At 37.3% G+C, this 234,889-nt stretch overlaps 3 protein-coding genes across 3 annotated transcripts; 2 read left to right on the forward strand and 1 right to left on the reverse strand.

Moving 5' to 3' along the window:
• The first annotated feature begins 776 nt into the window (after positions 1–776).
• Positions 777–36,452, forward strand: ZZZ3 (zinc finger ZZ-type containing 3). The gene is made up of 12 exons (XM_009813600.2): positions 777–881; positions 3,294–4,855; positions 19,920–20,058; positions 21,499–21,646; positions 21,729–21,847; positions 22,171–22,242; positions 22,420–22,521; positions 23,861–23,956; positions 28,281–28,433; positions 31,884–32,018; positions 34,649–34,749; positions 35,127–36,452. The coding sequence occupies exons 2-12, from the start codon at positions 3,345–3,347 to the stop codon at positions 35,269–35,271; spliced, it is 2,721 nt and encodes a 906-aa protein (XP_009811902.2). The 5' UTR covers positions 777–881; positions 3,294–3,344; the 3' UTR covers positions 35,272–36,452.
• A 3,157-nt stretch (positions 36,453–39,609) lies between these two features.
• On the reverse strand, positions 39,610–135,899 carry AK5 (adenylate kinase 5). The gene is made up of 14 exons (XM_059821826.1): positions 135,840–135,899; positions 133,782–133,968; positions 132,629–132,796; positions 126,357–126,526; positions 126,123–126,236; positions 113,582–113,773; positions 87,966–88,056; positions 81,283–81,359; positions 65,066–65,108; positions 63,918–63,962; positions 54,203–54,366; positions 53,051–53,167; positions 48,936–49,124; positions 39,610–39,787 (listed from the first exon to the last, which is right to left on the reverse strand). Exons 1-14 carry the CDS (start codon positions 135,897–135,899, stop codon positions 39,677–39,679), a joined length of 1,728 nt encoding a protein of 575 aa, XP_059677809.1. The 3' UTR covers positions 39,610–39,676.
• A 16,813-nt stretch (positions 135,900–152,712) lies between these two features.
• PIGK (phosphatidylinositol glycan anchor biosynthesis class K) lies at positions 152,713–222,905 on the forward strand. The gene is made up of 11 exons (XM_059821859.1): positions 152,713–152,820; positions 154,543–154,596; positions 156,850–156,941; positions 160,547–160,682; positions 161,968–162,079; positions 162,435–162,531; positions 162,871–162,988; positions 163,775–163,885; positions 167,419–167,591; positions 198,996–199,071; positions 221,688–222,905. The coding sequence occupies exons 1-11, from the start codon at positions 152,728–152,730 to the stop codon at positions 221,802–221,804; spliced, it is 1,179 nt and encodes a 392-aa protein (XP_059677842.1). The 5' UTR covers positions 152,713–152,727; the 3' UTR covers positions 221,805–222,905.
• The last annotated feature ends 11,984 nt before the right edge of the window (positions 222,906–234,889 follow it).

Consider the following 234,889-nt stretch of genomic DNA (forward strand, 5'->3'; position numbering starts at 1 on the left):
AAATGCAATTCCTGGTATGTTTTTTTCAAGTAATAGCTGTTCGGCATTGGCACTGATGCCCTAACTCTGGAGACAACTGAAAGCATTGTGTGGCTTTTAGATCCATAGATTTATTTCTGTCTTTCAGTATCAAAATTGTTGCACTTCCACTATAAACAAGGTAGTATACATTGTTTTCCTTAGGTGAAGAATAGATTTAATGTGAACTCTGGAAAGCATTTCAATCCTGTTTTGTAGATGAAGGTTATTCAGGGATTTGGAGCCAATGTAAGTTTTGAGTTCTGCTCAGTTGATTAAAATCAAATAGCAGAAATAATTGTTTTTCACTGTGTATCTAGTTATAAAACATATATGACAATGCATTTCATAATTTATTAGGTGTAGTATTATCTTTCACTACTTGTTTTCTTGTGTCTCTTCAAATATCTTCTGAGGTTTGATCACCCTAACACATGACTGTTGTGAATTCCTTTGCTTGCATATCTTTAGTGTGATACAGTGAATCACTTAAAAATAACCAAGAAAGATACTTCACATTTGAAACCTAAACTAGCATTTCACATTCTTAATTACTTTATAACATGCTGTTCTTTATGTAGGACACTTGTAAATTGATAATTGTTTCTTAAAAAAGCTGTTACTCTTTATGTTTTGGTGCATTCTTCTTAATTTTTAATGAAATAATTTAAATGTTTTATTGATGCCTTTCTCTTTTTCTCAACAGTTTTCAAGATCTTGTTAATGTGATGGCATAAACTAGTAAAAACACATTTGGATTACATCATGGATATCAGCAATGGTGATTGATATTATTTGAGTGGCGCAGTAAGAGTCTGCTGTATGAGATGTCGGAAGTTTTTATTTCGTGTAGTTTTGCAATGGTGAGTTTTTTTACATTTTGTGCTAATTAAATAATAACTTTTTAACTTGTTATGTAAGGTGTATTTCTTTAGAAAGTAACATACCAGCAAATCGGTAAAGACTTCTGTCTTACCTATTATTTCTAATGTCTGTCGAGTTCAGCAGTGATTACTCACCAATGTGTACATTGGAATTTGGTTTAACTTATTTTATTGGTATCCATTTGAAATGTCAGTTACTCATCCTTAATGTGTGCTAGCCTTCATTAGAACAACCTAGGTGAAATGGAGTATCTGAATGACCCGGTTTTTCATGTTTGGGTTCAACCCCAAGTGAGATCACTCTTCAGAACGTGTTGAGCTTGTGTGTAAAAGGGGAGAATATACAGGCAAGTTTACCCATGTGGAAAATACATATAAACGACCGTTACAGACAACACATAGTTACATGGGTTTTTTCCGCTCTTCAACTCAACTACTGATGTTTTGCCCATTTGCTGTTTGTTGTATTATTTATATTTTCTCTTAAGACAGAGTTCATGGGACATCTCACACTTTGTCCTGCATTGTTGCTTTTAAATGGACAGAATGGAAGTTAGTACGATAGCAGTTCTTTACCTGTATCTCCAGGAATGCAAACAGTGTACCTTTCCAGGCATTCATGTAAGGCAGCAGGAATAGCTAACAAGCAGGAGGGTTGTAGCAGCAGAAATACAATGCAGTTTTGAGAACATTTGAAACTTTCACTTTATAATTGTCTTTTCTTCGTTACACAAAGTAATGTGCTGTCTTATACCGTTGTATCTAGAACTTTACCAAGCAATACTTTAGGATACATCACTTTCATTAAGAAATACTACTTGCATTATGAATAGCTAAACAAACAGTATTAATTGTCAAACAGAATTGTATTGCTTAAGAGGTGTACTGGTCTTGTCCCGTTCTCTCTTTTCTGCTCTAGGACCATCTGACACCTAAATAGTAGATTAGTGGAAATTTACGCTCTTTTTTTTTTTTTTTTTCCTTTGTTGAAGATGAAAAACACCTATTGAAACAATTTTCCTCCATTTGTCATTTTCAGACTTTCTAAATAACATGTAAAAACTTTGATTCCAGATTTAAAATTTCAAGTCTTCATATGTTAGTTGAACAGTTTGTATAAGCTGGAATTTGTGTAGATGGAAAAGGGAAGGTATGCCGTTATGTACAAGTGTGAATCTATTAATTATCACGGATATTATGAAAGGTTTGTGGTGATACACAGTTTGACACATAGAATTTTTAAAGATTAAATGAATAGAAGGATTAGACTGAAGTGATTTCTACTAAAAATGTTGAGATTGGGCAAGTTGAGTACTCCTACGTTTCACACTGAAATCTGAAATACGGACACTCTCAAACTGGATGTTTTAAACTTAACTTTGAGTCTGAATTTACTTAAATCCTATGTGGGTGATGAGTCATCTCACCAACTGTATGAAAAGTTTAAAAATGGAGAAGGCTTGGGAAACAGCCTTCTAGTACCTCAGAGGAGATTACTGAAAAGATAGAGCCAGGCTTTTTGTTGATGTAAATTATGCAAAAATAGGGGAGGCCCCACCTGGGTATAAGAAAAAATATTTACACTGTAAGGACAATTAAACACTGGAACAGGTTGCCCAGATAAGTTGTGGAATATCTATACTTGGAGGTTTTCAAGACCCAGCTAGACAACGTCCTGTGTAACTAAATCTGAATTTAGTCTTGATGTTCATTTGAGCAGGAGGTTGGACTAGACTGCCTCCCAAAGTCCTTTCCAACTTGAACGATTTTATGCTTCTGATTCGGGCATTTTGTTTCATTTCATTTTTACTATTAATGACTGTAACTATTTTTTTTACTGGTGTGTTTTATTTATTTTTTTAATCCCCTGTTAAATTAGAAGTGCAATTCTGTTTTGTTATTTATAAGTTATTTGTTTTTGTTTTAAGCAACAAGTGAAAAAGCAAATACGATTTTAATGGTTTCCTTCTTAGTATGTGAAACTATGTAACTGGAAACTGTGGGATATTAAGAATGTGATTTGATACCTCTCATTTGACCAGACAAACTTAAATAATTCCAGTACATTATATCATATGTACGATACATAAAAATAGTATATTTTAGTCATTGGAGCCTAACTGGAATGTTCCAGCCTTACATAAGGCATAAATATGAACAACATTCACACACAAGTACTAAAGCCAGAACGCAAATACAAGGTCAGCTACTTTGTAGCTTAGATGGAAAACTAAAGAAATACCACAGAAAGAAGTGGTATTAATACATTGCATAGGCATATTCAGTTTTACATCAGGTACCTTTGTGATAATATATTCTTCAGATTTGCTATGTCTGTAAGTGTTTTTTAAATATTTTTTTTCTGACTGTTTTGTTTACATTTTTTTGAAGGTTTCCCAATGAGTGGATCATGATGAACATACTTTAGGGACTTGCCATAGTATGGCTGCTTCTCGATCTACTCGTGTTACAAGATCTACAGTGGGTTTAAATGGTTTGGATGAAAACTTTTGTGGTAGAACATTAAGAAACCGTAGTATTGCTCATCCAGAGGAAGTTTCACCCCATCCTCAAATACGATCAAGGTCACCAAAGAAGAGGCCAGAGTCTGTGCAAACTCAGAAGGGAGGTAACGGTGGAAGAACTACTGACTTGAAACAGCAGAGTGCTCGGGATTCATGGGTGAGCCCTAGAAAGAGAGGGCTGTCTACTTCAGAAAAAGATAATGTTGATAAGCAAACTGTGGAAAATTGTGAAAAAAAACAAGCAGAACCTGTTTCACCAGTTTTGAAAAGAATTAAGCGCTGTCTACGTTCAGAGGCACCCAACAGTTCAGAAGACGACTTACCTACTAGAACAGAGAAGGAATCATTGGAGCATAAAAGCTTAGTGTCGGACAATGATGCAGTCTCCACAGGGACTAAGCGAGCTTGTCGATGTCTTATATTGGATGATTGTGACAAAAGGGAAGTTAAAAAGGTGAATCTCTGTGCAGAAGGATTTAATAATTCTGCAGTAGTTGATGACATCGCAGGCTATCAGACTGTCAATGGAGTTGGTGAGAGAGACGCAAATTCTCTTAACTGTGATGACTGTCAGCTTGATGGGAACACTAAGCAAAACAGTGCTGGTTCCTGTATGCCCAAGGACAAAACAGTAGCAGAAAATGGAAACTCATTTACCCATTCTTCGTTGTTGCTTAATAGCAGCAAGGAGGACAGTGTTGTAGACCATTATGTGCCTTGCACAAACTCTCAAGAACAGGTAAAGTTAGAGGACCACAAAATAATAAATGACTGCTTGCCTGAGGAGCATGCTAATCAGGCAGATGAGCCAGCTACAGGGTCCTTTTCTGAAATCCAGTCATCTTTGTTAAGGGATTCGGAGGAGGAGGTAGATGTTGTAGGAGATAGTAGTGCCTCTAAGGAACAGTGTGCTGAAAACACCAATAGCAACACAAATACTCATCATGACAGTGCATCAATCTCAGGTGAACCTGAACCACATTCTTCAGTGCTGGACTGTGTTTCAGCTCAAATGACATCTGTGTCGGAACTTCAAGAACACAGATATACATTGAGAACTTCACCACGAAGGGCTGCCCCTGCCAGAAACAGCCCTACTAAAAATAACTCTCCTTGTAGAGAAAATGGACAGGTTGAGGAAAATAATCTTAGTCCCACTGAAAAGAATGTACCTGTAGGTATTAATAATATCAATGGCTCTCCCAAAAAGTCTGAAGAAGTTAAACAGAACGAAAAAGAGAGAAATTGTAATATGGGAGATCATGGGAGTGATGGACTAAGAAAGCCACTTTCTGAGGCTAGGCTTGTTGCTGGATACGTACCATCTGCCAAAGAGAGTGCCAACATCCGCACTGCAGAGGATGATGAGGAAGAGCCTGATGTATATTACTTTGAATCAGATCATGTGGCATTGAAACACAACAAAGAGTATGTGTAACTATGGTAACCATGAATTCTGCTTTTGTTTCTTACCAAAAATATGAAAATTAATACGTATTTAAAGTACTTTTACAAAAATTTAAGTGCTTTTATAATTTTCATAGTCTTCATTTTTCTTCCTTGTTTCTACCTCAAACTAAATTAAACTATTTAATATGCAGTATGGTACAGCAATGTGGTTTATACATTTCTAGCAGTATGAATTCTGTAGTCAGAATTTTTTTTTGTTTGTTTTTAAAAACACATCTGTTACCTCTTTTCTTTAAAAAACTAGCTGGAAACAAAACCAAAGGGATTATAACCCTTAATTAGAGTTCAGTTATTTATCAGCATATCCAATAGGCACAGCACATACAGCTTATGAAATTATTATTCTGCTGTACATAGAATTTAAGATTAGATACCTATTTTCAGAGTGTCGTGGGAAAGACTTATCATTTATTGTGTTAAGGAAGATAAATGGATCAAATGCAGCAATTTGAGAACTTTCTCCAGAGGAAATTATGTCTACATTGCTGTTCATATTCATTAAATGTAAATATATCCGTGTTCTAATTATTATTAGAATTATCAACTTGTTTTTATATTTATCATCTGAATGTCTGTAAGTAGAACGTGGTAATTGTACATTGGTGGTAACTGTGAAAGAGATTCTTGAAACAAAAGGGCAATTTACTCAGTGAAGAAAGTTTACATGGAGAAAAGTTGTCTTCAGATGGTAGACCGGGCCACAGTTTTTATTGCACAGCCTTTGTAACGCTGTTTTGATTTCTGTGTTTTGCTGTTTAGTAGGCGTTCTACACTTTATTGTGAGTACTGAAAGGCCAAGTGCAGATGATCTTTTTTGCTTCATATGAAGAGTTAAACCACTGCTAGTAGTTTCTGTAAATGATCACAGCACAATTATTACGAATACGGGGCACAAGGCACAGATGATTGTTTAATCCAGCAGAAACTGGACTGGGTTTTTTGGTGTTAGAGTTGCATTATCTTTATAATGAAATTTTGTTCAATACTGGATATGAATAAATTATTTTAATCAGAGAAAATTGTGAATTAGAGCATGGTTCAGACAAACTATGATTTCAAAATAGCGATCAAATATTTGCAGCTTCAGCCATCAGCCGAAAGCGTTCAGATACTTTTCCTGGTAGATAGAGAGAAGATTGCCATTTCCTAAATTATAAATGGGAAAATGGACTGTTGTCTTTGACATTTTTTGGATGTTTTTGTATCTGTATGTAGTTACGTTAGTACAAAGATGCATTAGTAAAGTATCTTTCTTTTAAATTCATTTATTAGGAAAAGAATGATGAAGATATTATGAGTTTTTTAGATGTAGCCTCAATTTTTATTTCTTTCAAATTAAACATGTCCAAAATGCACAGTTTTTAAAAATAAAAATCTGCAATTGAATGTAAAAATAACGGTAATTTTTTCTATTCTTACAATTAAACACAGATCTGAATTGTTCTTGAAACATTTCAGGAACGTGCCCTAGTGTTAGCTTTTGAATATACACAATTGCTCTGAAGATGTGACTAGTTGTTCAGATTGGCAGCCTCTTTGTGACAGCTTGTTGGGGAGCTTTTGAAATTGCACCTACGACTTGGTAGCTTCCTGCTAACTTGCTGCCCGAATGCAGAATTCCAAGAGAAATTGTTGTTAATTTTTATCTTATATTTTACTGATTTTTGGTGGCAAAAAAAGTCAAAGCTAGAATTCTTTTCTAGATCAAGAAAGAATAATTTCTACCTTTCAGAAGGGAAGCATGCTGCTGAAAGTAGTGTTAGCTGGATTTTTTTTTTTCCCTTTTAAAAAATGTTGATATAATTGGAAAATTATGGGCAGTCATTTTTTTGTTGTTGTTGTTTATATTTGCAAGAAAACAAATCTAGTATTCTGGTGGTTCCTCATGGTAATAGGATCCTTCTAAAGAACTTAAGGCTATATTTTGATATTTGAGTGCAGTTGTCCTTTATCCAGAACGTCGTAGTTCAAGAGTTAATCAAATACTGTGCACTACGTCCTTTTTCAAATTTCAGAAATCTCTTAAGTTCATTAGAGGATACTCCTAATTCATGCGTTACAATTCTTGAATAGTGTCTTAATTTTACCCTTGTTTAATGTGATGTGCTTATTTTCTAAAATGTTAAACTAAAAAACAAATGTTTTAGCAGAAATATTTTCCCTGATTAGTCAGTTTCAAAGAATTCCAGGGTTCCCATGCTGTCAGGTAAAGTCTATCTGCTTTGCCTGTGATATTTCTAGCTAAGCTGGTCTTCTGCTTAACAGATCTTCAAATGGTACACAGTTTGTTTTTCTGTCCTTCATCAGTTTGTGATTAAACTTATTTTTATGGATGATTTTTTTCCTCTGGTTTATATTTCTATTCTTTTTTAAAAGCAAATTCAGAGAGAAATGAGCATCTTGGCTAGGTTGAGGAGGCAGATTTCTCCAAGAACGTATTTATTTCATTTTCTGGATGTTCCACAGTTTTCTTTTTACATCACATAGCTTGATAACATACGTGATCATACAGCTGATTTTCACTTTCCAAGAAATTACTTAACATTGATAAAATATGAACATACCAAAACCTTCAACAGCTGTTGACAAGACTTGCTATAAGAAAAACAACTAAATGTGTATTTTTATATGAATTTTGTTGCTTTTTGAATGTTGTCATGTTTAAACAACATTCATATATTAATATTTGTGGGAAAACTGGTTGATATAATAGGAAGAATAAACAGCACAGAAAGCAAATTATGGAATATTATTATTCAGAGGGAAGGCTGAAATGATGGATGTTTTACAACCTCTTTAATAAAATAGATCTCTCCTTCAAAGACAGATCCGAGATAGCTAAACAGAAATTTTATCGCAACATAGACATTCGTGTAGATAATAACAGACTGATCTAGGGGGTTGTATAACTACAAAGTATTGTTAATGTTAATTTTTCTGTTATTGCACACACAATTTGAATTTTTGTGTATTATGATTCCTCTCAAAAATACGGTTTGGTGCATATTTGAGAAATTTGCTTGTGTGTTCTAGCTCAGAAACCATTGCATTTTCTCTTGAGATATTTTCATCAAAACTGAACTTGTTGATTTAAATATTTTTACACTGCTTAATTTTATATGCTGTGCTTAGTGTTTTGCATATGTCTTTCCTCAGGAGTGTCTCATATCTCTTTGCTGTATCCTTTTATAATTTAATTCTTTCTTATAGTGCAGTAGCTTACTTTAATTTTCTATCTTATGCAATATTTTATTCTCGGTACATTTCCCCCTTTGCCCAGTGTTTGATTTAGTGCCCCTTTTTCTTTTTTTCTCCTTCCTCTCTACTTGCTTTCTTTGAAGATTTGCAGTGTTTGGCAGGTATTCGGTTGCATGAGGGAAAATTTTTGGTTAACACTTAGCTCTGAATTCTAGATGAAAATGTAATTGAGGAATTGATTTTTCACATGCATATAATGCATTATGCAGTGCATTTCTAGGATCCTGTAAACTGTGGTTAGATTTATAGGAACCACTTAGGCCTGTAGGTAAGCTCACTGAAATATGAAGAATTACGCATGAGCACTTACCTACAGGCATTCAGTTGCAAGAGTTAGGACCTTGCATTTGTTCAGTAAATAGATATTTTCATATATCTTCTGTTTCATCTATTACTTCATAATATTTAAAATCATAATAGCTGTACTGACATTTAAAGTGAAGACAGATTAAAATGAACTATTTTAATACATCTCTTAAAACCCAGTCTTGTGAGTTCTTACCTACTATGGGTTGTATTGTTGCACAGGCCTTGGAAAGACAGAGGACCATGTAGGATCCTACAGTCAGATTTGATATATAATTGACATTGCATAGTAATACTGTTAATGTGTTTGGATGCATGTGAGAAAGAAACGAAACATCTGTGGCATTTCCTGTGGTACAGGTTTTGTATTTTATTCTGTCATAAATGTTTCTGCCTAATGAATCAGATTAAAACAGTTTTCTATAAAAGTTCATCTTACTGCACTTAACTTGTTCGAGTAGGGTCTGGTGCACCTTGCCATGCCAATTATTTGAGAACTGCCTTAAACAGAATCTTCTTAAAGTGGAATTCTAACGTAATCCTGTAGCAGTCTTTTTCACTAAGCTGAACTTCTAGTTTTAGCTGCACCGTGCTTTTTCATTAACTGGATGACAATTAGTATTAAAACTACTTTTCATTAATATATTTTAAGATAAAATCTCCATGTCTGTTTTCATGTATATTGGGTAAGAATAAAAATATTACAACAGTTTTGTAATTTATCCCCATATATTCAGGTATATGTCTCAGAATTAAGGTCAAATGTATCACACAGTATGGATTTATTTTAATGTACAGATAAGTCAGGTAATCTAACATTCCTTTGTAGTGATGTCATGTAGCTATGAGTAGCGAATACTATAGAATAAATTATCCTCCTGTATTATTTTTAAGGACACCTTGTCTTTGTCTCATTTTCCTGTGAGACATACAGTTTTAGTCTGAGGAGGCTTTAGTTGTTTTATCTTGAGGAATAAAGAGAATTGCTATAAATCAGGTAAATGAAGTTACTTTTTGTGGTAGCAGTTTTAATCCATACTGGGGTCAAGAATGTTACGAGATGGCAGCTATTTTGTAAACATGTAACATCCAGGTACTTTTTATATATATATATATATATCATCAACACAGAAGAATTGATGAAGTACACATTTTTAGTGTTGAAAAATACTAGAAGTTACTAACTTTTAAAAAATGCATATATGTCATATATATTAGATTACAATGTGTTTTAATTCATCCTTTGTTCCACACAAGAGTGGTGTGGCATACAGTGGTATTTTTCTTGAACTACCTATTAGTATAAAATGTAAACATACGGAAAATCGGTACTATTTTCAGAGAGTAGTTTCTGCTGTCTGGTAGATTGTTCTGTGTTCTTAGTAAATAACAAAAAATTAAATCGTCTGTAAGTAAAAAATCTCATTTCATGTAGAACTTTGAGTGCTGCAACTAGTTCATCTGCAAAATAGAAATATAATGGAAATCAATTAGAAACTTCTAATATGAGTTTCTGATCAACTGCAGCTTGATGTTGCAGATAATTGTGTTACTACAACATGTTGTGATAGTGTAACGGGCACACAACCACATTTATTAATGAAGTTCTTGTTATATTTTACACCAGCTTAAAATATTAAGTATTTTGCCAATTTTTTACTGGCAGCATTATTATTTTATCATGTTTTATAAGATAATTTCTATTTATAAATGCTTATCAATGGAAAAGTTATAAGTGACACAAAATCATTGTGGGACTAAAGATTAAGGTGTAGTGAAGAGTATTTTTGTAATCATAGAATCATGTTTTATAATTATATAAACTATTCAATAAACAGTAAATAACAGAGTTCTTAACTTGGAAGAGATAATGCCTTGGGCATGTGCTGCATCTGCTTTTCTCTCTCTAGTAATAGGCTTACTCTAGGAGCCATTAAATGTCAAGTACATTTGTCAGATTCGTTTTTCTTTCTCTGAACATAGTTATTGTGCAGTCTACCACAGCACAATCCTAGTGAACAGCACTATCAAACACAGTGCAATCCTCATTTAGATAATGCATCCTGTGGAAAGCAAAGCTTTATTTCTTTTGGAATTGTGTCTTTTGCTCCTTGAATTCTCTTCTGCCCTGATTTGCCTGATACCTGCTTTTCTTTTTCTGCCTACACTCTCACCTCCAAGAGTCCTCTGTTGCAGCATCCTGTCCTGGAAGAGAGAGCGTGAGCTCTCCAGCACACAGCTGCTTCCCTGCTGGCTGGCTTGGTAGTATGTGTGGATGTGTGTGCTGATGGATTGGCCGGAGAATATGAAGAGTAACAGTTGAATTCTGCTTGCCGTTCTCTTGTGGAGACGGTAGTTCTGGTCTCTCCCCCTTTCCAAACTGTCAGTTTTTAGAGAACATACAGGAACTCAACTTGTCTTTCCAACTTCTTTGATCAACACGGATCAAAAATAATGGGGGAAAAATGCACGAATTAAAAAAAAATAATAAACACAAACTTACTATTTCAATACAGAAGAAGGTAGAAGCTTATTTTCCTGCCTGTTCATTTGGAAATGCTTACCATTTCTAAGGAACCTCATTAGTAAATTCATCTAAACTGGAAAATTAAGTCTTAGTAAATAATAAAAATGGTTTTGAGGTGTAGGAAATATCAGTTAAATATCAAATGCCATAGGAAATTCATGGTCCTGATTTGAAAAAAGAGGGAGAAAACCAAGAAAAGATGGGGTACTAATGTGTTCACCCAGCACAGCTGTGTGGAGAGTAAGACTCTGGCTGTGTTTTTGGCTATGCACACAAAGCAGAAGTGGTAAAGTGTGGTTATACCAATATAAAGTATGTCTGGTGGGGTAAGGGATAAATTATATTACTGTAATTGCCTACTTGGTAGTTATGTACAAGTATTTCACTAAAATATTAGTAAGCCTAATGATGCCACCAAGAAAACAAGAACATAGTGACTAGCATATGCTGTGAGAATGTGGGTATCTTTATTCTTCTGTTTTAACTAACTTAGCTTGAAATAACTCCATTACTAGTCTTAAATATTTGTTCTGGTCTTGCATGAAGTTTTGACAGCATCTCCATCATGAACTACAAAACGTGATTGGCAGTATCTTTTACAAAGGAATTGTACGAGCAGTACGTATTAATGCTTGGTTTAGTTTCAGGAGTAAGTTCTAATGAAGATAGGTGTTTCCGTGGTAATAGAAGGTGCTTTTATGCTCTTTGAGAGGAGGAAAGATCCTACTTTTTGGTTTCCTTTAAATTTTGTTCTTGGTAGGAATAGCCAACGGATTTTTTATTTTTCATTATTGCACATCTTTGTTTTGCATAGGTCAAGGTGAAGATTTGCTGCTGTTCTGTGTAACAACCTTTGAAAGTTTTATGCTTCCTAAGCCAAGGACCAACTGTGTTTGTCCATGGTTTATTATCATAGTACTAATAAAAATATACATTTTGCTAACTTTCTTCCTTATTTCTAACTTCTCTTCCCCTTCTTTAGCCAAAAAAGATTGAGTGAATATTTCTTTGTATTGCTGTTAGAACATTCAGGTTCTCATGATTGCATATCATGTTCTTGTAATCATTCAGATATTACTGTAACGGAATACTTGAAGGAATATGTTAATTTGTTCCTATGGCAATAATATACACCTGAATAATCATGGGGGTTCTACCTTGGGTTTTAGTGAAAACCTACATAAACTAACGTAAAGTGAGTTGCAGGGATTCAGTAATCAGTGTTGTCAACTTTCTCTGATTTTTTTGTTTGTTTGGTTGGTTTTCTTTTTTTTTGTTCAGAGGATTTCTGTACAGTTGGGTCAGTTTCATGGTAACATGGGTTGCTTCTATTTTGTCTCTGGAAGAAAGCCCCTTCTGAATCGTTGCTTTCCCCAACATATTTTTAGAGAATCATATCTAAGTGGAGATACTGGAGGAATCTGTGTAGTATTTTCTCTCAGTAAAGGAGTTGGAACCATTCTCATTACAGATGATGATAAGGGAGGAGAAAGAGTTGAGGATGTGCTGTCAGTCTTCCTTTCTTGTGCCCCTTATGAGGAAAACAATTTTACTGCCATTTCTTCATGTCACTCCAAGCCTTGAAAATAAAGGAATGACAGGGACCTCTATCACCTCTATCTTCTTCCTTACTAAATGTCACTGTCCTGCAGGCAAATACTTCAGAAAGTGCTGGTAAAGAAAGAGCAAAAGGCTATATTAAAATGTGTCAGCTGGGGGAGGACTGATGGATGATGTTTTAACCTTTCATGTTGACAAGACTGAAACAAGTTACATGTTTGCTTAGAGGCACAGAAACTAAAAATTTTGAAAGCTGGCTGGAAATGTGGATATTTGGTAAAGGTGCTCTTGTACAGCTAATAATGAATCCTGAATGTGGTGGACAGCTCTTGACCAGAATGAAGCCTATATAAATATATGAGTGAGCATTCTGTTTCTGGGGCAGAGTTAAGGATTTAAGAAAGAAAGGGACATCACAGGTTCATAACCAACAAAATACTGTTCAGATGCTTGAAATACGAAGTCTGGAGCTGTGGAAGTTAGAAGGAAGGTGAAATTAGGGTGGAAAATGGCTCTTTTGCATCCTGCTAAAAGACTGCAGTAGGGTTTTCTGTTTTGGTTTAGGGTTTGTTGGGTTTTTTAAAATGTACTTTTAAAAAATACGTGCTTTTCGGCTTAGTTGTTTTGTTTTAAATAGGTGTATATTGTAGCCTGGCATTCAGCAATAGCGATTTTTGTTCTGTTACTGGCACAGTAGACTTGGAGAAGCCACTTCAATGTATACTTTAGTTGTTTTATGTATAAAATGGAAATGCAGTTTAATTATTTACTTATCTTGGAAGCCTTTTAAAAGATCTGAATGAATTAATATTAAATATGGCTAGAGAAAGTACAGTAAATTACGGGATGTGTAAAGAGGTTAAGCAAGAGTGGAAAACAATTTCATAATGAATTGCAGAATTGGCTAGATAGATTACCTTGGTCATAGTATCTAAGCATTAGGTAGGTAAAAACCTACCATATGCTGTTTTCTTGAGGCAAAGGTGCTTTTATAAGTCCTGACACGAGTTGATATATGCCCTTATTGATTATGCCCTTAAACTCTTTTCTGTTTCTGAAGGGAGATCAAAGAAGGGCCACTCTTCATCAGTCTCTTTTGCTTCCTCGTTGCTGTCGTGTGTGTTCTACAAGTCTAGCATTAAATCCCAGTATTATTCCCTAGTGCAGTATCAGATTTTTTTAAATCTCAGATGCATATGAGAATAATTTGCAAGAAACTCTACAGTGTCAAAATTACTGTATTGTGACACTGGCAAAGATTTCAGGCCAAGCTTAAAAGCTGGGAGCATTATCTAATATTTCTGAACAGAAACAAAAAAACCCCACCCAAACAAAACAAAACACTCACTTCTTTGAAAGGAGAAGATTGTGTTTGACTTAAATCTTTCTCCAGAAAGCCAATCTCTTACTATACCTACCTTGGATTAACTTGGAAAGTCTAAGTGCAATTAGTGTTTTCCTTTTCCTACAGTAATTTGCAGTCTTATAATATAACATGTTTAATATCCAGTACTTTCTTAGCTTAGCATCTAGTAAGTGATTTTTTTCTGAACTGGTGTTAGTAGACCAAAATCCAGAGTGATAAATGACTTTAAGTATAGGAGAGCAGGCTTTAATCTGTACTTTGCTAGAGTGCCAGTAGATGGCAATAAAACAAAGACTTGCTCAAATCCTCCCGATTACTGAGATTACTGATATGTACTGATTTTGTGTCACAGCTCTTGGAAATACAAAAAAAAAAGTTTGCTTTAAAGTAGATATTTTTTCTACATGTATTTTAGCCATGTTTTGTTGTAAGAAGTGTATACTCCTTCACTTAAAACAAATCCTACCTGCACAAGAAATAATCAGTATTTCTAATACAAAATTTAAATTATGGTACTCTGTATGCTGATTTTATTATATAAATTAGAAATAATTTTTTGCTACAGTTTTCCCTTGTTAGTAAGTGTCACCTTTATCACCTGCTAGCTTTATAAAACTATTTTTTATATTGTCAACTTCTTAAAAAATACTAAATAGAGTTGCATTAGTGATCCAACAATGATAAATATTTAAATAAGGGAAAAAATTGTGATGACAATGCAAGTGTTTTAAATCCATACATGGTTCACGCTAAAAGCCAGTAATAAACATTTAGCTGTGTGTCTGTAAGATTGTCTGAATAGTATGTGAAAATTTGAGGCAGTCAAAGTTGCATGAATTTTGTAAGTAAATGTGAGAATGTTCATTATATCATTACTTCAGAGGTGATTGTGTAAGGTTGAAAAAGGTGAAATAAGGACTAAACTTTGGACTGGCAAGGACCTCCTTCCATTTATTTTCATTGGAGGGGAGAGTAGAAGTAATACTGCTGTTTCCAAGTCTCTAGCTTAAAAGGTGAGAAAATGCATTATAATTATATTGGAATATTAGATAAGCAAAGTCCAATAAATAGTGCACAGTAGTGTCTTGAGATACTTCTTGCTAATTTCAAGTGTGTGTGTAAGTTTACTTTGGATAAAGACACTTAAGATGAAAAGTCTTCTTTTTTGTGGATAAGACCAGTGGCAGAAAACTGTCTCATGTGTTCTTAAATGTTGGAGCATTAAGACTTTGTAGGGGGCTTGTTTTTAGAGGAACCTTAGCATTTTTGTGGTGTTTCTATGTTACCAACAGCCACTTTTATGTCTGCCCCTTACATTGTTCAATAGGACAAAACTGATGCTTCACGTTTATTTACTGCAATTTAACTGAAAAGCTTCACTTATTTATTTTATTCCATCCACTAATTTGAATTGGCTACCTGAAAGTTAAAATCTTCATTTTGGATTATCAGTGTCTCACATCACTCATTCACTTAAGGTTTAAAATACAGTACGTTCTTCTGTTGAAGGGAGAAGAAACCTTCAGAAACCATGGCAGCACTAGCCTCTGACTGAATGACTCCTGCTGTAATACTGAAATAAACTTACTTTAAAATAATGAATGTCGTGGCCTCTTGTACAGGCTAGTGTTAAGTCATTTAGTATAAAAAATAAGAGTAAACTTAAGAAACATGCTATTCTTAAGGCAGATTGACTCCAAATATGTACAGTGCTTTCTAAAGCTTGTTGATAGTTCCTGATGCAAAGAAAATAAAACCTGTGGTGTAACTCTGGGTACTTAGATCTGGAAATGTAAATAATGTTATCACAGGATGGAAAGAATGTGGGGAAAAAAGGCATCTTGAAAGTAGGTCTCAGAAAACTGGATCAAAATGAAAATGGGTCTCATTAAGGTACTAGCTACGCTATTTTCAAGCGTTATCACAGACAAGAGAGGAGGCTGCTGTATCCCTAATCACTATTAGAACAAGGTTCATGGAAATGAATAGTGTAGTAACTAATTGCTTATGGCAGGACTTCCAGAAATATGGCTCTACTATGTCATAATTATTTTATTGAGCAGTCCAAAAGAGTGGAGTAGTTAACCACTGCTGTAGAACAACTGAATCAGCAGGAATCCCTGCTGATCAGTATCAGTCTTTAAGAAGTGGCTTTCCTTTTTTAAATACAGGTTCCTCAAAAACCTGTGTTAATTGAGGTTTTTCAGTATAGAGATACTGAAATTGTTTCTGTACTATGCTGAATTATTCAGGTGTTCATCTGGAAGATTCCTGGCAATTAACATGATTTAAGAAATTCAAAGAGTGTTTCAATACTGGGATTGTGGAAACACGGAATTACATTCTGTAGAATGGAAGTTTTCCCTCAAAGAAAACTGCTTTGAGTTTTGTATGTGCTAACAATTGAGTAATTAGAACTGAGAAAAGTGTAAATTCAGCCAGTGGAGGGGATATGACTGACTGTGAGTTTACTCAAATAATGCATTTTTAGTTGTATGAGTTTGTTTTGTTTTGGCAGAGGATGTGAGATAACTTTCTTTGATAATTCCTCACAGACCTTTCAGAGAAAATTATGTAAGTAGCTGGATAATTTGGAGATGGTTGCTCTTTGATTGCCTCATTGAAGGATGGAGCCAGTTTTGCAGCAGGCTAGTGAGCAAGGTTCCAGTTACTTTCTCTTTACCTTCATTAGGCTTTTTCAGTTTTGGAGAATGTTAGTGCAACTGCAGGAGGTAGTTTGAATCATAATTGTGCTTATTTACGAAGAACCTTGGAAGATGGATAGTAAAATTGATAGCCACTTTTTTCTTTTTTTTTTTTTAAATAGTCTTGGAAATTTTGCACACAGTATCTTTTCCTTAATGCGGCAGAAGTATTGTTACTGTTTGAGACTAAGAAGCCAGAACAGAGACTTTAAGGAAGTGTGCAAAGTGTGCGTTGTTATTTGGCTTACTGCTTTTTCAGAGGAATACTTGGCTTTATTACAGTCATGTAGGGCCAGAGAACTAAAAACCTGTACAAACGTGTGAAAACAGTAGTGGTTCAAAACTTAAAAAAACATATGCAGACATATTGTAATACAGTCGGTTAAAAAGTCATGCTAGAATTTAAAAGGACGTGCAATGGTTTTGAGAGAATGCAGTACTGCAGCAAATCTGAAGTACCTGAATATGGAATATGTAAACTATGTATTTCAGGATTAGTATTTTCAATTTTTTCTTGGCAGTGTAAGACCCCAAAATGCACATTTTCATGCATTTCAATACTTCTGGTATTCACTTGATAAAATTGCACTGTTATTCCTGGGCTTCAGAATATACACATTCATAAGAACTGAATATGGAAGTTAAAGTAAATAGCTCCAAGTTAATACATTTCTTTGCAGAGGTACAGAAAAGTGCCAGGAAATCTTTTTGTCTGAACAGTTTGCTCAAAAATCCTTTTTCCTCTCTTGAATTATTTCATGATAATAGTGCTGTATAGCCACAGATCAACATCACATGACAAGTTTTTGAATGATCCTGATGTTCTTGTAATTATTTTACATATTTCCATGAAGACCAGAGGTACTGCTTCTGAACCATTTTATCTTGAAGTCCATGATTACTTCAGTGAGGTCACATGAATGTTTTAACAAGGGACGTAATTAGAGTTCAATATTCTTGTTTTGTTTGTTATTTGTACCCTAATGTAATTTCTTCTCTTGCCATTCCGACTTAATTATTTAAGGCCACCTCATTAAGATTATTTCTTCCCCCACTTTACACATGTGAATCATCGTTAAATTAGCACTTCATCTAAATTGCCCACATTTGGTTGCTTTTTTCCTTCTGTGTGTGTAAATGTTTTAAATGAAATTATTATTTTCTTTCCATTTCATTGAAAAAGCACTCACTTAAATACAATTTGAATAAATGAGGTAAAATGGCTCAAGAAAAGGAGGGCAGGTGTTTAACATCTTCTTAGATGCAAATTTTTGTGTACGCTGCTGAGCCTCTGTTACTATGACTAGAGTTAATTCCAGAGTCTTGTATAGAAGGTTTGGCACCTACTGATAGAAAAAGGCTTTCTGTTGTCCACTTTAAGTCATCTCCTCAGATACCGTTAAGCTCTTCTGTGTTGTTACAGCTGCATCTACAATCAGACACGTTAGCAACCTGCCTATGTTTCATTTCTCCGGAGCATGCAAGGCAGGCTCCTACATAAGCAGTGCTGTCGGTCCACCCGAGCGTGCTCAGAAGGTGCCCAGCGCAAAGCTAGGCAGTAATCAGATGCTATTTGTAAAAACTAAGTAAAGATCTTAATTCTAGGTATGATGATTCCTGTAAGCCTGTAACAGTCTGAACTGTGGTATTGTCTCAGACCAATTTTGACGTGCCTTCACTGCTTTTGCAAGTTATTTCTGAAGTTCGTTTTTCGCCTGTTCAAGAATAGCCCCATTGTCTTGCTTTATGTGAAGTTATTTTGTTTAGAAGAAACTGGAGCTCTTTTCCAGTAATGAAAATACTTCACTACTATTCAAATATTAATGGCCTATTTAACAAGCATTTTAGGTCTTAGTTGCATATGAACCTGAATATTCATAACAGAATTGTGTCCTACTGTTTTTAAACAAGCTCAGTATTTTAGTTTCAAACTTTAGAACATACGGCTATATTTTATGTTTTCAAATATTACATTTGAGTGTAAAGGAAATTACCCTTTTTCATGGGGAGGCAGCAGTTTAATGTCTAGGTAGAAACTTAAATACTTGATAGTACAAAGCCTGTATTTTGCCTTGAGGCTATTTACTTCCCTCCACTTAAAGCCTTACCTACTTATCAGTGCAGTCAATGGCAAAACCTGCATTAGCTCAGTAACCTCTGGATCTTTTCTGTGATATATGTGGAATTCATCGTGTTAGGTTTGTCTTTGTTCTAGCAATAAGAGAATAGAAAGAAAAGTTACTGAAATAGTGTAGTAGTGAACAGATCTTACCTGATTTTAGTATGTGTTAGGTTGCATTTTGCATTGTACTAAAATACAGTTGTTGTATTAAATGTCAGAAAACATTTTGATGAAAAAAAGTTAAGTTGATACATAGTAATTTGCAAAAACGGGCCATCAGTAACTACATGATTCAGAAACGGAAGTGGACCATAAAGCTAATAACGGAAGTAACCATAAAGCTAATAAAAGGTATTAAGTGTTGTCACCTATTTTTTAAAGGCTGTTACAATATTGTATGATTTCCTGACTCTGAGTTGGCTTTATAGAAAACAGTTTGGGAAGCACACATTATTGGTTACAGTTATGATAGTCAATTCAGTGACTCTCCAATGTATCTGTTAAATAGGAAATCAAATTTGTGTATGTGTCTGGGATGGTGGGTTTGAGGGAAGGCTGACATTTTAATTCAACTTCTGTATTCTTCAGAGGATTATCTTTTGTATGCATTGATTTTGCAAATTAGTTATTCCTCGGTTTATCGTTACATTTCGTAAATGATTCTTGTATTCTACTCGAAGGTGAGGCTTACATGAAATGTTTAGGTACAGTTTCTAAGTCATTCCTGTCCACCCTGTGGGTGGCTGAGCGAAATGTTAAAATTCTGTGTGGAGTCATTTGTACTGGGGTAGAAGGAAGCTGATTTTGAAGTGGAAGAGCAATTAGGTCATTTTGTTTGTGTTTTTTTAACTTTGTAAGCAAAGCTTGTTGGTCATAGCTATTGAGAATATGAATAGCTTGTCCCTGATACCATGTTGTTTTAGCTAGTATAGAATTTACATTTAAAAGAAAACACTGGGAGTTTAAAATATATTTTTAACAGGTTTATATAAATCCATCTACTACTTAAAATAGATTTGATACAATTTTTTATAGAATTCAGTAGAAATGTCAATGAACTGTTTCAGATAATCTATGAAAACTGGTAGATACTAGTAGATAATCATGGCTAGTATTTAGATTGGGGGGAGTCACTTTTAAAGACAAATTTAGTGAGATGTTTTCCTTTGTCTCTGTAGTTATCAGAGACTGTTACAGACAATTGCTGTACTCGAGGCTCAACGTACTCAAGCAGTTCAAGACCTTGAAAGTTTAGGCAGACACCAGAGAGAAGCACTGAAAGATCCTATTGGATTTGTGGAAAGACTCCAGAAGAAGGTATTTCAATGGGCTTTTCTTAAGTCTTTCTTGGATTTTTTTTTTTTTTTTTTTTTTAGTAACTAGTAATTCATTGTCTATCTAAAATTCTCTGATTTCTGTATACTTGTGTAAACATAGTGAGTTTAAAATCCTTTCTCTGCTGAGGAAAAATGGCCCTTTGCTTATTAAATCTGTAAGACGTAGGTCTTCAATGATTTTGTTAGATATGCTTTCTTTCCTTTTTTTTTTGTATGTAGAAATGTAATCTTCAAATTTCTAATTGTAATGTAGGTATTTTAAGACAACCTGAAATCTACAGGTGACTGGAAGTGCTTCATACTAAGGCATCAGATGAAGAATTCATAACTTTTCTCATTAGAGAAATTAAATGTTGTGCTATGAGTGATTTTGGTAGGGTACTTTTTAAAGAGCAGGGAATGTAGTTCATAGCCTAAAACCAAAATGAGCGCTCGAAAACATACCTGAGTTCTAGGTAACATGATAGAATATTGTCTGATGGAGGAGAGTTAATTTTGGTAAGGAAATGTTTTCTTTTCAAGCTTTGAAAAAAACCTGTAGTAACAGGGATACTGAAAAAATGTTTAAAGCTTAAATACTTTCTTCCTGCCATGTCTACCAGTGACAAACATGACCTTCTAATCCGGTAGCAACATGTTGTGTTTCAGTGTAGAATAAAGTAGGTATTTTATGGTGCTCTTTTCCTAGGTTTGTAGAGACCTAGGTTTAAAGAGAGGTCTGATATAAGCCCATTGGTTTCAGTAGTTGTCTTTCCATTAAGTTTTGAGACAAGTTAATAGCATGCATGATGTAATAGTGTTGCATTTGATAAACATTGTATGGGGAAATACTAATTCTAGTTGAAAGTGTCTGGTGTATTTTTGTCTCGAAACCATAGGAATTATACTCTTAAGACTGGCCTTTAAATAAAGTGGTGAGCTTTGCAACAGTTGTGTTCTAGGCAGAAGACAGCAAAATCAGTGTAAAAATACATACTGATTTCTTTGATGGGAGGAGTTTAAGTTTATGAAATGATAAAACTCTGAGTTCTCTGGTTTTCTGTGTTAAGAAAGGTACAGATCCTGGGCAAACAGTATGTTTAAACAAAATAAAAGACAGATAGACAGTAACAGGATATTGAAGTCAGAAACACCTGATCTCATCTGTGACATACACACTTTAGAGCTTTATGCTCAATAAGCCATCATTGACCATGCTGCTGCATATTTTATATGTACTGTTGTGTAGTGTTCTTGAAAGATACCTTCTCCTTAAAAAGACTCTTTGCTGCATGGCACTTCAAAAATTCTGATTTTGAATTCTGCTGTTAGCTAAAAAGCAGTATCAGGTTTTCAGAACTTTTCAGGATTCATAGTTTCTTTGTTTGGATATACAGCCATTGCATTAAATATTGCTTTCACTTCTCACTCTTTTTTTCAGGTCAATATGGGTCTTCCATATCCTCAGAGAGTTGTTCAGCTCCCTGAGATTGCCTGGGACCAATACACCACTAGCCTTGGAAATTTTGAGAGAGAATTCAAAAACCGAAAACGTAACAGTAGGAGAGTGAAGCTGATTTTTGACAAAGGTAAAATGAAAGTGGGCATACATTACAAGAAAGATATAACCAGTGTGGAGGATTAATAATTCCTTTTTCATGTTGCTTACAGTAGGTATACCTGCAAGACCAAAAAGTCCTTTGGATCCCAAGAAGGATGGAGAGTCTATTTCATACTCTGTCTTGCCTTTAAGTGATGGTCCAGAAGGTTCTACAAACAGTCGTCCACAGGTAGTTGTTATAAAAAGAAAGATAAAATTTTACAAAATTTACTTTTGAATTTTTTTCTTTTTCTTTTTTAATATAAATAAGTGTGTAATCTTAACTGTTACTTCAAATGTTAATGTTGGTGGTGACATTTCATTCATGTACTAAAATCAGAGAACTTATTTTTTGTTTAGGCAAATTTTCAATTTTTTCAAATTCTTAAATTTGTTGTGTGTTTTTTTGGTTTGGTTTTGGTTTTACTTAGATAGGAAAAGGGTTAAAATCCAGTTATCCTAACTGTACTTTTCCTAAACACGTATTCCATTTTATATACTGTATTTGAGCAGATGATAAGAGGACGACTTTGTGATGAGACCAAACCTGAAACTTTTAACCAGCTGTGGACTGTAGAGGAACAGGTAATGGGAAACTTCCATTTTGTAGCTGTGGTAACATACATGAGAATAAAAGCAAGTTGTGTAATAATGTTTAAAGCGCTTAGAAGTTCAGAGTCACATGTATGTAGATACTCATCTTTTGACAACTCGTACCTCTACTAGGAAAGATGTGTTTATTTTTTTCCCCTGTTGATTTAGAAAAAACTTGAGCAATTGCTTTTGAAGTATCCACCAGAGGAAGTAGAGTCCCGACGGTGGCAGAAGATAGCTGATGAACTGGGAAATAGAACAGCAAAGCAGGTAACAAGTAAAACACTTGGAGAAGTACTCCCTTCCCTTGACTTTTTTTTTTTTAAAAGCTCTTTAGGAAGCACTGGTAAGTGTTGAAGAGAAACCTGGATATAATCTCTTAAGTCATTTATTCTAATTTGAGGGGTTTTTTCCGTCAAAAAAACCCAATTCATAAACTGAGGAATTAAAAAAGAAAGTTTATTTTTTGTAATGTTCATAATTAAAGCAATAAAACTTATTTTGCTAGGAAAAAGATCTGACTGCTTGGGATTGATTGAGTGCCTGTGCTGTGGTAGTAGTCATTTCAGTCACTGCATCCTAGCAGTTGATATAGATTCACAGAAGATTTATTTGTAGATGTCTGGTTTTTTTTTTAAATGGCGATAAATAAAATCCAGTATCTATTCAGTAATCACTTTTTCTTAAAAATGTGACAGCAGGGCCTGTGCTTCACTAATAACAATGCGACTCTTATTGTCAATCTCAAATACAGAATTTTAGAAGTGCCCCAAAGGCCATGACAAAGCTCCCAGACCTAATTGTTCATTAGATTTTGACACCATGTGTTTAATTCTATATAGCAATTATAGTGACACCGACTGTTCTCGGATTGAGTTACATTGGAGTGCTGAATTTCCTGAACCTCAGTACTGTAGAATGGGCAGACATTATAATACTCGCAGACAGAAGAATTAGTTCTGTACTGGCGCAGAGATCCATGAAAGGACACAGAGGTGGAGATACCGAGTGTTTCTGCATCCAACTTGTTGAGATTTTTCCCATAAATGACATAATTTCTCCATTTTGACCAGAAGTAAAAAATGCTGATGTTCTATGTTCACAGTATTTTAATTTCTTCTATTTCAGTTGTATGCTTTCTGGTAAAAATATGCTTAAGTATTTCAATATGCAAGATTACCTCATCTCTGATCATATCTATACTTACAGGTATATTTGTCCATACCTGGAAAAGTTAAAATACACGCTTACTTATAAATAAAAAGTAGAAGTACTTTATGCTAACTATGCATAATTTGTGTCTCATTGTTAAGAAAGAGTAAGTTGAGGTTCAGCAGGTAACAAACTACTAAAACTCTTTCCTTTTTATCACAATTTTTGCTAAATTTCCTGTGTACTTTTAAACAAGGGTAGGTATTTTTCTCTGAAAGCCTTTGAAGTGTCTGGAAATACTACAGATGCAGCATTGCAGGATAGGTAATGGTTAGAGTAGTTGTCGCAAAGTAGGAAATGGGAATTTCTTGTTCTTGTAGCAATGCTGGCAAAACTTTGAAATGAAGGCCTGTTACATTTCATTTGACATCTAATTGTCTCATGTTGTTTTTTCTAGGTTGCCAGTAGAGTGCAAAAATATTTTATTAAACTGACTAAAGCTGGTATTCCAGTTCCAGGAAGAACTCCAAACTTATATTTATACTCCAAAAAGGTGAGACAATATTACAGCAGAAATTCCATATTTCTATTTGCATTTATGTGCAAATTGAGTCTAAGTCATTAATATTTTCAGTAGATTTAAGTCTTGATTAGTGCATTCTTACTAACTAGTTCCACCTTGCATGTATTTCTTAATAAAGTAATCTTTTTCTTTTGCCATTAGCACTGTAGACTGAGTTCGGTGTTACTCTAGTTTCACAACAACATCTGTTAATTACCTCTCTGTTGGATAATCTCAGGTACATGAAGTGTTGGAAAAGAGAACATAGCAGTCGGATTGCAGGCTGAACTAACAGGGTTGAATGACTGGTCTTGGGGTACTTTTTCCTCATTTGTAAGTTCACTGTAATTGATTTAGAAGAGCGTAATGAGAACGCTGTTGGAAGAGAATAAGGAGCCCTATAATTCGTATTGTACAATCATCTTCTAATTAACAAAACCAAAGAAAATTATGTATAACTGAGCATACTGAACTAGTACAAGCATAGGCTTAAGACTGAAATGTCATGTCTTATTTTGATTTGCAACACAAATGACAATTAAAATAGAGTGGTCATATAAATGACCATTAAAATATGGTGCTTTTCCTCATCTTGGAATGGACGAGAAATTAATATGGTCCTGACAAATCTTCTTAATTTGCAAAAGAAAAGACTGTAGATTTCTGTGCAGACTAGTCATATATTTTGATTTAAATCATGTAGTACTCTCGGGTACTAATGAGGACCCTAGACATTTGAAGAGAGCACTTTAAGGTTTTGTGGAGGTTTTGTTTGTTGTGTGGGTTTGTTTTTTTTTTTTTTGTTACCATTGTGTTTACAAAAGTTCTTTAAAACCTGTTACAATGGCATTTTGTAGAGTAACATTACTTTTTGCATCCGGGTGTCCATGATGTTTTCTGATTAAGAATAGAGTAAGCTTTACACTAATACTGCAAAAAGGCAAATTTGCAGATTTAGCTTCTTGAAAGGTTGGGAACAAAAGTTAACTGCCAGAGGGGCCTGATAGAAAGATTTACCACAGCTCATCTCTAATGATTTAAAATGTTACACACCCCCAGTTGTCTCCTGGTATTCTCTGAAGTTACTGCAAACAATGAGTGCTTGTATCAGAGGCTTTCCAGTTTGCCATCCGTTTGCCATCCATTATGGTAATGCCATTTTCCTTTCGCCAGGATTTTAATCTACTATTCTGTTCTATAAACAGAGGCAGGGAAGGTGCAGGCATGACTGTCTGGCACCTTGTCTATTGGAAAAGTGCTTTCTGTCAGAAGAACCAAAAAAACAGTTGGAAACATTGATACCTTAAATACTGTGGTGAGATTCATCTGTTAGAATTCTAAATTACTTGTACAATTCACCATACCGTGGGGCTAATTTCAAAAGGGGTTGAAAATTTAGTTTTGAAAATCATAATCCTTTGAGTTCTTTATGTCACCTTACCGTTTTAAGTGACCTTGGTCACATGTCTGGTCTTCTTTCCTCTTGGTTTTGTTTGGAAAGACTTATTACAGAATGTCAGCAATGCTGCCAGGCAGCAGATAACTGAATTTGATAAATAGTGGGAATATTTAATGAGTACATGTGTGACATTTTAATCATATTTTTCACTAATTTGAACAGTGATCCATAAAGTTCTTTAACCCCACTGATGCGCATACAAAGAGTATAACAAAGAGTGAGACATATTTTTTGTAAAATTCTTAACGTTCTCATACTAAAATGGTAATGCTACCATGCTACAGATTTTTCTTAAGCTTACATGTAGAACAAATCTAATACTTATGTCTGTTTTCACAGTATGATTCATATCCTTCTTACCAAGTCATAAGAGTAAGGTCATTGTGCCCTGGTTTGTATTAAGATAGCGTCTCCGTTTTATACTTGTATCCCATGTAAGAAATACAGCAAACGAAAAGATCAAACAAATAGCATATGTGGGGGAATTCAGCTCTCAGTCTGCTAATATAGCTGTCTACTTAGAGCACAGATTGACAGCACTGTACCAGGCTGTGCTTATTCCCAAGTCTCCAATGGAGATAACATAATGTGGCAGAAAGGAAGTGCACAGGGTATTGGAAGCCTACCCAGGCTTGTGCTGTGCTCGTCATCTTGATATTGAGTACGCACATACGCTGTAAACTGCGGTATCTGCTTTACTGCCAATAATAGAAGTATGAAAATCGGATGCTGATACTTAAAGCACATATCTATGGGAGAATAAAAAACATAGATACATTTGATATATATATAATTATGTCAAAAGGGATGCTTCACAAGAAGGTCCTTCCATTTGTCCATGGGGATTGCCCAGGATGCTTTTTTAAAATGGTTACTGGGGAGGTGAGAAGCCTATTCAGTTCTTGAACATCTTGTTGAAGTTACTGTGTATATCTCCTCATATGGCATGTGTCTTCTGATAAGTGATATAGGAAATTAAACGGGATGCATCAGTTTATTTTCCTGTATAACCATCATCTGCTACTGGTGAAAATAAAACTGAATCAGAGATTTAGGACTCTAGTATTCAGTTCTTCAATTATGGCTTGTAACTTTCAATTTAATGCTTATATAATATCATTAGTGCACCTGCTTTTAAGCTTAATCCAGAAGATACATTTCCCACAGGAAAAGTGATTTTTTAACTGTCTGCTTTTATGTAGCATTTTAGTTCATTCTTCACCAGAAGTAGAATCATGTTAAGAAGAGAATTGAAATCCTCAGTTAAATTCCTAGGTCATAACTGTATGCATAACAGTGTTACTATTTCAGTGTAGACACAGTTTTCCTTTCTTGATTTCAAGATCTAGTATTGAATGCAGGTCTGTTTTCTGTTAACAGAAAATTTCGATCACTGTGTCAGCTCAAGCTGAAATACCACCTAACCTTATAAATGGAAGTATTTTGGGGGGTTGAAATCTTAAAGGAAACCAAAAAAGCAGCAAAACATAGAAAGTCAGTGATCATAAGGCAGAAGGTGGACAAATTCAACACAATGTATGTAGTACATTGATCTTAGAACAAAATGTTCATTTTTATTCTATCATTGTAGTTCTGCAGATCTGAGGTACCAGCTTCCAGTCATTACTACAGACTTTGTCTCTTCCCTTAAGAGTGAATGAGGGTAGTCTCAATTCCTTGTTATACTTCTGTCTGCATAGCTACATTCCATCTAAGATAATTCGTGTGATCTTTGCCTTTACTTCTTAAACTGCGCACAACTGTTTTGTAACTGATTTAGGAACCTTTGGGATAAAAAGTCTTGGTAAAAAGAGAAAGTATTAACTATTGTAAATATTCCTTATGCTTTACCTGTATGACAGAAGCTAGACACAGTGTGAGACAATCCTCTCTTACGATTATTAAAAAAAAGCACTTTTCATACTTCTGGATTTTGATTCACACTGTTTTCTTAAATTGAGGAATGTAAGATTTGACATTTAAGGTGTCAAAATGCTGGTCTGGAAAGTAGCTAAGTAAAAAGTTGAGTCAGTTTCATTCACCCTAAATTTTTATTTTTTGATATTTAATATTGTTACATGGGGAATAAGTAATAGGGGGTGAGTGCCTTCAAGTAATCTATTTTAAAACTGCCATGTATTCTACACCTTCAGACAGCATTAAAGTTGAAAGGTTTTAGATATACACTAATGGAGTAATTTATCTCGTCTAACATTTTTCAGGTTCCTTTTCCAGTCAGTGGCAATGAAAAAGAACCTTCAGAGAGCAATTCTTTCTAACTCTTAGAAACCTCTTTTATGGTGGAGTGAATTGCCTTTTCTCTCCCTGGACTAGGAAAGAAATCTGAACAATTAGCCTAGACTTAGATTTTCTAAGGCACAAATTAATACAAGAAGTTGATGATAAGTGTTAAGCATGGACTGGTCTCTTGTATCTTGGACCTGTGCAAAAATACTTCTTTGTTTGGTCTTGCACTCACACCATTCATGTCTCCTGGAAGTCTTTTAATATCTTTGCACTTTGGTTCTCAGTCTTCAAAATTGTAACAGCTTTATTTTCTGTTTTTCTATTGTTGTCCATCTCATTTATTTAGATGGTAAAGTTTTTATGGTAAGGGCTCTTTCTTACTGGGTTCTTACCGAAGGAGTGTTGCACTGTTCATCTGATTTCAGTTGTTATGGGGGAGAAAAACTCCAGCTGTATGAGGCTCTGTTAGAGAGGTTTAACTAAAAATAATTGGAAAGATGATAGACTGTTTAGTGCAAAAGTAAACTTCTGCCAAGGTTTTATCGATGAGGATTGCTTAAATAATAACGAAGGAACGTTTTTAAAAATATATCATTTTTTTCACTGTAGTCATCAAGTAGACGGCAGCATCCTTTAAATAAACATCTTTTCAAACCTTCAACTTTCATGACGTCTCATGAACCTCCAGTTTATATGGATGAAGATGATGACAGATCCAGTTTTCACAGCCATATGGATACTGCAGCAGAAGAGGAAGTATCGGTATGTCATTTAAATCAGTCACGGAACATCTTGCTTATTGTCATTTTGACCTTGTTCAATGAGTAATATGAGGATTAAGCATCTTTGCCATAAAATGGCATAGTATCATGAAGTAAGTATTAAATTCTGGTAAGATTAATGAGCCATTTTTAATTATAAACACATCATTAATATATGGCCCCCAGTTGCAGAAAATTTAGACCAAATCAGAAAGGAAGTATGTAAAAGAAGTCATAAACAGTTTTGTCTTGAAACAGCTCTAAAAAGTTCTAGTTGCATATTTTCAAAAAGTGATCTGACATGAGACCAGTTTGAAAATCATATAACCTATATAGTTATGATTCTGATTAAAGATGTGTTGTATTAAAAAAGTTACATAGAACCCTGGTAGAATTTGAATGCTATTGGCATCATTGCTTTTTGTCTTCCTTCACTGGCTGAATTAATTACGGAGTTTTTAAAAGTCTGCTTCAAAGCAGAGCTAACAGACTGAGTCGTCAACCAGCAAATGTATGTCTAGTAGGCATCCTAACCCAATGTGTTACGTAGTGTTCCACTTTCCTAATTTATCACGTGTGATAATACTACAAGAATTTAGACGTATGTCTTTCCCACTTCCATATAGAGGGACCATACCCTACTGCTAAGATGCTGGGCAAGATTCACAGCTGGGGTGAATCACTGTGGCTTTACTGTGCTTAGACTGAAGAACCTGACTTGATAATTTTTTTTTTTTGTGAGCCTAGTGACATCTTTTGCGTAAAAAGCTTGTTGCATAACAGAAGTATTAAGGCCACACAGTATAAGTCCATTCTTTATTGACTTTTTTACATGCACTGCATAATCTTCCTTAAATTATTAAATTTGCTCATCTATTACTCAGTCTTAAATCCCATCTTCACTCATGTTCTGTATTCTCTCTCTGATGGTCTTTTAGTTAATTTAGAGACATTCCTGATAACTTTGCATATTCCAATAAGAACCTTAAAAGAAAAATGCATATTAGAAGAGATGCAGGTTACTATTATTTCTCTCAATGGAACTGTTTTTGAGCAAACATTCTTTCATTCTGTATTGGTTTTAAATACATATTTTCTAGCTGTTCTGAATATTTTCCTAAAACATTTTGGTTTTGCTATGGTGTCCTAACTCTAATAAATATAGGCACCATAAATTAACTGGGATTTATTTTAATTTGGGTAGAAGTTGCTGGTTTACTTTTTTGCAGTGATAATGGTGGACTTGTGCCCTTTTTCTTTTTTTTATTTTTTTTTAAATTTGGCTTAATCTTTTCTTTCTTCACTAGTGCAACATTTCCAGATGGATATATTTCTGGCTTGCAGTAATGTAGAAAGACACAGGTGAGCACAGTTACGAAAAAGATCCCCATTATCAGTGCAAAATAGAAGCAATTTGGCAGAAAAAAGAGATCATGAACTATATTCAAAATGAACATACAGGGTTCTGTTATAATGTTAAAAGTCAGGTCTCTTAGTGACAGTGACTGTCTTGGAGAAAAATACTTTGCATCAGCATGATGAAGAGATTCAGTGTAGCAAGAAAATTATAGGAAAGGTGTTCTTTGAGTTCTTTACAATGGAAGTACCAGGTGCTGTTCCCTTGTAAAGACAAAAGATTTTGCTTGGATATTACCAGTCAGTTTGACTGGCATACCATTCCTGAAAAATTGTTTTAGTATAAATGAGTTATTCCCAAGTGAAGACCCTCTATTCCCAGCAGAGTGAATTTACTTTTCAGTTATGATTACTTTGTGAGTAGTCTAATTATTCTAGAATACAACTACTTACTATTCCAGAATGAAGTGTCCACACAGGGAGCTATTATAGTGTAGTTTATTCAATATACAGTTATTTTGTGTCAGGCAGTTTTTTTCAGGAAAACTTTTGAGATATGCATGGAAGGTGAATCCCTGCTTAATCCCTGCTTTATATTAAGAGAATGTAACTTATCATCACACAATTTAATCCTGTCATTTAACCTTGATTTTTCTGAACATTCGCAGTCTAGTCCTTTATATAGGTTCATAATTACAATTAAATAATTGATAAGGCCTTTAGAAATTTAACACTAAAGAGCATGCCTCTTTCCCTCACTTCCTTTAATAAAGTTACTAAATAATACAGATTCTTTAATCTTCATGGATTCATATAGAGAAATTGAAATTATGTGTGTAGGCTACATTAGAAGAATTTTGATTGCTATCTTGTAGTTATTTTCCATATCTGAATGTTCCTGTAAGTATAGGATCTGAAAACTGCTCTACATCAATAAAGACTTGTCATCTTTGAAAACAGCTGGCATCTACCAAGTCCAGCTGCTACAATTAAATAGCCATCACAAAACGGGCATCTGAATTAGAATTAGAGCTTTTGTCTTCTCATAAGATAGAGGTCCTCAACCTTTGTTGAAGAAAATTGGATGAGAATAAACAGAAATGGTGAGTTTCTTTAAAAAGAGAGAACCATTTGTTATACATCTCTGGCAAAGTTGTATGCAGCAGCCTGTAGGGAGACAAAAATTTTCATAATTTAGGAAAAACAGCAATCTATTTTCTTAAGCTATTAAGAGGCAGCGTGAAGTAAAGGGATGAAAGAGTTGGATAACTCTGAAACTTCTACTGTTCCAGTCATGGAATGATGCTTCTCATCACTTTTTATTCTTACAGGTAAGGGTGAGAAGTTAATACTGTTGACTGTCTTCAAATAAAAAATACATATAATGGAAGCTTGGTACTGTCTTGATTTATGAGTCTTTTAAAAATCTGAGTTTGTGCAAAAATTCTTAAAACTGTAAAAAGTTTTTGGGTGTCCTTTGTTTTTAATATTGTCACAGCTTTGAAAATACTTCAGAACAGTGATTTTAGCTATCCTTACAATAGTATTATTCCACACCATTCCACAGAATAGTAACGATCAATTAACTTGATAAAACTAACCTGAAATTTCAGTTCTCAAGTATAGTATCTGTTGTCACGTATTTAAAATAAACTAGCTTTGTCTTAAACAAAAGCTAAGTCGTCTACTGCAGCTGCCATTTTCCTGACAAGGTATGGAAAAGTGGATTATATGCAAATTGCAGTTAAGCATCTAAGATGAGGAAGAAACCTAGGAATTAAAATTAGACACTGCTCTCTCCTTTATACTACAGCTAAACTCTTCACCAGAAGAAACTTGTTTGTAGGATAATTTTTTTTGTTTTAATGCAATTAATAAAGTATAAATAATACAAAATAAAATATGTTAGCTGTATGCACTGTTTTTTGCTATGTTTTTAAAAATAATTTCCTAGTATGTTTCTTAGTTAGAATGTATTGTCAGCATTTTCTCAAGGGTAATTAATCATACATAGTGATTTATGGAATACATGTCTTACTAGTTCTTATACTGCTGAAGTAAAGAATGTTTCTTATTTATTTTTAACCATGAACAGGATGAAGAGAGTATCCCAATAACATATCGAGAATTACCTGAATACAAAGAACTGTTAGAGTTTAAAAAATTGAAGAAACAGAAACTCCAGCAGATGCATGCAGAAAGTGGATTTGTGCAGCATGTGGGATTCAAGGTGAGTTTAAGAGATGTTCTTTTATTATTCAGTGGATTGTAGAAGTTTTCAAAGATAACATGGTTTGGATTTCCTAAAAAGGCTTTGTTTAATATAGCAAGTTTGGTTCCTTAGTTCTTGTTCACTGTGTCTGCTTTCTCTCATCTTCTTTAATAAAAACAACCCAAGCAATTCACTCTTTCCAGTAGCTCAGGTTTCACTGAATGCTGATATTTTCTGAAACTTAATAAGCATACTGTCTTTTCCTCATTCGTATTATGAAAATACAGCTCTAGAGCCTGGTTAAATCATTACAGAATTCCATTTGACACTACACTTTCTTTTGACAATGATTCATTGATGGTAATTCTCTGACTATGAATTTGGAGTTATTTTGACTCCACCTGAGGCCAAAGAAGGGACAAAGATTTTTAATGAGAACAGTAATAGATTAATAACTTTTTTTTTGTTTGTAGCAACTTTCTAATCCTATCAAGTAATAACTTGCAGAAGTTTGAAGCAAGGACACGAAACAGTAGTTATGTGAAATTAAGAAAATAAACATTAAGTTAAAAAACTAATGTGTTGTCCCAGTATCAACCATTAATAGGTGACATGAAAGAAAGGGCATTATCTAAATTCTATTTTTCTGGTTTGCAATGATTTTCTGTGTAACTGGTTGCTATGTTGGAACAGTTTCTTCACCTTGTTTAGTGTTATGCAGCTAGATTTATTTTCTAATACCCATTTATATAAGAATGCAAAAATTCTCAGTTTAAAGTTCAGTTCAAAATGACTGGAAAATTAGGACAGTCTCATAGTTGACATTGATGGACCACCAAGGCGCTTTTTATTTTTGGTTTGTTGTTTTGGTGTTTTGTTTTGGTTTTTTTTTTAAGTTAGCATGGTATGTTTGGTTTGGGCGTTTTTGTTTTTGTTTTTAAGTTAGCGTTTTCTTCCCCAAAATTCAAAACTTTGGTCAGGCAGACCAGACTTCTATGTAACAAACTAGTTGCTTTTTCTACATAAAAATACTCTAAAAAGTAAATTGGCATTATGCAGTGTCAAGCATTCAAAGTTTGAAAGTTTCTTTGCAATCTGAATTTTATTTTATTATGCATTATAGTAACCTATGAAATTACATTTTTATATACTATTTTCCCTCAGGAGTGCTGCCACGCTCAGTGCACAGGCTGGACAGAGCTCACCTAATAAGCAATCATTCAGAACACTTTTGGTTCTGCATGGCCTTCAGCCTCATTTACTACACATTATTCAAACTCTACTTTGAATATTGAATACCTTGTGGGTTTTTTATGGCTTTCATTGCTATAATATAATAGCACTTTGCAAATACTATGCCTTTCATTTCCTAAGGAAAAAAAAAGTATTATTTCTTTTTCACAGGGGGAAAGAGAGGGAAGCTGGAGCTCAGAAATTAAGGTCAAGGGTTTCCGCTATCTTGGTTCTCAAGTTGAGATAACGGGAACCAACTTTTTTTTTTCTTTTTAGGTATTTAGCATTATACTGAACTTGGTATTTTCTCTGAGTGTGCTTAGTGTCCCTCCTCATTATCAGCCCTCAAACTCTGAAAGGAAGGGATACAGCTGTGACAAATCTGTAAGGTGTTTGTTAACCTGATTGGATTAGTTGTGGCTGGGAACGAGCTGCTCTGTGAGTGGGTTTCACAGATGCTGTGAGAGAACTTCAGGTTCTGAAGGCGGATGAGCTATGGGAGCACAGGCTTGTTCCCCACATTTCTTTTGCCTTTTCAATCCTGTCTCTGCAGCACTCTTCGAAGTTTAGATTCTTGAAAAGTTCTCCTTGCTTTCAAGTCCCATTTTCCAAGTTTCTTCTTTTTATCAAGTACCTGTGCATTTCTGCCCCTCTTCTCTACAATCATGAATTTTTCATCCAGTCTTGATGTTTCATTTGTACTTTGTTTCCTCCTCTTCATGCCACAGTCCTTTTGCACTTAGCTACTGTTGTGTTGTCCCTGATTCTTCTCAGGGGATTAGTTCTTGTCTTCTTGCTCAGCTTCAGTTTTAGACTTCTGTTCCCTTCCCTGAATATGTTGTCCCACTTCCTTCCCAACCACCTGGGTTTTACTTCCAGCCCACCTATAATGTGTTATTGTATTTCCTGAGCTTGAAAGTGCATCCGTCTGACTTGTCGTGTCCTCATCTGCAGCCTCCCAACAGGCTCTACTGGTCTAGTCTCACTGCTTTCTTCTGCTATGGAAAGTGAATCTATACCTCGACATTTCACATGGTTGGACTTAAGCTATAGAAACATCACGTTCATGTATTGTGTTGCAGCAGTTCTTACAGCCATGTGAGGATAAGCAGTGACTGCAGGCAGGACTAGGTCTGCTTTTGTTGAGTAGGAGGATAATGTCAACATAGAGCATTTGGGGAGTGGGAAGAGAAGGGAGAGAAAGATTGATCAGTCCTCAGGGCTCTGGAGGGCCTCTCCTAGAGTGTGAGGACTTCTTTATCCATGAATACATTATGGTCTGTGATGAGAAGAATTCAGCTGTGTGGGCTAGTAATAATCGACCTACATACATGCCTTTCTATATGGTGTATACTGTTACTAACGTAAGTGATTACAGTTGCTGGTTTTTCAGTGCTCTTCCATCTCCTTCACAGTGTGATAACTGCGGAATTGAACCTATCCAGGGTGTTCGGTGGCACTGCCAAGACTGCCCTCAAGAAATGTCCTTGGATTTCTGTGATTCTTGTTCTGACTGGTGAGCAGCATACGCTTCTACTTGTTAACTTGTCACTAGCTTGCATTATCTCTATGTGGCTTAATTGCTGTGTATGTTGGAAATATTTTCTCCAGCATAGGGCACATCTCTTGTGTTGGGTGAAGTGGAAGATAACTTTAGCATATATTTGTGGGAGATATATTTTGTAAGCATGTTCTGGATGTATAATTTTTTTTTCTTCTTAATGCAGTGGACAGATAGGTTAATGGTACTGTTAAATAGTGGGGGAAATTATACTTTATGAATTAATTGTATCAAACTTGGTATGGATCTGTTAGTATGATCACTGTTTCTGAAAGTTGAAGTTAAGGAAAATATTTGTCTTTTAAACTGTTGTCTTTTTCTTTCCCTTGCAGTCTGCATGAAACAGAGATTCATAAAGAAGATCATCAGTTAGAACCTATTTACAGAGCAGAGACATTTTTAGACAGAGACTACTGCATGTCCCAGGGCACCAGTTACAATTATCTTGACCCAAACTACTTTCCAGCAAATAGATGACATGGGAAGCAGATCTACCATCTTGGGCTTACTATCCTCTTTGAAAAATAACAATGGCACCATTGTTAATTCTGTGCACATTTTGGAAAGACTCTGCTTTCCCTGAAATGTCGCTCACAGCATGACAGCTTCCTGGGTGTACTTGTCAAACTACAGCTTTGAGCTGTCATGGTTCTAGATCACTGAACAGCAGCTGAACATTCCTAGTGTGCAGAAGGTTTCACTGGGAGACTTTTCTTTCACCACATTAGTCGTTTTTAGGTGGTGAATTTAAACACAAAAGAAAAACATACAAAAGGGTGAGCCAGAAATGAGAGCACACATTAAAGATAGAGTAAATTCCAAAGGCTTTGAAGAACTTGGTTGTAATGAGATCCAGAGGAGATGAAGTATTTATATAAAAACAGTTTAGTAGCTTGCAGTTTTGTTGTGAAATAGTTTTCAGCACAGTAACTGACTTCTTTAGGCAAGGTTTTAACCAATGACAGTGTTTGCTTCTAGGATGTACTCTAAAAAATACTCACTGTCTCAGTGATGGTTGGTTACGGGCCTTTATTAAATCGGAGCTGCTTAATCACATTGACTTTCAATTTTTTTAATTTTTTTTTTTTTAAACCACGATGAACTCTATTTACCAACAGTGAAGCACTACAGGGGGCAACTGTGGCATTGCTTCCTTAACCAGCTCATGGTGTGTGAATGTTATAAAATTGTCACTCAGATATATTTTTTAAATGTAATGTTATATAAGATGATCATGTGATGTGTACAAAATATGGTGAAAAGTGCCAGTGGTAGTAACTGTGTAAAGTCTCTAATACTCAACATTAACTCCTTTAAAATAAAATACACAGCCTTCTGCCTCTGTATTTGGAGTTGTTAGTGCAACTCATCAAAGAAAACTGCCTAATATAAATCATATATATGGTAATAATTTTTCCTCTTTTGTAGTCTGCACAAGATCCATGAAAGATTGTATTTTTATTACTATTTAAACAGTGATTAAATTTAGCCTGAGCAGTGAGCAAGGGTTCACATGCATTCTTTTATACTGCTGGATTTTGTTGTGCATCATTTAAAACATTTTGTATGTTTCTTCTTATCTGTGTATACAGTATGTTCTTAAATAATGTTCAATTGTCAGGAGAACTGTGAGAAATAAACTATGTGGATACAGTCTGTTTATACATAGAATGCTTGCTGTGACTTCCTTTCTGTGTAGTTCTGACTTTTTAATCAAGATGGAAAACATGAAAAGGACATTTTAGTATGTCATACAAATACTCACTATGCAGACCTGCAAGATGCCCCGTGACTTCCTCTGCTGTTAATTTCAATGGGAACTGATGGTGCTCTGCGCCTACTAAAATATGCTTCGCCTTTTGCAGGATTAGCATTTTCGTTTTCTCATGTCTTACTCACAAACTGTTCTTGTTCAGATTGCAGAAAATTCAGATTTTAGTAGCCTTGGTACACTGTATACCATTGTCTGAGAAGCTTTGTAATTATTGTGACATATTTTAGTTAATATATTTTCTATTGGAATGTATAGCTTGTGATTCAGAAACACTTGATTATTTCATAACTGTAATAGACTTCCAGTTGCTTTGAAACTTGAATACTCAGAGTAATTAGCTGGAAAAGAAACTAATTTGACTTAAAAAGATGGCAATAAGAAGGATAATTGGCTGGCTGCACCTAATAACTTTCATTATAAACTGATCAGTATTAAGTTTTGCAATGAACTTAGGTGTGGTTATTTTTTGCTTCAGAAAAAAATAATTTTAAGCATTTAATCTAGAAGGTAATACAGTACAGTTACTAAAACACTGAGCAAGTATCATATGTTAACATACCTCACGTATCTAGTATACTTAGATAAATTTAATAAACCTTAAAAAAATACGACACAAAAATTCACATGATGTATTTTATTTTTTAATTGGAAAAGATACTGCTCTGAGAGGCTCTCTAATACAATAAAAATGTGCTTTCCACATCATTCATGCTGTTTATAGGAAGCTAGAGTTGGTTAAGGTGTATTATCAGGGAGAGAACCTGTGGTAATCTTTGTTGATATCCTGAAAAAATTACTGGAAGAAAATAACGAAAGTACATTAGTGAAAATATGAGTAAGTGCAAATATTCAGTCATCAATTTAGGATAGCTTGGGAAGAACAAAAAGCCATGGTATAATTTGAATGAGATTGGAAGCAGAAGGAGAATTTCAAGTTTGAAACACCCAAGAAAGAAGTGTCTTGGATAAGTCCTCTTTTTATTGAATATGTATAAATATTTGTATTTCCATATGCATGCATATACAGCTGTTTCTCTTGCATACATCATGAACATAAGCAAATAGATCTCTAATGCACATACACCCAATAAAGCATGGGACTCTTTTTGTTTTGTTCCACAGAAAAGACCAGAGGGAGCAGAAAGAAAAATTAAACTGGAACTGTATGTTAAATAATTCTTGTAATTTGATTTAAAAAAAAAAAAAAAAAAAATCACAGCTGATTGCTGCTTTTGTTCCCATCCTGCACACGTATGATACTCCACACTTTTTAACTTATATTGTAATTAGAAGTAATAAAAAATACTCCAGAAAACCTACCCAGATAAATTTGCAACTTCATGGTAACTCCAGAGTATTTTAACTTTTTTTTTTTTTGGAAAAATGCTACACCAGACAGCTGCTAGTGCTTCAAGGCTCGGTTTAGAAAAAACTGCCTTCTCAAGCTGATGCGTTATGAAAGTCTCTCGCTTAAAGCTGTTGTACTGCAGACGTTACTGGTCACTTAATGGCACTGGTCTGGAGCTGGAGAAGCACTTCCTAGAGCATCAGAGGTAAAATGTAGGCTGTAACAGGACCCAAGAAAGAAGGAACATCCAGGATATGAAGGATAAGAACATATCTAAAACAGTCCCTTAAAAATAAGTGAATTAGCATTTACAGGGCAAATGCCAAGGAAGAAAAAGAAAACAGAAGAATCTGCCCTTAATGGAGAAAGGACATACTCTGTAAGCATGCTGATTTGAGCTATATTTTCAAGTCATGTACTGTGCTTTAAAAAGGATTAAACCCACATATACTGTAACAGAAATCATTACTCCTCATTTTTGTATGTTTTATTTGTATTATGTCTTCATTACAAGAAAGGTAACTTTTAAAAATACAAATCTGCTGCATAAAGTACAACTTTGACAGTAAGAGCAATCATGCAACCCACTTCAACTGTGAATTCATCCAGTAGTTCCAGTAAGAGAATGCAATTACTTTACAGGAATGTCAAACAAGCTTTTATTTAGCTATCAGAATACCAAAGAAACGCCACAGTATTTTGGTTAACCTAATGGAAATACGATATGATTTTTACAGACTTTTTTGCAGATACTACAGGTAAATGGCTTACTAAAGATGCAAGCAATACGAATCAAATAATCCCTGACATTTTCCTTCTTTTTTTCTTTTTTTTTTTTTTCCCCCAAAGTTTTGGCAATGCCAGTACAAGACAACAGATGATGATCTGAACTTTGCATTTGAATTGCTTCTGAAGTATGATTTAAAGACATCTTCATACATTCTGGCTCATAGTCAACTTTACATGTAGACTTTAGTTAATACAGTAAAACTGCTGTTAATATGGGTGATTACTGGATTGCACATTTAACTACAATACAATCATCATTTTCAACTCAGTTCACAAATCTGGGAAGTTGTCATTTATAATATCTTACAATTCCCAGCAGAAGACGAGGCTGTCTCAAAAATGGTGTCTGCTCCATGATAATGGACAGACTTCCCCAATATTCAACTGTATCTTCAATTAATTTTTCTACTTCTTGTTGTAATAGTGTTCTGGGGATGTGTGAAAAGTTTATTTTAACTTCTAGCTTGACTAATTCCAGCTGTCTTACAGCTACATGTACCAGAGAACAGATTTCAGTCATTAAAACCCAAGAACAAGCTAAGTGATACCACAAAAATTAATACTGTTAATTAAAATAATAACCAATGGGAAACTTGTACGCAGTAATCTTAAAGTTAATATGCTTAAATGGTGAATGATGTGGTTGAAGAGCTCACTGCTGGCCAGGCACTGCCTGACTTCCAATCAAATGTATGAGATCATGAAATACAAACCAGAGCTGCTCTTCACCATGCTGCTTTTAACCCACGAAGAGCAAACAACCAATAGAACAACATACAGTTCTTAGTGTAGAGTTAGCACAGAGACCACTTTCTATTGAGTGTATTGTCAGAACAGAGAAAAAAGATTTCATCTAAAATAACATACCACATGCACAAATTCCAGATACCTCTCAAGAAAGCAGTATTGCTTTGAACAGCATTTTAATCATGACTGTCAAGTGTACGTGAGGTGAGGCCGTGTACACACCATTACTGCATTTCTGTTGAAAAAGAAAATGCTGCCTCTTCCTTTTTCAGAAAAGAGTCAATTGTCTTGCACACTTCCAGAAAAACATCCTCCTGTGTTCCTTCTGCATCGACCTGTGAAGCAGGCAAAAAACATTAGTTTTGATTAAGTTACAAAGAATAGCCTCAGAATCTAAACATTGGCACAAAAAACTGGTCCAATATAAAATAAAAGTTGATCTGTTTTGTGTTGTCAGCATGCTAATGTAGAGGAGCAGCTTCCACAAACCAAATTATTCGCTGTGTTTCTACAGATCTATGTGAGAAGATTCTGTCGGCTCCATCGTCTGGAGCAAAGTGCGTTAAGCAAATGAGGGAGCTTAAGCCCTTTCTCCAAAGTACTCATGTTTTAAAGTAAAATTACACCTTTGATATACAGAACAGTTTCCAAAGATTTTTAGAAACTATTTTAACATTTAATACCCTTCAAAAGAAACTGTAATGCTGTGACTGACCTAAAAGCTTTCAAATGACAGTAACTCAGCGAGGATGTGTGTTTCTGTGCATTTGTATTTGCAAGCTTGGTGAATTGGTTATGGTTTTACGACGACCTTTGGGCAACGCATGTTTTACAGTGGCACTGGTTTTGTTGTACAAGAACCCACTTTCATTGAAGAATTTTTTTTCTTTAACACCCCAAAGATTCTCTTTTGGCCAGAGGTTGTCCAGGCTGTCCAAGTTTATTTTTCATGACTGGACTTCAACAAAAACAAAAGCCATTTATTCTCCTATGCTGAGGAAGAGAGAGCTGCATTTTAGCAAAGAGGAGTGATGTTTGTAGCCAGTAGCACTTCTGTGTGTTCCCTAGAAAACATAATGTAGCACTGAGCTTTTCTGAGCGATGAGAGTCATGTCCATCCCATGCAGTGAGTGTCCTGCAGGTCATTACTTGAGGAAGGAGAGCGGTCTTTTGCCTTCACAATAGTGACAGAAGCAGCTTTCATGCTGGCTGTGTACACCACGCAGATTGCATCTGATGATTATTCAGTTCCTCTCAAATGCCTAGTGAGAGCCTTGATTCTCTACTCAAAAGCAAGCTTCCTCTCCACTTCTCCATGCTTAGTCTTTCATGCATGCATGCCATGGAGTTTGCACACACTTAACTCTGCTAAAGCCTGTTTTTCTGAACTATATGTGCTGCATTTTCATCTCCAAGTTGCTGACTAGGGTGCCAGGCAATTGTAATGTTTGAAGGAGACGTTCCTAACCATCATACTTTCTGCCACCTCTTTGTTCTGCAAGAGAACAAAAGGAATTTCTAACTCCAAAAAAAGTATTTTTGAAATAGGCCATGAAATTCTTCTCAGATATGGTGTTGGCTTGCAGCCAGCTCCTGTACAGTCTGACTGCACTCAATGTACACTGAAGTCCCTCAGTGCTAAGTCTTGTGTGGGTGTCAGCAGCTGCTCCTTGCAGAGATCCAGTAAGGGATTGCATTCACGCTCCATAGCTTGGTTTCGCTCTTGGTGGCACCCACAGATGCTGCAAAGTTTGGTCCCTTGTTGCGTCCTGTCAGAAGTACTGGCACACAGCAGTTCCAGCACTGGAAATGACTAGCCTGGCCAACCTCCAAGGAGCCCTGCCTGACTGGGTTCCGTCCCCCTGCACTCACCTCAAGGGTATCTTACAGTCTGAGCTGAACTACCCTCTCCTCTCCTGGCAAGCTTTCAGAAGCACACTTCTCTTGCTTCCCTTCCTCGCTGTCATGCTGGTGTCTGCTGACATTGCTGCTTTATGCAATGCTGAAGTATGCACATGCTGGAATAGTTTGTGAAGTGGCAGGTGGTGCCTTAAGAAAGGTCAGCGCTCAAACAAGGGCTGCATGTCTTTCAGGAGCTTTCTGTGCCACAGAAACAAAAGGTTTAGGAGGGGGTTACTTACTAGTAGCAAAGAGAAAAGCAGAATGGTGAACCATTCTGGACCAAACGCCTACCTTCTCCAGTTAGAACAGAACTAACAACTCCCATCTCAGCTGCTATAAAGCAGCTTGTTTTGTCCGACTCAACTGCCAAGACACCTATTTTGATATGGCTATCCCACAGGGAATATACTTCACACAGGGTGAAGGCCACAGCCATTTCAAAGTTCTCTTGTCTTAATACATATTTTTGTTATCTCTTTACTCCATAAATACATCTGCATTGGATAACCAATCTAACCTCATTGGCACAGCTGATTGCCATTGGCTTTCCAGCGACCTCTTCTAGAGCTGGGACTGATACTCAGGTCTAGGTCTAGGCAGTTGTGATGAAGAATTAGGTTTGTGAGCATGGAAATTGCCACCCTTTATGACTGGCTGGAATGCTGCTTCCTAACAGTTACAGTAAAATATGGATGAGCGTGACTAATGACAGCCCTAGTGCTTCCCATGCTGGCCTCCTAAATAACAAAGGTCCAATTCATAAAACTAACTAAAGTCGTGGCACAAAACTAACTTAATGTGACAATAATTCACAGCTACTACCGCAGTAGTTCAATGACACTCTCTCCAGCTCCAGGAGAGAAAAATGTGTATTTCTCTTTCTCAGATTATAACAAACCTCATAAATTAGGACTGTTTTCAAGGTTATTCAAGGCTACTGTCTTCTCATAAAAGCAAGACCCAGATACAGTTTTCCATAGTGCTTCCAGTTTTTAAATGCCTCCATGGCTTTAGGTAACTTCAAATAAAAAGAAATTTAATGAGCTCATATGAAAAATGACTGGAGTAATCATCTTCATAGTACAATGTTGCTCCTTTTAGCATTATAATCAGCCAATTAAATTTTCTGTCATCATTTGTTGTAGGTTTTGGGATTTAGAACCCTAAACGTATACTGCCACTGAGAAAAACCCAACTGTAGAGAGGATGGCTGACAACCACTGTTTTCAGAAAGAAAGACCAAGACTCTGGAATGAACTCACTAGTTAGAAGCTTCTTATTGAAGGTCAGACAAGTTCAGCTGTGTTGTCACTAACATTTATATCTTTGTCATTAAGACATAGAAAGTCACAAAAAAAATCTCTCTGAGACAGTGCAGTACCTGGTTCTCAGAGCAATAGATCAAGCTGTCTTGAAATCCAGTGGAAACATGCTGCCCCGATACCTATTCGCATTTGGCATGAATTTACCATTGTGTTTTATCCGTAATCCCCTGCTTTTGTTTCTGATGTATCTTTCTAGACTGGTGTCTCATCTAATGGGTCACAAGCCACCAAAGGGGGTGACATAGAAACACTTGTTCCTTTGTTCCCCACCTACTTACCTACTAGGGTTAATGATTCTCTGACAACCTTTCAAAAGACAGAAATAAATTACATACCTGCTATCACTATTACCACTGATTATCCCTTCTCTAACAGGAAAAGTACACATTTGCTCCTCCCCAGAGAAATTTCTAACAGGGGATCAGCATGAAAGGGCTCAGAAGTGGAAGATCATAAGAGGGTGGATGGTCGCTTGTTCTTTTATAATGGTTATGGAAAATGTTGGTGATAAGAATCTAATACTACTTCTTCTTTTAGAAAGAAACAGTAGAACAACACTGTGAGAAAGAAGAAAAAAGAAAAAGAAAAAAAGAGAAGAAAAAGAAAAAAAAAAGAAAAATAATGCATTTTGGTTGAACTTTGCAGGGTAAGCTTCCATAGCATGTGTTCTGAAATAGTGAAGGTTTTTTCACATCATTGAAAATCCTCTGCTCTGGACTGCCTACCTTATTTGTTGTACTCATTCCCCTTTTCCTCAGATGACTTTGAATAGGGAACTTGTATTTAAGACACCTACTAGGTGTCTTTCTTACATTAGTGCTTGACTACCAATGCATTGCTCTTCTCCATTACTTATTACCCTCCTACATACTGTCACTTGAAAAAAGCTTTAAAGGATGAGTCAGATATTAAAAACAATCAGGTTTTTTTTCTCCCTTTGTTCTCAATTGACAGAGGGCCATATATTCAAAGGTATTTACATCTGGCTATGTTAAAACACAAGTAGGTGCCTACTAAATTTTCAGACGCACTTTTCTGTCCAGCAGCCTTGGAAATCACTGAGAAATAAATTTAAAACCAACAGTATCTACCTGCTTACCACAGCTACCATAGTGCATTTTGTTTCATTTCATTCATCTGAAACATCTGATTCCCACAGAATCAGGCAGCTTGCAACTGTTGCTTTTGTGAGTAGTGCTTTCAGTCCTTGCATTTCCAGTATGAGGTCTTTGTTAAAAAGCACCCCCTTGCTGCCCTTAGTGGCAGGTGGGTGTTCTGTAACTGACTATGAAAGAAATTGTGGAATATTAAACTATAGCCCCAAAACACGATTTTTTAAAAATTAATTGGAAAATTTCTAACTTACTCTTACAATCACTTTACCTTCCAGAACACAATTTAGAAAATTAATGCCTTAGCAGAGGACAATGTCATTCTTTGCCCTTCATTCTTTAGTCAGTTTATCTTCCCTTGTAAATACATCCCTGTGAGTTACATCACAGTTCTTCATCTCAGCTGGGTGGCTGGAAGGACCACCATTATTTATTCCTGTCAGGTTCACAGATGTTTCATCTGTATGTTTCATCTGTACCCAAATTCTCCACCCTTTGTGCATGCCTCAAGCTTCCACTGCTGAGCAGCAATCCTGACAGGTAATCTTGGTCAAAGGGAAATTTCAAACAGAGTCCTGATCTTTTGGCAGCTTCATCAGGTCACTGTTCTTGTTCAGAGGTGAGCGAAATTGAAAAATGTTCCATTTCCAAATATGATATTAGTTATTTATGAATGCATCTATGCACAATAACTAGGTTTAGAGAAGGTCATAAAATTCTCATTGATTAAAATGGGAATGCTGTTACAACCATATACCTTTGTGTCTTCTGTGCAAATAAAGCAAAGAGAGAATTCCTAATGACTGCAGTGGTCAGACTTGAGTTTTTCTGTCTCTACTGTGTTTATTAGGCTCCTTCCATCCCTGCCGTAACACCCATTCCAATGCAGAGAATGAGAAAGCTAATTTGACAATGTAGTCTCATGCACACCTTGATATGGCACCACAGATCGGTTCCTCCTCCACTGAGGGCTCATCCAACATCTAATTCCAACACCAGACCTTCTGCAGGCCTTATGCCCAGGACTGAATTTTACATTTGCGTATTTAATCTGCATGTTTCAGGATGGAAAACTTTTAGGCTGGATAGGACAAGTTAAACACATAGCACCGTTGCCATGCACTGTTCCCAATCTGTGGAAAACTTTGCTCAGCCCTACATACGCTTAAAATGGAGAAATCAAATACTACTAGTATGCCAACCCTATTTTCTTGTTAAACAAGACTATTTAACAAGCCTGATTTTCTTTTCTGTGGCAAAGCAGGGACTGGGTGCTACAGTTAAGCCCTACAAGACATGATCGCTTATACAATTAAACACTATTTCACCTACAATTATTAGTGGTGCTTAGTCACACATTGCAGTAAGCTGGCTAGAAAAGGTTAACGCTGAATCTTCATGGCAGTTAGGTGGGATTTAGACTCTAATATTCCTCTTAAAATCTCACCATCCACTCCTCTGAATTCTTAAGAAAGTGCATGGCTGGAATCTCAAGGGACATAAAGCTCACATGGGCCTTCTGCTGAAGAGCTGCTTCTGTTGAAAAAGCAAGGCTGGGCAGGAATAACTTTCCAGAAGAAGACAACTAAAGATTCTTTTAGGTTCTTCTTCTCTTCCTCTCTCAAATAGCTTCCCTTCAGATGCTTTGGCCATCGCTTATCCTGGGATCACAGACTGATCTGGATCTGTAAACAGCACCTTCAGGTAAGACATCACTTCCCTGAAGTTATTGGATTCCACCAGCTCTGCCTGAGAAGAAGAGTGCACAAGCCTCTGGTCTGTATTTACATGAAGGTCCATGGATTATTTTAAAAAATCCATGAATATGGATGAGATAATTTATTTTAAGGGGTCTTCAAATCAACACTTGTAAATTAACTTCGGTGGCTTTGCCTGAAATGGATTAGGAAACATATACACAGTTCTTTCAGTGAGCAGAATTATAGATGCAGCAACATCTCAATGGGAGCATTAACATCTTCAACCAGCGCTGGTCAATGCTGGAGAGTAATAAAACCCACTTAGTAATGAACAGATTCCCAAAGCTGAAAACATGTGGTGTTATAATTAAAATCAGGAAGAAAAATATTAAACATGTTAGACTGCCTCTAGGTAAAGTCTCAGTCTTCTGTGTATGTGTATGATATTACAAATAACAAAAAACAAGGACTATTTTAGTCTAGGCCCCACAAAAAAAAATTGTAGTCAGAAGTATTACTGATAGTTTTTCCGCTTTCCACCTGAATTCCCTTTCTTCATTCAGAGAACATCAGAGTGGCTGCTAATGTCAATGCTTAGCAGTCTGTAAAATATGTTACTATAAATAAGAAACTAACCCGTGTCCTGGGAATTGCAAACTTCCTCTTTACTCTCTGCTTTCTTCAACACATGCAGCCTAAACATACTTACCACTAAAATAGTTTCAAAACTGTAAATCTAAATGCCTCTTCTCTCTCTATTTCCCACATAGCTAACAGTTACACATTTTGCGTTATCTAGTTCTCTTTGTTTCAAACCAGCTGTTGACTAAGTCTTAACTGTTTTCTTCTTTGTCTTTATTCTTCGAATTGTTGAGCCAAATAACGTATAGGTTTGTAAGAAGTGCATTTACAGGATAATAATATGTGGTTGGAAAGAGCCTCAGTGGGTCCAAAGCAGGACTGGGCACTAGAAGGATGCCACTATGCCAGGCACTATGCTTGAGTTGTGTCATTGACCAAGTCAGACTGTATGATTAAACTCTTTGAGTTCACTTATCCAGGAAAATTGCCTAGAAAAAAATTCCTAAACAAGCATTCCTTCCAGAAAAGAAATTACTTTGTTTTGCAGTATTTAGTGTATTTCCAAAACAGAATGGTGTGGGGTTTTTTATTCCAGCACTGTCCACTGCAGAACTGATAGGGAATATTTGGATCAGAATAGCTATTGAAGTCAATTGCCGTGTGCAAAAAAGTGCTCAGACGTACTTTTCCACTTTGACTGTAGGTGCAAAGCACAAGTGTTCAATAACATTTGGTTAAAAAAAAATCCCTTCTCTCACCCATGAACAATAAAACGTTAACATGCTTCTTGTATGAAAACTGTATTTGCTTCTGCTCCTTGCTGTACAGGCACCAGGGCTGCAGGCTTGTACCCGAGGCTGGCTGAGGGTGACAAGGATAGCCTGGAAGGTTTAATTTTAAAAGCCTACCTCTGCTGAATATTTTGGCAGTGTTCTCTAAATGCTGATAAATAACTGAACGTGTACTTGTCTACATCATAAAGGTTGGGGAGGGGGCATCTCCCTACTTTACTTAAATCCATAATGGAATCCCGTCTTCGATAGCAGATGTGTATTATATCTGTTTAGTAAAACGCAGATGAAATAGACATTTCAATACAGAGTACTTGTGTTCAAGAAAAACAGAACATGTTTTTCAACCTTAAAAGGACATTTTACATGATAATGTTTATAAAGCTGATTTTACAGAGCTTTCATACCCAATAGTTCCACCCAGAAGATGGAAGTTAGTTGAACACTTACTTTCATCAGAAGCAAGTACAGACACTGTACAGACATTGCAAGAAAAACAGTGTAAACACTGTTCAAGCAATGCACGAATATTTTATAACACAATGTCAGCTGCCACAAAAACTAATGATAAAAGAGTGCAAAGCATATACCCAGTTTTGACCCATAGACTAGGCAAGTCCCTTAAGGAGGTAATTAGCTGTAAGCTTTCAAGAAAAGACTGCATGTTTTGCCACTGCATAGATTGCATAGGAGATGGAGCAGAAACTTGCAGTAGAAGTATTAAGGAAGGGCAAGGAGAGTCCACATCAAGTGAACTAAGGCAGACCGTGAATGCAAAATCTGTGTGAAAGTATTTAGTGTAGTTTCATTTTCTTCGGGGCTGTCACCTCCCTGATGCTTCAAAAGGGAAAACACTGCAGTAGGCACAGCTCACTGGAATAAGACCTCAGAAATACAGAGAGCTCTGTTTTCCTTTGCATCGCACTGTGTTGGTGCATTGTGTATTGTACTGAATTCTTAATTAGATGCATCCTTGCAATGTCGGCAAGGTCGCTCGTCAAAGAAATTACAAATAAAACCAGATAATCGTTCTTAAGCTTAAAAAGGAAAAGTAATTGGGGATCTTTTTTCTGCCACTCTAGAGTTTGCCTTCTGTGCACTTACTGTGGGGTTAGCAAAGGACATAAATCAGGACTCTCCCTTTGAGTATCATTTTTCTCAGGACTATGCCATTAACTCTGTTCTCAGGTTCAGGATATGGGTGCATAAATTAGCTGCATGTTCCTCTTTTGGGAACTCTGCAGAGGAGAACGGTTTTGGATATATGATTTGCATGTTTGCTACAGCCTCTAGAAAAAAGCTGCCATAATATTTCCAGAAAATATTATTGGATTCTTTCCCTTTTAGGACAAGAAGGATCAGTAGGACTAAATCTTTCTGTAGCTGAACATAAGGGATAGCTTGTCACGACAGAGCAGAGAAATATATAAAAAGAAATGTAAACATCCCACGTAAATGAGTTTACACATGTGCCAGCATATACACCAGTTAATTGCACTGATGGAATTTTTCTTGCTTCTCTGTAAAGTATTGATTAGAGAATAAAAAGAATGCATTGAATACCACATCCTCAGCAGGTGTAAACTGAGGTAATTAATTGAAATTAATATAACTAAGTCATTCATTCCAGCAGAAAGATCTTTCTTGTGTGCAGGTCTGTTTTATTTCAGGATATACACCGTCAGTTTTGTAAATTTAACTAAAGGGCTTTGGATTAACATAATCTTTCATCCTAACTCTGAAAGCCCTTATAGAGAAATAAATCCTAATACTTAAAGAAAAGCTTTCCAGCATTAATGTTTAATAAGAGATTCTATACAGATGAGGTAGTGATTCAGGGTATGTTCTCAGACTCAGGATAAATCTGTGTTTTTATTCTTTCAAATTGTACTGTGGAACTCAGAAGTTTGTAGAAGTTGCAAACAAACCAGGGAAGCGTAAGATGAGAACAAACTGGAAAGAGCAGAAACTAATACAGTTCATAAACTGTGTCATGTCAGTATTTTCTAAATATTGCTCATATAATGCAAGTAAAAAGCAATGATTTATTTCAAAAGGTCAAGCAATTTACCTTGCATAACTGTGTCTTCCTTTCATAGTATGCAATCACAGGTTTTGATGCTTGGTAAAAGCTTTCGATTCCTTCCTTGATGGTTTCAGTGTTATCAGCGTGCTGACTGCTCTGATTTCTCATCAAAAGGCGACTGCTCATGGTTTCTGCAGAGCAGTCCAGGCAGAGCACAAGTCTTGGTTCCCCAATCTAGAGGCAAGGAAAAACAATAACTATTCAAACCACTGGCCTGGTAAAACTGATTTTGTTTGGATAACTTTAAAAAGAAATGCTACCGAAAGAGTCATCAAGGAATTTATTAGCAAATTACCTTCGTATTTGTCTACGCAGAAATTATGCTTATTAACAATCATGTCTTATTGTAGCAGCACTTAGAGATCCCAGTATTCAGGATCAAGGCTGTGCTTGATTGGGCTCTACGCATACAGAGAAAAACAGATGTGATCTGAAAAATTCTGGCTACTTGGACTGAAGATCATCAGTTTGTTCATTATTTGCAATTGTTTGATAAAAGCTTGATGCAAACAGCACTGGACTCATGGCATGCTTGACACAGTTATTTTTTTAGCCTTTGCTTTGTTCAATCTGTGAAGAGTATACTTTCATTCAGGTAATGGTAAACTCTAGCTTAGAATTTCAAGAGGCAGTAGAAGGAAATGTCCAAATTAAAGTGTGCCCACTTGAAACAGAAATAAGTAGCAACAGACAGGCTTAGGGACACCATCAAATGCTTGTTATTGGATGCATTCACAGGAATACACCCTGTGAATTACTTTACATCACACACTATTTTATGTCAATACTTGCAGTGTAACTCTACATCATTACTACCCATGGCATAAAGGAAGGATGTGATGTATTTCTCTGCATTTTCAAATTGGTGAGTAATTTCTGAATTCTATGAAAAGCTCACCACTTAGTCCTTTTTGGCTAGTGCCAAACTAGTCGTAAGGGAGAGTCTGCCCTTTTCTATATACAAAATAAATAGGGCTTTATTTATTTTTATTCCCAGGCCTTGGAAAAGATAGTAAATAATTGCCTCTGTCTACATTTGATAGTAGATATTGCAGTACTTTATGGGTGAAAAAGAACTGGCAAGAAAGAGCAAAATGTTCCTTATAATATTTTAGGAGAGAGCCAAAAGTTCTAAACACAAATCCCCATCGTTCTTTCCCCGAGATGCTGAAAAATACGTGTGTCATTTAGCATAAATCTTGCAATACACTCTGTCATGCAGCCTGCTCAAGCACAGCTCTCTCTGACACAAGGTTTTGTCTGAGCAACAACTGTTGGACTGAATCTAAAGAGATAAACTCCACTCTACCAAGTAAAATAAAGGTGTTACAGGATCAGAGAAAAGTAATGTAATAATTTTTCCATGTAGTTATGTATTAAATCCTTCAGTGATGCTCTCAGGCTTTTTCTCATTCCTTCTCTTTCTAGCAGGGATTTGGAGAACACCTTTTAGGAAAGAGTGAGAAGTCTTGAGAAAAGACAACTGTCCTTCACACTAGTGACCATTAGAAATTCACGCTTTTACCGTGGCTACAGCAAAGGAAGTCTAAATGACTGATATATGGAAATTGTCATTGCTACCTTTGTTGGCAGCCCTTAAAGGAAGAAATATTCTAAAGGTAAAAATTTCACGTTAGGCCTTCCACATATGACTGAGGATGTCTGGATTATGTTGACCTTTCTACTACCTTAAAGACTTTCTAAGAGACAGCTGAAGCCAAGGGATTATGTCGGACAGTTCAATGACAGGCTTTTATCCGTCCATTTTTTCCACGCAGCTCAGAAACATTAATGCTATTAACAGCAGCAGTATTGAGTTTTGGGATTAAAAAAGACAGCAAGGCAGTTTCAACAGTGCAAGAGACTTAGATCGAGAAGTTAAAAAAGATGTGGGCTTAATCAATGATTAAAATAAATGTCATTTTTGAATAATTGGACTAGGATGGTGAGAAGTTATTTTCTCCCAGCTCCACATGAGGAATTCCATGGTCTGTTCTAAATTATAATAGAATAAATGAGGAATGATTCCTTTCATCAGTTATAGTCATATCATTACCTTACAAAGAGGATATGAAGGAGTCTACTGACTGGTAGGATCAGATGATAGTATCTTGTTTGACAGACCAGGTCTGATTTGCTTTTGAAAAATCTATGTGGTTCTCTTAAAAGTTTCAATGTTACTATTCTCTGGAATTCAAAATGTTACGGAAATGTCATTCTCCTGAGTTAAAAATTGCAAAAAGTAAAAGTAATGCCCCTATCAGATATTAAAGCAATTTTTACTAGTTTGTTTTTTTTTTTTTTAATTACTGTTTTCCTGACACAATTTAGCTTACATAATGCATGCTTCCACCTGGTGATGTGGAACTTATAATTTAATACTGTTTTCTACTTCTCACCTAGCAGAAAGACTGAGGAGGGAACAGAAGCATGTGCTTCTCTAGAATTATGGCTAGGCTAAAGTACAATTATATCATAGAAAGGAATTGCACAAAACTGGCTGGAGAATACACTGTTTCTACATAGCTAATTCTATTTAGGGCTATCAAGCTTTTAAGTATAAGCATTATTCCCAAAGTCTTCTAAATAGAACAGCTCTTTGTTAACAATTATAATGCTTTTTACACATCATGTAGATATGTAGCATTATTCATTTGCACTTTGGTGCAATTAATAAATAAAGCCTGATGTCCACCTCCTTTCATTCAATTATAATGTAGGAACAACTTCTCATTGCCCTTTAGAAAGAACTGCAAGAACTGACTCATTTAAAAAAACTTCACAGACTCACTTAGCAGCTTACAGTCAGCCAAGTTCACCCTGTGAAAACTGAAGTGGGTACATGGATACAACAGAGATGACTTAGCACATTCAAAATTATCACTTGGGGTCCTCGTATTTTAATCCACATGTCTAAGGCAGCTCAGGACTACAGGATCTTTTGCTGCTACAGTGTTTATGGGAACTGAAAGGGGCTCAGCTTTTGCACTGGATACATCAAGACTTGTTTGCCTGGCAATGCCTCAGTCCAGGACACTCCAATCTCTAAGTCACTCTTTATAGCATACACCAGTGTTCACAGGACATGACACATATGCCTGCCAGAAAAAGCTGCACTGCTGAAATAGTTCCTCCTTCTACACAAAATGAAAGAAATCTCCAATGCCTTTTTAGTAGTCTGTGGCATTTTACTAAAGGACCTAATAGATCAACATTTCTGTGAATGGCTTCTATAGGAAATCCTATTGCCCATTATTTTGTCCAGCTTCTGATGCCTAAATCTTGCTAGGCTTTTGTGGTAATCAACTAAATAAAGTAGCTAAAGGTTCAGGGAGAAAACAGATGATTCATTAAAGTTTTATTACCTTTCAAACTTGTATAGGACTTTTGTGGAGTGTTATGTGGTAGAATATATACTTAACTATTTCCCCTAGTTCCACTTCTTTTCTCCTAAACCCTGGCAAATTGATTCATAGGGCTTATACAGAGTATTTTCTGCAGACTGAGAAATGTACAGCTGAGACTTCTCAGTAGGTCTTAGCACGTACTGAGGAAATCGATAACGCTCTGAACTGCCACGCAGTCACTTGCAAAACGCTCTTTTTATGGCTATGCCACCTGTTACTCATCACAAAAATTTAATCTGTGTTTTGCTGTTTCAAAGTGGCAGCGAGCTTTAGCAGAGCCAGCTCAATGGTAAGAGATATTAACTGTGAAGATACATGCTTTCATGAACCTACATCAAATAGTGCTTGATGAGATTTTTCATGAGAAGTATAGCAGCCATCCACTAGAATTTGAACACTGATTCTAAACATGGTGCTTTCCACTAAATGTGAATTGTTCCCAGTTTATATTAAATTTGGGTAAAACCAGCCTTTAATTCTCTTGATTATTACAGCGTGTGTGTAGGTGAGGGCAAAAGCTGGAGTTGCTACATTGATGGGGTGCCAAAGTTTCAGTGATCAGCAGCACAACGCTGTTGGATTGGCTCTTTACATGTCCCCATTGCAATCAGCTAAAGATGGGGACCCAAGCAGCATCAGAAGTACAGTTGTATCTTAATAGGAGTTATAACAGCATTATGATTATATGGTCACCTTGCTCTCAAACTCTTCTGCTTCCTTCAGCTCCCGGGGATACCCGTCGATCAGGAATCCTTTTGTGTCCCCTAACTTGGAAACCATGGCTTCCTTCAGTAGCTCTAGGACAATACCCTGCATTGGAAAGAAAGGGATTTACTTGGTTAATTAATAAGAAAGCTTGATACCTTTGTTCGTTACACTGACTTTAGTCCTATGCCCTTGAAAACTGCCTTGTTTTGCTAAAAGCAGGTCCTGTGAATGCAAGTGTTTTTCTTGTCCTGCACATAGCAGGGCACCCTACTTTTTCTTCTCTCAGGACCAGCTATGCTACACAAATCTAGTATTCCAATCCATCTGAGAGCTCCCAAAGTGTCCTCTAGATAGCTGGGAATATTTCATAATTTCAAAATTAATGTTAATACCTCTGAAACTTCGGGGTACTGCTGCAGCATTTTCCAATCTGATTGCATTTTGCTATGTCATTGATATAATGATATTACATGGAAAGTGCTAAGAGACCCATCTGACCAAACACACCAAAGAGCAAAGCAATCAAAATCAAGCCTCAGCACAGCTTTTAGTTTCCCCTGAGCAGCACTTCCCAGTATCTTTCATTAACAAATGCATCCTACGATCTAGCTGCACATGCTGAAGACCCAACAAGAGTTGGGGCTGCAGACCTGCCATGTAAAAGTCAAGTCCAGCTGAGAACAACACACTCTGTCCTCACAGTCTCCATTAAACTGCAGTTCAGCTACTCTGGGATGTCAGCCAGCTCTGCAGGGTACTGCCGCAGGTATTGTAAATTAGAATAGCTGCCAGGAGGACCAGCTCGGAATCTGAAATGTGAAGCTATAAAGTGGACATAAGGTTTCTGTTTCCTGTACTTACTCTTACACTTTGCAATGCGTAGTGCAGCATCTGTCTTACTGTATTTCATGACTAATTTGTTGCCTATGTGAGTCTGAAATGTAAAGAAATACTGGCACAGAAAGGGGAAATAAGTGCCACAGATCTGGCAATGAGGAAACTTCTCCCTCAACTTGCAGATTAATTTTACTTAAATGGGAATCATCAGCTCTAGTCTCTTATTACCACTCTTTCAGGCAATCTACCTACCACTGCCTTTGTTTAACCATTAGGACCCCCCAAAAAAGCATCGCTTACTGCAGGGACAGGTTCACCACATTCCATGATGTCTTTGATCAATTTACTTCTCTCTGACAATGACGATAACTCATTTTGGAGAAGGTCGCCAGTGGACAGGTGAGTAAATCCGTATTGCTTGGCTAACTGTTCGCATTGGCTACCTTTGCCAGACCCAGGGCCACCTTTGTGAGGGAAAAATATCTAGAATTAGAAAAGAATAAATATCTGCCTTTTCTCAAACTATAGCAACCAAGAAAATGGGAGGAAATTGATGAGACTGCCTATTTTGCAATATTTTTTTGCTAAGACACTCTATACAGTAGAAGTCGTCATATACTTCCCTTCTGATACACTATGCTGCTGACTCAAAAACGTCTACCAAAGTTGAAGGAGTCGCAACAGTGTGAAATCTTTCGCAGAAGAGAAACTGCTCCTAAAACACCATTACCATGTAAAGAAAAAACATGAAACAGACAGCCAGCGGGGAAGGGTATTTGACTCAGTATATGTTCAGCTTGATAGCTGCAACACATATTAGCAAACTAATGTTCACTGCATTCTTGCAAGGGAAATATTTTGCCCCCATTTATGGAATGGAAACGTATAGGCAAAGAGGTGGTGAAACCTGCCTCCGTTATGTGGGATGCACGTAGGTGTACAGTAACGAAACCCTTTTGCAGTGTGGTAAATATAAGAGCAAAATTTCACTGTGCTTGCGCCCTTTCCCTTTGAACTGGAAAGCTCTCATGTGCTGCTATGTCTGCCGATAACTGAGAGCCAGGTACTGAAGCTGCTGAACGCTGACAAAGGCTTGGTCGTGCCGCGCTCTGCAGCTGCGGTACTGGCTTGCTCTTCATGCATGCTGCAGGGAAGTGTAAGAGTAAAGTGCTGAGCAATGATGGGCACATGGAGACCTTGTCACCACCCACTCTTCTACATCCACAACTGTACTCAGTCAGGAGCTGGAAAACCGTATCTGAACCAGGCCCAGAGTCAAGCAACCGGAGGGATGAAGGGCAGCCTCAGCCGACAAGGCGCTCAGGTGAAGGTGCTCAAGCGATTTTTCCAGGGGCTGAAGGGAAGGCACCTGCAGCCGGCCCCCCAGCTCGCCACAGCTGCAGGCTAGGGGCTCGCATCTCCCCCGGGCCTGTGGGGAGGCAGAGAGGGCCCGAGGGGAAGGGCAGTGACTCAGGTGAATGCTGCAGGTGTCCTCCTGTCAGAAATGGCACCTGCTTCCTTCAGCAGGAGAGCTGCCACCACCTCAAGAGTCCCAAAACTCTGCCTCTCTTGGCTGCCTCTCTGGCAAGTGCCCTTTTTCTGGGGCTATCTCAGAGGCTCTGGACACCTCCTTGCTCTGCAGGTGCTGGCATTGCCCTGTCCCACCTCCTCAATGGAGGTGGCTGCTTTTCCTTTCTCACCCTGAAGGCTGACCCTCTGAAATGCCAAATGCCTCTTCAGCCACTCGCTGAGCGGCAGCAGCCACCCCAACCCGGCTGGAGAGACGGGCAGTCCACGGAAATTGCTGGAAGCTACTTCTCGGGGATTCCGCTCCTGTGGCTGTGACCTCCAGAGCTGCTGGTGGAGCTGAGGTGAGTACCCCGCGAGGGCTGAACTGTGTGGGGAGGGCGGAGAGGCCATGTTAGTGCTGGGGGGGGTGGAAGCAGATTTCCATTGTGACTGTATCGGGATTTGGGGAGAAATTTCAAGGTGTGTAGCAGCGTTTCTATAATCTTTGATGGATCTGTTCAGAAGATCTACTGCAGTAGGAAGTAATTATAGGATAGGACAAGAGGAAATGGCCGCAAGTTGCGTCGGGGAGGTTTAGATTGGATATTAGGAAAAACTTCTTCACTGAGAGGGTTGTCAGACACTGGAACAGGCTGCCCAGGGAGGTGGTGGAGTCACCGTCCCTGGAGGCATTTAAAAGACTGTGGATGAGGCGCTTGGGGACATGGTTTAGTGGTGGACTTGGCAGGGTTAGGTTCACGGTTGGACTTGATGATCTTGAAGGTCTTTTGCAACCTAAACGATTCTATGATTCTAATTATACCCTTGTAGGGAGGCAGTGCTCAAAAATCAAAAGAAGAGGCAAGGCCAAAATAAAAAAAACCCACAAACCTCTTTGCCATAAAGTTTTTTAAGCATGTGACTTGTGCATTTATCAACTGTTGGGACTTGCAAATATTACTACGCAGCTCTATTATGTGGATCTAAGGTGCTAGAAAATATGTGATTTTCCTTTTTGTTTATATAGGAATAACATGTTCACAATAGAGTGAATTTGGCACCATATCCTCCTGACTTGGACTTCCTTCCAACTTTTGCATTCAATTTAACAAATAATTGCTCCAAGCATCTAATTTTCAGAGAACTTACAGTACTGTAGCTCAGAATAAAAACTGGGTCATAAGGCAGTAGCATCAAAGGAACTGTTTTGCCTACTGTAACCTGGAATCTTTTACTCCAGCTTCACAAAGACAATTATCAGCCCATGGTGTGAGAATCACACTTGTGCTACAATTTTAGCTAGAAAATACCTTTGTCACAGTCTCATTTTCTTTCCGATGTGGGTTGCATGTTGTTTTTCTATTGCTTTAATAAGAAGAAAATTATTCTTCTGTAAAAGCACTGATAGAAAGAAAGCAAGGAATAAATAAGAGTGGCTACAGAGAAATAGATACAGAGAAATTACAGGCAAATTATCTGTAATGAGTCTGTTAAATATTTGTAGTGGCAACTAATTTTATTTCTGGTCAGTTTTGGTTTTTTAGATTAGTAGATCTGTGTGTGCATGTGCTTGTTTACATATTCTTCCTCCTGGCCTTGAATATACTAGCAATACGGTAATTTAATCCTATTTATTTGGTGTATATACACAGTATTAGAGAAAAAAGAAGTTATAAAGATTACTTTATTCTGTTTCTTATAACTGTTTCTCCTCTGAATGTAGAGCTGAAACAGAAATTTCTTAATGTCCCTTTATACACTAAATAAACTAGAACACTTTTTAGAAATAACAATACAAGGACAATTTTTGGCTCTTTAGCTAGCAGGTAAATAACCAGAAAAATTCATGTGTTTCTGTAATACCTTTATCTGTTAGTATTTTAAAAGAGAATGCTGTCAGAATGACCCATTATGCAGGGCATACACCATAATGAGCATTACTGTGCCTCCAAAACTTTAATTAAAATTGACCATGTTTATTTTTTACAGAAGAATTACAACAAAGCTGAGATTAAAATGCTGAGCTCTTTAAAGAGGAAAAGACATAATTAAATAAGTTATGTGCTGAAAATGGTAATTTTTATGGTCACTGCTATTAATTTAGTATCATTTGATGAGTAGCAAAGCATCCTACTGCTTGACAAATATATATGACACATTTTACAAAGTCTTGTGCATTCTTATAAATCAATGAGACCGAAGTTCTTGCTTGGCCTTATCTGAGAAGAGGCTGAATGCCCCCAGGAAATTCAGCATTGAGGGCTGAACACATACTTAGCATTAAGCCAGTATTAATTTACATGTGTAAAGTTCAAATATTACTTAATGTCTTGTCTCCCTCTGAAGGCCAGTACTTAATGTGACTGAAAAAGAGCTATTTAGGTGGGAAAGAATGTGAAAGTGCATTTCCTTACTCATTAGATACTTCCTTCTGGCTCAGGGTATATACTCATAGGACTGCTACAAAGGCAGCTTTAACAGCAAATTAACCCTGCATTCATGGGGCTTATTACAAATTCTGCAGTGCTACAAATTGATATCTCGTTCTTTTTAGAGGGTCTATTTATTAAATCTATGCCTCTTTCTAAAAAAAAAAAAAAGAGAAAAAAATTAATAATGGAAGAAAGTTTATAAGGAACCACAGCTGCACAAAGATATTTTCAGTTAAGAAGCATTCACTGCAACTTGTTATGCTGTTTTTCAAACAGGAAAAACTTGAGACATTAAAAAAGGTAGTGAAATTTTCCCAATGGCCCAGTTGTTAGGAGAAGGAAAATATGTCCCCACTTTTGTTGTGAAGGCATAAGATTCTTTGTGAACACTGTCATTCTTTCTGTATGCTGTCATCTTTTACTCTGCCTTCATATATTTTGGGAAATAAAATTGCGTTCACCAGTGACAGACTGATTCAGGGTATCCTGCTATTCAGATTAATCATGTTTTCCGATTTTCTTATATGACATGAAGATAAAGAGTTAAAGCCTAGAAAATGGTCAGAGGTATTATGAGTATGCTGTGCCCTGTAGGAGGATGTATAAGAACTACCAGCAGTTCTTCAATGTTAGCATGCTTTTGTGTTATGCTAGTATTGCTAAGTGCAGTACATCTTGCTTTAAAGTTCATTCATAAACCTAATAAAAAAATTGCGGATTCAGAAATTAAGCACGTTGCATCAGTGAGATTATTCTTGCAAACTGAATCCTTTTTGTGTCACTTTGTGGTTTCTGATTCAAACAGTAAGCAAGTATCTGGAACCAGGGTACTAGACAGCGTAAAAATTAAATGCAGTTCTGCATACTGTTTTTCTGTAGACGAGGCTGGATTAAAAGGTCTGTGCACTCCCTTAGCACAGTTTTCCCTTCCATGATGTTGATTCAGCTGCCTGTGAAACTGTGTAAGGGGATCTTTCGGTAAATAACTTCCTGGCAGCACTGCTGACTTAGGTGGTCACCTTCTCCATTGAATCACTGAATGCGGAAATGCTTCAAAGAGAGCACTTCAAGGGGAGAAAAAGAGTGGTCTCAGTGGGTAGGGAGAAATGACAATTGCCCAAGCAGCACTTTTGAATGTTTAACTGCAGTCTGCCTTAGATCAGTGAAAGATCTCAGTTTAAGAAATCAACTCTCTTACACCTGCTTTCCCTCAAGCCCCAATCCCCCCCAGACTATGAAAGGCCACAAGCCTAGGCATGGGATTCAAATGTACCAGTCTGGCCTAGAGCACGACATCACAAGCAGAGGAATGATGCTGGAGGGAGCTGGGACTGCTGCTGGGAGTGAGCAGGGACAGGAACAAGCAATGTGAGCAGTTCATGAACCGGCTTTGCTGCCAGAAATATTAATAAAGCAGAAGTGTCATACAGACAGACCGGTATGCCTCTATTTTAAACTTGCCAAATCTTTTATTTGTTTTATTTGAGTTTATTGTATACCAAAATACTATGAACATTTACATAAAAGGCCAGCAGCAGGATTTACAAGAAAGTCCCGCCATTAATTTTAAAATGTTTCGATTTCTAGACCTTATTTTCACAATGTGTATCATCCCTGCATCATGGAAAAGTGCTTGCAGGGGAAACCTACCTGCACGACAGAGCCTCAGAAGTCAGAATTGAAATAAAAATAACCCCAGTCAAGCTGTATTTATATTCAAGCTATGATTTTGGAGGACTTGATCAGTTTGGCAACTCTATCAATACTACTTGGCTTATTTATACAAATAAAAATAAGTCTTAGCTTCATAATATGGTATTTAAAGGTTTCTCAATAGCATCTCATCCATTGTTTACGTATGATTTTAGTCTGAGTGAAACCATATGGGAACAATGCTGTTATTTAAAAACAACAACAAAAATCCCTCAACATTTTTTTTCTGAAAGATTATTTTAATCAAAAAACAACCTGGAGCACATATTGGCAGAGTGATGTGATGTCCTGGGATATCACTGAGTTTTCACCCCTCTTAAAGAAAACGTGGAGTTCATTTCATGGAAAGTCAGAGAAAACAGCTTTCATCAGCTTCTACAGTTAGCGCTTGGACTGATTGGGGTTTTAATTGTCAGCACTGCTCATCCTATGCCTATCTGGTTGTAGAAGGAGCTGTAATACAGCTACTGTAGAATAATTTAGGTTGGAAGGGACCTCATCGGATAAAACCCTCTACTCAAAGCAGGACTAAATTCAGTTAGATCAAGTTGTTCAAGGTCTGACATACATTGGACAAATAAAAAGGTTTGGGTTCTGTGTTTGTTGTTTATTTGGGGGGTTTTTGTATGCACAAGAAGCTAGTGTCTGCAGCTGATAACGTTTTACTTGTAAATGTAGGTGGCGATGGTATCTTCAGTGTGTCAGCTGAAAAGCTGTTCTTATTTACATTGAGCTTAAACCATTATCAGCTTTGGTTCATCAGCAAGAATATGACAAGGATTCTGCAGAGGAAATTGGTTAAGTTGACTATATTTTAAACACTACATTTAAGAGTAAGCAGGGAGTTTGTCTCTGATCCAAAGTGCAGAAAGATTCCTGAAAACTTTCTGCTTCTGTTTCAGCCTCAACCAAAGCCAAATGTTTTATGAAACTCCTATGGAGGATAGGGAAGGATAATGCTCCCACTAACTTTATGTATGACAGTTTTCTGGATGCGATATAGAGTATTGCATTAGTTAAGTATGGTAAAATCATACATTGTTCATTGTGGTTGAGATTTTACTTTTCATGTTGCTCTGATGAAAAAGGTTTTTTATTTTTGGTTTATGTTTTGTTTTTTTTTTTTTTTTTTTAAGTGACTGGCAATAATTATATAAGTTTTGAGTATTAGAGCATCCCCCAAATTTATTTTTGCATCTTTTTAATTTTTTATTTTTCTTTTGAGTTTTACTTTACAGACGAAATTTAACTTGTTTTTTATTACCCTGTTGTTATCTCCCATATTTTTGACTTGCTGATTCTATGTCTCTGCTTTGCTGTCTGGATAAAACATTGACATTGTTGCTTAATTAATCCAAGTTGACTGTTATTCCAATTAATTCCTACATTAGCTCTAATGTAAATCTTTGCTAATTAGATTCTTTTTTTTTTTCTTTCCCTTCTTGGACAATTTTCAAGATAAATTAGTGGGGGAGGGAATTGTCTGCTTTTTTTTCCCCTTTGTCTTATAAAGAGTATGTCAATTTGTCAGCTATGGCAGATGGTGTATTTATTTCAATTAGTTTGTAAACTACTTCAAATGCACATCTTTAGAACTCTAGTTTTAAAACATCTTTATAAGCATCTTATTATTTCCTCATTAATACATCTGTGTAATGAGTAAACATTCCTAATGACACCTGAGACCAAGACAGTTTTTTCCATTCAAGTATCTACAGCAGCATGCTCCAACCCATCTTGTCTGCTTTCTTTCTGGTCAAGGTATCATGGGCTGAACGTTTCTAGTGCTGTCCACTGCAATGGAGTACTTAGCTGCTGAAAATTTGTGGTGCTTTTTATTTTTTCTCCCTCCGCCCCGAACTCCAGCTCTCAACTGACTTGTAAGACAACCTTACTGCCTAGGCAAATGGTATGCATTTGGCTAGCATGTATAATGTTAAACCTGGAGTTCACGTGAGTCAACAAGTGATTCAGGCAGATTTAACTGCTTGAAAAGGCCATAAGTAAAAAAAGCTTGTGGCCATTCCAACCCAGCTCCAGCAAGAAATCTGTCTCTGGGAAATACCATTTACCTTCACTGCCTAGATTGAGTAAAATTAAGTCTTTGAAGCCAAATGAGCAACTGTGAAGAACTCATGTTGGTCACCCAAAAAAAAAAAATCCAGAAAAAATATACCCTCACTCTTCATATCAGACTTCAAGAAGCTTTTTCAGGGGTGGAAGGATAGGGGGTGGGGAAGGGGATATTTTGGGGAAAAGTATAAATCATTCTACACAGTTTGTTGACAAGTAAGCCATGTTTGGACTTAGTCAAACTTTTCATTACAACATTTTCAACAAAGAAAATGTAGACTTTTGATGAAGCAGAATTTTCCTCTGTTCCTAGAAAGCATTTACTAGAAAGTCTGAGATAGATTTAAGAGCAGAAATAAATAGGGAATGGGTGTGTTTTCAGTTTTAAACTGGGAGATGGCTAGTAGATGGCCTATAAAAAAAATTATAAATTAAAAACCACTTTGGAAAAAAAAAGGAGTCCAGAGGTAAATGAAAAATACGCCTTACCATGGACAATTTCAGAGGCAAAATTCCTTGAGCATCTTCACTTTTTTAAAAATCTGTTTGTACAAACCCAAACGTAATTTTCCAATAAGATATGTGAGGCAGAGATAATGAAAATTTGTCACTGTAGCGAACTGCAGGAAAATGTACTTCAGTAAGCATGGAATTACAGTTTGTTTAAAGACTGAAAATTAAGTGTTATGCATCTTTCCTTTAAGAAAAAGTCTCCAATGAACTCTTCAGTAACCTAATTTTACTTTTTCAAACACGTAATATCCACCATAGGTTTGCAATAAATTGAGTCAATTTGTATTTGGTATAAGATAGGGTGAGATAAAAGTACAACACATAAATATGCTATCTTTTCACAAAATCCTTTAAATTGGAAGGAACCTTTTGGGATCATCTAGTCCAACACCGCTGTTACAGCTGGGTCAGCCTAGAGCAGGTTGTTCAGGATTCTACAGTCTCTCTGGGCAACCTGTTCCAGTGTTTGACCACCCTCACAATAAAAGTGTTTTCTTGTGTTCAGATGGAATTTCATGTATTTCAAGTTGTCCCCATTTTCTCTTGTCCTGTCACTGGGCAATACTGAGAAGATTCTGGCTCCCTCATCTTCATTCCCTCCTGTCAGGTATTTACACATATTGATTAGATCCTCTGGAGCCTTCTCTTCTCCAGGCTGAAGAGTGCCGGCTTTCTCAGCCTCTCCTCATATGAAAGATGCTCCTGTCCCTCAAACATCTTTGTGGTCCTGCACTGGGCTCGCTCCAGTAAGTCATTTTCTTTCTTGTACTGGGGAGCCCAGAACTGGAGACGGTATTCCAGATGCAGCCTTGCCAGTGCTGAATAGGGAGGAAGGATCACCTCCCTCAACCTGTTGGTATTACAATGTTTTTTGATGCCTCCTGAATTCTGAATGAAACTTCCATTCATTTGTGACTAATTTCAGAAGTCACTATTTTTTTTCCTTGGAAAAAAGAATGCACAAAGTGACTTGCTTTTATGTAAAATTACCCATGTTTGGGTATCTATCCTTAGGTCCTTGGAAATGTGTTGTTTCTGCTCTGTATTGTAAAGCAGTTCTGAAAAATTCTGCTTGATAGAAAAGCAATTATTCTTTCCAAGTAACTAGTACCAAGCTTTAAGCTGAAACTTGTAAATCTTCTGGTTATAATCTGTTTTAAAAGGCTGCTCAAAGTTTATGCTAATTACATTAGTCACATTTATATAATAATGGGCATTAACGTGGTGCTTTTCCTCTGTGGACTTCCAGAAAGCAAATATAAAGCAAACATTGAACCTGCAAAGCCTAAGTGCATGGTGACTAGCCCATTGACTTCTAAACAGCACGTTGAGCACATGCAGAATTGAAACCTGTATTAGCAAAAGTTGCTTCACAAAAGAAGAGGTGAAGAGACTTTTTTTTTTTCACCTAAACCTTAAAATTCTGAGTTATAAATCCAATCTACTAACATTTCAACTAATGCTGGTGAGGCAGCTTTGCTGTGGGAGATCACACAGCACTACTGTAACTGCACAAGAACTAAGGTCATTTTGAGTATGTTCACACTTAAACATACTTCCTGCTCTGAGCTTTACACAACTGTTGTTAGCATGGTCAGACCCAGGTTAATAACATGATAGTAAATCCTAAATCCCTTTCAAAAGCCTAAAACACCATTGTAGTGTAAGTACTCTTAACGAAACTGTTCTGTTAAACTTCAAAAGAAATCATATAATCAAAACTAAATAACATGGGGATTTTCAAATGTAGCAGTTAAATTAGGAATCCTACTTACCAACTACAAAAATTATGTTTGATTTCCTCAGATCTTCTGAAAAGTCTAAAACAAAAATAAAAATTCTTTAGTTGGCAAGAGCTACTAATTTTAATCTTCTCTACTCTCCACACTGAATTATGTAACACTCATGCAAGGTGATCTGACTTTACTAGATTTACTTTCTGCTATAGTGCTCTGCATTCCAAAAGGAGATATTATCCACAAGCCTATTTATCTCCCAGTTTTGTAGTTCTCACTGCAGATATGGTAAAAATATTTTACCTGAAAATTAGACCTTGCACATACCCATCAGCTCTTTAAAAAAAAGAGAAAAAAAGAGAAGTAGATGCATCTTGATGTAATAATGTGCCTCCCGAGCCATTGCATTTTTCTCTGAATTGTTATTACATTATAATTGCTATAGAAGTTTGTCCACATCCCATTCAGATTTTATTCTCGGTGCACTACATCTGAGCTGTAGTCTTAAATTCCCCTGAGCCTCAAATTCAGCCAAATAATAATCATCTTAAATAAAATCCGGGTATTAATCTCATTTTAGCACCAAAAGTACTGTATGTACTACAGCTTTGCCTTTTATTGAAATTGTATTTTTTAAAAAAGCAGTTCCTTCTAGTCTGAGTCCCAGTCATTGGCCTGATTACACCAGTACCAAAGGCGATCTTGCACCATCTGAGTCTGCTGGAATTTTATTATATCTTGACTTAAGCACTTACAAGACACGTTCATTTACCACATGCAATTTTGGTTTTTATTATGCAGCGTGCACATCTCTTTATTACATAATATCATTAGCCGTAAAAGGTTTTGATTAATCCTTTCACTCCTCTTAGACTCTTAGCAGCTCATACTTTCCAACAAGCTTTTCAATAACTGCCGCTTTCTGAAAACACCTATGAGATCTGACACTGATTAACAGGAATATTTTCTATTAATTTTGGATCCACTGACCTAAAGGGTGTAAAAATGTCTTTTACAAGCTTTCATTTGCATTCAAAGAGAATTCACATAATAAAATCCTTTGAGACATAACTTTCACAATGTAAATAACCTGAATTCACTTTACCTTCGAAGTAAACTATTTAAATACAAGGGGAAATCAAAGGTTTTAAAATTAAATGGCAAATGACACTGAAAAAGAAACTCACCTCCTGTGTTCTCATAACCAGAAAAACTTGACTGATCCTCCTCCTGTTAATTGAGCAATTGACAAATTTAAATGGAAAACCTGCATAGTTTGCATTTCTTCTTATATCTGCTTATATGTATATCTTAATATCTCCTCCATATTCTAATCTCTCAGTTTTATTCTATGTTGAGATGTAGTTAACAATGTCACAGAAATGCTGTTAGTACTGTTTCAGTTGGTAGAACATGAGCATGGAGAACCCAAGACAACTTGAGATGATTAACTGGCCCATATTGTTTTTGTGAGGAACAGCTTTTTCGGTGTCCAACTGCACAGTTCCAGCACGATATATAAGCAACCAGTGTGCGTGCTGAATTGCTTCTGAAGTAAATATGGTATGATAAGCTGTTAGTAGTGGAAAGGCAATATGGGAGTAAATTCTAGAAGCTGGCTACAATACAAAGATTAAATTAGTCTTTGGTCTAAAATAACCTGAATGCGTTTACCTTCAGAATGCAACACAAGCTACAAGTTGTTACAGAGGCTGCTGAACTACTCAGGGGGATTGCACCAGTGAAATGGGGAACTTGGCTTTTTTTTTTTCCTGATACTTGTCCCCTTTAGAATTATTTTGTCACATACTGTATAATACAACCAATGAGGAATTACAAATGCTGGCCAGCAAGAGTGGTAGTTCTTTGCTGTTCTTATAAATCAGAATTATATATGTGCTGGACATAGTCTAGGTTATGTAGTGTCAATATACTCACACCATCGGTGCTCTAATCTAGTTTGTAAAATATCAATAATAGCATTGACAGTAACATGCTTGTATTACATCATCAGTGTGTAACAGCAGCATGAAATACATTATGCTAGTCCTCTCAAAATAGCACAGGGTTATCAAGCTGTAGCTTCTTACAGTTCTGCTTCAGCATGCTGTCAGAAATAGCCACTGTTAGAAATTTGTATAGCTGCATGAACAGATGAAGTGGAACAAACAGCATTGTGGATAGAACGGGTAAACTACTGGCCACTGTCATTTGCAAGGCTCTTGCACTACCCTTGCAGGTTTCTCCCTGTGTTGCCATTGTCACTGAAAGAGAAGTACTCTTCATTAGGCTGAAGTACCATTACATTGGCTACATAAAACATTTTCATTTTTTTGATTCACAGTAATTCTCAGCCTATTACATAGCAGCAGGAGAACTGCCATCTTAAAAAAAAAAAAAAAAAAAATTACAAAAGCAACTGGATCCACTAAGTTTGCAGGAGAGTATTTCAGGGAAAAAAAAAACCAACCATTTCCCAATCTCCTTCCTACAACTCAAGTGACAGTATTAACCTTACATGCTTTTTCTTTGATGTAAGAATACAATAAAGTATTTGACCCTGCAAAGGATATAGTACATATAAAAGGCTTGGGTTTAGATTCAGCTTCTTATCATGCCTTTGAAGGTTTATGGATAGAAATCATTTGAGGCACAAACTCTAAAGTTTCTCTAAAATCACGATCACAGTCGCAAGTTTACGGTCAAATGAAAGAGGCATTACTTCTTTCACGTACTGCTTTGTTCTACCCTACAATTACAGAATGAAACTGCCCCCATAACACCGGTGGGCTGCTCAGAGCAGCAGGTGATAATAAGGGTCAGTTTAAGTCAGGAACAGCTCTAATTTTTTAGAGCTGAAACATGTAAAAACTAGAGACAGAACTGAAGCTAAATAAGCTAGCAGCTGCTTTTATTTGATGAACTATATCTGCTTTAATAGAACAACAGGTTAACTAACCAACAAGCCACGCTCACATAAAGAACAAGTGCTATGAAAAGCCATTAAAGTGAATTCTAATTACAACTCAAAAGCAGGTAAACAGGAAGTGTGACATTGATCAGAACCCAGAACATCAAAATAACGAATTATGTTTATAGCTGTAACTGCTCGCTTTTCAGGTGCAGGAATACTGTTTTCAAAATAATTGCTTTTTTTCTCCACATTTTTTTTTCCAAAGGGCATCTGCTTCATAATTCTGTAAGACAACTCAGCACACAGCTTGATTGCGTGGGACCACCAGCCCTGCTGAACTATCATGACAAAATAAGGTTCCCCATATTTCAGAGAAGTTATTCCATAAAAATGTTTTTCAGACAGAATTGAACAGCATGCAGCTGGGGTGGAAAGAGGTCCTGAAAGCCTGGTCTCTAAGGGAGCTGTAACAAAAGTCAGGAAGCACAAATTAGAACAGTTGGGCTACAGTTAATTTGGTTTTGATGGCAAGGTATTCCTACACAGTTTTCACTATTCTATACTCACACTTGACTTAGAACCATTTCCCTTCACTCCTTTCCTCCTAATACCCTCAAAAGTACAACCAGTTCTGCTGCTGCTCTGGGTGAGGAGCTAGATTTGCTGTTTGGCTTGCAGTCATTTGTAGAGAGTGACAGAGACTGGCATCCTGGTTAATGCCAGTCTCCTCATATTTACATTTACATGTGCAGGACAACCAAGGGATCAGGCCCAGCAGCACGGGTTCATGAAGGGCAGGTCCTGCTTGACCAACCTGATCTCCTTCTATGACCAGGTGACCCGCCTAGTGGGTGAGGGAAAGGCTGTGGATGTTGTCTACCTGGACTTCAGTAAAGCCTTCGACACTGTCTCCCACAGTATTCTCCTGGAGAAGCTGGTGGCTCGTGGCTCAGACAGGTGCACTCTTCGCTGGGTAAAAAACTGGCTGGACGGCCGAGCCCAGAGAGCTGTGGTGAATGGAGTCAAATCCAGTTGGTGACCGGTCACAAGCGGAGTCCCCCAGGGCTCAGTTTTGGGGTCGGTCTTGTTTAATATATTTATTGATGATCTGGATGAGGGGATTGAGTGCACCCTCAGCAAGTTTGCAGACGACACCAAGTTGGGTGGGAGTGTTGATCTGCTCGAGGGTAGGAAGGCTCTGCAGAGGGATCTGGACAGGCTGGATCGATGGGCCCAGGCCAATTGTATGAGGTTCAACAAGGCCAAGTGCCAGTGACACTAGTCCTGTAACATCAGGTCCTGTATTTTGTCCACAACAACCCCATGCAATGCCACAGGCTTGGGGACGAGTGGCTGGAAAGCTGCCCTGCAGAAAAGGACCTGGGGGTGTTGGTCGACAGCCAGCTGAGTATGAGCCAGCAGTGTGCCCAGGTGGCCAAGAAGGCCAACGGCATCCTGGCCTGTATCAGAAATAGTGTGGCCAACCGGAGTGATCGTGCCACAACAGGCCAACAGGGACGTGATCGTGCCCCTGTACTTGGCACTGGTGAGGCTGCACCTCGAATGCTGTGTTCGGTTTTGGGCCTCTCACTCCAAGAAGGACATTGAGGTGCTGGAACGTGTCCAGAGAAGGGCGACGAAGCTGGTGTAAGGTCTGGAGCACAAGTCTTATGAGGAACGGCTGAGGGAACTGGGGTTGTTCAGCCTGGAGAAGAGGAGGCTGAGGGGAGACCTTATCGCTCTCTACAATTACCTGAAAGGAGGTTGCAGAGAGGTGGGTGTTGGTCTCTTCTCCCAAGTGACTAGTGACAGGACAAGAGGAAATGGCCTCAAGTTGTGCCAGGGGAGGTTCAGGCTGGATATTAGGAAAAATTTCTTTACTGAGAGAGTGGTGAAACACTGGAACAGGCTGCCCAGGGAAGTGGTGGAGTCACCCTCACTGGAGGTGTTCAAGGAATGTGTGGATGTGGCATTGTGGGACATGGTTTAATGGGCATGGTGGTGTTAGTTGATGGTTGGACTTGATGATCTTACAGGTCTTTTCCAACGTTAGTGATTCTGTGATTTGACAACACCTTTTTCTGATTGCGTCTTTCTAGTAAGTAGGTCTCTAAACTGTGAATGCCTTAACCGGTATTGGCCTGAAAGCACTGTTCTGCTTGGTTACCAAAGTGCTTTGGAAAATAACTGTTGGACTTAGCAAGTGATCACATGAGTTAAAGTCCCATCAATTACTAGATGGCTAATAGTATTTTACACCACACTGCCATCAGGAATACAGTGATTTAGCAGCAGAACAGTCTCTGTATTCTTGGTATAGCTGTTTCCGCTTAGTTGAAAGCAAGGTGAGGAAGATTATAATCTTACATGTAATGAGCTCTGAAGAAAGGTGCGTAGTCTGTAATTTCAGATGCCTTTAGAGCCAGGTTATATCTACAAATACTATCTGGAAAAATATCAATTAGCGGGGCATAGCTGACCATGTAACTGCTTAAACAATATCAACAGTACATTAAAAGGATTGCTAAATAGAGAAGTTTGCTACCTGTAATAAAGAGTCTCTTATCTGACATTCGCCTTTGGAGTTGGAAAATGCAGGCTTTTGACTGTATTCTGACTTCTTGTCGTTTAGCTCATTATTAGTAAATATCTGACTAGTAGTAGGTACTTCATAGGTTAATGAGTTTAAGTTACTGACTGTAATTGCTAGGTTGTGAAGTAATTGCCATAATAAAAGAAACTGACAGTAAGTCACAGCATATACTAAGGAAATGATAGAGAATTTTCCAGATCTTTGAGTTTTGTGACTAATGAATTAGGAATCTTAAGTCATATCACTTTTTAAAGAAAGTAAGAAAATACTTTTTTTTTTTTTGTCTAATGATGGGACATTTTCTTCATTAGGATTTAACGACAACTGTTAATGTTTGTTACCTGATGAAATGAGAAAGCTTTTCTGTTACCCATTAATAACCTCTGCTCCAGTACTTGGGTTTTTTGTGGAGGTTTTGGTCTTTTTCTTTTTTTTTTTTGTAACATGGAAAAGAAAAGAAGTTCTCTCTTATCATCTTGTTGTTGCTTGAATGCTTCATGAAAATAGTGGTGAAAAGTGCCTGATACATTTTATTCAGGCTTCTAACAGATATAACAAGATAGCCTCCTAGAAATTTACTGAAGAGGATAAATAATCACGGATTAAGAAGAAAAGAGGCAGTAGAGTGAGACTGAATTTAAAATACAGCATGATTGTTGCCTAAAATTATGTTCAGTCTTGAAGACTGAATTTGAGAATGTAAATATTCAAAGGAACATGTCAGGCACAAATTATTTAAACAAATAAAAACTACATGTTTCTCTGCCTAAAAATATTTGCTGAGAATTGAACTTAATGTGTAAGAAAAAAAAAAAGTGGCATAGACAAACATAACTTTAATACAGAATGACATAATGTATATAATGTATACAGTAGAAAGCAGTGCAGGCAAGAATTGACTATGTAGATTTATCAAGGCCATCTCATCAGCATACTTTTGATGGGAATGTAGGTATATAGCCATCAATTTCTCAGCACACTGTAGTTTTATAATTCTCCCTTTGCTGTTGTTAGGCATGCAAAACACTTGTACTGTAGCATTTATTTCTTCAAAGAACACTACAGTTCCATATAAATCTTCTCGGTACTTCCTTTGGGAATAGAGGTAAGGCCATTTTAGCAGAGATATTAGGTGACTTGTCGATGTAAACACAGTTATATATGGAAGCAGAACTAGGGATAGGACTTAGATTTCCACTTTCACCTCTTTAGCCTGTAGTATATTTACTTTGAATTCTTAGTCCTTTTAAAGTAATATGAAATGAAATCTCAGATGTTTCCAGATGATGCTTCTACAGCTGGTACCCTTAAAATCAACTTTAGCTCTCAAGTGAATAAACTATCCCACTGATTAAGAACAGTTTAGGGAATCAGAAAGCAGTATGAGATGTCTGTTGAGCACTGTCTGCATATACAATTTGTCTGCTTCAGCACAGTCCAGTCTGTCACAGTCTGTGTGGTTTTAGAGTTTGACATGTCTTTGCAACTGGATTTAATAGGCATATACCTAATCACAGAGGATGGTCTTTCAGATTAGATGTATGCAGCCTCTAGTTATAAAAACGTAGATATCACTGAGTGGTGTCCTTACATGTATTGCAAAATGTAAAATCCCTGAGCAAGCTTTAGCTATGCAAAGTTAAGCATCAGAAGAAATGGGGGCTAGTCAGAGCTCAGCTGTGGGATTTGCCTTTCGAATTCCTGTTTCCTTCCTGTGAGAGCATATGTTTGGTTTTATGAAATATGCTGGGTTAGCTGCAGGTTTTATGTATGGTCCCTGGGAACAGGTTTTGTGCCATACAGTTGCTTGGCATTAAATTTGATTTATGATTTAAATCACTTTTTGAGGCTGAGCTGCCTTCTGCAAGCTGAGTGTTAAAGTATGCCTCTGGAAAGCAGGGGTGGCTGTGCTCTGACCTCCTCTGGTCCAGAACTAAGGAATATATGTAAATAAGGTAAGAAACAATATGAATACATTCAGACTTCAAGGCTTTTCTTTCCCTGAAAGGCATATCTTGTTACATACTTCATACTGCTCAGCACAGTGGAGTTATTTTTGTCAAAGGGGACTAATAGTAGTTAAGATGAGAGAACAGTGCTAATGTTATTTGAGGTGATTTTTGTTTGTTTGGAGTACATACGACTAGAAAATGCAAAAAAATCAGTGTCTGTAATAGCATCTACAAAATGCTGACAGATTATTAGATCACTATGATTCCCTCTTACTTTTGGGCTTCTAGCAAAGACAAGAATCTCTTTGTCATTATTCTTTTAAAATAAACCTTATCAGTTCTGAAAATAAAACAAATTTACACCTACACAGAGGTAGAGATTGACTCGCTTTTTAAAATTTTAAACCAAGATAGAGTTATCTGGCTTTTAAAGATATGCAAGATTTTTTCAGATTTTTCATTCTTGTTCTTCGATAGCATAAAGAGGAGTACCTATCAGTAGCTTAGAGGGGAAAAATCAAAATCTGTTTGCTATAGTGTGTGGAGGTTGGGTTTTTGCTAACTTCTGTAGGTTTCTTTAATGACAAAAAATACATGTGATCATTAAACATGAAAATGAAAGCAAAATTTATTTAGTTTCAATTTGATTTCCAGACACTAGAAAACTGGAAAAAAATTTGAAGAAATTAACTTTTAAGGGCAAATTTAGCAACCAAGGTATGCAATAAGAACACCCCTCCCTCCAAACACCTCATCTGCTATTTTTATTTTGGGTTTAAAACGCTGAACTAGAGGGGACAGCATTATATCTAACTTGAAGAACTGGGGCTTGATTTTTAAATATTGTTGTGTTTTGAAGACACTTGAGAAACTCAACACCCATATTATCTGTGCATAGTTATTATCTATCACTCATTTTAAAATACTTCTGTCACATACAGTATTCAGTTACTTTTCAGTAGATCTATATTTATAGAAAGTTCCCAGTGCCTAAAAAATTCTCCCCAGGAGTTATCACTATTTTTCCTTTAGCATTTTTCTTTTCTTTAAATAGCCCTTACTCCTTAAATGATTCTTCTCTATGTGGAATATTTATGCTGCTTAGTATAGATTTTCCCAGGGGCTTTTTTGTTACATCAAGCCACTGCAGCAGACAAGTGCAGCAGGGGACCTTCCAGTGCATTTGAACTGCAAACTTGGTGCTGCTTAGCTCCTTTTCTTAGACTACTAATGGCAATGCTATTGAATGGATTCCTCAAATCATACACCATTGGCACTATACACAGAGTCTCTCTGCCCTGAACTGTTACACTGTCTTCTGAGGGCTGGAATTCAGTGGTTTGGGGTTTTTTGGGTTGTTTTTTTTTTTTTAACTTTAGATGAAAAAGGCTTTTCTGCAGGCCAGTCTCAATTAAATTTCCGAAAAGAAAAAGATACAAATGCTTTGATAAGATTCAGTTGTGGTGGAACTCAGTAATTGCTTCTCTTGGAAGAACTGAAAGTTCAAGGTGTTACTTTCCACAGATAACCTACAAAATGTTATGCTTCTGCTTCTATGCATCACGATGGCACCACCCATTTATTTTGTTAACATGGGTGCCATTATTTTATGGAAATCAAACTCAATGACAGGTGCAGTAACCTGTAAGTAGTAATTTGTCATTAATTTTAAAGATTTGTTACAGAAATTCAAACTGTCCTCAGGAATATTAAACAGCAAAGGAGTCAAGGGCAGAGTGTAACTTTCACTTGTAATCTGCATTTTCTAAGGATATTTAATTTTCTTTGATATACGTATTATTTTATTTCATTCTTTAAGATGAAAGTATTTGTCCTCTATTATATATGTCTACAATGGGCAGTATGCTCAAAAATGTCTTTTCTATCACTTGCTCCCCTTCCAAGCTCTTTCTAGCCTGAACCCAGTGTCACACATTGCAGCAATCACCCAAGATTCTGTATAGTCACGTGTTTGATACAAAGCTCTGTTCTCTACCTTACCAGTCATAATTTAGCACTGCCAGTGAAAAAAGAGGAAGAGGTTGTTTAGTTTCAGGATGGCACCACAAAAATGAGTAGATGCCTTTCCCTTGTGCGGCAGATGATCAGGTCTTGAGACAGTGAGTAAGGGCTGCTGGCGTTGCTATGCCCGGATCACAGACGTTTACAAAAAAAGACACATGCACAGATACATAATTCACAGGCACAAAACACACAGAGAGAAAGAGGGAAGAAATGTAGACCTGGGAAATGTAGCTAATGAGAACAGACCTTTTAAAATATGGAAGTAGAGCATTGTCTGAAAGATCTTCCACAGAGAAGGACAAGAATAAATGTTGTAAAAATAAGACCAGCGTGTGGCCTCAGATCCTATGATTTGCTGTTACTAAGATAAAAGTTGACAGCTGTGCTCAAATTTTACATCTCAAAGACCTTCTCTGCTTAACGTTTGACCAAGCATATTCTAGGTTTACTAAAACACCTATTTATGTTTTATTAGGTAGGTCTATAACTTTCAATAAGGAACTTTTACAATATTTATAAAGAATGTCTCTGTTAAGAAGGAATTTAATGATAGGAAGAAACAGTCCACTGATCTGAGATGCACTACTGTGAAGGAATTCTAACACTAGGCCATTTCTCACTTCTTATGACTGGTATTTAAGCCCAAATTGACTAAACTTGACTGCACAATTATGGGATACATAAGGAGTAAAAAGACACCAAATAGGAAACAAATGGCTTCCTGAAAATACATAGAGGATTTTTTTTTTAAAGTGTTTCCAATGTACCCAGAGAAGCCACTCTTCTGCTTCAATACAATACAAATAAGTTATTTAAAGACCAGTTTTGTATCCCATATAGTAAAATAGCATCCTTGCAATCACTGCAGTTTAATATGTAAATGTAAAAATCTATAGTATGTACTTTGACAGTGATTAAGAAATATTAATATGTTGAATAAAAAGCTGTTTCTTCTTCAATGCTTTAAAATATAGGAATTGTTGCTACAAATATTTTTAAGGAAGGGCTTTAGTAGCTGTCTTCAGGGATGCTGGGCTATGTGGACAGAACCCGTCCATAGTCCTGAGTAAGATGTCTAAATCTAAGAGGTGGGGAGGGGGGGATTTGAAATACACCTTAGCATTTCATTATCAGCTTTAGGTGCAATATGAAATGTTCTGATGTGGATCCTATTTGCATCAACTGTGTGGGATGCTTGATATTCCCCAAGAATTATGCAGGTTCTCTGGGCTGTAAAGGTAGACATGTAAACACAGAACACACAAATTTAGCTGTGAAGTTATATTTTGTGCATGAAAGGATAAAGCCTCAGTTTGTCAGTGGAGGGGCAAGCTGGTGTGAGGAAAGGAGGTACAGTATCCTAGTGCTATTGCCTAGAAAAATGAGGGTGAGATACTGTAAATTGTAACGCACTTTTCTACAAGCACCTTCCACAAGCCACAGAGAAGAGCTTCCTGAGTTACTGCAAAAGTATTCAGTGGAGCATAAATGCAGCACATCTTGAAGAATGATGCTGTCACTGTTGTTTTAAATCTCCAGTAACTCACATGAGCTCACCATCCTTGTAACCGAGTCCTCATGTCCTGTACTGCCCACCAGAGCTGCAGGCAGCAACTTTTGGTTCAAAATCAGAGAAGAAATGGGGATGCAAAGACTTCAACTAACCTTGGCAGTTCAGTCCCCTCTAATATATGTATCATCAGAAAGTAAATCCAAATAACATCTGTGAAAGGAGAAGCAAACAACTGTTTCTGGCATTCCAAAGAAAAAAAATGCATATTGAGTCTACAGCAATTTTTCTTGCCCATTTCACCATGGTTTGCACGGGGGGAAATAAAGCAGTAGGCTTTCTTTCACATGCCTTTACTACAGCGTAAAATGGTCATTTTGAAAGAGCAAAATAATTCTTCAAGCTTACAAAATTATATAGAAGCACCAAAATACACTTGGTTTGAGTTTATTAAGGGAGCATTTTGTAACAGGCAAACTGTAGTACTTTGTTTCTAGAACTGATTTTTTCTTAAGCATTTAATAGGACAGTTTCCATGGCAACTTGAACTGAACAGATTGTTCATTGACTTCAGTACATTTCTATTAAACATCGTTTCTCTGTAGTTAGGCCTGCCTCTCCAGCTCTTTCATCTCTTTGGATGCTTATGCATTATCTCTTTTTGCAGATATCCTTAAACTAGATTGGACTCCACCTTTCTGTGCTCTTTAACACAAACAAATGTTGAGGGAACAGAGTTTCACAATCATTATCTGAGTTTCCTAGAGTCCATTTTCTTTTCTATCGCGTACTCCTGTTTTAATCAATTTCCCTGTAGAACCAGAATCTGTAATTCAAATTGATACCACTGCCTATCAGCAAGAGAGAAATGGACACCACAGAAATGTTCAGCATTAAAAGCCCAAATGGCATCTGGATACTCTTGGTCATCTTATTAAGACCTGTAATGATTAATGCTGCATAGCATATATGAATAAAACTGCTGTTATGCCAGAAGTTCCTTATGTTCTCAAGTAAAGAGAAAGCACATGATTAATGTAGTACATTCTAGATCTCACCCCTTAAATAATTTAATCAATGTTTATCTAATTTTGAAATGTAGCCGTAGAAGTTCCAATGAAAATTTCTCCTGCTAAGGGAGATGTGCAGTTTGCTCTTTGTCATGTTGTAATGTCAACCCCTGGAGCACTGTGTCTGAAGGGTTAAATATATTACTTGGATTTAATCTTTGATGTAGAGAAAATGGAGTCAAAACACACTGACAACTGATATGAAACACAGTAAATAGAGGAAAATGGTCTTTGGTTTAATCCACAGAGCTTTAGTTAAATGAGGCTTTCAATTTGCTCTTGCTCATCAGTTTTAGGAATATTTGTGTTCTGCTTCTGCGCTGAAAAGACTTTCAGGGCCTTTTCATTATCTCTCTTGAATATTTAAGTTTCAAGCTATGATAATCATTCAGGCCAGAAGTGTTGTTATAGTCTTGGTAGCAATGGAGTCAGTTTTTCATCAGTTCACTTAAAGCTTTCCTCCTGCTCCCCTAAAGCCTAGATTTGTGTATACTCTGGGTGGGAAATGACAGTGAGCTGTAAGAATTGTCACTTCACAGCAACAACTTTTAATCAAGAGCTTGTTTCCTCTCATTAGAATGAGAGTAAGTCTCTTTGAGGGCTTTTTTCCTCTACCTCATTTTGGTTTTGCTTGTTGCTTTTCAAGTGAGCTGTCACATTTTCTAATTACAAATCATTCTGCCCTTGCAGCAAAGATTGGGTTATGCACTTCTCTTAATTCAATAGATGGCTTGTCACTGCTGAACAGAAAACCTTTTATTATCTTTCAGTCTTTTTTACATCTACTTTTCCTAGGTCTTTGACACACCTCGGGGGGGGGGAAGACAATCTCTCCTTTGCATATGCCATTGCATTTGCCTAATTGTGTAAGTAAATGCAGTCTGACACTGGAAGGACATGGAAATGCCTCAGTTATGAACTGGTAACTTCCTTTGAGGCACAAAAATGTGTTTCCATGTTTTGTAGATGTGAAATATATTCCCCCCCACCCCCCAAATATTAGAAGAGGCTAAGTATATTTTTAAGGTTTTTACTTGACGTTTACCTGATTTTCATGTTTCCCAAACTTTAAAGTTATCAATTCTATAAGCAGTTGTTTAGGAGTGTATTCACTCTACAATCATCTGACTGTATGTTTTAACTTTTTCTCTAATCAGTCTAAATATTCCTCAGACTAGCTAAGGTTGTCTTGAAAGCCTTGTTTTCACAAGAAAATAATTGGATGCTCTTTTCTTCTGGAACTCTTTGATAGGATTCACTGATACCAATTTTTCAATACTCCCTTTTGGCTGGAATGCATTTGAAATAAGCCAAATAGTAGGTTTCTAATTAAAAATCCAATTCTTAAAGATAAAACTTGTCTGATCTCTGGAAACAAGTGGCATTATATCGACAGCCTCTCTGGCAAAGTTGAGAAATTGAATGGCAAGTATAAATGAACACAGAGCACTGAAAACCTGCATCACACTTGAGAGCATTACAGCAGCAAAAGACAATCCTTCTTAAACCAGATGCTAGTCATGACAGCAAGTTCTGTAAATTGAGAATATTCTGTAAAGCACAGGTCTTCCCTCATTAGAAGCTATGCTGTTGCACCCAAAAATGAGTGTCCCAAAACATATTCCTGATGTCTTAATACGGATGAAAATATCTGAAACTTAGCAGTTTACTGTGCTTTTATGTTTTTTAATCAAGTCATGAGTAGTGTAATCATTACTCCAGAAAAGGCTATAGAGATTGCCACCACGTGAAGCTTTGGCTGGTTCTTCCACAAGGCATTCTCAGTGAGAGGTACTGTCTGCTTTTATTTTTATTTTTTGGAAGAATATATTTTGGACAGTCATTCTAAAAACCTAGATTATTCCTTCTGTAATACAGGATCTGACAGCTACAGATCTGAGAAAGAACAGAAAAATAGTTATTAGTGATTTGGAGAAAAAATTAGTTGTTTGGTGTGTTTTTTTTTTTTTTTTAAAAAAAGTGGGCATTTTCCTCCTGCCTTTCAATGCTGTAGGGACTTAGTGATTACAAGTGTTCTAGGTTCTTGAAGCATTCATGAATAGCTGGTAGAAAACAATCAGCTTGCTTTTAATTTAGTTACCTGTATTTAATTGAACGTTCATTTCTAAAATGTACACTACAAAGCTCAAACTTTTTCTGAGTTATTTTTAATTCAGTTTCTCCTGTGTACTCCTCCAGAAAAGCCAGATCTTAGCCTGCATTAGTGTTGCTTTGCACTGTTTCAACAACAGGTACCTAGTGTTTCTTGAAGCAGTTCACTGTATTTTGGAGTACTCCTAGATGAACTGATGACTACATCGATAGTTGGAACCACACCACTCATTCTCCTTGTTCCTGCCTGCCAGTAAGAGAGGTTATTGTGGAAGAAGTAGTGTACATCTGAAGAACTTGGATACTTTTTTGTTGGCTTAGTTTACACTGGAGATTTTCCTCATTCATTCCAAGAATGAGAAAATGCAAAGGTATCTGTGTATGTCCATTTCAGATATGCCAAGTGATACTCATCCCCAGCTGTGGCTTTGTCTTCAGTACATGTTGTACTGCTGTGACACCCAACTCCTCTTGTTCAGTGACTACCAAGATGTTCTGCTGAAATTCAGCCATTTTTAGCAGCTCAGCTGTGTAAGGTTGCTTAGAAACCAGCCTTCTTATCCCCCACATTCTCATGACAGATCTCCTGTGCAGTAACATCACTGCATGACACATTTGTATCCAAACACGCATTCCTTTTCCACTTGAGATTCTCTGCGTAAAGGTTGTTGGTGCTTTGCGCAATTCATAAACAGCATGTGGTAAATCACTGGAGTATTAAATCACTGCCACAGTCAAAATGAGCTCAAGTTTTGAATGCAAGCAGTTCCTCACTCCTGAATTTAGTTACTGATCTTTTCTTCCTGAGAGTAATTTCTAATTTTGTTTTTCAGACTGGGTAGCTAGATGGTATTATGACTTTATGGTAATTTCCACTTCCTTTTTTGCTTTTGTATATAATACTTGCACCATTTCAAGATTTAGGTGATAAGGGCTTTTGGTTGCAATTGCTTTCTCATTTATATTTTCTTTATATTTGTACAAGGCATCTCATATGAACTGGGTATAAAAATATTTATTAGTAATAGAAATATTTATATTTTTTAAAATGTCACTAATAAGTATCAAAGATATCAACTTGCAGTTGAAGAGAGTCATTGTCAGCCACTTCATATATATATATCTCTCTTTGACTGAAGCGTTTTTAGCACTGTTTTTAACCTCATTTCTCCTTCTCTGTTTGGTAACAGTACTGCACTCTTGCCAGAATGGCAATGTGTTGGTCTGGCAAAATATTGAGAAAAGCTAACCACCACATCTGGTAGAAAGAATATTTGCTACTGACAAAGACAATAAGGTCCCATCGTAGTCTTCTTGTTTAGTCTCACATAAGAACCAGATGCAACTTTATTCAAAGCTACAGTCAGTGCTTTTATGAACTGTGCAATGTATCATCAGTGAACATTATAGTTTGAAATTATAAATTAGTATAATTTTCATATATTTCTGTTAATTTTATTTTGTAACTATAAAACTTGTGCTTATTATTTGAACAGCGTTTCAAACATTATGAACCAAGAGTATAATTTCTTTTGTGTTCATAGTCCGCCAAAAGGATGTATTTAGAATGTCATTAAAATGCAAAATTTAACATCAACATAATCCAAACATCATTTAAATATACATTCTGCTTTATAGGGCGTAAAAGCCTAAACCCTGCAATAAAGAAATAATGCAGTCAAGACGAAGACGATGAGAAACTTAACAAAGCGTCCTGCGGTAGAGAATGTTTTAAGAAGGATTTATGAAAGAATGGGATTTAAAATGGGATTTAGAGACAGAGGCGAGCTGTCTGCTTGAAAAAAGCCAAACTGCAATAACTGAGCCAAAAAGAACAGTAAAAGGATCATAAATTAACAGAAATGAATAGGGCTAGAACATATAACATGTTGCAGGTGAGGATCAAGTGTTGCATTGAATACTGTGAAAGAAAAACAATGAATGAATGAATGACACTGAATGAAAATTCAGTTTTGTTGGTCCTGATTTTGTCACTAGCTTTAAAATTTCACAAGAAAAGATATCTTTCACAAATAATGAGGAAAGAGGTGAGAACATTCGCAACTGCATTTAGTTAAATGATAACAGAAACACAAAATAGCATTCTTTGCCAAGGTGTTCACAAATCTAGAGAAGCGTTTGTGGCATTCGTGAAGAAAATGCAAGCAGAGTCGTGCAAAAGTGAAATGCAGAAAGCAAAACATATAAAACCACAAGTGTGGTGGTGTGATAGGCAGATGGCTATTTCAATTGTAAGTCATTCTTTTAATGCTTATTCACAGCACAGTAACAAGAATAATAATGCTTACAATCCACAGGAACCTCCCATGTTTCAGTTCGTGCCCATTGCCTCTTGTCCTGTCACTGGGCACTACTGAAAAGAACCTGGCTCCATCTTCTTTGCATCTTCCCTTCAGATTTCTGTACACATTGATGAGATCGCCCCTGAGCCTTCTCTTTTCCAGGCTGAACACTCCCAGCTCCCTCAGCCTTTCCTCGTAGGAGAGATGGCTCAGTCCCTTAATCATCTATCTTAGTGGCCCTTCGCTGGACTCTTTTAAGTAGCTCTGTATGTTGTACTGGTGAGTCCAGAACTGGACACAATACTCCAGATGTGGCCTTACCAGTGCTGAGGTGAAGATTAGAGGGAAAAGATAGATACAAACTTTTTTTCCCTCTCTAGCCTTCTTTCTTCCTGTGTTCAAGGAAAACACTGTTAAAATTTAGTTTTTAGATGTGGACAGAATGGGATCAGTAGAAAGACTGGTTTCAACACACTGTAAGCATTTGTTGTTGTTTTATTCTTAAAAACACTTTTTCAAGGGGAGAATGTTTGCTTTGGTTTTAGTTACATTTCACACTTTTTGTACTTTCAGGCCTCTCTTTTGAAAAAGGTTTTACTCCCTTTTCTTAAATATACAGTAGACTTACGGTGCATTCCAACAACTCTATTTGCCACGTTTGCCAACATTTTAAAATTTGTGGAGGAAACTCAGCAATGTAGCCTAATAGAAGATACGGGCTCTTAATACCACAATAATATTCACTGTTATGTCATAACCAGAGAGCAACCTCTGTGTATCACAAATTTACTTACATTGCACTTAAAAAGCCCTTTCGCTTAGGTACCCTTAAAGTTCCACCACCTTGTTCAGACAAATTGTATAGCACAGTACGTACATAAACTAGAAAACTGTCTAGAGAGAGAATATATATACATAAAATTACCTGGTCTTCAAAGTCAAATTCCGTATAAAGAGTATCTCCAGAATCCATAATCAGACTGCAATCAAGTTCATTTGGCCCTAAAATAGGAAAGAAAATTGACTTCAGAAATGGATTGGAAATTTTCACTTTGTGATGAAACACTGTAATATTTTCACTTGTCTCTATGTATGCAAAATTTGTGATCCAAGGAACCATTCAGATGTGCTAGAGTACCTGGGTGAATGGTGTTTCATTAACAAAGCCTTAAAGCATTCATAAAAGCTACCGCAAATCTTCATAAGGAATGGTTATACTAAATGGTGAATTGTTTCAGCTAGACTGCAAATTTGTTGGGCAGGGTGTTCTGTGTGCTACAACTTGCAATAGTAAAATTGCCCCAGGGATCTTGGCTCAGGGGAGAATACAAACCAGGTTTAGAAAAGAGAAGGGAAATACTGACTAATTGGTGACTTAGCAGATAAGGATCCTGGAGTGACGTTGATGGGGGACCAAAGCAGTATGCTTCCAGCAGCCACAGTCCCCATTATTCCTATCCTACCCCTTTCCAAGGAGACAGTGTGGCTCTGCCCCTTCTCCCCATCATCTTCCTGTGGCAGGATCAGCAAGTCATGCAGCCTCTTGCACTTGGGATGACAAAATTCAGTTGCTGAGAAGCCTTGACCTGGCTGAGCTTTACAGTTAGCTTCAGCTGAACTGCTGAAGGTGCAGGATAACAGAAATTGGGCTTGGTATTTCAAAAAGTCATGTAGGGGGGTGGTCACTGCTAAACCAGAATGGGAGGTAAACCACCAATCATCTTTCTATATAAACATAGGAAAGGTGTAACATGGACATCATATTCATATTCTGCCATTATCACCCCATTCAGATTATCTCACTCCTGGGCAATGAGAAAGGAAACAGTCTCCTGTGCCCTCCAGATGGTGCAGCCCTAAACCAAATCCTGCATGTATTCAACACACATTAAAATGTCAACAGGCATCTGACTACAGGAGTACTTTTCACAGCATTATTAAAATAACAAAAGTACTGTAATGACACATAGAGATCTAAAAATTGTAACCAGTCAGTAGGCACAGGTGAGTCCAATCACTATCTTCATGTGGGGAGCAACAGGTAAAACCAGGGGAAGTATAAGATGTGCTTTGTTTTGTGCCCTCATGTCCCCAGTCAGACAAGATCACTGACAAGGAAGAGAAAACAACTCCCCCCCCTCCTGGGTTACAGATGTCTCTACCTGGTATGATGTTTCTGCAAGCACTGGCATTGAGGAGACATAGTTTTAAGACTATTGCTGACCTGGAGTTGTTTTCTCACCATTAGAGATGTTTGTATGGGTGGCTCTCTGTAACAAGCACTATCAATAACAGATTTTGCAGTTCAATTTGTGCCAGATGCATTTACATATTATCTGCTTTTGTTTGCTTTTAAAGTTTACATAGTAATAATCTAGGTAGGTGGTGAACTAAACATCACTAAGAGAAAGAACAGAAGGGAGTAACTGGATGTCATGCTGACTAAAACCATAACTGCTTGATAGAGGTGATGATTCCAGGGTGTCTTAATTTGCAATCCATATTACAATTGCTGCCAAATTCATCTTTGATGCAACTCTTTGGACTACGTAAGAGATACCAGGGAAGACCCAGACCTGGGTCTACCATCTGCGGTGTTTTTGTTTTGGTGTCCCCCATGTCCTGTGTGTCATCCTGCACCCCCTACCCCACCCCCCGACTGCTGTAAAAAGAATAGCAGAAAGGGGTTATACTCTTGCTACCATAGAATGTCACATGTATATACGCAGCATGTTCTCTGGCATATACGCTTTACAGTCTTTTGAAAATACCTGTCTATAAAAGATATATGCAACCAAATAGATTTACAACTGTTGACAGAATCTTAATTTTTTGATTTATTTTACACAGCTGACATCTCACTCTTAACATTGTGTCATTGTTGATAATATAATTTAACTAAGCCTCAGTCGTCACCAGCACTGGCCTACCTTGATACATCAATCACTTTTAAAGGCACTTGCGTGCATGTATTTGATTAACTGTCACTTAACTACCAAGAACAGTATATATCCTTAGCTAGAAACGTTAATATGAAATATGGTGCCGCAAACTTAAATGTAAAGGTCAGGCTGAAAATGAATGCTCATGCATAATGTATCTTAAGCGATGAAAGCCATAATGGTTATACAATTTTAATATGGTCAAGCATCTTAAGGCCTTTTTTCTTGAACAAGGACACCAGTTTCCTTGGGGAAGCATAGCTCCTTTCTAGGGTATATTCAAGGAAGGTCAGGAAAATTGAAAATATGTGTGTTTTCTTTCTTTGTTCAATGAAAACTAACAAAACCCATAACCATCTACCACTGAACAGTACACAGACTTCTCTACCCTTCTCAAATTGCCTAAAGACAAACCTACCAGAAATTAATTGAAGCAAATGGCTACTCCCAGGACAAGATAAAGTTATGACGGGACATATAAGAGTATTTGTGATATCCCTGGTGCAGTATGAATGAGTAGTTTCCTCCAGCTCAGTTTGTTGGAGGGAGCATATTTTGCTGTGTTTGGACTAAATCTTGCTAAAAGAGGTCTTCTATGTGAGGACAACAGGCTCACTAACTAATTGCTAGTATGCGTGGCAGCAGAAGCGTTCCAGATAGCCACTTTGCAAGGTACTGGGAGTCAGTAATCCTTCTCAGGCAAAGCTACTGACAAAGCTAAAGCCAAGGAGAGAGTGTTACAAAGAGTGGATAATTCAAAACTCGGCTCAGGTTTTCTAAGCCCAAGTTTCAATCAGCAACATTTTATGTAAACCTGTGTCAGTGTTCAGCTATCAAAGAGAAACACAAAATGTTGGCTTAAGGAAAAGAGGAGGATTGGTTAAAGCATTTGGAAGCAAACATGTCCTGCTGCTTTCAGTGAGGCTGCAGGCTGCACAGCTCGTGCTCTGACAACAAAACAGCTGATCATAAGTAAGTTTCATTGCTGCTTCTGAGTTGCGTTGTTTTTCCTTTGATAAGTTGGTACTCTGAGAACTAGGCTATAAAAAAAATTAATACTTGTTTACCATTAGGAGGAAAGTCTTACAGTCTGAATTGTCCTAATTTCTTTCGAAGGGATGCCCCATTCCACCAGATAATCTCAGCTCTTGATTAACTCAGAGCCTTCATGTGCTTATATGAACCTGTTGCAAATGATCTGAGTAACTCTATCAATTTCTAGAGGGGAAACTCAACAGTTAAAAAAAAATAATTAAGAAAATGCATGAAAGTTCTACTGCCATGGAGAAATAGCTTGCAAGCACCTGATCTGAAAAGGTAAGGGAAACCTGGTCATTTTCATGTGCCCTGTGTTTTCCTTAGGGAAAAAACAGAGAGGATTTTATTAGGTACAGTACTGCACAATTAAAAAAATAAATCAATTGGAAGTTTTTATTAAATCCCTGTTAACTGAATAATCAGCTCTCCAGGGAGGAGTAGGCTGCTGCAAAAATAAATAGCAGATCAGCTAGAATGCATTCCCTTTTTTTGCTGGGCTTTGTATCTTGACACTGAAGGCACCATTCATAAAGATTTGTCTTGCTAGGAACCCAAAAGGATCCAATGACACAGCACTGAGGGATGAGTTGGATTAATGGGTGGCTGCAGTTGTACCCGGGTGTGCTGACAGGAGCTACCCCTGCCAGGTCTGACAGGGAGAATGACTCCCCTGCCCCCGGAGGGGTGAGGGGCAGTGCTCAGTTGCTTCCTTCACCATGAGGCTGTACTTTTAAATTTTATGCTGTATTTTACATATTGTTTGTCGCTTCTAAGCGAAATTGCACAGGATTGATCATGGAAAGCTGAGAGGGTATGGCTGTTACGGGCAGGTGTGTGATTCCTACGACTGAAATGCACCCCAGAACCCAGGGGCATCATGGCCACAAATGTCTCTGGTCCTATAAAACATTTCAGTGTTCTGAGCTTGGGTGTGTGTCACTTTCTCTGAAAGTATGTTCATCCTTAAGTTTTCATGAATGTAAATGTCAAGTATTGCTTTCTCACAGTTCACTAAATTAATTTATACAATGAAACTAAATTGTACTGAGCTGTCTAAATTTATCTGCAGTTGATTAACTTCCCATTACAAGGTAGCTATACCCCATCATGTGAGTTAATTACGTCTGCTCCTTGGACCATTTGTATTTTGGCAAATCAGTTAATTTATTTCCAATCCTTGCTTAAATCCATTACTTAATTCAACTCCTAGTAGCAATTCTATTCAATATGGTTCATTGGCTGAAATATGCCCATACTCGTATTTTAACAACTACAGTATTTGCACTGTTCAACACTGTCATAAAAGTAATCTAAGACTATCCTGTGAAACACGTTGCTTCTCTTAATAGCATGTTTAAGCTCAGTAAAATAAAAATGTGTTTTTATGTTAGGGAACACGCTCTGAAGCACTGTCTAATAACTCAATTAATACATGTTGCATATAAGCACCTGAGCAAGACAAATGCTTAGAAGATAAATTTCAAGTGGGATATAACAGAAATAATTTACTGAAGGACTGATTAGCATTAGAATGATTACATTTTAATTTTGCTCCCAGTAAGACGCTTCTAATACAAATTTTATTGCAACCTTATACTGTTGAGTTGCATGGCAGGTTGTTGCTCTTAGCAACAGTCTTAATATGTTGTAGAAGGCAACAATGAGAACTGTATTTTAATCTATAAAAATATTCAGTTTTTTTCTTTCAGCATATATTATTACACAGTTGATTACAATTGGATTTTACAGGTATAACATATGAATTAGATTGATGTGGAGGCATGAAAATATTAGAAATACTATGTTTACGTTAGCCACCAGGAACCAAAATATATCGCAATATCACTAATAAGATTAAAAAGACAAAAAGTGAGATCAAGGCAAAGCTGGAATTGCGACCTCTGGAAATTAAATATCTGGTCTCATAGGACCTCTAGAAATCCCACTTCAAATCTCCTTACTACCATTGGTTGCTCAGGTTAGGCACCAATTAGATGATTGTGGCAAGGCTTCTGATAAAGCTCATAGCTCTCCAATTATTTTAGTGAGGAATTTATTAAGTAGATCAGACTTTCAAGGAACTGACTGGAACTCATCCAGAACCACAACCCATTTGTGCAAATTGTTTAGCTTTTGTCAATCTGTTTGTCAGAGCTAGCACCTTTATGCCACTTCTTTCCTCTTCTTGCTATTCAGTACTTAGCTCATTTAATTACGGAATCCACAGGTAATTGTCAATACAATGCTATACAGTGGGAATGCCATTTTAAGTTTGGAATCAATCTCTTGCCTCTAGGAATAAGGCTAAGCACAAAAGAGGTAAGCATGCCACTTAATGGAGAAAGCTAGTAGTCTTAACTCGTGTGTGTATCTTATCTCGAAGCTGACCACTAGAAACCTGTTTTTTTAGCTCATGCACTTTTTACCATGCTCAACCTCCCCCCCACCCCCACCCCCCCGCCTTGATAATTCATCTTTATCTCATTTTGAACATTATCAAAAATAGCCTTATGGGTGGGTTTTGTAGGCTAGCTAGCTTGGAAACCCCTTTCAAATCTTCAAAATATGACCTAATCTTTCTGTCTGAAGAATTGCTTTTTGCAAATGTCTTGCTAGTAGAAAAAAGTAATCCCCCCTTTGTCAAAAGAGATAATAGATGTATTGCTGCTACTAGACTTCATTGAAGTTCATCAATTCTTCCTTCCTTGGCAGCCCCAAGATGATTGTTCACGATTACAAACAACTGAAGCTACCCTGTCTGCCAATTTATGGCAGATGAGTTTTCCCTTAAACAGAGGAGAGATCAGATACATTATTTTCTCTACTATACATATCTAATCTGTGTTTTAATAAAGCTACTAAATTTTACAGGAAAATATTTCACCTAGAATTTTCTTTTTCTTTTTGTGTGCTATTCACAAGACATTTATGACCTCATCTACCTACAGGTCCCAACCCTCATGGTCTACTTGGAAAACAGCCAGGGATGCCATCTGTAAAAAGAAAAAGTTGTGAAGTTACCAAGGAACATTTTCCTGTTCCCCTCAAGCAAAATATTTCTGACAGATGTTATGGATTTTCAGTGCTTTGATTTTTAGCTTCAATTCTTTTGCAGTCCTTTGCCCCTCAAAGGCTTTTTCTTTGAAGACATTCAAGCTTCAGTAAGCACAAATAATAAATATATAAATAAATGAAACCCCCAAATGCCTGACTTATATTCACACACAGTTTCAGAATTAGTACCAAATACTGGGGAGGAAGTATGATCGTTAATCTCACAGGACTGGTTTTCTGGTGAACACTGAGGTATCATCTGAAACTGAAACAGATAGCTGACAACTGGAATTGATCAACTTATAAAGTTTTTGTATTAATGATATAGTTGTTTAGTGGACTATCCATAGTACTTTAAGGTGACCTTATAGATAAACAAGATGTTAGATTGGTTGTATGAAGTTTCCAAGTGTAAAGAGATTTTTTTTTTTTTTGCCCTTGGTTGTCAAACGTTTGAGGTCAGTCAAGACTTTGCTACAGTACATACATCCATACTTGAGGAATATGAAAGACATCCCACCAATGTCAAATGCGGTATAAAAAATGTGGCTCTTTAAATCTTACATTAACTCACCTGCTGCAGCCTCTTTGTTTGCAAACAGTTTATTGTCAACTGCCGAGCTTATGTCAGAGAACACTTCTTCTTCATCTCTGTCTGCATCAAACTATTTAAAAAGAAAAAAAAAAAAGAAAAAGAAACAGTTGGCAATCAGACACTGCTAACTACTTGGCTGAACATCAATGTGTAACACGACTTCTCAGCCCAGGTCATCTTGAGAGGAACCTTTCTTTTATTTCTGTGTGCTGTCCATTGCTTTAGGTATGAACCATTTTAATTTTGACTGAAAACTAAATGAATTTTGTAAACCATTTTGCCTATTTTTAATAGCTTGTCAGGAACAGAAGCTACAGTAATATTGACTTGCTCTCAGAGAATGAAGTTTCAAAGCAGAAAGACTAGTAATGTGTGCTACTTCTTCAACCATTGGATGGTTGAAAAAAATGACAGTGTAGAGACCAGAAATGTGATTACTTTATTGTCACTTCTTTTCAGAGATTAACATAATTAACTATTTAATTTGCAAGTAAAAAATTTTCAGCAACTTCTGAATTGTCTGAAACCAACTTTTGTGACATGTATGTGTGTATGATTTCTTCAAGTAGTTGAGCAAAATTCTTGGGAAAAAGTGAAGTATTTTGAAAGTCCCCTATTACACAGAAAAGAAAGCTTTCCTTGCTCTCGCACTAGCAGAAAGTGTATTGGTTCAGTCATAAATTAATAAAATCAGGAAAGCAAAGCTCCTTTAAAACGGCAAATAACTGATTTCTTACCATTTTAAACTTTTTTCATTTATTCTGTCTTTTGCCTGAATTCTGATACTGATTCTCCCAAGTTTTTCCTCAGCTCTGTCTGACAGGTTCTTTTTATGGCCAGGTGACATGCTTGACAGTGGGTTTGTGGTTTTTCTTATCATATTTATCAAGCATCATTCATTTAGATCATCACTTATTGAGGCTTTCTTTGGAAAAAAATTGGACATTTTATTACTGTTGCTCTGGATTTTTTTCTTATTTCTTGAATTGAGGCCAGGTACTGTACTATGGAAAAAGGGAATCCTGTAACCTCAAGTTACAAGAGCAAGCAAATAATGGTCTCATCAGATGGCTGTCATTCAGTGCATGCCTCCCTCTGTAAGATTCACTATTTTCAATCACTCTGTATCTTCAGTGTGATATGTTTCAGGATGCAGAATGAACCCCAGGGCAAAAAGCATTACACTAGAGATCGCAAACTCATGAACTTCAGTGGGGTCTGTCTTCCAAGTCCAAGACTGTTGAGCACCCTTTCAGATGTCTCGCCAATACCTGCCTGTCTCATGGTAAAAACAATAGGCAGGGAAAAGTCTTGGAGAGAGAAGTTCAAACACTACTAGGAACTTTGCTGCAGAAGCTAACATTTATAGAGATGAAGTTGTTTTCCAAATATCTATCATCTCAGAATATAGCATGATACTTAATGAGTTAATTTTAGAAAGATACTGAATTGCTTGTCTAACACCCACCATTGCAAAATCAGTATAAATCTTTTCCTTATGCCTTATGATGACTTATGTATTATCTATATTACTTAAGCTGTTCTGTCCCTGCTAATGAAATTTGCTTTCTTATGGAATTCTCCATCAGCACCTCAAGGTAAACTCAGAGGCAAGTATCAGCCCAAGATTTAGAGTGGCAGGTGTCAGAAATAGTTCAAAAATAGGGAAAGAACATCAAAGAGACAAAGAATGACTCTACAAACTGGGTCTGTGTGAACAAAAGAAAACGGAAGCTTGTGGGAGGCCAGAGCATACTAGAGAGAGGCAACCATTGTAGAAAGTTTGCTGCCAACAAGCTTAACTCTTGACACCTGTCTGAGTGCTCAAATCTTAATTGGTATTCATCCCAGTTTCAATCTTTAAGGTCTTAATGTTTAGCTTTGTGCTTAGCTCAGCCGTAGAGTTCATTTTCATCATAGATGAGCCTACTATAACTATCAATACATGGAGTTTTCTGACTGGTTCTTGAAATGGAGTTTCTGGCTCTGACCCTGAGGACCACTCAGAAGTTCATCCTCTGATGCAGCACAGTTGTCCATCTGTCTGAGCAGACATTTATCTACTTTTGAGAAGTTCTTTTGCTGTTCAGTGTTAATCAAAACTCAAAGCATTGTTTTTTATTTATAAAGCAGAAATTTGTTTATGTTTACCTATTAGAAGGATTGCATCTTAACTTGTGTCAAAACTGAGGCTTGTGGAAGAACAGGTCTTAAATGAAGTGTTGGGCTACTGTTGGGAAATTTATTATCCATGCACAAAGAGCAGCTTTGGAATTTCCTTGTTGATAAGAAAAGAGTATTGATCTCTGTGAATTCTTCTGCACTGGTCTGTCTCTGAGGAAGCGTGGGGATATGCATTTCTTCTGTCGTTTCTCAGCAAAAAATGTATGTGTTTCATTAGATATGCTAGGCAAGACGTATCATATAATATGATGTTTGTGGGTATGTGTACACATAAAACCCAGTAAATTGTAATCAGGTTATGTCTGATCATTACTGTGTAGGTCACACCACACTTGGAGAGATCACAGGTTTGCTTTCTCGTTAGTAGCATTCCTCTGAATAATCCAGTTTACCATGAAAAAACACATGAGCAATCTCAAAATGTTCTGAAGGTTCCAAGAATTTGAAACATCAACTTCCCCCATTCAAAGAACACCAGCTGTGCTTCAGTACTCTGAAAAATCTGGGCTTTGTAATGAAAGCCTATATTGTCACCTAAAGAAAACCAATTATTTGAAGCTTGCACATAAACTCAGTTTTTCCCTCACAAAATGAGGATTCCAGTACCCTGAGCCACAGGAAGGCAAGGTAGCTTTCACAGAGAAAATATTTTCGAAAGAAACTAAGTAACCGTGTGAGTTCTGTACTTCACTGAATTGCTAAACATTTAAAAATTAAATCCTTTGATAATTATTGGATGCTTTACTAAAACATAAAAGGTACTCAAACAACCCTATTCGCAAAGAACAAACAGCAGTAAAACTTGTATTTTTAGCAGAACAGGTCTAAATCAATAGGTTGCTTTCCCTACTGAAAACAAATCCCTACTTGCTTCAAAACAGAGCTCTTTGCAACTAAATTATCTACCGGTATCTTTACAGATGGCTCAGTTTAATTATAGTGAAGCCCTATGTTTTATAGAAATACAGTTTTATTAAACGTGCCACTGAAAGCATTTGCAATACAAAAGACACATGAACTGCATTCTTATCCGAATTGATACAATCTTTATCAGTGATGCAGGAAGAAGCAAAGTATCTCTTCCCTGTGAGGTCAGTGGGGTTTGAGGTCTGAACTCACTCTACAGTGTTTTGCTCAATGAGTCCCTAATGCGGTTTTTGTACTTTGCTATCTCTGCTTTATTGGGGCAGGAAAATATGAGAGAGGACCTCAGAGGACAAGAGAATCACATTTCTTTAAGAAACCAGCCTAAATTTCTGAGCCAAGAAAGGTTTCACAAACCTTTCTGAAGCACATTTCGGGGCTATGCTTGGTAAGAACACGGTAAAGTCCTTCCCCTGCCCAACACATACATGTGGAAGCTGTGGGGCAGCAATCTCCACATCACTTCTATGAGTGGTCCTGCTTCCAAGATTTAGCTCCCTGTGACTAAGGAAAGTACGAGAGACTTTTTCTACCCTCCCTCTCCTCAGTCAGTTCAATAATAGTGTTTCTGTGGGAGGAAGAAGTCATACAGCATCATTTAGGAGGATGTGAATTTACCACACGCACACACTGTAGTTACACCACATGCTGTTCTGCTCCCACCTGGTTTGGGGGATCACATCCCAAGGATTAAAGTAGGAACAGGACAGATCTCTGAAATCTCCAAGGTTTCCTTTTAGCTGACTTTCAGATAGTTTTGCTTTGCTCTGACATCATGATTTAGTACAGAAATGACTAGTAGAAGTCATGTACCTCAGTACATGTTGATTTTTTTTTTTTTAATTTTTTAATTTTTAAAATAAATTATGACTTGCATAATGATGAATTTTCTGGGAAGTTTATCCCAGTTTCACATGAACATTGTTGAATTGGAGGATTTGATGCTGGCACAGTGCTATATACAAAAATGATGGAAAACATTTTCCAGATCTTCTGCGTTCTAAGTAATTGTTCCAAGGAAAGCACATTGTACTTGCTGCTCTCAGAGAGAAAATGATTAGTGTTTCTAAATAAGCACCCAACAAATCTTAGCCAAGAGAAGGAGCTTCACAGAAAAATTGTCCGAGTTGTTGAACATTGCGAATCTCACTGGTCAATGATGATAAATGGAGGTGTGGTAATACCACACAGTTAAAGCAAAAAGTGCACAGCTCTTACCTCACGTCCAGTCCATCAGGGGCAAGCATCAAGGAAACTGCCCCCGATGACACTGCTGGTCTTTGCAGTTGGTTTATCCAAAATGACAGTCCCAAAATAGGGGGAAATCATAATAGCCTTTCAAATTGGAGTACAGGAAAAGTAGAAAGAAACCTGGTTGTAGAAGACTCGGAGGGAATTCTAGTTTATGCACTTTGAAATAAAGTTAGAAATGGAAAAAGCATAAAAAAACCCCACGCAAACAGATGTAGTTAAATAGCGTTTGCAACAGTAGGTGAAAATGTCCTGTATTTTAGAACATGATGGATGTCAATGAAAAGAAAATAAGCCACGTTCAAATTAAAATAACAACATTGGGCTAATTTCTCTGTGGCAGTATTCCCATCCACCTCAATCAAATAGGATTACAGGAATTGGATGATGAATGCTCTCTTTGCAGGCAAAGACTCCAACAATAACTGCAATTCATAGATGTCTGAGTGTTTTCTCAGTCATTGAAACATAATTATGTCACTTGAAGAAATGGCCAGAATACTGTACATTTAAAGTTACAGGTGATCTGATTATCAGACCCACTTGCTGCAAGTGAGATGGTATTTGCATGTGCTCTTTTGATCTCTTGGTCTTGCCTCAGTAGGAAATTATTTGTCGCTGGTCTTCAAAAGCAGGAGTGCGTACAGACTGCTAAGCCTCTGACCATTGCAATTAATGCTGGTCAGGGAAAAAAGCCCAACAGAGTTGCTTTGAGTTGTTCTTTTAAGTCATACCCTCAGGTATGGACATTTCTGTGGTGTTTGACTGATCTTTGGCTGTGGAAAATAGGCCATCAGACCTCCAGTCCTATAAATAAGACAGGGGTTTTTTTTCCTCAGACAAAGCAACTTCTGAAGAGAGATTTATAGTGAACAATTAAGTGAACAGGAGTTGGGTTGTGCTGCTTAGTCAGAGTGTCTAACTGGATGTATGAACAGGAATGCTGAAAGTAAGACAAGTGATAACATAACATCATGGTGATTGGCACAGGGGTGATAGCTCCTGGATGCTCGGTGCAGTGCTAGTATCCACAGCTGATAAACTGGAGGGACTTCCAGATGTGCTATGAGAATGATTATTTGACTACCATGTGTAATAAGGGAAGAATTAGGGCTGAAATCAGAGAAGGCTGAAAAATTAATCTGTTTCCTGTACCTTTTCATGGGTAAGAGAAATATTAGAAGTTGTTGTTATATCCAGCAGACAAAATTGTAAGATGCAAGGATGAAGAGCAAGTGAGACAAATTCAGAATTTAAGCAAGCAGCAAAATTTATTCTGATGCCAGTTTCTTTACTGCTTAATTAATTATAATTGGCAATGGATTTCCCATGATTTGAAAATTTTAAAGATTTTTCCTAAAAAGAAAAATAGTAATACATTGAAATTCAAATAGGAATTAATTCAGGAAAGTCTGCAGTCTAAAAATTGCTCCCCATAGCCATAGCTGTCTCTTCTGGCTTTATAATCCATTAACCAGCTATACGTGGAAGTGAAACACAATCATTGTTTAGGAAGGGGACAAACCATCCATATATTATCACCTGCAATGGAGGAATGATTTATTTTTAAATTAAAAAAGAGGGTAAGCCACAAAAAGGAGAACATGGCTTCTTGTATCACAGTTATCCCATGCTTTTAAAAGAGATACCTAGTTTAGAAGTCAGATTGTACCACTGTCCTTGAAGCGTTGGTATTTTTTGGTTGAAAAGTTGACAGTCCTTTAGCTAATAACATAAAGAGTCATCAAGTTATAATGATTTTGAGGTGGCAGTGGCTACAACTGTGACAAGAAGAACTCACTATTTTTATTCAGACTGGTTTAGGCAGGGGTTTGCTCCTGGAGTGAAAACAAATAAAAACTAGTTTTATTTTACCCTTGGTAATACTAAAAGGTGAAGTGAGACACACACTCAAGTGTATAGGTGCTGCTTTATGATCTTCGGACACCCACACAGAAATCCCTCTATTATTGTTGTTCCACCCCTAGTTTGCTTCTCATAATAATTACAAGCTAATTGATTTGTGCAGTTACTTCTAGAATACTGTGGAAAAAGCAAAAAAGAAAAAAAATCAGCAACATGGGAAAACAGTAAAGAAATATGTGAGGAAAAATATGTAAGGTAGGATAATAACCATTGGGAAGGGAGGACAGCAAAAAGAGTTGAAGCCTTCTATAGGAAAAATAATAAGCAGAGGAACTGAGGAACGAAGCTGGAATGTGCAGACTGGAAGCTCAGGGAACATTTCCTTATTACAAAGTATTTTTAATGATACTCTTAAAAAAACCACAAAAAAATTTCCAAAACACCTCAAATGAGGGGGAGGGGACGTAAGGGAGAGGTATTTCTCTGTAATCTGCTCTCTAGTTCTAATATTTTCTATCTTTTATATCAAATACTCTGAAATCTCAGATTAATTTTTTATACAATATTGTACCACGTACAGAAGAAAAATGACAACTGAAATTACACTAGAGCTCACCAGTGATTTATAAAAAATTATGCAATTAGCAGAGGTCATAAATTGGTGTCAGACAGAAATTTGGAAAAGAAACTGAACTGGGGATTTTATCACCATTATTAAAATCCTAAGGAATACTCTGGGTTATCTAAAATAAACCACTTAACACCTTATTTTTTACCACAGGAGTTCCACAGGGGATTCATAAATCATTGCAGAGTTCCCCAAACTTCTATCATTAGAGTTTCTCAAGTTCCACTTGTCATCCAAGTGTCTACTGCTATGAGTGCTACTTGTAAACAAGCATGAGGGTGAACATTCACCAGCCCCAAGTGGAGCTGACAGTTCTGTAGGGGCTGCTGCTAGCTTTTTTATATTCCAAACTCATGTACTCAAAATAGGTGCAATGTGAAGCCACTAACTACGCAATTTTTGAACACGTTAGGTGCATAGACAGAATCTAGTATGGTAAGAAAAAATTAAAATTAAACCATCAAATTCAAATAGCATCTTCCAGTAAAATTAGTGAGAACTGAAATAACCCTCAAAAAGAGTAAATACACAATTATAATGGAAACTATCAGCTAATTTAACTGCCTTATACCACAAAATGTGAAAATACAAACATGCACACCCATGCACACAGATCAAACTTGCTCTGCTCCTCTAGAAAAAAAGAGATGGACCCTGAATAGATTTAGCGATTTCGTTATAGCTGATATGAAATGTAAAAATTATGTCAGATTCTGGCCCATTCCCACATTAGTACAAAAGAGGATATCTTGGGACACTTACAGTTCGATTGCTAATCATCTCCCTTTTCTACTAATTTGGCAGTGCATAAACAATGCAATTACTACAAAAGAGAGGCTTTGGGGTTTTTTGTTCTTAAAGTGATTTTCTGTTATTTTATGCTAAACTTAAGAACTTAGTGCCATGGTACACAAGCGTGGAGATATTCTGACAGTTTAATTCCCTTCACAGTAAAACTCTGTTAAGCCAGCATCCATACTTGTAATATGTAACTGTATGACACCAAGTAAATGGTATGTCTTATCTGAAGAAACAATTAACAGTAAGCAGAAGTAATAGCCTGTCTTTGCAGGTTTATGCGGAGTAATAGCTTTTGATAGGCAGAAAGAGGGAGAAGTCCTGTCTTTATGCTGTGACCATGTTGAGCAACACCCTGACTTATATCAGTTTTCAGCTGTTAAAAATGAATGCCTTGGGCAATGTGGTGGCGAGAGTTGATGGGAAAGACACTATGCAATTATAGGCCCTTGTAGAGCAGAAAATGGGCAAATTGAAGGAGAGCTAGATTTGATTGGGGGTGAGGGGGGAAATCAATAATTTGGTAGCATGGTAGGTAGAAAATTAAGGAACTGGGGGGAAAGCAATTACTTGTTTGGTAGGGAAGCTGATGGAGGCAGAGAGTGGTGCCACAGAGTGGTTTTGGAACATACATACTTTTCATAACACTAAGATGTAAAGCCTGTCTGTCTGAGCAGATATTTAAGAGCACTGGCTGATTAGGTTTTTTCACCAATAAGGATACTCATCTGGATGGCTGGTGACTGTTATGTGGAAAGCAAATATACTGCTGGTTTATTTCTGAAATAATTTTTGCATCATGTTTTCCATTTCCTCAGAGGTGCTCTGAGCTTCCAATAGGCATTGTCCTCCACTATATTTGTATCTCTAACCTTTTTAGCCGAAGTCAGTTTAACATAGTTAGTAATAAAATTCAAAATGTTTCAGCCATTTCTCTACACTACCATGACCCCTACAATAAATATTCTATTTCTTTCTGAAGTTGTCATCAGGAATCAGAACTGAATTAGGCAGCATGTTCATGTAGTATTTAAGGGACGATTTACGTCTTTGTTCTAGGTTATCTGACTTGTCGACTTCTAGAAGTAACTTTTCAAGCTATAAAAACAGCCAACATCTCCACATATAAACTTTCTATGCATATTCACTTTGCAAATGATTGAAAACTTGCACCATGACATGTATTACATCTGTCCAGCAGCTTTTATAGCAAAGCCAACTATATTAATTATTTTTTAAGATTACTTAAAAACAAAGAGATGCTTTAGCACATGCACATATAGAGACTTCTTCTACCCTGAAAGCACAAACACTTGCTTTTTCTTATTTTAAAAAACATGCATTCCACTGTTGCAGTAATTTTCACTATGCATTTACTTTTTAAAGGAAATTGCCTTTAAAGAGGCAAATGGTATTACAAAGAAACAGAACAGTGGTGTCAAGCATCAAGACAGATCAGTACTGAAGAGCTTGAATAGAAAACTGAATTACAGTCTCTGTTAGGAGATGCTCCATGATTTATTTGTTACTCTGTTCCTGCAGAACGCAGGAAAACATTCAGCCTGAGGGACAGATCACCTTACTCTCACCTCCACTGGGTCTAGAATAAATTGTTTGATTTTTACTTTAATTCACCTAACCCTAAAGGAAGGGGAAAGACATTATTGGTTACAGAGAGTCAGGTATGATTGGATGCTGTCCAAATCCTCATGCAGTTTTAACAGCCCTCTGTGTCTTAGTTCGCAATATCCTTTCTTCGCTCTTACATTACTGGAGTTCACAGTGATGCTGCAAATTATGAAACATTAATGTAAAATTCAGTATTTTGAAACCTAGACAAAGGGCAGAGCAGTACAAACAAGTTGCATGAAGCTCAGTCAAGAACAGCTGTAGTCAGTTTGCCTTATACAGCCCAGTGACATTACAGGAAGATCTAGAATCACCTGAGTGTTCCCCAAATGCCTTTGTTTTTTCATTCCACAGTAATAATGCTTTTCCTCCAGTAGTTTTTCTTCCATCTTTATCTAGGAAGACTTCTGATTGGGCTTGGATGTATCCTCATGCTTCAGAACTTCCTGGGAGCTCACCCTATTTCATATAAACCGAGAGACTCTCTGGGCATAAACCAGTTGAGGACCAGTTGCTACAGTGTAATTCCCCTATTTCCACCAGTACCACGTAAGATGAGTACTGCAATGTTCCCACTCCCAGAGCACCCAGTTCAGTGAAACAGCTCTGATTACTAATATGTTCAAATAAATGCTTTCCTCAATACCTTTAATTTTTAATATTGAGTGCAACAGTATTTCTCAGAGGGAATGAGCCCTAAAGCTACAGGACATTAACCAATGTTTGTGTGTAGAGAGATTTTTCCTGAATGAAGTTTAAAAAAAATGTATGTTTTCCCCTGCCTGTAGTGCTTCTGGAGCTCCCGTGTCACTGTCCCTTTTGTTTAAAACAAAACCAAATAGTTTTCTAGCATCAGCTCCCACAGCACGTACAGATCACAGACAGGCACCCCAAGTAAATATATAGCAATGCTGGTTTCCCAGAAAAGGTCCATACAAGCAACACCTGTAATTCAAATAAGGCAACTAAAACAAATGTTAGAAAAACTCAGAAATAAAAGACATTTCTTCCTATAAATACTGTTTTCTTCCAGGGATAGTTTGTACTTTGCTTCAATGAAAAGAATTGATACTGCTGCCAAATACACCAAATATTTCCAAGATCAATAGCATTTCTCCTGTTGGCTTTTGTGGCAGAGATTCTGAATGAAAAATACTAAAATATTGTAGGCTGGTCTTTCACCATTAGATGATGTCATAACAACTATTACCAAAAATATGATTTTGCCTATGTATCATCACAATTTTCTATGGAAGAATGCTACCAACAGAAAGCTAACAAGAAAAGTCCTGTGTTAATTTCAACTGCAAATTTAACTAGTTAATAAAGCACGAGAACTAATGACTCGGATGCAAGAACAAGCATAGGGTATCCCATAGGCTTAAAGATTAGCTGCTGTAGGGTTTTTATATGCAAAATCTGCATTTAATTCAGGAAATAATTTGACATTTGTAGGTGTCTAAGACCTTAGCAATATAGATAATTTCATCTTCGATAGTTGTAGTTATTCAAAGTGGAATTTCAGACTGTAAGAATGAGAACATTTGAAAATTATTAGCTCTTCTATCTGTCTTGGAAGACAAAAATAAATTTTACTTCCTAGCTAAACAGTTCCTGTGTAATTAAATAAATTCTGAGGCAGGATAAGCAGTGTTTCCAGTGGTGGTCTTGATATTAATAAACTTTGTAAATGGCATTGGAACTCTAGCCCTCCCTTGGTCATCTTGAGCTGAAGAGTGCTAAATTTTGATGAAATAAATTATTTCTCTCTAGAAGCATGACTCATATCATAACTTAGGATAATATTCAGCAAATGTCAGTTTGAGTTTAAGATGGGCTCATAAAACCAATTGCACTGCCTCAGGAAGGACATGAATTTGTTTCCTGCAGCAAGAAGTGAATGCACTGCTATTTTAATTTCTGTACCAGAAAGTTCTGTTCAGCTGCCTAAATTATTGGAGCATGTTGTTTCAGAGCACAAAGGAGACTATTTGATTTATAAAAGAAAGCTGGCAAGCTAAGGAGATACTGACAGAAACTATTGCTTTAGTCATCATGGAATATGACATTCTTGCATCTAGCATGTATTTTTTGGAAACAAATGTAGGACAAAATCCCATGTGATTTATGTAGGCTGAAAGCATTTTTTAAACATCGTAACAAGAAAATGGATGAAGTGGAACTGATTGACATAATTTATTTAACTTTCTAAAAGCTTTTGACAATATTTCTACCCAGAGGCTATTAAATGAAACATAATTTTAGGGAAGCACTAAATAATATAATGGGTTTATTAAAAAAAAAAAACACCATGAGAAATGTCCAAGGAATGTGTTGTCAACAAGTAGTACACAAAATGGCCACTATATTGATGAAGGAAATAGAAAGTACAAATCAGAAAACTAAAGCAGCTCACTTACCCTGACTAGGGAAATGAAGTCTGAGAAGGGATAGGGATATTGTCAAGAAATGCATGTAATGCGACAATAAAGTGTGTTGCAGGAGAAAGATCAAAACAAAGCCTCCACAATCTTTCTTTTAATGTAATTTCATAACTTTACCTTTGGCTGTCCAATACCTGTTGGTTTGAGCTCAGTGAATTACAAAATACCTGAAACTCTAACACTGGAGGTCTAATACTATAGTACTAATGCATTGTTGAGATACCAATAATGTATTGCCAAAGCAGGCCAAACAACCTATATTGAGTATCTATACAACGTTATCTAGAAAAACTCCTAAAATTGACTATTGCTTCAATTTCCGCAGAAAATTTATTATATACTAAAGGAGAAACCACTAGTTTACATTTACTAAACACTAATTATTTTATTAACTGGGGGTTTTCTCTGTATTAAAGTAGCTTCTGGCTAGCATTCTCCATCACTGCAGCTCCTTCACCATTGCTATATTTTTCTGTTGGATGAGACTACACCATGGCGTTTCTCATACTACGGTTGTTTTCAATGTCGTCTTGTGAAACGGCAGACAAATAAATATCTGTGAAGCTTCTACCTTTCTTTTTGCTGCCTAGTGCTAGTATGGGTTTTTTCCTGACTGTTTCAACCCTTGATTATTTTAGCAGAATAACCTCAATCTTACAGCTGTACAGTGATATTAATTTCTACTGGGATTCTGGCAAAACACAGGCAGCAAATTACAAAATTAAGTGTTTTCAAAGTGTCTGCTTTTGTAATATATCAGCTCGAAGTGTACAGAAGGTGTACCTCTTTCTTTCAACCTTCAGCAGTGTTGTAGTACTGATTAAAACTCAAATGGTGACTAGAAATAATAGCTATTTAGAACATTTAACAAATATCCGTTGTTTTTTATTTACCTTAAAATAATGAATGTTTGATTTATGCTTGCCTTTCTTTTATTATTAAAATTTTACTATTGATAAAATTATTATTAAAACCATTCATGTTATCCAGACAGAGTGAATGGCATAGGCTCTGACACACTTATGGATCCTGGAAAACAGGTTTGGTTTGGATTCAGGATAGGCTTTAGGAGAAAACAGTGATTTGATTGTATTCTCTGCTTCTAAACAATTACGACTAAAAATTAATGCATGTTTATGTTAGCAATTGAAAATTACTTCAGTATAAGCTTATGGAAGCACTGTTAAAAGCAACTCAAAGTGTAAATGGGTATTCTTGCATGATTCTAAGACACAATAATAAGAAATGAGATATATGTGATAATTTCTAAAATTATCTATAATTCATATTGGTCAAGGCACTCTGAAAAGTTGCAACGTGAATGGGTATAAGCAATTTAGTCTATTTTTACTATATTCAGTAAATGAAAGAAGTGTTAAGATGCAATTTATAAGGATAGAAAAACTTTATTATTAAGTTTTGTGATGTTTAGTTTCAATTCATTTGATACTAGGCTTAAAGATATCTTTTACTGCATTTTTTTCTGTTTAAGATTCTAATTAAACAAAAGTCATTCAAGAAAATGAAAATTTCTTTACCTTTGCAGTGAAATTCCTTAACATGGAAAAAAAGACAGTGTGAACACATCCCAATATTTTTTGCTTACAAAAGGGATTGGGCGGGATTTTAGGTTCACACTCTCCTTTCACATGGTTTAAGCTGTAGTGAGATAGAAAACAAAGTATTTTAAATATTCCTTTCTCTTTCTATAACTTTTCTGTTTTAATTCTGAAGAAAATGACTTGGATAATCTGACAGTAAAAAACTTTTTAAACAAAAAATAATTTCAGATGATCTTAAGCCTGAACCTGTTACGTTAACTCAGTTTTCTGGCATTCTTTGGCTACCTGTCCCATTTTTAAGTAATACAATATATGGTATTGCACTGTGCAGATAGTCAAATTCAGTTGGTGGGTCTCACCAAGCATATCCTAATTAATAATCATTAATACAATTCAAATTCCCTCCTTTTGCATATCATAAATCTTATTAGATCGTCTAACTCTTATGGAGTATTAGATCAAAAGCAAATTATTTTTTTCATTCTAAGGGACACAGTGCTCTCCAATGGGCATGATAAATGTTAACCTGGAAGTATTAATACTCGGACTCACTCTAAAAGTGGACTTGTGATAATTTATGGAACAAAGACAAGATTTGCAGAGTTTTCAAGACACTTCAGATATGCTAGTTCTTAAAATTAGTTTTCAAAATCTTAAGTTGAAACAATGACTGCATTCCATACAGTCATTGTTGCTAAGGAGGAAAGGAAAATTTCCTTTTGCTTGGACTCTAGTGTTCTAGCTCCCAGAAACTTTTGGAAGTCACTGTTCGAACTTCCAGAGAACTGTAATCTCTTATTTGATTCTATTAGTTTTGAGAGTAGTCTATACTGTAAAAGAAGAAAAATAATTTAGTGGCAGATCCTAATTATTTGTAAAGCTTACTCTGTATTAAAATTATGCCAAGGGAGTAGGGGAACTGACTAAATACAACTACCCCATCAAACAAAAGTTCATGCGGACCAGTCTGCACTGAACAAACTAGATCCCATTTCCATTAAAAGCCCTCCACTGGGTCTTAGGATGTTGACAACTTCCTCCTTCCTCCAGTGTGGAAAGCTAGAGTCTACAGAGAGCCCATTTACATATGCTGGCTCTGCAAGCAATCGACTTTGCACACCAGCTAATTTTTAACTGATTTCCTGATGTGAGCTCAACACGCTCTTACCTCATGTAATGAAGATCCTGGGTACCTGCCTGTGATTTAATTTGCAAAAGGTTTCCTACATACCCTTCCCCCAGAGCTGTACAACTTTTGTAAATACGTAGTCACTGAGGTAGAGAGACTCTCTCTACATACTTATGTCCCATCCTTACTCCAGTGAATAAATCATTGCAAGCTTCTATCCCTGCTTAAGACTTTTTTATTTGTCCTTTTTCATCCTTAAGCCAAATCGTGCACTCGAAAAAGGTTAGATTTAGGTCTTGCTTCATGCCTCCAATGTCAGTCATTTTCTAATATATCTTTTTTCAGGGCTTTTTTTTTTAAAAAAAAAAATCAGCAAAGTTCACCATGCTTGTGCAATTCATGGGGAAAAAAGGAATTTTGCAATTTTGTTTGAACTTTGCTCAATGTAAAAAGAGCGACTGTAAGCTTTAACTTAAAGAATAATTAATATTTACAAGGTATGTTACCAGAATGGGGTTATAACACATTGTTGCACAGCCTTAACAAGAAGCTATCGAATAAATTCTATTGAAAGTTCTCTCTAACATAACTGGTTAAGCTAAGGGTTTTAGTAGAGACACCTTTCCAAGAAACACTGACATGGTTTCTGTTACCAAGTCCTAACATAACCTATGAGAGAATAACCAGATATGTTTAACTTATTCTGTGTTACACTCACACTACTAAATTTAGTGATTTTTCTGAGGAGTGGTCTCCTGGCTGTAGTTCAAGGATACAATGAATAGTTCTTAAAACTAAACTCACTTCAGAATTCACATGGCTCCTGACCCTCTTTCTAAAGTTCAAGAGATATGAGAGAACATGAATTGCATAGATGAAGAAAAGCCTCTGTTCACAGTACTGGAATTGAGCTCATTTGTGTCTTGCACCCCATGAACAGGGTCAGAGATGAAAGCTAAAGTACCCACAAAACCTTTAATGGCCATTACAGCAGACTGAGGCGACATACATAGCCTGAAGGACAGCAGAGATAATGTTCTTGTAAAAGAAACAGAAATGAGCTGCTTTGGGCTTATGTGAATCTATATTACGTAGAATCTATATAGTGAAATTCTTGCAATAAGGTGCAGATACAAAGAGGATTACTGGATATTTTTTTCAGTGTAATAAGGACTGATAGATTTAATAAGCCACTTGACTAAAAACTGTATTGCCCACATTCTAGGTTCCCTTTTAGTAAGGACTCTGCATTTATACAGAAGTCTGTTGTTTTCAGTAGAGCAGACCAAAAAAGCACAGAAGGCAGGACACAGTAGGGAACTAGTGAAAAGTATATTTTTAAATTGCCTAATTGGCATCTTGCAGTGGTAGGAGAGGGAGATGACCTTGGCATTACAAAAACTATATTATTACCAAAACACAATGGATAGTAGAATGCAAGAAAAGACAAGACCTGACATGCTAAACAGAGCAGAGAATTTTGAAGTACTGGTGTTGAAAATGTGAATGTGAAGCTTCAATTTGACATTCTGGTTAAAGATGACAGAACAGGTCCAGAAGATTAACTGCATCAGACTTTCTGCTGACAGTCGGAGCATCTCTTCTCCATTTTGACACTTAAATGGCTTCCATCATTACAATACCTGTGCATTCACAAATGTGAATGAATTTATCTTTACGATGCATTAAAAAATAAGAAAGTTTTTATGTCTCCCCTCTCTTTCATGCAGTACGTCTACAGGAAAGGAGGAACAGGAGCAAATGCTCAAATAATTACAGGATGATACTAGATTGCGTGACTAGAGGCCAGTCCACTCAGTCTCGTTTCATCCATTTGAATCGAAGTTGAGTATGGTTGATATCAGAACAAACATTCAGTTGCCATATGCATAAGGAAATAGAAATATTTAACAATAGGTAATGATACCAACTTAAGATTCAGGAAATAAGGATGTTAAATACTGGAACTGTAGGGCACGAGCCACCAGATGTAGTAACATTTTAATAGGACTGTGAGAGTGAGAGCTGAAAGACCATCCTGATTCTACTGATGTAGGAACTTGCATGAGTTGATATCCAAAATTTTTCCATCAAATGGCAGCAAAATGGTTTTGCCATAAAATCAGGAAGTCACTGACTATAAACTTTTCACAGGGAAGATCCACCAGTGGTAATCAGAGCTGGAAATCACTAATGGAACTTTTGGTAAGAAAGTGGTATTTTAATGTTTACAGCAAAGCATGGCTGAAATGCAGTTTTGGTGGTTCTGCTGGATGTTCACAAAATCAGGTGTGCTTTAGTATAGGGAAGTCTGCTTATGGATGCTAAGTATTCCCGTTTTAATACAAAAGGACTTCCCAGAGATGACATATTTTTTCCAAGCTGGTTTCTTAATACAAGTTTCCTCTAAATAAGAAAAATTAATCTTCTTTAAGCCTCACTTTAACTACAAAAAGGAAATTAGAAGCTAATATTCACCCAAAGGACACAGCTTAATTACCTTAAGATGGACTGTTTAAAATAACTTGAAGAATATGTAAGGCATGTTATTTTAAATATCTCTTACAGCTAATTTCTCTGCATGATAACTTGGCTTAATTACTTATCTCAGCTTTAGCTTCAGATCTGTAAAAAAAAAACTCTGTTAATTTTAAACACGTATCAGCTTTCATAGTGCCAGAAATGGATACATCTGGGATAGTATGGCTGTCAGAAAGAGCATTTCCTCTCCTTTCTGGAGTTCCTAAATCAGCTTGGCCCATGCACTCATCAACGGCTAATTCTATAGCCAGACTTGTCAAAGTTTATTTCTTTTTTCAAAGTCTACTTATTCATTCAAGCTACTGGGGGTACAGAAGACAGAGCAGATTTCAAAAAGCTGGTATTTATTTAAACCATCATGCTTCCAAAGTTAAAAAAGAACATAGTGTTGCACAAATGCTATTCACCTCAGCAAAGAATTTCCACCCTCAAGGTTTCTCTGCATGCTTGCATGTATACACAGATGGCAAGCTTCCAAGCTTGGTCATTCTCTGGCACATGTTAGTATTTCTGATATACTTAACTTGTTGACATAAATCGTATAATCAGAGGCTGAAAATATTTTGAAGCTTGGAAAGTGTATATGGTGCACATGCTTCCACATATGCACGAATTACTCATCTATCTTTCCCATATAAAATGTACATATATTTACAAACAGTTTGTTTAGACACATTTCTACATAAATTTCATTTATGTACCTTCTTTTGTATGTTCTTCAGAATATCTCACAAAGCAGTAACACATAAATAGTGTTGAGACACAGTGTAAAACCTAGCAGTGATGACAGCTTTCTCTAGTTCAGCAGTTCCACAGGAAACAGTTCCAGGTTCTTTCTCATACACCAATTTTTCTGCAAAAGAGCTATCAAACAGAGACCCTTAATTTGCAGTGACAGCTAGCTGACCTGTGTCTGCAGAGATCTGGTTACCTGTTCAGGCTTCAACTTACCTTTCATTACTTTGAATCACCAAAAAGTGAAAAAGTGATAGTAATTATTTCCCATCCCACCTCTCAGTTACCCTTTACAGAAATTTTTTTCATTATTATATAAGCATATACATTCATGGAGCCAGATAAAGATTTAGGAATCACACAGCAAAACAGAGGAAGACTCCTGAATCTCAAAAAAACCCTCTGGTCTCGAGGTTCCCACAAATAGCTGCCTGCATTCCTTGTTTGATTTGAAAAGTTCCTAAAACATTCAAGTTTTGCTCCAGCTGACATTCAAAGCTATCTGGGTTCCTCTTCGCAACCCTACTTGGTCATGCCCAAGAAACCAGGAGTACCCTGAAGAGCCAGTGTAGTAGTCATGTTAAAAGCACATCTAACATGTTCCTACAAGACTGGGCTCATGACTGCTCTATTTTTAAAACAACTGAGAGGCATTTGAAAATATATTGGTGGCATTGGGCCAATTAATGGGAAATCTCAATTCAGTGCCCTCTACAAAGCAAAGCAAGTTCAAACCCACATTTATGACTTGTGGAGAGAAAGACTATGCTCAGATACAGACAAAGCTGGGTTCGAGTGAAACCATTCCTGCCAAGTCTGTATCACTTTGCAGCCAAAAATGCAAGATCCAAGGCATGTAAATGAGATCCTGAGCCTGCAGTGGAGAAGTGAGAGCATGCGGGGGAGGTGGTGGCTAACAGTCTCTATTCCTAGCATTACTTCAGGGAAGGGGGTGTGGGATTCTTTTAACTTTCTTTTTGAGGACTGTTTAATGCAAAACTGCATGGATGAGAGCAAGTATCACCACCATAAAAACAAGAGCAGCTAGTCATTCTGCGTTCTGCCAAACCAGATGCATATTCCTCCACTGAGGAGAAGATTCTTGGAGCTGGATTCTGGTTTGGGGAGGTGCCTGGCAGTGGCTGCCATCAGGACCTGGAAGCAGGGTGGAAGTTCAGATCATGCCTTTGTTTAACAGTTTGCTATCGATAAGATCTGGATTGACCTTTAGAGTTGCTGAAAGGACTGCAAGACCCACATTTGTCCAGGGAGGGGCCCAGAATTAAAAGAGGAATGAGGAATTGGAAGTCCTTTGGAATAAGTATTCACAGCTAAATAAATAAATAAAAAGCCCAAACCACAACCTCAAGTTGGACAGCTATATGATAGCACAGAAACTTTAGAAATAGATTATAACTCACATTTTTGTCAGCATATTGGTAAGTCACAGCCTGTAGCTGAAGTTTATGTCAGTGTGCAATGCTATAGCAAAATCCCTTTTTTAACCAAATGAAGAGAAAAATTTATATAATGCAGTTCCATGGGGAATTTTTCTGTGACAGTTGACAGCCATTAGGCTTGTTTGATGCTAATGAGGGCAGACAGCTATATAAGCTATTTCCCTCACCCACAACTATTTGACTTCTAAATCTGTGCTCAAAATCCATTCCCAGCTTCAGCTGCTCTTTCTGGGTTCTCTTTACTTCTCTTACTAATCTGAATGTCATTTTAATGTTTTGCATAGGCATGGTAAATTCCCTAAAAGGACAAGTGAGACAATGAAGATATTGGTGAAATCAGCATTTTATGCCACAGGATGCTGTCCTGTCTTGGCTGTTTAAATAAGGTCCAGAGCCTTCTTTTAACGTCTAGCATTTTTGTCTTACTGAAGCCAGTATTTTATTTTTTTTTTAAATACACACAGACTTATTAACATAACAAGGTTGACACTGAAGCACTACACTTACATGGAATTATAATAAATAAGGCAGACTGGGCCTAATCCTGTCTCCAGCAAGAGAAACTTCCACTGCTGTGACAATGAGCTCTGTAAATTTTTTTTTCTGTCTAGACCAACGGATATGTTCTACAAAGAACAGATAAGCTTTCTGAGAACAGCTTTAACAACTGTGATTGAAAGATTTTTGTAACCCAATGATCTCCTCTTCAATGACTAATATCTACACCAGATTAGAGTCCAGATAAAGTGGAGATTTAGAGACCCTTTTCAAAATAACTAATAGCTGGGGGATGGGTATCACTGGGGTGGGAATAGCAGAGATTTAAAATTCATCTGAACAAAGCAGAGTAGAGACTTGAAGATTAATTGCCTTTTCCTTTCTGTCAAACTTCTCCTCTGTCCTACGATCTTCCCACCATTAGTTTTGGTTTGATACAAATGACTAGTTTCTGAAATACAGACTGTCTGGAGATACAGATCCTGCATATGATCTTGCCCTCCTCACCTCTGATAATTTTTCCCTCTGATAAAAACATAACAGCAATAACCATAGCATGGTCAAAATTTTTACTTTACTGAAAACGGCTGATTGCTACCAATGGCTTCATTTTATAAAAATAAGTAGCCATAATTTTTTCTTGCATTTTCCTCAGTGAATCAGCAGTAAAAAAAAGAACAACTCTGGTATTTTTCACTGTGTGGGCACCATCTACTATCCTCTGAATCCTCATTCTTTTCTCTCCAGAATATAGCTTGTCCCTATGACTGAGAACAACTTAACCAAGTCAGTTGAGTGGAAAAAAACCCCATTTCTTGTGGGCAAAGAAGCTGCTTTCTGTGGGAGATTTTGTTTATGACTTAGAGTTAGGGACATTATGATACAAGTGCTAGAACGGTTTGTTCATTATGGTCTACCATGCTCTATTGGTGTGTTGTTTAAACTTCCCTGCAGTAGGATGAATTATATCTGATGGGATGTAAATGAAAAAGTTTCCTAGTTAGAATGATTTTGTATGATAGTAATTTATTGAAAGGTCAGTGAATGTGATTTTCTTGAGCTTTACCTGACGGTTATTAAGAGCTGGGTAGTTCTGGGCAGGTCTAATAATGATAAAACATCAATATAATGTCCAGAAGAGAAATGTATTTTGAAATTAACAAAACAATAAAACAGTTTTCAGTTGAATTTTCCAGCTGATTCTTATGGAACTCTTTCAATAGTAATCTTCTTTAACAGTAAGTTCTCACCAGACAACAAAGATGTGCTATACTAGAACTTCAGCTAACACAATCCAGTTTTCTCCTGAAACACAATTTATCTAGTCTGGGGTGCCAGGGGTGAGAGTAGGGAGAAAGATTAACTTTTTGTTATTTGTAACTCACAGCACATTTTTTCAGAGCAAGCTAGCTCTCTCTCAGGTCAGCAACCACATTAAAAGCATTAAAGCACATTAGTTACATAGAGATTAGGGTTTTTTTCTTTCTTTGCCTTACCTTTTCATTATGATCTAATTGAAAAAAAAAAAGACAGAAGCCCTTATAAATCATTATTAGAAATGGAAATGATACCATACTGTATCTCTAGGAGTACTGTAGCCAACATAACAAAGTACCTAACAGTCATTCTCATAGGTGAATGATATGAACTACCTAAGTATTTCTAATTGAACAGCAAGCACTGTCTAGAATTTTGCATACACAGACCCTTTTATTTTTAAGTTCTCTACTCGTGACCACACGTCAATAGTAGCCTTGGTTTATTCGGCATGGCTATGTACACATACCAATTGTCATGTCAGCATCTGAGACCAAATATAATAATCTAGTATTTGCTGTATGGCAGGAAGGATACAGGAGCAGATTAAACTGTGTTCAGAATGGAAGTCCTCTGCTAAACATTAGAGTACTTGCAGATCATCTAGGCATTTACATTTTCTCCTGTTTATAATTTAATCTAGTATCTTCCCTCCCTGGTAATTTGTGGCTTAGTTATTGTGTAGATAAACAATATATAATGTTCTAAGATTTTTAAAAAGTTACTGATACAATAAAAGCCAGCATATGCATCTATTTATATACTCCATGTCCAATATTGTGATATCTAGTTCTATTATCTTGATACATTCTGAAACCAAATTTGATTTAAGTAAAGTCAGGTTTTGATTTGTTAGACCTACTGACAGATTGTTAAAAAGAATTTTAAACATAGACTGTGTGTTCATGAAAATATCAGATATTTACTGATCTTTCTTCATTATAATGAAGTTTACAGATCTGTTCAATTTGAACAATAATCCAAAATTTTGGATATTCCAACTTCATTATTCCGAAGAAGGAGTTTTTCAGAAAGGACAGAGTTATATCTTCCCGTTTCTTAGAAGAACTGTAGTTGGGCCCTCACTTCTTTCCTTGAAAACAGAAACCAGGATCAGACTCTGAGAGCCGGGATACCATGCACAGACTGAAAACATAAGGCGTACAGAGCAGCAAACAAGTATAAGCTATGTACTGTATAAAATTATGAAAGATCAAAGTAAAAAAAAAAAAAGATGAAGGGAAAGAATTACACCTAAACAACCTAACCAGTAAGATCTGCAATGAATAATGTGCTTTTTAATTCTGTTAACCCAAATATGTTAAAACCAGTATGGAATAACTGTGGGAGCAGGAAAATTAATATTCTTTGGGAATTTAGATTTTTATTTTCTTGCTCATACAGTGTCTAATAGTAGACTATAATTATATCAAATGTCTGCTTATTAAATATATTTAGTTAGATTTAAGTTAATTTTTCTTTTCTCTTTTGGTCTGTTTATTGATGAAGAACAACGTATTTAAGTAGATGTTTAAAATTTGAGTTGTGGTTCTAAAATTATAACTCTCCATAAGACAAATGGTTCTGTTTCTTTTCCCTGAGTAGAATCGTGATGCTGCGTAGAAGAAATGTCTGAGATTTAGAGCTTTGAATAGCAGTGACAAGGTGCAGGTAGGGATTTAAGAAAAATGTAAATTTTTTTTTTTTTCATCCTGGTCAACATTGACCTTGCCTCAAGGATTCACTCCTCCAGGAATTAGGCTAGTGTAATTCTATTTTATGCTGTTCTAGTTCTTACACTGCTCTCATCCGCATAATATTTCAATGCCTTCCAGGTTCAACATTATAATCAACAGGATAAATGCAATTTCTTTCTTGCTTCCTCCTTCTGTAGGGAAATAGCATGCACAAGTGCATCAAATGTACATAGAAGTGTTAATATTACTTGTGTATTATACAGATACATACTAGTAAAGGCAAGTTGAAGATACAAGGCTTCCACCAGGAGAAGGTGGTGATGAAGACTGCAATGGTTCTTTGGATCCTATGGCTTTCTAAGAAACCTCTGTCTTTTCCACTGATGGAAGGCTATGAAAAATTATATGATTTGGGGTTTTTTTCAAAACCAAGAGAAAGCTTAAGTTCATCAGTGAAGAAGACAATGGGATCAAAGCCATTTGGAGTAAGAAAACATCTGTTATCTCCATTGATGTTTGCTTAAAGGAATAGGACAGGAAGTTGGCAGAAACATACTTAGATTTCCCATTGGACAAATTAATTTCCAACAAAATGAACATATGAAAAGAAATGACGTTGTCACAAGAATGTCAAAACTCTATAGATAACGCTGATCTACAAATTGAGCACTAAGAAAAAGAACAAATGGTGCCAAAATAACCATTTTTAGAAACACTATTTTAAAATTTACAACTTGCTCTAGCAGTATGTAGTAATACGTAGTTTTCTATGTGGACTTAGCATACATTTCCTCTGTTTCAAGGTCACGTGGTTTTAAAAAAAGCCCTTTTGTAGAAATTTTCAGTTGCTTACTTGCTCTGGAGTATGCATGCTTAATCTCTTTTTGTTACTCCTTTCCCAACTACTCTTTTTTCTCATTTATCCCCCACTAACTTAGTTGCCTTAGGCAACTGCAAAATGTATCTTCCATATGCAATGGAATTCTATGGAAAAGAGGTCTGTCATATATATTCTTTATCGTCTACAGAAAGGGATCCTTTTATCCACTGGCCATGAAATTACTCACATATCTAACTCTCAGGGCTTGGCTTTACTAATGCATCCTGTTTTTGCAACAAGGGAAATGCAACTGCACTGTAGCTGCTTTAATGCAGGTGAACAACAGAGTTTCCCTTCCAAAGTCTAATTCTCTTCACTTCTACACTGATGTAAATCTAGAGTAATTTCTAGATCTCCATGAAATGATATTAACACACTTCGAGTATAGTTAAGGAGTAAATTCAAATCTTACAATTTTTTTTCATATTAAAGACTTTTTTGACATGTTGCCAAGTCAGTATTTTCTGTATATGCTCTTTCCTTGTCCTGTAGTGGACAGTAATATAATGTTCACATGCCATGTTACCATTTCCATACCCATCACAAACATCTGCTTTCTTCAAAAAGAAAAGAGATATCTAAGGTGAACGTTGCAATTTAAATTATCTTTAGAACTCGCAAGAAACAGAGCTAAAAAGTGGATGACAAAACCTCAATAGGAAAAACATCCTCTGTTTTACAGGTCTCATCACAGAAAAGGAATACTATTCAGATTCCCCCCATGCTTTATCTACAATGGTACATTCTCCCTGAAGAGCTAAGTATGCTTTCTATAGGAGGAGCACTTGTAAAGGCTATAGAAATGTCACAAAATACACACTTCCTCAATAATGAAAAACAACTTCCAAGAATTCCAGTCCTCTCAGCCTTCCAGAGTTAATCAAAATCCTCAAACAGAAAAGATACTCTCTGGAGAAAACAATGTAATAATTCCCTGGGATTTTAATTTTGACATTCAGAAAGATGTTGAAGTGCATTATTAAGGCTACCAACATTATTAGATGACTTTGCAATTAAGGATGCTTTGGCCTTTCATGAATCTGACCAGCACATAGAGTTAAGTCATATTTGCCATGAAGAGAACATACCAATGCGAACTACCTAGGTTATTTAGCCAATCAAAAGAAAGAAAACAGGCCATCTGTGCTCTCGTGGTACCATATGCGGTACCAAGTTCTGTGCACTATTACAACCAGACACAGTCCTTAATTTACAACATGAACAATAACTCAACTATTGTCAACTGCTTGTTGAATTCATCATCATTAAGAACTTAAACACTTCAGCAGTACTTGCTAGCCCTACTTCCATAAAGCACTTCTGGTTTTATTTATGAATGCAGCTTTTGGTGTGTTCTGTATTTAGAGATATTTTCTTTTGCCCCAAATATTGCAGAAATCAGTATTCTTACAGATACCCAAGTGGTCTATTTACATTGCAATTTTCTTGTAATCAAAATTTTTATCTGAAATGTTAAAGCTTGTAGGAGACCACATAATAAGGCACATTTAACCCATGATAAGATAATCTAAGGACTTTTTATTTACTGGAGTCAGTCAACAGCCAGATACATTTATTCCTTGAAGAACCTGTATTGATTTAATCCAACTCAAGATATGCTTTCTGTTAGAATGTAATTTTTTTCTGCTTCTCCCCCGCCCAAGACAACCATCCAAAAAGTACACGACTATTTGCAAGGGATGAAACTGCTAGCACTGGAATAGCAACCAGTGTTTCAAAGCAAGCTCTTCTTTTATGCAAATAATTTCTGAGCAAAGGGTTTGCAACTAGTTGGGGAAGCAATTTATGCCTGCAGCAAAGAATTGACATGGTGCTTACCATGTCATCTATGTGCACAAGAATTCTGCTCTGCGTTACTGCATTTTGCAGAAAATACTCTCTCAGCAAACTGAAAGTTTGCTTTCAGTAACCATGGTGTATACCTAAAACATAATTTGACTCATCTAGCCTGTCTTAAAGCAAAAGGTCTAAGAAGCCAAGTATAACCACAACAACAATTAAGTTTTCAGAGGTATATAGTAAAGGACTTACTGTGATGATTAGCCCTTTTTCCTGGAAATATTTAACCAATGGGACGGCATTCTGCTTGAAATTCATAAGTCGTCTTTGAGTGGCTTTCAGGTTATCATCAGGTCTCCCTTGCTGTTCAGCACGCTTCAGTAACCTTTCTTTCAGCCTTTGACTGGAACATGCCAGAAACACCACCAAATCTGGGGTACAGATCTGTGGAAAGAGCAATTGGAGAAGTCTGTGATTAAGTTTACTATCCAGCACTACAGGACTCAGCAATTCCATTATTAGGTGAGGCTCAGATATGCTACATTTGCGTTAAGTTGGAGCTTAATGAAGTCATTCATTTTCTGTTGGTTTTTTTAAGGGAAACTCATCGGCTTAAGGAAGGGCTTGTTTGTCTTACGTGAAGGTTAGTCAATTTGTTTCACCTGAAATGTTAAGGAAAAAGTTTAATGAAAAATTTTTACCTCACCCCAGAAACCTTCTCTAGACTATGTTCAGCATTTGCATTACTAGAAGGTTCCCCTAGCTAAAATTAAAATCTTTTAAAAGAGCAAAATATAAAAGTCTCATATTCTGCAGGAAAATGGTTGTATGGTTTCTACCTAAAAAGCCTTTAAGTAAGGTGGTATTTAAAATCCAGCAGCCACTATGAAGCTAACTGATGCCTAGGACCGGGTGAAAACAAACTTGTTCCAAGACCCACAGTTTCTTATAATACTTTCTCTAAATCTCACCCAAGCTTCAGTGCACTTTTCAAGAGGTTGGGTGTGGCAGCTATAGAGGATTTTAATTTCTCCTATCCTTTTTGGTCTGTGTGGTAAGCACTGTTTTACCTCATACCCATCCCTGCACTAAAATTCAGGAAGGTACAGCCTTACAGCAATGAGAAAAATTTTTTTTTAAAGTTTAGCTCTTTCCCAGTGTTTAATTCAAGTTGCCCGTACAGCTTTCAGTGTTCTTCAAAACTTTTAGTTACTCATGCTATCAAACAGTTAAAGAAGACATACTTCTGGTGCTTGAGGAGGGGGAAGCAATGATAGCCCCACTTTCTTAGGAATGCTACTAAATGCTCACAGGCAATCTTCCGAGGTCACCACTATTTAGTACATGTGGTGGAAAAAACAGAAGTCACTCAGACACCTGAATTCACAGGATTTTAAAAATGGGGCTACAAGTGTGTATTAACCATATTCATAAGATCTGATTTTGTTCTTTCCTCTACCTGGTTGTTACAAAGAAATCCACCTCTCTTTAGAGACTCACCTAAAAATCTTTTTCTCACTAGTGTAGCGTTGCTTTTTAAAATGTATTAGAATTCTCTGTAAGAAGCATTTGAGATAAAAACAAACCCTATGTTACTTGCACGTTTTCATCCTGTTACAGGTTAGAAAGGGTTTATTTGTTCTCACATATAAGCACAAAGTTATTTCTGCTGTCTTTACTTACCTGAACAAAAAAGTTCATACTTTTTTAACTAACATTAGTAAAAAAATTAGCTTACTATTCTAGAAATGACATAATCTAGTTACATTACAAATGATGGTGGATGCTCAAGAATGCTAAATAGACATTTTTCTCATAATGTTCCCTATTTACAGAATAATTTTGTCTTTGTTCAGCTTGATACTATGTAAATTTGATAGTCAAATTTGAGCTATACAAAAGTATCACCAAAACATCTACATGTATTCTAACTACTACTGTGTGAAGAAGGAACTGATTTATATCTTTATGTTCATTATACAGTTGTTATTAATACAATGTTATTGAGGGCAGGAACAAACTAATTATGCTTCTGAATACTCTCTAAATCTAGGTCCCTCTACCCAAGGACGTTAAATTGCCTGAAGACAACCATATACTAGACTGAATAGTCAAGACTTCACAGGTGGACAATCTGGACAATTAATACCCAAGTTTAAATAAAAAATCCCATCTAGCTGGGTTTCTGTCATTTGAGGGAATACAACCTGAAGGACAGTCTGGCCTTTCCTCCTGGCAGTCTGAGCACAAAAAGGTTCTTCTGAAGTCAAAAGAAACAAATACAACTTTTCAAAACTGGGGTGATGGTCATTAGCATTTACAAAGGAGGTCACTGACAGAGTAGGACATGGAGGTGAAGAAGTAGAAAGTGGCTAAAAAGCAGAGCCGTTTTCAAACAATAAAGGACAGTCTGATAAGCAGTACTAGCAAGCAGGATGGTGGCCTCTTTATCATTGCAGAAAATTAAATAGGGTTTTAAAGAAAATAAAATTATTTTTTATGCACATTGTAGATGATTGGAGACATGAGGACACAAACTACAAATCAACCCCCCAAAATACAAATTCTGGTCTTTTTTAATGAGTATCTATTAGATTTTGAAACAATTAACCGTGTAATCTATTTTTTTAAAATAACTGCCAATGGGAGAGAAGCTCTCTCCTACCTTTAACATATGTACCTCAATGTCAACAAAACCAGAGTAACTTTCCCCCCGTTTTCAGACTATTTTAAATACATAATTGGCAGAGTTATTCTGTCCTTTCATGGGATGAATTAATTATGACAGTTAATTTTACTATCACCTAATAGCTTTAAGGCACATAATTATTCATATGAAAGACTATAAAAGTAAGTTTCTGTGTTAGACTACTATGAAATATAGAAGTTATTAAAAGTAGCTCTATTATATTAAGGTTGCTTCATTATAGGAGAAGCATAATGAGGAATCAAGAGTTGGGAATTTAAAGAGCATACAGTAGTAAAGAAATCCAAATTATGACACAGACTCTGAAAAAAATGCTACAGGTTTCAAAGCCTTTTAGATCATGGAACACTATCTCATGAAAGGGAAAGGCTGATGCACATCTCAAGTCCCAGTGTGGATATCCGGCTGATTGGAGCTTCCTAACATATATTACACAGGGATTCAAAAATTATAACTGCAGATCAGGGATGTAGTAAAGTGAAGGACAAAAGGAGTTTATACAAGTGAGTAGTTTCATTTAGTATTTCCATTTCTCTGGATCCTAATAATAGTGAAGAAAGATGGTAAGAAATCTTTAGATGCTCCAAGCTGTAGCTGGCCTTCTCCTCACTTTCAACACTCACTCCCAAACATCTTCAGGACTAGCATCTGCCACCTACTCAGATCTGTGAAGTCATACCAGACCTCCACAAGTGTAGGACCTAAGCTTTTGCATATCACATAACTTCACATATAGCATCAAACCTTACAGAGAGTACTTACAATAAACAGATCTCTCATGAAATTATTAGCCCTAAAGGAGAGAAAGGGAAGGTCTCCTTCTGTTTCACACAAACATGAGAATGCAGCTTTCCAGAGTCAATCTCAGTTCTTTAAAGAAACTGTGGCTGAATAAGTGCAGCCCCACAGCAGGGAAGGATCTGAAAGCCACTGTTACGCCATCAGGTGTGCAGGTTCTCATCTGCTTAGTTCCCACAAACTGCACTGGCTTCAGAGGTCAGTTCCTTTTTAAGAAAATGGGAAAGCATGCCCTGGGCCTAATTTTTTTTTTTCCTAGTTGTAAAATGAGGATAATAACGAGGTACAACACAGTAATTACTGTGGAAAATTAATGAATTAGGTTTTAATTATTTCCTATTGCTTTTTAAAATGGAAAATTCTCTACAGGAGCTGAGTAGTGGTGGTGTTCTTCATTTTTTGACTGGTAACAGCAACAATACAAAAGACAGTATCAGAATCCCAGGAACTAAAACTATTTTTTCTGACACTCTGGCATTTGTAATTTGAAATACATTTCACTCACAGAAACAAAATGTCACTGAAAACAATGGTTTAAAATTATCAGTTCAAGAAGCCTAGTTTCAAATGAAGTATTGTCTAAAAGGTTTTTTGAAGTGGGAAAAAAGTAATTCAAGCATATCTGAGGTAGGAATACAAAGCAGATTCTGATTATGTGATGCCTCCATGAATTCATCTTTCACCTGCAGAATATGCATCTTTATTATCAGAAAGTAGATGAAAACCATTTAATAACACAAGCCTCTGCTTGGTTTTAGATGCACAAAAGGGTAACATCTTTTCTATATGCATAGGTATACAGAACTAATAGCACTTAATATATTTCTTCCACATGCATTTACAACCTTCAGGGTAAACCCTTTAAATGCTACTGTTATTTCACTCCTGTTTTCATGAACCACTCTGCTTCCACTTACCTCAACAGCACCTGCCTGCAAGACATGCTCATAAATACTTTAAGTTGGAATGTAACAGGCTAGTGTGAACATATGGACATCTGGGATTACTTCTCTGGAAACGTACCTAGTTCTCCTACATAAATATGAGTACAAATTGCTTTTTTCTAACAAAGAAAAAGGTTTTTTTAAGACTCATTTGAAAACAAACTGATGTTTTAAACTCAGAACTAACTGTTATTGAGTTTCATGCCTTAGGGAGTAAGTTTTATTCTGAGACTCAGCTTGTAGAAAATGTGTACAGAACCAGCACAGATAGAAGAACTGGATTCCTTCTTGCTGATTTCCCATAACATGCTCATCTTGTGCTGAAGGCAGAGGGTCTTATTCATGTCCAGAAATGCATATGAGGAAGGACTGTGGGGCTAAGGGAAGTGAATTTGACTACTTGCTAACTGGAACTCAGCAGAAGGGAACAAACAGGTTTCTAGTTATTCACAACCTTCTGAATTTTAAATGAGACAAAGAGTGTATGGCATCAACTCAGAATAAAACTGGTAGGTACATCCTCTGATTTTTTAGAATAGTATTTTACTAGCAAGTAAATCCTACTCTCATTGGGTCTGAATCTCCCTCCTAAACTGGAACAAGGAGTAAATCGAGAGTAATTCCATGCAAGTTGGTGATGTTACTGACGTTAAGCAGTATAAGTGGAAAGATGTTCTCTTCTCTCTGGGGATATTTTCTACATCTCCTCTTGTTAGTGAGAGTAGTGTGGTTGTTTGCTAGAAATTAGATTATTACACACTCACTCTTTATTCCTCATTAGGCAAAAGATGAAAATGTTCTGTTTCTTAATTCCTGGTATGTTCTACTAGATACTCCTGAGAAAACTTAACTGACAGCTCATGAACAACTGTCATTAATTTAACAGTGCATTTTATTCTAATTGGTAAAGGTTACTAGCAAGCTAGTTTATGTCCATTGTATGGGTGCTCTCCCTTGTAATTACTGATTTGCTTTTTACAGTTGCATCTCTGCTGGGTTACTAGACTGTTTGCATATGGGGTTTTTTTGTTTTAGAAAAGCAAAATCATGAATCATGTTGTCAAAGAATGAATCCTGCTAACAGAATTTTTTCTGGTAACTGCTTTTGAACCGTATTCACACTGCCCAAGAAATAAGCTTCCAGCAAATCGCCCAGATTACATAATTAGGCCCCCTAGTAATTGATTGAGAGGGTCAGGTGTCTTTAGGAAGAACTGATTCAGATTTTCACCTGTGTAGGGCAGCTAGTCGATAAGAATCCCTAGCTGTACACACTAATGCTAATGCTACAAAGAAAGGTCTAAGCAGGCCTCTGGTTCAGAACTGCGCAGCAGGCACCTCCATCCACTCTGAATTCAGAACATCATGTCCTCTCCTGAGGGCTAAGAACCAGCAATGGGTGAGCTCTCCTTTGGCTAGTTTGTCTAGCAGAGAAGAGCCCTTGCCCAGAAAAAAAAGAGACCTGAGGTCTAGGGTCTCTCATGCAGCAGAAGACTGAACCACTGCTGGCCTTTCACAGTGCTCTAGCTTCCAGGGAAGAAAACAGACAACGATAAGCCCATTCCACAGGCTTCCTGCTCAGGCTTGGCTTTAAGAAAGCAATGTCAAACTCACAGGGCCAAAGCGAACGAATGAGAGGAACCACACCAATGCAGACTGCTGATGTGCTAGCCCTCCCGCTCCTCACGCGGATGACTGGGGACGTATATCCAGTAGGGGACTGTACCTGAGGCTTATCAGCCTGGAACAATAATGTGGAGATTTGGGAGAAGAGAGCTGGAAGTTGAGGAGGCAATGAAATGAAGAAGACACACAGACCATGACACAGAAAAAATAGCTTTACCAGAACAAAAACCTATTGCAAAGAACAGATCCTTTTGCCTTCAGAAGATTCACAGAAAGGGAGTATTCATTTTACTAGTTGTTCTGGAGCCCACACTCTTGGCCAGTGACAGAGCAGGTTTTCTATGAGGAGCTCTTTGCAGAGCATGAGCTTAGCAGTCAGACTGCAATAGGTCAGTTGGCCACAAACACATATGTCCAACTTTGAGGGGACTGCAGGCATCATTTCTGCTTGGAGGTTTAAGTATCAGACTTAGAGGAATATGACTGCTCTCCTTAGCCTGTGAGGCTGTGAGAGGACAAGTCAGTTTTTCCCAGCATCCTATATTGTGCAATCTACATAGTTTGTTCTACTTTAGCACAATTAATTCTTACAATAATTTTCATAAGGAATATAATTGGGAGTTAAGAAGTTAACTTGAAGCACAGCCAAGATGAACTAGGTGTTCTTTGTAGGTGTAGTGCATTTATGAATATTCTAAAGGACATTTTAAACAAAGAATCAGATAAAATTTACTGCCTCTGTTTATTATTTAAATTAAGATTTTACTTCTTCAAATATAGTCTTGTCACCGAGGCCATATAACACAAAAATATTTTAAAGATAATTTCTAAAAAAAAAGTCTTTCTCTTTTGTCAAGGAATTAAATTATATTCATTAATGAATATTCATTAATTCTAATACCTGTTCCACATTTCATTTCACTATTAACAAAACTTACAATTAATATATTTTAAGCAAACTTCATCTGTACTCGCTCTATTGAAACTAACAGGGTTAATGTTGGTGATGGAATTACTGAAATCAGTTATGCATGAATGACTGAAAGTGGGGGAAAAAACCCCAAACCAAAGCAGTAATTGAAATTAACTGGAAAATACTGAAGTGAGAAATTGTTTCTCCTGGGAAGGTTAAAAACTTACTGCCATGGGAGAGATTATACAGAAAGTCAAACTGCAGCTTCTTCTTCACAACTCATTTGAGTTCAATACACCAGTCAGAGGCATTTCATTACAGTGTTACTGGAGAGGAAGACTTTTAGCATGCTTGAGCATGCTGGTACTGTAGGTGACTTGCTGAATTTCAAGCTGACAGGTTAATGGTAAATAAACCATTTTCTCCCTGGCATTTTCGAATGTGTGCTTGGCATCTAAACACCTTTCTACTATTTGCACTCAGTAGAGATCATGGATACCTTAGAAACTTGTGGTTTAGGATAGCTTTATGCCTAGGCTTAAACTGAAAGGCTAAATGAATCAGTATTAAATCTGCGCTACTATGCAGAAGGATTTCAAAATCACCAAAATCCAGAAATTATAATATATTTGAAACAAATATATAAACTGGAAGTTCTATTTGCTTTTAAGACATTAAAATTCATGTTTTCATTTTTTTCTCCACAACCATGAGTGCTTGAAACTTTGTTTTAAAGTGAGAGCTGAGGTTCTCACAGTCACATGACTTCAGCACTTTATTAAAAGTACACCTATCAAAATTGTTGGCAGTATTGACTCCACTTTCTGGAATTAAGAAATGGGAGAGTCAGGGTTTGGCAACAATCCAAGACTTCCAATGAGAGAAGTTATATGTCATGAATTCAGTCTTCAAAGTGAAAAATACAGGCCTTATTTCAACTCAGGTAAGAAGTTCAGAGAAAACTGAGAGAAAGTCAGGGAAAACTGCAGTGCTCATGGCTATGAGTTCTCACAGGCTGCAATGAGTCTGCAGTGAGTAGCTGATTATTAAGAAATGAAGCTGGTGTAAGTAAGGGACCAGAATGGCAGAGTTGCTGCTGGCTGGCAAGCACTGCTGAAAATATCACTGATGCCATCTTAAAGACTTCTTTCTTGCTCAAAATATATGGATGATAGGAACAGTGATATTAACAAATCTCAATAAAAGAGAGGGGAAAAAAGCTTTGATTCAAATGCAAAATTCCTCAGACGGGTAAAGTGCTTTTTAATCCACTTACTCCAGATGGACATTATTGCTTGGAAGCAGTGTTTGTTACTTCTGGTTTCTAGATCTGAGCAGAAAGAGAAATACTGTGAGTGCTGCAAATGATACATTGCTTTATCTTAGGCAGTTTAGTCATTGAGATGCAATGTGTTTTAATACAATTCTGCCTAGCAACATGTTGAGAACTTACTGTCCACATGGGAGTCTGGTAACATAATAAGGAAGAAATCATGTTTTAGCTGTACCTATGTTTGGGAATGTTAGCATATGTTGGTTTGCTTTGACTTGTTTACTAAAAATAACATTTTTTCCCAGAGAAAAGTTCAGCTTCCAGATTAGTCAAAAGGATAAAAATGTGCTAGTAGTACCAAGAGCAATTACAAGCGAAGTTCAACAAGAATTCATTTCATTGTGTATTTCTATACTAGAACATTATGTAGTACAGGTATTGTAACTAGAGTTCAGACATATATGTATGCATTTGATTTTTTCACAAAATGAAGAGATTATGAAACCTCAAATAATATCAAGTATCAGTAACAGCTATGTGAGCCATAAAACTGAAGATACTATTTTAGCATAAATAATTTGTTACATTAAAGATGTTGGCAAACACAGCCCAGTTAGATTTTACATGTGCTTGAAAGAGAAACCAGGCACCTTAGCTGACCTTTTCCTTTTCCTCTACTAATATGGTGAATGATTTCCAATATAAATTAGTTTACCTTTACAATAACTCAGCACAGTTCTTACTGGTAAAAGCCATGTAATAATATATACAAAAAGGTTCAGTAAACAGCGTTCAGGGAACTATAGTGTTAGTGTTTGGGAACAAGTCAGATTTTATGCCCTTTGTGCCTTGCTTTTCAGTTGTTCATCATCTACTGTCCACAACATGCACTAGTGGAGAAAGGGGAGACGATATGGCGCAGACCAAAAACTGTACAGGCTGTCTCCTGGTCCACCCTTCACTGACCACTGTGGCCAGTTCACACCTAGTCCAAGTTTTGACTTCCTGGCCCTTTATGTGACATTGGGTCCAGATACCTTCTTGACCCCACTGCATCATGCCTCACAAAGACGAACAACATATTGGTGACAAAACAATATAGACTTCTTACGATTAATAAAGACCAGACATACTTTCTTGACCTATAATGATGTTAGGTTTTTGTAGCCTGTTTTGTTCATAGACCTCCTATTTTCCTCACATTTGTTCAGTCTCTGTTCCAGCCTTACCTACTCTCCCAATATCTTGTATTACTTATCTCTATTTCCATTCATTTTAATAACTTGTTCTTCACATAATCCTCCCACAATTTATTTTTGGTATTATTACCTATATTCTTGGAGTTTGTTTCTGTCTATGTAAACAAGGGCAAAGGAGAAGGGCTATACAGTGGAAAACGCTACTTTTAAAATGAATGCTTCTTTGTTTATTTCAAGCTTCCATGGGATTATGGATGAATACCCATCCCAACACACTCAAATGACGAAGGATAAATGAACAGTCACCCTTGTCCCTGCTGCTCATTCCTCCCACTGGCATCTACTCTATATCCTGTATGGCTGAAAGAACTGAGAAAGCCAGCATATTCTATTTACCCTTATAAAAACTTACCATCATTGTTTTAATTTACATCATAAATCCCAAAAGTGTTCTAGCTTCTTTATGGCACAAATAATAATGTAACTCCTACTTCATGCATCTTTTGGCAGTTCCCCTAAAGGTAACCTTTAAAATGGCTTGTGTCATACAACCGTTGCTGCTGTTTTCAGGTACATAAGCATGTAATGGTCCTAAAGGGACTGTCTGTAAGAATAAGTATTCACCCATGACAAAATTAATGATAACAGTAAGAATTAGTTCTTACTCAGAACTCTTTATCAACAGACCTCAGTGTTCTACAGGGAATGTCTTTGTAAGAATAAGGCATATGTATTAGAGAATAATGTGATTAGACTATCTGCATTTTGGGTGATTTCACCATTTTCTTCAGAAGAATGTTCCATTGCTTAATAGATCTTCTAATTGTAAAGTGTCTTACTATTTAATCAAAACTTTTTTTGCTGAAATTTCAGCTAAGTGTTTCTCATCTTGTCACTTTTGGCTCATAAGAACAATTCTGTTCTATTCTTCTACACACTGATAGCAAGAAAGCTGTAACATTTCTAAGCTGTGGAAAACACCCGTAGCGTCTTTAATTGCAGACCTACACAAATTATCACAACAGTTAATTACTGAATTCTCCACAACTCAATTGCACATCCCATTGAGGGATCTCCGAGTGCCTCAAAAACGTTAGCACATTTAATGTAAATAACCTGACATGCCATGGATTACTGTCAGCCTCATCCTGTGAAGGAAGATGGATGCCATGTCTGCTGATAGTCTCCTTATCACAAGACCTTCCTACTTATGTGTGTAGCATTATGCTTTACTAAACAGAGAATTTTAAAGACACAACAAGCATATTTAAAATTATCTTAAAGCCAAGATAAAACACTGAACATATCCCACTGGATTAAACACGTACATTGAAATATGTACTTCCTTTGTACATTTATTTCCATGGCCTTAGATATGTTCATATAAGAGGTCAGCTGCAAAGGTGAAAAGGGGGAGCCTAAACAGACCAAATTTTCTTTCCTATGCTCCTATAAAAGCTCTGTGATTCCTTCTTGCCTTTCCCATATTTATTTTAGAACAGGTAGGATTGAAAGGTGGCCCTAAATTAAGTGCTCCAGGATTTTTTCAGAGACTCAGATAGTCATCTATCTTTCAGGCAGAATCAGGCCCTGAGGAGTATGATTTAGCAAATTCCATTAGACTGAAAACAAAGGAACTCTGAGAATATAGTCAGGTCTAAAATGACTAAATCCATCCTCTCTTTTCTCTAAAAAAAAAGAAGAGACCAATCTATAGCATCCTTGAAGCAACAGCTCATACTAAAAAGGAGCCAAAGTGAGGATTTCTATCATCTGTCATTCTATCGGTCTTTTTTCCATGTACTTTTCTATAGTCAACAAGAGCTAACCAGGCTGGCAGAGGGGAATATTTCAAGTTAAATAAGGAAATACTATAAAAGCATATTAGAACGGTGCAAAGGGAGGCTTCAAACATACATGAAAAATAGCGTCCATCTTTCTCCCCTTCTATAGCACAGTATTGCCTGAGCTTTTTTTCTATTACCTCCTGAACTCCACTTCTTAGTGGTATTACTAATGGACCCTGTGATGGGTATTCAAGTGTTGTTTAACTGGTTTTCCTTTCTAGAAGGAGAATCTGACTCTAGGATAACTTGGAGCACTTAATTTAACTCCTGTCAGTTCTTCCAGTTTCACCATCCCCCCATTGTCTCATCAAACACAACATCAGCACAAAATTATAGCACCAAGAAATGCACTTAAAGTCACACTATCGCACAATATACTGGACAAAAAAGTGATACAAGGAAATGACCATTAAGCCTAAATTTCTGCTGTTTCATTTATAAAATAGTCAATCTTCTCTTTTGTTAATTATAAGGAGAAATAGCTGGCAGTCACTGGCTATTTTCTGTAATAACTATTTTGTCTGTTTCCTTTAATTTCCTCAATTCAGTCTTCTAAATTTTGCCCAGAATAATACCTTATAAAAGCACACTAATGAAATGTCTCATTAGCTGCTTTCTTTTGTTACTTCTGTCTTGGCAATGCCACTTAGAATTGAAAGTACAGAAATGGTAGTACACTAGCAATTGTGAAGGACTTTGAAACGCTCTGCGTGAAGGGCGCTCTAAAAATTCAGCACTGAAACTGCAACCTTTACTTGTGACCATAACTCTTATGTTAACAGATCAGACAATGACATAAGCTGTTTGTTTTTCCACTGAATTTAAGTATTTTTAAATTAGTTTAAAATACACACATGAAAACAACATGTGAATAGAACTCGGGAATACAGTTTTAGCTGACTAAACCTCAGAATTGTAGTTTAGAGTAACCAAAATTATCTAAGTTTCTAAAAATAGAGCATCATTTCCGGTTTACAAAAACTTTCAAAACATGGGCACTTTTAACCCTTATTTTATTCCAGTCTTTTCAATGCACTGTAATAAACTTGAGATTAAAAGCGTTGCAAAGATATGCATTGATTTAGGTTATGTTTCTCTTAATGTAGATTAAATTGAACAAATAGATGTGGAAATATGTCTTCCCCCTTCCTAAATCACTAAGATACAAAAAATATTGTTAGATTTGATATTATTTTCTTCTTCATCTTGAGAAGATTTTCATTACTGAGGCAAGAGGCTTGGATTATTGGTTATATTATCACGTTGTCTTTTTACAAAATATTCTGTCTTCAGACAGAACGTAATGTAACATAAACCAAAAGAATAACCTTTTATCAACCTGTAATTATGTACTTGGAAAGATTTAAAGAGCAATGCTCAGTTAGAAATAACATCTAGTCTTTCCTGGAATCTTACTGATGGTTTCAAGAAGCTTAACTACTGTAGAGATATGTAAGTTATTTTAAGAATAAAAATAATCTCTTACTTGGTCCTCAAAGGAGATTGCCTGGGCAACATCTCTGGGAAATCCATCAATCACTATACCCTCTTCATCAGGGATCTGCATTAATCTCTGCTTTATCTCAGTTATAGTTGTTTCCTTTCACAGAGAAAAGAAGTTATTTATTTAATATTGTAAAGGCGGTTTTCTTGATGGTGCACATTAATACAGCATGTACAAATCCTTTGAAAGTAAACATTAACATAGGATACACTGTACCTGAGGGGCCAGTTCTCCAGTAGTAATTATTTTGGCAATTAGACTCCATTTCCTATTGCTGCTTGTGCTGTGGATCTTCTTCCTTAACAATTCACCAACTGATATGTAGTTAAATCCATAACGTTCCGCTATTTTCAAACTCTGTGTTCCTTTACCACTTCCTGGGCCACCTATTGGTAATTATAAGCAAAACATTAAATTAACCTTTTATCTGAAGTACTCAGTCACATGTGAAATCTTTGCTATCGGCACCAATTTTCCAACCATTATTACAGCAAATCTTGCAGTTGCATGACTTGTTACCAGCCATTTAGAAATGGGTCTCATCTACTTGATCATAAAGGTAACAGTTGGTAAAATGAAGTAAAAAAAAAAAAAGAATAAAAGTCTACTTGCAAATTAAAAATAAACATGTTCTTTTAGGCTTGACCTCATTCTAAAGCTGTTCCTGGAAAGGAATCTTTCTTGATTTGTAGTAGGAAGAGACAAATGAACAGGTCCTTTCTTGAACTTTGTGAATCCAAAGATAGTCTGAAGCATATTCATGTCAGAACGAATAATACTTGGTTAAATAAGCCAATGAAATCAATAGACTGGTCATGAAATGGAACTAATAAAGTCTGCTCCTAAATATGCTTGCATGAGTTTGAGGTTTCCTAATTTTAAAATGCAGAAAAATATTAAGTATCACCTAAGCTGTTTCCACAGTGATTTGGTACAAGGACTTTTATTGAACCACGCATGCTTCTGGTATTGATGCTTGAAGCAGCTGATAAAGAAGCAATTTGTTAGGTTCAGCTTGCTGGACAACTTGAAGAATAAAGAGACCCTTCAAGATAGCACAGGAAGAACAGGTATCAAAATCACAGAAAACAGCTACATTACATGGCAGGAATTGCTGAAGTGAAGGTTGGCTGGACAGCAGAAGCAAAAATGCATGTAAAAAAAAATCAGACTATGTCTGAATTAAAAGAACACATTACGATGTGAAGAACAGAGAAACTGGAATCCAATATGTAAAAACAGGGAATTGTTTAGCTAAAAATAAATGTTTATATATAGAAAAGTGTATGTTATTGAACAGCATAACAAAGCAAAACCAAAACAAATGTTTTGATATTAATTCCCAATACTAAGTAGCTATATTTTGCAGAACTGTGTGAGAACATTGAATTTTATTTCAACAGACAAAGAATTAAGATTTATTAAAAATATAATATACGTTTTCTATGAACTTTAAAAAATAGAGCAATGCAATGAAAGTAAATATGAATACAATGAGCTTCTTGTTAGTAATCATATAACTCTTTCTTATATTATCTGTATTATTCCCATAAATAGCTTTTAGGCATTTATATAATTAACACAGATTTGACTGCAGGATAAGCTTTACAGTACTGCTTCATATACCGTTATGACACTGTCTGTGTAACCAGGTTCAAACCTGTGCCCCAATATTACATTTTAGAGAGCTTTCAGTGTCACCAGTAGTCACTAGGAACTCTTCTGTACCCCTGACACTGGGACAGTAACTCTCCACCTGGCCTTGGCAACTCAGGTCGGGACCCATTTGAAGAGAATGCACAGGGAAACTTGTGTATTGTGAAGGTGTTCCTATACCCTGCCCACAGTATAGTTATACCCTTGGGGAAAAAAAAGGCTTTATCATTACCCAATTAGTTTAAATAATGCTTAAATCAAGCCAGGTTAAGATAAATGCAAATATAAGCATTTATCTGTAACATTCAACTAGTCAATACAGCTATAGATGTTCATAAAACACACAAGCAAAGAAATGAAAGAAAAACTGTATCTTATCTCTGTACAGTAGGATTAAAACTGAAAAATATTTTTCCCTCATTCAGTTCACCTGCCGTTTCTCTCCTAAAAAGGCACATGCTTTCTCTCTTCTTTCAGCAGATTTTGTTAGGTTTTACAGCTATTTTTCCATTTCAGTTCTTCTAGGTGATGTAGATGGGCTTCGTTTTTTCAGCTTGAACTCTTTCTTTCATAGACAGTTTAGCTATCCTCTTCGTTACAATAAATGTAGACACGCAAGCATCTGATATACTGGGAATCATCTCCTCCACTAAAGCGGCTACAAAGCCATTCTGCTTCGGCTCTCCCCGCTCCCTTCGATGGCACGCTAAGCCTTCCCCACGACAAATGCATTTCACCAAACCCTACATTGTGTTTCACTCCTGTATCAAAAACGTACCTGATACAAATGTTCAAACAAGATAATTCCATGTAGTTTGCAGTTTATTACAGGCTCTTGGTAATCTGGAATGATAGTAGGTTTGGAGTAACTAATTCTCAGTGTCTTTTTTCTTACATAGATGAAAACAACAGCACAAAGAAGTGCAGCTAATTGTTCAATGATTGCTGCCAGTTTGTATGGAGCAGATTTTGCCAGGTGAATGAGTAGGATTATTACTCCTTACTGGAATGTCTACTCACTCCATGTAAAGGATTTCCACAAGCAACCCTCTCTCTCTATATAAAGCCACATATTGCAATCTAATGAGCATGACATATAAATAACGTATCTTATATATGTGTGCGTTTGTGCATATGTGTAACATTTAATACTATGAATTTATGTGGCTTTATTTACTGGCAATAACCCTAACTACTGGAAGAAAGGGGCGCTAGGTTGTGACTGTGCTTCGGAGCAAAGGGTTTATAAAACATAGTGGAGCCAATGCTATGCTTAATTTCTGCAGATACAAAACTTCCAAGAAAGGAGATTCAGTTTATTTCCGTGGAGACTCAAGACAAATTTGAAACAGACTATGTTGCACCCCAGAAACAATAAAGATACAAAACACATATAGGTAACATGCAGAAAATTCGAAACAGAAAATTTGACAACAAGGAAAATAGTATCCCTATTCCAGCAGAAATACAAAAGATGCCAGAAAAACAGAACTATTATTTGGAAAAACATCAGTCTCTGTAAAACCATAAATAGCTGAATAAAACTTTTTGAAACCAAGTAGACAAACTTTACACTCCTGTTAGGGAGAGCTTTGCTTTGCCATGAAAGAGAAGCAGAAAAAAAAATGTGTAGTTCGGCACTTCTGTTCTTTCAATTTAGATTTGCAAGCAGAAAAAAACTAATAAAGTATTTGCTTTAATGTTCATAAACTTCTCAAACATTTTGTTCTTCTCAATCCAAAAATATCCCTTTATAGCAAGCTGGGATTATCCATTTACAATCTAAGGGGAAACATTCAGGTAATAAAATAAGAGAAAAGTGATAGGACAAAATTACTTCCCACAGCAAATCATTATAACTTATTGAACTATGTAACCATTCCTAACTCTAATAAATCATACTGACAAACTGTTCACAAGAAAGGAAAATCAAATCACTTTTGGTTTTCATTCTTTTCACTTATTCTGAGATTATACATTATTCAAGAAAAGCGTGATTATTTTACATATTTCTTAGAAGATGTCTAGACTAGGGAACATTTGTTGCATCTAAAATTATGTTTGCTAAGTGGTTTCAAGTGAAGATTTGTATGCCCAAAAACTTTTACTAAAGCAGTTGTTTTAATCTAGTTTTGTCAATGAAAGTTCAAAATTTCAATTATGCTTATTTTGTTGTAAATTCAAAATAAATTCATGTAATAATAAGATTTCTGAAATGACTTACAATTCAAAAAATCTAGCTGTGGACTGGATTTAACAAATCAATGGGCCAGCCGACTGCTGACAGCACTATCATTGATCTATCCTTTAAATTTCTATTATAAAAGGAAAACATATTCTTTTAATATTAACCAATATTTTTAATTAAGTGCAGTTTAAAAACATACTGAACTATGGGGCTAATGACACCAGGTAACTAATTTTTTAAGATCTTCGTATTCAGGCCATATCAATAGTAAAAATGTGTTTGTCAAAATATGTTAAGAAGCACATTTTTAAACACAATCTAGTTTCCTATTGTTGTAATGCCTTAGAAACTTAATTTTCCAGTGATTCAGATGTGTGCCATCCTGGCTGGTTCCATCTGACTTTTCTAAAATCCGGTCACATACTCACTTTGCAGCTTTGTAGCTTTACATTTCACCAGAAGACTTTTCTGCAAACACAGAAAAAGAACAAACCCCCCACCTTTATAAGCGAGTTCTCTTTTGCCTTGGAGCTACCTGGTTCATTATAAGGATGATAGATTTCATAAAGCATAGAAGTTGTAAAAACCTTTGTGGAAGCATTAAAAAGATCTTGGGCTAATGCATTATTAAAGAAAAGTTCACCTAATATGCAAAGCAGAAGACAAGTCTTTAACTTCTATTCATTTCAGTCTCCAACTATGAATGGGACCAGTACCATCTGAGTTAGGCAGTATGGTTAGTTATCACTAGTTAGACATAAATAGCTTGCTTAACTGAAGTTTTCGCTGGCATTTTATGCCAACTGAAAAATATGCAACACATTCTTTCTGTACATTGTTTGTCTCTTGAAATTAATAGCACACTTTTTTTTCATTTTCTCTCTTTCATTCAGTATATTAGTTATTCTTTTATTCTTTCCAGTGTGTTTTTAGGTGCTTTCTCAATAGAAAGTTGAATTTGGTAGAAATTTTCTTGATACTGTACAAAATCGGACAATAGCTGGTAAGCTACATATAGCATTGTGTTACTATCAGATCACACTATCACACAGACAGATTCAGAGAAACTCAGTTGGAAAATAAACCTGAAATAGCCTTTGTGGAACGTTTACAATGTTCCCTATAAAAACAGGGGAAAAGAAAAGCTCTGTAAAATCCATGGTCTGTTCGCTAAATGCTGGCGTTCAAGTATTTCACTTCAAACATCCCCGCACTCAGTTCCAGAGGTGAAAGTCAATCTCTCTTTATTTCACCTAGATCAAATCTTCATTCCTCACTCTACTGCAATAGAGCTACATGGATTTCAATGCAGTAAGAGCCTTCTGTGGTCACTGAAAAGGAGCCAGTTTTTCTCCTTTATGAAAAGGAAGGCTAGCTAATTAATTAAGATGAAAGAAAGGCATGTGCTATTTCTCCATCTAATGCAAGCTTTACAGTTCAACGGTGCATGGAGAGATTTGCATGTTGAGATTTGTAATTCGAAACAAAACATTAAGAAAATTCAAATGCCTAAGCAATTCTTTTGGCGTACCACAAATATCTAGAAAAATGCCTGGTTTTCTGTTTTCAATATATTCCAATATCACATTTCCAAGAACTGCTGGACGCAGGGCCCAGAGGACATGCTGTTCTTAGAGATCCTGCTCTGCAATACCGAGAAGACATTTCTATTCTCTTTTACTATACTACATACTATTCTCTGTTATGGAAGCAATATCTCTCTTTAATATGAATAAGGCTTTATAGACTAAAAATGTGATTCTCCATCACCTGGCACCTGTACTGTAACTATTTAAACAGTCCAGAGAATCAGAGAATTAGGCCTGGCGGTAAAATTTCAAAAGACAACTATCCCAGATGACAAGGAAACTAATTCAAAGAACTTAAATTCAGAAACAGAATAAACTGTTGATTTAGACTTAAACTGCAGCTATTTCTTAATAAACAGCATGCTTGTCTGAGGCTGGAAAGTACAAGTTGCTTAGAAAGGACACCAAACACCACACAAGAGAGAACCTGGGGAGAGAGCACAATTAACTAATACTCTCCCTGAAGATGCCACAGGATTCATTTGCCAAATAGATCTAGGGATTAATTTATCAATGCAATGGACAAGTGACCACGTATGCTCACTCCAGCTGGACATACCGATCAGTTCAAGGTTCTAAATATAGAGGACAGCAGTTCCCTATCACCTTTTTTAGCCGGCTTATCCAGTATTTTTAACTATCCTTTTTTGTGAGCAGCTTTGAGTACATCTGCGATAGGTAGATGTACTTCACATGGTGAAGGTGTTTTGAAATGCGTGACTCGGGTTTGTTTTAGATTAAATCAAACTGGCAGATGTGCTCCATAAGCAAACCATGAGCTCTCCAGCTGCTAATGGGCATCCAGCCTACACAAGATGACCACAGGTGCTCACTGTAACCCCTAAAACGCTTACAGTTGTGATGCTATATCCTCAGCACTAACAATTTCACTTACAATTTCACTTTCTGATACACTCCAATTGGGCTGCACCACTTGCTACGGCAGATGGAAAAATTGTACTAAAATACATACAGGCATTCAATGTATTTGCAGTACAAATAAAAAGGCAAAGTAATAAAGATAAAATCTTGTCAAAATGACTCTGCCTTCATACCTATGACAAGGATAATTTTTGGTCGAGGTCTTGCAGGATCAAATACATCATATTCCTCAATTAGCTCAGCAGTTTCAGAGAGGTCGGTGTCACTTTCTATTGAAAACTGTTGGATTGGAGGGAGTCGGTCATATCGTCGGTATGGGAAGTTAGAATTATCAGGCATCACTGTAAAATAGTAAGATAAACTGAGAATTGTGGAAATAGACAGAAAACTCAAAATCTATTGTGTACGCAGATTTAAATAAGTATAATAAATAAACATAAAGTATAAACATCTCCTAATTTTACAAGGTGCTTGCTGCTACTATATTAAATATTCCTTGCCTCTATTTAGCTGATTTATTAAACTGGAATCACTAGGAGTCAGTTTTCTTTGGTGTTTCTTTACAAGCACATCAGCTTTTCTGTGAAAATCTGCCCATAGCACCCAGCGTTCAGCAGTGGTCTCCGAGAAGAAAAGCGTTATATTGTGCAGATAACCTGTACTATTAAGCAGAACCCTTTTGGTGATACATGTACACAGAGACAGAGATAGTATTCTTGCTAATTAGTTTAATGAAATGCTGGATGGCAAGGAAGAATAACTATGGCAACTGAAAGATGAGCTAATTACTCTTCGTTAACATTACAAATAAAATAATTACAGGTATTGGTATGACATTTGCTTAGATTTTATGAGATGCACCTTTTTCTAAGTGTTTATCATTTACGTTGTATTTAGTAAATTAGCATATAGCTCCGATATAAACTAGAAAAACAACCTAGTGTAACTGAAGTTATTATATACGTCATCCATAAGTACTAACTGAAAATATAAACCAAGTGCACTGAGTCAGTTTGGCCCCTATCTTTGCAAATGTTTTAGGTAGGATACGAGAAAACTCTCCATTAATGTGTTAAATGTTTACACAGCAAACATCCATCATTAGGCTGCAAAATGATCACAATTTCCTCTCCTGCATAGGATCCGTTATGGGAGGAGAAAAACAAATGCCAAAATGCAAGGAAACAGAATCCCTGAGTCCTTTGCCTAAGGTAAATCAGAAGGAGGCATGATCTACTATAGAAGTAAGTATAGAATAATTCAGTAGTGGATGTAAAATCACCCATAGCACAAGAAATACAATCATATTTATACTTAACACATTACCATTCCTGAAAAAAGACCTCCTGGATTGTCCTCCATTGAGTGGAGGCAGGGTCTTCTTTTCTGGGCTGAGAAAAGTGTCCCATTTCACTTTTTCTGACCCTCCAAGCTCTTTTACTTTCTGCAAACAGCTTTCCAAATATTCAATTGGGTCATCGGGTTTGTAACACATTAATCCATTCAACAGACTCTGCAACGTAAGATGAGAAATACACACTATGATATATGCCAAGAAAAAACAAGTGCTTTTACTTTGAATTTTACTTTACACAGAGAAACCCCATATTCCTTGTATATTCAGACTCTCCATTTCAAGCCAACGCGTGAGAGTGAGGCCTGCAAAAATTGTATGATTTTGTTTTTCCAGTGTCACACAAATTATTCAGAACAGGAAGCTCGTGGCTATGTCTTCATATTTGTCTGTTTGCACTGTAATAAAAGCTGAAAATAGTAAAAAAGTTCCGTACATGTTTCTTAGAACTACCACTGGCAAATATACACAGAGCAATGCACAAGCTAGATAGCCCCAAAAGTTACATATTCTGTGTAGCCTATTAGACCACTAGAACGTATCTGTTCTTTAAAGACCAGTGCACACACAAGTATCTTATGCATAGTCTTGAGTCAACAGTTACACAACTAATGAAAAAAAGAATTTTTAAAATCATGCGAAATACTCAAATATCATCTTGATCAGTATTGGAAAAAAAAACCCCAAACCCAAAGTTCATAGGTGCTCCCAGATTTAATCGACCAGAAAACCCCTGTCCACAGTATTAATTCTGCACCGATTGTACCATGGGCATTATGGGGAGCGTGAAAGAAGGAATGCCAGGCCCTCCTCTGACGCATGGTAATTGATTTTCCTTGACAAAGTGATACATAAGTCATCATCTCACCTCTCCACAAGACAACTGCATCCAACCCTCTCTTAACAGTAAATGTCTCTCAGGATGATTTCTGTTCCTTTCTGCTTTTCCTAATTCTTGTGCAAATAAACTTGAGAGTCACAGTTGCTATTAGTAATAAACATAAATAGCTCCAATTCAGGATTTGCTCAGTTAATTGTTATCTACAGTTTATACAATAACTGTTATTTACACACATTTGTATTTATAAAATATTATATAATTCATATGCATCTATGCCCTTATTATTCTACTTGACCGATCGCAGCAACTAGCCATGTATTTTTGCAGAAGATATGCACCATTTTTTAAAAATTGCTAGCTCAGGCTTTGAGCCTTTACAGAAAAACGGTTTTGTCTGCATCTCTTGTTAAACCATTTACATTCTAAATGTTCTAGTAAAACATTAGCATGGTCCATGTCCTGTAATTTTCAAATACATATAAAATGTCTAGCTTCAGAACAGACCAGGGAAAATACGTATGTGTCTGTGTGCGTGTGTTTTATACAGATGGCAGGATGTCTGATTCGGAAAAAAAAATACTAATCCACATTGCACAGAGAAGTAATTATCAACCATTAGCAGCAGGTAACTTGTAGGAAGCTGAACAAAACCTCACTGAACAGTTGGGGGGGGTTTCTTCTCCCAGACCGATAAAAACCTGGAGAAAACCTGAAAGATACTCCCCGCCTGAATTCCTCGGGAGAGCGGCCCCGGGGGTCCTTCGCCCTGCGGACACTCAAGTTCGCTCCCTCCCCAGGCGGCTGAAGGAGGGCTGGTGCGGCCGCCCGCAGCGCCGCGGAGGGGCGCGGCCGCCCGGCTGCCTGCGCGCCCGCGGGGGCTGACGGCAGGTGGGCAGCGGGCAGCCGCTCGCCCGGCGGTTCCGCGGCCGGCAGCCCCCACCCCGGCCCGCGGGGCGCTGCCGGGCGGGCCCGGGAGCCGCGGTCGGGCGGCAGCGCCCCGCGGGCCGGGGTGGGGGCCAGCCCTCCGCAGCGCGGCTCCCCGCGCAAGGTACGCGCGCCGCAGCCTCCTCCGGCTGCTCCGCCCTTCCTGCCGCCTTCAGCCCGCTGCCCGCCGCCCGCCGCGGGGTCCCAGCGCGGAGCACCCCCCCGACGGGGCGGAAAACGCTCCCCCCCGCGCCGCCGCGCCTACCTCGAAAAGCTGCGGGATCTCCCTGCGGGCCAGATACTCCTTCGCCTCGCCGGCGCTCATACCGCCAGCCGGGGACGGGGGCGCCCACCCGCGCCCCGCGCACGGCACAGCGCGGCGCGGCGGTGCAATGCGGGAGCCTCGGCAAGGCTTCCGCGGGCGGGCGAGCCGGAGCGGGGGGGAGGAGGGAGGCAGGCTGCCCGCCTCCCCGGCCCCGCTGCACGGAGGGAGCGAGCACGTTTTCCCCCGGCGGGGAAGAAGAGCGTGCGCAGGCTGCCGGGGAAAGTTTCAGGGGGTGCCGGCGGTGAGGCACCCGAGCGCAGGCAGTGAGGGGCTGTGCCTGGCTGTGAGCCGCGGGCAGGGTGCCCCGGGAGAGATGGGACCCCGGCTCCCCGGGAGGCACCGTCTGCTTTTGCCGTCCTCAGGCGCGCCCCGCACGCTGGGAGGGCTGTGGCAGCGAGTGCGGGGCGGGCTGTGCACGGGTGTAGCGCAGAGGTGGTGGAAGCTTCCCGGTATACCGCCGTCTCTGCCCTTGGCATCGTTTTGAAGAGCGAGGCATTTCATACGCCTTGGCCGTGAACTATGATCGCTCATGAGCATCTGTGATCGTCGGGTCACGGGAAGAGACCTGGAGACATCTCTGGTCCAAACTTCTGCTCAGAGGAAGGGCAGCTCTCGAGGTCAGACCAGGTGGCTCAGGGCTTTATCTAGTCTCATCTTGCAAAACCTCCAAGGATGGAGACTGCATAGCCTCTCTGGGCAACCTGTGCTTGGCTGGCCTCATGGTGAAAAAGGGTTTTCTTCTATTTGGTTAGCACCTCCCTTGTCTCAATTTGTCTCTTGTCCACCATTGCACCGTTGTGAAAAGCCTGGCTCCATCTTCACGATAACCTACTCACAAGCATTGGAGAGCTGCTATTATTGTCCCCTCTAAGCCTGTCGCAGGCTGAACAAGCCCAGTTCCCTCAACCTCTCCTCAAAGGCAAGTGCTCTCATTCCCAACCATCTTTGTGGCTGTCCACTCAACTCACTCCTCTCAACACCTCTCTTTTACTGAGGAGTCCAAAACGGGATGCGTTATTCTAGATGTGCTCCGAGTGCTAAGTAGGGGGTAGCTTCTGTGATATTCTGTAGCATACTGGAAATCAGAGTAGATTCTTTCAGTTGCTTAATTGTCCTATATCAAGTCTGATGTTCCAATTAGATTTTAATTTTGTTGATTATCTTTTCTAACACAACATCCATGTAGTTTCACCGATGCACACCCTAACAGAAATAGGTTACATAAGTGCAAGCTTATGAACAACAGTGAGCAACTGCTTTCCATATCTCAGTATTTTTCAAAGATAGGATAGGTCTTCTCGGGATTCTTTTAAGAAGTTTCTCCCCCTTGTGTGTGATTTGTGGGTCAATATCAGTTTGACAAGCTTCTCCCTCTCAGCTGCAGCCACGTTCCTTGTTTTGCTGCCTTTGTGGTTAAACTGCCCTCTTTTTCCTCTGCCCTGCCTCCAGCTTTTTATGTAGACACTTTCCTTTCTCCTGGAGAGGCTTCCAGTCCTTGTTCATTCCCCAAACTGCTAAAGGCTGCCTGAGGGGCAGTCCCATGATCTTCTGACAAACTGGACTGGAAGGTTTTCCAAGTCACCCAGTTACTCCCAGCAGCTTCCACCTGAAGGTCAGCCACTAACGTCCCTTTGCAGCAGTCCACTGATGAATGGCCTATTCTCCACTTCAGCTGAAGGATCTCTGGGAAGAAGTGTAGATTAGACAGCTTAAGATCCTTTCCATCTCCATTTTCTATGAATCCAGTGGTGCCCACTTAGGGAAGCTGCACTAATGTCACTGAATTAGCACTTCTCATATGTTTAAGGAAGACCTTAGTCTTTGCTGGAGAGTTTAATCAGCATTCATCTGCAGTATTTCTCATCCTTCCATGAACTCTGGATGTGGCTTTGACCCTACTTTCTCTTGCTAAGATTTTAAAACATCCAATTGTAAATTCACTGAAAAGCACAGTACCTTAATTTTGATTGAGTAAAAAATAGAGTAGGCTCCAATGTCCTAATCAAAAGATAGGAGATATAATTGCTTTTAAATGAAGCTTGACAAGAGGAAGACTGAATTACATTAAATAGGTATTTTCTTAAAATAAGATCTTTCCCAAGGAGAGCCAATGGAAGATGCCATTCTGTTTAGGAAGACAGAGCTGTGGTTTGGGAATTTTGTGGGTTTGATTTTATTGTTTTTTAGTTTATACAAAAAAATTCAGCTGTATTATCATTGTCTCAGGCAAATTCCATTTATAGGCTTTCAGCATATATATATTTATATATTCAACATTTATGGGTAAATTAGTATCTCATCCAATGTCCTGGATTGATAGAGAAAAATATTTCCTTTGACGTGCTTTCCATGGCATCTTCTGCAGGAATGTGAAAAATTTTTGTGTAAAGTCTTGTCTGAGATGTTTGTTTTTTACTGGAGGCACCCAGGCATTTTGCTCAGTTAGATAATGCTAACAGAAAATAAAAATTCTGACTGTTCTGCCATAAAACTATTATCATTATGCACATCTAAATTATTGTTCAAAAAAAGAGTGATTTCAAGCTAACTGATTTTTGTTGCACAAAATCAAATTCTGTGTTGCAGAAATTGCCACCTCAGAAAAAATATGGCCATTTAGGATGTCTGTCAGACTGAATGTGTGAAATGTATCTGGAAAGGATATTTTTGGATCTAATAATATGGTACCTCCTTCTAGAAGAAGTAATTTGTTATGCGTTTGCCTTTGACAAAATCCCCATAGTGAAACAGGGTCACGGGCAGCCCTTCATGGTACTGTGGTGAGGTTGAAGGATCACTTTGGTTATACTTCTACCACTTCCTACCTCTTCTGGAGGGGAAGAAGCAACAGTAGAAAGAACAAAATTTTGCTATCAAAATGATAACAGTTCTGGAAGTCAATCTTGAAAACTTCTTATGGATCCTATACCATTGGGCTGATTCCATTCTCATTCTCACTGGTTCTTCCAGTAAATAGATGAAGCTGAACTAATATGAAATGAGTATGGGATCAGCTGGAATATGCTGTTCTGGGCCTTCTCTTCTTGGTTAAACCAGTTACCTAACACCCATAGCCTTCAGTCAAAGCTTAAGTAGGTTCTATGTTTTCAAAAATCACTTCAGAATCTCCCTGTATTTTATGAGAGTCTTCTAGTTTTTTGTCTAGTGCCTGTTCAAGCACTAGTGGCTGTCATTTTTCACATAAGCTGCTACTCTGCTAGATGTCTTTATTAAATCAGAACTGATGTCCTTGGATTGATGTGCTTATACAGGCTGGTGCAAGATATGTGGACAGTTTGAATTTGTAGATTCTGTAAGTAAAACAATTATGTGTAGCTTTTTTAACAGAATATGCTGAATTATATGCTCCTGATCCAGAAATAATATGCATTTTAATGTAAATGCAGAACTTATTTACAGCCCCGTATTGTGCCTAGCACGCTGTAAATTAATCCAAGATTGCTAACACAATCTTTTCATTTTAATGAGAAACCTCTTTCTGAACAGTGTTGCTATTTTTTTTTTAAACCTGTTGTTTTCCCTCCCCTTTCTTTTCGACTTTGCTAAACCATTTTTCTTTTCTACTGATATCTAAACAGGTTACTTAAGTGAATTAAATCACTAGTTGAAAGGTAGTGAAAATTCTACTTAGAAAAATCCAATCTCTGGATCTAATTTTCACTGAGTCCCAGAACTGCCATTTTATGTAACTTTTGTGGACACCAAGGTGAATAAAACCTGGGAGGGAAGAAAGAAGGTTGTGCCGCTTAAAAGTTTGAGGATGCATATTTCAATCTTTTGAGAAAAAAAAAAAGCTATGATCAAGTCACTCCTTAACCTTTGTTTTGATAAACTAAATAGCTGTGGCTTTTATTTTCCAATTACACTGTAATCATTCCTCTGACCCTTCCCTGAACTCCTTCCAATTTATCAACAGGCATCCTCAGCGAAGGCACCAAACAGGACACACTGTTCCAGAAATGGTCCCACCAGTGCCAGGTGCTGATGTGATTCAGCCTGATTGTAACATCCTCACAATCCTCATTCTGTTGGTTTCACACTGATGGACTGAATTTGTGCACTGGCCTTGGTGTTGCAATGGGGTTTACTTTTAGCTGGTTATCTAGCAGGCTCCCAGCAGCTCTGCTTTCTACTCTAGTTTCTCACATAGATTCCTCCACTCTAGGATCAACACCTGCTCTTTATTCTTTGACGTGTAACTTCATATATTTGCTTGCAGCCAATTTACCGAGAAATCAGCTTGCTCAGTACCAATGAGCTGTCCCCTTTGTGAGTTATGTGAGTTACCACTTCCCTAGTCTTTGTTATCTGCCAGTGGTGCCAGTGATTTTCTTTTAGTAATCAATAAAACTGTTACACAGCACGTGGCCAAAACACAGTTCCCATGGGACCAAACCAGAAACTCACCTAGTATTTCCCATTTACACTTCACGTTTGAGACCAGTCAACTAGTCATTAAATACATGTGCATTAATTTTGATTCATTCAGGTTTCCTAAACAAAATATCCTGCAGCACTAAATAAATGCCTTCAGATTAGCACTTTTTTCTTCATCAGCCAAAACAAACCTTCCTGAACAAGTATCTGTGGACAGATTTGAAAGGATCTATTTTTCAAAAACTGGCATTGACTAGCATTAATTAAATTCCATATAAACTATATTCCAGTATGTTCTTATCAGTTTTGTATTTTACTAAGTTCCATGTTAGATGGACAGGCCTGTAATTCCCTATGCCACCACCCTTCTAAAGCACTAATATATTCCCAGAATGCAAATATTTCAAGGGTTCTTAGAGGCCCAAAATGTCCTTTCCAGCCATATAACACCCATATAAGTTATCCAAATATGCAGATTTACTTAGTTATTTTTAATGGCTACTATTTATAAAACTTACCTGACTACAATTGTAATGGACAATGTCTCATCATCACCCTATGGTATAATTACATCATCTGATTATTTCTTTATATACAGAATAAAAATATTTAGTGAAGGCTTCCAATTGCTTTTGTTATAACTATGCAAGCATATTCCAATAATCCACTTAGGATCCTTTTCTTTCTTCTATTCAGAAAAACAGCTCTTTTAAATGCTGTTCCACCATTGGGGTTTATGTCATTTTGTTTCCCTTCTAATTTTTTTACAGTTCTTAAATCTCTCTCATATATTTCTTGCAGCTTGTAGTATTTGTTACAGGTGTTATTCTTCTATATCGTTATTTTCAAGCCAAATTGCTTTTTAATCAGTGATGTCTTCTTTTTTTTCAGTCATAGGTTGTTAGTGTTTTGGCTGTTTTGTTAGCATTTCTTAAATAATTCCCAATTATCATGCATATTTTTCTATTTAAGTCCTTATCCTTGATCTGGGTCATAATAATTAGACAGTATGAGGATATTGTACAGGCATTATGTAACTTAATAAATTCAAGATTACCACCTCAGGAAGTCCTTAAGCCTCAGTGAGATGGAAGGCAGGAGATCCTGTAGAGGTTTTTCTTGTTCTTAACTCAGCCCCTAAGACAGCTGGATACTATTGCTGAGAACACAGACTGGGGACTTACACAGACTTTCAGTCTGATTCATTAGAGCTTCTTGATGCTTTTTGCTTTTATTTTATGTCACTTAAACTGAAATCCCCCCCCAATGTTATAGAAATTGCTTTTTGGGAGGATTTTATTTTCGTCAGTTACCATTTTTCAGTAACTGAGGAACAATTTGATACTGAATTTTCAATGACTTAGAAATGCTGTGCTATTTTTCCAATAAAGCCTTAATTTCCTTGCCTTTTTGTCCTCAGGATCCAACCACAGATTTTAAGGTTCCAATCTATGAATTGCCTCCAAATAGATACTGACAATAAAGCAATTTCAGTTCATCTTGTTTACTCTTTATGAACTAAGGAAATTCAGGTAGCTGTAGAAAAAAAAAAACAGAGAGAAACACAGCAATACTCAGTTAATAAAATAGGCTTGAACTGAATAACGACTTGTGGGTGGTGGTGGTGAGAATAGAAAAGAATTCAAGCACAGCTATTAGACCTCATCCTGGGAACACTATGGAGCGTAAGATTGTTAGAAAGTATGAGTCTCTGCTACTTATCATTTGGGTTTTATTTCAGTGGTATAACGAACCAGTGCCTTATGACATTATTTCTATAGCCTGTTATTCAATCATACAGTGAAAATCTTCCCTACTTGAAAATCACCTTGATACAAAGTACAGCTCTTGAAAAGATAAGCCTCTTGATTTTATTTTTTTTACTAGAAAGCTAAATGAATTGAACGTAATACCAAAATCCTGTATGAAGGGCTTAGCAGAGTCATCATCATTTCAGGGATTGCTTACACTGAGAAACCTTCAACATTTTTTGATATGTCTTCATAGTGGCGCAACACATTGTGATGTCAAGTCATAGGGAAAAAGATGCAAGTTAGTTTGATGTATTTTTTTTTTTACCTAGAGTCAAGGATTCCTGACTGAGCATTTTTCAAGTAGGAAAGGGCCCATAGGACATTTACATATACGATTTTTGTTTCACTGTAGTCAAACAAAAGTACTATTAAATTTGGTCAGGTTGTACATGTATGCCAAAGAATAAAATAAAAGTTAAGAAAAAAATCCTCATTTGTGACATGGCAATTTTTTTATAAGTAGGATTCACAATGGAATAACGTTGGCATGTGCTCTTGTTGAGAGTGATCATGGCAGTAACTGTAGTGTTCTGGTAAAAAGTGAAGAGTCGCCTATTTCCATATTCAGTGTGTATTCAGTATTCGCCACAAAGCAGTAGCTGTCAAAATGTCAGTCAGCCACTGGTGTTTGTTGTTTCATTGTTAAAGAACTTAATTTCTTTAGAGCTAAAGCTCTGCTTGTTTTTCATATTTCATAATAAAGTGGGAAATGACTGTCCAAACCCGCTTTTCTAAACCCAGGAAGGCTGAAACTTAGGCAGGTGTTGGCTCACAACTGAGTTCTACTGTAAGGAACAATTTTTTTGTGGGGGGAATTTTAATTTTCATTGAGATAAGTCCCTTTTCAACAACCTAAGGTTCTTGAACTCATCCGTTGAACTTTATGTTCTTGCATTGCAATTAATAGAATACAATATATAGAGGTTAAAATATGCACATTACATAATAATTAGATAAAAATCAGAATATAGAACAAGATAAAGAAATTGGATCTAAGATACAATGAGATGAGTTGAGAGACAACATGAGAGAAATTGGGAAATGTTTTAACCATGGAAATGTTTTAATGTTAATTCGAAATTCATCCTTTCTGCCGACGTACAAGAACATTGCCTGAATTTAGTCACCAACTTCAGTGAATGCTTTCTTGATAGTATAACAAATGAGAATTGGATCAAACACCTGTTTTCAGTAGAAGATGACACCCTGCCAGATGGCTTATTAAGAAAGATAACAGAACAGTTGATGAAACTGTCATATGATGGTTGAACTTGAACTCAGATTCAACAAAGCATGGGTTGAAAACTTTTGGCTAAATGGAAGAAAATAATTTAGTCTGATATTGGGTAGAGCCTCATACCGCGTATTTTTTAACATTTGGATTTACTAATATCATCAGCACTTCTTGAATTACCAAGACTTTTTTTTTTCCTGTCATGCTATGCAATAAAACTAAGTAGTTTTTCAACTGCAGTGCTGAACAGGACCCTTGGCCCTGTCTTACTAATACCTCTTAAGAGATGAAGCAATTGTGTTCTGGAAAGCAAATAGACCCTGCTGTTGGAGTCGTGACAAAAGGCAGGATTCAGAAGAAGCTTGTTAAGGATAGCTGTTTTCAGGAGAACTTCTTGCAAAGTTCTGCTCCTATGTGAACTCATCTCAAGAGACAGGTTACTATAAAATGACATGGCTATACAAGTGACAAACTCTGTGACTGCAGCTTTCATATTTATTCATAAATGTTCAGGGAAAAAAACTAATACTATTTTGACTCTTGTGTATTTGAAAAAGTGATCACTTGCTTCAAATGTTTTTCCTTGTATATTCTGGATCTTAGTGGGTTCATGAAGCAAGCCTTGTCAGTATCTTTTCTTTCCTTTTATTCAGGTTATCTTATAAAACTGGAATCACTAATATGGTCCTTGTCCTCATTTATTAAAAAATTTGGAAGTATGGCTGCCTCAAAGTTTGCAGTCTTAAAAATGTCTTTCACAGCTCTCAGAATACACTGCAACAAAGGGAAACGAAGATGTTATTAACTTTACCATGTGTTTGAATACTTTGTATCTGATAAATCAGAAGTTAATTTATTAGCAATAACACCAAGCAAGTAATTCTTTCTTTTTTTCTGTGGTGGGTATATTCAGTATAACAAATGGATCAGGTTCAGGCATTTTGCTATAGTCTTTATTGTTTTTTTTTGTTGCTGGCTTACAGCTGAGTTGGTACTATTTGGAAAAGATCTGAATATTCAAAGATTTCTTAAATTGCTTCTTTCTCTACATTATACAGCTAAATCACCTCCACATCAGTTTTGGACAGAATTTTTAAAATTACCCTGTAGTATAGCTGACATTTTATTGTTCTATTTAAGTTGATTGACAATTAATGACATTCTACCGCATTTTCCTGGCTTTCTGCTGAAACTTTTTATTCCCTCAGCCTCTGGGCTAGGGAAAAGAGAATCATGACTTGTAGAGGTAGACTGTAGAGCTTTCCTAGCTGACTTCTTTTATGGAAACAGTGTTATGAGCAATTTCGGGGGAAAAAACTGATTTTAACATTCAATATTACTAATACACACACAGACATACTCCCTTTCCAAAACAAATTTTTCATTTATGAACCTATGAAGATCTCCTCTGAGACAGAAAATACGTTTGGTTTCTAGAGTTCTGAGCAGATAAATAGCCTAATGGATGAATTTATTACACAGAAGGATTTGAAAACCAATATGGCAATTCTAGAACATCATAACTAGACATAGAATTACTGAAGGAAATGGAAAAGGTGGTTTATACTGTGCTGGTTCCTAGATGAGGATATAAGTTAGGCAATATATGTTCAGCCTCCTTAATTTTAAGTAATCTTTTAGAAGCTTGTGATAAAAATCCATCCATGGAAGAGAATCTGTATTAAAAATGCTTCTCATAACATGATAATATATAACAACCAAAAAAATTGAAATTGTTTTCCTTATCTTGCAGAAATACGCAGGCAAACAGAATCAGATGAAAGAGCAAAAATGAATGTATAGTAGCAACACCCAAAATTTTTTAATAGGGTTTGAAGTCTTCTGGTTTTAAGATGACATGAAATTAACACTGAATGCTGTGAGATCCTTCAGTAAGAGATGCTGTACAGATGCAAAGCATTTATTATTTTTATATTTAGCAAAGGCAAATGATTATCATCTTTATTCTAAAGCTAAGTAGCAAGTGAAGTTATGTACCCTTGACCTCGTTATCATGATTTTGATGTCATTATTCTGAAAAGAATAATCTTAGTTTCTTCTTTTTAAGGTACTGTTTGTGAAACTTCAATCTTGAATTCTTGCAGTCCACAAATAGAGCATACATTTCCGTACCTGATACATATATATATATATATATTATTTTCTTGAGATATATATTTAATATGAATATGCAGCTAATAGACCTTAGTAAATAACATGCATTTGACATACTTAAACCCTGGATCTTTTATTAAAAGCTTGGGTTGAATGATTTGAGAGTTCCAAAAGGAAATATTTTTTTTCCCATTGATTAACCCATTGTCAGAAGGTCATATCCTCCAGCCCAGAAAGCTAATAATCTGTTAAAATTTAAAAGAGGATGTCACAAATGCAGATGTAAGTCAGCTTTATAATCTCTAGAATCCAAGACAGGCATAGATTCAATTAATCCCTGTTCTGTTTTGACTTAGGTTGTGCTATTTGGGTTTTTGGGTCACTGAGCTGTAGGGAGTCCATTTCAGTGACCCTGAACTTACTTTGGGCTGGGTTAGGGTGGTGAGGCAAAAGCCTGACAAAATTACCACACTGAACGGTCTACAAAATTGGGACACATGGCAGGCTCTGATGCTTTAAAAATTTAATATATACGCATGTAATGGTTATTCTTTAATAAAGTGTTGTTAATAATTTTTTTCCCAAGTGCAGTATTGTTTTTTTCAGCATTTACATAATGTTATAATGAGAGAAATTTTGTTTAAGGAAATCCTTGATAACTATCAGAGAGTTAAAGTGCAGGAAGATGATTTTCGCTTAGATAATACTTTTGCAAATGCATCCATTAAGGCACTGATTAGCTGAAACTGACTGATTGGTGTGTCTTTTCTCCATATAAAAATCAATCACCTTGAATGAACATGTAAATTTGAATGCCTATCTTAAAATGTAAAAGGTCACTAACTGCAGTAAATGTAGCTTTTACATTTTTGTGTAATATATATTTAGCAGCTAAAACAATTAGTTCAGGTCATAGAACAGGACAGATACATAGAAACAACAGGCGCATATTCATGTCTTGATAATTCCTATTATCACTAGGACTTTTTCTTCATGGTCTCTTTCAGTTAGAAAAATCTCATCAAGATACACTCCTTAACACAAAGATAAACACAGGTAAAAAGAAAGTGTTTGGATTTTTGTATTCATGAGAGAGTTGCAGAACAATATAGAAAAACTTTCATAGATTTCATAACTGAATGCATTCTCGTATGGGCAGTTCTCTTCAGTTTGCACAATATCCTGATCAACTTAGGCCACACAAGCTGGCTTTTAAGAAAGCAAGGATTTGCTCATTTAATTTTTTAAGTAAAATTCCACCTGGCACTGAATGCCAGCACCGTAATGGTGAAAAGGCCTTTTACTGACCTTCTGCACAGAAGGGAATTTCAACAAGATTGCATTTTTATAAATCATAGCAAAATCTGGCTCCCATGCATTATGATTTCAATTTATGAAGTAATTCTGGCATTTCTACTTGGAAACAGCTTCCAGTAAATATGCTCAAAGAAATAGGTACTTTTCATTTCAAAGAGCATGGACTTAGAATTTATGGTATGTTGAAGGATACTCCATACTTAATTCAGCATTAGTACTTTCCACCTGATCCGTAGCAGCTTTTACAGTATCCTGCTAAACAAAGCTAAAGAGGGAACCAAATCCTCTGCTTTACACAGTTTGAGGAGTCAGGGAAATTATTAAGGATTGCTGACCCACTGCCACTTTCGTTCACAGCCTAGCAGCTACTCGGAAAAGTACAAGTGAGCTTTTGTCTACACATTTTTTGGGCTGTTTTGATCTACTCTACCCCATAACTCCTGGAAAAACAGAAAGAATCATGAATATTTACATTTTTAAAAATTAAATTATTCCTTCTGTTGAGAATATTTCTTTAAATTTCTTAATGGCCTATTTTTGGATTTATCTTAAATTTTGCTTCTCAAGTGCGATCTTCCACTAATAAGTTCTAATAACATTTCAGTACTAATCACACAGTGATCTACATAACCTTTCCTGGCAATTTACTGGAGTCAGTTTTAGCCTCTGTTCAAATATTTAATGTTAATCAATGTTATTGTTCCTGGTGTATGAGTAACCTTTTTTAAAGTTGACTCAGTGCTCACTGTGTATCTTATTTCTAATACAATTTTCATAATATTAAATCTAATATTTTTTCAGGTAAAGCTGATGTACATTCAGCCTTTAATTTTCAAAACTTTTGTGTTTGTTTTCTCATATAGCAGCTGAGTAGTCCTCAATGGAGTAAAAAAACTTTTGCCTGCAAATGAAGAAAATCACTTGGAAGACAAAGATACATTTAGATTGCAGGCTGTAGAGTAGCCTAAGAATACACACAACAGCTTTAAGTAATGGTTTGGGAGCTAAGATGCGTCCATCAGCAACATGGCCCTTTACTTGAGTTAATTTAACCAGCAGAGCTGAGACCACATCAGCTCATCAATCACTACAGGGAGGATTTTCCTGAGACTTGGTGTGTTTGAGACACATGACAGATTTATCATAGAGATGTCAGAACTAGTAGTGGATTAAAAATGATGACTTCTTAATGATTCTAAGACATGATGTGTTATATTCACTGCTTGAAGAGTAAAACTATGGTTATAAACTTAGCTTTATTTAGGGCAATTTGATTAAGATTCTTATCTTGTTCCTAATTAAGAAGCCCATTAATTTTCTATTCGAGAATGAACCCTCCTGAAATATTTATGGAAAAATACAATGGAGAGGGTAATTTTAAAAAGATAAAGTTTTTTTACTGCTGTATTTTTCACATAGTTTGTTATTTTAGTAAATGTTTTGACAAAAGTTTTCAGCATTGTTTTCTATTGAGAAAAATATTGATGCACTGAGACCAAATGTGATGTGCATTCATATTTCATGACTGCCATGATACCTAAAAAACTATGTAAACAAGCTGCCACTGTTTTTTCATATTTTGTTTTCTCATATTTTACTTATTTTACCAACGGGATAAGTTGTTGGAATGGTTGGTAACCTCATGTCTTCTGAAGATGAAATACTGGATTATTACACAATTCAACATTATGGAAACTCCATGCCTGGTGATATTTGCGTCATTAATGACAGAACAGAACTGATGACAAGATAGATGGTTAATTCATTAAGAACAAATGTCAACTGAATTTCATTGTAGATTACAAGGTTTTTGCCTGTGTTCTATTCTGACCTCAAAAGGCACTGTAAAGAATGATGTCTATAATCTCACTTTGTAAATAACAGTAAAAAATATTGTCTAGTTTGTTTCTGATGCAGAGGTAAGCAGCTTGATGCTATGGATGAACAAAAGTGTAGGTTCTATATGTTTAGCCAGTGTTCAAAAAGAATCTATTGATAAACACAGTTCAGTACAATTGTTTCAGCTCAATAATATTAGAAGCAAGATTTCTTTCAAGTTATTTTCCTTTGGAAGTTCTGTATCTATTACTCTCATCATATTCTTTTTGCATATGTTTTATCAGTATCACTTTGCTATTGTAAATCTTTTCGAAGTAGAAACATTCTGTAGTCAAGCCAATCTTCCACTAACAGAAATGGAAAAAACCCCAAATGAATAAAATCAATCATTAATTTTATTACTGTTGTTTCATTCAGGATCCATATTTGAAGACAGCCATTTTGTCAGCTCAGATACCAAACTGTAGTAGACTTGGTTGGTACAAATATTTTAATCTATTGTATTGACAGTCAAAATGAAGACAGTAATAAATCTGCAATTTTTTTAGTGAGATAATACAGTTGACCTATTATTGATGATTCCTTAAGAATCAGTCTTGTTGACTTACTCCATTGCACAGTTCGTTTTCATTTTTCTTTTGGAAGCATAATAAATACAGCCAAAGATATATCTCTTTATCTTCTACAGTAGAAAATTATCAGTCAGTACATCCAAGTCTGATAAAAACAGGAAAAGAAACACAGAACAAGGATGAAGAGTATAGAAGAAGGAAGAGATACACTATGATACATATAGGTAATATAATCAAGGTTAATACAAACAAAATTAAAGATATTTAATTGGTATTTTTGGCATAGAAAAAAAATGTTTGTGGTCAAAAAGTTTCAGCTAAACTCTAGTAGGCACAAATCCCTGTTTTAGGAGCTTATGGGCTTACACTTGGGATTGCTGCCCCTCCTCAGAGGAAGGCTAGGTTTGTTTGCTTCATGCTGGACAGCAGCAAGCTGGCAGATGGCTCTTACAGGGCAACTTCCAGTGGGTATAGATTAGAGGATTAGGGCCTGAGCAACCTGCTGGAGGAGGAAAGAATCTGAAAGGGCACCCAGATATGCACCAATATGAACACCAGCTGCAGTTACAGCAGCTTTTTAAACAGTTGTTTTAATTACAAATAATTTTGGGATACACATTTAGTGTCCCTTCTAATTACTCAGCATGAGGTACAAGAAACAGTGTGGCAAAGGTCAAGCTAAAGAGACTCAGAGCATGAAAAATACTGTGATTAGCATGAAAAAAAAGCAGAATGAAGAAACAGAAGCAGATAGCATAGAGCTTAATTTCTAGACAAAAAAATCCTGTACAGGCATGGAAGCAAACACCAAGTCTGTATTGAGAGCTGCCTAAGGGAATAAAGATGAAAAAAATGAAGGCAAAGCTTTTGGTACTATCTTACTGAGGAAAAAAAAGTGATACCACCTCCAGGAATAATGCCTGAAGCACTGGCACACTCATGCGTGTCTGATGAATACTAAAGCCCATGAAAGACTGAGACTGAAAAGAAATAAAAGCCAGAAGTAGAAGAAGAAACAGATCCATTACAAAATACATTCAAGCAGGCTAAGGGAATCCCGAAGGCAAACCAGAGACAGATCTAAAAAAGTGAACTATGCACTGTATTACACAGCAAATAAATTAGCGGGAATAAAGGCCATTCTTTTGGAATATTTCAATGAGCTTGTGAAACGGACTTTGCCCTAACTCAGTACTACTGTCTCTGCCCTGGGATGGAAAGGAAGCAATATTACCGGAACACCTGAAATCAAAGAGTAACACCTGCAGTGTGACCGTAGTTGATCCAAACACTGCTCACACGCTGCAGCAGGCAGCATGTGACACAAGACTGATGAGCTATGCTTTTATATCAAAAGCCAGCTAAACCTTCCTGTAGATTGCAGAACCAACTACATATAACCCATGAGAAATAGCAGCAATATTGACTGGACAAGTGTGCTTAAACTATTTTGAATATTGTCAAAACCTAGTATTTTAAATGTTTCATCCCCTACAAATGATCTTTCATGTAAGGATAATTTGCTACAGTTCTTAACTGCTCAGCACAAGTAGCAGATATTTGCTTGTAGAGTCCATAGGTGATAACCTATGTTTACATCATTCCAATGCTACATGACAGAAATTTTGGGGTTTTTTTTCCATTTCCTTTTTTCTTATGTAGTAAATCATACACAGTGATCTGAAAAGAATGTTATTAAAACTACAAAGTCAAGTATTCCAGCGAATGACAAAATTAAGGTCACCCATGACAAAAATCTCAGGAGGTTCGGAAGTTTTTAAGTGAATAGGATGTTTTTAAATTTTATTCACAGAAAAGATGTTCATTACTTCTCACGTCAAGAATGTTTCTTGGTAAGCTGAAGTTACCTTTTGGTAACATTTGACATAACTTTTCATTCGGTATGAACATCAGGACTTACGCCTGGTTCAAACATGCATCATCAGCTGATGACATTATTTCTATGGGAAAAGCTGTTGACCAAAATGCAGGATACGAAAGAATGAATATTTGTAATAACTGCAAAGAGCAAAGAACTAAGCTTAACAGAAAGAAGTTGAGTCAAAGAGTTGAGACCTTCTGTATTTGTCACATGTTATCTGACCAACTCCACGAGGGAGCTGAAAGGTAATGAGGAGCTACCCAAGTCAAAGCGCATGAAATCAACTCACCAGTTTATAAAACTGCCTGAGTTCATGCTCTGAAAGACTGCTGCCTATCCTTTAGAATTACTGACACAACTTGAACACATCTGAGAATGATCAGAGACCTAAGTGTAAGCATTTGAAAGGGCAAAAAAAAAAAGCTTAAGCTTGGTCCTATTCTTAAATTAATTTAGTTTTCTGGAACAAGAAGATAAACAGTGCAGCTTACAAGCAGGCACCAAGGCACACAGACACCGACAGCACTTCTCAGTAGGTTCATAAAAGGCTCACGCAGGAGATGTGTTCAGGCACAACAGACGCTGGTGGCTATAGTCTTCAAAAGGGAGTAAGTTCATTAGCTTTAGGCACAAAAAGAAAAGGTGATCTAATCACAGGTGATTATTTTTATCGAGGAAACCAGTGATGCTTTCAAACAGCAAGCGTGATGTTATTGAAATTCCAACATCAATACATGGAAATGTACTTCCGTCTGAGAAAGTCATTACTGATGACAAGTACACAGAGCAGGAAATAGCTTCCATGGTTCAGGGCCGATTCTGAATCTTCACTAATGGAAGGCATCAGGCAATTGAACAAAGGTGGTGACAGGATGAGTTAGTGGAAATAGAAGAGTCATACCAACTGGTTCAGTAGATTGAAATAAAAATCTGATGATTCATCAGCTCTGAGGGATATATGTGCCAAAGGCATCTTGACAAAAGATCTACTTTCAGATCCCGCCCCCCCCCAAGGTGGTCCCTCTCCCCTTCGCTCTCCAAGGCAGCTGTCCTGCTGCCACCAAGGCCTGAGGCCACCCATGGCCCACAGCTCAGCATGCCCCTCACCCTGCCCTCGTGGTAACCTCAACAAAGCCCCACGGGCTTATTTCTGGTAGAAGGCTGAGAGAAACAGCCGTTGTTACACACCCAGGAGCCTCCCAAGCCAAAGGTGAGATGCGAGGCACAGTGTTTTCTACCACCAGCTGGGCCTGTCCAAGGGATGGACGAGGGCAGGACAGGGCTGCGTTACACCTCAATACAGAGCCGCAACGAACACCTATGCTCTAGGCAATAGTGAGATCTGCTACCATTACGGCCTCAGCTCTGTAAAAATCGCATTTAAAGCAAGCTCTCCAGGGGCTGGCAAGGCCGGGGGAGCTCCGATACGTGACTTAGCGCCTGGCGTGGCTCAGAGCAGCGGCACTATTCCTGCTAAACAGCCTTCCTCCAAGCGCCGGGAGAGAAGGAAAATCAGCTGTGACAGCGGAAAGCAAGCGGGCAACCACCCCCCTCCCCGCTCCCCGCCCCGATGCGGCGGCACAGAGCACGCGCAGAGGCCGCTTCGCCCCTTCCGGCAGTTGCGGCTGCCGGAGCCTTGCGAAGGAGGCGGGGTAAGATGGCGGCGGCGGCGCCCACTGTCGGCTGGGTTCGCGCCGCCACAGCCCTGCTCCTAGGGTGCTGCGGCGCAGCGCTCAACAGCGGCGTCCAGGTACGAAGGCTGATGGGAGCGGCCGGTGGGGAGAGAGGACGGGCGGCGCTCCGCCGCGCCGCAGGCTCTATGCTGCTGGTTCCCATCTCCTCCCCTCCGCATGCACAGCCCGCGCCTGCCGCCCCTCAGCTGCCCGCCCCGCCGCCGCTCTGGGGGCCGCGCCGGTGGAGCTACCCCCGAGCCGCTCGTGGCGCTCTGGGAGGGGTTGTGTTGGCCTCCGTGGGCGCAGTCCCTGAGCGGCGCTGGGAGCGGAGGAGAGGAGCGGGCGCTGCCCTGCGCCGCTGCCTCCCCCGGCCCCGCCGACCCTCCCCCGGCCCCGCCTCGCTCTGCCCTGTGGGCGTAACGCGCGGGGCTGCTGGCGGCTGCCCACCCGGCCTCGGGGGTTTGGTGGTCCGTAAGCTGTAGTGCGGTACGTCCCAGGAAGAACGGGGCTCGTCGGGCATATGTAACTTGTTTAAACAGCTTAAAAGTTGAAAAAAACCCCTGTCTTTTAATACGTTTGCAGGTTTCTGAAACGCTGTTTCTCTTTGGCTGCGCAATGTAACTTTCAGTAGTCGGTTTTTTATGTTCCTTCCCCGGACGTTTGCTGGCTAAGTTAGGTGTGAATAGAGCCGCTTCGGTGGAAGTCCAGGGTGGGGTGGTGGGCGCTTTCGCAGGCGGCCGAGCTGCCCGGGCTCACCTGGGCTTGACTGCCGTGCGCCCTTCTCACAGGTGGGAGGCGTTTACACACAGAAGGAGCCGGTATTCTTTTCCAAGCGGGAGTAGTTCCATATTTCCGTAATTAGGCTTTTTGCACAGTGCCACACTACATCTGGAGTGTTGTTTGCGTTTGAATTCTGTTCTACTAACAAATTGTTATACTTGAAATTAATTACAAATGGGACAAAAAATAGCCAATAGAAATATTTTCAAAGTCTTTGGATTACTAATTAAACTGCAAATTGTTTGCTGCTTAAAGTACAGTATGCTTTACATATATTTTAATAAACGCTTTTTCTGTTACTGTGTATTTTGTGTGAGACCACAGGCATCAGCCCAGTACCCTTCAGAGAGTTAACAGCGTCTGATTAAGAATCAGCACGTCTGGATTCTTGTCCTGTGGCAGACTTGTTCCCTTACCCCTGGGAAGTCTTATCCCCTTTCTGTATCCCGATTTATGCTATCTGTTAAAGAAAAAGAGCCCTCTCCTCTGGAAAGCACGGTGGGAACTAGGGATAACACAGATTATAGAGAAGGTTCTTGTTGTCATAGCTCCTGATTTTGGAAGATAAAATGTAACCTCCTTGGATTTAAAGTGGGTTAAAATTGCAGAATCACTTACTTGCTTTTGAAAAGATCAGAGGAACAATGAAAATAGAAATTAATCCAAGCCCCTCTTCTCATTAAGGAAGAAACTGTAGGTCAATAAATCATTTTATTTTGTTCTTGGAGTGTCCTTTGGAATAGAGATGTGTGGGCTTTTTGTTTTAACTAAGCTGAAAGTGACTAATAGTTCTTTCTCCTTTGTTATTTAGCAAGTTTCAGGGAAAGATTTGGAGCAATTAACTTTCATGAAATGTGCAAAATGGAGTAAGAAAAACTATCTCTCTTGAAGCTTTTGTAAGGTTTATTTAGTGTTAAGGTGTGGTAAACATATGCATTGAACACTGTTTTGTGGAAACAAAAATACGAACAGTCATTTCTTATTGCTGAAGAGCATCTAATATTTTCTCCATCTTTCAGGATCAAGCAGAACAGTTCTTTAAAAGTGGACATACAAATAACTGGGCAGTTTTGGTAAGTGTGGTCCAGGTTGTTTTCTTCCAATAAAGTTGACAATTTTTCATCAGGAGCCATAATTGCAACAGTCAGTCAGGAATTCTGTTTCTTTGAAGGAAATGGAAAGATAAAGACTTGGAAATGAATGAATTTGAAATTGTGCCTGCAAATTTATTACACTATAATAAAACTATCTTTTCAGTGGGACTGTATTTCAGGCACTCAAAACGTCTAGCTATGTGGCAGGATTCATAAAACAAAAGTTCTGACAGCATTAAAACAGATAAATTACCATACTGCATATTGAACAAAAGCGTAATTCTGATATCAGAGAGGTGTATCTCTTTGACCAGAAAGGTACAATTTATTTCTGACTTTTGTTCTTACTCACTGTTAACTTGTGATAACGGGCTTAGAATAAAATAAATTCAGGCAACATAATGTTTAGATCAACTGTTCTTATCCTAGTTGTTTTTTTTTTCTTTGCCATGAATCTTTTTATTAGCTTTGAATCATGCTACACAACTGGTTCTTAATCACAATTCAGGTCTTAATGACTAATTTGTTTCAGAACACTATTGTAATTACTCAGTAGCAGCTGTTTGTTTTCCAGATACTAAAATTGAGCAATATAAAAGGAAAGTTAACAGTAATTGAATTAGAAGGAATAATTTCTATACTCTACAATGTACAAACTTGAAACTATTAAAACATTAAGTACTACTTTAATACTATTAACAAATAGGTGCTTTTATTAGTACCCATAAAAACACACAAAGAAAGTGGAAGATTAGGTCCAAGGAGCTATACTTTCTATTCTCAACAGATTCTCTGCTGGTTATATTTTTTCTCTGTAGTTCACGATTAAGCTTTATAACAATTGCTACTACTTTTTTAAGCAGTAAAATAGGAAGAGTTTTACTGCTATCAGGCACTTGAAGCTTGGGATCGTACTGCAATCCCACCTCATCAGTAGTTTGAATGAATATGCTGCAGTGTGAATAGCTATGTGTAAAGCGTAGACATTTTCCACTGTGTTGTAAGGGAGGTAATGGAGGAAAGGGGCAGATGATAATATCTTGAAATGTCACAGCTAGATGGGCCACACTTAGTTCTCAGAGCTTTAAATCTTGCTGAAAGGCAAATGTTCTCACGGACTGATGCCCGTGGGCTTTTTTGAAATTCCTAACTGACGGGATGATCAAGACTCAAGGGGATCCTTTCAGGCTGAATTTTTACTATTATTTAAGCTACTACTCATTTCTTTTTATGAAAAGGCTAGAGAAAAATATGTTACATAATGTAACTTTACTTAAAGATGTTTCTATTTAAATTAGAGCTGTACATTTAAAGCTGAAAAATTAAAAAACTTTCTTAAATACTTTTTCCTGCTTCTCTGTTTTTGTGGTTTTAAAGTCACCTGTTCTAAAATGCTTCTTGCTTTGTCTGTTCGAAAGACTTGTAAAAGCGAAGGAAATTTGTCTCCAAATAATTGCTCTCCTTGGTGTGGAACAAACAAAAAGTAGTGAACTTAACTTAAAGACAAGGACAACGATAAGGCTACTAAGGAACTACTGCAGATTGCCTCTGAAGGTTTTTGGAATTTCATTGGTTTGAGGTTTTTGAGGACATATTAAGCAATACCTGATGTAAGGAATAGTTTAAGTACGGGAATGGCTGATCCCCAACCTTTTGCCTGTTAGAACAGTAGAATCTGAACTCCTTTGAGATTTTTGAGAATTTGTATTCAGATTTTGGTTAGAGCTCACTTAGCTCTTAGTTTATTGTATTTGACTCCTTAAATGCAAATGTCCTCTGCATTTTCCCTTGTGTGTGGCTTCTGCGTGAATTCACTTACCCCTTTGTGCAAGAACGCTCCCGGAATGGGTTTGCTGTTGAGATGAGAACTCTTCCTTGTTCCACTTGATATGGAGAAAGCAAATGAAAAAAATTAGCTTACCCGCTTACTATTGCTGAATTATTCCCGAAAGTGCCACTTTCTATACTTAGTTGGGTTTTATGACAATTTTTTCATGAGTCACTATGTTAAAACATTTTCTTTTTTAACTTTTATTTTCAGCATTTGTTGCTTTGGTACAACAGAGATTTATATAGTTTATATCACAGGTTCTTGGTGTTCCTATGTTCTTTCTGATTTGTTACTAGTTTGTTGATAGTCCATTGCATCAGAAGACCATGATTACAGGGGCAGGCCAATTTGTATCTTTTACACTATTTAATATGCTTTTTTTTTTCCCCTTAAAATTCTAGGTGTGTACATCTCGATTCTGGTTTAATTACCGTCATGTGGCAAATACTCTTTCAGTATACAGAAGTGTCAAGAGACTGGGCATTCCTGATAGGTGAGGGAATCTTGGTGAATACAATTCCTTGCAAATGTGCTATTAAAGTTCTCTTGTTGTCTGAAGCAGTATAAAAATACATTTCTCTTCCCAGTTTAACTGGATAAAAGTAAAAAGGAAGGATGTGATCACATCAGTGTATTGAAAAGTGCAGCAATATTCTTCAAAAGAAGAAGCAACAAATTATATAATAAAATTTCCAGTTGGAGTAGGCTAATTAGATTAAAAACATGAGGAGCTATCTGGCCACTAAAATGTGCCACTTAGTAAATTGGTGAAAGCATAATGTGAAAACTGATAAATGCATTCAGCAATGACAATACTACTCTGAGATACGGCTTTTGCTGTACTTCAATTTCCTTTCAGTGTGGAGATGTTAACAACCCTAACTGTACTAAAATGTAAGACTTCCGCATCTGCAACTACACTGAGAGTCTCTAAACTAAAGGCCCTGAACAAAGTAGCTCCTATATATTGAAAGTAGCCGTGAAAAATACATTTTGCATGGTGTTTTTAGAGAAACCAGAAGCTTTGTCCATATAAATTGTGCTTCTCTAGCGATAGCACAATGGTTGAAATAGTACCCCTTCTTTGACAGCAGAATTAGGAAGGTGAACAAACTGTTCTGAAGTGTCTTTTAGTTGTGTTCTTACTGGAAGTTCTAGGGGTATTGGCACAGTTCCATCCAGCTGTTTTGGAATGCATTTTACCCGTACCAGAACTGTGGAAGTGAATTTTAGGCACCAACATCCATTGAATAATAGGCTATAGGTATCCATAGGTTGCTGTGGAAATCCCGGTGATCCTGGCTTTTAATGTTAGGTTAGAGGACTGGTAGTTTCTCCAGCATGTCTCCCTAAAGAGGTATGGCTCACTTCATTGCAAAATGCATATTTTGCTGGATTAAATTTGTATGGCATTTTTTTATCCGTGTCTGAAACTGTAGTATCTGGAGTCCCCACTTAGCTTCCTCTCCACTGTGAATGCAAGGGCAGTATCATCCTGTTTCCTGTGTTTATTTTTAAAAAGAGAAGAGTGACTTCTCCGTTTTTGAAAGAGGAGATGTTGAAAGCTAATTTTTGGAAGCATTTGGGGGCTATAAATCCAAGGGAACGTTCTGCCTAAGCACTGTGGGCTGAAAACCGCAGAAATACGGCAGTTTTTTTGCACATCTCATTCAGAAGCATGTCTTCTCTCCTGCATAGTTTTCGAAGCATAGGCGCCCTAAGCACTACCTTAGAAATTCTTTCACTAGGTCTAACTTCACCTGAGGACCTTAATCTTCTCTGCATCCATCCATGTTCATCATTAATGTCAAAATAGATGGCAGTTTTAGAAATACTGCAAAAACTACAGCATGGCTGGAGGTTTCTGTTGTTCAGTAGCCTGATCCGTTTCTTATCCATACCCAAGGATCTGGAAATAAATGTGAAAAAGCCAGCAATGCTTTAGGCTAAGGTCAAGAATAAGACATTGGAGAAGATCTAGAGAGAGTGCAAGCCTATTTTTTCCCATTTGCAGCAATTTTTACATGGATTTGAGTGGGTTCCTCCCTTAGTGAAACTTCTTTCTCTACCCGTTTTTCTTTCTTTGCTGCAAAACTTCATTCAAAACATTGATAAGACTAAAAAAAACCACCCCAAAATCACATCTTAAACATTTATCATTATTTTTGGAGTTTTTTTTTTCTGGAGGGGTTTGTGCGTAGCCTTATTTTGAATGGAACAGTGTCAATTTGGTGGTTTAAATAGATTTGTTTAAATTATTTGTGGTTTTATAACTGTAAGTTGCTCTGGTTTGTTGACATGTGGGTACAATGCTCCAATTCATAAAAGAAAAGTTTTGCTAAAATAAAACAAAGCCAAAATGAATCCAGAAATTCTTTTTGATTCCTGGAATCATTATGCAGTGTGAGTTTTACATTATGAAAATAGCATTAATATAATATATGGTTAGATTACTTTAGTTTAACAGTTAAGCTGCAACTTAACATCTAGATTGTTTTGCTGCACGTATGAACCACTTGTACACAGTGGTTCTGTTTAACCATGGGATATTTCATACGCTTCTAAGAATGCCATATAGTATACAAACTTTGCATGTTTGTGCTCACCTGTCTGTACTACTACTATGTAGAACCTTTTACTGACTGATGTGTGATTATAAATTCTTTTTTTAATAGACACATTCCTACCAAAAATGCAGTGCTAAACTGTAGGCCTAGTGATGGCCTAGTGATGGCTTAGTCTGGAGTATTCTTTTCTGAGTGTAACACAAAGAAATGGGTGTACACCTGACTGTCTCAGTAAATCTGCAAGGCATATATTCAACACTTGCTTCCAACTAATTCCCTTTTAATGATACTCTTATAAAAATAGTTTTGTACTGCTGTGCATGTGTGGAGAAAAAAAATCTTGTTTCTCTTCTGTAGTTGTCTTCCTCTGGCTTCTGTCATTACAGCTTCATATTTATGCAAGCATTTTATTCCCTTTGAAATAATTGACTTCAATTATTTTTGAGGATTTATGCTTATGTTACATTGGACAGCATTTCTCTCCCCTCCCGCCCTTTTTCTTTTTCCCCAGTGTGGAGTGTATTAGCACTTAATAAAGAATAACTTTACTCTTAAAGTGCTCATATAGACATGTAAGTGAATGATATCAAGCACAGGAATGGCATTTAAATAGCAGGACACAGTTTAATTTATAACTGTGTGCCTGAGAGTCTAAATTAGCAGCATTCTTTGCAGGATACAGAGCTTTCCTTTTGTAAGCATTGTTTAGGAGAACACAAAGATCACAGTCCAGGAGAAACTATACCCAAGACAGTGTTATCCAAGGAAAGGACTGACTTCACCTTGTTCCAGACATCTCTGGCACATTCTTCCTAGTGCTAACTGTCTCCAGTGACTCCTTGTTATTTCATATTTTGACCCCAACCTGACCCTGCCAGGTGAAATACAGATCTTTGGCTGCCCGCAATTTGGAACAGCTCTATAATGTGCTGGGTTTTTTTTTTTTTCTTGGTCCTATGAAGAACACAAAATGTCTGGTGTCAGCCTACTTGTGTTCTTCAGGAAAATCCCATTAACACAGATAATCATACAGTATTGTATCAGAGGTAGTATAATGGTTTGAGAAATGTTCAGGAACTCCTCAAATTTAATTAAAAATTGTCATAATGTTTTTAATTTGTCTGTCTGAGAGGGTGCAAACAGGCTGGGATTTCTTCCATGGCGCTACATGGAATGATTTAGTGCCCCATAAAAATCTCAAGATTTTTTATAAAGAGTTCTGCCCGCCTAGGTCCAGGCAGGTCTGTATCATGAAGCTGCTAGTATCAACTACTCTTGTGCTCATCTTAGGCCTAACTTAATCCTGTAGATAAATAACAGCTAGCTGCATTTCCATGTGTGGTATCTTTATAATAGTGAGGATGTACATAAAGAAATAGGGTATAACTAAGCAAAGTTTCACTTAAAATTCTAGGAATCTTCTTAACGTTATAAGCTATTGTTGTAATCATGGGACAGTGTTACTGTAATTTCCGTTTGACTGTTATGTGAAAGTAGAATGGCTGAAATGTTTTTGTCTTATTTTCCATAGTCACATTGTCCTGATGCTAGCAGATGATATGGCGTGTAATCCCAGAAATCCCAAACCAGCTACTGTGTTTAGTCATAAAAATATGGAGCTAAATGTCTATGGAGATGATGTGGAAGTGGATTACAGAAGCTATGAGGTGACTGTGCTTTAATTAAATCACTGGGTCTTTGTTTTTAGTGGTGGTTTAAAGATCTATACAACATCTGTGAAGTCTGAAGACGTCTTTCTATTCACATTACTGGTTTTGGGCTGGGCTTTTATTATCAACTGATAGGTTTAAAACACACACCCTTCCCCTCTTTGATAGTTGGTTTTGTATTTGAAATTTATTATACTAGAAACATGTTGTCTATTGGCTATTTTAAATAATGGAATCTCCACAGTTAAAAAAATACATGGAACTCCTTGTATGTGTTAGGAATACACACGTTACTGAAATGTCTCTTCTTTGGGAATGGCTGGCTGGTTAGCGTCTCATCTTGCAAACACATTAACACCACTGTGAAACTTCTGGCGTGCAAGTGAAGTGTCTATTAGGGAGACCTACTTAAATGTCTAATCTTAAGCATATGCTTTCATCAAAATAGAACAAAAGCCATAACCTAATCATTACTGTAAAGTAATTACTATGTAGAAATCTATGTTCTATCACCTTTTCATTTTTGTGTAATATTCCTTCAAACAGACAGTGTCTTTACCAGTTGATCTTAAATTGGACATCAATTGCATTGTTTTAATAATGCTATATAATCATTACTACAGGCTTATAGGAGCTTATGTAAGTATATAGTAGATGTTTTATTTCTCTGAAGCTTTGTATAAAGAAGTGAACATACAACACTGAAATAGAGATATGATCTTTTTATAATGTTTTTTCCTGTTACTAGCGTTTGAGCTGTGTACATCTGCATGAAGAGGAAGTGGTGTTTTATAGGATGTTTTACAATCACCATACATATGGGTCTTACCTGATCACTCGAAGACTTATGTAACTGAAATTTATCTTGTTTTTCCTTTCCTGAGTTGCAGAGGGAATTGAAACTTCTATTTTTCCATGGTAACACACACTAAGGTTGGAGCATTTTGTGAGTACATGAGCAGCTTTGGCAGAATAAAGCTATGTGCTGACAGGTTTTCAGATCAATGAAAATGTATTTAGAAATTATAATGGTAATAGACTTATTGGATATATTAAGCAACAGGCTGATGTTAGTGGGATAAAGTAAAAGGTACCATATGATTGTGAACCTGCAGTAAAACCTTAAGCAGAAAATGTCTATTTATGCATTTTGTACCATGCAATATTACATCTGGTTAGATACACTGCATATTTTAGTGTTCTGTTATTTAATTTATATAACTCAGCCTAGAGTTGTTAATATTTTTCTCTTTAGAAAATTACTTTATGCTTCTATTCATAGGTTACTGTCGAAAATTTCTTGCGTGTATTAACAGGAAGAATCCCGCCAAGCACACCACGATCTAAACGTCTTCTTTCTGATGACAGAAGCAATATTCTAATATATATGACAGGTAATTACAGGTTTCTGTATACAGTTTATTGATGATGTTCAGTTGGATGGGCCTGTTTGAAAGCATGAAAGCCCATCAGGAGTCCAAACAAACGAAAGGATCAACAAAAGGATTTTTTTTCTTTATTTAGTATGTCATGCTAATTAAGAAAAAACCTGTAAGGCAGTACTTAGCAAGTATAGTTTCCAGTTTAAATGATGTATGTGTACTGTTCTTACTGTACTAATATTTTCTTTTGCTGGAGTCTGTTTGGAGAAAGAGAATTGTATTTGCCTTTTTTTTAGAAAAATGGTAAACCAGACTGAATATCTTCCTTTAACCTACATACGTGCCTAACTTCTGATTTTTCTGTCAGGCCATGGTGGAAATGGTTTCCTAAAATTTCAAGATTCTGAAGAAATCACAAATGTAGAACTTGCTGATGCCTTTGAACAAATGTGGCAGAAAAGGAGGTAAGAAAAAAGCACTATTTAGAGGGTAAATACTGTATTTCACAAACATGCCTGAAGTCTTATCGGTAGGCCTTGCTTACCTTCAGCAGTGATAACTGTCCATAAAATTTCATGAAAGTTTCCATTCAGAAAGAAGAGTTTTAACTCTTGTTTTCAGCTTCCTGCAGTTGCCACTGCTCAAATGTATTGCTTTGACTAAACTTGCATCTTACAATCAATCAGTGTGAGCTCTTCTGTTCCTTAGGTTCCTAGAAGCTGTCCCAGTAACTAAAAAGCAAAGTATGTATATGTTGTTTCAACTTAGAGAGATAGGTAAGGAGGCTGTTTTATTTCTTTCAGGTACAATGAATTGTTGTTTATTATTGATACTTGTCAAGGAGCATCCATGTATGAACGATTTTATTCACCTAACATAATGGCCTTGGCTAGCAGCCAAGTTGGAGAAGATTCTTTATCAGTAAGTAGATTTTTGTGATCCTGAAGGCAGTGTTCAGAATGCCTGAGTTAAAAGCACAGGTCCTGTTGACTTTTAACTAAAAATTTTCCTTCTAATTGCTGAATGTGTAAGGTATTTAGTTACAAAGTGTTGTTTTGACAAAACTTCTAAGTGTACTTTTCCTGCTTGTTTTTGTGCACTGTCCCAAAGAACCAGGCTAACGATGGATTTCTGTGCTTGATGGCCAATTTATGCATTGCCTGGGATGGGAAGAAATTTTATGGGAAGACTACTGAGAGATATGTATCGGGAACATTCAATCTAGGACTTCTTACACTTGATATACAAAAGAATTACCCTCTACCTTTCACGGGTTTTAATTATATCCTAGCTGAATTACAGAAGGAGTGATAGGAGAGACATCCTAGCTGGATCAAAACCAGCAGGTCAGGATTACCTGCACAGTGCTGTAAAATAAGCTGTCTCTTCCAGCCCTGTTTTCCAAGCCCTAAGAAGTTCGGGGCAGCCCACAAATCTGTACTGGACCATTAAGAAGAAGGGGTTCTCTGCTTTTTGGCAAACATGGAGATTACCAGGATATAGTCTAGAAAAATGAAGATAAACTGTATTATTCAGCTTGTCAACAATATGTTTCTTCATGGCTAGTCATTTTCTTTGTGTAATTTGCCTAAGAACAAAAAAACATTATGCTTAACTTTTGTAACATGCTATTACATTCTGTTCCCTCTCCTAAATACTGAGTTCTCTCCTGCAAATGCCCAATAACTGCTGTGTGTTGTTTTTAAGCATCAACCTGATCTTGGGATTGGCGTTCATCTTATGGACAGATACACATTCTATGTGCTGGAGTTCTTGGAAGAAATTCATCCAGCCAGTCAGACAAATATGAATGACCTAGTAAGTAGAACATTCAACATTCATGAATATGCTAATGACTTCAACAGTTTCAAAACTAATTTCTTTTGTCCATAGGGTTCTCCAAATGCTTTTTGTTCTCCTGCTGTTTCTCTTGGAAGCAGCTTTGGGGGGAGGGTCTTTTTGCCATTATTAAGTGTAGTCATAGTGTAACGCTTCAAGGATTGTCCTCAGTGTGAAAGTGGTTTGCTGTCTACACAAAAAAAATAACCAAAATTAGCCAGATTATTTTTTATTAATTGAAAAATGAATAAAACATTAATTAACTATTCATTTCAATAGAATGAATTATTTGCACATGAAAAATGATAGTAGGTAGCTTCTAAAATCAGCTTAATGGATAGCAGACACTTTGTAGGTGTGGAAAGGCAGCCATTGATACTGTTTTGCAAAGGTGATTAAACAGTTAACTGTGCACTCACAAATGCTTGCAGAGACTAATTTTTCTGTCTGTCTGCTTAGATTCCACTGTAAGATATGTCCAAATCCATCAGTGTTTGGAGTTAATTGTATCTTAGGTAAATATTAATTGTAGCTTTCAGGTATGAGGCAGGAGGAAAAAAAAAAACAACCGGATAACCTATGACAAAATTTATGAAAATGCCTCTATAACAGTTAGATGTATACACTGCTGAGATGACATAAAAAGTAACCATATTTTATTTACTCTTATTAGCCCTTTATACCTGTTCCAATACTACTTGCATTGTAGTAATGTATTATGCTTTGGTCCCTTGTAGCTGTAAATCCTGACATGCTGTGTCGGTGATCTAAGAGCCACTGCTTGCAGAACACATTGTCTTTGACTCATTTCTGTAGAAGGAGCAGTTGCTCAAAAGTTTTATGCCACCCTCTGACTACAGAGGATGGTGTTAGCCTGGCTGCTAGATTTGTAGTAGAATTCACTCTAAACAGCCCACATTTCACAGATTTTATGTTGTTACAGAATTGATTCAGTGACTAAGATTCTTTTACTATCATGGGAATAAAATTCTGTCCTGTAATCTAATACTTTCTGATCATGGGATACAGATAACTTTAAAATAAATCTTGTTAAAGAATAATATGCAAGTTCTTTATTGATTAAGTATCTTCTAGCCAGTTCATCTGAACAGTACTTTAGAACTCTATTCTGTAAACCAGAAAATGAATTAATGTTAAAAAAAGTCATAAAAAATGAACAGTGATTTCTACTGTATAAGACATCATCTGGAAAGTGGTGTAACTGGTCTAGCCAACTAGATATTAATCCAGTTGTTATGAAAAGTGTAGAAAACTTGTTAGCTGGCCAAGTAGTTTACCTCTGGAGCTCTTTAAACATTCTCTTCTGCATTTTTGTTTTTGCTTATATGCCAAATACTCAGGCAGAGCTGTGGGAAGTTATCCCATACTGGTAAATTCCTTGCATCATGTTATGTCAATCTGCTTATTGTTGCTCTGGGAAGGGAAGGGAATGGACCCAAAATATATCATCTTTTGTGATGATCATGTTCTGAGTCATAATAAGCACGTATTTCCGCAAACGTGACCTCTTGATTTCGAGTTGGTGCTTTTCAGGCCTTCATCTAAGAGTTCCAAAATAATATATGGTTAATCCATGGTAAGGGTATGAGCTGATTAGTGTATTCGTTTAGGAACAAAGCCCTAATGCTTATCCAAGTCTTGATTTTTTTAAAATTAACGCTTTCCAAACTCAGGATAACATACTAAGTGTCTCACTAACTAGCTTTAAAATTATTAGCTAATGCTTAGTTGTCTGATCTTCTGATATGACAAATATCTGCTCTTTTAGAAATACTGCATATTTGTTACACCACTTCTATCACATCACCTCTTTATTTTTGTCCAACCACTCTTAAAACAGCTTCTCTTGACATCCCCCTAAGATCTGGATATTGCATTCCTGCAAAGAGTGAGACATCTTCTTTCATAATCCACTCCACCTACTCCCCACCTGCTCCATCTGTGTTGCTAAGGGATAGCACAAAGCTGTGCAAATGACTGACTTTCGGTTTGATCACAATTCCAAAAAAGTAAAGACTAAATTGAAATGTCACACATTTGAACTTTTAAAATAAGATTCAAATAAATTTCTAAATGAGATATGATTTGTCATAAAATAGCTAAAATTGTTGCTAAGAAAAGTCGAGATAACAAAGTTCCCATTCTGGGGCATTGCTTAGCTTTATTTGAATAGTATCTTATTTTAAAAAATTTGGAAAAATCAACACATGAACAAATGTGTTTCATTTAGCTAGTGTTTGCCTTTTCTTTTTTTGTCAGAAGACCTCAGTTACTAGTGTTAGTCTGCTGTGGTGTAATTGCTTTGCAGTCTGTCTTTTCTCACACTGGTACTGGATAGGTAGACAGGTTAGAAATAATTGGGTGCAGTATCAATTTCCCACTTTCAGTGCTGATGCGGTTGTTTTGGGACATTGACAACTCAAGAAAGCTTGGAAGAGAAACTTAATGGTATAACTGTAGCATAGATTTACGCATCAGATAGCGGGATTAAAACAAATACTTTGCTTTTATAGCTTACTTAGAGACTTAGTTTTTATGTTTGTGCCCTTAGTTGGAGTAGAGTTGAAGAAAATTGATTGCATTTTGGTGAAACTGAAACTTAAAGAGAGTTTTTCTGTGCATTGGAAAGTGGCTTTCTATGGGAAGCGTGAGACTGATGATACATTACTACTGTTACATTATTAATAAAAATACAAACCAATTATTATTTATTATATTACATTATGTGCATTACAAGATCCCTTGAAATAAGGAATCTGCATTCTGCAAATGTACCTTTATACGGAATTGAGTCAATTGGAAACAGTTGGTTAGTGCTGTTCTTGTCTTCCAGGTGTTGCAATGTGTGCTGGATGTAGCGAATCTGAGATGTAGACAAAATACATAAGTAAAATAAATAATAAGGGATATAGATAATTTGTAGGTTTTACAGAATGTCTCTGTGAACTTAATGTACATAAAACACCTTTGATATTTGAAGATCCTAATTCTGCATTAATTTGCAGGATAGAAATAAATCTAAGAGATTTTTTTTCAGTCAAAATGTAAATTCTTGCTTCTTTATGAAGCCTTTACTATTAGCTACTTATCAAGGCTTGTTTAATCTTGCCTGCCTCCCTTTGGTAAATATGAAGAGTTTATACCCACTTGAGCTTTTTGGAAGGTTATAGCAGCACTGCTGCATCTATATTTGGAAATACATTTGTGCATTTAATCAATTAGATATAATTGATGGTTGGCTTTCACAGAAGCATTTCTAAACTCAAATGGCATGATTGTGAGGATAAAGGTTTTCTGAAATGCATAATCAAGATGTTTATGCCTTTTAATGTTTTTGTTCAATCATTTTTTTTCAGCTGTGGAGCTTGTACTGAAATTAGTGCAAATTATGTGTGGCATCTTTCTTTTTATAATGATTTCATTTTGGAAGGTATATGTAGAGACTGTTGATGAATGAGGGACAGGGTATGATTGTCCATCTTGGTTTCCAGTTTCAGGTCTGTCCAAAAAGTTTGTGTGTTTCCACGCCTGGGCACCGAACTGATCTCTTTCAGCGAGACCCACAAAATGTTCTGATAACAGACTTCTTTGGCAGTGTGAGAAAGGTGGAAATTACGACAGAGACAGTTTCTTTGGACAGTGACTTAGCTGGTTTTGAAAGCAAGTAAGTAGTCATTATTTAGACTTGATTTGTATAGCTCTGTGCCACAGAAACAAAATAGTTGTATTAACTGTCAAGGAAAGAAGAACTCTGATTTCCTGTCATTTCTTACAAAGAATCAGGGAGTTAGTATGGACCTGCTACTACTGATAAAGTTGGGGTTTGTCAGCTGAAAACTTTGTTTAAAAATGTTCACCCCTTTATTCAGTCTTGTAAATAAATACTGCTAAAGACCAAGGTGTGGATGTCAACAACAAAAAAATTAGTCTAAAATTTCCTTTCTTCCTTAACATTTCTTCTTTAATGTGCAGAAACATTTTGTTACTGTTAATTCCTGCTTGTAATAGTTTACTCCCTCAGATAAGCTCCAAGTATAAGCTATTACTTAGTTGTTTCATAACAACTAGCTTTTTAACAAATGCTTTGTTCTGTGAATTCTCTGGCTTTTGACATTAACTGTCCTGAGAATTTCTGTTGCTGAGGTGCAGTGATTCATTTGAATAAAATTGCTGGTGCAAGTTCATTGATAGAAGTTGTAACGGGGTTTCCGTTACTTTGTGGATGAAGAAAGAATTATAAACTACTTCGATAAACTACATTGTATTTTTGGTATTCTGTTGCCACCTATTGGGAACATGTAAAGGAAGATGTGCTTGTACTGTAAAGTTTATTTAGCATTATACTTCTATTTGTTGCATCTTTTATGTTTCATGATACTGTCCTCTAGGAGGGGAAAAAAAAGAAGGAATGAAATAGTCTGCTATACCAGGGATGAAATATTTTTCAACCCATAAGTTTATGTAAATTATTGTCTACCTTGTTGTTTACTGTTGCTCAAATCCAAGAACAAGTTAGTGGAAAGCAGTTTTATTAATTTTAAAGTAGTCATAATTTTAAAGGGCGGTTTAGACTGGACATTAGGAAGCATTTCTTTACTGAGAGGGTGGTCAGACACTGGAACAGGCTTCCTAGAGAGGTGGTCGATGCCTCAAGCCTGTCAGTGTTTAAGATGCCTTTGGCCAACGCCCTTAACAACATGCTTTAACTTTTGGTCAGCCCTGAATTGGTCAGGCAGTTGGACTAGATGGTTGTTGTAGGTCCCTTCCAACTGAAATAGTCTATTCTATTCTAAAAATAACAGTAACTCTGGTCCTCATCATAATTAAAAATATCCTACACAGTTTAATGTATTTTATGTTTTCTTTTCATACTGTATTTTTATCTGTATCATGCATGTTAGTACTAACCATATCTTAAGCTAATTTTGTGAATCCTTAGTTTAGAATAGTATTTAGTGACACTAAATTTGTTTTTTCTCTGAAGAATAAAAAAGCTTTTGGCAAATAACAGACATTTTGCCAATCAAAAGCCATGATGAAAACTTACCGATGTGGCTTTCTAATTTGTGGACAATTAAAAGGAAAAAACAGGTTTTGGATGACTTTACTGTTCTGAAACGGGAAATGTCTGGTTGGGATTTTCGGCTCTTATTTTTAAGTTAGTTTGGTGCCAATATATGAGGTGTTTTTAGGTATCTGACACACTACTGAATTGGACACATGGAAGCAATGTTGAGAAATGGGCACTCATGCACAGAGAGGAATATTATCCTTGCGAAATGTTCTGATATTTAATGAAAGCTGTATTACATTATCATGGCAATTCCGGTTAACTTAAATCTGTGAAATTGGAAGGGATGGGAACATGCAGGTTTAATAGTTATAGTTCTCCTTTTAGCTTGAGAGAATCTTTGAGAACGTGTATGCCTAGGAATGGAAGCACGCAGTGGCAGCTTACGGAATACTGCCTCCCGTCTGTAATGTGTATGACCATTTTTACGTGGTCTTGTGTAAAACAGTAAGTTATTCATTGCACTATATTCAGATACAATTTTCCAAAAAAGTACTTCAGTTCTCAGTTTCTTGTTACCACTTTGGAAGAGTTTATAGAGAACGTCGTTTTAAGGGAGAAGAAAGTATGGGCTTTGTAGAAAAATGCTGGAAAATTGTAGTGTAGCTGTATAGTGATAGTGGTGTGGAATGCTTAATAAAGTCCTTAAACAGAATTCTGAGGCCAGTACCTCTTGGTATGACAGAGATCTGTTTTGCTACAACAAACTTAAGAATTATAGCTTGAAATGAATTTATTAGTTAAAAATGTTAATGCTTTTTAAAAATGCAGTCTTGGAGGGTCTGCTCTGCAAGAACTAGTTACTTTGGTTTTACTTAAAGAATATTAAAAACATTACACACATCTATTTCTGAGGGTGTTAAGAAGTCAGAACGCTTCACAAATTATGTGATCTTTGAGTAGATACTACCCAGATTGTTTCTAATTAATATAAGAATGACCCTTGAACGAAAGCATGTGAGTGCATATTCTTAACCTCCTCAGTGTTAGTCAAACCATTCTGTGCCTTTTGGGAATGTGATGGCTGTTGACACCCCAGATTGCACTCTTATGTAGAGTAGCTGGGGAAAGATGGGGCTAGCACAGCCTGGTTTATTCTTTTTGGTGTCACTGGGAGAGATCTAAACCAAGTTTATTAAAAATGAATAATCCTTCCAAATAAGTCATGAATAATCTTGTTCATGCTTAATACTGTTTTAAAAGCCTTTGTGAAGAGGAAAAAAAGTCATGTAGAATTGAACTTGTGCCCCTTAAGGGTTTGCAAGAAGTATTTACCTGGAAGTATCTGATAGATCACAAATATATACCACTAATACAAATTTTGATGTATTACATTGGTTACTGAGTGTGCAGATCTTTTTTTATTCTGACAAAATCTATGCAGAATCTGAAGTATTTTCCTTTTTTCTGTATTGCATTCCAGTTACTTTTTCCTAAAAGATAATTTGCAGAGGTTTTATTGGTTTAATACTTGATATAGTCTCTTGGCTTCATTCCTTTATGAATCATTTCCTCTTTGTTTTATTCTTCCTTCAATGTTAGCTTGATAATGTTTTTCCTTTTACACACTGGTGGCAGTAGAACGCTACAGAATATTTGTGTTACAGAGCATAACCAGAAAATAAAATACCTCAATTCTGACACAGTCTTAAGTAGTCCGCTTTAGATCTGATTTGTTTGTTTTAAAGTTGCAAGTGTCATATGTGCAGATAAAGGCATTAAAAAACAAACGGACAAAAGATGTAAACCACTGATTACACAGATCTGGGTAAAGAAGATGCCGTCACGTAAGGCATGAACATGTGTTGGGATTGTACTGCTGGCACACTGTTCAAGTTTTCATCTAACCCACTGCTGTGACTTTGCCAAACCTTTTCAATAGAAGTTTGTTCTTCTGTTACACAGTTGCTTACCAATTACTTTGTAATATGGATCCACTTCCAAGCTCAGCGTGAGCTATAGCTGTGCAACCAGATCAGAACTGGCAGTTTCATGTTGAGCACAAGCCATGACATTTGACGAGTGAGGCCTTTGAAGTTTCCTTTGGCTGATACTTGTACAAAGAACAACTACTAATTAACCAAAAGAAGAGGTTTTCTTTCTATCCACATAGTAGTAGGTGAATATTTGTGAGTAAAAGCTTTTAAAAAATAAAGAGAAGAATCCTCTGCTGTTTCCTTTCTTCATAGCAGTTTTTAATCTAAGCTATGTTCACTTCAAAGGGCTTGTTCTGCAGCTGCTGCAGTCCTGACTGGGTTTGTAGCTGCCAATTTTAGTAGAAAACCTGACAGTCTAGGGGTTCTGGGGCTTCAGCTGATTATATTTTGTCTAAATCCCTGTGAAAGAGCAAAAAAAACCCATTAAGGAGTAGAAGAAATCCTGCACCTTTGGAGAAGGAGCCTTGCAGAGTTTAGTACATCTAAGAAGTTAGGAGTGTGACTCTTAAACTTGGATTGTAACTCCACAGCCAGTTGGAACACTTTCTCCTTTTCAGCTCCTGTTATGAGGAAAAGATGTGTATCAGCGGAAAGCGTTGGTAAAAATTGGAATGAATATTTCTCTTAAGGGTAGTAAGAAGGGAATTAAAGACAGCATCATATAAAACTACCCTAGTTTCATTGCTTTTGAGAACTGGGCTTCATATTTAATACTTCTGTTAAGAAGAATTGTGGTACTACTGGCAGCGACTGTTTTCCAAAGGAGAAATAAATTGGCCACTTGTGTTAGGAAGGATGCTTGTGTAACAGAATAATTGTGAGTAATTGGTTCATTTGCAGTGTGTTAATAGCAACTGTTCTCTCAATCAATTTTTTTTGCGTTAGCGTCTCTTTTTCATGTCTTTCCTGTCCTTTCTTCTTTACCACCAGTTATTTTCAGTTTGATGTGCTTAATAAATAAAGCTGCTGTTGTGTGTTCCTGAATCCGTGGGGATCCAGTTTGTGAACGAATAGGTAATATTGTTGGCTAGTAGATGCTGTTCAGCTCAGTGGGCTTTTCTTAAAATAAAAAGGCTGGGTTTGTTCTGAGGTCACTGTTCTTTTTTTTTTTTTTTTTTTTACCAGATGCCTCAGATTTGTAATTCTTTCAAGTTTTATAAATCATTTTTAGGGCTAATTCTGAAAGCTCTTGTTCTCTGAGAAATTCCCAGTTCTCATTTGCATCCTGATTTGCTGTTACGTCAGTGATAGATGTACGTCAGCTCCCCCCCCCCCCCCGCGTTGTATTTTCTACCTATTCTTTACGCGAAGACATTTAAAGGTAGAAGTTGCTGTATTTTGTTCTGGTGGCAGCACGTGCTCTACGTTGCAGAAAGGGGTTTGACCTGTCCTCCGCGCAGTATAGGCAGGAGGCAGCTTCAGCTGAGCCGCGGGCGACGCCGCACAACGCAGGCGTGAGCGTGTTTGATCTTGTGGTTGCCGCGGGAGCCGTCCTGGCTGCCCGTCTCCGGGCGGGGGCGGCGGTGCCCGGCCCGCGCCGGCAGGTGGCGGCATTGGAACGGGCGAGCTCCCGCCACGGGCTGCAGCCCCAGGGAGCGGGGCTCGGGGGGGTCGTGATCCTGAGTGCGGAGAGGGGGGCTTGCTTGTGGGGGGTTTCTGTGGTCCCCACCCCCTCGCCCCCCTTTATATGATCAGTTTGCAATTCCTGTAGATGGGGAAGGAAAGGAGGAGTTGAACTTTTTTGGTTGGTTGGTGTAAATTGGAGGGAATAATGTAAGATTTCTGTTTTATTTTCCACTTTTCCCATTGGACAGCAACCTTGTGGAGATGTAACGCATTTCAGAGTAATGTGTAAATACAAAAAGTACTTATAAATTAGTAGGCCTCTACTAATCTGTATTGAATTGACAGTGGGGTTATGAAGCTGTTAATTCCAGGTAGCATTGTTTTTCTGGAAACATCTTCAGATGGATTTAATAACTTTTTTTTTTCATGAAACATGCTGATCAGTTACACATGTAGTATATTTTCCTCTAGTGTCCTACCATTATAGCACAATAAATTTATAAGGGTGGATTTTTTGATCCATGTGTGTTTTAATAGCCTACAAGTAATGAAAAAAGATGGGTGAACTAATACTTGCTGTTCAACATTATTGCTGTGTTTCTTAAAGTATTTTGTAAATATATTTGGCTTTTCTTTGCTTGCCTAGAGATAGATATATATGCACACACATATGCACATATACATACACTCCTACACCTGTTAGGATAAAGGAACTTTTCAAGGTAATACAACTAAAGTTAAAATGAAGGCTATAGTAGGAGAAATTATATAGGAGGATATAATTTCACTAGCATAACATCAGTATAAAATAAATAAGAATGGCTGACAATATCAAAAGGAACTGCAGTTATAAATTGTGTTGGGAGACTTTAAATACACGTAAGTGTCATGCTTAGTTATTACAGTCCCTATTTAGCACGATATTTTAAAAAGCAGCTTTGAACAATATATTATTTGCTCATTTGAAAGGATTTTTTTGACCATGCTTTTTGCCAGGTTTTGGGTTTTTGTAAGAAAATATGTTTAGTTGCAAAACTATAGCTCTTGAGACAGATTTTCTTTGGTCTTGGATGATTCTTTCCCTCATCCTCCAACTTTAGTGGGGTTTTGCGTGGCATCCTGCATTTCTTCTGTGAGAAATCTTCAATTGTTAGTACCAGGTTGTGCTTCAATCCATTTATGTTGTTTTCACTAGAACTGCTGAACTGTTACATAGTTATTCCTACATATGGTTTTAATAGGCATTGACATCAAAACAAACCTCTTGGTCTGTAGAGGTGCTGTGAAGCACATGCAAGTCAAAGGCAATATTTTTCTTAAGTTCAGCTTTTGAATCAAGTCCAGAAGCTATATGTTCTTCCTAAGTGACTTGCATATGCCAGTTGACTCATACACATAATAGTTCTAGGTAATAGACAGGCAATGTCTAAAATTGTTGCATGGCAGATTTAGAGGGAGGTCTTAAGTAAATTTAGTAGATTTTAACATCATCTAGATAGCTGAGAATACCCAGAGATCATAGGGTGTTTAGTCTAGGTTTTTTATTTTGTTTTCCTTTACCCATGCCTTTTTACAGCTTTCCTATTTAGCATTCTCATTTTGTCTAGTTATTTCTTCTTCACCTTTTCTCCCTTGTGTGATCTTTACCTGCTATTTTTTTGGCAGTTGAGTGGGCTGCTCTATAATTCTAGTCTCCTGAAGTGCTCATTAGTTGTTCTAGTGCTCTTTATAGGCTTGATCTTCCTGCTTTGCTGTCCAGGTGCTACATACAAATTAATGTCTGTTCTTAGAGGTACTTCTGCAGTTGTGTATTGTATGTCGCCGCTCAAGAAGACCATGCAAACAGCTGTAGTATTTGGCATAAGTCTGACCAGGAAATATTTTCATCTAATTTTGGCAAGTTTTCAGCATTTTGAGATAGCATGATAATTTCAATAAAATCCTATTACTATTTTTTACTTCCTGTCAAAAGTACCAGAGCTGCTGTTGATGTTTGTTAGGATACACTTTTTGTGTGATTAAGAGAATTTATAGGAGGTAGAAAAATTGGGGGCAAAGAGCAAACAGGCAGCTTGAAGCAGTGATTATGGGCCTGTTAAGTCATTGGAATTTAGTAGCCAAGCATACGTTTGCATTCCTTATGCCCCAGGAGTGAATCTGGGCACATAACTATTAAGCCTCCAGGGCTTAAGCAACATTACTGCTTTTTTTTCAGTATGGTATTAAGGCATATGCAAATGCTCTTTGGCTTTCCCTGTTTTCGATATTTTGAAAAAGCTTACACTTGTTTTTTCAGTGCCTGAGGGATTACCTTCCAGATGGTCAGAGATTTCTGCCGCTGAAAATCCATGTCTTGTCCAAAGCTGTGGGGGAGAAAGGGGCATTCTGCCTTCAGAACACATTTGTATAACTGATGGCTAAAAGACCATAAAATGATCTCTAGCTGCATCTCCCAGCCCCCAGGAGAGACTTTTCTGAAGTCAGGTGTTTGGTAGACCAAAGCTCTTGTCACAGAGCTATTAAATTTATTACTTACATACAAATCCTTGAAGTCCTGTTGTTGATTTTGGTAAGCTGCATGATGGTCTGGAAGATAGTAGGATGTTTCCCTGCACTGCTTGTTTCTGAAGGCTCTACTACACTCAGAGAAGTTAGGCTTCATAGTTCTTCAGCAAAAAAGTGAAATGTGAGTTGTGAAAGGGGAAGAGCTGAACTCCAAAAAAAGCACTGCATTATTGCTAGGCATCTCTTTTCTATCCAGTTAGCTGTTTGAATAGACTAGTGCGAATTTCTGGCAACGGGAGAGCAAGGAAGTCATAATTGCATCAAAGGACGCAAAGAAAACTAGAGGTGATTACAGAAGGCAATTCTGACCACATAAAGAAGTGGATTTACAGGTGGTTTGCTGAATACTGTTTAAAATTACTTTGCAAAATGAGATTGTTTTATGTGCTTGGTCAAGGGTATCAGAAATCTATAGAAACTGTGGGAGGGGAAACAACAGGTGCTGAATACGTCTACCAAAGTGCCCAAGCTACTGCTAAGATTATTGTATGAAATTTCTAGGATAGCAGAATATTATCTGTGTGGTAAGATTGATCTTTCAGGAAAAGAAAGTAATTCTATAAACAAGGAACTTACTGCAAAATGGGATTTATTCAGCATTTCTGCAGGCAGGAGACCATGATTGCACGAAAGGCTGGTATTGGTAACTACCAGGAGAAACAAACAAAAAGTAATGAAACACAATAGAGGGTTTTGTATCCCCTGAAGCAGAAAAATAAAAAAAGAGGAAAGGGGGATGCAAAGGGGGTTGGAGGAATAGCTATTCAGGGGTTGGATATGTTGTAGTGTCTTGAATCCTAGCAAACTTAATTCAGTTGGCTCTAATTACTGTTGAGGGGTTCCTGGGGCTGCAAGGGAATATAGTGGCAACTGTGGGTGTTCAGCTTTCATAGAATGGTGACAGCCCATCTCTGTTGTGCAAGTTACTGTTAAAAAAGCAAGACTAAATTGGCCACAACTTTACGTAACATTGAAAAAGAACTAAAAAGCCTGAAAACCCCTTAGTCATCTGCCTAGAGGTCAGATCTAGCTGGGAACATAAAGACAGGCAGGATTTCTCTTTCACAAAATGAACTGGAAGTTCCTACTTTGTGTATTTGTGTAGAGGCGTGTTCATATTTTGTAATATAGCATCAGAATTTCTTACCACTGAAAGCCGTATATTGTCAAAAGCGGAACAAACATATTTTCATTGCAAACTGAAATTAACTAGGTTTTTATATAACCAAACTATATTTATGTTTCTTATGGATGCTGGAATGGTTCAAATCATTTGACTTCCAAAAAGTATAAATTGAAACCACCAGTATTGTTTAGGGAATTGCACTTTCACTTTGTACGTAGTATATGGAATTAGTGAGAGCACAGGATTACCTGAATAGCATTCTGGTGATGGGCAGGAATGAGGATTTAGAAGCAAATTTGGAGAGGGAGAGTGTGTCTCCCTCTCACCCCTGCTGAGTGCTCAGGTATGAATAGTTCTATCCAGTAGTTCCCAAGAGAAGACAAGACCACAGTGGAGGCTAGGATTTCCTTTCCTGTGGGGAAGGGAAGAATAAATGTTGAGTATTGGTATTCACAGTTGCTTTAGCATAAGTGCCTTGGATAACATGATAGCTATTTTAAGTTTTTATTCCTACTGGTTAAAAACACCTGTTGCTGAAGTCTAGCTGACATACAAATTTGTTCCAATACTAAGGGAATGGTTGATCAGAAACTGAAAAAATTAACAATGTTGCACCTTCCTCCTGCCTCCTCTTGCTGGATTTTTAATTTTACAGTGGTATTTTCTGTGTAATTCTCTGTGTAATTGCTATGTAAAAATACAAAAAAATCAATTCTGCAGGGACTGGATGCAAAGGAAAAGACTGAATAATACTGGCCGTGTATTGGTACGTTTTTAGACACTCTGATTGAAGGATAAGGAAAAACTCTGCTAATCTTTCAGAATAATCTTCAACAGATCATAATCTTGATGGTATCTTTTCACTCTTATTATGTTTCTTATCTCAATATTTTAAAAAATGTTTATTAGATTATTGGTTTTTCAGTGATGAATGATACTTGGCAGACATTTGGATTCATACAGCTTCAGAAGGTGTGTGGAAGGGTACTTTGTAGAAGTGGGCTACCTCTTGTCCTTTGCAAAAAGTTTGAATTCACATTTAACATTAAGAATCTGACTACCCACATCAAGTTAACCATTACTGGAAGCGGTTTTGCTGGCCTGGGACATAACATGTTCTTACGCCAAAGCTGCTCATTTATTCTGCTTAGAAAAGCCAAACTGTCTATCAGAGTAAGCCACTAAAATGCATATCCCACATTACGTATCCATACTGTAGCTGGTCCCAGGTAGTTTGTTAGTCCGTATAACTTGTGCTCCGCTGGCATAGCAGAGCCTGCTGCCCTCGCTGGGAGGGAGATTAACTGCAGGGAGGGAACAGATGGTCTTTCTGCTCCTGGCTGAGGGCACTGTATCATGGAGGGGGCAGAGTTAATCTGTGGCTAGGACTTGCAAGCCAGAGTGGCTGAAGGCGTCCTGGACTGCGCGACTTGCTTTTCAGTTTGCGCAGACCCCATATGGGCTCTTAGAAGGACAGGAGGGCTGGGGCTGCCTGGTGCCAATATGTTTTCCCCATGGCTGCCTTCCTGGAACTGCAGGCCAGGGCAACGGTTCTGCTGGCAGAAGCTTTCCTAAACTAGGGACAAATCTGGCTTGCAGATTATACATTCGAATTTCTTCCTGAGCAGCACAGCACTCTGAAGGATAGGAATGGTTAGATTTCCTATGCATTCAGAAAGATTACTTAAGTGTGAACTGTGTGAAAGAAACAGATAAGAATATGTTTTTCCTGTAGTTCCACAGTACCTATTTAAATTCGACAGGTGGGGTAGTGCCTATAATATTATAATTGTATTAAGTAATTTGAATGAGATAAAAATACTTGTATTCCTGATGATTTCTGGTCCTGTGTTACCTGCAAGTTGAGACGTGTTGCCATAGGTATCTTTCAGCTGCTTTAAAATTTCAGGAATATTCTTCTGTTTGAAATAGTAAGACAAAAGTTACGTCTCTACATATTTAGCAATTTATGACTCATTTTAGTTTGTGAGAATATAATGAACCCTGTAGTTACTGTGAGGTTTATCTCAATTTAGCTGTAACATAATATTTAAGCTTCATAGTTCCCCACAGACTAGTATTTTTTTTTTTTCTGTTGGTTACTTAAGAGTCTGAACCATGACTTCCCGCTAGAATAGAATAGGAATGAAGACTGCTTGCTGTAGGTCTAAATTTTATCTGGGGAATTGGAGCAGAACAGCCACTAAGTGAAACTGCTCTAAATCTCAGCCATAGAGGACGTAACCTCTGTTTCTTCCTTAGCTGTCAAATAGAGTGCCCTAGTTCCTTTTTCCTTTGTGTGTGGTTTCCCTCTGATACAGTTTTTACTAATAGGTACTTTATTACAAAATATTGTGAGCTGACTTCTATCTTATTAGATGCTTAGGAGCTTTTGCAAATTCTTCATAAAAATACATGGTGTATCTGTAAAATGGATAAATCTGCACTCTGCTGTAATGTTTTAAAACTGGAGGCTGTGCATGTGCACAAAAAATGTGGTTAGATGGAAAATTGTCCTTAAAACAAAGTATTTCTACGGGGTTTGCGAATCTAACGGCACTATTGAAAAATATTAGCATATTACTCTGTGGGTTTTTAAAGTAATTTAAGAAGGACAAGAGAAACTATTGTGGCAAGAATACTTTTCATGCTGTAGATTCAAAGGTGGTTTATGTCAGTGGTTGCTCTAAATACTTTATAGTAACAATTGTTGTATTTTAAGTCATGTGTGTTCGTTCCGTTACTAATGAGCAAACATCTAAGAAGCACCATGAAAACAGCTTCCCCAGTTGCCATTCTTGGGGATGCTTTCCAGCAGCACTGGTGGCTGTTGAAAGGTTATGGAGAGGGACATGCTTCCAGTTTGGTTATGGAGTGTGGGGAAAAAAAAAAATGTACTGGTGGTGTACATATTCTGCAAACAGAGGACTTCCATTACTGGTCACAAAATTCTTATTATATTGCGTTATCAGGGTTTTATGCAAACGTAATTATTTCTTGAACACCATGAGAGAGTACACATGAGTCATTTGGTAATTATGTCCCAAATTATGACTGTTCTTAAAATTCATCTAAATATAAAGCATTTAAAATTACAGTGCAGTTCTTAAAAGATTATCATTATCACTTTATTGAATTTTGTGTACACATATGTGAGTTTTATGGCTGGTAATAACAAATGCAAGAGATGCGTTAGAATAATAGTGATTAGTAACGTGACATGGAATTTATTTATGGTAGTACATCACCCAAGAGGTACTTAGTTGAGTTTTTAGATATCCTAGATAATTGTTCCTTACTGGTTTCTAACTGTTTCTTTCCTCCTTCTCTGGATGTAAAATGAAGTCCTTTACAAGACACATTGAGACTAGAAAAAAAAAAAAGGGGGGGTGGGAGGAGCAAGCTCATTTTACGTGTCGGTGATTATATTATAAAATGCAGCTATGGAACAGACCTCATGGCTATGCGACTGTTGCCTATATCTGGCTGTGAGCATAAGAGAAAGCTGTAGAAACTATGGCTGATACAGATATCATTAGAAAGGAAATCCCACCATCTTTTAATGTGGCAAATGAATTTGCAACCTGCACATGGTAACAAACTGAAGTCTCAGTAAAGCTAGTGTAATATAAATTGAAGCAGGGAATAATTAATGTATTAATGCATTTTGTGCCTACTGTGCTCATCTAGTAATCAGATTATTTTGCTAAATGTAATCATAATTGTACAAAAGAATAATTACATAATAAAGCTAACTCCATCAGAAATTTGAAGAGAAACGGAATTGCTGAAATGAAGCAAATTGCAGATTATTTATTCTCACTGGTAATTGTCCTTGTAAAATAAAAGAGTAATTTTTAGGTATGCTGCTTTTCAAACTGAACTGGAAAAAAGTAAAGTTAATAGGAGGGAAGGGAATCAGAAAATCAATATAATAAGAAATAACAGCAATATACATGTTAGTCGTCTACCAAGTCAAAACCCATAATTTCTGGTTATAAAACCTGAAATTAAGGAAAATTTCCATATCCATAATATATGAAAAAAGGTGAATTATTATTATTATTGAGGCAAATAGATATTGAATGCAACCCATCCCCAAACAAACTAATGCAAAATCATTCTCAGGGTTGAATTCTATGAAGTAGTGATTTTTCTTAGTTTGTAAATCCTTTCTATTGTTTGCTCATATTATTGATATTGTTTAAGAGGACGACAGTATTAAAGGTGAATTCATTTTACCAGAGGTTGTTTCAATAGCCTACTCTACTGAACTGGACTAAACTGTCTCCAGCACAACCCTGCCCGCATACATTCCAGAGTACAGTTAGGGGCTAGATTCAGGTAACCATGTTCGAGTAAAACTTTAGTACAGGAATGCTCCTTTTGGACCTTATTTAATGAGTGAGGTAGTTAATATGTTTGTTGCTAATAGCTTGGTGTGGATTTATGTTTTTAATGCTCAGTCCTGTATGTGGGATGAATTTTGTGTAACTGTTTAATCAGCTCAGTCTGACTGAATCCCTGTTTTTGAGTTACTTTTTGTGAGTAAGGTGGTAAATACTCATGAGAGGTATTTCCTATCTGGGGCAGAAAATGATGGCATTGTCCTGTAGAAAATATCAAGAGAGCATCATCGCCTTTGCATTAATTCAAGGAAAAGAAAAACTTCAAGAACAAATCCACATTGAAGAATTTAGCCCTATCTTAAACATTCTTGGAAAAAAAGATTTAAAAATAGGATCTTAGTGAAGAGTGTTTGGAAATGGCTCAAGCCTTTGCACGTACTTAATCTGTTTGTTGGCATATGCAGATTGTTTCCTATAGGCTATAGACCAACTTGATAACAGGCTATGTGCTAATCTAAAGAAATATTTTATTAAAGTGACCAGAAGTATTTTTTCTGTGACAGGGAGATTTGAACTGATGCTAATCTACAGTAGTAGTATGGAGTTTAAGCACGTTTAGCAGTTGCAGAAAATGACTCAGTTCTCATTTTGTTTAGTCGTGTCCTGCTTAATCTACGTGAAACAATAGTGATTATTTTTCTTCCAAAAAAAGTTACCACACAGGGCTTTTGTTCCTTAAGTGTTACTGTTTATAAAAATTGCTTTATCTTACATTTACTGGTGCGCTAATTAGTGTATTTTACCTGAATAATGTACTCAGACATTTAAAAAACAAACCAAAAAACCGCCACTTCAATTGCTCATTTTCAAAATTTAGCAAAATCTATCGTTTTTCCAGTTACTACTGTGAAATAGCAGGATTCTCATCTGGTACAGTATGCAGCACCTTAGTCAAGGAACTATTGTTATAGAGCAGATAAGATTAAAAAAAGTCATTGGGTTTGAAAACCTGCATGAACAGTGGGGGGAAAAGCCAAAGTTACCATAGCAACCACCAGGGCTTTAGGCGGAAGCTAAATAAAGACAGGAGAAATGTAACAAAATATGAGGGCCATTTCATAAAGCATTACAAAATAAAAATGCAATTTTAAGGCAAATAATGATTAATACTCAGCTTTTATCACTCAGAAATCCCTGATAAGTAGCTGATTGTCTTTAAAATCAAAATATGAAGACCACTATTAATAAAGAAGTTTTAGTGCTGGAATCCATTAGACCCTATTAAGGAGATACTTTGTGAATTTGGTAGAAAAATGGGTGAAAGTTGTTTATGATTTTTTTTTTCTTACTTTTTTCTCTGCAGATGGTTTTCTGAGTAAATGCAGTCTTAACCTGTGTGGTAGAGTAAGCTCTGAAAATGCCTTTCGTGATAGAAACGTGACCAAAAGTCTTCCTAATAAAAGTGGTCCCACAGTGGGAATACTGCAGGTTCTTCGTGGGATGGTACGTTGGGTCAACTGACCGTGTAGCACTCTTTTCAGTACATGAGTGGTAAAGGCAGTTTTAAAATTCTTGGACATGAAAATTTCAAGAGCAGTGTTGATAAGTTTAGGTGTGAGAGTTGCCCGTATGTAACAGGTTTATGTTAAATAACGTGTACAGTCAGTTGCCTGTGCGTTTGTGTCTGAACCTATGTTCTGATATTAGTGATCAATTTAAAGGCCGAGCTTTTTTTTTTCCTGTCTTTTTGAGTGGAGTCAGCATTCTGCAGTGATTTGATAGTGGGTATGAAGTCTAGTGTTTTGCCTATATATTGCTTCACAGTTGAGCAGAATTAGATTTTTATGTGGGTGAACATCAAATGTACCTGGGATAAGATTGCAAGCATTGTTTCTTTCCGACTTCCTATGCAGCTCCTAAGTATTAAATGTGATCTCCTCATAGAGCAAAATGGCCCATGTTAAAACCTTAAGCAAATAAGAAAACTATGAAAATGAAAAATGCACTTTAATGTTTTTTCCTGAAAGAGTGCTTTGTACGAGTATTGAAACAGTCTAAAAGTTTGATTACGAAAAGGGAAACAAAAAACACTTCAACCTTTCTTTAAAATACAGTCTGACTCACTTCTTGTCTTCTCTTCAAAGGACCGTGTTGGTGTCCACTTGGTTGCGGCACAGTTATCCTCTGATACTGTTAGAATATAATTCTACCGTATAGTAGGAGATAGTACCATGGCCTGGGGCTTTGCATACGTGTCAGCGCCGTTGTTACTAGTGGCACTGTTTCTGAAAAAACCCCAGATTTTGGTTATTTTATAAACCACTGTGAAATGAAAATTTTTTTTCCTCTCGTCTTTTCTTGTATGGAAGTTTATAGAAGGGTGAGTAGTTTTGCATTATTCCCCAAAGTCTTCCTGTGAATCCAGATAAAACATTTGTGATTAGTTCCTTATTGTAAAGTGGGCATAGTATTTATTTTTCTCCTCTGATATTATATGAGTTACAAATATATGTCTACATTAAAGTGAGAAATGATACTGAGTAAGCTGAAATAAAGAAATAGTGTTGTAAAGAAGAAAGGCAATGTGAATTTCTGTAAATGCTTAAGGTCCCTACTCTGGAAAACAGGTAGGAGATCTAGAAACACTTTGGCACTGATCTCTCATTTATTTAATTGCCCCATCTAAAAAAACATTTTATACTGTCTCTATAGCATGATTTATGCTCCAGATTAAATGCAACAGACTTCTTACTCCAGTATATAAATTTTTCTTTAGGAAAAACTGTGCGAAAAATGCATTTTTACATCAGTTCACCTATGCCATTCAGGACTTGTATTTAAATATTTAATGAATTCTTGTCTGTATCAGGCTGGGGTTTGACCTGAGAAAAGGACTTTTCCAGAGTGGCCGGACTTCACGTAGTAAAGTTTTGTATTGAGGCAGTGCATTACAAAGCAGCCAACTTAAAAGCACAAACTGGAGTGGAGCAACACCTTTGTGACAAAACCAGTGTAGATGCTTGTTCCTGCTGCAGCTGGACTTTAGCACAGGTTGTTGCTGCAGTCTTCCCTGCAGACGGAGCCCTTTGCACTGTGTGCCTGCTTCTGTCAGAGGTTTGATCCAAAAGCCCCGTAGAAATCTTCCAAATCTCAGTGTGTGGCCTTGTTACCACATAATCTCAATAGTCTTAACAGATTGTGTTATGTATGGTATGCCCTGACAAGGTACTGTTAACGTGTGTTTCAAGTTAGAAACTCATAAACAGTACGTTCTGGAATCGTGTTCTACAACATCTCTGTTAAGTTCCTGCCAAATTTGTTTAACACAAGCAAAATAAGAATTGTTTTCTAGCATTTTTTCTGTGCTATGTTTTTATAGATGTGTGGAAACTCAGAAGCGTAGTGCTGTTAGTGGCTCATGCAGGCTTGAAATATTAAGTATGTTGTGAGAAAATGTGGTCTGTCACTAATGTCACGAGGTAAGAACACGACTGAACTCTGACTGTGTTGGTACATTAAGCTAAACCCCGCTAGGTGGTGCAAGCAAATACGTCACCTTGCCAAATACATCTCTCCAGATGAATAAATTTGGGAAAAGGGTATCTTTCACTAAATTAAAATACAGTCTCTCTTTTTTGATTTGTGATTATGCACAATAATTATTACAATTTAACATTTAACTCTTAGACTGCTCTTTCCACATACAAGAAAAAGTGTATTCTGGTTTTTGCTCAGACTTGCATATCTGCCTTTCTTGCAGTGTAGGCTGGTGTCATAATGCTGTATGCATAGATGGGGTGGTGGCTCGCAGAGGAAGTAGCAGAGGACTTCAACTGTGTTTCACAGCGCTATCGCAGAAGTGGCTGCTGTGGAATAATATCCTTCCTAGGGGCTTACTGAGGCATTTTCAGACTTATCATCAGCTTGGAGAATTCTCTCTCAGGATCTCTCTTGTTGAGGTTTATCCTCTGCCAGTTTCACTTTGGATTTGCTTACCTTTACAGCAGTATTGTGTACATACAATTAAAACTATTTATTTAGGAGAAAACCAGATTTCAAACAGTAAGTTACAATAGCGTACCATCAATTTACGCTGTCCTGATAGAAGTGGAGTGAGTAAGGTTCCAGTAGAAAATAATTTTTGAAATACAATGTATGCAGTTGGTCTGCAAGGGTTGATGTAGTATGTCTAATAGATCAGTGGTTCTAACTGTGTTTTGTTTAAAAAAAACCCAACAAACAGCCCCCCCCAAACAAACAAACAAAAAACAAACCAGAAAACCACAAAACAACCCCCCAAACCTGGAAACACTCCTTCGTTATACTTCCGGAGGTGATTATAATATAACATTATCAGTTTGTGTTGCACTGGCTATACCATTGTCTTGAATTCAGACTATATAATCTCTCAATAGCTCATTTTTTAACTGCCTTTCTTTTCCTCCTCCTCCTCCCTATTGAAAAGACCTCTTGTATAATGGTGGGTTTACTAAAGATGCACTGGCCAATAGTTGGTTAACATCTTTTTATAGCCATAAGATCAGTAGGAAAAGTATTTGAATAACAAAAAAATCCACATTCTTGAGGTAAATAGAAATTCCTGGTGCTTTCCACTTACAGACCCATCAGCACTGTCATTTTCTTGTTATAAAACATATTTTACCAGAGTTTGTATGGCTTCCCTGTGGACCCCAAGCTGCCAACTCTTCTGCGAAAGCGATAGCATCGTGGTTCTGCCATGATACTGAGGAAACCCCCGCCTGTGCTAAAGGGCGAGTGCTGCAGTGAAAATGTTGTGGGCTGCTTAGCAGTCAGCTTGAGATAGCAGGTGTCATCTTATTGCTGTTTTCCCCACTATATCTGTCTTTCAGGCCTTTCTCTCTCGATGAATACAGTATATCAGTAAATACTGTATTACCACGTTTCAGTCCAGGACTCTGTAGTAAGACAATAACTGCAGTCACTAAGCAGCTCTAGTGAAAGTTCAGTACTTTACAGTGCAGTATATTTACTGAAATGGAAATTTTTCATTTCTAAGTGACTTATATATTCATCGGTGGGGATGGGTGTGTTTGCCACATTCATCCTAGCCTTGATAAATGCAGCAGAAGCAGGTGTTTGTTTGGTTTTTTGTTTTGGTGGTTTTTTTAGGAAATAAGGCAGGGAGACATTAAAGTATAAAAAGCCTTTGCTTATGAAATCTCAATTGACCAGCAGCCGTAAAGGATACATATACTAGCCACAAATAGTCAACACATACTGAGTTTTACAATAAGATTTTCTTAGAATGTATAGCCTCTATAGGGTAGACATACAAAAATTGCTGCAGAGCTATTAGACTTAAAATGCAGAAAGAAAATTTTTTTTTTCTTAGTTTCTTTGAGCAGAGGACCAGCATACTTGGTTGCCATCATGGACTTTCGGTTATCATTAACTCCAAAACCAGAGTAGAATTTTATGGTGATGCAAGTAGAAGGGCTTCATAGTATGTATATTAAAATACTTTGATATTCCTGCTGAAAAAATTCGGTGCCTATTGCTTTGGTTACTTACATTGCAGTAGTGTGTGGGAGTTCCACTCATGAATGAGGATCCCCTGTAGCTGAGGAATGAGCATATACAAGAAAGACACACACCTGCCACCATGGTGCTTATATTTAAAGTGCTCTAAATATTTTGGTGACAGATATGTTCAACATTCATGAAGACATGAGAGAAAACAGATGATTTAGAAATAAAGTTTGTATTCCGCAACACATTTGAAATATGAAGTTAAAAGGTACAGGACAGAATGTAAACTCTTCACTAGACTTCATATAATTGGTAATATGAAGCATGCAAAGTTTTGTAGAAAGAAATCTTTTGGCTATTGCATGTCTTCATGCTTCCCTCACTCTGGATTTTTTTTTTTCTTGAGCATATTACTGTGCAGTTAGAGTTGTTCCATTGTTTCTGTAACTCTTAATTATTCCATATGGAGGTGGCAAAAGAGAAATCTGGCCTTGTTATCTGTACTGAATGAACCAAGAAACTTTTAATTCTTGCCTTAGTTTCATAGATGCCTTTTATGTACATGTGTATACACACAACACACACATAAATATTTATATATAGGATTGTGAAGGACCTTAGCAGCATCAGAGATTTTGTTCTTTTACATAAGGTGTATTGAGAGCCTGAAGTTCTAAAAGCTGAGTGACAGATTGGCATTGTGATGTTTTCTGCTTTACATAGTCTCTTGCTTGTAGTATCTATTGATAACGTATACTTAACATTCAGATTTACTGATACAATGTTCTGTAGATTGTAAACATTTGCAGGAAATGACTTTTAAATAATGGAAGAACCTACCACTGGAATGAGATAAAGACCGAGATTAGATTAATAATACTAGGGCTTCAAACTTAGTTAAAATTGTAAATAATTTTTATGTAAACCCTTACATTTGTTTAAAAAAAACCCACCATGAACAATTCTCTGACAAAAGAGTGAAGTGGATTTTTTTTTCTGTGGGTTTTTTTTTTTTTTGTTTTAGGAAGTAAAAACAGATCAACCCATTTAATGTATATGTTCTACTACTATAAGACAGTCTTAGAAGGTCATGGTCTACCTAAGTTTGGGCATGTTCTGACTGAACTCTGAAGGTTTAATTTTAAAAGTTTAAGTCCCATTTTCAAAAATAGCTATTTAATATTAGTCTTTGTTAGACATTGTTAGCATAATAATTTTACTAACTCATAAATTATTTTTGCTATGGGCAAGGTCCAACCCATATAGGTGGTCTTGAAAACTGTACTATTTAATATTTTAGGAACTTAACATTTCATAGAGGTAGCTTTTGCTTTATTACATAATAAAGAAGGTCTTTGATTACTTAAACATTGCTTGGCATTTACCATATTGATGATTAAGATGTTGCAGAATTCATATCAACATAGGTATGGAAAGAAACTGAAATTTCTGTAAAAAAAAAGCTTTTTTGTATTAAATGGTTTTATCTCTTTACTCCTGCAGCAAGACAAATAAAACAGTACAGAGCATTTAGGGTAACTGAGAAGGAAATATGGGGAGGGACATGGCTGTAGCCCTCATAGTTGCTTCTGTTCCTGCTTTAGCCGTGTCCCTTGGAGACTGCAGAGGGAAAGGGAGCTGATAGTTTGTGGCACACTCAGAGCTATCTGTCCCTTCCCAGCAAGAAGAGGGTGAGCTAATCGGAAATCTGGACTTGGCAGGTGTCTGAGATGCCAGGTTTCATGTCAGGTATTTGGATTAGCAGTCACCTTGCAACATTAGAAATCTGGCTTCTCCAGCTTACTGTTTGCCTTTCGCAGCCAGGGATAACTTGCAGATCTAGGCTTATGTCTTGTACAGGTACAGCTGGCAGATGCTGGAACTACTACAGCATTGAATTGAGAGGAAGGAGATAGTGTCCCTCTGTCTGTCCCACCGACCTCAGACCTAGTGGCTTGCCTGGATAGGCAGGGGGATTCTCAAGCTTGTACGCCTGCTGGGAGCTTGGCAAGTGGCGTGCCATGTGCTTGACCCAGGAAAAGTATGACTTGCTGCCACTGCTTTTGTTTCTGGGAGCGGAACACTAAAATTGTTCAAGCTTAAAGGCTGTAAAGTTTGTAAAGTCACTGTACTTGATATAGGCCACTCTGGTTAATATGCAGTGGACAGGAGTTGAATCCTTTCTGGTCCTAAAACTGTGGAATAAGTGAGGACAGAAAGGCAGACTATAAAATACCAATATGAAAAAAAGTTTGACTGCTTTACAGGGTCAAGCATTAATAGATTCATTGTTCAACATCAGCAGACTCAGTAACCTGCAGTACCTTGGCCTCAGAGAATATAATATAGCTAAGTGTTTGTATTTGAACTTGAGGTTTCATATGCCATTAACAAGAACAAACAAAACCACAATCCAGACAAAAAAGTGCACAAGTCACCTACAAATAACAGAAAATCATGGTCCAGAAGATAAGACTGATAAAAAGCTCGGGAGCTACGTAATTTTCTGTGCAGCTTTCTGTGAAGAAAAGCCCTCCTAATGTGATTAGCAATATAATGTTATGTAGGTACATGTGTTGACAGGAGATCTAAAGCATTTACTACTAGCTGATCAGAATGCTACTGAGTTCTGTCTGTCATGGCTACTGTAAGGACTCTTGGAGTTGGCTACAGAGAGGAATAGTGCTGGTGAAAGAAGGGAAAGCAATTGGTTAAGTTTTGTTGTATAGTGTTTTGCAGTCCTTGCTGTATCTTCGTTGTCTGCTTTATGGAAATGTGTTACTGGTCACGTTGTATCCAAAAATACCGAATGCAACATCTAGTGTTCAAGGGAGACTTGGTTGCACAGCAAACCATTTCTCAAAAGCCCAGAACTGTAATTTTATGATTAATTTTCTGAGTCCCCAGTGTATAGCATGCTTCTTTCAAGAAAACCTGAGTCTATTACTGGTACCAATCTATGCTTTTTTATACACCTGTAGAAAGAAGTTCAGCTGGTGTCTTTTCTTGTTATTTCGTATCAGTAGGGGCTGGAAGCTGACAGGCTGATTAGCAGTTCTTCTGTAAAGGATCTGGAGGCGGTGGTGGACACCAGGTTGAATATGAACCAACAGAGTGCTGTCATCATCAATAAGGCAAGCTGCCTACTGAGCTGCATGGGGAGGAATATGATCAGCAGATGGAGCAATGTTGTTGTTATTTCTCTTTGATGCTGGTGAAACCCCACCTGAAATACTGTGTCTGGCTTTTGGCCTTCCCCTTCAGGAAAGATGCTGAGACAGAAGAGAGGGGTTGCCAAGGTGGTCAGGGCCTGGAGCACATAACCTGTGAGAGGTGGCTTGCTTAGCCTTGAAAAGACAAGAAATGTAATAGCATGCTGCAACTGTTTGAAATGCAGTTATGGAGATGGTTAAAGTAAACTCTTCTTTTGGTAACAAGGGGCATTGGCTGTAGGTTGTGGCTTGGGAGGTTCAGGTTGTACATTAGGAGAAATGTTTTTGCAAAGAGGATGAAGTAGCACTAAAGCACGTTACCCAGAGAAGTTGTGGAGGTTTTGAAGACTCAGCTAGACAAAGCCATGGCTGACCTGATCTGGTGTTGGGAGGTTGAACGGGATGATCTCCAAAAGTCCCTTAGAAACAACACTTCTGTAATTCTGTGTAGTTATCTACATTGATGAAAGGGGCAAAAAAGTAAAGTAGGAAGCTTGAAATGGAGGGGAGTAAGGTAGAAGGTCTGAGGATGGTGTTGGGCAGACAACAGATGTTGCCACTGCTACTTTGACAGATTCTTGTAGTGAACAAAGCAGTCTCATGAGAAATTATAGCTGGATGGTACATTACATGACTCATGAACTGAAAAAATAGAAATATGTATAGTAGGTGTAGAAATATTAGCCTTAAAATGTGTGTATTACAGGGTTTTTAAAAGGTGCTTGTTGAAAGTGTAACAATGTAAACAAATGCAGCTACCTTGTTTAATTTGAACATATACAGGAAAGAACAGTTGTATTAAACAAAATATGAACTTCACTATAAAGACTAATAGTGGCCACTAAATAATGGAATTGCTATCCTGGCACATTCCCATGTTAATTCTTTGTTTTAAAAACATCTTCCTGCTGATTTTTCTGACTTTCTGTGCACTGGCAGGTGGTGTTGAATTGTAAAGATTAGGTGTTGAAATGTAAAGATTAGGCACTACTGATAAACTTTCAGTTATGAAAAATGAACAAGCTTGCTTTATCCAGCTGAAAGTATAATTCTAACACGTACTGGTAGTAGTATTTAAACTGCATGTGTGATGTGCTGGCGGGGGGGGTTTGGTCTTTTTTCTTTGAGATTTCTGTGAAATTCAGTCACAGGTTTCCAAACTAGTTATAAGGCAATAATAATCGGTGTTTTTTAACCATTCTTAAACGTTTTCCCATGGACTGGGTCCAAGGGGGAAATTGGCAGCCTCAGTTACTAGATACAGCACATAAACACTTCAAACTAGATTGAATGTTTGCTCAGCTAGGTGGGCGATGTTCTCTTTTGACTGGTTTGGACCATTAGTAGAAGCTCCTCTGATACTGCTGGACTTGTCTGTACAAAAATATCATGAGTTTGGGAAATTTGATGGAGACACTTGTTCTCCAACCACCCCCCCCCCCCCCCCCCCAACCCTTTCCTGCTGTGAGAATGAATTAACATTAAGCAACGAGTACGTACTTTTAGCTGTGGACTCAAATGGTGATTTTCAGTGATAGAGGAGAGACTTAGCTGGTCTTTTTATCTCCAATTTTTGATTAGCATTTTGTGCTTCAGCAGCATCATCGTGTTGAAGTTTAATTCAAAAGAGATTTTCTAATTTACCTAAAATGTGGAATATTTGAGATAACAAAATGAAGCCCTGCAGGTCATGTGTTTTGCAGTAGCAGCAAAGTCAGTTCTGCTTACTTAAGCCAATATTCTTTTTAATTCCTTTCCTGTGTCTTGCCTAAGTATAAAAATAGAAGCAGGAAGAACAGGGAGTCCCTTCAGTGACTAAACATTTTGACAAAAGTCATCGGTTAGAAAAGAGCAGAGAGACAATATTGGTCAACCTCTGTTAAAACACACTATAGACTTCTATTACCTCTTTTTAGTATCTTGGGATGGTTAAGAATATGTGGCTTGACAAAGGTTAATCACCTGAAATTCTTTAGATAAGAAATTATGTGTGGATCACAGAAAGGCAGAGGAAACATTTGTTACAGTCTGTTTTTATCCAGTTTATGAAGGAACAGTTTATAACTCAGTGTGTCTGGCAGACTCTGGGAACACCAGCAGATGTGTTTATGATCAGGTCCAACAGAAATCACTGTGCATTCAGAGACTTAGGTGTTTTTTAAACTCCAAGAGTAGGTCTGTACGACTAGTTTGGGTCAGTATCTTTCATATTTATTTGAAAAGAAATGAACAGATTACAGAAAGTATTTTGCATTTCTAAACCACAAAATACTTTGCTACTTTATTCTACAGGAATATCTCTCTGTAAAGGCCAGCACAATGAAGTAAAATATTTTTTCTTTTCAATGCAAGTCAGTAGCTTCCTTCTTCAGATAATTATAAATCTGATTGTGTCTAACATTGACTTAGTTTTTCATTGCATCAGAGATAATTTTTGCCTTCAATTTGTTTTTTTGTTCATCTCCATATTGTATTGTTCACTTTTGTGCAATCTTATTTTTAAGGCATCTTTGCTAGTATGCCACCCACTATATTAGGTTCTGTAAGCATCATGGAGTCACAGCATTTGTGGACCAAAGAATCTGGGTGTGCTTGGCTGTACTTGTGAAATGCCTGTCTATTTCCATAGACATAGCTCCCTCCTCTCCTCATCTTTGAATATGCACTGATGGCTTACCCATTCTAAGACATGACTTTCAGACTCCACAGCAATGAACTGCAAAAGATGCACATTAGCATTCTGCTAGACAGTCCTGCAAGGTCGCTCAAGGTAAGCTGCCAGCTGTCCAGTTTACCAAAGCTCAGTACTATGGTAGTGAATGAAATTGTTTGCATTATTGGGTATATCAGGTTTTCAGAGGGGAACGTCCACAGTCTCCTGAGCAAAGGTTGCCACAACAAAGTGTACACTGAATGCTTTCTTAAGTAGCTGAAAGACTTGTTTTGAACGTTTAACTGAAGAAACTGGTGCCATGAAGGAGACATTGTGAGGAAGTTCCCTGGAATGATTATACTCTCAAGTGTTTCCTTCTCTTCTTTGTGACTATTCTTGTGGTAGGCATGCTTACAAGCAAATCTTGCATTCCTTTAAAAAGATAAGAAAAGGATTATTTTGGGGAAGAGCAGAGTTAACCATGCTCTCATCTTTTCAAGCACTGGCATTTTCTGTATACGTTAGTGCTTCTGTTGTTTAAATAGACCCTATTCTTAAATATATGTGAAGTTAGGATTTAACAGATGGATCAAGTACCTGGAGTTAATCCAAGGTCTAATTCTTAATCTTCTGTAGTATGGATACGGTAGATAAATTTCCTAATGGCCAATTTTAAAAACTCTTCACTCAAACCCGACATAACCCATTTCAGTCTCTCTTTAATAGGAAACCTAATAACTTTTTCTGATGTGGTGCATAAAGCTCTGGCATTTTTGTTTTCTTTTTATTGCCAGATGCAAACGTGTTCATGTATTTACAGTCAATAAAGCTATCAGTGCTATACACAGGTTTAGATTAATAATTTCAACCTTTCAGTCTAGGGTGTCTGATTTAGGCCACTGCTGTGTTATTTGCCTCCTTTGGTCACATACTGACTGTCCGATCAGTTGCAGTATTTCTGCTTTCGAGCCACTACTAGAAGTTGGACAATCCATTCCAGTATTTTCATTCATACTATTCAGAAGTTATCTGTCAAACAAACCGGGCTGCACTTTAAGAGCAGTGCGAGTCTTGTACATCTACAGCAAATAAAGAAGGTAATCCCCAAACCCCTTTTTCCATAATGCATTTTTGTCTCTGATATACTCTTCTTTACCCTGTTCACACTCTGACTTTGTGTAGTTTCCAAGAGAGGTGGTTATATATTAGGACTTATCATCAAGGAACAATAGTTTCAAAGAGGTGCAACATTACCTATGCACGGGTCATATGCATGAAAGAATGTGTGAGCTGTCCAAACCATCAAATATAGGGACTGTATAGGAAGGAAGAAATATTGGCCTTAGTCCTATTGTCTCATATAATTAGTGAATGTTTATATTTGCCCAGAGAGCCAGGTTTTATGGCTTGTCCTGTTATCTAGACTTCTTTCTCTGAAGTGTCTTAGCAGCCCGTTTCTGCCATGAGCAAGCTAGTTAGTGATCACATGCTGCTCTCTTTTTCCTGTATTTTTGTAATACTTGGATGAGATAAAATGTATCTTTGTCCTAAAGCCACTGTAGCTATTCTGCGTAGCAGACCATAGGCTGGATTAGCACTTGTGGCAAAACGTGCCACCTCTTGATGGTAGGGATTTGTTTTTCTTTAGCGCACATTGACTCTCTCAGGATTTTCCCCATAAGACTGAGCATGCAAATATAAATAACAAATAAGATTTTTCACTAAGCATCTCGACACATTTTACTGGATTTAGATTCACTTTCCACAGTTTCTGTTTCATGCTTACTTTGCTTCATCTAAGAGCAGTCACAGGGGCAGTATAAAAATAACTTTTAAATTGAATTTTTCGAGATCCTCCTCTTCTGCTATCTCTCACTGCTTCCCACTTCTCTTCTGATTTTTATGTTTCTTTCGAGTCTTCTCCATGAAAATCAAGATCTCCTTATGCTTTGCATTACCAGCTGTCAGGCATGATGCCGTATATGTTGATATGCCACTGTGTTAGCTCGCTTTGGCACTGTTGGCAGCACTCTGCTGTCATGCTCAGTTGAGACAGAAAGGACCATTTCTTACTGGAAAATTAATTCATGAAAAATGGCTTTTGTTTTTCTAATAGAATTGTTTTGAAAGAAATTAAACATAAAAGGAAATTTGTATTACAACAAATTATCCCTTTATAAAATTAAGGTTTAAGTGTCAAATATAAATGAACTAAACAGTGAGGCCAACTAATTTTGTGAAATTACAGCCTCAGATTGCCACAAGTGATTTGAGCACAAATTCCATCAACTGAGGTTTTTTATTTTGTATTTTGTTTTTTGTTTTCCTGACGTAGCTGATTTTGAGCAAAAGTGAATGCCACCCCAGGCATCTGGGAATTATCTCCGGAAGGACAGCAGTTACCCATTTACTTGTGTTCCTCTGTGAAAGGGAGAGGCAAGGTCAGGATGATTGTAATGGAGATGATCTTTCTCCTGCCCTGTTCTCTTCCTCCACCCTGCAAAAAAGGAGGAAGTAGAACATCCTTTTCTGCGTTGACCTTTTTCTTCTCTCTAGTCATGGCCTTCCTATCCCTTACACTTTTTAGAAGAGTTTTGCCTTTTTTACAGGTAATTCTGCCAGTCTAGGAGGCCCAATGTTAGTAGCCCACTAATCTTAGGGCTAGTGTAAAATGAAGTAGCAGCTTTGCAGCAATTTTCTTTCTCCTCTGTACTAACTGCCCTGCTTGTGGCTTTTCTTTGATCCACTTGCAATACTGACCAAGCTAACCAATGTAATTTTCTTAAAGACAGAATCCAAGACTGCTTCTGTGCTTGTAAATTAGACAGACTGATGTACTGTCTTGCAGTCATATGTGATGTTTAATTGTTAGCACGGTTCCTGATACTTTTTTGGTTCATGCCAGCTAGTGCTCTCCTGGGCAGTGTTTGTGCATGGTTCAGGGCCTAACACATGCCTAGAGTCACCAGTTTTAGATGCGGCCTCTGCTTTGGGGGAGAGAATTCAGCCATGTAGTTGTGAGCTATGTCATGTTGCTTGATCTTACTGGCAGCGAGCTGTCTCTGTTCTTATTTAAAAGACTATTTAAAATATACCCTCTGTGCCCCCTTGCAGAGGATTTTAGGCTCCAGTAGTTGTTCCTGACCTTTTCTCAAGACAGACAAGTCTTGACTCTACTCCTGTTCTTGGAGTTTTCATGATGGATGCTGTTTCATAGAAGCCTTTCATATGCAGCATTTCATCCTCTGTGCTGCTTACAGGATAGCAATTTCTTGTTGCATCGTCCAGTTGTCATCTTTATTAGAAAGAATGACTGCTCAACAGGTTTTGTTGGTAAGATAAAAGAAGCAAAAAGAAGTTTAGAGGAAGTTGCCTTATACCCATTATACAAATGTTTAGACCAGTAAACTGGTGCTTGCTCTGAGAAATGAATATGAGATCCATGGTGCCTTCTTAGTAATATAATTCTCTTCAAAGGAGTTTATATTGCTTATATCTGTTAAAATGAATACTGAAAGTGGTATTGCTAACTGACATAGTTATACTGTTAGAACTCTTCGTGCTGGACATTTTTAAGCACTTCGAAGCATTTTCCAAACTGTGAAAACTTGAAAACTGAGACCTGGAAGGTACCTCTGTCATAAAGTTCAATTTCTGTCACAGGTATCATCACTTCATAGGAAAATTAAAAAGATAATTAAAGAAAAAAAAAGTGTGTTTTCCTCACAGAATTTTTACTTTTATTTGTTTAAAATACAACATAACTTGTAGGGGTAATTTCCTTTTTTTAGCTAAAAAGAATGTCACTAGTATTACATGCTTTTAATTTTCCAATTAATAAATACTTATGAACAGTGAATATAATAACAGTTCAGATCTGACTGTTGGTCAGAACCATGAATAGAAGCAGATGATAATAACCCTAGAAAAATATGTATTGAAATATTTTGATAGTTGATCAAAGAAGAGAAAAGACCTGCGACAAAGCGTTCAGGAAAACCTTTGTGAAGCCATCTATATGCTTATGAATTTAGGCACAAAAAAAAAATCAGTCATGGTCAGTAAGAACTTGCTGATGTTTTAGGTTGGCTCAAAAATCTGCATATCCTTCTCACAGTTAAATTTTATTAGACGGATCTGAGCGTATGGTACTAGGAGGAGGTGGTATGTTCTTTCACTTGGCAAAATGCCATGCAGTGGCTTTAGATGAAAGCACTGCAGGATCATAATAATGAAGACTACACTATTATTGTCAAATTTGCAAAGATCATTTACTGTGAGTTATTCTTGCACTTTATTTAGTAGCCTCAAATGCCCAAAGTTTATTGATAACACTGCTTTATCATACCTGCTAGCTCAAGTTAATGACTCGCTCCAGGTAGGGGATGTAGTTGGGCAATATTTCATACAGCTTTTTTGTCAAGAGTTTTGAGTTTACATGGTTTAATTTATGCGGTTTAATGTAAAAGATTGAGATACATGCTCATCCAGTTGAGGAGGCTTATCTGCAGGCGAGAAGAATCAAAACTCTTTTGTAGACTTGACAGGTAGTACATCACTGAGTATATATACAAGAAGTTCATGGCATTTAAGCAAGAATTTTGAGAGAACAGTTCTGAAATTTTCTTCCAAAATACCTGTGTGCGTGCATGTATACATATTATAGTGTGGGTACCTATGTAGACACGTGTATGTATATATTATAAAGTGCATCTCTAATCTACACCTTATAATTTACATGTATATAAAACGTTGTGTAGTTAATTTTTTTCAGAAAGTAAATTAGAAAAAACTAAAAAAATAGTCTTTCTTGATGTTGAGCGGCTCCTATCAGCCTAATTTCAATTTAAATCTAATTACTTTAAAATACTTGTTTATACTCTTCTTGCCTCCCTATTTTTCTAGTAAAACTTCCTAAGGCTCAAAATTATAAGTTTTCCCTATCTCTTTTTAATCCCTTGACATTTGAAGAAAGGTCTTTTTTTCTGCAGTTGACACGGAGGGTGTTTGACTATGCAAGGGAATGCTGACTCTGTCTAGACAGAAAACATTGCCAAACGTACAAAGTCCTTGATAGAACAGACAAGGTTTTATTTTGTGTGGTGGTTTTTTTTGTTTTTTTTTCCCCTCCTGCTAACATTCAGTTTATAGTAATTGTAGCTGTTACTTGCAGCTTCAAGTATTTAATTTTGGGATTTGAGATACTGGGGTTTTTTTCCAGATTTGCACTGTCCCTGTAAAGGCTGTAGAGATAAATGTTCAAGATGCTGATTAATATTTTGTTCTGTGGACAGTGGTTTCAGATCTAGAACTATGGCTAAGAAATGGGTTTATGTAGCTGGTATCCATAAATCAAGGTTTTGTGTCAGCTAACAGGCTCCCAGTAGAACAGAAGTCATGTCAAATTCACGCTGGCTGTGGGTAGCTAAACAGACAGTGGTATGTTTGCTGGTCAGGACTCTGCAAATCATAGAAAGTAGAAAGGAAATGAGTGGAAAGGTTCCTTCTGCACACTGCAGTGGAGTTATGGAGCCCACTCTAAGCTCTGATGGTTGTGTTGAACTATAACAGCAGTATATTTCATGTTGTGAGTAAAATTCATCATTGCCATAATAGTCCAAAACCTCTAAAAACCATGTAAGTAAATGAGCTGTTTCAGTAGACCAGCTTCAGTAGCTCAGAGCTTGCTTACTTAATTTTTCTTAAGCACGTTAAGCAGTTCTAGACAGGCTGTCACTATGATCTTTGAAATATTGCCACATTCCTTTCATTCTCTGCTTTTAAATTTCTTATACAGTAAGACTTTCATACTTCCTCATACTCTGCTCGTTACAGATTTCTGGGTATTCAGGCTCTTATTTGGAGCTTAAAAGCATTCCATACCACAACATAAATTCAGAAATGGAAAAGGGAAGAGATGTGCATTTGTTGTCCTCTCTTTTACCACAGCCTGTTGACTCCCAGTGCAGAGTCTAAGCCTATAGTTTCTGGCTCTTACCGGGCAGCCAGTCTGCAGGTAAATTAACCCAGCAAACATGTATCATTTTTGACTAGAATGGGTATAAGGTAGTAATTTGAACCTGGAAAATAATGTCTTGGCCACAGTTTTTGTCTGAAAGTAATTCTGCTTTAACTTCATAGAAGGGCCTTGTTTTCATAGGATCCTTTTTTTTCCCCCTTCATTTCTTGTCATATTACTCAAATTCCTATATTCAGAACTCTTCAGAAAGATTGAGGAATGACTGATGAAAACCTTGAATGATAATTTGAAAATGTAGCACATGCTGTGCGGTTCCAGTAGAAGAAAGCAGCATGGTTGAAGGGTTTAAAACATGCTTTCATATTAATTTACTATCATTTAAATATTCTTTTAAGAGACTGCTTATGGATTCTGAATTTTCAGTTGCAACTACAGTTTATTCAAAGTTTAAAGGGATATGATGCATTTTCTTTGTGAAGTATTCTACTCTTTTTGTTCACACTAGTTCTTTGGCTTATTTGAAACCAGTAGTACCCACTACTGTGCTAGCAAATGCACAAATGTTTGTGGTGTTGAACTTATACCACAACTGGACACTGATGTGCACTTGCAGCAAAAATGGGAAACGGTGAATTATCTCTCTTGCCTTTTGAGATGGTCATATTAGAATTATGTTTGCAAGATTGAGTGAAGAAGCTTGTATTGTTAACAGTGCTGAATCTTCTCTGTAAACACATAAGTCTTCTTTCCTGTGGGGATTTCAATCCAGCTTTCACCAGCACTTTGTTAATCTAAAACTAAATTTAAAGGTTTTCTTAGGCTTCTGCTGCTAAATTTGTATTTTATGTGCTTTGGTCAGGGAAAAAATCCAAAATGTTACGCACATTTCTGTTTACTATGAATTTATTCTTTCACTCAACTTTGTAGGACATATATTCAATTAAGGTCTTAAAATACACTTTCTCTTCATCTTAAGCAAAACTATCTCCCAGATACCACATACTTAAAAGTAACGTATCCGAAACTTTTAAATTTCAGTAATTTAACTCGGTAAACCTTGTACTAACTTTGGTAAATGTTAACTTCATTTCTTCCCAGGCTTCCAAAGGATGAGTTGGCAACAGAACCACTAAAATATGCTGAACAACTTCCTGTAGCTCAGATAATACACCAGGTATGTCTTTCTATTTTAAGGATTTTCTCTGAGAACAAACAACATCTGAAATAAAATCTACTTTTCTAGGTCATACGGAATCAATGTCGTCATGCTGGAAGTATGTAAAAACAACATACTCTTGTTTAGATGACAACTATTAAATCATAAAAGTCTCACTCTGAACATGGCAATGAAAAGATGCTTGCTGTATGACACACTTGACACTTCAGAGGTTGCTGTTAGAATTGTTGTGTGTCTACTGATATAAAAGAAAAAAACCCCATTAATTTCTTCAAATTTGCATCTTGACCTAAATCATATTCCCCTTCTTGAAAAAGCAGTGAAAGTATAGAATCATTATTGTGGAATAATTGTCATGACGAGTTGAGTAGGGAAAACAATCTCCCCTCCTAATACAGTTTTGAATTAGCACTATTTCTAACTACAGCAGCATCATCATACTTTCTGCTTTGCACAGGGTTTTTTGTTTGCTTTTTTGTTTTGCCCAATTAAAAAACCAGAGATTGAGATTTTGCCTAGACTGTGCTTTCTATAACTGTGTCTTTATTTAAAATCAATACTCTTCCATTGATTTAGGTAAACAAATGAGGGATGATGTGGATGTCTGACCTGGGATTGAATAGCAGGCTACAGTTTTTGTTGTAGCATGTCTCTTTTTTTTTTCCCCCCAATTTATGGCGAGGAGGAGGAGACCTTTTCTGCACAGAACATTCTATACTCCCTTTTTGCTCTTTTCTCAAAGTTCAGGGTCTGATTCTCAATCCGTCCTGCTGGTAGACTAGATGCCCAGCCTGCATTTACATGTCTTCTCATTCTACATTGTTAGCCACAGTGGGCTCTGCCTATTTTGTGGAAACACTCATGGCCAAATAACATACATAAAACTTGTGATATACTGTGAAACACGAGTATTGAGACTTAGCATCTCCCTTCTTGGTGGTGCTTTAAAGAAAGCAAAAAGACCTACTCTGTTGCAGTCATTTGGAATTTTCTCAAAAAAAAATTTTTTTTTAACTTTGTAGATGTGAGTCCTGCTTCAGGGACAGGTAATCCTAAATGGGGACTGAATAGGTCAGATTACTGTTTTTCTAATGGTACCTTGGCAGTATGGAATCTTTCAGGTAATCAGGTATAGTCTGAAAAATTGACCTGAAAGTTTGGGAAGATAATGACAGTTCATCATGGGAGACAACATGGTACAGTCCATTCACTGCCTTGAGATAAGGAAAACTTCCAACCTGAAAATGGGGACTTGATGTTGGTCAGGGTAGCAATAGCCAGATAGACAATGTGAGATTAAGCTGTGGTTTCAGACTGACCTGGTTTTGAATGCTTAAAAATCAACAGGAACAAATGAAAGTCCACTAAATGTCGAAGTTGCTCACAAAATCCTATTAGTATTAATTATTATTGTAGATCTTTCCAAGTACCTTTGTCAATCAGTGTTTTGAAGGAGTTGAGTCACACGCTGCATGCAGTGCTGGCTTTACCTTAAAGTAAACATAAGTCTTATTTTAAAACTTTGAAGTGTACAGGTCTTTTCTGCGAGATGTAAACACAAGGGATTTTAAAACTTTTGGCTGAAATCTGCACCTCTGGGAAGAATCTCTGATGTGTTCAGAACATGGAAGATTGGAAATCAGGACCAGTTTGTATGTCAGGAACTCCCTGGTGTTGTCAGAGCTTCAAATGACCCAACAGCCTGCAAATGTCACATTTAAAATTCTGTCTTCATGCCTGACTCTCAGCATAAATGAATTAAACAGCAGAGCAGGCAGCCAGTCAATATGTTCTTAACAGTGAGAGTGAGCAGTGAAACAGTTTGGGGGTTGTTTGGAATCAGTAAATAGAAACGGCACAGAATGGCTCACCTAGAGGAAAACCTCAAATAGGAAACAGAATTAACCTTTAAGATGGTCGACCAGACGAAATGTCATAGTAATATTTTCACAGCATTAGGTGGGTAATAACCACAGAGGGTTCATTTAGCTACTGTGTGTTACACTGCAGTAGAATATTTCACTGTGGAAAGGCAAAAATCTGTTTTTTAGGTACTCTTAAGTGTTTGCTGTAACAAGTTTAGTGGTAGCATAGAGCTGTGGTGCACACAAGGCAGCAAAACAGACTCAACAACTGCAAATGTGTTTGATGTAGAGAAACAGAAATGACCATTGGTTAGCTATCACGTCAGGGAGTCAGGCATCATGCCCTTGTTTTGTACCATTATGATGCCCTTTTTGAGCCTCGAGGAGCTGTGATCAGCTAAGCATACTCTGCACCAGTGTCCTGGTGAATTAGCACTGCAAAGATGATAATGTATTGTTTCTGAGGGATCTGTGACAATTGAGACACATAGTGCAAGGGCCACGTTAAGTTTATATGAACAAGTATTTTTTACTTGAGGAAAAAAGAAATATTTATAAGAAATAAAAAATAACATGAGTAAAAACAGTGACTAGTATTTCTGGTGGTGTTATGCTTTATCCAAATGAGTAATCACTGTGTTTAGTATGGGCCTTGTTGTAGTTTCTATATCTCATGTAAGATTTCTCTCATGTTAACCCGTGTTTTGTTTACCTCTAGGCAGAAATAAAGGCAATAGTAATGTATACTTATAGCATATATTTAAAACTTCACAATGGTAGGCAGGTATCCTAAATCGGCATAATGCCAAAGTACGTTTTAATTATAGTTAGTAGCCAACATGGCTGCTAATTATGTCCAAATTTCACTGTAAATTTATTCTCCTGAACACTACTAAAAGTCTACATGTTTTCCTTGGGCATTTACATGTGATTTCTAACATTCTCGTCAGTACTTCATCTCCGCTATTTTAAAAAATATTATACTAATAAACAGAAATTACCTTTTGATTTCCAATCTGATTATTCCACGAGAAAATTTCAGACTTGATATATCTTAAACCATTTAACAAAAGGAGGCCTAGAATCTGATTTTAGGATTGATCTTGAACTTTATGGCAGTAGTAATTATTATTATAGCAGTGTAAAACCAAAAGAATAACAACCCTATAAAGTGCACAGTTCCAATTCTTAGAGATGTGTTATATTTAATGCATTAGACCATCGTTAATTAAAAAGACAAATGTGAAGATATGAAAATAAATACCAGAATGAAAACAAATACTAACATTTAAGCCACTAGTTTTTAGACACGAACCAAAATCAGACATTTGTAAATAAAGTAACATTCTCCATTTTCAAAAACAAAAAGGAAAAATGTGTGCTTTTAACGGAAATAAAAAACCACTACTGCTTGGTAAAGGAATGTAGTCACTAATATAAACTTCAAAAATGGCAGAAGTTAAGCTTTCTCAGAGGAGTACCCACATAAGACAGCCTTTTTAATGAGGTTTTTTGTGTACAGCTGTGCATACAATGCTGCTACTTAGAATAAATTTATGAATAGTAAGGCCAAAAAAAAAGGGGGGGGGGAGAAAAAGGAGAGAGTACTTTAATTCTGCACTTGTCTTTAGTTGAAACAGGTTTGGTGAAATAACAGGAGAAACTGCGTTTGAGAAGATTGTTTTCATTTATCATAAAGCCTATTCATTGCTGGCCTTCCAATTCAGCAAGTATTTTAATAAAAGTACCTAACTTCAGTGCCAGTGCTCATGCTCTGAATGTCACTATGTGTCGATATATTTTGCCTAATTGGGATTAAGATATTGAAGAGACTTAAATTGTTATAGGTGTCTTACTGATGGAAGAATGTTTTATTGATGAAAGGCACATTTCAGTGGATAAATGCCAGATCTCCTGATGTTGTTATAATTGAAAACAAAATGAAACAGCAAATTCAGACCACGATCAACTTGCATACTTAATTTTAGTCCATCGTAAAGTATTAACCAGGTAAATTAACATGCTGTTAAAACAGGATGGTATTTCAGGAAACTAACTTCCAGCCCATAGTATCAATTGCACAATTTACTTGAAATTTGACATGGCTTACAGTTGTGTATTTACTTAAGAATAAAGAGTTCCTAGGTGTTTTCTCATGTCAGGGAATGCATGGGGGAATATTAGATATAACTTCTAATTAAATTTGATTGAGTTTCCTTTTGGAGGTATGTGTTAAGTTTGTTTGGTTTGTAGAGTTTTTAACCAGTGCATTTCTGTAGCCTCTCTGTAGAAGCCTTAGTGGAAAATGCCTCTGTGATCTCAGGAGATTACTGGGAGATTTTGCTAATCCTGTTGAATAAGTATGTCTCTCTATTCCAGATTCCAGTTGAGTAACTCATGTGAGCACCGTTAGCTTTGCTGAGTTTAGGCTTAGAGGATGTTAGGGAGTTGCTACATCCAGTCTAGTTTGAGGGTATTGACTGCAGCCCACAATAAGGGAAATTAAAAGGGAAATTTACGAAAGAAGATGGGAGAGGTATCTCCGGAGTTATAGATGCACAGGCTGATGGTCATCAAAGATGACCATAGAGTTGCAGTTTTGTATTAAGTCTTCCAAGAAGGTCTTTGTTTCCATAATTTCTGTGCTTCTGTAATGAGTTTGCACACACACGCACACATGCACCCCCGCCAAAAAAAATTAAAAAATCCTTTTGCTTTGAAGATCAGTTTTTATTCATTCTCAGGACCTCATTCTCACATAGTAGAGGGGTGTTAGTTTATTGCATTTGTTGATGTTATTCCTGTTTCATGCTGATTTAAGTGAGAAAGGTTTTCTTCAGCAGTGTTTGGCAGAAATTGTTGAAACAGTATTAAGAAAATAAAACACACCATGCTGCATAGATTTTTTGAAGTATTCTTTGATTATCTATAACACAAGAATTTTAGCTCTCAGACTTACATGTTTTCACAAACATTAAAGTGGTTTTACGTGGCTTACGATCTTTGTGAAATGCTCGATATGAAAATAAACCCATCACATGCTCATAGTCTTGAAAGCATAACTTTAAAATTCAGGGTTCACACTGGTGCCTTGCCCCTCGCCTCATTGTTGCCCTGAGCAGTTGTTAGGTTTCAAGGGGGGCCTCGTACTCAGTCTACGTCTGTCCTGATGATGGAGTCTTGGTTCCTATTTATGTTCTATAAAAACCATTAGTGGTGTTCAGAACTTTGGGCAAGTATGCAAGGTGTTTAATAGCACAGCAGTAGCACAGATTTTGATTTTTTTTTTTTTTTGTGTAGACAGTAATTTTGGTTTGTGGATAATAATTTATTAAAAGTTTTAAAGTGCTTTGATAAGTGATACTGTGTCTTTACAGGCTAAGAGGTTCAATAGCAACTTGTGATATTTAGATGTGTCAGGTTGGATGTGTAAAGTTTTAGACACAGCTATTTATACATTCTCTGAAAATCCATTCCTGTAGCTGTGTTTGAAAATAACTTTAAAGCATAGCTTGCTTTTTAAAACTCTGGTCATAGTATTCAGCTAGATGTTGTCAGAGATAAAATATGACCTTTCATCAATAGGTCCAAATTAGCACAGACACAGGTATTTTCAGGAATGCTTTTCTTTGTCAGAACTGAATTTTATCAGGATCACTGAAAATTGTATTTTTCATAGCAAAGATTAGAAAGTGCTCTCACTTTAGAATTCAATTTTATTTTAACAAAATACTTTACATGGCTACCGAACAAAAAGCCTTGTGGCATGTCACCTTACACTAAGACACCTGCCTGCTCAGGTTTTACTTTTGTGGTTCTGAGCAACATGCTAAAGACAGTGTTGTCCCCTTACCACTGCCACTTCTTGTGGCTGCTTTGGAGTATGTGGAGAACAGCAGCCTGTTCTGGCAGTGTTCATGTCTGTCTGCTCCAGAATAGAGGTGAGAAAAGCTGTATCTGATGCATGTCATGGAAATCTGTCAACACCCTCTTCCTCAACAGCTGACCTAAAGTCCTTTTTGGGCTCAGGACATTCTGACTGTATTCATGTGCAGAAGTAAACCCAGGTGTGCTGTACACCTTTTGCTGAACCAGCCTGTGTTCGTCTAGGGCACTTGGGCTGTATAAGAGTTAGAAATTAATGTGTTTTGTTAGCATTTTTTTTTTTGCAATTCCTTTTATTTTCTGTATTAAACACATGTTTGTGAATTGTGTAACCTAGAGGTGGTTTGCCTGCATTTTATAACTCTAATGGAAGTGGTCTGAAGCAGAGTCATGATTGGATGTTATCCAGTAAGTAACAACTTGCTTCTTTCCCTAAATTATATACAGTACGTGGATTTAATTTCTTTCACTGTTGCATAAGTCAGATTATTTAAATTCCTTTGGCTTCCTTTAAATTGAATGCTACCTGGTAGAAAACTCTGTGCCCAAAAGGAGCAAAACAAACTTTCTGTGAAAAGCTATTACTGCACAGTTTTGCCAACCACCAAACCAAATATGTCGTAGAGCAGCAAAGATACTCCTGCCAACACTGTGTGCTGCTTGGTGCATACAGTTGCTTTGAAGTTCATTCCCTAATATTTCTTCTAATATTAAGGTTGATTAAAAAAATCGTGAGTAGCAGAGTCTTGCTGCGTTTGAGTCATGTAACGTATGCAATGTGTATCTTAAATCTAGAGAATGGGTGCTTAATTATTTTGATAGTAGTTTTCTATAAATAATAAATGAAGAATGGAATAATCCCCTGTTTCTCTGACTCACTCCAAGAAATCACCAAACACATTCTTGATTTGGTTGTAGCTGGTACAGATCTTCTACTGGCAAAACATTAAAGCAGAAACATTTTCAGGCATTTTTCTCATCTAGTGAACTACTGCAGAGTCATTGATGGTATTCAGCACCCTCATATGTAAGCTGATAGTCCACACAAACAATAAGGTTGTCTCTCTTTTTTTGTTATTCAGAAATTAAGTAGCATGTTAGCCTAATGAAATCTCATAAGCAAAGTCGTAACGTTCATAAAATAAAGCATATTTCTGAGTGTAGCATAAAATATTTTTGTAAAAGATTTAAACTATAATTTTTTTTATTTGCTGTTGTTTTTCTCATCGGTGCTTTCTGATCACAGAAGACAGTGATGTGGAGTTATCTTAAATTAGTGATGATCTGTTTTTACAGACAAGGTACTTTTGTTTTGTTCTGTTTTTTGTCTGAGCATGAGGGAAACCCTCTGGAAGCAGAGACCTAGTAAAGCAGTCCTTTTTCTTCCATCTTCCCATTACAGGACTGTTGTGGGTGATCACTGTCTGCCTATCCAGGATCATTATTTTACTGTTTCTCAACCATAGGGAAGGTTCTGCTTCTTTATCTCTTTGTTAAATTGAAGTACTAGATGGAAGCTCTTCTTGTAGTCTTCAAGACACAATAAAGATCAGTCTCTTAGAATTTTTTTTCTTTCAAATGCTGCCTCCCAAATCTTAAAAATTTAGCAGTAATTATGAGGAACTTCATTTCTATAAGGAAAGACTACTGAAATATTCATGCATGGGGAACTCTTCTTTTGTCTGCACACAACACTGGTCGACAGAGCCAGAAAAGAAGCATGAGTGTTTTTTCTCGCTGACTGAGCATTACAGGGGAACTGATTCTTCCAATTATAGCTGAATACAACGGATTGAATAACTAAATGCACTGAAAGGTATCTTGCATGAGGAACCTGAACAGTCAGTTGTGGGGTTCTTGTTTTTAACCGTTTCCTACCAGAAATACCACACTGAATATTGTTTTTGTAAGCCAAGTAGGGGAAACTTTGCCATGGCCTGTTCCAGCTGCCCAGAGACATTGGAGATGGAGGATGGTAGCTTTTTCTTGCCAGAAATGTTGCATGCATGGTCCATCCTTTTGTCGCTGTTTATGCATTGAAACATGTAACTTTACCTTCTTCCTTGCATTTTTTAAAATGAAACCAAAGTGTATTTTAAAAACAATAATTATCTTTTTTCCTATTACATGCCTCTGTTAAGAACAGTTACTTGAGCAGTTATCAAAATGTTCTGTTTGATGTGCATGTACATTGTTTGCTTGACTGGGCATCAGTAGGGTCCAGTCTTGGCTGTCATGTCTTGGAATGTGAATTTATCACTTCTTCACAGAAGTGGCACCCAGCAAGCTGATGGTAACCCCTAGACCATGCTCTCCCTCAAAGATAGTCACCTCTTCAGGGAGATGCAATAGCAGAAATGGATGCAACTGATGATGTGTTTTCAAAATGACCGTTTTAGGCTGTACAGATCCTGCAGTTTGGACAAAGAAGTATAGCACCGAACTGTTCCATTTCTGAGGTCATGTCTTTTTTCTCTTTCCCTGACCTATGAAATGCCTTATATTTAAAGATTGGCATTGTATCTTCATTCTTCTTTGGCACAGGGTGGGAGATCAGTTTGACAGGCAGCTTGGAGTAGTTTAACTAGGGTCTGGCCCTCAAGTGGCGACACTCCACTCTTCCCCCATTCCTGTTAAGAGTCCTGTGCTCATTAAGCACAGCAGTGAGCTGAAAACTACTGCTTTAAGAAAAAAAGGCATTTTTCAGCCTGCCTGGGTGTGTGATTACAGAATTTCTAAAGCCAACTAGAATAGGTAGTATCAGCCAAAATTGAGAAAGTGTATGTATATTCCCTCAAAATTTTTGTTGATATTTCTTGTGAGCAGGTGAGAGAGAGTAAAAATAATTGTTGCTCTAGAAAGTTGGAATGGAAATAAACTTAAGGCTTTTGTGCATATCATGGGAAGGTTCAGTTTGCCTTTGAGAATACTGGTAATACGAGGCATTATACGTGACTATAGCATCATCCATTTCATGGATTATGAGACATCGGTTTCATACCCACCAGCATATAGAATTGTCAGATGTACTATTAAAAAATATATTAAAAGATACCCTGGTTTTATAGTAGCTATAATTGTTAGAGGTGCCACATTGGATTTGCAGCTTCTTTAAGAGGTAATTCCTGTAATAGTTTCTTTTTAATAAGCACTATCTAAGATGTAAAATAAAGGAAGAGGTTCAGGAAGTGACTGTAACATGTCAGGCTTTATAGAGTGCTGTAGATCTTTCTGGTTTACTCATCTGAACTTCAGATAACTGCATCTGAAGGGTCGGTAATAGCTGTATAACCATGAACTCTGAGTATTACATTTCTTATATTTAAAAAAAAATTATCTGTGCTTTTTTCAGCTTAATCAGCCATGTATTGACAATCTTGTACACACAAACCTTTCAATATGCACTGTTGATCTTTCTATATCTATTTTGGCTTTGGACTCAGTTGTGCCATGATCCCCTTTTGTTATGCTTTACAACCTGCTCACAACTGTGATTTTAAGACTGCTGTTACTGTTTCTGTTGTGTGTAGCTATGCTCAGAGCTTTACAGAAAGAGACAGGTTCAAAAATGCTTACAGCTTAAAGTAAACTTCACACAGCATGTTGGCAAAAAGCAAAACAAGGTTAACGGTGAGAGATTCTGATTTGTAGTCTGAGGCGATAAAGGACCATTATGTTAATCTCTTCTGACTTTCTGCACAGAGTACGTAGGTACTTTATTTATGTTCTTCCTTCTTTGTGGCTATATTGAAATCAGGAAGGATGATATAAAAAAGGGAGTGAGTAGAGGCCGGTAGATGTTTAATCCAAATACTGTAATTATGGGGGGTATGTAAATGAAAAGGACAATTGCAGCATGTTAGTACATGTACATGGTTACAGAAAGTATGCACAATATTACAGCAGTTATTGAAGAGGCAATGTGTACGCATCCCAGGGGTCTCAGTTGCTAATGTCATGTGAATTGCTGCACAGTGCTATAGATAAAATATCAATAGCTATCTTGTTTTGTTTTGGGCAGCTGATATTAGAACTGCTGCTGTTGCTGCAAATTGTAAGGGAATTATTTTTAAGTGAATTCTGTGATTTGAGACTCTTTACTCTCCTTTGTGGTCATAATAAGTTTGGCCAACATCAGAGGTTTTTTTGCTAAAATTATCTCTCCAGCCATTTTCACTCTCAACATTGTAGTCTTCTATTAAGCATATAATTCACTTTTTTCATCATTCTTTACTTCTGTGAGATTTTTTTTATGGCACAGTGGTCTGCGTTCATTTGCATTTGTCATTTATAAGCCTGGATTCTTAAATGTTCAGAGTCTTTTTGGATTTGCCTGCAATGGATCCCATTTATTTGCTGTTCCTTCAAATACTGGAAAACTGAATACTATTTAGGTCACTGTGGTGAGTTGTCTCCAGTGGGGATAGCTGAATAGGTTTTCAGTGCATAATGGTATGCAAATAATATACCTCTGCCTCTCATGAGAATAGACTAAATATATGCACAAGCTTTCTGTGACCTTAATAGGTTTGTAGCCATCATAATACACCATGTGCTACTGTAGCATAGTATCTGATGTACAAATATTTCAACTGTGGTTGAGGGCAGAGAAATGTGTGAAATAACTCTGTGAATTTAGTATGTGATCCACACACCTTACTCTGTATGGAAGTGTATACCAGCAATATAGCTGATTTACTTTTGTAACTTAAGCAGTAGTTTTTAATAATAGTCACCATTAATAAAACAGAAGATGCTTAATGTCTTACACTTAGAACACAGTAATTCATTACATTGGTAGAGCGTCTTCATGCATGATGCAAGATGAAACTGAAAAAATACACTAAAATGATAAATAAGTTACTCCATTAGACTGTTTTTATGTCTGTGATGTTTCACATGCAAAAGTACCTTTTAAAAATTTTGCTTCTTTTTCGTTTATTTTTATTACAGGTTCTAGAGCAATTCAGGAAACAGATGCTGCAGTTAAAAAAGCTTTCCTTTAGTGAAGCATTCTGTGCAAGAGAATGCATTCTTCCTAAAACTTCATTTTACTTAAATTAACTTGTATTTCCACTGAGGATGGCTTATATTAAGCACAAAGGGAGGCTTAGTGGTTTAGACTTCCATCAAATAAACTGTGTAACTAAAAAGAGAAGATGCCAAGCCTCACACTCTTGCACTTGAAAGTATTGTGTTCTCTCTCCTGGGAACTTGAGATTAGAGAAATTATAAAGGCTTTGCATGAAAACAGGGAGTTAGAATTAATTTTTGCTTAAGCAGGGAAGTGTCAAAAGCCTATTATGGTAATTTTTCAATTTTGTCTTAACTGTTCACACATTTTAAAATAGTTGTACAATTGAGTGGAGGCATAATTGATGTGTTGTGGTTTCTTTTTTTTTTTTTCCTTGGGCCATCATAAAACATAGTTTAGGTGCACTTAGGCTCACAAGAAGTAGGTGTGCTAATTAAGTAGATGAAAATTTCCATATCATAGGGAGAAAATTTGCCTAATGGATTGGAATAGTATTCTAAGAATGGTTCCCCTGTTCTTAATTACATCCAAGTACCAAATATCAATATTACATGAAGACAATTAACCTACAAAAACCTTAGTGAAAAAGCATAATTCCTAGCAGTCAAATTTTGGAGTTGTAGAGACGATCACCTTCATTATTATTATAGTAAACAGTAGCAGTAGAAGTCTACATTAAAAAAAGGTTACTTAATAACTTTATTAATTGTCTTTTAATGTAAATTAAAAGCTGAAAATATCATGGAATGAAGAGCTACTGCTACATTTATTTTGTTAATCTTTATTGAATTAAAAAAATTATAAATCTTGTCTATGTCATAACAGCCTATAAAGTGCTAGGGTAGTAGTTTAAAAACTATGCTTGATCTAAAACAAGTTTTAGGGTTTTCCTAATTAAAGGAAAACTGATTTAGCAAAACCTTTTAATGGTAAATTAAATCACTTTTTCTTTTAGCAAATACAGTATTTAACAGAAGAAATACAGTTCCAGAATTGTTTTAATTTTAGTGATAATTTTTGCTGTTCCATAGGAGGAGTCTTTGGTGGAACAAGCTTTGCATTTGGAATTATACTTACTGGCAAATATGAAAGTAAGCAATACTCCAAAGTGGTCATCGATTAGTAAGACTTTTCATTTTATATGCAGAGAAAGTGCCTCTTTCCTACTTTTCAGCTAATAATTCTGCAGAAGCCTCTTTCAGCTATGAAAGAGCTGCCTTTGGCATCCCCAAATTATACCCAACTTGTTCAGAATTTTTCTGGCTTTGTCTGCAGTAGAAACTGGTGAAAAGACAGAGATCTGCTGTATTACAGGGATGAGGTGTATTCTGCTTTATCACTTTTCCTGACGCTGCTGAGTGGCTTCTGTAAAGACGCACTTTCAGTTTCTCTTAACTTGTACCTTAGAGTGATCTGATTCTTCCTTGGCTCTTCTCTTCCCGAAAGCTGCGAACGGGAACTACCCAACTAAAAGTGCAATATGGTCGTGCAGTTTTTGTGAGACGAGGCCTGGATAGGAGGGTCAGCATCCATTCTGGCTGTTAAATTAGTTCTCCGGTTTACCGGTTTCTGGTGTTTTGTATTTGTGTCCCTGGAAGAATAATGCCAGGAATAAGAAAGCCAAGTGCATGCATGGATGTGAGTGTGGAGTGGAGGGACAGGAGGGGATGCTGTCAGATCCTTAGGGAAAGGGCAAAGTATTTCTTAGTCTCCATTCCTTATTTTATTGCCTAATACCGATTGCACTGGGCATAGAAACAACGTTAGAGAGTGTGTGTGTGTAAGCACATGTGTAACTTGAGGGTAAGACTAAATTCTTGACTTAGTTTGTATTACCTGTCACTAAATATATGCAGGATCAGGACCTTTCTATATAAAGCAGATTAATGAAGTATGTTATAGTAGGTTGTCCAAGATGCAAGATTTAATTCTGTTTTCTGGTGTCAGTTCAGTGTTCTGGAACGTTTTCCTTTCTCACTTAACCTTGTACAGTTTTTATTAATCATTACTTTTTTTTACTGTTTACACATGAAAGCTTCTCTGATAGACAGTGTTTATTTAAATGGTATTTACTTCAGTGAGTAGTAAAATTAGCAGTAACAGTTTTGCTAGGTTTTTTTCTTCTATCCACTATATTTCTTCTGAGCTTATGCAGCATAGAAAGTAGCTGTTACCAATAAGCTCGCATTGATAAGGAAAAAATATAAAAGTTATCAATCTTAGCTTGACATATTTTGCAGTACTGTGATGGCAGATACCTTTCTGAACGTTTTCCTCAGGTGAAGGCACTGTTAGCTTCAAATATATTCACACATTTATCCCATTTCACCATGTAAACTTAGTGAGGTGTTATTGGTGGGTTTTTTGTGTTAATTATATTTTGTTTACCCTTCAATAGCATGCTGTGAGGAGCACGGGAGTGTAACTCACAAGCTCTTGACAGGACTGATGAATGGCTAGAGATAGAGATATTGGCAAGCTGCTCTCTAGTGCTCTGTCTAAAATTGTTTTCCTAAATAATTCAGAGGGTTGGAATTTGATGAAATAATTTCCATTTGAAGAATGAATGGAAGGGGTAAATGAATGAAGACTCTTGTAATGGAGCAGTTGTATTCATACTGTTGGACAGGCAAGACAGCATCCCACATCGTTGTTCCTGCGCAAATTTCTTTGCATGAGGTTGTGATTCAGCTTTGCGCAAGCGATTACTTCTGTAGTGACTGGCTTTCTTGCTCGGTGTGTGGCACCCTGCCATAGCCAGCTCTCTCCTCCCCTCAGGGGGAGAGGCCCCACACATTGACAGCTCTCTCCTGTGCCTTGGTGTTCCTGGAGGAGCCCGGCTCCAGTGGTGGAGCTCTGTGAATTAGTGAGTGAGCACATATTTTCAGGAGGGAGTGCGTAACGCGCAAGACCATCTACAAATAAATGGCTGACAAACAGATGATGAGAGTAGTACTTAGAGGGGACTGAGTGGCAACATGAGATCAGTAGGGCAGTAACCTGTGGTTAGTTTAGATGGTAGGCAGGAAAGGTGCAGCTGGTTTGCTACTAGATAGGACTACCTGTGGTTTTATCTTTTTTTAAAGACTTACCCTTTCAGAAAGACATTGATACTGTACATAATACATGTGGTAGTCTGGCAGGGGGGTGTATACTCAGCTGCACTCGTTCATTCTTCCAGAACGATGGTCTTTGTTGAGCCCCACCATAGCATTCGACTGATGAACCTAGTGTCGTGCAAATGTCCTGTGGGAACAGTGAAGATTTATGATACCATAAATCTGGCATTCTTTCTTAATGGCAGCTGCCTATAAAAACTCTTTGCAGGAATGGACCTGCTCTCTGCAACTCCTTGTTCTTTGGGAACATAACAGAAATGGCTTTCTGGTGTAGGTGTAATTATGTGCAACCACTAAATAAGTGTCTGTATTACTGCTGTGTCCATGTTTTATGATTTGTTTTCGAGGTTGTATAGCAGCGAGAGTAGCTAAAAGAGTTAAGCTGATATTTCAGAATAGTTCTTTTTCCTTTTCCTTTTTTTTCTGCTCATGTAGAGAGTACATACAAAATAAACTTGGGTGAGAATACTTCTATGGCGTATGAGTGCAAAACTACTGAATACAACAATCGCCTTTAAAAGCTGGGTGGTGGTGGGGAACAAACCGATCTGTCACCAGCTGTAATACACTGGTTTCTCACTGAAAATGAAAATGTTTCACACTAAAAACACAGCCATATTTGATCTTGCTCATATAAATGTGCAGGAACCTTTTGCCTCAGCCCTACTTCTCTCTCCATCCATTTTTTCATGCCTGCCTCTTAAACATAATGTTGTTTTGAGTTGTGCAAGCTAGAGCTAGAAAATGTGTGGAGCTCTACTGCACACACATATAATGTAGCACACAGCTCAGGGCAAAGGAGAACTTTTAAAATTATAGTTGTAGAGATTTAAAAAATGAGCAGTAAAAAGTACGTGAACAAGGAATATTTATTTGGATTCCAGTTTCTTAAAATGTAGCTGTTGAGATATTTGATTAGATTTTATACTCAGTATGGCATATTGAGTATAAGATCTAATGTTGTCTAACATCTGTTATTAATACAGCCTGCCACCTGGAAAGAAATTAATAGATACTCATGGGATATCCAGAAAAAAATGTGTGGTTAGAAGCGTCACTACTACTTTGAAAGGAATAGCATAATAATTTATGAACATCATGGTTTCTCCACATAAACAGAAACAACTTTGTTTGAATTTGAATGATCAAAATTATACTTCATAATGGAAGTTCTAAGGCATACAATTAATTTTACAAGATCAAGGAAAAAAAACTGCCTCAGAGCATATTGATTTAAAAGCATTTGAATGGGCTCACCTTGTGGTCCAGAGAGATGCTATGGGAAATCCACGTTAGATTTCCGAGGAGGAAGCAGGAGCCCAGTGATCCTTAGAAGGGTTGGGCTGGGTGAGACTGGTACTTGGAGTAATCATCCCAGACTGAAACAGGAGCCATGCGTGCACATGCTGCCTTGTTTCTGCGGAATTGAAAGGTTGGTTCTGATTATGCTCTCACTGGCAATATGACATTGTGTTTGTATAAACGAGATCTGCACCGTAGAAGACTTGGAGATAGTATTTTCCCAGGAGAAAGTGAGCAGTGTATGTGGCTCGGAAAAACAGTGCTCTGAGAATAGCTTGGCCCTATTTATACAAATTTTATTTTTGTGAATACAAAATATCTTTGTTGCTCTAGCAGCCTCTACACACCCTTTTCACCTCCTTTGTTCTTTGCAGCTGCTGTTTCTGTCTGCTTAACCCAAAGTTTAGGTAGCAGCAAGTGGGTTGCTTTTATATCTGATCATTTTTGGAGGTCCTCTCCGCTGAGGTCTGCCTCACTAGTGTGTATTTTTGTTGTTTTCTGACCCCCTCTAGTGTAAGGACCTCAAGAAGTTTATCTTTCCGTTTGTGGCGTGGCACTGTGCGCTGAATGCCTTTAGTCTTGTTAATTAAATATATTAAAAAAGAAGGATGCTTCTCAAAGTAGCAGTGGCCAACTTTTGAATACTGAATCTACTTAATGAAGCTGCTCATCTTCTATTTTTGCACACTTCGGTTCACATGAAGCTTTGTGTTTGCAAATGTAATTCATGTTTTTGCTGTCTACTTAGGTGCCCTTTTCTGAAAAATCATGATCATGGCTTCATATAAGAGTATGAATTTGATTAAAACATTAAAAAAACAATTTGCTTAATATACCTTAAATAGATGTAGTTGGGGTTTTTTCTAAATGTGACTTTATACTGTGACTTTTTCATCTCCACCCTAAAGCATACATGCGTTCCATAATGTAACTCACTGGTAGCTGAGCAGGTAAGAGCTCAGCCCTTGTACCTCAGCAGAGGTAAGACCTCTGATGTGCTAGTCTGTTGAAGATAGATATGAATAGTTACTGCTGCCAGTACAGAGCTGTGTTTGTTAGCTTTGGATGTAGCAAATTGCATGCCTTGGTTTGGAGGCCCCCCGGTACAATCCCTATTGTGTTTGCCAGGCGGGCATCATTCATCTGAGCGCTGGCTTGTCTGGGAATTAAACTGTGCTGGGTCCCAGGTGCTAGGAAAGCTCCCTTTGATTAGAAGAAGTATATTATGTATTGTGTCATAGGTTGGAAGATGAATGAATAATTGTTAAACCACTTAAAGCACTTTAAAGTGCTATGTAATGCTGAGAGATAACACTGAAAGTAGAGAATACTAAGTGAGCAGCCATTTTTGAAGTAGACGTTCATTTCTAAAAAGCCCTTATAGATTACATGTTTTAGAAGGAAATTAAAAACTAAAGCTATCATAGCAGTATTGTAGTTTATATTATGGTGATTACAGTTTTCAAAGTAAATATTTAAAATGCAGTTGTTGGCGTTGATATGTTAATTTAGTTTAACTGCTGTTTTTTCCTGTATCTTCATGAGTTTTTGTTGTTGATGAGTGAACTTTCTTTATTATTTTATTAATGTTGGAGATGCCAGTAATCATGGCACTGTGGTTAATAAATACAAACTGGGAGATTAGACGAAACTGCTTTAGATTGTTTTGCAGATTAACAGGCACCATTTATGTTGGAATTCTCTTATTTATTTAATCTTGCTGTGGGCACAAAAGAGGATTAAACTATTACTAGATGTCTGGAATTATTTTATTTCCCCCACCAACCTGCAAGGACCCCAAATCAAAACTGTAACTGACAAATCAGAAGTACATACTTCCACTAAAAGCTTTGAGGACATACTTAATGCAGTGATTTGCTTGTGATACATATAAATTCATTCTGAAACTAAACTTTGTGTGCTTTGTCATAAGAATTGAGAGGATTACCCAGTTTGAAATTTTAAATTGCAAGTAACGGAATTGTTATGGAGTGCCTCTAGGAAATATATAATGTGTTATTGGCACGGTGCACAGCATAGCAGAATTTGGCTTTTCCAAGGAGTTTCCTTGCCTTCAGTTTGAGATCACTGTTTTTTTCTGAGACGAGAAGCAGGTGGGTTGTTTCTCTTTCGGATCTGCGGTTGGCCTTGGATTTCAAAGACCTGTTCTGAAATGTGGATCTTTCATTTTTAGATGTCATTACTGGTCTTTAATACAGACCCCAACATAAAATTAGGTATCTTGAGAAACAAGGAAGAAAACCTTTAGTATTGCAATGGAAGAAATAGAAGTGTTCATTTTAATGGAGAATGACCAAGAAGAAAACTTGGAAATTTACACCCCAAAATACATAAAATTCACTCCAACGATCTAATAATGATGGCGAGCACTGCACAGACAAGCAGCAACCGTGCTTCATTTCCCTGCGAGTGCTTGCTGGTCCCCAAGACTAGTAGAGGTGGAGAGCTTCAGAAAGGGGTGTGCACAGGATTTCCCCCCAGTGCTGTAGCTGCTGCTGTCTGCCAGGAAGCCTCAGAATCCTGGGTGATATTTTATACCACGTGTGCTGCAATAAATAGGCCAAAACTGGGTCTAGGGCACTCTGCTGCACTGCAGCTCCAGAGGGAACGAAGCAGGGATTAATTTGAAATATGATAGGTGCCCCTTTAATGGACTCACTGGAACACAGCACTCTAATGTTCTGGTTTTGTGCAGTTACATATGGATATTTTGCACTTTTGGTACAAATGCACACAATCTGCCTCAGATTGGGGAGAACATCTCCCATAGCAAAGATGATGTGCATATTCATTTTTAAGGTTTTGCCCACTTTCTTAAAGCCCTGTTTGGAATAAGATGCTGGAGGAGACTGAAGAATTTGCATATCCCTTTTCCATTTGGGAATTACTACGTTCCTGACTATAATACTGTGTGCACTGCTTTCTCTACTGCTACCATCCCAGTGTGGATTCCGAGTTTAACCCAAAGCTCTTTGTACCAATATTTTTGTCCTTATTGAGGACGCTAATGCAAAGGGAGCTCTGTTAGAAGAGGACTGTAGGGTTGGATTATAATGATATTTAACGCAGTCTTTTCCATGTGAAATGTTAATACATGATGCTTTAAATCTTATTTCTGTGATGTAACATCTTAAAATTAAACCATTCTTAATCTAATTACCACTTCAGCTTTAATACTTTTTTATTATTTTTTGCATAAAACTAATTTTAATTGGAGTAACAAGTATTGCATGTTTCATAAAAACACCTTCATTGAAAGTCTTGGATACTTTTCATTCAGGTCCCTACAGACCCATCCAGTTTGAAAATACACTGTTTTATCCTCTCCTTAATTACAGTACTTGGAGCAACTCTCCGTTAGCTGTTTTTAAGTTCCACTGGATAATGAGTCTACCAGAACTAGAGAGCATACAACAGAAAACTGTTCACAGGAGGAATCTTGCTGTTGCTTAGCTACCTATCTTTTTAATTCGGAATCTCCAGCAATTTGATAATGACTAGCCCTTAAGCTGCTAAATGTGTTTTTTCATGACACCTTGTACCATTTCATATATGTGTTTCACCTATGTGTTACTGCTATTATTGTAGGGATAAAGAGGGCGTTTATAATGGGGTTGTACTGTGGCGTAGATCACAAAACCTAAATATGTCAGTTACATAAGCAGTACTTGGTATACCGAGTTCTTAGGTGGGTACTACAACAATGAAATTCAGAATAACTTGAGCCAAAAGAGCTACCTACTGCCTCTGCTCCTCCAGATCAGTCCTAAATCTGAGGAAGTTATGCATAATTTGTAAGTACTGCAACCAATCTGTAGTCTTTTAATAGTACACATTCTCACATCAATTTAGGCATAGTAAAAATACATAATTAATTGCAAATTAAAATACTGCAACACTTAACATTTTTTTGTCCATTTAGCATTTTTCCACAAGTGCGCAAATGCCTGAATTTCAAAAATTGCCTGACTTTTACAGAAATTTGTTGGAATAAGACCCTGAACTAGGAAATGTTCATAGGATAAATACTGAATTTTTTTAGGAATCTGGGAAAAAACTTTATATTCACTAATGCTTTCTGATCAGTCCTAAAATGGATATAAAGGGACAGTTTATCTAGGGATTGCTTATGGCCACAGAACTGGTATAAGCATAGAAGGAAATTCTGTCTTTTCTAAACCTTTTTCCAGTATCTGGGTCTAAAAAGGAAACTTTTTCATTTGCTATTGAAGTGATTCTTTCTTACTTTAATAGTTTTTCCCATTAGAAGAGATCTCTGTGACTCTTCCCCGCCTGCCTGCACAAAATAGTCGAAGCAGCTTCTGCAGCAATACAGTTGAGGCTCACGTATGTTTATAGAAGGGCATCCTGCCTTGGCCTCTGACTTCATATGCAAGCGTGCTGGCGTAGCTGTGACAGCGCGGGGTGATGCCACACTTCCTCGCCGACAGAGGTGCACTGGCAGTGCCTGTGGTGGTGACACAGTGGAAAGAATTGTTGGGTCTGCCGTTACAGCGGTGCTGGCTGAAAGCTCTTTGCCAGCCTATGTTACAAGTACAACTCACTGGCAAAATTTATGGAAGACTCCATCTTACATGTAGATGAGTTTGATTCACAGGTGCAAAATGCGGCTTTTTGTAAAGGAACTTCAGTGCTGTTTGCTGCTTAGCTGATGTGCCCAGCTGGACAAAGATTTGTCATTGACATTTTCTATGTTATATTTGTTAAGATTTTAGAAGGATGAACTTGTCAATTCAAAAGCTAATTACATCTTGAATTCAGTGATGAACTTTCTTGGGGATTTATGATCAAGTTAATTTAAAGAAAATTACGTATTTCAGCTCTTACAGGTATACTTTGTAGGCTTAAATATGAATCTGTGTAATCCTGTTATGGGTATTCATAAGGTTTTGATGTCTGTATGCCCCTAGTGGAAAATACTGGCATATTTCAATATAATTTTGTGCTCAATTAACCTCACTATTGACTTACAGATGTACAGTAGAGTTGCATCTCTTTGCCCTTTTATTGAGGTTTAATATTTATGTGTAGATTTCAGTTTCTGGGTCTATAAATCTTTCTCATCGAGATAATTTGTTTTTGAGATTACCAAGTATGTAGCTCTTGTATAGCCTCATATGTTTGGTTTTTTTTTCTGTTGTGCCTTCAAGTTTTTAATCCTTCACTGTTTAACATTGCATCCCGTGGCTTTTATATGTATGTCCTTGATTTCCCAGCACAGAACTACTGTTGCACTGGCCTCCGTTTGCTTGCGGAATTCCATGGAGGCTTCAGTACATGGCATGACAAAATGTAAAACCATACTCATAGATCACCTTATAAATATTTATTCATATAAATTCTTTAAAGACATAAAATTACGTGTTCTATACAAAATAGGAGAGAGAGGCTTTTAGTGTCACTGACTGCAAATTGAAGTCATTTGTCTAGAAGGGTCAGGTGCCACTTTGTGGTAAAGAATTTGTCTGAGATCCAAGAAAGGAAAGATTGATAGCACAAAGAGATTGATGAAATGGGCGCTGCAATATGCATACCAAGTTACGGGTTAATTAGGAGGATTTAAACAAGAAAGTTCCTTTGTGTGGAGAAGTGTCGTGTGCTGTTACTTTTGGAAGCGAGGTGTGCTGGCAGCCTTTTTGAACATGCAGAATTTATTTTCTGAGATGTTTATATGGAGATATGTGGTTGCGAGTATCAGCAAGGTGGCAGATTACCAGTAGCACGTACACTGCAGCTGATGAGAGCTTCTTAGCAAGTTGAGTGGTTTGCATATATAGACACCATCTCTCTAGTATCTTTTGGTTTTGTTGTTGTTGATGTAAATTACTGGTTCTGTGATTCCTGTATCAGAGTAAAATCATTAATATTTCAGAGTGCCAAGTTCTTTGGGTGTCTCGGGTGACATGGCTATTTGTTATACTTTTTAATTGCAAGCATGATACTTAGAGGAAAACCCTAAAGCTAAAACTATGTAGCTTAGAAAATGAGAGTTGAGCAATCAATGTTGTTTTCTTGTCGATAGGAAAGGTGTTTTGAAAGAACAGACACTGCAAACTGTTCCTTATTGCATTAAAATTCACCAGCCACCTGGTGCATTTAGTGGAGAACAACAAGCTTCCGTATGAGAGTGGTGCAGAAATTGAAACAGTATCATCTTTTGTAATAGTTGTTCACATGGCAGAAGGAGAATTTTAAATTTTACTTAAATGCAACAAAACCAAAATACTCTCTGTGCCCCTTGTGGCTCGTTCTGTACAAGGACAAAATAGTGCAAATCTTTCAGGAAGGCAGGAATAAAAAGCTCAGCAAGCACTTCAGTATATTGTTGTAATAGTAAATCATCTCTGTCTGCCTAGATCATCTGTAAAACATACCTGCTGAGGGCGAAAGTAGGCACAGGCATGAGGGACTGAGTTATACTTCTAAATACTGTAATTCTGGTATTTTTGTTATGATATTCTTAACTAAAATTTTGCATTCATATAGCTTCACCTTATTCTTAAGTTCAGAGACAGATCTTGGGGCACGTAGCAGCTCTTATCTTCTACAATCCATTTCTCACTGAAGATGGAGTATCTGAATTTTTTTTAAGTATGAGGAGGAAGAGGACAGATAAGTTTTATCTTGTCTTACTGCTAAGCGTGAGATAGAAAAGGCCTTAACAAATTGCAGTGTATTGCTTTTTATTGAAGATGGAAAAAGTTGTTGAAGGGACAGGTATTTGAATTGCAGAATATATTTCTACATTAAGGAAAGGCAGTTAGACTCAGTGAGGCCCCTGGGAAAGGTGATTGACATCAAAACAATCCTATTTTGTTTTATGGTATTCCTGTAATAATGAATCTTAGCTTCTTAAGTGGTTAGAGATCTGTTTATTCACGTAATTCTGAGCACAAAAGGAGCTGTAGAAAACATTCTAGGTAGTTGAAAAACAACACTCTTTTCCCTGTTACATTTTCACTTGTAGGAACTGTTTTTCATACTTGCAGCATTTTTCTCTTGTATTAACATGAGATCAGATATGAGAAATTCTGTCCAAACGAATGAGTTTGAACGTGTCCCACAATGCTGATATGCACCATCAAAGTGGTGTCTCAGGCACAGTTCTAGTGGCCTTTCTGTGGTACTTAACCTCCCTGCTTGAGCGGCAGCTCACTTCCCATCAGCCTTTCCACCACATCAAGAAGAAAGATGCTTCTACTTTATGAAGAAATAAAGCTTATTGGTATTTTTCTCTACTGTAAGGATTTTTTTTTTCACTTCATAAACACAGTGCCCATTTAATGTGAAAACTAAGTATGAATTCTTGTTTTTCTCTTTTTGTTGTGGTTTTTTTTTTTTGCTTTTTTTTTCCTTTTTTTTCAGAAACCAAAACAAAAGGACTGGCATCCTCCTGGAGGATTTATTTTAGGACTCTGGGCATTGATCATCATGGTTTTCTTCAAAACATATGGAATCAAGCACATGAAACACATCTTCTGAATTTGAGCAAGCAAGATGATTGCATTGACTGCTACTTTGGATTCATTGGTGTCATCTGAGTGCTCTGTATGTGTATTATGGTTGTAGTGAAAATCAGTGTTGCGATCTCGCTTCTGAAGCTTCTTTTGAAATCATCTCTTCTGCCCCTTTTTCTGAAAAGAGTCTAACAAATGGTTTTAATGTTAGACTTTTTTATTATTATTTTGTCTTGTTTTAAACATATTTTAATGCTTTTCTGAGCAATTTTTCTTTCAGGTTAAACTTGAAAAAGAGGAGGGACCTAAACACTAACAGAATTTCTGAGGTTGATTGTGAGTTGTAGATGGGCAAATTTACTTCAAAGTAAATCTTAGAACTAGACAACCTATCACTAAAGAGCTAGACATTGTGCAGAATGTTATTTAAGATGTCATTTTATCAATAAAAACTTAAGCCACTTCGCAGACTTTGGCATGACATATTGAAAGCTTTCTTCACAAAAATAAAAATACTCTAGAATATATTGATTTTTTTTTTTCCTTATTCTTTTTTCTTCCTTGTTAAATACAACCCTTAGATCAGTCCTTTCATCTTAGGCAGTTTTGAGGCCAGGATTCTATGAGTTGGTGAAAGTGAAACAAAAATATATGATGATGTCACTGAATCTACTTCAAAAAATGCTAAAAAGTGAAACTACGACTTCACCATGACCATTAGGAACCCTTCATAGGTGTTGTATTTTCACTCCATACAATATGGAGTTGGATGCTTTCCGGATTTTCAGTGCACTGGATTTTTGCACAGAAGAAAATTGACTGTGGCATCATGATGAAAAATGTTATAAATTGTACTATTGTATTCTGTAGTCTTTGAGCCGTTGGAAAATAAGCTTTATCGCCTAGGTTTTGTAAATTCTGTTTTGGCATATTGATTTGTTCTTCTTGGACATTTACTGATGAATGTATGCTAAAAGGGTTTTGTCTGTATAATACACTGATACTAGTGAAGAGAAGAGCAAATTTGTGCATGTATAGAAAAAAGTCTGTCAGCAAGGAGAAGGTTTTGCAGTATGCTTTTGGAACCTGTTCTCTAGTTTAATCATAATAAAGCTTACACAATGCATACATGATGTAAATGCTAGATATTTATCTCTACAAATAATTCCTAGTAACTTTTAATCACACATAATATCAGAGCCAACATATTTTTCTTAGAATATGGTATTGAGCATTTCCATATTGCACAGAACATACAGATTCGAGTGTTTAAACATTTTTGTTGTCCTTTTTTCTTCTCTTTCAGATTGATTGTGGCATCATAGCCTCAGGTTAGGGGTAGCGAACTTGTCAGAGAGCTGTGTGTACACACTGACTGGGAGAGCTACAGAGAAGTCAGCCATTGAGGCGTCCAGCTGTTTCTAAGGGCTGATGCAGGAGAACAATAAAAACATCAGTGTAATACATCTCTTGAGTATTAAAAACTTACTTTTTTTTTCTCCATACATCTTCTAGCCTTGGAGAGGATAAAGGTACAAAATGATCAGTTATCAGGAGGTAAACACTTGCCTGCTACATCTCTACCTCACTATAAAGTTATGGTAAACTGATATTCTGTGAGAAATATTAGAGATTTCTTCCTGGTTTGCTGAATGAGAAGTTTTTGTATAACCGATGCACAGGTATCCCCTGCCAACAACAATGCAACTTAATGTGAAACATGAAAGCTCTCTTTGCTGGAAGTGCCTCCCTCAGAGAGGGAGGAGTTGAATGAGTCTGAGCAGCATTCCCAGTGCTGGATCTCTGGATCTCTTCACAATGTGTTGGGTTTTGGGGTTGTATTTTTGGATAGCACCCTTCATAAGCAAAGACTTTGTATCCAAAATCTGATAGAACGGTGACTTTTCTTAAAATGAGAACATCTCCCCACCACCCCCCGAGCTATTTCTAATGCAACAATCAACTAAGATCTGTTGTAAACAGACTGTATAGAAATGCAGAGAGACACTATAGAAATGTGTAGACACGGTATAGAAATGAATCCTACAGAATTTCTTAGAAGATTTGCTTAGCTTTCATTTTTTAATCCAGCCTTTGATACTGTTTTTCAGTTGTAACAAATATTATTAATCAAATATTTAATTTATACGCAAATTTTGTCATAGTTCAAAAAGTGGCTAAAGTGAAGTTTTGTGCCTTCCTTCAGTTACAATTACACTTACTCAGACTCCTCAGACCGTATTCAATTCTTCTCTTTCCCTTTTTCAGCCCCCTTTTGCAGGAAGTGATAGATAGAAACATTGACAGAACTCAGCTGAATTTTGCAAGTAGCAGAAGATACCAAAGATGCAGTCCTTGTAAAAGCTTATCTGCTTGGGGAAAAGGAGGCAATTAGGTGGGTTATTAAAATGCAATTTATGAATAGAAGCACTCACTAAGTGTGCCTGTGAAGGTGATTAAATTGAAGTGAGAACAACAATTTTACTGCTTCGGGCATTTCTAACATTTTTATATGCACAAAGTGAGGAGTTGAAATAGATCGTTCTCAGAGTCACCATAAAGTTATGCCACACTTATGGCACAGTATTTTCTGTACAGTGATAACTTTTATTCCTTGCATAGTTATAGTCTGAAAGCAAGTATAGAAATGTCACAGAATTGTCTGTAAATGTGTTTGGATTGTTTGTTTATTTATTTGTTTAAAGTTAGTAATCTTTTCATTTTCCCTGAGAGCCCTTCAGACTCAGCTTGGGATCGGGGCTCTGGGAACCATCCAGGTCATTCTCACTCACAAACCATTTGTGTTTTTCATGCCAAACAATGTGCTTGTGCCGTGTAGAGGCTTCCTCTGTTGTGCACAGATGATCTTTTTAATGGAATCCAGAAAACAAGCCAGATGGCAGTTTCTTGATGTTTCTTTGCACAGAAACTTCTAGAGCAGAATTAAATTTTAGCATTTTGTGAGTCTACATAGGTAGGTCTGTGAACTAAGCACGCCCATGCTTGCAAAATTTTGTACATTCACGTTTGCACCCTGTACTATGTAACTGCATTGTCAGGTCTTGCAGTGGGTTTCATAGACATTGTTTAGAATACTTGTGGATGATAAAAATACAAGTAAGTTGTTTCACTGCAGTTTTTCAGCTCTTTTTCAGGATCACATATTGAAATGCATTACTACTATGGAGCTGAAGAAATGGTAAGTTAACAGTAGGTTTACACTCACATACACATTCTCTCATGTCTCTGCACTTCATTCGATTTCTGAACTGTCAATGAAATGCTGTATATATTTGAGAACACTGTTTTGTATTACCATGCCCAAACATTTACACAAATGTATGACTCTAAGCTACACTTTCATAACAGACTGAAAAGTGAGGTTGCCACAAAAATCAGTGGAGAAAGAAGCCTGAGTAGTGATGAGACAATCAGTGTTTCATTGGTCTATGCCAGCTAAGTCTTTTTATATTTATGTGAATATCACCATGAAATGCTGTTGTCTTAGCATAAGCAAAGATCATAGACTATTCAAATATCATTAGCGACAGTGTAATCTGGTTCTCATTCTGTTGCTGAGTGTCTGCAAATTGAGCCCATTTCCATCTCTGGTTTCAGCAGTCAAGGATTTCCATTCTCTGGTACCACATCAATGAAACGTACTGGAAGTGAATGGATCTTGTGGTCTAATGTGCCTTCAGATGGGCATCGTTGTGTGCTAAAGTAGAGCTGAGTTGCATATAATATTAAATCAGTGATTTGTGAAAGAGCAAAGACCAGATTCAGCTGTGAATTTATCATGGGTGGAGAGGATTTGCAAAGTGATGAGGATAGGGAGGTGGTGTGCAATTTGGGGACAAAGATTGGGGGTGTCACAAAGCTCACTGTCCCTGTGTACAGATCTTCAGCTCTGTCTGTGTCACAGAGCTGTGTGTGACCTGGTAGAATTTTATCGTGCTTCCAGACTAATTCACCTTTGGACTGAGGACAAGCATAAAATATTTCACCCACGAGACTAATCTATCCACCAAGTTATGAACTACAGAAAATAGCAGTGTAGATAATGAAAGGGTTTTCTCAACTATCACTTCAACACTTCTGTACAATAATGAGCATAATAGTTTTTGCATTTTTGAAGTGGTGAAAAACGAATTTAAAAAAAGAAATGGGGAAAGGTGTTTCTTGTGGAAGATAATATCCTCTTCTGTGTGCACTGTGCTATTATTTCTGCTTTCCCTCTTTCTGTGAACTTTTAAAAATAATATGCTGTAGGGAAATGCATCTTGAAAGCGTTGGTGTTTTATGATGAAAACTTGTATATGCTGTATAACATACTCTGAAATCAGCATTTCATAGCACTGATTTCACTTGCAAGTTTTTTAAAATCAGTTACTTTTTCTCCCTTAGTGAGGATTTCTGCCTTATTTAGTGATTAAATTGATAGTGTTTAAGGTTTCAGTTCAAAGTTTATGAAGATGTACATCTATTAATGTTTGATTGTGCCATGTTGTCTTCCCCATGCAAATTTTAGATTTAACATTTTTTTTCTTTCTTTTAATATATATGCACAAAGAACACTGAAGCCTTGTCCGAAACTGAGCCAGTTTGGGTGAGCCAGTCAGCCCCACGCATTACGACTACCTCTACCAAGACAAAAAGGAGGGTAATTGTCATAGGCCATTCCCTCCTGAGGGGAACAGAGGGCACAATATGCCGACCAGACCCAACCCACAGGGACATCTGCTGCCTCCCTGGGGCCCGGGTGAGAGAGGTCACTAGGAAGCTCCCTGGTCTGGTACAGTCCGCTGATTACTACTCGTTGTTGGTTTTGCAGATTGGCGGCGACGAGATTGCGCAAAGAAGTCTAAAAGCGATTAAAAGGGATTTCAGAGTGCTGAGGCGACTGGTTGAAGGATCAGGAGCACAGGTAGCGTTTTCCTCAATCCTTTCAGTGGCAGGGAGGAACAATGAAAGGAACAGGAAAACGCACCTGGTTAACACGTGGCTCAGAGGCTGGTGCTATCGGCAGAATTTTGGGTTTTTTGACCATGGGGTGGTTTACATGGCGCTGGGCCTGCTGGCAGCAGATGGAGTTCAACTGTCCTCAAGGGGGAAAAGGATTCTTGCCCATGAGTTGGTGAGCCTCATCGAGAGGGCTTTAAACTAGATTTGAAGGGGGAAGGGGATGAAACCAGGCTCCCTAGAGATGAGCCTTGGGGTGGCGTGCCAATGTTGGGGGCGAAATCGATAGCCCAGCTCAAATGCATTTACTCCAATGGCAGCAAACAGGAGGACCTGGAAGCCACTGTGCAGCAGGACAGCTATGATGTAGTCGCCATCATAGAAACATGATGGGACAACTCGCATGACTGGAGTGCTACAATGGAGGGCTATAAGCTCTTCAGGAGGGATAGGCAAGAAAGGAGAGGCGGTGGGGTGGCTCTGTATTTTAGGGAGTGTTTTGATTGTATAGAGCTCAATGACTGTGACGACAAGGTTGAGTGCTTATGGGTAAGGATGAGGGGGAAGGCTAACAAGGCAGATATCCTGCTGGGTGTCTGTTATAGACCACCCAACCAGACGAAGAGGCCGACGAAGTGTTCTACAAGCAACTGGCAGAAGTCTCACAATTGCAAGCCCTTGTTCTTGTGGGGGACTTCAACTTACCAGACGTCTGCTGGAAGTATAACACAGCCAAGAGGAAACAGTCCCAGAGGTTCCTGGAGTGTGTGGAAGATAACTTTCTGACACAGCTGGTAAGTGAGCCTATCTATCATGGGCAAAGGGGTCCAGGAAGGCTGGACGTTCTTCAAGAAGGAAATCTTAAAGGCGCAGGAGCAGGGAGTCCCCATGTGCTGTAAGAGGAGCTGGCGGGGAAGACGACCGGCCTGGCTAAACAGGAAGCTTTTGCTGGGACTCGGGGGGGAAAAGAGAGTTTATCAACTTCGGAAGAAGGGGCAGGCAACTGAAGAAGAGTACAAGGATCTCGTTAGGTCATGCAGAGAGGGAATTAGGAAGGCAAAAGCCCAGCTAGAGCTCAATCTGGCCATGGTTGTAAGGGATAACAAAAAATGTTTTTACAACTATATTAACAGCAAAAAGAGAGCCAAGGAGAATCTCCATCCTTTACTGGATGCAGGGGGGAACATTGTCACTAAGGATGAGGAAAAGGCTGAGGTACTTCATGCCTTCTTTGCCTCAGTCTTTAATAGCCACACCAGGTATCCTCAGAGTATTCAGCTCCCTGAGCTGGAAGACAGGGATGGAGAGCAAAATAAACTCCCTGTGATCCAGGAGGAAGCAGTTAATGACCTGCTAAGCCACCTGGACACTCACAAGTCTATGGGGCCTGATGGCATCCACCCAAGGGTGCTGAGGGAGCTGGCGGAGGAGCTTGCCAAGCCGCTCTCCATCATTTATCAATGGTTAACGGGGGAGGTCCCGGATGACTGGAGGCTTGCCAGTGTGACGCCCATCTACAAGAAGGGCCAGAAGGGGGATCCAGGGAACTACAGGCCTGTCAGCCTGACCTCGGTGCCGGGGAAAATTATGGAGAGGTTCATCTCGAGGGTGCTCACAGGTCATGTGCAGGACAACCAAGGGATCAGGCCCAGCCAGCACGGGTTCATGAAAGACAGGTCCTGCTTGACCAACCTGATCTCCTTCTATGACCAGGTGACCCGCCTAGTGGGTGAGGGAAAGGCTGTCGATGTTGTCTACCTGGACTTCAGTAAAGCCTTTGACACGGTCTCCCACAGTATTCTCTTGGAGAAGCTGGCGACTCATGGCTTAGACAGGTGCACTCTTCGCTGGGTAAAAAACTGGCTGGACGGCCGAGCCCAGAGAGCTGTGGTGAATGGAGTCAAATCCAGTTGGCGGCCGGTCACAAGCGGAGTCCCCCAGGGCTGCTCAGTTTTGGGGCCGGTCTTGTTTAATGTATTTATTGATGATCTGGATGAGGGGATTGAGTGCTCCCTCAGCAAGTTTGCAGATGACACCAAGTTGGGTGGGAGTGTTGATCTGCTCGAGGGTCAGAAGGCTCTGCAGAGGGATCTGGACAGGCTGGATCGATGGGCCCAGGCCAATTGTATGAGGTTCAACAAGGCCAAGTGCCGGGTCCTGCACTTGGGTCACAACAACCCCATGCAACACTACAGGCTTGGGGACGAGTGGCTGGAAAGCTGCCCTGCAGAAAAGGACCTGGGGGTGCTGGTTGACAGCCAGGTGAAGATGAGCCAGCAGTGTGCCCAAATGGCCAAGAAGGCCAACGGCATCCTGGCCTGTATCAGAAATGGTGTGGCCAGCAGGAGTAGGGAGGTGATTGTTTCCCTGTTCTCGGTGCTCGTGAGGCCGCACCTCGAATACTGTGTTCAGTTTTGGGCCCCTCACTCCAAGAAGGACATTGAGGTGCTGGAGCATGTCCAGAGAAGGGCGACGAAGCTGGTGAGGGGTCTGGAGCACAAGTCTTGTGAGGAGCGGCTGAGGGAACTGGGGTTGTTCAGCCTGGAGAAGCGGAGGCTGAGGGGAGACCTCATCGCTCTCTACAAGTACCTGAAAGGGGGTTGCAGAGAGGTGGGTGTTGGTCTCTTCTCCCAAGTGACGAGTGACAGGACAAGAGGAAATTGCCTCAAGTTGCACCAGGGGAGGTTTAGGCTGGATATTAGGAAAAACTTCTTTAATGAGAGAGTGGTGAAGCATTGGAACAGGAGGTGTTCAATGAACGTGTGGACATGGCATTGCGGGACATGGATTAGTGGGCATGGTGGTGGTGGGTTGATGGTTGGACTTGATGATCTTACAGGTCTTTTCCAACTTTAATGATTCTGTGATTCAGTTTTGCTGCTCTGGCCAGCAGGCTTACTAGAAATGCGAACTGTATCAGCAGAAGTTATTTTGGCGGCATTGTTTACAGCAATCCATTGAACAAACCAAGCTATACCAGGAACAGATTGTTTCAACAGTATAACAGCAATGCTGGCAAAGCTCTAGCATAGATGCTGTTTCTTATGAAGTGACTTTTTTTTCCCCGCTGCTGACTACTATATAGCTTTGGTGACACAGCTCTGTAGCGACCAAGCAGCTGGGCTGTGGTTTATTTGGGAAATTCATGGCATGTCACACTGGTTCCTATGCCAAAGTTGACTAACCTGCAATAGGAAATGTATTTCCTTTCTTGCCTGTAAAAGGACTTACTGGAATAATGCTGTCATATATTAAATGCTTGGCTAGGTCCACTGGTTTTGCATGTAGTGGGCATTTTAAGCTTAGGCTCTGTCCTTTATATCCAGTTCCTATATAACGGTATTTACTTCCTCTGTCAAATGCTTTGATATTTACCAATGAAAAGCATCATTAAGCATTAGATACTGCTGTTTGGTTTTTGTTAAGTTGCTTACTTTTTCTGTACTGGTTTACCTGTCCAGGTTAAGTTCGTAGCTCAAAATACTGTGGCTCAAAACTGTGATGGTTTTAAGGTCCCCTTAATGTCCCTTGGTCTTTGTAGTGCAAGTGGAATGGCAAATAGGGCCATCAGTATATCACTGCAATGTATGTTTGTATTTTGTACAGTTCTTTTAAATACCCTTCTCTGCAGTAGTCCCTATCTTTGCTTTTTTGTGTGGCAGCTTTCTGCACTTGCTTTTGTTGCTTGTTTCTGTATAGCTGCTCCCTCTCTGGAATATCATTTGCAGTGGACTGACCAGGAATAGCTTTTTAATGTTTCATGTAATGGTCGTCTACAGATGTATAGCCATATTAAAAACAAAATAATGCTCTAGTGGGAAATGTTCCAGTTTTGTCCCAACACAAATGAACAGTCCCACTGAATACCAGTAACCTCTGTCAATTTTGGCATTGTGTGCAGCTTGGTTACAGCAAGGATGCAATGGGGGGAAGCGCATCCTCATAGGTTATAAATCTGTTAGCTTCTTTTGCCTTCTTTGTTAAAACACAAACCTAATCTAAGCTCTTCTCTTAAGCTCAGCCACGCTAAATGGTTCCCTTCAGAATTTCCTTCATTTTGCTATTAACAGACTTGCATCATGTTGTAAGTTTGGATCCTAACTAATAGGTTCCAACTGATCTGGTAGCCAAAGTGGAGTCAGCAAAGTCCTAAAACCTTATACCTTGCTAAATATGCATTATTCCCTTTATCTTGCCTGTACTTCAGAAGTATCTAGTGTCCTAAAAGCTATCTTAACAGTTGTCTGGGTTGTGTGAAGAAGCTGGCAGATTTAAATATTACTAGACATCTCCTAAAGGAGATAAATCTGTTCTGAGAAACCAAATTATTAAGATGACTTTCTTTGGCTGTTGAAAAAGGCCCAGTCTTGCTCTCCATCTGAGCTAGGCACTTTGACTTTGCTTTCAGTAAAATAAGAATGCAGTTACTGTTGTTAGATCTTGTGGCTGCCTGGCACATTGAGTATGGCAAGACTGTAACTGGGCTTTAGTGGACAAGTTGATGTTCACTAGATAGAAGAATTTTTTCATATTTTTTTATCTATTTATTTAGACAGAATCTAGCCCCTGTATCCTGTGCATAGGAGTGACCCTATGGTAGATGCCAAGGGAAGATTACAGAAAAGCAGAGAAAATATATGGATGTTTTCCTGTGGAATACTGCTTGTAACCTTAAGCTGATGATGTATCCTCTTAGCCTTTATTTCCTATGTTCAGATGGGTTCTGTAGGTGAGGATCTTCTCTTTTATCCCATGGTACCATAGCTGCTTTGGAAGTCTTTTAAGAGGCACCTTGCAAAACTAGTTGTGGAACCAAGTGGACTCATCACCTGGATCTTCTTGTCCACTTGCTTCAGAGAACTTTGAAGAACTCTAAATAGATTTATGAGGCATGGCTTTTCTTACAAAAGCTGCATTACATGTCAGCCAATGTATCTTCTTTATGACTGCTAATTCTGTTGCTACAGTTTTCGTCCATTTGTCTGGGTTGCTGGGGTTGCTTGTCTGTAATTTCCTGTCTTTTCTGTCTTCCTGACAACTCCCAGTCAAAGTACTCCACAGTGAAAAAGGACACTGTATGTTGATCATCTGCTGAGTAGTTTCTCTGGCTCAGTCTGGTGTTCAATGACAGACAACACAAGGAAACATCTCCCTTTTCTGCTGGCAGTGCAAGAGTGTGTCCTGTGACAGCTGTGTGTTCTCTTGCTGGCACCCCTGGGAGGGTGCCACAGAAGGGAAGGAAATGCCAGTTCACAGCATGTTTCCGCATGTCTGCATTTGCCACAGAGCCTGTTATACAGTCAGCTGTGCTAAAAGTAACCATCTTTGTCTCTGCTGTGATACTGAAACTCCATCCTCACGGTGGTCCAAGGGTTTCATTTGACATTTCATGTTTTGTTGCAATTTTCAGTGTCGAAAACATTTAACAATCTAGTGGTTTTAACGGTATTTAGTATAAGCAGAGTAATTTTACAGTCATTTTATAAAACGTCCTTTGAGTTTTATACTTTTCTGCTTCAGTATGGGGAAATTTCTCAACATCTTAAGACTCCTGACCTTTCATACTTCCTAGGTTTTTTTAAAGGAGATTGTCCTTAAAAAGTGTTTTTTTCTTCTCCTCCTTTCTCCTTATAAAATCTTACACTTGTGATAGGAAAGGTGTGCTTGCAGGAGGCAGCTGGAAACTCCAAGTGATCAGTATTAACTGATGCACCAGGAAAGGTGAGGTATTGAGACCCATAAAGTTTCTGTACTTTTTTCTTTTTGCACTACATTTTGCTGTCTTACAAGTACCCTTTCACTGTTTAACTGTTTCTGTCATTATGTTTTTTATCCCTAAGCTATGTTTTTAATTGAACTAGGTATTACATCTCCTTGCATCCAACAAAATAATTAACTTGAATTAGTCAGAGGTGATTATCAGAATTTTCCAAAGAGTTTTTGTGGCACATGTGATAGATTTGTAGAATATTGAAAGTCCTGTTCTGCAGGACAGCCACTGCTGTTGAGCCACAACTTTCCACTCGGTCAGCTCCAGCCTGACTTTGATCTTCATATTCCAGGGGAATACAGCTAGATAGCTCAAACCATGTTTTATTCCTTACTCTTTAGATTCCCCTCACCCCATCCCCCAATGTTCTTCCAGCTATTTTTATATTATTGTGCCCTTGCCTCCTTAGAGCTATTTGGGGTAAAAATCAGTTTTCTATGAAGTTTGCCTGAGAAATACTGCAGGAGAAGACGCAGGTAAGCACCTCCTGCAGAGTTTTATCAATTTATGCTCCTGTTAGTGTATATGTATCTATAATATATGAAATTGCCATCATGTGTTCTGCTGGCTAGAGCCAGGAGTAGCTGTCAGCAGACCTGAATCTCTTCTAAAAATCTAGTGCTAAGGCTGTAACTTGGTCTTAGTAAGTTTCTTAACCTCCTCTTTCTTCAGTTTCCTTACCCAGGAATAAACAGTATTAACTTGTCTTTCTGAGGTGCTTTAACACTTTGGATGGAAGGTTTTCTCAAGGTGTGTCGTGTTTTTGCTTTGTATCATCATGCTGTTAGCTCGGCGTCTTGCAGCCGTTGTGCCAAAATAACAGAAACCAATGGTTGTATTTTTCTGTTCTTAGCTGCCGAGATACTTTCTTTATCATTCTCGATTCCAGTTGCACATACCATGGCATGAGAGCTGTGGTTCTTCAAGATGAAAAATAGCTACTCTGAAGCCAAGCATAAAACATAAGGTATGCAAGGAGTTCAGAACTAAAGTAACATAGATCTTAAAACTGCTGATGTCTGTAAACACTGTTTTGCAACAGTTTTTAATATGTGAAATGATGCGTGCTGAACATCATGAATCGATCAAATTACAGTGAAGAGTGTGAGATGACAGTATAAACCAGAGAATGGCAGCAGTGCCTAGTTGGTACTACTTATCTCTGGTCTGACAGCACTTTCTATCATAAATCTGTTTGTTTTATAACTAGGCTATAAAACCTTACTTCAGGCTGAAATGTAGCAGGATATGCTGTAGTTAAAAAAATTGTGCTTTTATAGAAAAACACATCAGTAATTTGTAAATTAAAATTGCAGCACTTTAAAAATTATTTACATTTCTTTTGCACTCTTATAACTTGTGCTTTTTGGACTGGATTTATGTTCCATATAAATCTGTGTAATCAGTCCTATTTAAAACTTGCTGTCTCCTTGGCTTCATCAAATGCCTTTTGCAGTGAGTTTTATATACAGGTGTGACTTTCAGGAAAATACTCCTTCCTACTTCTTGTAATTAAATGGGGAACTTGCTGAAACTCCACAGGAAGTTGATGAGAGTAAAGTGAGTTTTGGGTTTGTTTTATTCAAAAGACTGGATGTGTATAAGGGTAAGAAGAACACATCGTTGTTCTTAACAGAAACTGAAGACGGAATCTTTACAATCCTTAGCTTCACTCTGTTAGAAGTTAGGAGACCTAATGTCAATTTATCCTATGTTTCATCTTCACATTCTTAACGCTTCATCTGATCTACTTGGTATTGACCAGTCTTGCAGACAGGAAGCAAGCATGTGGAGCATAAGAGTCTGGCAAGTCCCCATGTTTCTACTGAATACTAAAAGTAGATCCGTATAATCTATTCTAAAATTACCTGGTTTTAACAATAACATAACTGAACATTTAGCATACACATCCTGAAGCCCTTGAGTAATGGAAAAACTAAGAGCTGTCTTTCAGAATGACAAGATCTTTTTATTATTATATTACTAATAACAGAAAGGATGGTGGCATCAGAAGACCTACTGTGATCTGTACCATCTCTTGTAGTCACATTAGAAATGATCTGTAAATCAATTTGACAGAGTTCATCAATTTGAGCAATATATGCTGGATACACGCCTCAGTATACATGCTGAAAGGGATGTTCAAATTACCATTAGTTCAAAATCCATTCTGTTTTTTGTAGAATGTTGTGAAATCAAGTGGAAGGAATAAAACAGAGTCATTGGAAGAGGGAGAGTTAAACACCAGCTGACAAGAGCCAGGTTACAAGCAATTGGCAATACAAAGCAATTGGCTTTGCATTCTGTTTGTGTGCTGAGTGGCGTGTACCAGGAGGACCACCAGAAGAAAACTTTTAAGGCAAAACAGGTTATAGTTT

This window comes from Gavia stellata, chromosome 10 (assembly GCF_030936135.1).
Source record: "Gavia stellata isolate bGavSte3 chromosome 10, bGavSte3.hap2, whole genome shotgun sequence".
Classification (NCBI taxonomy): Eukaryota; Metazoa; Chordata; class Aves; order Gaviiformes; family Gaviidae; genus Gavia; species Gavia stellata.

Bases quoted from the DNA above. Each gene is read 5' to 3' on its own strand.
- AK5 (XM_059821826.1), bottom strand. From the start codon at position 135,899: ATGAGCGCCGGCGAGGCGAAGGAGTATCTGGCCCGCAGGGAGATCCCG. The intron at 133,969-135,839 runs GTAGGCGCGGCG...CTTACGTTGCAG, and splicing joins AGATCCCGCAGCTTTTCGAG to AGTCTGTTGAATGGATTAAT. The intron at 126,527-132,628 runs GTATGAAGGCAG...AATTACCAATAG, and splicing joins AAAAATTATCCTTGTCATAG to GTGGCCCAGGAAGTGGTAAA.
- PIGK (XM_059821859.1), top strand. From the start codon at position 152,728: ATGGCGGCGGCGGCGCCCACTGTCGGCTGGGTTCGCGCCGCCACAGCC. The intron at 160,683-161,967 runs GTGACTGTGCTT...TTCTATTCATAG, and splicing joins TGGATTACAGAAGCTATGAG to GTTACTGTCGAAAATTTCTT. The intron at 199,072-221,687 runs GTATGTCTTTCT...CTTTTTTTTCAG, and splicing joins TAGCTCAGATAATACACCAG to AAACCAAAACAAAAGGACTG.
- ZZZ3 (XM_009813600.2), top strand. From the start codon at position 3,345: ATGGCTGCTTCTCGATCTACTCGTGTTACAAGATCTACAGTGGGTTTA. The intron at 4,856-19,919 runs GTATGTGTAACT...TTGTCTCTGTAG, and splicing joins GCATTGAAACACAACAAAGA to TTATCAGAGACTGTTACAGA. The intron at 21,647-21,728 runs GTAAAATGAAAG...TGTTGCTTACAG, and splicing joins GAAGCTGATTTTTGACAAAG to TAGGTATACCTGCAAGACCA.